Below are 280,455 nucleotides of genomic sequence, written 5' to 3'. Positions count from 1 at the left end.
ATAAAGAGATGTCCGTGTGAGGACAGGATGTCCACCTGTCCTCACAGTGTCCTCCAGGAAACAGCTCACATCTCTGTTTGTTTGAACTTTGACCTGAACAAAGTGTCCAGACCTGCAGACAGCAGCCTGATTCATTCAGACAGTAACAGCAGTGAGTCAATGTGTTTACATGACGTCAGAGAAACTGATTTACTGCTCTTTATAAATCCCTGTAAACATGTCAGTGTGAGTGAAATGGTCCTGCAGTGAATGTGTCACAGTGGGACTAACACACCCAGATCATGTGACTCCTGCATGTATACAGTCAATCAGACCCAAACTGGCCGAGGCGCTCTGAGCATGCTCCACAGTTTCCGCCCCGGGCTTTGACCCGGAAGTCCAATAGCATTAAATGTGTAAGAGAAGAAGAAGCCGGTAACAACATGGAGAAATCTACATCCAGAGCCGTGACTTTTTGGACGGACCAAATGTACAGAGCTGTAAAGTTGTCCACCATGGTAGCAGTTAGCTGCTAGCTAACCATAGCTAACTTGTTTGTCCATTGTTTGGTCTGTGACGTAATAGGTCAACAGGAAAAAGGTCCAATACTAACAAGCTGAAAGGGGGCATATCTCCACCTATCGTAGAGGAGTCGCACATACTTGGCTCAATAAATGGATTCCCCTCCCGTGCTTGTGTACTGGGACAAGGACAGTAGGCCAGTTAGATGTCCTCGTCCTGCTGGGACTGGAGCTCCACTTCACTGTGACTGGAAACACACTGAGCGTCTGAGCTGCTGCGTCTCTGTGTTTATATATGAAGGCTCAGTGTGTGTGTGTGTGTGTGTGTGTGTGTGTGTGTGTGTGTGTTGCAGAGCTGTCGTGGTCTCCAGCTGCAGGTAAAGAGCTCGGCGAGGTCAAACTGTCCATCTCCTACAAGAACGACAAACTCTTCATCATGGTGATGCACATACGAGGCCTGGTCAGTATCACCGTGTGTGTGTGTGTGTGTGTGTGTGTGTGTGTGTGTGTGTGTGTTGATATGCAGACTTGTTGCTAGGTAACTGTTGGTGATGTCACAATACAGGTCCTTGAAAATCATCAGTATCTGAGGATAAATTTTACACAGAGGTCGTAAACTGTAACTTTGTTATTTAGAGATAAAAATAAGAGACGACAGCGTGTTGTGTTCAGGTGTCACGGGATACTTCAGAATTTATCTGTCATTTAAAAACAAAACAAACAGAATTCAACAGTTTTCTTGTTTTTCATTTTAAACCAAAGTTGAAAAACAAAATCACGTGATCTGTTTGTTTTTGTTGCAACAACACCCATTTTGGTTTTTGCCGTTTCTCATTTGGAACAGAGACGGTGGACGGACAGGAAGAGGCAGAGTCAAAGGGACAGGTCATGTGACATTATGAACACACGTTACTAAATGAAGAATGTTGTTAAAATGAAGAATCCTAAATCATAAACAAACGGCTTTAAATCAGTTTTTGTTTTTTTGATTCTGAAACAAAAAGTGAAAAATGGCTCCGCTTTTGTTTTAAAGCAGCTGTGCAGGTGTGCAGCTGTGAACGTTTTCGTTGATTACAGCGCCACCTTTGGTTGAAGCCGTATGACACCCACAGCCTGGTGTCGTAAAATTCAGACTGCAGCCGGCATTCGGCTTCATTCGTAAAATCTTAACTGCAACTGGCAATTACCGCATGCATTTGTTTTGGAGAGCGAGAGGATTAACGTTACTAACGTCAGGTCAGTCCAAGTAATTAGTGGAAACAGCAAAATTAATCAGTAAATTCTCCTGTCATGTTTCTGCTCTGATCTAATCCTAACACAGCAAAGCTGTTACCTGCAGCCTTCGCTTGTAAAGCTAACGTTACTAACATTAGGTCAGTCCAAGTAATTAGTGGAAACATGCGAACATGCTAATGTTACACACAAATTAATAGTAAAGTAAGACCTGTTCATAAATGTTCTGGTGTAGCTCTGAATTTCTTATAAACTGAGGACAACTGCCTGCTGTATATTTGTGTTCATGGTCACAGTCACAGATAATTTTGTGGCGTTTGTTGTAACGTTGCTAGACAAAAGCGGTTCACATCAGCTAACGTTACATTTAGCTTGCTTATAACTTCCATGTCGTCATATATTGAAGTGAAACAACATCTAACAAGTTGCAGTATATTCTCTGAATAAAAACAAAAATGACATACCTGTCGATCAGGAAAAGGGCCAACTCGGGATCAGTTTAAAAACCTTTCAAATTTCTCAGCTCTCTCCACTTGGTGAATGTCCGACTGAGGTTTACACGCGTTTGGGCTTGAGCCGTATCACTGTCCCGTTTAGCCTTCTTCTGTTCTTCTGTTCTTTTTCTTTTAGATGGTGCTCCTTCTTTATCCGCCATGACATCGAAAGTACAACCAAGTCCTTATAGATACATCTGGTAAAACTGTTATGTGTTCAGCAATGCCCGTTGCGTACTACTCAAAGAACACTCTCTGTAAACACGGCTCCTTCTTCTGTGGTTTAATGGCTGCGGGCCGCTGCAGGTGTGCAGACTTACTTCCGCCTCCAGGTGCCGTATACTGGTTTGCTGACTTCCGCTGTGTCCGACCCGAGCCAGGCTACGCTAAATAGCCACATAGAGAAAGGCTTTTTGTCGCTGTTGGGTTCAAATAAATATGCGGATCTTCAAGGCGGGGTGATACGACCTAGGGACAGTTTTATTAATGGTAAAAAGTTCTGCACAGCTGCTTCAAAATAAAAAACAAGGAAAGTGTTGAATTCAGTTGGGTTTGTTTTTGAATGAATTTCGGAGAATCCAGTGATGCCGTCACCGTGACAACAGTTTCCTTTCCTTGGTGAGCAGCAGAGAGCGACGCAACCACCGCAAGAAACACTGACGATGAAGAGAGGAAGATGAATCCATCACAGCTGGTTTGATTCTGACCTGCGGCCGTCGCTGCGTGTTGTCCTCCACCACACCTCCGCCGCCCGTCAGCTGATCTGTCAATAAAAAAACAGAACCCAAAATAATCTTTAAAAAAGAAAAACCCAGAATCAGTTCTGTATCTCTGATGAGACCTGTCCCTGTGGTGGGACATGTTGGACGGTAGATGATGATGATGATGATGATGATGATGGTGGGAGACATCAGCTGCTCAGAGTCACGTTTTCATACTTGGCTGTTTTGATTGGCTGCAGCATGAACGTCGTGAACACACACAAACTGTACATGTAACATTTAACAGAGTCAGAGAGACGAACCAGCACAGACGTCACGTCAACGTCACATCACGTCATGGTCACGGTCACGTCACCATCACGTCGTCTCTACGTTAATCAGATGTTTATTTTTCACCTCGTCGGCTTTTAATGATTAATGATATTTTTAAAATCAAGAAAATGTTAATACAATACGATATTGATTTTTCGGACATGGATACGACACATGTCGATGTCACACCGTGTCGCCGTACGATTTCCACTGCTGATTTATTCCAGAGTAAATAACCTCCTCTTCATCATCTTCCCCTTGTCTGCTGCTGTTTGACGCTGACACAGACTTTCAAAATAAAAGCGTGAAAGACGACAATATAGATCGATGTTTGATCATTGAGTCGATATATTGATCCAGATCGATGGATCGTCACGGCCCTCATCAGACGACATTCTTCACCCAGCAGTGTTCTGTGTTCCTTCCTGCAGCAGCCCCTGCAGGACGGTGCCGACCCCGACCCCTACGTGAAGCTCTACCTCCTCCCCGACCCCCAGAAGACCAGCAAGAGGAAGACCAAGGCAGCACGCCGCACCTGTAACCCCACCTACAACGAGATGGTAACCACACACACACACACACACACACACACACACTGACAACATCAGCAGGTTGTCTGTCTGTCAGCTGACTCCACCTGTCGGACGGCGTTGGCTGCGTCAGTTAATGGTTTTCTCCCGTGTGCGGTGTCAGAGCGGTCGGGCTCGTGTGAGACGCCTCATGACGTCCTGACAGACCAAAGTGTTCCCTCACGACCGTGACCAATGAGGGAACAGAGCGCTCTTCAGATGTAAAAGGTCACAGACAGTTTTTCTGAACCAACACAGCATCAAACACTCCTGACTCCTTCTGATGACATCACACAGGTTGTAAAAGATGGCGAGCTAAGATTGGTCGAGGACTGACGACAGTCGGTCGTTACTCTCGGCCGAGTCACAGCGAGATTTAACACTGCGAGTGTCGTAAGAGAAATGTGGTGCTGTCTGAAGCCGACGACACGACAAACACGCAGCTCCCGCCAACCGCCACCTGACATCATCATTTCTGTTTGACTACAGCTAAAATAAAAAAACACGAGAACTACAACAGCTCGGGCGTCATCACATCGTGACACGTGACCTTCTGCCATGACAGCAAACAGTTCAGGCGTCACGGTGTACGCTCGTAATGACATCACTGCGCTACGTGAGGCGTGGTCACAAATCTATAAAAGCATCTTCTCACTGTTCGTACAAACGATCACGATGTTTGTTTTTACCTTCACATGTTTCGTCTTTTATTTTGTAAAATCTGAAGAAAAAAAAATAAAGATTTTTATTTTATTTTATTTTTTATTTATTTAAAGTTTCAGAACTTTATTAATGATTCACAGAATGTTTGAGCTCAGGTCGGTCAGATTTTAGGGACACGAAGCATGTGATGAAACTGCAGGAAATGACATCACAATAAGTAGTGACAGCCCTGTAGGAGGTGGCGGCCTCCGTCAGGTCAGGGTGTGGTCAGAGCGCCGCAGGTGCAGCAGAGTAAAGCCAGGTGTGTGTGTGTGTGTGTGTGTGACCCTGCAGCTGGTGTACGAGCGGATCCCGCGGGGGGACCTGGACCAGAGGGTGATCCACCTCAGGGTTCTTGGCGACGGAGCGTTTTGGGAGAACACCCTGCTGGGAGAGACCTTCATCCCTCTGAAGAGGCTGGTCCCAGGTCAGCACTGGGTGGACTGGCACCAGCTGGGTGCCGCCGGCTCAGACTCCGCCCACTGACGGACAGGAAACAGGAGACGGTGGGTTTAAAGGGAGAGAAGAAGAAGAGAAGCAGTGTCCTCAGGAGGACAGAAGACAAAAGGAAAGTCCTTTCAAAATAAAAGCCGTGTGGCTGATCCTCCCTCAGTGCGTGAGGGGGTTTTAGTGACATCACATCCTGTTTGTTTCATTTTTAAACGCAGACGCAACTTTATTCACACAAACATGTAACGACATCATTCTGTTGATTTTTAAACTCTCAGACCGACAGAGACGTCACGTCAGAGGGTCTGACCTGGATCAGGTCCTGATGTGGATCAGGTCCTGATGTGGATCAGGTCTGATGTGGATCAGGTCTGACCTGGATCAGGTCCTGATGAGGATCAGGTCTGACCTGGATCAGGTCCTGATGAGGAGCAGGTCCTGATGTGGATCAGGTCTGACCTGGATCAGGTCCTGATGTGGATCAGGTCTGATGTGGATCAGGTCTGACCTGGATCAGGTCCTGATGAGGATCAGGTCCTGATGTGGATCAGGTCCTGATGTGGATCAGGTCTGATGTGGATCAGGTCCTGATGTGGATCAGGTCCTGATGAGGATCAGGTCTGATGTGGATCAGGTCTGATGTGGATCAGGTCCTGATGTGGATGAGGTCTGATGAGGATCAGGTCTGATGTGGATGAGGTCTGATGTGGATCAGGTCTAATGTGGATCAGGTCCTGATGTGGATCAGGTCTGATGTGGATCAGGTCTGATGTGGATCAGGTCTAATGTGGATCAGGTCCTGATGTGGATCAGGTCTGATGTGGATCAGGTCCTGATGTGGATCAGGTCTAATGTGGATCAGGTCCTGATGTGGATCAGGTCCTGATGTGGATCAGGTCTGATGAGGATCAGGTCTGATGTGGATCAGGTCTGACCTGGATCAGGTCCTGATGTGGATCAGGTCTGATGTGGATCAGGTCTAATGTGGATCAGGTCCTGATGAGGATCAGGTCTGATGTGGATCAGGTCTGATGTGGATCAGGTCTGATGTGGATCAGGTCTAAGATGAGAAGATAAAAAATATTAATAACAATAATTTGATTAAAACCAGTTTCAGTTTTTTTCTAACTTCCTGTCGAGACGACAACGAGCATAACGAGAGGAAACGTTTGAGACCAGTTGAGTCATTTCTCATTTTCCAGGACTTTCCAGGACTTTAAGGGTGCATTCAGGAATACGAGGCACATTTTGTTTTGCAGCGTGTTGTGTGCTGAAGAGTGAACTGTGGCGGCGGCGGCGGCGGCGGCGGCTGTGAGCTCAGCACAAAGACAGTGTAAAGTTTGTGTACATGCAGAGCTTTAGCTTCGATGTTGCTAACAGGAAGTAGCTGCAGGATATTTTTATAGCGAGGATGATTTTCTACGTGTGGTGCATGACGTCAGAGATCCTGTTTGCCTTTCAGCTCTCCATAACGTGCTCGGCGCCGCACGGCTCGTTGTTTCTACATTTCATTCCTTCTTTTTTTTTTTTTTTTTTTTTTTTTTTTCTTACTGGTGTGATTTTTGGTGTGGTGGCGTCTCGGCCGCAAAACAGGCGGTTTCTGCGCTGTTCATGAACCAACCACTGAGCTGAACTGTGAAACGCTGAAACATTTCCTATTGGAGGGTGATTTGTTTTTGTTTTTGACCCTGATGCTCTGCCGTAGCTCTTTGATCCAACGTGTGTGTGTTAAAGATTGATCACATCAGATCCTGTGATGACACGGTGGTTTCCACAGCGACAGCTGACCTGCTGTCAGCTGGTTTTATTCAGTTGGAAACACACAGGAAGTGACAGGAACATAAACAGGAAGTTGATTTTTGGTTGATTTTCTTGATGAAAATGAATTTCAGTTTCAGTCTGTGTGAAGAAGGTGTGACAGAGCTGAGGAGTGACATCAGCTGATGTTTGTGTTTATGTTTGTGTTTATGTTTGTGTACAGACTGACGCTCTGATTAATGTGTATTAATTTCACCTGAACATGTTTTGTATGATTTGCACTAAAGAATAAACTTGAACTGAAAAAGAATTTGGTTCAGTTATGAGTAAGAGTGAGTGAGTGAGTGAGTGAACGAGTGTGAGTGGGTGAACTAGCGTGAGTGAGTGAACTAGCGTGAGTGAGTGAACGAGCGTGTGAGTGAGTGATTGAGTGAACTAGCGCATGACTGAGTGAACGAGAGTGTGAGTGGAGTGTGAAGGACTTTTTCCTTCAGGCTGCAGGAAGACGCCACACACATCATGTCAGGTGTTCTCTAACACCATCACACTTTAGCCCTTTTAAACCCAGGGCAACATCACTTTCAGACGCCGCTCACAAGTATTTAAACCTTTGAACGCTGAGCGGATCGCTGACATTTCCTACACTATATAAATAAGGTTTAATCCTACACTATATAAATGAAGTTTAGTCCTACACTATATAAATAAGGTTTAATTCTACACTATATAAACAAGGTTTAGTCCTACACTATATAAATAAGGTTTAGTCCTACACTATATAAATAAGGTTTAATCCTATACTATATAAATAAAGTTTAGTCTACACTGTATAAATAAGGTTTAGTCTACACTATATAAATAAAGTTTAGTCCTACACTATATAAATAAAGTTTAGTCCTACACTATATAAATAAAGTTTAGTCTACACTATATAAATAAGGTTTAGTCTACACTATATAAATAAAGTTTAGTCCCACACTATATAAATAAGGTTTAGTCTACACTGTATAAATAAAGTTTAGTCTACACTATATAAATAAAGTTTAGTCTACACTATATGAATAAAGTTTAGTCCTATACTATATAAATAAAGTTTAGTCCTACACTATATAAATAAAGTTTAGTTTACACTATATAAATAAGGTTTAGTCTACACTATATAAATAAAGTTTAGTCCCACACTATATAAATAAGGTTTAGTCTACACTGTATAAATAAAGTTTAGTCTACACTATATAAATAAAGTTTAGTCTACACTATATGAATAAAGTTTAGTCCTATACTATATAAATAAAGTTTAGTCCTACACTATATAAATAAGGTTTAGTCCTACACTATATGAATAAGGGTTAGTCCTGTACTATATAAATAAAATTTAATCCTACACTATATAAATAAATTTTAGTCCTACACTATATAAATAAGATTTAATCCTATACTATATAAATAAAGTTTAGTCCTACACTATATAAATAAGGTTTAGTCCTATACTATATAAATAAAGTTTGGTCCTACACTATATAAATAAGGTTTAGTCCTATACTATATAAATAAAGTTTAGTCCTACACTATATAAATAAGGTTTAATCCTATACTATATAAATAAAGTTTAGTCCTACACTATATAAATAAGGTTTAATCCTATACTATATAAATAAAGTTAAGTCTACACTATATAAATAAAGTTTGGTCCTATACTATATAAATAAGGTTTAGTCCTATACTATATAAATAAAGTTTGGTCCTACACTATATAAATAAGGTTTAGTCCTATACTATATAAATAAGGTTTAGTCCTATACTATATAAATAAGGTCTAGTCCTATACTATATAAATAAAGTTTAGTCCTACACTATATAAATAAGGTTTAATCCTATACTATATAAATAAAGTTTAGTCCTACACTATATAAATAAGGTTTAGTCCTATACTATATAAATAAAGTTTAGTCCTACACTATATAAATAAGGTTTAGTGCTATACTATATAAATAAAGTTTAGTCCTACACTATATAAATAAAGTTTAATCCTATACTATATAAATAAAGTTTAGTCTACACTATATAAATAAAGTTTAGTCTACACTATATGAATAAAGTTTAGTCTACACTATATAAATAAAGTGTAGTCCTACACTATATAAATAAAGTTTAGTCTACACTATATAAATAAAGTTTAGTCCTACACTATATAAATAAGGTTTAGTCCTATACTATATAAATAAAGTTTAGTCCTACACTATATAAATAAGGTTTAGTCCTATACTATATAAATAAAGTTTAGTCATACACTATATAAATAAGGTTTAGTCCTACACTATATAAATAAAGTTTAGTCTACACTATATAAATAAGATTTCATCCTATAATATATAAATAAAGTTTAGTCCTACACTATATGAATAAAGTTTAGTCCTACACTATATAAATAAGGTTAAGTTTACACTATATAAATAAAGTTTAGTCCTACACTATATAAATAAAGTTTAGTCGAAAATATATGAATAAAGTTTAGTACTACACTATATAAATAACGTTTAGTCTACACTATAAAAATAAAGTTTAGTCTACACTATATAAATAAGGTTTAATCCTATACTATATAAATAAAGTTTAGTCTACAATATATAATATAGGTTTAAACCTATACTATATAAATAAAGTTTAGTCCTACACTATATAAATAAGGTTTAGTCCTATACTATATAAATAAAGTTTAGTCCTACACTATATAAATAAGGTTTAGTGCTATACTATATAAATAAAGTTTAGTCATAAAATAAATAAATAAAGTTTAATCCTACACTATATAAATAAAGGTTTAGTCTACACTATATAAATAAGTTTAGTCTACACTATATATAAAGTTTAGTCTACACTATATAAATAAAGTGTAGTCTACACTATATAAATAAAGTTTAGTCTACACTATATAAATAAAGTTTAGTCCTACACTATATAAATAAGGTTTAGTCCTATACTATATAAATAAAGTTTAGTCCTACACTATATAAATAAGGTTTAGTCCTACACTATATAAATAAGGTTTAGTCTACACTGTATAAAGTTTAGTCCTACACTATATAAATAAAGTTTAGTCTACACTATATGAATAAAGTTTAGTCCTACACTATATAAATAAGGTTTAGTCCTATACTATATAAATAAAGTTTAGTCTACACTATATAAATAAAGTGTAGTCCTACACTATATAAATAAAGTTTAGTCTACACTATATAAATAAGGTTTAGTCCTATACTATATAAATAAAATTTAGTCCTACACTATATAAATAAATTTTAGTCCTACACTATATAAATAAGATTTAATCCTATAATATATAAATAAAGTTTAGTCCTACACTATATGAATAAGGTTTAGTCCTATACTATATAAATAAAGTTTAGTCCTACACTATATAAATAAGGTTTAGTCCTATACTATATAAATAAAGTTTAGTCCTACACTATATAAATAAGGTTTAATCCTATACTATATAAATAAAGTTTAGTCTACAATATATAATATAGGTTTAAACCTATACTATATAAATAAAGTTTAGTCCTACACTATATAAATAAGGTTTAGTCCTATACTATATAAATAAAGTTTATTCCTATACTATATAAATAAGGTTTAGTCTACAATATATAAATAAATTTTAGTCTACAATATATAAATAAAGTTTAATCCTATACTATATAAATAAAGTTTAGTCTACACTATATAAATAAAGTTTAGTCTACACTATATGAATAAAGTTTAGTCTACACTATATAAATAAAGTGTAGTCCTACACTATATAAATAAAGTTTAGTCTACACTATATAAATAAAGTTTAGTCCTACACTATATAAATAAGGTTTAGTCCTATACTATATAAATAAAGTTTAGTTCTACACTATATAAATAAGGTTTAGTCCTACACTATATAAATAAGGTTTAGTCTACACTGTATAAAGTTTAGTCCTACACTATATAAATAAAGTTTAGTCTACACTATATGAATAAAGTTTAGTCCTACACTATATAAATAAGGTTTAGTCTACACTATATAAATAAAGTTTAGTCTACACTATATAAATAAAGTGTAGTCCTACACTATATAAATAAAGTTTAGTCTACACTATATAAATAAGGTTTAGTCCTATACTATATAAATAAAATTTAGTCCTACACTATATAAATAAATTTTAGTACTACACTATATAAATAACATTTAATCCTATAATATATAAATAAAGTTTAGTCCTACACTATATGAATAAGGTTTAGTCCTATACTATATAAATAAAGTTTAGTCCTACACTATATAAATAAAGTTTAGTCCTACACTATATAAATAAAGTTTAGTCTACACTATATGAATAAAGTTTAGTCCTACACTATATAAATAAGGTTTAGTCTACACTATATAAATAAAGTTTAGTCTACACTATATAAATAAAGTGTAGTCCTACACTATATAAATAAAGTTTAGTCTACACTATATAAATAAGGTTTAGTCTACACTATATAAATAAAATTTAGTCTACACTATATAAATAAAATTTTAGTCTACACTATATAAATAAGATTTCATCCTATAATATATAAATAAAGTTTAGTCTACACTATATAAATAAAGTTTAGTCCTATACTATATAAATAAAGTTTAGTCCTACACTATATAAATAAGGTTTAGTCCTATACTATATAAATAAGGTTTAGTCCTATACTATATAAATAAAGTTTAGTCCTACACTATATAAATAAGGTTTAGTCCTATACTATATAAATAAAGTTTGGTCCTACACTATATAAATAAGGTTTAGTCCTATACTATATAAATAAGGTCTAGTCCTATACTATATAAATAAAGTTTAGTCCTACACTATATAAATAAGGTTTAATCCTATACTATATAAATAAAGTTTAGTCTACACTATATAATTAAGGTTTAAACCTATACTATATAAATAAAGTTTAGTCCTACACTATATAAATAAGGTTTAGTCCTATACTATATAAATAAAGTTTAGTCCTACACTATATAAATAAGGTTTACTGCTATACTATATAAATAAAGTTTAATCCTATACTATATAAATAAAGTGTAGTCCTACACTATATAAATAAAGTTTAGTCCTACACTATATAAATAAGGTGTAGTTTACACTATATAAATAAAGTTTAGTCCTACACTATATAAATAAAGTTAAGTCTACACTATATAAATAAGGTTTAGTTCTACACTATATAAATAAGGTTTAGTTCTACACTATATAAATAAGGTTTAGTCTACACTATATAAATAAAGTTTAGTCTACACTACATAAATAAAGTTAAGTCTACACTATATAAATAAGGTTTAGTTCTACACTATATAAATAAGGTTTAGTCTACACTATATAAATAAAGTTTAGTCCTACACTATATAAATAAAGTTAAGTCTACACTATATAAATAAGGTTTAGTCTACACTATATAAATAAAGTTTAGTCCTACACTATATAAATAAAGTTAAGTCTACACTATATGAATAAGGTTTAGTCTACACTATATAAATAAGGTTTAGTCTACACTATATAAATAAAGTTAAGTCTACACTATATAAATAAGGTTTAGTCTACACTAGATAAATAAAGTTTAGTCTACACTATGTAAATAAATTTAAGTCTACACTATATAAATAAGGTTTAGTCTACATTATATAAATAAAGTTTAGTTCTACACTATATAAATAAGGTTTAGTCTACACTATATAAATAAAGTTTAGTCTACACTATATAAATAAAGTTTAGTTCTACACTATATAAATGAGGTTTAGTTCTACACTACATAAATAAGGTTTAGTCTACACTATATAAATAAGGTTTAGTTCTACACTATATAAATAAGGTTTAGTCTACACTATATAAATAAAGTTTAGTCTACACTATATAAATAAAGTTTAGTTCTACACTACATAAATAAGGTTTAGTCTACACTATATAAATAAGGTTTAGTTCTACACTATATAAATAAGGTTTAGTCTACACTATATAAATAAAGTTTAGTTCTACACTATATAAATAAGGTTTAGTCTACACTATATAAAGTTTAGTCTACACTATATAAATAAAGTTTAGTCTACACTATATAAATAAGGTGTAGTCTACACTATATAAATAAAGTTTAGTCTACACTATATAAATAAGGTGTAGTTTACACTATATAAATAAAGTTTAGTCTACACTATATAAATAAGGTGTAGTTTACACTATATAAATAAAGTTTAGTCTACACTATATAAATAAAGTTTAGTCTACACTATATAAATAAGGTGTAGTTTACACTATATAAATAAAGTTTAGTCTACACTATATAAATAAGGTGTAGTCTACACTATATAAATAAAGTTAAGTCTACACTATATAAATAAGGTTTAGTCTACACTATATAAATAAGGTGTAGTCTACACTATATAAATAAAGTTAAGTCTACACTATATAAATAAGGTGTAGTTTACACTATATAAATAAAGTTTAGTCTACACTATATAAATAAAGTTAAGTCTACACTATATAAATAAGGTTTAGTCTACACTATATAAATAAGGTTTAGTCTACACTATATAAATAAGGTGTAGTCTACACTAGATAAATAAAGTTTAGTCTACACTATATAAATAAAGTTAAGTCTACACTATATAAATAAGGTTTAGTCTACACTATATAAATAAAGTTTAGTTCTACACTATATAAATAAGGTTTAGTCTACACTATATAAATAAAGTTTAGTCTACACTATATAAATAAAGTTTAGTTCTACACTACATAAATAAGGTTTAGTCTACACTATATAAATAAGGTTTAGTTCTACACTATATAAATAAGGTTTAGTCTACACTATATAAATAAAGTTTAGTTCTACACTATATAAATAAGGTTTAGTCTACACTATATAAAGTTTAGTCTACACTATATAAATAAAGTTTAGTCTACACTATATAAATAAGGTGTAGTCTACACTATATAAATAAAGTTTAGTCTACACTATATAAATAAGGTGTAGTTTACACTATATAAATAAAGTTTAGTCTACACTATATAAATAAGGTGTAGTTTACACTATATAAATAAAGTTTAGTCTACACTATATAAATAAAGTTTAGTCTACACTATATAAATAAGGTGTAGTTTACACTATATAAATAAAGTTTAGTCTACACTATATAAATAAGGTGTAGTCTACACTATATAAATAAAGTTAAGTCTACACTATATAAATAAGGTTTAGTCTACACTATATAAATAAGGTGTAGTCTACACTATATAAATAAAGTTAAGTCTACACTATATAAATAAGGTTTAGTCTACACTATATAAATAAGGTGTAGTTTACACTATATAAATAAAGTTTAGTCTACACTATATAAATAAAGTTAAGTCTACACTATATAAATAAAGTTAAGTCTACACTATATAAATAAGGTTTAGTCTACACTATATAAATAAGGTTTAGTCTACACTATATAAATAAGGTGTAGTCTACACTATATAAATAAAGTTAAGTCTACACTATATAAATAAGGTTTAGTCTACACTATATAAATAAGGTTTAGTCTACACTATATAAATAAGGTTTAGTCTACACTATATAAATAAGGTTTAGTCTACACTATATAAATAAGGTGTAGTTTACACTATATAAATAAAGTTTAGTCTACACTATATAAATAAAGTTAAGTCTACACTATATAAATAAAGTTAAGTCTACACTATATAAATAAGGTTTAGTCTACACTATATAAATAAGGTTTAGTCTACACTATATAAATAAGGTGTAGTCTACACTATATAAATAAAGTTAAGTCTACACTATATAAATAAGGTTTAGTCTACACTATATAAATAAGGTTTAGTCTACACTATATAAATAAGGTTTAGTCTACACTATATAAATAAGGTGTAGTTTACACTATATAAATAAAGTTTAGTCTACACTATATAAATAAAGTTAAGTCTACACTATATAAATAAAGTTAAGTCTACACTATATAAATAAGGTTTAGTCTACACTATATAAATAAGGTTTAGTCTACACTATATAAATAAGGTGTAGTCTACACTATATAAATAAAGTTAAGTCTACACTATATAAATAAGGTTTAGTCTACACTATATAAATAAGGTTAAGTCTACACTATATAAATAAGGTTTAGTCTACACTATATAAATAAGGTTTAGTCTACACTATATAAATAAGGTGTAGTCTACACTATATAAATAAAGTTAAGTCTACACTATATAAATAAAGTTAAGTCTACACTATATAAATAAGGTTAAGTCTACACTATATAAATAAGGTTTAGTCTACACTATATAAATAAGGTTTAGTCTACACTATATAAATAAGGTTAAGTCTACACTATATAAATAAAGTTTAGTCTACACTATATAAATAAAGTTTAGTTCTACACTATATAAATAAGGTGTCGTCTACACTATATAAATAAAGTTCAGTTTGCTGTGTGTTTGCTGAGGGTTCAGTGATGCTCTGCAGGTTGTGGGTTTTCAATGGTGGGGCAGCAGCAGCTGAGTCGACAGAGACCTGGTTTTGGAACCCGGCGGGTCAAGTTCTCCTCCAGACCAAACATGGAGTGTTGACTGTCAGTTGGAGAGGCGCCAGTTCACCTCCTGTGCGCTGCCAAAGTGCCTCTGTGCAAAACACTAAGTACTCAGGGGCCTGTCCATGGCCAACCTCTGACATCACTCCATCTAATGCATGTGGAGGTGCATGTGTGTACATGCACCCTGATTACGGGGTGTGGGGATATATGGGGGCTGCAGCAGGGACCTGATCGGCTGCAGCTGGTGTGGGAGCTGTGGCTCCAGATAAGGGGCCGTCAGTCTGTGTGGGAGTCTCTCAGCTGATAAACACGTGGCAGCAGTGAGACCTTGGACTTTCTCCATTACGTAACAGGGAGCAGTGTGCACGGTTGCAGTAACGCGCCCTCCGCCTCAGTAACACCGCGACGCTCCCTGGCTGCTGCTTCACCATAAAGCGGAGACGAGTGATTGTTGACGGTCCCTAAAGTTTCTGATGAAATCTCTAACCAGAGCTAAAGACAGACAGACCGACACACGGAAGCGACACGGCGGTTAAAATCAGACTTTATTAGCTAACACCGGAACATTGTTATCACCGGAAGGAGGTAAAACGGTGTAACCTCGATAACGAAGCCAACGGATCGTGTTTTTGGATCAAACATTTTGAATCCGCTCCGGTTAACTGACCGCTAAGCTAGTTAGCTTCTCCTGCTAAGCTAACCTGCTAGTCAGCGCCACCGGCCGCCGTTGGACGCCGGAGCAGATCCCGCCGCCGCCGCCGCCGCCTTCTTCACGGACATTGAAAGCAGACAAAATGGCTCTTCTGTCGTCGTCACACCGGGATTCATCTTCACACCGGGATTCCACCGTGTTTACCGTCGTCACAAAGTTCTCCACCAGAAAGAAGTCCAACCACCACTCTCAGAGGAGCGCTAACGGTGTCACGGACAGTCTCCCCCGGGTTCCCTGTGTCTGCGCTGGCGGCTGTGAGAGCCAGTCGGTGTAAAAGACCATGTTTGACTAATTAATCACTTGTGTGTGTTTGTGAGTATTGATGGATATTAATGAGAGCTCGTGTTGAGTCGCCGCTGCCTCCCACAGTCTGACAGCTGTCACGTGTCTCACCTGCTGCTCAGGTAATGTCACAAATTTCACATTTTGCACTTTGGAGTTTTCGGAAATGTTCACCAGTATGAGCGGGGAGGGACATTTATCCGGCGGGCAGAGCTCGTCCTCTCCGGCCGGGCGGGGACTCGCCTCTCCTGGGCTTGACAGCCAGGAAAGCTCGTGGATCGGCCTGCTCTCCAGGCCCGCGCTGTCATTTCTGCAGAGATATCTCCCGGGGCGGCCCCGAGCCCCGGCCCGGGCTGATACGGGAGCCGGCTGGGTTAAAACCAGCTTCGTTGATGAGGAGAGTGAGTTTTTGAGACAGCTGGACGGCATGATGCCGCTGCAGCACGCGGCTCCCCACCTGACCGTCCTGCGGTGTCAGCACGACGGAGCCGCCGGCCTGCTGGAGCCGAGCGGCGGCAGCACTTTACCGTGGCTCAGCGCTGACTCTCTGCGGGAGATGGGGATCCAGAGCGCAGAAGAAATGGATTTAAATCTGTGCCAGCAAACTCAGATCGGATACCTGTCTTCTGTCAGGACTTTTTTCAGTCATGTTCTGTTGAGCTCGGTGTCATCTCAGGAAATTAAACCGACAGGAGGGAAGGACTGGGAGCCGCTGGGGCGCTCGATGAAGAGCAGGACGTGGTGGGGCAGCTTGTGGGGGGGCGAGGAGAGCTCACACAGAGGGCTGATGTCAGACCTGTCCTGGGCTGAGGACGGGACCGGCACAGGAAGGCTTTGTCCTCAACAACCGGTGACTGAAACAAAAGCTCCCGAAACAACCGATGTGTTTGTCCAGAGTGGCGGTGGAGGGTGGACGCTGGGAGAAAACACTGGACCGACTGACCACAAAGAGGAGCCGGCGAACAATGGAGGCCTTCAAACAGTCCAGAACACAGAGGGCTCCACGACGGAGCGCCGGCTCAGCATCAGTACCCACCTGAGCAGGTCAGGAGCTGCCGCCGCCTGCAGTGAGGTGGCACTGCTGACCCCTGATCAGGACAATGGTTACTCCAGTCTGGAGGAGGAACACTTCCAGGTGTGCCACCTGAACATGGTGAAGGCCCTGAGTGAAGAGCAGGAGGCCGAGTCAACAGAAAGTACTGCCGCCACCGCCGCCACTGCTGCTGTCACCATCGAGACGGAAATGGAGGAGGAGACTTCAGAGGAGGGAGCGTCTGCATCAGGACAGGTGGACAAGGAAGAGAGGATGCAGGAAGAGGAGGAAGAGCAGGTCGCGGCCCCTCAGGAGGATCAGGCCACAGCCCTCACCACCCCTCAGTGCCAGAATAAAGCCATAGCCTTCATCATGGGCTGCCCCTGCAGTGATGATGATGACGACGACAGCAGCCAATCAGACGAGGAGTCCAGTGATGACGAAGATGATGATGATGATGATGGCTTTGACAGCGAGGGCTCGTCTGATCTGTCCGATTCAACTGATGAAGATGATGAAGACGATGATGAAGCCTCTGACAGCGAGGCAGACTCTGAGGCGGAGCGCCTGTGGAACTCACTGTGCCAAACGGTGGACCCGTACAACCCCCGAAACTTCACTGCCCGGCTGCGCACCGCCAGCACCCCGCCCAGGACCATCCCCACCCCCACGCCTCCTTCGTCCACCCAGTCCACCCCCGCCTCCTCTCCTGACCCTCCCTCCACCCTCGGAGCCTCCCCTCTCCTCACCTCCTCCTCCCCTCCATCCGGCCAAGACGTCTGGGACGACTCCACCTCGGCCAGCGAGGTGGACGAAGCAGAAAGCCTCCGCCTGTGGAGCTCCTTCAGCTGCTCCCCGGACCCCTACAGCCCCTTTAACTTCCAGGCCCCACTCAGGACTCAAGGGCCCGCCGAGGCAGGGCCCAGGGCCAGGACCAGGGCTAAGAAGGGCTCCCAAACCCTCCCTCGCTCGCCCCGCCATAACCCAGCATTTCCACCCGAGTACAGGAAGGAGGAGGCTGAGGAGAGGCTGGACAGCGGCTTCTCTGAACCCTCCACCTCCTCCACCCAGAGCTGCAGCACCACCAAAAAGGTGCGTTTGTTTTCTTATGTCATTCAGAGAGTTGTCCCCTCCCTCAGTGACCATTCAGTCACAATATTAATTTAGAGTAAAATCCAGAATCTGATGGTTTCCTCAGGCCTGTAAACCTCCGTCAAATCAACCAACCAGAGACACGTCCGTTCTGTCCTCTGTTGGACCAACAGTCCAAAACAAGAGTTTCAGTCCTAAAGGACAAAGACAGGGACACCAGAGAGAATACATGATTTTAAATTATTGATTTATTATCAGAATCGGTGCAAAATAATTTTCTGTTAGTGCCAGATGTCAAATATTCAGAGATAAAATGTAAAGGAAAATATTGTTTGTTTTGGTTCAAACAAAACACGACAGATCGTAAAGACTTTCTCCAGACTGAACACACTGATGATAATAATCATAATAATAATGATCAGAAGTCATGGTATTATTTTAGAGTGCTTACTCCAACTTTCTAAGCAGCACAGACGTTGACATATTTCAGGCTGAGAGGACAGTTTGGGACATTTTAAATGTGAACAGTGAGAGTTTTCTGTCTCTGCAGCTCGTCTTCACGTCTTTTCTTGTAAATATGACGGTCAGTCATCCTGAAACTGAAACACAAACTGCTTCCTTGCTGCAGCGTCACATTTTACTGCTGCGTTTCATCTGATGACGCAGGCTGACTCAAACTGAAACTCACCGACCAATTTGTTATCAGGACTCGGGACCGTGTCCCTTCAGAGTCCCGTCAGTGTCCCTTCAATGTCAGTGTTGGTCCCTCAGGTCGTCTGTGGGTCCATAACAAGTCTGAAAGTGTGTTAAATTCAGTGTTATAAATATAAGGCCTTTAAAGTCATTGAATTAGGATGTGTGAGGTCTTATCTGCCACACACATTTTGTCTTATTTAATTTGTTGTTGAGCTCTTCTGTGTCAACGTCTCTTTAAACCTGCTCTGTGTTTTACTTCTGCACATACAGGCTGGTAAAATGTAGATGAGCCATATTCATACAGACCCTCCCTCTGTGCAGCACCGTGTGCACATACTGACCTCTATGTTGTTTTCACCTGCAGTGCTTTCATTAAACAGTGAGGATGTGTCCGAAAATCTGTCCCATAAATCAATTAGAAGAAGTGTGTGGTACCTGCTGACACCCTGTTATTGATCATCTGATCAGGATGTTTGATTCAATGTGTTTTTATTAAAACTCAAGTCCAACAGAATAAATGTGATAAAGCATCAGAGCAGGTCAACAGTTCATACATAACACACGTGTGTTTCAGAGCTGAGCCCTACGCCACACCTGTTCCTGCAGAGCGTACTGTGGTGTCAGGTTACAGCAGTGGTGGAACAGGTACTCAGATCCTGTACTGCAGTAAATGTACTGACACCACCCTGTACAGGTACTGTACAGATACAGATACAGGTACTGTACAGATGCAGATACAGGTACTGTACAGATGCAGATACTGTACAGATGCAGATACAGGTACTGTACAGGCACAGGTAGTGTATAGGTACAGATACAGGTACTGTACAGATGCAGATACAGGTACTGTACAGATGCAGATACAGGTACTGTACAGATGCAGATACTGTACAGATGCAGATACAGGTACTGTACAGGCACAGGTAGTGTATAGGTACAGATACAGGTACAGGTACTGTACAGATGCAGATACAGGTACTGTACAGATGCAGGTACAGGTACTGTACAGATGCAGGTACAGGTACAGGTAGTGTATAGGTACAGATACAGGTACAGGTACTGTACAGATGCAGGTACAGGTACTGTACAGATGCAGGTACAGGTACTGTACAGATGCAGGTACAGGTACTGTACAGATGCAGATACAGGTACTGTACAGATGCAGATACAGGTACAGGTACTGTACAGGTACAGGTAGTGTACAGATACAGGTACAGGTACTGTACAGATGCAGGTACAGGTACTGTACAGATACAGGTACTGTACAGGTACAGGTAGTGTATAGGTACAGATACAGGTACAGGTACTGTACAGATACAGGTACTGTACAGATGCAGATGCAGATACAGGTACTGTACAGATGCAGATACAGATACAGGTACTATACAGATACAGGTACTGTACAGATGCAGATACAGATACAGGTACTATACAGATACAGGTACTGTACAGATGCAGGTACTGTACAGATGCAGGTACTATACAGATACAGGTACTGTACAGATGCAGGTACTATACAGATACAGGTACTGTACAGATACAGGTACTATACAGATACAGGTACTGTACAGATGCAGATACAGATACAGGTACTATACAGATACAGGTACTGTACAGATGCAGGTACTGTACTGATACAGGTACAGGTACTGTACAGATACAGGTACAGGTACTATACAGATACAGGTACTGTACAGATGCAGATACAGGTACTGTACAGATGCAGATACAGGTACTGTACAGATACAGGTACAGGTACTATACAGATACAGGTACTGTACAGATACAGGTACAGGTACTGTACAGATGCAGATACAGGTACTGTACAGATGCAGATACAGGTACTGTACAGGTACAGGTACTATACAGATACAGGTACTGTACAGATACAGGTACTGTACAGATGCAGGTACAGGTACAGGTACTGTACAGGTACAGGTAGTGTACAGATACAGGTACAGGTACTGTACAGATGCAGGTACAGGTACTGTACAGATACAGGTACTGTACAGGTACAGGTAGTGTATAGGTACAGATACAGGTACAGGTACTGTACAGATACAGGTACTGTACAGATGCAGATGCAGATACAGGTACTGTACAGATGCAGATACAGATACAGGTACTATACAGATACAGGTACTGTACAGATGCAGATACAGATACAGGTACTATACAGATACAGGTACTGTACAGATGCAGGTACTGTACAGATGCAGGTACTATACAGATACAGGTACTGTACAGATGCAGGTACTATACAGATACAGGTACTGTACAGATACAGGTACTATACAGATACAGGTACTGTACAGATGCAGATACAGATACAGGTACTATACAGATACAGGTACTGTACAGATGCAGGTACTGTACTGATACAGGTACAGGTACTGTACAGATACAGGTACAGGTACTATACAGATACAGGTACTGTACAGATGCAGATACAGGTACTGTACAGATGCAGATACAGGTACTGTACAGATACAGGTACAGGTACTATACAGATACAGGTACTGTACAGATACAGGTACAGGTACTGTACAGATGCAGATACAGGTACTGTACAGATGCAGATACAGGTACTGTACAGGTACAGGTACTATACAGATACAGGTACTGTACAGATACAGGTACTGTACAGATGCAGGTACTGTACAGATGCAGATACTGTACAGATGCAGATACAGGTACTGTACAGATACAGGTACTGTACAGATACAGGTACAGGTACTATGCAGATACAGGTACTGTACAGATACAGGTACAGATACTGATACTGTACACATACAAGTACAGTAGAGAAGCAGATACAGTACAGATATCTGTACTATATCGGTGCTTAGTGACTGTATATCCTGCTGATAATAATAACATTATCCTTTGTGATTGATTAGATTTGTATTAATAATCTGAAATAAATGTGCTGTAGTAAAAAGTTGTGAGATATGAGACAGGTTTATTTGTGAAGAGAATAAAGTTAGAGCAGTGTTTGACATGAACATGTGACTTAATAAAAACAGAAGACTTCATTCCTACAGTTACATGTCGTGTACAAGGATAAAGTTACAGAAAATAAAAATACTCAAGTACAAGTATCTCAAGTGTCTTGAGTTCAGTAGTTGAGTAAATGTACTTAGTTACTTTGCAGCAGCCTTAATGAGCTGCAGGGTTGAAAAAGTTAATTGTCCTGATCAAACTGAACCAATTGAAACTGTTAATTCAGATTTAAAGTAAAAATCAAACTGATGATGGCGATGAAGAGACAGACGCCCCCTGTGGCTCACAGCAGAACTACAGCATCTGGTACAGGTTAACTACTGATGACTAAAATCAGACTTATTGATCAGTCAGACGTCACTGCTCTGCTCTACATGTGATTTGAATAAACAGGGCTTTTTACTTTATGCTCTGTCAACATTTGTTCTCAAAGTGTGTGAACCACAGACTCTGTGAAGATGACCACGTGTCTCCACTTTGATCCAAAACTGAAGCCAAAATATCTCAAATACTGCCGCCGCCACCTCAAGCTGGTGACGTCATTCGGAGTCAGAGTCTGCGCCGTAGTGAACTGTGCTGGTGTCGAGTTTCCATCCATACACCCGTCTGACCAATCACAAGCAGCACCATAGATAAGAGCACACTGATTGGCTCACACAGCTGTCAATCATGACATCACACCCCTTTTTAAAGAGTCAAAGGTTCCACTTGTGTCAAAATAAAAGGAACAGTCACAATATTACACACATACTGCACACATTCATGTTGTCACCTGCTGCCTGCCGGCGTGGACATTGATCTTACCCGTGAGTTCATATAGATACATATTTTTACCTGTTACACAGCTTTCTGCAGGTGACTGCAAACATGGAGTGGGCGGGGCTTAGTTTAGCATGTCGTACATCTTTATTCACAGAATATGTTTGAAACTCTGATACAGGAGGTCTGAAGAGTCGCCCTGACTTCCTGAACTCACTACCTCAACTCTTCTTCTTCAGGTTCGTTTCTGTGATGATGTGGAGGAGTTCTTTGCCAGCTGTGGTGAGGAGGAGGAGGACCGGCGGGGCCCCTGGGAGGAGCTGGCCCGGGACCGCTGCAGGTTCCTGCGCCGCTGCCAGGAGGTGGAGACGAGCATCGCCTACTGCCTGCAGCCGCAGCACCGCAGCCTGGTGTACCGCCGCCTCACCTCCCTCCTCTACGTCCAGGACGCCTGAGGACCGTCAGTCCTCTACGTCCAGACGTCCAGGACGCCTGAGGGTCGTCAGTCCTCTACGTCCAGACGTCCAGGACGCCTGAGGACCGTCAGTCCTCTACGTCCAGGATGCCTGAGGACAGTCAGTCCTCTACGTCCAGGACGCCTGAGGACCGTTAGTCCTCAACATCCAGGACGCCTGAGGACAGTCAGTCCTCTACGTCCAGACGTCCAGGACGCCTGAGGACCGTCTGTCCTCCACATCCAGGACGCCTGAGACGTCCTTGTAGTTCAACACCTGTCGTACTGAGGAAATGAAAAGCTGCACTTGTTAAGCAGTGAGACACGACAAAGACACAGAGGACAGGTGGACAGACTGACTGATGTCTTCTTCCTGTTTGGTGTCTCTGTGGACTGAAACCTGATTCAGGAGCGACTCCTTTAGTAAACCTGATCTGAAGGGCTTTACTCTCTGTTCTCTGAGAGGTCGTCACTGTGTCGTGGTCGGACAGCGTCTCCTTTTTATTTTCAGTTTGTCCTCGGGATCGTCCCGTTCACAGAGACACAGAGACGAGCTGCTGCTTTCATCACAGATAGAAAAAGAAAATGTATTAAATGAATGTTGAGGGGTTTTTTTTTCCTCGAACGTCAGCTTCAGCAGTCGACACCAGAGAAGATATTTCTCACGTCTGATTCATCTGTAGAATAATTTGGCATGTCATTAATTTATCATGGTAAAATAGTGACAGATAGCTGCTGAGCTCAGCGCCCGTCCTCCAACAGAAACACACACCTGGTTGAAAATCAGCAGAGAGTCTCAGAGTGTAAGACGACATCTTGTTTCCAGGAAATGTTTATTTTTAATTTAGAGAATTTTCTTTGTTTAGAAAGTCTGAAAACAGTGAATCAGTATTAAAGATGTGGACGGATGATCTGCAGCTGGACTCACAGGAGATGATCGTTGATGTTTCAGCTGAATCACACTGAGGTTTGTTAGTGATTTGAAAGCAGCAGCGTCTCCTGTGTCTCGGTGTAAACTACTGATCAGCTGTGGGTCAAACTGCAGATGTTTGAGTTTTCTCTTTAAAGCCAAAGATTTAAAGCTCCTGTGAGCGACGGGACGAGAAACTGAAGCTGATCGATTTGCATGAATTGATCTGTTCCTCTACCTGCTCTCACATAATCAGTGATAATCAATACACAGTGTTTAGCCTCTAATAATCAGTATATGAGTCCCTGGTGTTAAAGTCCCTTTAATGAGTCACCTCCAAGACGTCAGCTGCGTCGCTGACACCTGAAGAAGAAGAAGAAGAAGAAGAAGAAGAAGAGATGAACTGAGTTTATTCTGTCAGACTTCAGCTTTTATTAGAAAACAGACAAAATGATCATTAAATTAAGAACAGAGATTATTAGTGTTTTATATCCAATCATCATTCATTTGACTAATAACTAAAGAATCAGTAATCAATAACAATCAATTCATCACTTTATTCTGAAATTCAGCCACACCCTTCCTCCACAGGTGAACGCGTCACATCGACCGCCACTAACTCTTATTTTTATTAATTAATGAGTTCATAGTGATGAATGGGTAAAATGCAGGATGATAACAAACAGATCATTAATGATGATGATGATGATGATGATTGAAACCTTTCATTCATCTGTTGATCTCAAACTGACCGACTGTCCTCAGATCTGCTCTTTATTTAAAAAAGAAAAACTTTATTAAACTGTTGGTCGAGTAAAACTTAAAATCAGCAGAACAAGAATCCAAACAAAGGCTGTGTGAAGGTTGAAATGTCCGAACATTAACGCTGTCACGAACCTTCCTCACACTGTATTTGTGATTCAGTTTCCTGTGATGTCACACAGGTGAAACTTCCTGTTGAAGGATTTAATGAGAAACAGACTGACGTCATGTCGCAGGTGAAGCTCGTGCCACTGATGATGATGGTGATGGTGATGATGTCAGTTATTAATGCTGAGTCAGTGTTTGTCCTGTTGTCGTCATGGCGATGGACTTTCATTATACAGGAAGTTAAAAACAGACTCAAGAGTCTATCGTGTGTGCGTGTTGTCAAACACAGGAAACGTGTGATGGCTGTTTGGTGTTTGTTTCTGTCAGCTGACTAATAATCAATAATCAGAAGGGAAAGCTGGGGGGGGGGGGGGGGGGGCAGGATGAACCTTTGGTGTTCTTTTAGTCAGAAAATGCTTTTTATTTTTCTAATGCATCGTTTGTTTGGTGGGTAACAGGTTCTGCTTCTTCATTTCCTCAACTGAATATTACATATTAAATCAATATTTAATGAGCACACGCTGCGTCCTGCTGCTTCTTCACTGACTCTGACGGCCGAACACGAACGCAACAGTTTGACATGTTGGTGATAATGTGGCTGCTGTTATGTCACTAACAGATGATCAGCAGGGGGAGCTGCTGACACCTACAGGACAGGTGAGTTACTGCACACAGGTGATCACAAACCCCCTTTGACACACAGATGGTGCAAAACGACATCCCGTCTGTACGCCTGCTTCACACAGAGCCAAACGACAGCAGCAACATGTCGCTCTGCTGTGTGACGTTTGACAGTGACATATAACACGTGTCAGCTGCTCTTCATAAACAATAACAATGACATCACACGTCAGTAACAATCATTTAGCATCTCGTCCTCTGCTCGGGCGTTAAGGAGCTCCTGGACCTCACATTTGTCTCCACATGAGCCTCGTTTCCACCCAACAGTTAATAGTTTCTGTCTCCACAGTGTAAAGTTGTGGATGGTCCCAACAGAAGCGTTCCTTAGCGTCCCCATGTTTGGTCCCCCCTCTGTTGGGGTACCTAGCACACAGATCTGGTACTAAAAGGTGGAGCTAGAAACCCTGCAGTCTGATTGGTCAGGAGAGGACGCTCACTCTGGTTTTATGTAACCTCTGTTCATACATCAGTAAACTACAACTATAAAATGAAAGAGAAAAAAATCACTTCATTCACTGGGCCGACTGCCGGCAACTTTTAAGGTGGAACGTTAACTTGTAATGTTACTCAATGCATGAGTTGATGACGTGAATCCATCAGCACACCTTAAATTTCACTGTGACAACTTTGACCATCACTTTAGTTTTTATATGACACACACTTTTAGTAATGACTTTAAAAATATAGATTGATTTGGAGCGGATTATGTGAAGGTCATATATTCTAATCCTCACTTCCTGTGGGCTACAGCAACACTAAACCCCTGAGCTTGCCTGAGAAGGACTAAATGCACAAAGCTGCTATTTTGAAATATCCCATGGAGAGAGACTCTCACTGCAGCCTGTTCTATTTTGTTGTGAAAATGTGGGCGTGCAGCCTCGTTCTGTGGACGATAAACCAGGTGCAGACTTCCATCTGTGTCACCGCTGATGAGGAAATACAGCGAGTGCTGGACGGAGCAGTGAGTGACAACAACCCCGCCCACATTTAAGAGGACTGTCTGAACACACCGAGGGTCTAGGTACCATGTCTGAAGGCTTACTGCTGGTTCCAAAGGGACTGGACTGAAAGGGTTTGGTGGAGACGGGGCTAATGTGAACATTTTCAGCTGCTGTTCTTCTTTGAGTTAGCTGCTAACTACTAACAGCTACCTTTCAATTTCCTGGCAGTGCGTCACACCAGTTTTCAGAAATAAAAACTGAGGGTGTTTCCAGTTCAGCAGTGAATATATCCTTAAAATATCCAATGTTATTATCTAAGTAATACAAACGGTTTCATTTTAGCTGCACTTTAACAAACTGTGTTATTAAATTATATAAAGATACAAAACTGTTGTAAATATCAAAACTATAACTATAGTCTTACTTTTTTATAAAATGCTCAAATATGTCAAATTGCTTGGACACCTCCCCGTGATGAACCTGTATGTAATGAAACTCAACACTGAATATGTTAAATGAATGAAACTGACACTTAATAGAATAACGCATTATTATAAAACATTGTACACTTATCTACACTAGTTAAAGAACCTCCATTAAATGTGCAATTTAAATGTGAAAAGTCTGATTGACTGACCGTCAGTTGTGTATATGTGGAGAAGGAGAGGGGCGGAGCTGTGGAAACATCCTGCAGTCCAACAAATCCAACAAATAAGCAACTCCACTTTAGAAATGAGCCCAAAAACACAACCCGCGACTACCAATATTTGTAAGCGACTTTACAGAAAAACAAGTTGCTGTGTGTGCTTGTGAATCCCCGCCCTACTCTGCCTCTGATTGGTTTATGATGAAATTTTACTCTCCCTAAACCAATCATCATCACTTCCTGTACGTTCACACCAGAAGCTTCCAAAGAGGCAATGTCTGTCGCGGACGCCCAAGAAGCACGGGTGTCAAAAATATTTGTGGCAGCTTTGGTCGCTCTAGTCGCTCATCACGTGAATCACTGAACGTTCAATCGTGCTTGTCACTTTAAAGGAGCTACAAAGCGACTACTGGCTGAAAGCAGCGTAGTTGCTGCTTGTTGTTGTCCAGTCAAAAAGCTCATAGTTGGCCAACAGAAAACGCATGTCATCAAACCTGCAGTTCTCTCCTCTATTATGAACATTACACACTTTAAAACTCACCAGACCAACGACCTCCGCGACGCCGTCCCAAGCCTCATTCTTTTTATTTTGGTCTCTGTAACTGAACAGCGACACATTATAAAGGACTGAGCTGGCGCCAGCGCAAGTAATAAACTTCTTGATATCCATTGTGGGAACAAGTGTGCTGTAGGAACCACAGTTACATGGCTTGTTCTCTGGGACCTGCTTCATTGAAGCACGTCAACATTCTGATTGGTTGTCACCGAACTGCGTCAGAGCTCATTACCATAAAGTTAAACGAGTTTGAACTCCCCTCCAGACCGCTCCAGTCGCTTTGGTTGCCCAAGACGTGCAGCTGACGACCAGATCAGGGCCGAGGCCGTTGCTCCCGTTAGCTCACAGGACACATGTTAGCAGTGTCTCAGTTCTTCCTCTGCAGTTTGTGCGTTAACAAATATTAAAAATAAAGAGAGACTGTTTCAGTATTCGCAGCCCATTATTAATGTCAGCGTTCCCATAGTCAGGGAAGTCATGAAACAGTTTTCCAGGCCTGGAAATGGTTTGGAATTAACAGGATGTTTTGGAAAACTCTTGAATTTACGTTGTTTTAGCTGCCGTTTAAAAAATCAGTCAAAAGTCATTAAAACCCCAAAACATTGGAAATGACATGAAATATGATTGTTGTGCGAATCATTTCAAATGTGGTGTGGCGCTGCGTGACCGGTAAAACGTCACACATATCACATGATATACAGACCAGACCAACATCACGTCACTGCCAAGGCCACGCCCACTTTTTGGGGAAAGAAATGTGGTGTCACATCAGGAGAGAAATGCTCAGATGGAAAAACAATTTGGCGTCTCTGAAATATTTCAGATGAAATAACTGCAGATGTCAGTTGTGATCCAGACACGTCAGGCTGCATCAACATCTACAGGATCTTCTGTTTTCTGTTCTTTAAAAGGGGAGTGGCCTTGGCGTTTAGCCAAGCGACAGCATGTGGCAATATGGTGTGTTGACGTTTGCAACTAGTTGGCGGCAAGAATGTCTAACGTGTGAGTAAAGTCAGCAGGTGCTCATCCGTACGTCTGAGAAGAGCTGGGTTAATAACGTACGGCTGTGTGGTGACGGACATCGACACGTTAGTCATGGTGATGGGGTCAGATGTTGTGGAAAAGTTTGAATGTGGGAGCCGTGAACTGTGACAGCTAATGTTCCTTCTAACATGCAAACGAGACACGTGTTCACAGACAGGTGTGTTTGTTTCTCCAGGTGGCTCCGCCTCAGTTCAGTGTTCTCAGTTCTCCGTCAGATTCTCCTCCACAGTCCCGTCTAGGAGGCGAGGTGTTGGCTCCGCCCTCCTCCAGCTCCACCAGGCCCTGCAGGTATTTGATGTACCTGATGGCGGCTCTGAGCGTCTCCACCTTGCTGAGGCGCTTGTCGGCGCTCTGACCCGGCAGGTGGTCCCTCAGTTTGGCGTAACCCTGGTTCACGCACCTCACCCTCTGACGCTCCCGCTCGTTACGCTTCTGGATGAACGCCGGCTCAAAGGGACACTCGTAGACGCTGAAGTGTCCATGGTGGTGGAAGGGGGCCAGGTAGGGCAGGAGCCCGGGGCCCCTCAGAGGGTCCATTCCAGACGAGTAGAGGAGGAAGGGGACGGGGCCCGACAGAGAGCGCTGAGAGACGCTGCGATCCTCACGGTGAGCAGCAGGGGGAGACACGCCGAAGCTCAGGTAAGATGATGGAGAGAAGGTGGAGCTCATCATGTGACTTGTCAACACAACACACACCTGTCAACACAACATACACCTGTAAACACAACACACACCTGTCAACACAACACACACCTGTAAACACAACACACACCTGTCAACACAACACACACCTGTAAACACAACATACACCTGTCAACACACACCTGTCAACACAACACACACCTGTAAACACACACCTGTCAACACAACGCAGACTTCAGTGAAGCTTCATCCTGTTGACCTGCAGAGACACAAACAGACATGAGAGAGTATACACACACACACACACACACACACACACACACACTGATGATGTTTTATTTATGTTTATGTTTTGTACACGTGTCACAGAGGGTTTGAACCTGTGACACAGTTCCCGATGTATTTTGAATATTTTCATTTAAGTTTCTCGGGGAGTTAACAAATTAAACATTTTTAAATCGTTAGAAAACGAGGAATATTAAAACTAATGTTTCTATTTTTTTAAACTCTCTGTGACGGCCATTTTGTTTTTTTTTAAACGTAGCGAATGTTCAAAACACCTTTTTTAAATGTCAGGTTCAGTTCAGCAGGTTTTTACTGTCAATGACTAAACTTCCTTTTTAGTTATTCAGATGATTCACATGAACTAAGAACAAGCACTTTGATATGAAGGAATTGAATTTGGTGGTCAAAGGTCAAAGGTTACTGTAACCTCATAAAACATCTTTTTGTCTGTAACTCAAGAATTCATATGCTGACATTTTACACAGTTATCTGATAGGATGAAATCATGACGCTGTCTGTCTACATCACTTATTGTGTTTAACATCTGCTCAGTATGTCAACCAGGTGCTGACATTCTAAAGCTAACTGCTAATGCTACGTAGCTAGTTTTCCAGCGTGGTAATAAGAGAAACAATAACAAAAGATACAGCAATTATTTACCTGAAACAACAAACTGTTTTTATTGTTTTGGAAATGTTTCTGTTTGTTTCCTCGCAAAAATTTACAAATTAACTCCTAAACTCAGAACCAATCAGATGTATCATGTCTCATCCAACTAGGAACAGGTCGCCATTTTGAAGTCCAAAATGGCCGCCACATAGACTTTGAGAAAAAAACGGAAACATTGATTTTGCGGTAAACACACATTAAACACACATTAAACTCACATTAAACACACAATAAACGCACATTAAACACACATTAAACACACATTACACACATTAAAAACACATTAAACTCACATTAAACACATTAAACACACATTAAACACACGTTAAACACATTAAACACACATTAAACACATTTAACGCACATTAAACACACATTAAACACATTAAACACACGTTAAGCACACTTTAAACACGCATTAAACTCACATTAAGCACATTAAACACACATTAAACTCACAGTGAACACATTCATACACATTAAACACATTAAACTCACATTAAACTCACATTAAACACATTAAACGCACATTAAACACATTAAACACACATTAAACTCACATTAAAAGCACATTAAACACACAGTAAACACACATTAAACACATTAAACGCACATTAAACACATTAAACACACATTAAACACGCATTAAACTCACATTAAACTCACATTAAAAGCACATTAAACACACAGTAAACACACATTAAACCCACATTAAACACATTAAACACAAAGTAAACACACATTAAACTCACATTAAACGCACATTAAACAACACACATTAAACACACATTAAACACGCATTAAACTCACATTAAACACACATTAAACACATTAAACTCACATTAAACACATTAAACACAAAGTAAACACACATTAAACTCACATTAAACGCACATTAAACAACACACATTAAACACACATTAAACACGCATTAAACTCACATTAAACACATTAAACACACATTAAACTTACATTAAACACATTAAACTCACATTAAACACATTAAACTCACATTAAACGCACATTAAACTCACATTAAACACACATTAAACACGCATTAAACTCACATTAAACTCACATTAAAAGCACATTAAACACACAGTAAACACACATTAAACTCACATTAAACTCACATTAAAAGCACATTAAAAACACACATTAAACACATTAAACACACATTAAACTCACAGTAACACATTAAACACACATTAAACACATTAAACACACATTAAACTCACATTAAACGCACATTAAACAACACACATTAAACACACATTAAACACGCATTAAACTCACATTAAACACACATTAAACACATTAAACTCACATTAAACACATTAAACACACATTAAACACATTAAACACACAGTAAACACACATTAAACTCACATTAAACACATTAAACACACAGTAAACACACATTAAACTCACATTAAACACATTAAACGCACATTAAACACATTAAACACACATTAAACTTACATTAAACACATTAAACGCACATTAAACACATTAAACACACATTAAACACGCATTAAACTCACATTAAACTCACATTAAAAGCACATTAAACACACAGTAAACACACATTAAACCCACATTAAACACATTAAACACAAAGTAAACACACATTAAACTCACATTAAACGCACATTAAACAACACACATTAAACACACATTAAACACGCATTAAACTCACATTAAACACACATTAAACACATTAAACTCACATTAAACACATTAAACACAAAGTAAACACACATTAAACTCACATTAAACGCACATTAAACAACACACATTAAACACGCATTAAACTCACATTAAACACATTAAACACACATTAAACTTACATTAAACACATTAAACTCACATTAAACACATTAAACTCACATTAAACGCACATTAAACTCACATTAAACACACATTAAACACGCATTAAACTCACATTAAAAGCACATTAAAAACACACATTAAACACATTAAACACACATTAAACTCACAGTAACACATTAAACACACATTAAACACATTAAACACATTAAACACGCATTAAACTCACATTAAACACACATTAAACACATTAAACTCACATTAAACACATTAAACACAAAGTAAACACACATTAAACTCACATTAAACACATTAAACTCACATTAAACACATTAAACACACAGTAAACACACATTAAACTCACATTAAACACATTAAACTCACATTAAACACATTAAACACACAGTAAACACACATTAAACTCACATTAAACACATTAAACTCACATTAAACACACATTAAACACATTAAACTCACATTAAACACATTAAACACACAGCAAAACACACATTAAACTCACATTAAACACATTAAACACACAGTAAACACACATTAAACTCACATTAAACGCACATTAAACAACGCACATTAAACACACATTAAACGCACATTAAACACACATTAAGCACATATTAAACACGCATTAAACTGACATTAACACACATTAAACTCACATTAAACACACATTAATCTCACATTAAACACACAATAAACACATTAAACACACATTACACACATTAAACACACAGTAAACACACATTAAACCTGCATTAAACTCACATTGAACACATTAAACACACATTAAAAACACATTAATGACACATTAAACATGCATTAAATACATTAAACACACAAACGCATTAAACACATTGAACACACATTAAACACGCATTAAACACATTAAACACACATTAAACACACATTAAACACACAGTAAACATGCATTAAACACATTAAACACACATTAAACACACAGTAAACACACATTAAACATGCATTAAACACACATTAAACACACAGTAAACACACATTAAACTCACATTAAACGCACATTAAACAACACACATTAAACACACATTAAACGCACATTAAACACACAAACACGCATTAAACTGACATTAACACACATTAAACACGCATTAAACTCACATTAAACACACATTAAACTGACATTAACACACATTAAACACATTAAACACACATTAAACACACATTAAAGTCACATTACACACACATTAAACACATTAAACATACATTAAACACACATTAATCTCACATTAAACACACAATAAACACATTAAAAGCACATTAATCACATTAAACACACATCAAACACATTAAACACACAATAAACTCACATTAAATGCACATTAAACACATTAAACTCACATTAAACGCACATTAAACACATTAAACTCACATTAAACGCACATTAAACAACACACATTAAACACACATTAAACTCACATGAAACGCACATTAAACAAACTTTAAACACACATTAAACTCACATTAAACACACAGTAAACACACATTAAACACACATTACACATGCATTAAACTCACATTGAACACACATTAATACGCATGAAACTCACATTAAACACTAAACACACATTAAAAACACATTCAACTCTCATTAAAGACATTAAACAACACACATTAAACACATTAAACACACATTAACACACAGTAAACGCACATTAAACACATTAAACACACATTAAACTCACAGTAAACACATTAAACACAATAAACACACATTAAACACATTAATCTCACATTAAGCACACATTAAACACATTAAACACACATTAAACACACAGTAAACACACATTAAACATGCATTAAACACACATTAAACACACAGTAAACACACATTAAACTCACATTAAACGCACATTAAACAACACACATTAAACACACATTAAACGCACATTAAACACACAAACACGCATTAAACTGACATTAACACACATTAAACACGCATTAAACTCACATTAAACACACATTAAACTGACATTAACACACATTAAACACATTAAACACACATTAAACACACATTAAAGTCACATTACACACACATTAAACACATTAAACATACATTAAACACACATTAATCTCACATTAAACACACAATAAACACATTAAAAGCACATTAATCACATTAAACACACATCAAACACATTAAACACACAATAAACTCACATTAAATGCACATTAAACACATTAAACTCACATTAAACGCACATTAAACACATTAAACTCACATTAAACGCACATTAAACAACACACATTAAACACACATTAAACTCACATGAAACGCACATTAAACAAACATTAAACACACATTAAACTCACATTAAACACACAGTAAACACACATTAAACACACATTACACATGCATTAAACTCACATTGAACACACATTAATACGCATGAAACTCACATTAAACACTAAACACACATTAAAAACACATTAAACTCTCATTAAAGACATTAAACAACACACAAACACATTAAACACACATTAACACACAGTAAACGCACATTAAACACATTAAACACACATTAAACTCACAGTAAACACATTAAACACAATAAACACACATTAAACACATTAATCTCACATTAAGCACACATTAAACACATTAAACACACATTAAACATGCATTAAACTCACATTGAACACACATTAAATACGCATGAAACTCACATTAAACACACATTAACACAGTAAACACATTCAACACACATTAAACTCACAGTAAACACACATTAGACACAGTAAACACATTAAACACATTAAACATGCATCAAACTCACATTAAACACACATTAAACACATTAAAAACACATTAAACTCTCATTAAACACATTAAACAAACACACATTAAACACGCATTAAACACATTAAACACACAGTAAACACACATTAAAAACACATTAAACTCTCATTAAACACATTAAACACATTAAACACACATTAAACACACAGTAAACGCACATTAAACACATTAAACACACATTAAACTCACAGTAAACACACATTAAACACAGGAAACACACATTAAACACATTAAAAACACATTAAGCACATATTAAACACAGTAAACACACATTAAACACACAGTAAACACACATTAACACACAGTAAACGCACATTAAACACATTAAACACACATTAAACTCACAGTAAACACACATTAAACACATTAAAAACACATTAAGCACACATTAAACACATTAAACACACATTAAACATATATTAAACTCACATTGAACACACATTAAATACGCATGAAACTCATTAAAAACACATTAAACACATTAAAGTCACATTAAACACATTAAACACACAGTAAACACACATTAAACACATTAAACACACATTAAACACAGTAAACACACATTAAACACACATTAAACACATTAAACACACATTAAACGCGCATTAAACTCACATTAAACACATTAAACACACATTAAACACATTAAACACACATTAAACTCACAGTAAACACACATTAAACACATTAAAAACACATTAAGCACACATTAAACACATTAAACACACATTAAACATATATTAAACTCACATTGAACACACATTAAATACGCATGAAACTCACATTAAAAACACATTACACACATTAAACACATTAAAGTCACATTAAACACATTAAACACACAGTAAACACACATTAAACACATTAAACACACATTAAACACAGTAAACACACATTAAACACACATTAAACACATTAAACACACATTAAACGCGCATTAAACTCACATTAAACACTTTAAACACACATTAAACACATTAAACACACAGTAAACACACATTAACACAGTAAACACAGTAAACACAGATTAAACACAGATTAAACACACATTAAACTCACAGTAAACACACATTAGACACAGTAAACACACATTAAACACATTAATCTCACATTAAACACACATTAAACACATTAAACACACATTAAACATGCATTAAACTCACATTGAACACACATTAAATACGCATGAAACTCACATTAAACACACATTAAACTCACAGTAAACACACATTAGACACATTAAACACACATTAAACACAATAAACACATTAAACATGCATCAAACTCACATTGAACACACATTAAATACGCATGAAACTCACATTAAACACACATTAAAAACACATTAAATTCTCATTAAACACATTAAACACACATTAAACACACATTAAAAACACATTAAACTCTCATTAAACACATTAAACACAGTAAACACATTAAACACACATTAAACACACATTAAACACATTAAACACACATTAAACAAGCATCAAACTCACATTGAATACGCATTAAATACGCATGAAACTCACATTAAACACACATTAAACACACATTAAACTCTCATTAAACACATTAACCACATTAAACACACATTAAATACGCATTTAACACATTAAACACACATTAAAAACACATTAAACTATCATTAAACACATTAAACACACATTAAACACAGTAAACACACATTAAACACACATTAAACACATTAAACACACAGTAAACACACATTAACACACAGTAAACGCACATTAAACACATTAAACACACAAACTCACAGTAAACACACATTAAACACATTAATCTGACATAAAGCACACATTAAACACATTAAACACACATTAAACATGTATTAAACTCACATTGAACACACATTAAATACGCATGAAACTCACATTAAACACATATTAAAAACACATTAAACACACATTAAAAACACATTAAACACACATTAAACATGCATTAAACACATTAAACACACAAACACGCATTAAACACATTGAACACACATTAAACACGCATTAAACACATTAAACACACATTAAACATGGCTTAATAGAGACAATTTCAAACATAAGTACACAAATCAGCTTCACTATAACTCGCAGCATTACAGACACATTTCCCCCACCAATACAACATGCTAACATTATTAGGCAAGGCAAGGCAAGTTTATTTGTAGAGCACAATTCGTACACAAAGTAATTCAAAACGTCAGCCTATGGCATTTTACATTGTATACATTAGCCTAGCAACGAGCGGAGATTTTCTCTGCTCATATTTCAGCCAGGATAAATCACAAACAAGACTTAAAATGCTATTTTAGCGGAGGCTTTACTGTCTTCACAATTTATTGTTGCTTATCTGTGAAATACAGTAAATACAAGCTTTGTTTCCACTGAGGGAAATGGTTTCAGCTCACAGAGACAGACAGGAGGTCTGCGTCACCACAACACTGAGCGTGAGGGTGGGTGAGTCCAACTTTCTGACAAAAACAACAGCATTTTCACAGGTAACTTAACCTTAGCGACCAAATAATCAACTAGTTGACCAGGAGACTACGGCCCTAGTTACTAAACTGTTTTTCTGACGACGGAGGACATTTTCATCTGAACACAAACCCACACCATCAGGCTCAGGCTCAAGCAGGATTTATAGTTGTGCAGCAGAGCCTACACTGTGGTGCCTGGGGCGATTGCTCTGAGACAACAAGGGAGGCTGAACGTCCCCAAAAATTTCATAGAAGAAATGGTCAAATATGCACTATCGAATTTACATTGAAATAAGAATTTACATTTCATTAAACATGCGCTAGGTTGCGTTTAACATCATGACTATGATGTTCAAACGTCAGCTGTTTATCACCAGTTTTCAAACGCTCCCTGTCATACATTCTCGTGTCAGCACGGTGGATGCGGAGCCTCCAAGCATTCTTATGAGACAGCACTGAGCAGGTTTTTTTCACGCAGCAAAGCGAGACGGTCATCAACATGTAAGACAGGTAACGTTACAAATTCAGCTCCATTACAGCTCACAGGGTTCACTGACAAAACGACTGTCTTATACTAAACACGTTTTCCAAACAAATACAACATGCTAACGTTATTAGTACAAGCCTATTGCATTTTACATTGTATAAATTAGCCTAGCAGCTAGCAGAGATTTGCTCTGCTCATATTTCAGCCAGGGTAAATCACACACAGTGTGTGGAGGCTTTATTGTCTTCACAATTTATTGTTTCTTATCTGTAAAATTAAAGTAAATCAAAGCTTTGTTTCCACTGAGGGAAATGGTTTCAGCTCACAGAGACAGACAGGAGGTCTGCGTCACTGTGACGTGGAGTTACATCTCTGAGGAGGTGCACGTCAGGCTACAGCGTAGGTTGCAGGGTAAGCTCTCCGTTGACGTGGAGCCTACGGCGTAGCTACGGTGTCGATTCAACGCGGAAGTATAAATTCCTGGTCAGGCTGAGGCTGTTTTGCAGTAAGTAACTAAAGTTCTTGGGGAAATGTTTCGGAGTAAAATGAAAGTTGGAAGAAACGTAAAAACTCATGTGAAGTACAGATACTCCCAAAATATACTTGAGTACTGTTACAAAGTATTACTACTTGATTACTTTACACCACTGTGTGTGTGTGTGTGTGTGTGTGTGTGTGTGTGTGTGTGTTGGTAGAGACTTGAGTCTGCAGTGTAGTTTAAACACCTCTCTCATAAACCAGAGTTACACAGTAACACTCGACCTGACTGATTAAAAGTCATTTCACCTTCACGTCTTTGTATTTATGATATTTACCTGTAGTGCAGGTGACGTGGGGGCAGGAAGTCTCTGTGCTGTTCACAGCTGATGTCAGCAGGTATGAAGAGTCACAGCTGATGTTGGTGTGTGTGTGTGTGTGTGTGTGTGTGTTGTGTTAACAGCTGTGATGTCATTTTGATTCAGTCCAGTCGGAGCTGTGCAAAATTAAATCAGCCTGTCTTCCCGTCACAGGAACATAAACTACAGCTCATACACTTCTGTTTGAAGTTAAAGTGTGAAATGACCACTTATTGATTATCAGAGCAGGAAATCATTGATGTAATCCTGATACAGATGATCATGTGGAGGGTTAGTACTGATTGAACGACCCACTGCAGAATAATATATATGATATAATTGTTTTTTAACACTTGATGCATTCATGTTGCGGCTTGTTAAGTTGGAGCTCATTTGAATGACTATTTAATCTATAATAATAATAATAATAATAAACCATCATTGATTATTGATTGTATTTAGCAGTAAATGTACAGTGACCTAAAACTATGACAAAGTATGAGACTGAAACATTCAACAACCTACTGATGTTCACCGCTGGTTTTTGTTGAGTTATTAGAGTCATAAACAGTGAGAGATCAAAACCGATCAAAGTGACGACTGAAGCTTTTCTCAGATGAAACACAGAAATATGAACATGCGCTCTGCAGTGTAAAAAACATGAGACATGATGAGGTGTGAAGTCATGCTGTGTTGTCTTTGTCTCACCTTCAGACGCTGCTGCCGTGTGTCCTCCTGTCTGAGGCTGCACGATGAAACACTGAAGCTTTACCCGGCTTTACTCCCTGGAGCTCCGCCCCTCCAGGTGTGACAGGACGTCAGGTAACGAGACCAGGAACAAACACGCCACGTTTGGGTTCATTAAATGACCGACCGTAAGAACACAAAATGTTTTAAAACCACACGGTGTGATAGAGAGTTATCGATGAGGTGACAAGGAGACGAGGAGATGAGGAGAGGCGGAGACAAGGAGACGAGGTGTTTTCAGATCAGGTGTGAATCTACGCTCTGACTCACGTTCAGTCGGATGTGAGACATCAAAGACCATCGACAGGTAGAAATGAGTGTTTGCAGTTTCCTCTTCCTAAATCCTGAGTTTCCAGATGAAAGGCGTCAGCGACACACACCCTTCCTGTCAGCCGCTCATCACACAACACACACTGATGACTGTTTACACACACACACACACACACACACACACACACCTGTAACCTGAGCTGCCATCTGAGAGTTTCCTGCCATCAACTGAGCAGCTCATGTTCATGTGATTAAGGTAAAAATCTTCAAACACATTTAGCTTTTCACACTCTTCTCCTTGTAACAATAATAATAATAATAATAATAATAATGTATTTATTTATTATTGAACCCATTTTTAAGCAGCTAAGTCCTGCTGAGATCACTGGAGACCTGACCAAGACAGCAGCATACAGAAAAAGTTAGAGCTGAACAACGACACAATAAAAACCATAAAAGATTTACAGTAACACGTAGAATTATTAAAACACTTACGAATACTGACAAGAACCAACAGACTCATCCTCGTACATACGAAGAGACCAGTTCACAGAGTTTCACCTCTTTCTGAAGGTTACGCCAGGTGATCTCTAATGATAAATCATTTTATTTCAGAGGTCTTCGACCAGCTGAGTCATGTGTTCATTATTATTTATCTCCAGTCAAACTCACCAGGGGTGAAGAAGGTGACACAAGCTTCTTTCACTGCACAAAAAAACCTGCAAACATTCGGCTTAATCCAGACACCGGTGGTGGCTGATGACTGCTGAGGCTGATGACTGCTGAGGATGATGACTGCTGACGATGATGACTCTGAGGCTGATGACTGCTGAGGCTGATGACTCTGAGGATGATGACTTGCTGAGGATGATGACTCTGAGGCTGATGACTGCTGAGGCTGATGACTCTGAGGCTGATGACTGCTGAGGATGATGACTGCTGAGGATGATGACTGCTGAGGATGATGACTCTGAGTATGATGACTCTGAGGATGATGACTGCTGAGGATGATGACTGCTGAGGATGATGACTCTGAGGATGATGACTGCTGAGGATGATGACTGCTGAGGATGATGACTCTGAGTATGATGACTCTGAGGCTGATGACTGCTGAGGATGATGACTGCTGAGGATGATGACTGCTGAGGATGATGACTCTGAGTATGATGACTCTGAGTATGATGACTCTGAGGCTGATGACTGCTGAGGCTGATGACTGCTGAGGCTGATGACTCTGAGGATGATGACTTGCTGAGGATGATGACTCTGAGGCTGATGACTGCTGAGGCTGATGACTCTGAGGATGATGACTTGCTGAGGATGATGACTCTGAGGCTGATGACTGCTGAGGCTGATGACTCTGAGGCTGATGACTGCTGAGGATGATGACTGCTGAGGATGATGACTGCTGAGGATGATGACTGCTGAGGATGATGACTCTGAGTATGATGACTCTGAGTATGATGACTGCTGAGGATGATGACTGCTGAGGATGATGACTGCTGAGGATGATGACTCTGAGGATGATGACTGCTGAGGATGATGACTCTGAGGCTGATGACTGCTGAGGCTGATGACTCTGAGGATGATGACTGCTGAGGCTGATGACTCTGAGGATGATGACTGCTGAGGATGATGACTGCTGAGGCTGATGACTCTGAGGATGATGACTGCTGAGGATGATGACTCTGAGGCTGATGACTGCTGAGGATGATGACTGCTGAGGATGATGACTGCTGAGGATGATGACTCTGAGTATGATGACTCTGAGACTCGCTCATCACACAACACACACTGATGACTGTTTACACACACACACATGCACACGAGAGTGTGCGTGTGTGTGTGTAAACCCGGGTGTGATACTGATTGTAAACATAAATAAGCCGTCATGAGACTAATGACTTGAACATAACAGAGCACAATGTAAACTAAAACTGTGACTTCTAATAATGACAATAACAACATTTCTGTGCAGTATCTTGCTGACACAGGCACGACGAGCAGTCAGATGCAGCTGTAGATTTTATCAGTTCCTATGAAAAGATCAGAACTGCTAACATGTTGATGAAGAAATTTCCATCTGTGAACAGTTTACACACAAATTCATTCTGTCACGTTTCATGAATGAGAAATGATGAGTACTGTAACAAACCCTCTGTTTATCTTCATCATCAGTGACGAAGGTCCAGCTCAGCTGATTGTCTACGTCTTTTAACTAATTCTGAAAAAAATAAAGATTCAGCTGCAGCTCACGGGCCATGTTTCTTACTGTCAGAGTCAAGGCACCAAAATACTGACGTGTAGTTAAGAAACAACACAGATGGAGCCTGATGTCATCACATGACTCTATTCGGTTCATGCTAACCTGCAGCTGGTTAATCGCTGTCACTAAACAGCCGTGTTCAGTGCGAGGAGTGTGTTTGTCTGCAGTCAGGACGTAAGCAGTAAACCATGAATCTAAAGCTTCGTTTCCACCAAACACTTTCAGTATGGAACCAAGAGTGACCCTTCAGACATGGTACCTAGACCCTCGGTCTGTTCAGACAGTCCTCTTAAATGTGGGCGGGGTTGTTGTCACTCACTGCTCCGTCCAGCACTCACTGGATTTGTATGATGTATGGTGACCCACTCTAACCCCCTGACTGCAACTGGACAGGAAGCTGCTTATCCACATGCAGGTGGAATGTGGAAGTCCCAGGTACCCCAGTTTGTCCACCAGTTTGTGGGGGAGGATGGTGTTAAACGTGGAGCTGTAGTCCACAAAGAGCAGCTGCACATAGCTCCCGGGCCGTTCCAGGTGGGACAGTGGCTACAGCATCCTCTGTAGACCTGTTAGCTCTATAAGCAAACTGGTTGGGGTCAAAACTACGGGGCAGGAGTGATGTGATGTGATGTAACCCTGGACCAGTTTTTCGAAGCACTTCATCACTACTGGAGTGAGTGCAACTGGCCAATAGTCGTTGAGGCTGGAAATTTGGGGTTTCTTAAGGCAGGGGGATTACAGGTTGGAACTGTGGACTGTGACAGGGACTGGTTGAAAATCCTGGTGAAGACTCCAGCCAGCTGACACCGTTGGGTACAGCAGCCTTCCTCAGGTAGACAGCCCGCAGTGTCAGCCTGACGTCATGTTCCTCAACTGTGAGGGTGGGGCTGTGTGGACCATGGAGCCTGTGGTGGCTGCACCTCAAAGTAGGTAAATAAGAGGTTCAGCGCGGCGTCACCTTCAGCAGCTCCAAGGTTGGTCCTGTAGTTGGTGAGATGCTGGACACCTTGCTGCACCTGACTGCTGTTGTTGCTGTCCAGGTGGTCTTCAATTCTCCTCCTGTAGTCTGACTTTGCCTCTCTGATGCCTCTCTTCAGGTTAGCTCAGGCCGTGCTGTAGAGAGCCCTGTTGCCAGACCTGAAGGCGGTATTCCTCTCCTTCAACAGCTGCTGGACCTCCTGGGTCATCCAGGACTTCTGGTTGGGGTAGACCACTGTAACAGTGTCTATGCAGCTCTTCATGTAACATAAAACACTGCCTGTGAACACCTCCGGGTCTGTGTGTTCAAAAACATCCCAGTTGGTCCTGTCAAAGGGGTCCTGCAGCTGCTGAGAGGCACCTTTCGGCCAAGTCTTGACAGTCTTTGTAATGGTAGTAGCAGTTTTCCTGAGGGGGGCATATGCAGGGATTAAAAGCAGGGACATGTGGTCAGACTGGCCCAGGCGCGGTAGTCGTCTAGCCCTGTAGCCCAGCTTGATGTTAGAGTAGACCTTGTCCAGTGTGTTAGCTCCTCTAGTAGCATACTTAACATGCTGGTGTAATTTGGGGAACACTGCCTTCAAATCCACATGACTAAAGCCCCCTGCTATGATGTGCACAGAGTCAGGATATATGCTCTGCTGACATGTAGAAGTCCAACAGCCTAGTTAGCATTAGCATCTGGTGGAATGTACACAACTGTAATTATGACTACAATGAACTCTGTCATATACTCCATGTCAGGGGAGCAGTGACTGTCAACCATCACTGTGTTAGTACACCAGGTGTTGTTGATGTACATACAGAGCCCCCCTCCTTTGCTCTTACCGGAGTCCAATGTCCTGTCATAACGCTGTGCGGTGTTGCCTGCTAGCTCGATAGCAGAGTCCGGGATGGATAACTGAAGCCAGGTCTCTGTGATCAGCAGAATGGAGCTGTTCTTTACGATGTTGTTGGATGTAATCTGTAGCCTCAGTTCATCCATCTTGTTGGCGAGCGATCTGGCGTTGGTAAGAAAAAGGCTGGGGAGCGGCGGCCTCCGTAGCCTGAGTAGCACGCCAGCCCTGCAGCCTCACCGCCGCTTCTTCTCATGGCGTTGCCTTTGCTTCTTCCCCGTGGGGATGGTGATGCAGGGAGAGCCGGGGCTTCTCGCTATATCCACCAGAATGTTGTGTGAGCGAAGAAACTCAGCTGTAAAACTCCGCTCGTGACAAATTCCTATTCTAAGGAGATCGTGCCAGCTGTAGATGTTTTTTGCTCAACTGGATGTACACAAGACGAGAAACAACACGAACACAAAGAGCCAAACAACACAGACAAGGCCCGTGGGAACAGAAACTATGCGACTGAACTGAACTGTTCTGGACTGCTCGGTGGAAACAGGGCTTAAAACCCAAACTCCCAAAACTGCTATGTAGGAACATAAATAAAAACAGAGTGCAGTGATCTGTAAATCTGTTTCTAAATGAATTCACCTGAGTACAGTCCAAAGATATTTAACATTCAAACTGATAAACTTTATTGTTCTTTGTCACTCTGCAGCAGGTTTAATAAAGCTGTGACAGGAGCCTGTTTCCTGTCACTGTGTGACATCATCACCTCAGTCAGTGTTTGTGAACTGTTGAAGTTTATCCGACTTCAGCGTCTCAACAGTCCCATGATGCACCTCTCCGGGGTCGACGCTTCATCATGCTCCACACATGTTCAGAGGGAGACAGGTGTGGACTGCAGGCAGGTCAGTCTGGTACCTGCACTCTGTCACTACGAAGACACGCTGTTGGAACACGTCACAATGTGTCTCATTGTCTCACTGGAAGAAGACGGGACGTCCCTGAAAGAGACGGCGTCTGTATATTTACTGACAGTGGTTTTCCAAAGTGTTCCTGAGCCCATGTAGTAATATCCTTTATACAGTCATGTTGGTTTGTAATGCAGTGACGTCTGAGGGGTCAAAGGTCACCCACATTCGGCCTTGTCCCTTCCATGCAGAGATTTCTGCAGTCTCTGAAACTGTTGATGATATTATGGGATGTAGACGTGAAATCTGAAACTGTTTGTCCTTACAGTTTGTATCAAAGTGTCCGTCCTGAACAGCTGAGCCTTTAGAGGGCGCTGCTTTCACTCTGCTACCTGTTCACCTGTTCACCTGTTTACCTGTGCAAGGTCACACACAGGTGTTTCTCACTCTGCTACCTGTTCAAAATTACTTTTCCATGACGAACACGAGACGATGAGAAGCTAAAAATAGATCTTCATAATAAAAACTAAGACAAAATCTATGTTTGATTTTCGTTGATAAATGTTGGTGGACTATTGGACATTGAAAGCTGGGAACGGGCGTGCTTGTAATTATTACGACTCCAGTAAATAGTCTGCACCAGGTGTGCTGCAGATCAGTGTGTACAGCTGGTCTCTGTGTTTCTCTGTCAGCAGTGGGAAAGGTAACAACTGGCATTCACTCCCAGGACAAACGACCCTGCAGGGATTTAACAGCTCCGATCAGCAGTCATGGAAATACGATACCAGGGTGTCATCTATTGGCTGTACCTGTGACATCATAAAGGACACGAGGAAAGATGTGGGCAGTGACGTTTACAGCTTGTGAAACAGATCAGTCTATTTTCATAGGTAAAGAGTTTTTACTGCGGCTCTATGTGTGTGTGTGTGTGTGTGTGTGTGTGTGTGTGTGTGTGTGTTCCTGCAGGAGGAAGCTCTGCTGCAGGAACACACACACACACACACATACACACACACACACACACACACACACACACACAGTGTGTGTGTGTGTGTGTGTTCTTTGTGTTGTTCTTCAGTGTAACATCAAAGATGAAGCTGAAGCTCAACATGCAGAGACTTGTAGAATCCAACATGCGCTCTGATCGTCGCTGAAGTTAAACACCTGTGTGATTTTACGTCTCAGCTCTTCAACTCAAGGAGTTTAACGTCAGTGTTGTTCAGATGTGTGTCGGCTGCTTCTGGAGCTGATCTGTGTTTTTATTAGTTGTAAATATAGATTAATCATTAAAGCAAGAGACAAATAAGGTCCTATGACCGTCTGTGGTTAACACCGTCTGTGGTTAACACTGTCTGCTGTCTGTGATCTTAATCCCAGGTGAATTCACCAAACACAGAGGTCATGTGACAGAGCTGGTCACGTGTGAATCAGTATCAGTGATTTGGGGTCAGATTCAGGGTTTTTGTTTTCTCCACGCCCTTTTCCTGTCTCTTTCCCAGTTGATCATTATGGAGGCTGCGTTGTCATTTACAGGTGAAAGTTGTGACAGCATTTTGGGTGCAGGAGGCTCATCTGGCTCCACAGCGTGGAGACCTGTTCAGATAGACGAGCTCAAATCAATCACAAGAGCGATGAGATGGATGACGTGATGGCAGCACATGGTCAGGAACATTCTTCTATCTCAACACACTGCAGTCTGTTTGTGACATTCAGGGTTTACATCCTGTTGTATTTTGGTGTTTCCTGTTGATCCTGTTGTTGATCCATGTAGGTTGATCACCTGATTGACTCACACCTGTGCTGACTAGGAGACTGAGTCTATTTAGGCTGGCCCTTTTGTTCAGTTCTCCCTGTCTGCACCCAGCTGCAGCTGCACCTTTATAGTGCCAGCTATCTGATTTTCTTTCAGACCATCAACTTATTTCAATAAACATAAATGTAGCAAACTTCTCTCCTGGTGTCGTGTTCGGCGTTGTGTTCAGTGTTCGGTGTTATGTTCGTTGTTGTGTTTGGCGTCGTGTTCAGTGTTGTGTTCGGTGTTGTGTTCAGTGTTGTGTTCAGTGTTGTGTTCAGTGTTGCGTTCGGTGTTGTGTTCAATGTTGTGTTCAGTGTTCAGTGTTCAATGTTGTGTTCAGTGTTGTGTTCGGTGTTGTGTTCAGTGTTCAGTGTTGTGTTCGGTGTTGTGTTCAGTGTTGTGTTCAGTGTTCAGTGTTGTGTTCGGTGTTGTGTTCAGTGTTGTGTTCAGTGTTCAGTGTTGTGTTCAGTGTTGCGTTCGGTGTTGTGTTCAGTGTTGTGTTCAGTGTTCAGTGTTCAGTGTTGTGTTCAGTGTTGTGTTCGGTGTTGTGTTCGGTGTTGTGTTCAGTGTTCAGTGTTGTGTTCAGTGTTGTGTTCGGTGTTGTGTTCGGTGTTGTGTTCAGTGTTGTGTTCGGTGTTGTGTTGAGTGTTGTGTTCAGTGTTGTGTTCAGTGTTGTGTTCGGTGTTGTGTTCAGTGTTGTGTTCAGTGTTCAGTGTTGTGTTCAGTGTTGTGTTCGGTGTTCAGTGTTGTGTTCAGTGTTGTGTTCAGTGTTGTGTTCGGTGTTGTGTTCAGTGTTGTGTTCAGTGTTGTGTTCGGTGTTGTGTTCGGTGTTGTGTGTTCAGTGTTGTGTTCGGTGTTGTATTCAGTGTTGTGTTCAGTGTTGTGTTCGGTGTTGTGTTCAGTGTTGTGTTCGGTGTTGTGTTGAGTGTTGTGTTCAGTGTTCAGTGTTGTGTTCAGTGTTGTGTTCGGTGTTGTGTTCAGTGTTGTGTTCAGTGTTGTGTTCGGTGTTGTGTTCAGTGTTCAGTGTTGTGTTCGGTGTTGTGTTCAGTGTTCGGTGTTGTGTTCAGTGTTCAGTGTTGTGTTCAGTGTTGTGTTCAGTGTTGTGTTCGGTGTTGTGTTCAGTGTTGTGTTGTGTTCGGTGTTGTGTTCAGTGTTCAGTGTTGTGTTCAGTGTTGTGTTCGGTGTTGTGTTCAGTGTTCAGTGTTGTGTTCAGTGTTGTGTTTGGTGTTGTGTCCAGTGTTCAGTGTTGTGTTCGGTGTTGTGTTCAGTGTTCAGTGTTGTGTTCAGTGTTGTGTTCAGTGTTGTGTTCGGTGTTGTGTTCAGTGTTCAGTGTTGTGTTCAGTGTTGTGTTCAGTGTTCAGTGTTGTGTTCAGTGTTGTGTTTGGTGTTGTGTCCAGTGTTCAGTGTTGTGTTCAGTGTTGTGTTCGGTGTTGTGTTCAGTGTTCAGTGTTGTGTTCAGTGTTGTGTTCGGTGTTGTGTTCGGTGTTCAGTGTTGTGTTCAGTGTTGTGTTCGGTGTTGTGTTCAGTGTTGTGTTCAGTGTTGTGTTCGGTGTTGTGTGTTCAGTGTTGTGTTCGGTGTTGTGTTCAGTGTTGTGTTCAGTGTTGTGTTCGGTGTTGTGTTCAGTGTTGTGTTCGGTGTTGTGTTGAGTGTTGTGTTCAGTGTTCAGTGTTGTGTTCAGTGTTGTGTTCGGTGTTGTGTTCAGTGTTCAGTGTTGTGTTCGGTGTTGTGTTCAGTGTTGTGTTCAGTGTTGTGTTCAGTGTTCAGTGTTGTGTTCAGTGTTGTGTTCAGTGTTCAGTGTTGTGTTGTGTTCGGTGTTGTGTTCAGTGTTCAGTGTTGTGTTCGGTGTTGTGTTCAGTGTTCAGTGTTGTGTTCAGTGTTGTGTTCAGTGTTCAGTGTTGTGTTCAGTGTTGTGTTCAGTGTTCAGTGTTGTGTTGTGTTCAGTGTTGTGTTCAGTGTTCAGTGTTGTGTTCGGTGTTGTGTTCAGTGTTCAGTGTTGTGTTCGGTGTTGTGTTCAGTGTTCAGTGTTGTGTTCAGTGTTGTGTTTGGTGTTGTGTCCAGTGTTCAGTGTTGTGTTCGGTGTTGTGTTCAGTGTTGTGTTTGGTGTTGTGTTCAGTATTCAGTGTTGTGTTCAGTGTTGTGTTCGGTGTTGTGTTCAGTGTTGTGTTCAGTGTTGTGTTTGGTGTTGTGTTCAGTGTTCAGTGTTGTGTTCAGTGTTGTGTTCGGTGTTCAGTGTTGTGTTCAGTGTTCAGTGTTGTGTTCAGTGTTGTGTTCGGTGTTCAGTGTTGTGTTCAGTGTTGTGTTCAGTGTTCAGTGTTGTGTTCAGTGTTGTGTTCAGTGTTCAGTGTTGTGTTCAGTGTTCAGTGTTGTGTTCGGTGTTGTGTTCGGTGTTCAGTGTTGTGTTCAGTGTTCAGTGTTGTGTTCAGTGTTGTGTTCAGTGTTCAGTGTTGTGTTCAGTGTTGTGTTCGGTGTTGTGTTCAGTGTTGTGTTCAGTGTTGTGTTCGGTGTTGTGTTCAGTGTTCAGTGTTGTGTTCAGTGTTGTGTTCAGTGTTCAGTGTTGTGTTCAGTGTTGTGTTCAGTGTTGTGTTCGGTGTTGTGTTCAGTGTTGTGTTCGGTGTTGTGTTCAGTGTTGTGTTCAGTGTTGTGTTCGGTGTTCGGTGTTGTGTTCAGTGTTGTGTTCAGTGTTGTGTTCAGTGTTGTGTTCGGTGTTCGGTGTTGTGTTCAGTGTTGAGCAGTTGGTTCAAAGTCACATTTTAGTCTTTGTTTAGTTTGAGTCCAGATTTAGAGCTCAGAGGAACTCAGATTAAAGTTTAGTGTGATGATAGTCTTAATTTTCTCAGACAGTTTGACACTGTGATGGATTCTGATGAAGGACATTTGTCCTGACTGTATAAAGTCCACTCAGCAGTAATCATACATTAAACAAAGTGTTTAGCTGCAGTGTTGTATGGCATTATATCTTGCACCAGTCAACAACAGCAAAGCTTAACGTCATGGACCATTTGGTGCTACAGAGTGAAGCAGCTGCAGGTCCCTCATCATCTCCTGTTAATGTTACTGAGCTCATGAAGACGCTACTGACAGCTATTACAAGATATCCTTTCACTGTGAGGTGCTGTAGATCTTGTGGTTAAAACAGTTTAACTTCAGAGTGGGGCGGCACGGTGGTGTGGTGGTTAGCACTCTCGCCTCACAGCAAGAGGGTTGCCGGTTCGATCCCGGGCGTGGGAGCCCTTCTGTGCGGAGTTTGCATGTTCTCCCCGTGTCAGCGTGGGTTCTCTCCGGGCACTCCAGCTTCCTCCCACAGTCCAAAGACATGCAGGTTAATTGGTGACTCTACATTGTCCGTAGGTGTGAATGTGAGCGTGAATGGTTGTTTGTCTCTATGTGTCAGTCCTGTGATAGTCTGGTGACCTGTCCAGGGTGAACCCTGCCTCTCGCCTGATGTAGCTGGGATAGGCTCCAGCCCCCCCGCGACCCTCAAGAGGATGAAGCGGTTAGAAGATGAATGAATGAATGAATGAACTTCAGAGTGACATTTAACCTCTTTCTCAGTGAGCTAGCATGACATGTTTGGTATCAGCAGATTCATATGATACCACTGCCTTCATGGTAGCTTCAAACCTGAACCTTGAAGAGTAACGTGAATGCCAGATGCTCCACCATCATTTTCAGAGGGCTAACTTAGTAAACCAAGAAGAAGGAGAATATTTCCAGTTTGAAGATCACGGTGATCAAGAGGCAGACTCTGATTAAAATATAACCTGTGGTTTTACTTTTCACTCTCAGATGGTTAGATTATGTCAGCAATAGGCCCCCCACTCTGCCAGGGGTCGGCAATCTTTACTATCAAAAGACAAAGAAATCTGTCTGGAGCTGCAAAAAACATATTTGAGCCTCATAATGAAGGTAACACAGACTTTGAGTCTAAATGAGCCTGTCAGCATCACCAACAGGTAGGTCTTAATGAGCAGTCATAAATATGTCCAACCACAAAGTAACTATTCTGCAGTGGACTGCTGATGATTATTTGGTGCTTTAATTTTGCAGCGTTGGAGGTGAAAGCACACACAATATTACATTCTCTTACAGCCTAGCTAGAGTCAAGACACGTCACTGTTAATGATGTTTGGTAAGATTTAGAGGAAAAGGCACCGGGCTGCAGACGTATGAGGCACATTGTAGCCAACAAAAGGTTCAAACTTTTTTAAACTGGTGTAAAGGCTACACATTTATTACGTCTGAGAATGCTGGTTTAACGATCTGGTTCAAAAACAGAGGAAAACACAAAACAGTTTATTAAACCCAAAGGTCAGGGGTCAAACACATGAAGGCAGTTAGCAAAGGCACAAAAGTTTGCCAACCTTTGTTATCTCTGCCATTACAGATAAGTTAATGAAGCTAAGCTCCAGAAGTTAACGTTAGCTTAACTAGAGCCCTTTGGACAACAGCTAACAATGATGTACCATCACCAAAGTACAAAACTAGAACAAAATAGGCTAATGAACTCCCAGCAAACAAGGTGACATGATGAACAACGCAGCTAGGAGCTAACGTTAGGCTAACTTTAGCTAACGTTAGCTAGAGATGTTAAAGATAACTTTATATTTCTTTGCAGCAAAGTGACAATATGTTGCCTCAAACACAATGTTGACTTACCTTAGAACAGATGTAGACATCATTGTTAATCTTATTCACGTTGAGTTGATGTTGTGGTCTAACGTTACCACACAACTTTATCCAAAGGAGACACTTTTCTCGCTTGAGATGTGGTTTAAAGTGTAAAAATACACCTGGTCGCCCAGCCTCTCAGGATACCTTGTGTCAGAGTTGCATGTACCCCATGCACACCGTTTGACCATTTTTAAACTTCAAATCTCAGAAAAAGCTCATAAAACCCAACAAACTGACTTTCTGTAATGCATTTCAATGGACGTCCAGGCAGAGAATGTCCCAGTGTATGGGGATGGCTATACGCACTGTGATTGGCTCATCACGTCTGAGGGCGGGGCTTAGCCATAGGTCAGTTGGTTAAAAAGGAACCAGTGCTTTGAGGTGGCGCCTGTGATTAATGCGGTCGTGGTTTCATCTTGTCTCTGCTCGTCAGGGCAGAATGAACAGAGAGTTCACCGTGAATATTTTGGTCGTATAGATTGTCAGTTTAAGTCATGAAACAAAAGGACGTCAACAAATTCTTGTCAGCAAAATTTCGTCTGAATGGCTCAACAGTTAATACACCCGGCAGATCGTGAGCATCATAACTATCTAACTATGATCACATCTGAGCCTCATCGTCTCTGCAGGCTGAAGCAGCTCAACAGATCATGATCATATCAGGAGGATCATGACAGCACATCTGGATAAAATTAAGACTTTGCTCATACTGTGTGAATGTGCGTCTGAAAATACAGAGCCTAGTGAACCAGCCAGCACACTGACACACCACGCTGACACACCACGCTGACGGTGTTTGTTGAGGAAGTTAAAATAAAGCGTTAAAACGATAAAAAACTATGTTCTCGGAGCAATTTACACAGCTTGAGTTTATCTTTCGGCTCCGATCCTGTTTGGCCTGTTTGCAAGAAACGTGTGAAGTCGTCTTCAGCACGAACAAACAATAGAGCCGCCTGCTGTGTTGTTTGGAAAGAGCTTTACGCAGCAAGTCCAACAAAGATGCGGCTGATATGACGAACGGACAGGTAAGAAGAGCTCAAAAAATTAAACTATAAAACTGATAACCTTAAGATTAGCTTTGATAAGAGGCTGCATAGTAAGGTCGACAGTTTGGAGAAGTCACTGGATAAGATGATGCATGAGAGCCAGAAGTTGCTCATGACAGAAATGGAGAGATGCCAGAAAGAAATGAAAGAGGGGCACAGCCTGGAGACTGGCCGGCTGCAAGTGCGTCTGGAGGCTACACCAGGACAAGAATGAAGCATACTGGGAAAGATTAATATGATGTTCTCCGAGGGCCGAGGCATCAAAATACTGGCTAAGGGTGCAGAGAGGATGAAAAGAAGAGGAGATGCGCTACGGAGGGAAGACCCTCGAGGGAGATGAGTGAAGACTGAAGACCCTCAGATTTAGTGAGCAAAGAGTTACAGGAGACTGTTTCACTTGCACATCAGACTGTGAATGGTTGGACAGTTTATAGTCACTGGGTGGAGACATTATTTCCCTGAATGAAACCCACCTGTGGGGAGACGACATCATTGACACTGACGGTTATAGATGGTTTGCTGATGATGATGATGATGATGATGATGTAGTCCTGTTTGTGTCCGCGGACAGTGAGCAGCTCCTGTTTGAGGGAACAGACCTTCATCACTGTGTGACTGAGGAAGATTAAGAGTGTCCTCGTTGTGCAGATTCTTAAATACAGTCAGGAGAACTGGTCCAGGTCGTCCGGTACAGGAACCCCGTCTGGTTTCCATGGAGACCAACTGGAGTCCAACAACAAACAGGTTCAAACAGGTTCATGCTGTGTGGAAGATGAACGGCTGAGTTTGTGAAGTGATGATGTGTCTGTCAGTCAGAAGGCTGTGGCTCCACCTAGTGTTCATTCTCTGTCATTACAGGTCATTAAACATGAAGTGCAGCAGAGATTACAGGAGCAAAACACTAACGACTGTTTAGAGGAACAGGTGGAACAACAACAACAACAACAACAACAGCAATAATACTAATAACTCATAATGTTTCAGCAGCACAAGGACATAAATAAAGAGAGGAATATGAAACTAGTGTTAATGTGATGAACAGCAGCAGGTTGACACATGTTCACAGGGTTATTTAATGCTGCTCAGTGACTGTGTGTGTGTGTGTGTGTGTGTGTGTGTGTGTGTGTGTGTGTGCGTGTGTGTGTGTGTGCGTGTGTGTGTGTGTGTGTGTGTGTGTGTGTGTGTGTGTGTGTGTGTGTGTGTGTGTGTGTGTGTGTGTGTGTGCGTGTGTGTGTGTGTGTGCGTGTGTGTGTGTGAGGCGGTGAAATGATCAATGAAACCGTCGAAGGTTCAAGAAGCGGCTCAGAAATAGAACCTTCATCTGTGGCCTGTGATTGGCTGAGGATTCTTTACTGTTCGCTGATTGGCCAGTGGCAGACCCGCCTGTGGAAGGTTCCATTCCGCAGGGTGCAGATGGAGCTTTTCTCGACACATAATAACGAGTTTTTTCAAAAAGAAGCTTATTCGTTATAAGTATAATAATTATCATAAATTACTGATCGTTAAAGTGAACAACAGTTGACAAAGAGCGGGAACGTGGCTTTCAAATATAACCGCCCCCCCCCCGCTCCCCGGTAGAGTTGGTACTGTCCGGTTTGTAGTCAGAGGAGAACCTGCCTGTCCTCCCGCAGTCGATACTAACGTGTTATCTGATCAGGTATTGATCCGTGATCAGGTGTGTCAGAGGCTGGATTCTCTCGTCTTCCTCCTCCTCCTCCTCCTCCTCTTCTTCACCTTGACCTGTTTTCACCTGTGGTAGAATCATGCTGCGCGCGAGAGCGGCTGTGAGCCAATCATGGAGGGGGTAGGTACCTGACAACACACGGAAAGACACGAGACTCATTAGTTAAGCCATGACTCTACAAGATGCTACTGAGCTAACTGCTAACAGAGACTCTACAATATGTCACTGAGCTAACTGCTAACAGAGACTCTACAAGATGTCACTGAGCTAACTGCTAACAGAGACTCTACAAGATGCTACTGAGCTAACTGCTAACAGAGACTCTACAATATGTCACTGAGCTAACTGCTAACAGAGACTCTACAAGATGCTACTGAGCTAACTGCTAACAGAGACTCTACAATATGTCACTAAGCTAACTGCTAACAGAGACTCTACAAGATGCTACTGAGCTAACTGCTAACAGAGACTCTACAAGATGCTACTGAGCTAACTTATCAGAGACTACAATATGTCACTGAGCTAACTGCTAACAGAGACTATAATATGTCACAGAGCTAACTGCTAACAGAGACTCTACAAGATGCTACTGAGCTAACTTATCAGAGACTACAATATGTCACTGAGCTAACTGCTAACAGAGACTATAATATGTCACAGAGCTAACTGCTAACAGAGACTCTACAAGATGCTACTGAGCTAACTTATCAGAGACTACAATATGTCACTGAGCTAACTGCTATCAGAGACTACAATATGTCACTGAACTAACTGCTATCAGAGACTACAATATGTCACTGAGCTAACTTCTAACAGATTCTACAATATGTCACTGAACTAACTGCTAACAGAGACTCTAAGATGCTACTGAGCTAACTGCTAACAGAGACTACAATATGTCACTGAACTAACTGCTATCAGAGACTACAATATGTCACTGAACTAACTGCTATCAGAGACTACAATATGTCACTGAGCTAACTGCTATCAGAGACTACAATATGTCACTGAACTAACTGCTATCAGAGACTCTATAAGATGCTACTGAGCTAACTGCTATCAGAGACTCTACAATATGTCACAGAGCTAACTGCTAACAGAGACTCTACAAGTTGTCACAGAGCTAACTGCTAATGAGTCCAACAGAGAGGTGGGAGGAGTCTGTAAGGTCAGGAGTGAAGGGGTGAAGGGGTGAAGGGGTGGAAACAGGAGGAAGCAGGAGCCATAATGCAGAGAGGCGCAGTGAAGACCAGTCAAACTGTTGTGCAGCTGCAGAGTCAGAAGCAAAGCATCAGAAGGAGCGTCACAGTGCAGATAACCAGGGTCCCCCAAAAATCTGCTCAGACATGATATTAGTGGCATGTAAACAAAACATGAGAGAAATCAGGTTGTACTTCCTGGATAGAAACCAGGATACGTGCTGCAGCGTGTTAATGTCTGAGCAAGGGACAAACACCAGTGACTGAGATGATGAATAATGGAGACACACCTGCTCAGTTATTCTCAACATTAGATCTGAACATACGTGAAGCCTTCTGTCTGGACTCTGCCGACATTTCGTCCATACCTGCGCACAATTTCTTAAAGCTTACAGATACTGACAAAACAGATCAGAACCAGAGCGTAACCAACGAGACATGATCACTGGACATGATGAAGACATTTGAATAATGACAGAACAGAACAAGTCAGTGAAAAGAATTCTCCGCCCACATGTCAGGACGTATTTTAATAGGGATGTACATGATTAGCAGTCTTAACGATTAAACGTCCGCGACCTTGCTAGTTGACACCAGAAATATTAGTCGTTGAAAGTCTTAAACTGGAGACACGTCCTCTCGTATACCAGCAGGTTTGGCAGCACTTTGATCTAGAGAATGAAAACAAGGCAGCATGTAGGCTGTGTCAGGAAATAAAAATGGCATATAATCAGTCGACTGGAGCAACGAGCAATGAGCAACCACATTCAGCTCAAGCACTTGGATGTTCACCTGCACAGTCATATTGAATGGAGCATAGCACTTCAGTGAACCATGTGAGCTGTGATGGAGCCGAATATTGTAACGGTACCTTTGTTAAATGTTGCTGTTGTTACTGGTTTTATATGAGCAGAGGAAAAGATCGCTAGCTGCTAGGCTAATGTATACAATGTAAAATGCCATAGGCTTGTGCTAATAATGTTAGCATGTTGTATTTGTGGGGAAAATGTGTCCAGATAAAGACAAGTGTTTGTCTGTGAATGCTGCGAGTTATAGTGAAGCTGATTTGTGTTTGACAGTCTCTATTAAGCCATGTTTGATGTGTGTTTGATGTGTGTTTAATGTGTGTTTTAAATCAGCTAACCCCCCGCACCAACTAGTGTTTTGGAGGTGTAACTGCAGAGTGACACAGACACACCACCGCACAAGTATAAATGCTCATAGCGGCGTAGGTCACGTGCGGTGGGTCTGCCACACAACTTTAAATCCTGCTTAAGTCGCTAAGAGAGTCTGAGAAGTAAAACATTCAGGACGCCACAGTTTATTCACCACTACTGAAGCTGCTCCTCTTTTTAGAGCTTTCAGCCATGTTTGTTGTTGCCGTGGGTAACAGTATGTACTGTGTGTATCAGGATATGAATTTTTCATATCAACAATAAGACTGGTGTTATTGCAGATCAGATGACATGGCACAGCTCTACTGTCCACCACAGTGTGATAAACAGTGTTTTAGTGTCATTTAGAGACACACTGCTCTGCTGCTCCTCTGCTGTCAGTGTCACACACACACACACACACACACACGTACCTGTGAAACTGACCGCCTGGAGCACTCACAGTTTTGCAGCACTGTTTACTGTACAGGTCATCAGCTGATCCAACAGAACATCCCAGCAGTCTGCTGCTAGCTGGTGTTGCACCCATGAAGGGCAGACCTCGCAGTCTGAACCCAGACAGAGAACTCTTTACTGACTCCCACATTGTCACGCTTTCTTTCACAATAAAATCAATCAATTCAATTTTATTTATAAAGCCCAATATCACAAATCACAATTTGCCTCACAGGGCTTTACAGCATACGACATCCCTCTGTCCTTAGGACCCTCACAGCTGATCAGGAAAAACTCCCCAAAAAACCCTTTAACGGGGAAAAAACGGTAGAAAGCTCATGATCTGGTGTGGAGCAGTGTGTGTCAGTCTTGTTTGTTTTCAGTGACGTGAACAATCTGCAGCTCACTATCAGCGTCTGTACGAGGGGGCCCTCGACCTCTCGTCTTTTCCTCCTCAGACCTAGCGAGCGATTCTGAGAAAGACGAGCTGTTTATTTTTCTGACATCTGTAAAAACTCAAATCCTTAAGGTGGTTATTATCCCTGTCCGTCAGGGGCCGGGGTTCAGGGTGTGTTTTAGGGATCGTGGTGCACATGAGAATGAGAATAGCTCTCGTGCCACCAGCTGGCCCGTCTGCCCCGCCCCCCTCCCTGCAGCGCTGTGACCTTCAGCTCAGAAAGTTAATCATACATGAAGGAGAGAGGCCACCAGAGTTCTGCTGGGACCAACTGAATCCAGAACAGGTTGTTCATCAGAAAAAGTGAAGACAGAAGTCACACAGAGCTGCAGCCAAATGTTTCAGAGCGTGTGAGTGGTTACTGAGTCACAGGTGGCAACATGTACGGCAGCCTCGGCCCCCAGTGTGTGAGTGAGTGTGTGAATGGGTGAATGTGACATGTAGAGTAAAAGCACTCTGAGTGGTTGGAAGACTAGGAAAGCACTTTACAAGTGCAGTCCATCTACTGCACCGCTCACCTTAATATCTCAGTGAAATGTTGTGAAACAAATCTACACCTGACACAAAAAGACACTTTATTATTTTGGCTGATTCAGTCCTCTTGGCTGGTGATTCAAAAAGTTACAGTAAAACTCCAGTTAAGCGCAGTTTAAGCAGCCCGGTGTGGCTCCACATTCTGACAAATAAAGGCCTGTCTCAGTCAGAGGCCTGGTCCAGGTGCCAAGCAGTTCATTTTCTATACAAGTTCTTCAGATGTTTAAAAGCAGGCTGTTGGCGACCTCAGATCAGTGTCTGTTCCTGGATTACCCTGTAAGTTGTTCATGTTCCTTCAGTCTGTAAGAGTCCTCAGATCAAAAGAACCAAAAGGGTTTTTCATGAAAATGAATCCAAGTTGTGAGGACTGTTTGAACAGGATAAAGTGGAGTTGTGTTCGTATATCAGGTGCTGTGATCCTCTCTGATGCTCTGTCAGTCTGAGTCAGATCAAATGAATGATTCATCATTAATATATTATCTGAAGCCTCATTTTCAGACTGGTTTAAATAAACAGTCTGATTTTATTTCCTGATCTTTGGTAATGGACCTGCATTTGTAAAGTGCCTTTCTAGTCATCTGACGCTCTTTACACAGTCAGGGAGTCACATTCACCCATTCACACATTCACACATTCATACACTGGTGGCCGAGGCTACCATACAAGGTGCTACTCACACACCAATGGAGCAGCCATCAGGAGCAATCTGGGGTTCAGTATCTTGCTCAAGGACACTTTGGTATGCAGACTGGAGGAGCCGGGGGTCGAACCGCTGATCTTCCGATTGTGGACGACCCGCTCTACCTCTGAGTCACAGCTGGCCCTTTGCTGGGCAACACTTTGTGTGAAAGGAATTAAAGGTCTGTCCCAAATAGAGGCCTGTTGAGTTCAGTGACTGAAGCCAATAACAGCCCGGGGACACTGGCTACCATCCATTCAAGTGTTCAGGCGGAGCTCGGCCAAAGACCACCTGCAGAGACACCAGCACTTTGTTTGTCCTGCTGTAGAGTGACTGCCTGACAGCTACGTGACAGAGACGGCTAACCAGCTCAGCGACATGGCCGAACACAAGTCTGACAAGTGTTGTAAACTGTGAGGAGCCTGAACTGACGACTGAGGAGAAAGCTGGAGCAGGTGTGAACCACTGATGGCACTGAGGATGTTGATGATGTTTCATTATTGAAATGTCCCCAGGTGTGTTGGCAGACAGAGACGTGCTCAGTGTGTGGAGAGGCAACTGCTCTCAGAGGAGGTCAGGACTGGAAAGGTTTGGAAAGTGCTGAGTTAGTTCAGGGTCCGTGTTACTGCACGACACGTGGTCAACTTGGATCCAACTGATGATTTCAGGGCTGAATTGAAGAGTCAGGCTGAAACCAGTTCATGAAGCTCTGGTCTATTCATTAAAGGAGTTCATGACCCACACTCTCATGGCCAGTTTAATTCAGGTCAAAGTCACCTGATGATCTGTGCTGTTTTCCTGCTGGGTTATACAACACAATAGAAATGGGATTTTGTGGTGTGAGTGGCATTAACCAAACATGGTGTGTTTGTGTGTTTGAAGGTTCAGAACGTTTCCTCGTGCAGCTGTGGAGGTGAAGAACGAGCCGATCCTTGGCTTCACAGAGGGCAGCGCAGAGAGGAAAGAGCTGCTGAAGGTTTGAAGCCAACAGTCACAAACACCGACTTAAACGCAGTCTGAACATGAGTTATATTTCAGCGTTCTCATTTCAGGCCTTAGACAGTCTGAAGGGGAAGACGGAGGAGATCCCATGTGTGGTCGGAGACGAACACGTGTGGACCAAAGACATCAGATATCAGTTATCTGTGAGTTCTGTAATCTGAGTAAACTGTTGCTCCATGTGAAGGAATTTCATCACTGATTATTATCATTATTCAAACATGCATTCAGAGTTCTCTCTGTGAGAGGAGCAGCTAATGAGAAACACTGAGCTGAATGTTGTGTTTCAGTATTTTTCCTTCACAGTGTCGTAACTCACTGTTCTCTTTGTTTCTGTCCAAAGCCGTTCAATCACTCGCATAAAGTGGCAAAGTTCTGTTACGCTGACAAGGTAAGTTCTAATAAAACACATTCTGCCTGTTTCAGAGAACCACACTGAACTCCTGGGGCCGGTTGCACCAACTGGTCTTAACTAAGCCTGGTCCCAGCTGCTAATTCAGTCTGTGTTGAGGCCAGTCGTTAGGACGAACTTCACGGCGGTTGCACCAACCAAACCTAGTCGTAACTATGCTTGGTCTTAGCGATGTGTGCAGGCGCTGCTGGGATACGCTGTTAACGTTGTCCTGCTAATCTGAAGCTGATCATTTATCATTTGTGGTGACGTTATTATGGAGCAACAGAGAAAAAGAAAAGGACGTTTCACAGACACATGAAGATCAATAGAGCTGAACAAGGGAGGCGAGTCTGTGTTTGATTGACAGCAGGTGGCAGGTGGAGCTCCACAGGTCACATGACAGGAGAGGAGAAAGTAAACCAACTTGGCTGTAGCTCAAAACTGATGGACTTACAGTCATTGCGTTCCCATGACATCAGAGGAAATGATTTATTGTGTCAGTCTTTTAAAATCCCTGTAAACATGTCAGTGTGAGTGAAATGGTCCTGCAGTGAATGTGTCACAGTGGGACTAACACACCCAGATCATGTGACTCCTGCATGTATACAGTCAATCAGACCCAAACTGGCCGAGGCGCTCTGAGCATGCTCCACAGTTTCCGCCTCGGGCTTTGACCTGGAAGTCCAACAGGAATAAGCTCTGTTGGTGCGACCGCCCCCAGGACTGAGTTTATAGTTCTTTAGGTCTGTTTCCAAATCATATGTGAAAAGTTTTGTTTTTCAAAACTTGTTTCAAATATTCAAACAACCTGAAAACTTCACCAGGTTAATTACACCAAATGTAGGTCTGTAAGACTCAAAGTTATTTTTATAGGAGTCTTTTAAGTAAGTCTCAGCGCCTTTATACACCAGGGCTTGACTTGTTTCATACCTTGATACCGTCCTGACATTTCACTGGGGTTTACAGTACATAAGGGGAGGTGTTACCCATATTAAAAATATGAGTTTTTTGCCCACTGTCTGTCTCTGCTGCTGGCGACTGGCGCTTTGCTAACGTTAGTCCTGTAACGTCAGCTCAGCTGCCCGTTTCACCAAAGCTGTGTCCACCAGGGTGGGAAAATGAGGCCGACGCTTAAGTATCAAAACCTGCAGTTCCTCTAATGTCCACTAGAGGCTGGCTCCAGCAGTGAGTCAGAGACCTCCATGTGAACATGTTTACAGCCTGTTTGCTCTCTGGAGATCATTTCAACGTTCACGACATGTTTTATACAACTGTTTACATTTTATTAAGGTTTAAAGTCACACATCATTGAGGGGGCGGGGCCGCAGACAGGTCCGCCCCTAACATCTGAAGGTTTGTGGAAACAACCTCTCCCTCAGTTTTATCATTCAACACTGGTTTTATGTTTTTATTAAGATTTATTTCTTCATGTTCCTGTTGTGTTTTATGCCTCCACCAACCCTCTCTGTGTGGGTTGAATGTGACAGGAGCTGATCAACAGGGCAATTTTGGCATCTGTGGCGGCGAGGAAAGAATGGGACCTGAAGCCCATCCAGGACCGAGCCCAGGTCCTCTTCAAGGCAGCCGACGTCATCAGTGGACCCAAGAGAGCCGAGATCCTCGCCAAGACCATGATCGGACAGGTACGGGACACTCGGGGTGGTTTGGTACCAATTTGCTCTGTGGATCCCGTTACTCTGCTGCCACACAGGAAGTGACATCGACAACAGCAAACTAAAAAATACTTGAAGCAAATATTCAGAAATTAAAGAACAATGTTCAGAACGTAAAGAAACTTCATTTAGGGCCTGTGTTCGCGCCCCATAGAGAACAGTCGTAAAACGCAGCCTCTTACATAAAGACTTCCCAGGCAGTCATTGAACGCACCACATCAGAGACAGAGATTTCCAACACAGTCAGACACTTTGAATCCCACACAGTGTGACAGGGACACACGTCTCTGTGCAAAGACTAAATCAGAGCGCTGGTGTTTCACTGCGTGCTGTGTTTGTGTCTGTGTTTCAGGGTAAGACGGTGATCCAGGCGGAGATCGATGCCGCTGCAGAGCTGATCGACTTCTTCAGGTTTAACGCCAAACATGCCGTTGAGCTGGAGAAACAGCAGCCGTTAGACGCTGAGGGGAGCACCAACACCATGCTGTACCGCGGCCTGGAGGTGAAATCATCACACACGTATATGTTGAATACACTCGATGTCTCGCAGCTTGTTCCACACAGGATGTACGGTGGCATTTAAAAGTTTGGGTTCACAACAAAAACATCATCACTTCCTGTCCAAGACAAGCCAGGTGCTTCAAAATAAAAGCATCAGTGGTTGCACCTGGATTCTAACAATAACTTAGTTAACTTTATTTGAACAGTATTTTATATAATAGCTTCTTTATTTAACTTTATTCTGACTGTAGATTTTAGTAGTTTAGAGGAGATCTCAAAACATCAGGTTATATGTCAGGTGTCATGATGTAGCCTTTTAACACAGGTCATTAATGAGCGGCTCTGTTTCCTCACTGTCAGCTCTCAGTGTGCGGCGTCAGCTGCTCACTGAATAATAATAAACTTTTATCAGCCAGAATCTGTTTCGTTGTTCTGTTGATTATTTATTTTGTGGACGAAGGATTCAGTCTGTACATGGAGACTTTTTATTTAATCTTTATTGTCTGTTATTTAATTATATGTCAGGACTGAGTGTTTGCAGTCTCACATTTCATCTTTTTATTGTTACGATATAAGTGTGTGTGTGTGTGTGTGTGTGTGTGTGTGTGTGTGTGTGTGTGTGTGTCTTCTCTCTCAGGGGTTTGTAGCAGCTGTGGCTCCTTTTAACTTCACTGCCATTGGTGGAAACCTGGCAGGTACGCCAGCTCTCATGGTGAGTGTGAACATGTTTGTCTCTGCGTGCAGAGTATTTCAGGGCTGTGTTCAGTTAGTGATGGGGTGTGTTCCATTCAGCTGCACCATCATTGGAGGCCCCACAGAGCTGCTAACATGACTGGAGCCTCTTTAGACGATCAGTACATGAACGATTCATGTTGAAGACGTGTCACGGCCTGGTGAACATCCTCCACGTTAAGGCGGATTTACACTCATAATAATAATATTTAATATTTATATAGAATCTTTTAAAAACAGGGTTTACAAAGTGCTTTGACAAACAAAGCAAAACCAGAATGATCAACAACAGTTAAAAAAAAATAGAAGAAGACAAAAGCAGCAGCAGCATTCAAAGAAAACAGACAGAGTAGCAACAACAGTAAACACCAATGAAACCATAAAAACAAGAATAATAATAAATAAAAGAGAGACGACGTCACATGAAAGCAAGTCTATAAAAATGTGTTTTAAGAAGTGACTTAAAAGAAGATACTCCCCCCAAATGGGTCTGTAAGGGATCCATTTGGGATTGGGAGACTGATTCTGCGAGCCTTATCTCCTCAGGCAGGAGTGTGTACTTGTGTATCAGCGCCACATACAAACCTACACTGTTGTGAGCATTTATACTTGGGGGGGGGGGGGGGGGGGGTCTGTGTCACTCTGCAGTTACACCTCCAAACACTATTCTAGTGGCAGCGTTTCTAAACACACAGTAAACACACAGTAAACATGGCTTCTTAGAGACAGTTTCAAACTCCACAAATACAACATGCTAACGTTATTAGCACAAATCTATGGCATTTTACATTGTATGAATTAGCCTAGCAGCTAGCAGAGATTTCCTCTGCTCATATTTCACCCAGGATAAATCACACACAAGGCTTGTGGTTACATATTAGGGGAGGTGCACATCAGGCCACAGCGGAGATGACGGCGTTGATTTGATGCAGAAGTATAAATCCTGCTTTAGATACACCTGTGGCTCATCCATCAGTACCAGGGGTCAGAGGTCGGAGGTCAGAGGGTGGCGGAGTGAGAACAGAAGGATTAGTTTGTCACAAAGTAAACTTGACCTGTTGCAGCTGTGATCTTGTGGAATGTATTTGTAATGTGTTTGTTCTGTGGTGTGTTTCAGGGGAACGTGGTTCTGTGGAAGCCCAGCGACACCGCCATGTCTGCCAGCTACGCTGTCTACAGAGTCCTGAGGGACTGTGGGCTCCCCCCAAACATCATCCAGTTCCTACCAGCTGATGGTCCAGTGTTCGGAGACACTGTCACGTCCTCAGAACACCTGGCCGGCATCAACTTCACCGGCAGCGTCCCGTAAGCACACGTCTTTAATATGAGACGCAGGAGCTCACCCACCTGTGATCTCACAGTTGGGCTAACTAACTAACCAGGGAAGGCAGCTAACGCTAATGTCAGTGCTAACTTGGTTTGTGGTAAAGTACCACTGATAGCTGAATGAACCCGCGTGAACCCAGACGACTACACACTTTATTATTTCTTATATTGTCCGTGGCCGTACGTTACCGCCTCACTCCTCCTGTGTTTTACCTTTCACAATAAGAGACCAACTTAAAGTTATCAGCAGCTCAATGAAACGTCCGCCTCAGGTCACAGACACGTATGTTCAGACCTGATGTAGTCCTGCGGCTTTGCTCCTTGTTGCTTCTGACTCTGAGTCATAGAGCTCCAGGTATCCACAGACGGCAACGATAACTTTGTCCTCCATTTCTGATTCTCTCTGACGTTAGGAGAATCTCAATGCTGATAGGCTGTTGTTACGCCACATGTAAACTTGTGTAAATTTGCTAATAGTGTGTATTTTGTGTAGAGTTCTCAATCTCAACCCTGCAGACGTCTGGAGTGACATCACGCTCTCTTCGTTTACCTTCACTAGATCAAACCCACAGAAGAATCACACACAGTCATTTCCTGCTTCCTTGTTGAAGTGCATCACTGCGCTGAGTCACATGGTCCAGATGATGTCATCCTTTCCCTCACTCTGTCTCTGATGAGCTGTGTGAAAACTCATCAGTCTGCGGCTGCAGGTTCACCACATGACGTTCATTTCATTCGTTCACCGTCAGTCGTCTCTTTGCACGTTGAGCTGCCGCACAGACGTGTTTCCATCTCCTGCTGTTTCCTGCCGCTCACTTCAAATAAGTGTTACAGCTTTGTGAAACAGATGCGCTTCAACTGAAAGATATTTTCTCCTCCACCATGTTAATGTGGCAGATTAAATACTTCCTGCTCCACTCAGAGAAAAGTGTTTTATAAGGTGTGAGTTTGTGTCTCAGCAGCCTTGTCTCAGTGCCTCTGACACCGCTGAGTTCATCCTGACTCTGTTTCTGGCTCCGTACGAACGTTTTGACTGAATCTGTTGTTTGTAGGACGTTCAAGCGTCTCTGGAAGCAGGTGGCTCAGAACCTGGACACCTACAGGACGTTCCCTCGACTGGCAGGAGGTCAGCTGATCTTTTTTCATCCTTTAATTCAGACCGAGGTGACGTCTCTTGGACCCTAATGTTTAAATCACGTGTCCTGTCCACGCTTTCAGAGTGCGGAGGGAAGAACTTCCACTTTGTCCACAAGTCAGCAGACGTGGAGAGCGTGGTGAAGGGGACAATCCGCTCGGCCTTCGAGTATGGAGGTCAGAAGTGTTCGGCCTGCTCCAGGATGTACGTCCCAGACAGCATGTGGCCGCAGATCAGAGGTCAGCTGCTGGACATCCACCGCCAGCTCACAGTGGGAGACGTGAGTACACACAAGTACAGCTAAAATACTGCTTAAATACTGTTAAGAGTACTGCTAAAGTACAACTGTATTATTTTTGAAGATGGTTGATTAGTGATAGTTAATAATGATACTAATGTTTGTTCTTCATCCTGATGAAGACTTGAATAATAATTACAGATGTCGGTCGTGTCTTAATTTGATGTTTGTGTTCTCCTTCAGCCGGTCGAAGACTTCAGCACGTTCTTCTCGGCTGTGATCGATGATAAGGTGAGTTTCCTTCATCTGCTGCTCTGCATGACGTCCTGTTGTGGTGTATTTGTGTGTATTTATACTGCGTTTCGTCCTGCAGTCGTTTGCTCGGATAAAGAAGTGGCTCGATCACGCCAAGTCTTCGTCCAGCCTGAAGGTCATCGCCGGGGGTAACTGTGACAACAGGAAGGGATACTTTGTGGAGCCGACCATCATTGAGACCACGGACCCTCAGGACGCCATCATGAAGGAGGTACACACTCTTTCGTGTCACACTCTGCAGCCACACTTGGCACTAGTTCCCAGTTAGTGTCAGAGGGTACCATCCCTCTGGGATCAGCTGACTGTGACCTCACACACACAGACTGGTCGCAGCTGTTCGCCCGACTCTGACACATCTGTGCATATTTCAGAGTTTCACCTCATTGTTTTCTGAGACTACTTCACGCTCTGCTGACTCTGTGCTGCAGCCGCTGCGTCTGACGTCCCTCAGGATCAATAAAGTTTGATCTCAGACACACTGACAGGATGCTACGCTAAGCTAGCTCCTTACATGATGGTTGGTGACACCATCACCAGAAACAGAAGCTCCTCTGATGACCTACAGGTCAGTTTGGAGCCACATCAGTTTCACTGTGTGTTTTATCCACCGCTCTGTCTCATAATTCACTGAGCTGAGCTACGAGCCGCCGCACAGCCACAGAGGGTGCGCTCTGAATCACATCCCTTTTTTTAGCAGCAGCCCTTCAAAAGTCCGCACGGTCCCCTGCAGTCTGCTCACAGTCAGGACAGACTGCTGTCTCATCACAGCCTGAACTTTGACCCTCTCACTTTCATATCTGTTATCATGGAGGTATAACAAACCGAGCTCGCCAGTATTGTATTGAAGAGGCTTTTGCACACCAGGATAATCAGCTTCTGTCATCAGGTGCGTTGGCACAGCAGAAAGTGCCAGTAACATGAAAGAAGGACTGCCTGCACACTGACTTGCACTTACACAAGTTACAAGTACTTGGTTTTGAAGCCGTTGCTGTGTAAGTGCAAGTCAGTGTGCAGGCAGTCCTCCTTTCCATATTCACCACAGTAAAATCACGTCTGCTGTTCTGTCCTTTGTTTATTTATTTAGGATCATTGTCTTTATTTCAACAATATGTGTTGCAAAGGGTCTGGATCAGTGCAGAGGATGTTTAGTTGTGTGCAAGACGTCTGTGAACAGCGTTAGCAAACTAACCTCACTTAGCTTTGGCAATCAAACAATCACAACAGTGACTCAGTAAACAGCATTAAATCCCTTGAATGGATGAAGAAAGAGTCGCTTGGTGGTGTGCTGCGTTTGTGAGCCGGCAGAGGAGCTGTGGTTCCAGAAACACTCTTTGCTGTGTCCCTTGTTCCAAAGGTGCAGATATGAGGAAGCTGGTCGCTCAGGCTCCTTGCAGAGTTGGACGCTGGAGTGCTCACTCGACTTGATTCTCCTTGTCACTGGAAAGTTAGTTGCAAACCTTGTGTTTGAACTTCTGACTTCTCTGGTTCAGGTTAAGAGAGTCTGTGAGCAACTGAAACAATGAATCCCAACATACTAAACACGTTTTCCCCACAAATACAACATGCTAACGTTATTAGCACAAGCCTATGGCATTTTACATTGTATAAATTAGCCTAGCAGCTAGCAGAGATTTGCTCTGCTCATATTTCAGCCAGGATAAATCACACACAGTGTGTGGAGGCTTTATTGTCTTCACAATTTATTGTTTCTTATCTGTGAAATTAAAGTAAATCAAAGCTTTGTTTCCACTGAGGGAAATGGTTTCAGCTCACAGAGACAGACAGGAGGTCTGCGTCACTGTGACACTGAGGAGTTACATTTATGGGGAGGTGCACGTCAGGCTACAGCTCTAAAAAGTGTTGCTGAGAACTTGTGAGTGAGTGAGGGGGCGGAGCTGTGTGGAGAGATGAACACTGGGATGTGTCATGTGACACAACTCGACTCTGTATCTGTATGTGTCTAAATTTATATCTTTGAAAATATATGGAACATAGTCGTTACATGGCCCTGACGTTTGTTCACCCAGTTAACCCCCCCAACAGACACACACACACACACACACACACACACACACACACACACACAAACACAGTGATGATGTGTATTATTATTTATAGTGTGTGTTTCTGTGGTGTGCAGGAGATCTTCGGGCCCGTCCTCACAGTTTACGTTTACCCTGAGAACAACTACAAGGAGGTGCTGCAGCTGATCGACAACACGTCGCCGTACGCTCTGACGGGAGCTGTGTTCGCTCAGGACAAGTGAGACACGTTCATCTCCACAGTCACACGTCTGTAGGACGAGTCAGACCAGCACATGCGTGCAGATATTTCCCTCCTTTCTTTTTATGATTTAAGTCTTTATTGGTTTTCCAGCATTAGAACAAACAGAACATCAGATGGTCAAACAGCACACGAACCTGATAGAAAAAATAAGGACAGAAGAAAGAGACGTGCACATTCTTCTCAGCGGTGTGTAACACAGGCTGTCATGTGACAGTTATACCACATCATACTGTGTGTTACGCTCTCACACTAAGCATGAACACATGAATGCACACAGAGCAAAGATGAGACCCACAGATATCCTCTGACACGATCATCATCTTTACCGAACGTCTCCAGACAGAGACCCCAAATATTTCTGAAACCTTTACACTATTATGAACTCTGAATCAGCTGCTCAGCAGAAACTGTCCTCACCAGCTCATCGCTCTCTGAGGCTGGTTTTCTCTCTTGACTTCCAATGTCTGTGCACCGTCCTGTTCCCTGTGACGAGGGTGGTTTCACCCAGGAACGTACTTTAGAGGACAGCTCAGTCTCTGTAGGTGAGATGCCCAGTACACGTGCTGCTGGAGCCTCAGTCAGGTCTGTTTACAGGATGTTGTTGATACATTTCACAACAGCTGACCAGACGTCACCATCTCTCATCCATAAAACACATGTGCCTCCGTCTTTGTTGCATCTCTAACAGCTGTCATCCTGCCTCAGCCTCAGCCTCATGTTGTCAGTGTCCGGTAATTCCTACTTATTGAGGACGTGCTGTCGTGACACGCTAACTCTGTTTTGCAACACACACTGAACTGTTTGAACTTGTAATGATCCCACACTTTACACTTTGTCCTTTTCCTTGGCGTGTCTCTTTTTGTGTCTCGCTGTTTTCTTGTCCCTCGTCCTCCATCATCTTGCAAACCGCGCTTCACATCGACGTTACAGCCGCGCCGGCTGTCAACAGAGAAAGTGACATAAGTTCTGTTCAACAGAAACAACCATCCGCACCAAACACAGTGCGCTGTACAGTTGTGCTGGATTTAACGAAGCGTTGAAGCTTTTTAGTGATCCAATTATTGGAGTAATCGTTTCAGCCCTAAAATGGACCTTCTCTGCAGTAGGTCCAAAGGCCCCTCTCCCCCTCAAACAGGCCGTGTGTTCTGGAGACTCACCTCTGAAACTCTCTGTGGTTTAAAGTTTAGTTTCTCTCCTGCGTCCTGTTTTTACTTCACATACCTGATTTATTTCACTGTTTCATCTTCACCATCAGACGTATGAGAAGTTGTGTGAAGTTACTGCTGATGAGAACTCAACGTTTCCTTATTTTGCTTCTTCACAATAAAAGTTTTTGCATTACAAAATAAAAGACTTTCATCGTGAAGAATCTGCAGGAAATGAAACGTGTTTATTACAGAATTAGTGGAACGTTGTTGTTGGCCGCGTTTCTTCAATAGATGAAAGTCTGATAATGTGGCAGGGAGGAAGAGTAACAGCAGAGACAGCCACATGATGATGATGAAGATGATGATGGTGATGATGATGATGGTGATGATGAAGATGATGGTGATGAAGATGATGTTGATGATCATGAAGATGATGATGAAGATGGTGATGAAGATGATGGTGGTGATGATGATGAAGATGATGGTGATGATGATGAAGATGATGGTGATGGTGATGATGATGAAGAAGATGATGAAGATGGTGATGAAGATGATGGTGATGATGATGAAGATGATGATGATGAAGAAGATGATGAAGATGATCATGAAGATGATGGTGATGAAGATGATGGTGATGATGATGATGATGAAGGTGATGATGATGAAGATGATGGTGATGATGATGAAGATGATGATGATGGTGATGAAGATGATGGTGATGATGATGATGATGAAGAAGATGGTGATGAAGAAGATGGTGATGATGATGATGATGGTGATGATGATGAAGATGATGATGATGGTGGTGATGATGATGAAGATGGTGATGAAGATGATGGTGATGATGATGGTGATGATGAAGATGATGGTGATGATGATGAAGATGATGGTGATGATGATGAAGATGGTGATGAAGATGATGAAGATGATGATGGTGATGAAGATGATGATGGTGATGAAGATGATGAAGATGATGGTGATGAAGATGATGGTGATGAAGATGATGATGGTGATGATGATGATGGTGATGAAGATGATGAAGATGATGGTGATGAAGATGATGGTGATGAAGATGATGAAGATGATGGTGATGAAGATGATGGTGATGAAGATGATGGTGATGAAGATGATGAAGATGATGGTGATGAAGATGATGGTGATGAAGATGATGGTGATGATGATGAAGATGATGGTGATGATGATGAAGATGGTGATGAAGATGATGAAGATGATGATGGTGATGAAGATGATGATGGTGATGAAGATGATGAAGATGATGGTGATGAAGATGATGGTGATGAAGATGATGATGGTGATGATGATGATGGTGATGAAGATGATGAAGATGATGGTGATGAAGATGATGGTGATGAAGATGATGGTGATGAAGATGATGAAGATGATGGTGATGAAGATGATGGTGATGAAGATGATGGTGATGAAGATGATGAAGATGATGGTGATGAAGATGATGGTGATGAAGATGATGATGGTGATGAAGATGATGGTGATGAAGATGATGAAGATGATGGTGATGAAGATGATGGTGATGAAGACACACAGCTCCCCTCCAACAGGTAAACTTCTCTCACCTGTCCTGCTGTGTGATGGAAAAACACCTGCAGCAACAGTGACAGCCGTGGATCAGCCCGCTGCTTTCAGACGTCACCACTCAAGACAAGCCGTCAGCAGGTGAAGACACACCTCCAACAGGTAGACCTGTTGTCATGGAGACGCAAATCCCTGCTGTGCTGGGCTGACGGCCCAAACCGAACCGAACCGAACCGAACCGAACCATCCCACTGGCTCACTTTTTGTTGCAGATGCTGTTTCGTGACGACCCTGAGCTCAGAGGGAGGTTAAACATGGCCGATCAGACAAAAAAAGACAAAAACAAAACGAGGCACGTAGTCCAGCAGCGATCTGTCCAGTGTGCCGGACGACCCCTGCTGGTGTCCATCCAGAATAAACGTCCATAAATACGCTCAGAAATCAGACAAAAAAGACGTGTTGTTTTTATGACTCCACGCCAGAGACAGCCGTGGACAGAGGCGTTATCATTTCAAGTTGTCTGTCCCGTCCTTAACACGACATCTCAAGAACGCCTCAAGGGAAGCTCTTTAAATTTGGCACAAACGTCCACTTTGACTGAAGAATAAACCGATTAGAGTTTTGCAGTGAAAGATCAAAGATCAGAGTGACCGCGCAAAACATATCTTCGTCCATAACTGAAGATTTCATTCACTAATTCTGACAAAATGACATGACATGGATGGACACTGTCAGAGACACTGGACTGGTGGGCGGGGTCATACAACCACAGGGTGGACTGGTGGGCGGAGTCATACAACCACAGGGTGGACTGGTGGGCGGAGTCATACAACCACAGGGTGGGCGGAGTCATACAACCACAGGGTGGGCGGAGTCATACAACCACAGGGTGGGCGGAGTCATACAGCCACAGGGTGGACTGGTGGGCGGAGTCATACAACCACAGGGTGGACTGGTGGGCGGAGTCATACAACCACAGGGTGGGCGGAGTCATACAACCACAGGGTGGACTGGTGGGCGGAGTCATACAACCACGGGGTGGGCGGAGTCATACAACCACAGGGTGGACTGGTGGGCGGAGTCATACAACCACAGGGTGGGCGGAGTCATACAACCACAGGGTGGACTGGTGGGCGGAGTCATACAACCACAGGGTGGGCGGAGTCATACAACCACGGGGTGGTGACTGTGGTTTGGAGTTTTCTTGAGCTGATAGCTTCCTGTCCATCCAAACAGGAGCTGCTCACACATCACTCAGACCACAGCTCAGCTCAGTGTGCGTGCCGACGGCTGTTTGAACTGTGAGTGTTTGATATCAATAAAGTTTCTGTGTGTTGCAGGACTGTGATCGACGACGCAGCCAAAGCGCTGAGAAACGCTGCAGGGAACTACTACGTAAATGATAAATCCACCGGCTCCATCGTCGCTCAGCAGCCGTTTGGTGGCGCCAGAGCTTCAGGTAAGAGTTGGTTTCACTCTGCATGTGACCAGAGACGCACACATGAGACAAACATACACACATCTGAACTTCCTGTTTGTGTTCATCTGAACGCTCCTCTTCATCAAGGAACCAACGACAAACCCGGAGGTCCACACTACGTCCTGAGGTGGACGTCTCCGCAGGTGGTGAAGCAGACCCACGTCCCCCTCACAGACTGGAGGTACTCCTACATGGGCTGAGCGCCGCTGCCTGCTGGTCCAATCAGAGCCCGTCCTGCATCAGCTGATTCTCCTGCTGTGAAATGAAAAGAGTGTTTGCACTGAAGCTGGACCTGAATGTACCTGAGCAGCAGAGCGGCGAGGAAGTCTTCCATCCCGTCCTCCGCACACTTTGACCCGACTCTCTGTCTGCTGCTCGGTTCTTCATCACTGGTGTTGGCGCTCAGCCACAAACTGTCTGCTCATACTTTGATCTTACCTGAATCTAGTTCGTCTGTCACTTGATCCGTTAGTCGAAATAATCTGCAGCATTTTTATGAATAACTGGAGTCATTTTATTCAAAGGTCAAATGGAAAAATTCACTGATCATGAATCCTCCTGCTTTTGTTCGTCGTCTGTAAACTGAATATCTTTGTCGAGAATATCGAGGGAAAATCTGACAGATGGATCTAAAATGAAAATAATCTTAGACCCTCCATCAAATTCAAATAATATTTTAGGTCAGTGTCCAAACATGAAAAGAGTTCCTGTATGTTGCGTCTCTAAACACAAAGCCTGTTAGTGTTTTATATTTGTTAGTCTAACGGTGAAACAAATCATTTTATGGATGTGTGTGTGAAACAGGTCGTGTTTCCTGTTTCCTTCTGACGTGTCAGATTTTAGCGTGGCAGTAAAACTGTTACAGAAACAGGCAGCGGGTGATTTTAAGCTGCGTCCTGCTGTGCTTTCACTTTCTGCTGCTTTGTCTTTAATCAAACGGTTTAATGTGTATTTTCTGAAGAGTATTTTGTATTTTAATCTGTCCTCAAACAAAAACAAAGGATTTCTTCTATTTTCAGAACGTGCCTGCCTTAGAAACTCTGTAAATTCATTTTGGACAATAAAGTATTAAATTATTACAATCTAAACTTGTGCTCTTTTGTTTCTTGGCTGTTTTATCGTCCCGTCCCTCCGAAATTTCACCCTCTGTTTTTGGGGTTGTTGCAGTCTGAAACGTCTCATTTCACAGCGTTTTGAAAACCTTGTGACGCATGTTTCCATGTTTACAGGTGCTTTTATGCCTCCACGCCGGGGACAGCTGCGGCCGGAGGCGTTATGTCTTCAGGCTGTCCGTACGTACGTCACATTCTGGTGAACACGATATCTCAAAAACACTGTGAGGTAAATTCTTCACATTTGGCACAAACATCCCCTCGGACTGAAGGATGAACTGACTGGAATTTGGTGGTCAAAGGTCACTGACATCATAAAACATATTTCTGGCCCTAACTCAAGAATCCATACACTAATTATAGCTGCTGTGCAGCAATGGTCGGGGCCGGGCAATTTTAGGCTAAATTAGGCAACTCTGAGCAACACACACACTAAAACAAAGCATATCACAACATAGAAGTTACATCATATAATTATGGCATGCCCTTCAAACTGTGGATGAGTGGCTGAAGTGATCAGACTCATCATATACAAGGGAAAGAAAAAACTCAAGAACAAGAAAGTAAGAATAACTAACTGCTAGCAGTTATGAACAAACTGGCCTGATCTAGCTTAAAGCTAAACATTATCCATGGTGACAAAGATGAAAACATTTTTTAAAATGTAAAAGTAGCTATTGGATAGACTCTGCATATTGACTGATAGCTCAGCCAAATAAACAGGGAAAAGAGACGAGGGATAACAGGGAAAAGTGTTGATAGAGTGTGTTTGTCTCTCCGCACAGCTGCCTGGATCATAATTATTTTAACCTTGGTAGTCTCTAATCCACATAGCATGATGCCTGAACATAGGACTTTCACATTAGAACGTCTGTTCTGCCTTAGCTGAGGCTTGAACTCACAACTTCTGAGACTGAGGTCCGTCTTCTATCTCACTGAGCTAACTGGCAACTGACAGTTCATGTGTGGCTTCACAGATTGACTAAGCCCAGCATCAGGGTGCCAGACAGTAGCCATCCATGCCATGGAAAAGCACATTTCAAAGTGAAAGTTCCAAAGCTGTAGCACATATGGTTGATTTGTTATGAATTTTCAAAGTTTTGACATTTAGAGGCTGCTGTAGCGCCACCATCAGGACTACTGTCTTGTGTTTCCAGTTGAGGACATGTGGCATGGGACTGGACCTTCATGAAAAGTTTGGTGATTTTTCGCGCATAGGACGTATGATTTCCTCGGATGAAGAAGAAGAAGAAGGAGAAGAACATGCAGCAGAACAATTACAAAAGGATCAGCTGCAGCTCAGCTCCACACTCAACTCAGTCACAGCGATCTGAACATTCTCAGAAGGGTTTTCGCTCCGGTCACAGTACCGAGACGACGATGGTAAAAATCACTGATGATCTCTGAACAGCAGCTGACTGTGGGCTCTAACTGTTCCTCTCTTTCATTTGTTTTTATTTAATACTTTTGTTGCAATAAATTCATGGTTCATTTACAACTACACTCTAGTCAGTATTTTTTCATACAAAGTGTGTGTGTGTGTGTGTGTGTGTGTGTGTATGTACACCCAGTGAAAACAAACTATATTTTCATCCTTGTCCAAATACATTCATACATACATTCATACATACTTACCTGCACCTCTGAATGTGAACAAATGTGGACACAAAAATGTGGCCGTACATGTACACACTCAGATTTAACACTAAAAAGAGACACAGAAAGGAAATGGGAAAACGTTCACAGCACAATGATCATGCCTGTCTTATTCATAATATTAATTAGTTTATTCATTTGATTCGTTAATAGCCTCAAAACTCAGATCTCTTCATTTCTAACTCTATATGTTACCGTCTCCATCTCGGAAATCTCCCTTATGGTTACTACCCATTTTTTAGCTGATGGACTTCAGGTTTTAAGCACATCCTGGTGATCTGTTTCAGATATCGTGCAGATACTGATCTCTTTCCTGCATCAGCTCTGGTGGAGATTTTCCTACAATAATATGCACAGGGATAATTGCTGTTTTTATTTGGAACATACTCACAATAGCTGATGAGACTGATTGCCAACATAATTTTAATACAGGGCAGAGACAGAAAACGTGTCAATGGTTTGCCTTTGTCTCACCGCTCTTCTCCAGCAGTTCGACGTCTTAGATGTGTTAATTTTGGAATGTGGAATGTAAATCTTTGCAATACTTAGAGTTTGTTGTTTTGTGAATCTCTCTGCAAACTTGCTTCACTCTTCACTGTTAACCTGCTGTCCTAGTTCAGCCACTCATTTTTGTTGCGTACTAGTTTCAGCGTCCGTACTGCTCTCCAGAGGTTTGTATGTTTTTGACAAAGAGTTGTTTATTTCCTTATTATGACTTTTGCTCAGAGAGGCAATTAAAGGGGCATTTCTTTTGTGGTTTGATTTTTTATTTTATTTTGAAAGGTATGTCCTTATTTGCAAATATTTATAGAAATTACTTTGTGCCAGATTGTACTTAGAAACTAGTGACTGAAAGGAGCTCACAGTGTTGTTGGTCAGCATCTGTAAATATGTTTTTAATCCTGTTGATGCCATACTTTCAAAATGTCATCTGTCCTGTTTGGTTCAAACTGGCGATCCCATGCCATTCCTCGGAAATATACTGCATCCTCATTTATTTTGTGAGTGTTGTGAATATTTTTTCCACCTTCTTAGTGTGTTGTCAACACATCTGGTCAGTCCTTTGATCTGTGAGTAATCCTTTTTGTCTATATAAGGTAATGATTTTATAGATATTGGTATGGACTCCTTCTCAACCAGTCTCCACTTTGCTTCACCTCCGTCATTCGACCATCTTGTATTTATTTGTGTTGAATTAAAGTAGCTCTGCAGGTTAGGGACGGCCAAACTCCCACACCGTGTTGCTTTAGTTCATTTATTGATTTTTATTCTTTTCTTTTTGTTATTCCATATACATTTACTTAGTAATCCATTCCACCTTTTAAAACATGTGGTAGGAACTGGTATGGGTGCAGTCTGGAACAGGAAGAGGAACTGTGTTAGAATCATCATTTTAATTGTGTCCACTCGTCCACAGAATAGAGTCTGGTAACATTTTCCACCTATTTAAATCAGATTACATTTTTTCCTCTAAGGGCACATAATTGACTTCATGCAGTTTGTTCAAATCCTTGTGAATAAAATTCCCAAAATGATTCCATTTTAACTTAAGGTTGTTCTTAAAGAGGCAACAGATAGGCTTTTTAGGCATTTTAGCTTGGCGCCACCTAGTGTCAGTGGTGTTGCATCGCACTGTGGCCACGACCAAACTGAGCGTGGGGATCAGAGATAATGAATCAAATGTAGGCTGTAAAGCCACCAGTATACCTCTATGTATATGTAGAATGAGAAGGTGTGTGGACACTCTGCTAAATAAATGAGTAAAGAGACCGAGCAACAATTATCAGATTTATCTGAAGAAAAAACAAATAGTAATGCAAATAATTATAGCAGAATGCACAGTACCAGTACAAACAGCTCACAGTGAATGACACCAATATGTACAGTACCAGTACAAACAGCTCACAGTGAATGACACCAATATGTACAGTACCAGTACAAACAGCTCACAGTGAATGATACCAATATGTACAGTACCAGTACAAACAGCTCACAGTAAATGATACCAATATGTACAGTACCAGTACAAACAGCTCACAGTGAATGACACCAATATGTACAGTACCAGTACAAACAGCTCACAGTGAATGACACCAATATGTACAGTACCAGTACAAACAGCTCACAGTGAATGATACCAATATGTACAGTACCAGTACAAACAGCTCACAGTGAATGATACCAATATGTACAGTACCAGTACAAACAGCTCACAGTGAATGATACCAATATGTACAGTACCAGTACAAACAGCTCACAGTGAATGATACCAATATGTACAGTACCAGTACAAACAGCTCACAGTAAATGATACCAATATGTACAGTACCAGTACAAACAGCTCACAGTGAATGACACCAATATGTACAGTACCAGTACAAACAGCTCACAGTGAATGACACCAATATGTACAGTACCAGTACAAACAGCTCACAGTGAATGACACCAATATGTACAGTACCAGTACAAACAGCTCACAGTGAATGATACCAATATGTACAGTACCAGTACAAACAGCTCACAGTGAATGATACCAATATGTACAGTACCAGTACAAACAGCTCACAGTGAATGACACCAATATGTACAGTACCAGTACAAACAGCTCACAGTGAATGATACCAATATGTACAGTACCAGTACAAACAGCTCACAGTAAATGATACCAATATGTACAGTACCAGTACAAACAGCTCACAGTGAATGACACCAATATGTACAGTACCAGTACAAACAGCTCACAGTGAATGACACCAATATGTACAGTACCAGTACAAACAGCTCACAGTGAATGATACCAATATGTACAGTACCAGTACAAACAGCTCACAGTGAATGACACCAATATGTACAGTACCAGTACAAACAGCTCACAGTGAATGACACCAATATGTACAGTACCAGTACAAACAGCTCACAGTGAATGATACCAATATGTACAGTACCAGTACAAACAGCTCACAGTGAATGACACCAATATGTACAGTACCAGTACAAACAGCTCACAGTGAATGACACCAATATGTACAGTACCAGTACAAACAGCTCACAGTAAATGACACCAATATGTACAGTACCAGTACAAACAGCTCACAGTGAATGATACCAATATGTACAGTACCAGTACAAACAGCTCACAGTGAATGATACCAATATGTACAGTACCAGTACAAACAGCTCACAGTAAATGACACCAATATGTACAGTACCAGTACAAACAGCTCACAGTGAATGACACCAATATGTACAGTACCAGTACAAACAGCTCACAGTGAATGATACCAATATGTACAGTACCAGTACAAACAGCTCACAGTGAATGACACCAATATGTACAGTACCAGTACAAACAGCTCACAGTAAATGACACCAATATGTACAGTACCAGTACAAACAGCTCACAGTGAATGACACCAATATGTACAGTACCAGTACAAACAGCTCACAGTGAATGACACCAATATGTACAGTACCAGTACAAACAGCTCACAGTAAATGACACCAATATGTACAGTACCAGTACAAACAGCTCACAGTGAATGATACCAATATGTACAGTACCAGTACAAACAGCTCACAGTGAATGATACCAATATGTACAGTACCAGTACAAACAGCTCACAGTAAATGACACCAATATGTACAGTACCAGTACAAACAGCTCACAGTGAATGACACCAATATGTACAGTACCAGTACAAACAGCTCACAGTGAATGATACCAATATGTACAGTACCAGTACAAACAGCTCACAGTGAATGACACCAATATGTACAGTACCAGTACAAACAGCTCACAGTGAATGATACCAATATGTACAGTACCAGTACAAACAGCTCACAGTGAATGATACCAATATGTACAGTACCAGTACAAACAGCTCACAGTGAATGATACCAATATGTACAGTACCAGTACAAACAGCTCACAGTGAATGACACCAATATGTACAGTACCAGTACAAACAGCTCACAGTGAATGATACCAATATGTACAGTACCAGTACAAACAGCTCACAGTAAATGATACCAATATGTACAGTACCAGTACAAACAGCTCACAGTGAATGATACCAATATGTACAGTACCAGTACAAACAGCTCACAGTGAATGATACCAATATGTACAGTACCAGTACAAACAGCTCACAGTAAATGATACCAATATGTACAGTACCAGTACAAACAGCTCACAGTGAATGATACCAATATGTACAGTACCAGTACAAACAGCTCACAGTAAATGATACCAATATGTACAGTACCAGTACAAACAGCTCACAGTAAATGATACCAATATGTACAGTACCAGTACAAACAGCTCACAGTAAATGATACCAATATGTACAGTACCAGTACAAACAGCTCACAGTAAATGACACCAATATGTACAGTACCAGTACAAACAGCTCACAGTAAATGATACCAATATGTACAGTACCAGTACAAACAGCTCACAGTAAATGACACCAATATGTACAGTACCAGTACAAACAGCTCACAGTGAATGATACCAATATGTACAGTACCAGTACAAACAGCTCACAGTGAATGACACCAATATGTACAGTACCAGTACAAACAGCTCACAGTGAATGACACCAATATGTACAGTACCAGTACAAACAGCTCACAGTGAATGACACCAATATGTACAGTACCAGTACAAACAGCTCACAGTAAATGACACCAATATGTACAGTACCAGTACAAACAGCTCACAGTAAATGACACCAATATGTACAGTACCAGTACAAACAGCTCACAGTAAATGACACCAATATGTACAGTACCAGTACAAACAGCTCACAGTAAATGATACCAATATGTACAGTACCAGTACAAACAGCTCACAGTAAATGACACCAATATGTACAGTACCAGTACAAACAGCTCACAGTGAATGATACCAATATGTACAGTACCAGTACAAACAACAGTAGACACAGTGGAATTATACCAATATGCACAGTACCAGTACAAACAGCTCACAGTAAATGACACCAATATGTACAGTACCAGTACAAACAGCTCACAGTAAATGATACCAATATGTACAGTACCAGTACAAACAGCTCACAGTGAATGACACCAATATGTACAGTACCAGTACAAACAGCTCACAGTAAATGACACCAATATGTACAGTACCAGTACAAACAGCTCACAGTAAATGACACCAATATGTACAGTACCAGTACAAACAGCTCACAGTAAATGACACCAATATGTACAGTACCAGTACAAACAGCTCACAGTAAATGACACCAATATGTACAGTACCAGCACAAACAGCTCACAGTGAATGACACCAATATGTACAGTACCAGTACAAACAGCTCACAGTAAATGATACCAATATGTACAGTACCAGTACAAACAGCTCACAGTGAATGACACCAATATGTACAGTACCAGTACAAACAGCTCACAGTGAATGACACCAATATGTACAGTACCAGTACAAACAGCTCACAGTAAATGACACCAATATGTACAGTACCAGTACAAACAACAGTAGACACAGTGGAATTATACCAATATGCACAGTACCAGTACAAACAGCTCACAGTAAATGACACCAATATGTACAGTACCAGTACAAACAGCTCACAGTAAATGACACCAATATGTACAGTACCAGTACAAACAGCTCACAGTAAATGACACCAATATGTACAGTACCAGTACAAACAGCTCACAGTGAATGACACCAATATGTACAGTACCAGTACAAACAGCTCACAGTGAATGACACCAATATGTACAGTACCAGTACAAACAGCTCACAGTAAATGATACCAATATGTACAGTACCAGTACAAACAGCTCACAGTGAATGACACCAATATGTACAGTACCAGTACAAACAGCTCACAGTGAATGACACCAATATGTACAGTACCAGTACAAACAGCTCACAGTAAATGACACCAATATGTACAGTACCAGTACAAACAGCTCACAGTAAATGATACCAATATGTACAGTACCAGTACAAACAGCTCACAGTGAATGATACCAATATGTACAGTACCAGTACAAACAGCTCACAGTGAATGACACCAATATGTACAGTACCAGTACAAACAGCTCACAGTAAATGATACCAATATGTACAGTACCAGTACAAACAGCTCACAGTAAATGATACCAATATGTACAGTACCAGTACAAACAGCTCACAGTGAATGACACCAATATGTACAGTACCAGTACAAACAGCTCACAGTAAATGACACCAATATGTACAGTACCAGTACAAACAGCTCACAGTGAATGACACCAATATGTACAGTACCAGTACAAACAGCTCACAGTAAATGATACCAATATGTACAGTACCAGTACAAACAGCTCACAGTGAATGACACCAATATGTACAGTACCAGTACAAACAGCTCACAGTAAATGACACCAATATGTACAGTACCAGTACAAACAGCTCACAGTGAATGACACCAATATGTACAGTACCAGTACAAACAGCTCACAGTAAATGATACCAATATGTACAGTATCAGTACAAACAGCTCACAGTGAATGACACCAATATGTACAGTACCAGTACAAACAGCTCACAGTGAATGACACCAATATGTACAGTACCAGTACAAACAGCTCACAGTAAATGACACCAATATGTACAGTATCAGTACAAACAGCTCACAGTAAATGACACCAATATGTACAGTACCAGTACAAACAGCTCACAGTAAATGACACCAATATGTACAGTACCAGTACAAACAGCTCACAGTGAATGACACCAATATGTACAGTACCAGTACAAACAGCTCACAGTAAATGACACCAATATGTACAGTACCAGTACAAACAGCTCACAGTGAATGACACCAATATGTACAGTACCAGTACAAACAGCTCACAGTAAATGATACCAATATGTACAGTACCAGTACAAACAGCTCACAGTAAATGACACCAATATGTACAGTATCAGTACAAACAGCTCACAGTAAATGACACCAATATGTACAGTACCAGTACAAACAGCTCACAGTGAATGACACCAATATGTACAGTACCAGTACAAACAGCTCACAGTGAATGACACCAATATGTACAGTACCAGTACAAACAGCTCACAGTAAATGATACCAATATGTACAGTACCAGTACAAACAGCTCACAGTGAATGATACCAATATGTACAGTACCAGTACAAACAACAGTAGACACAGTGGAATTATACCAATATGTACAGTACCAGTACAAACAGCTCACAGTAAATGACACCAATATGTACAGTACCAGTACAAACAGCTCACAGTGAATGACACCAATATGTACAGTACCAGTACAAACAGCTCACAGTAAATGATACCAATATGTACAGTACCAGTACAAACAGCTCACAGTAAATGATACCAATATGTACAGTACCAGTACAAACAGCTCACAGTAAATGACACCAATATGTACAGTACCAGTACAAACAACAGTAGACACAGTGGAATTATACCAATATGCACATGTAAACAGTCCCCATTCTAGAATAAACGCTACCGTATGGAAACCATGCGGCCGGTTGGAGCTCAAATTGAATGGGAAACAAAGTCCAGTGTTCACTTAGCTGGGCGTAACTTAGCTGGGCGATGTCCGTGGATAGCTGCCTCCGTGAGAAGAGAACAGAAGGAAGGGAGGGGGGTATCACTGTCCGAGGGCTGCCGTAGAATGGCAACCAGGATGTCAGCCGACCAACACTCGCTACCCGCTCCCTGGTTGCGGCGATTTGCGATGCTGGCCAGCTAGGAATGAACTAGCAGCCAGTACAGTCCAGTCCTCTCTGGTCTAGCTAACATTTAGCCGTGTTACTTACTGATCCATTAGAAAGAAAGCTAGCTGGACATGGGTTTTGAAGCCTCTTTGGTCACGGAGCTCCCTCCATCTCTTGAACGCCTGACTGAGGTTTACTCTTGTTTTTCCTCTTCTTTTATCACTCTCCTTTTTGTTTAGTTTCATTTATTCTGTATCCTGAAAACTCACTGTCTTCATTTATCGATGCCTTTAAAGCTGGTAGTGAAGTTCCAGGTGATGTCATATACATAATGACATCATCAGCGTACATTGCCAGCTTATGGACTTCCTGTCCTACTGTTACTCCCTTCATAAGGTTCTGCCGTCTCACTGCTTCAGCTAACGGTTCCATACACACAATAGAAATCAGCCCAGAGAGTGGGTCTCCCTGTCTAGTTCCCTCATGTATTTTTATCCGTCTTGACAGAGCACCATTGACCTTTACTTGTTATGGTCCGGTTTTTTGTCGTTTTTTCTGTGAAAATATGTTTCTGATATCTCTCTCCCTCTGTCTGCAGGGGATGTGCCGGGAGGCGGGGCGATCACTGGGAGCAGGGCTTCCAGCACACCTGCAGCTTGTTCTGCCTAATCAGCCAGCTACTTAAGCCACTCTCTCACTGTCTCCTGTGCCGGATTGTTCCCTATGCTGGTGCTCCTCGCTTGAGCTCTCAGTGATCTCCTGCCTGTCGCCACGTGTAGTCCTCAGCGTCTTCCTCGTGCTTTGTCGAGCGCTTTCAGTTGTTTCCTTGTCTTTTGAGCGTGTTCCTCGTTACTTCCTTTTGTGAACATTTTGGCAATAAAGCTTTTGTTTGAACTCTGCTACTGGGTCCTGGTTCCTTGACTGGCACGTAACATTACTTGTGCTACAGGATTTGTATACATTGCTTACAAGCAAGAGGTAACTTTTGGATGAAAGCCAAGAGCTTTAGCTGTATTAAAGATATAGAGCCATGTTATCTGTCGAATGCTTTTTCTGCGTCCATCGTTAGCAAAAGTACATCTTTTTTATTTTTTTGACAACAATCAATTATATTTAAAGTGTGCCTACCCATGACAAACCCACACTGGTCCCTCTTTATTATATTTGGAATTATTTATTTTAACCTTGCCGTTATTATTAATATTTTTTGATCTGTATTTAATAACGATATCGGTCTATATGATGAACACTCAGTTAAATCCTTTCCTTCTTTAGGTTGACGGTGATTACTGATGAATTCCACGTTGGTGCCCAGATTCCTGCTTCCAAAGCAAAATTATGAACTCTGTGCAGAAGTGGAGTCAGAGGTAATCTAAACTCTTGATAAACTCCATTTGTGTGCCCATCAGTCCCTGGGGTCTTCCCCTTTTTAAGTTTCTTTCTTTGTCTTGATGTTTCATCTATTGAAGTCGTTTTTATGAGAGATGTGTTCTGATGAGGGGTGGCTTGTTTTAATTTAACTTTTCCCAGGGACATTTCCATTTCTGTCCTTTCTTTCATTTCGGACTCGTCCTTATATAAATTCTCATAGAATTGTGCAAAGGTCTCTATGTCGTCTGTATTGGTTACGACTATAGCGGTATCATCTGTTAATCTAGTTTTTGCGATTTACAAGTTTGCTTCATAAGCTTATATGCCAGCACCTTGGTTGAATTTGGTCCATCATAATGTTTTGTTTTGTAAATGTGAGTTGTTTCTCTGTTTCCTCTGACCTTCATTTCTTTGTGTGTTTTTTTGTAGTTGTATGTTGATGCTGGTGTTAGGGTTAAGTCTATGCTTGTCCTCCAAGAGTCTAACTTGTAACTGGAGTTCCTTCTTAACTTGCTCCTGCCGCCTTTTCTCTTCAGATGCATAAGCTATTATTTCTCTATACAGTTTTTGCTCCTTCCCATAAGGTGATCTCATTAATGGTGTTATTTAATTTAAAGTATTCATTTATGAATTTTCTTCTCTTTAAACTTCAAGTCCTGCAAGAAGGAGTTGTTCAGTCTCTGTAGATGTTTCCTTTTTTTCAAGTTTACTTTCACCTACAAGGTAACTGTTGCATGATCCGATAAAGTCATTGTTCCAATAACACACTGACTAATCAATGAAGTGTTTTTTTAAACATAAAGAAATAATCCAATCGACTGTAAGTGGCATGTCTACCAGAGAGGTAAGTATAATCTTTAGTTGTTGGATGTAGAGCTCTCCATATGTCCATCAGTCCTGTTTCTACATGTTCTTCTCAGTATTGTAGCTTTCCTCACCACCTACACATCTTCCCTCTCTGTCCTGTACACATTTTGTCGTTTCAAAGGGAATGTGGACATTTATGATTGTAGCCACTGTTACGTTAACATCCAGACTTGATGTTAACAAAGATGAGACGGAGGACAAGCCAGTACGTTGCAAGCATGTTTACTTCAGAAACAGGAAGTGTTACACACCAACAGGTCGGGGGAAACCAACAATTGTGCTCGACTATATTTCGTTTTACAGAACAGCCACGGCCCTTTTTCCTGAGCTGTATGAGGATGAAAATACCTGACCGTTAGTTATTTTAGCTTTTTATGCTCTTTCTGCATCAAATGAGTCTCTCGCAGGAACAGTATGTCTCCCTTTTCTTTCTACAATTGTTGGAATACTTTTTTCCTCTTAATACAGTTATTGAGACCATTAACATTTAAAGAAATTACATTCAAGTTACTCAAGAGACAATTATAAATTGAATACACATGCTCTTAGGCATTTACTTCCTGTATCATTCCATGCTTACTCTACTTGTCCATGCTTTTTTCATTGCATGGCAAAATGTAAAGACCCACCGCCTTATCTTTCCCAAAGCCAAAATTCACCAATATGCGTCATCTTTCTAGATGGGTGTTTTTTCAGCGTCTTTTTAGACACGCGTTTTTGTAGACGTTTGTTTTTAGACATGCGTAGATGCTGAAAAGTTAAAATATTTTCAACTTTTTGAGCGTGAGATGCCAGTAGCTAGCGCGCATTGAGTAAGTTCTTCCAGTGTTTCAAGCGTCTTTGAAGCGTCCGCGTCCCTAGCGTCTCATTTCTGTGTAATCACCCCCTTACAGAGGAAGCTGGCTGACCTGTCATGTTGGTCACTTTTCTTTCACATGACTGAAAACAAAGTAAAAAATGACAGAAACAACAGTGAAAATGAAATTTGCTCCAGCTGAGTCTTCTTAGTCTTCTTTCCATCAAAGTTACGTTGCCATAGAGACGTGATCTCAGAGCAGTGTGACGGATCATATTCATCAACGGGTCCCTTTAAGATGACACACATCAGTGGACTGACTAAGCTCCGCCCCTTTCTGACATCATCTGAGAGAAAAGAGGAAACAGTTTGTTACTGTTCAGTTCTTGGTGAGAAGAGACGCACCCAAAGACAGACGGTAAGATTTACCTTCATTATGAAGCTGTGACTTCAGCTGAGGACGGTTAGAGAAGGGAGTACTGAAGTACTGATATACTGAAGTACTGATATACTGATGTACTGATATACTGATGTACTGATATACTGAGGTACTGATATACTGATGTACTGATATACTGAAGTACTGATATACTGAAGTACTGATATACTGATGTACTGATATACTGATGTACTGATATACTGATGTACTGATATAACCTGCTGCTGACTGATAAAACACTCAGAGACTCAAAGTGAAAGTAACTGAGGCAGCTTTCTGCAGTGTGGCGATAAACTCCACTGACTTCCTGTTTTAACGTGCTGTCTGCTGTGTTTTCAGCTTCACTCAGAGACTAAATGGCTTCCAGATCAGAGGAGGATCTCTGCTGTCCGGTCTGTCAGGACGTCTTTAGACATCCTGTTCTTCTGTCATGTAGCCACAGCTTCTGTAAAGACTGTCTGAAGAGCTGGTGGAAAGACAAACAAACACAGGAGTGTCCACTTTGTAAGAGAAGATCTTCAAGGGCTGAACCACCTTTAAACCTGGCGTTAAAGAACCTGTGTGAGGCCTTCTTACAGGAGAGAGATCAGAGAGCTTCAGAGGCTCTCTGCAGTCTGCACTCTGAGAAACTCAAACTCTTCTGTCTGGACCATCAGCAGCCAGTGTGTCTCGTCTGCAGAGATTCAGAAAAACACACCAAGCACAGATTCAGACCCGTCGATGAAGTTGCACGACAACACAAGAAGGAAGTTGAGGAAACTCTGGAGCCCTTAAAGGAGAAGTTAAAGGTTTGTGAACAAGTTAAAGTGAAGTGTGAACAAACAGCACAACACATGAAGGTCCAGGCCCGACGCACAGAGAGGCAGATTAAGGAGCAGTTTAAGAAGCTTCACCAGTTTCTAGAAGAGGAAGAGGAGGCCAGGATGGCTGCACTGAGGGAGGAAGAGGAGCAGAAGAGTCAGATGATGAAGGAGAAGATGGAGGCTGAGCAGAGAGATAGCAGCTCTTTCAGACACAGTCAGAGCCACAGAGGACGAGCTGAGAGCTGAAGACGTCTCATTCCTGCTCAACTACAAGGCTGCAGTGGACAGAGTCCAGCAGTGCCCCCTGCTGGATGATCCACAGCTGCTCTCAGGAGCTCTGATAGACGAGGCCAAACACCTGGGCAACCTGACCTTCAGCATCTGGAACAAGATGAAGGACATGGTCTCCTACACTCCTGTGATCCTGGATCCAAACACTGCTAATCCAAAACTCGTCCTGTCTGAAGATCTGACCAGTGTGAGACGAGGAGAGGAGAGACAGCAGCTTCCTGATAATCCAGAGAGGTTTGATAATTACTTCTCTGTCCTGGGCTCTGAGGGCTTTAACTCAGGGACTCACAGCTGGGATGTCGAGGTTGGAGACAGAACAGGCTGGATACTGGGTGTGTTAGCAGAGTCTGTCCAGAGGAAGGGACTCATACAGTCTGGATTGTGGAGAATAATGTTCTATAAAGGTGAATACTCAGCATGGGCACTACCAGCTCCACTCATTGATCTCGTAGTGCAGAAGAAGCTCCAGAGGATCAGAGTGAATCTGGACTGGAACAGAGGAAAGCTGTCGTTCTCTGATGCTGATACTAACACACACATACACACCTTCACACACACTTTCACTGAGAGACTGTTTCCATACATTAGCACTGTGGACAAACTGAAGATATTACCACTGAAGGTGTGTGTGAGAGTGGAACAGAGCAGGTAGAGATCAGCAGGATGATTTTGTTTATAATGATGTTTGTGTGACTGAACTGAAGCTGTTGAGCTGCACCTGTCCTCCAGCACCTGCCCTCCTACACCTGTCCTCCTGCACCTGTCCTCCTGTCCTCCTACACCTGTCATCCTGCACCTGTCCTCCTACACCTGTCCTCCTGCACCTGTCCTCCTACACCTGTCCTCCTGCACCTGTCCACCTGTCCTCCTACACCTGTCCTCCTGCACCTGTCATCCTGCACCTGTCCTCCTACACCTGTCCTCCTGCACCTGTCCTCCTACACCTGTCCTCCTGCACCTGTCCACCTGTCCTCCTACACCTGTCCTCCTACACCTGTCCTCCTGCACCTGTCCACCTGTCCTCCTACACCTGTCATCCTGCACCTGTCCTCCTACACCTGTCCTCCTGCACCTGTCCTCCTGCACCTGTCCACCTGTCCTCCTGCACCTGTCCACCTGTCCTCCTGCACCTGTCCTCCTGCACCTGTCCTCCTGCACCTGTCCTCCTGCACCTGTCCTCCTACACCTGTCCTCCTGCACCTGTCCTCCTGCACCTGTCCACCTGTCCTCCTACACCTGTCCTCCTGCACCTGTCCTCCTACACCTGTCCTCCTGCACCTGTCCTCCTGCACCTGTCCTCCTACACCTGTCCTCCTGCACCTGTCCACCTGTCCTCCTACACCTGTCCTCCTGTCCTCCTACACCTGTCATCCTGCACCTGTCCTCCTACACCTGTCCTCCTGCACCTGTCCTCCTACACCTGTCCTCCTGCACCTGTCCACCTGTCCTCCTACACCTGTCCTCCTGTCCTCCTACACCTGTCATCCTGCACCTGTCCTCCTGCACCTGTCCTCCTGCACCTGTCCTCCTACACCTGTCCTCCTGCACCTGTCCTCCTGCACCTGTCCACCTGTCCTCCTGCACCTGTCCTCCTACACCTGTCCTCCTGCACCTGTCCTCCTGCACCTGTCCTCCTACACCTGTCCTCCTGCACCTGTCCTCCTGCACCTGTCCACCTGTCCTCCTACACCTGTCCTCCTGCACCTGTCCTCCTGCACCTGTCCTCCTGCTGTCTCATTATTACAAAGATGTTTCATTCATCTTTCACTCGTTGGTTTTTATCGTCACTTTATTTAGTTCAGTTTTTTGTCTCTGCTGTTGACTTCTTCATGTGTCAGATGATTTACTGTTTGTTTGCTTCTTTTCTTTTTATCCATAATGTTGTTGATGTTTTATTATTTGAACTTGTGTGTGTGGAGCCATGAAGACCAGTAACCACTCTGTGCAAGCTGATTGGATCCTTGGAAACAATCAGCGTATCAATAACTGCATGTTTGAGCAGCCAATCATTGATCAGATCCAACAAACTTATTCTGAAATTCTAGTCCAGATTATAAAGTTCTCAAACATTCAAATCAATATTTAATTTCTATCTATGAAATCTGTACTGCATAAAATACGTCTCCAATGATCCCAAACATCTGATCAATATTCTGTCTGATGTCATTCAGCTGGATTCTGCTGTTAGTCATTTAGACAGTGGCCTCATTTAAGGTGGACATGTCATGTTTAAGGTGGATTTATGTTCATGTAACCTTTGTCCATAAAACAATAAAAAGTTCTCTTCTCATCATTTTTCTTTGTTTATCATTTTAACAGATCTGATAAAGATTTGAGGTCGACGGAGAATAAACCAAACGTACGAGCGGCTCCACAGATGCCACACAACCTGTTTTTAGACTTCCTCTTAGATCATATCCTCCCTCCCTCTCACAGAACGGTTTTTGAATATTGCCCAGAAGTAGATTATTTCTTGCTACAAACATTATTTGCACTGTTTTAAATTTGACCAGATCCCCAAAGTTAAATGCCTGTGACTGTAAACGCAGTGTGTGGGTGTGCATCATGTACAGTCATAATGATTTCTTTATAATATGTGTGATGTGTATAAAGCACCTGTACAGGTGTGACCTCCACACAGTGATATTTGGTGATTCATGGTCCAGTATGTGTCCTGATTTTCCCATAATGCACTGCTTCCTGCCAGCTTTGGTTGAATGGGACTTATTTGAGGTTTCCAGATGATTTTGAGATCCAGTATCACTCACAGAAATGTATCCTCACACACGTCGTCTGTATTAACACCATCTGTCTTAATTTGTACTTGTGTATACATTTTTTTTAATAACAACATTTGGGTCAAATTTTGTGACAGTTTGTTTTTGTCAAACCTTCTTTTCAGTTTATTTATTTCTGTCGTGATCGCCATCAAAAGCGGCTCTCAATCCTCTGCAGAGCACGAAATGTTGGATCTTCTGCAAATACAACAAATTTTAAAGTTGTAGTCTGTTGTGATTTCATCACACAGGAAGTGTCTCAGCAGCTGGAGGCCACTTTGTCCAACAGTTTTTAATGAGAATTATTTATTCTATTTTATTACCTCCACCAAGGAGGTTATGTTTTCGCCGGCGTTGGTCTGTTTGTTTGTTTGTTTGTCTGCAAAATAACTCAAAAAGTTATGAATGGATTGTGATGAAATTTTCAGGAAAGGTGGATAATGGGACAAGGAGCAGATGATACAATTTTGGTGGTGATCGGTTGAAGCAAAGTGGATACAATAATAAATAAATCTATGGTCTGACAGCCTCAGCAGCAATTAAGACGGTGAAAATAGCGCCATCCAGTGGCCGGACAGCACGTCTTGTTCTACTTGCTAAATATTGTTGTAATTCTAACGTTGAAATTAATGTTCTGTGTTGAAAAAAAAAGAAAGTGAAAAATACAAAAAACATTATATTCTGTGTTGGTACAAAATAAAAATGAAATAAATACACCACAGTGTCTCCATGGTGACGGCATATATAACCTCATAATGATAGTGATGCAAATAACCTCACTGTGATGCAGGCTGCAAAATCTGATGCAGAGGGGGAGGGAATATCACCTACTTGGCGGAGGTCTGCACTGAGTGCTTTTCTAGTTTTATATTTTTATTTAGACGTTTATTGATCAGGGACAAATGCATTAAACATTATTTCATATAAAATATAAAACAGATGTCGTGCATACAAGTTTACAAGAAACTTTTTGTCACTGTTTTTGCTGCACGCCGCATGTGTGTCTGCGCTCTAGGCGCCTGGTGTTTTTGCTGCAGTGCTCTGAACTCCTCAAGTTGAAAAGAAAGAAAAGCGCTCCACGCCATGTCTGCTTTTCCCCATTGTCCAGTGGGATGATGTGAGAGGCGGGGCTTCTGTGGTGGTCACAACAACCAGTTTACAGTTGGTAACCAATGGAGGAGAAACTGGTGGTAGTGGTTGCTGGATACCCAGAGCTATACGACTTTACAAAGCACAGTTAGCACCATCTGAATAGAAAACAGCAGATAAGTGCAGTACTGTAAACGTCCATGATGGAGGAGAAGCTCCTGGACCAACTGGTGGTACTCCCCATGATCCAGCCTCTTTTTTAGGGTCTCATGTACCCACACAGATCTCTGTTTATCTGCTGACAGCCTCTCACCCTCAACCAGAGCTACAGATAGCACCCTCTGCCTCAACATGGCAGCAGCTACACACTGATTACTGCAGGATACACAACTGTAGACTGATCACACAGGAAGGTTAGGGTGACGAGGTGATGGGCTGGTTGCCTGGCAACAATAAAAAGGTGCAGCAGGTGTTTTTACTGATTCAGAAACATCTGCTGTTGTTCCTTGTGAACCTCAACATGAGCTTATTTGACCTTTAATTCAGTCCAACTTCGGTCTTAATTTTCCTTTCGCCTTTTCAAAACCTATTTTGTACCATGTGGCGCTCCGTAGGGTGAGAGGCGTTGACTGTTGTGGTAGAAATTAGCCTTGCAGTCGGGCCAGCTGTCTGTGACACTGTTGGTCTTCATCAGTGTGAATAAAGTCCGGACGCGAGCGGGTCACAGCTGCACGAGAGGCTCGTCTCTACAGGACGAACAGGTACGTCAGGCTCTTACCTGTTAGCTCTTAGCTGTTAGCTCTTAGCTGTTAGCTCTTAGCTGCTAGCTGTTAGCTGTTAGCTGCTGCTTAGCAAAACACTAATGTGTCTCCTGTCAGTGAGCCGTTAGCCAGCCGGCTACATGTAGCCTCTGCAGCTGTGTGATGAGTTAAACTGTGACGGAATGTTCCTTTAATTCAGCTCATCTCGATCCTCTTTAGCGTTTTATAGAAAGACACCGGGTTTGACTGCTGGAGGAAGCTAACTGTGGCTAACGTTAGCACCATGTACAGACACTGTTTGTCTTAGCTTCTGTGGCTACATGCTAATGTTGTTTATTAATGTGTGTACAAGTACACACTGTGCACTTGTTTCAGGCACACAGCAAGTACTCACTACTGACATACCTACTGGAGTAAAAGTACTCGAGTATTCTCAGCTGCATGTAGTTAGTTACATCGTTATATTTTGTAGATCAAGGGGCAGTTCTTGGATATTCCTCCACCTGTTTCTCTGCAGTGTTTGGATCAGGTGTCCAGGTGTCCAGGTGACTCCAGAGGACAGTATGAGCTCTAAAGGAGGCGGCACCGCTCTGACTCGCCGCAACTACAGACTGGCCTCAGACACAGATAAACCCAGAAGTACAGGTATGAACCTGCTGCTGTGCTCTGAGGACACAAGAAGGGACACAGGTGGAGAGACACACACAGAGACACACACAGACACTCAGAGACACACACAGAGACACACACAGAGACACACAGAGACACACACAGAGACACACACACATACACACACACATACACACACACACAGACACTCAGAGACACTCAGAGACACACTCAGAGACACACAGACACACACAGAGACACACAGAGACACAGAGACACACACAGAGACACACAGACACACACAGAGACACACACAGAGACACACAGACACACACAGAGACACAGAGAGACACACAGAGACACACACACACACACACACAGACACTCAGAGACACTCAGAGACACACACAGACACACACAGAGACACACAGAGACACAGAGACACACACAGAGACACAGAGAGACACAGAGAGACACACACAGAGACACACAGAGACACACAGACACACACAGAGACACACAGAGACACAGAGACACACACAGAGACACACAGACACACACACACACACACACACACACACACACACACAGACACTCAGAGACACTCAGAGACACACAGAGACACACACACACACACACACACACACACACACAGACACTCAGAGACACACAGAGACACACAGAGACACACACACACACACACACACACACACACACACAGACACTCAGAGACACACACAGGGACACAGAGACACACAGAGACACACACACACAGACACTCAGAGACACACAGAGACACACAGAGCCACACAGAGACACACACAGAGACACAGGTTGTCATGGACACACAGACACACACAGACACACACAGAGACACACAGACACACACAGACACACACACACAGACACAGAAACACAGAGACACAGAGAGACACACAGAGACACACACACAGACACACAGAGACACACAAAGACACACACACACACAGACACAGAGACACACAGACACACACACACACAGAGACACACAGACACACACAGAGACACACAGAGACACACAGACACACACAGACACACACACACACACACACAGTGCTTGAGACACACAGAGACACACACGACACACACACAGACACAGAGACAGGTCCTGCTGTTTGTCCCTCTGTCTCTGTCAGGTATCGTGAATGAGAAGTTGCTGAGTGACTACCTCCATCATGTGTTTCCATCCACCAAACAGGGACCTGCTGTGGCCTCCCTCAGGTAACACCACCCCACATGTCCTTCACAATAAAAGCTTCCCACTGGCCTTTTATTTTGACGGTGTTACAGGAAGTGCGGTGTTTTGATTACACAGCTCCGCGGCTGGAGACATTATGTCCTCGGGTTGTCTCTGGTGGAGACTGGTGGGCGGAGTCACAGGAGCAGGGCAGACTGGTGGGCGGAGTCATACAGGGACGGGGTAGACTGGTGGGCGGAGTCATACAGGGACGGGGTAGACTGGTGGGCGGAGTCACTTAGCGGCGGTGACTGTAGTCTGTATTCGTCAGTAAAACAAGACGTGCTGCAGGTTCAGAGCAGCTCAGACAGAAACAGCTGCAGTCAGCTGATCTCACATCTCCAGTGCTTGATTTGTGCCGGAATGTACTGGAACATCTGCCTCAGGATCTTTCAGAACAGGTCCTGTGATACTACAGAGGCTGTGTTAATTTTACAATGTGTGTGACTCCAGGTCCAGCGTAACTTCCTGTCACCAGGACGCCATGAAATGTCTCAGCATGTAGTGAGACAGACTGTGTGATGAGAGGCACAGGGCTGTGTGTGTGTGTGTGTGTGAGTCTGTTCAGTTAAAGCTCTGTTCAATACACACTCTACTCTGTGAACTGTGTCCCCTCCTCCCTCGTAGTCCAGCAGGGGTCTCTGTCTCTTGGCGAGGGTCAGGTGGGGGCGTTGGCAGCAGGTTGAGTCTCGTCAGCCACTCTGTGGTGAACGCCAACACCTCATAACGCTGGCGTCATACTACATCACATTTCTGTCCGTTCTAATGGTCACTGTCTCAGGTCAGGTGATTCTGGAGTCATAAAATCGTGTCATGAGTTTGCCGACAGACGTGATGATCCACCTCACACACACACACACAGGGACTGTTCTTTACTTGTCAGGGGAGGAGGGTGGCTGGTTGATTTTTATTTTATTTATTTATTTTATTTTGATCCCCCCTATGTTAATCACTTATTGATGCTGTTTTTGAAGTATGAATAAGTCAATAAGTAATTTATTCCATTGAAATATCATTGATGTATTATAGAAAAGTGATTTATCTTTTTATAAATGACAAAAGGCACATCTGCCTCATTTTCGCTGTGGTATCATGATACTACTCAGAACTGTGATACTTTCACTGGTATCGTACCGTGGGATCCAGTTTTGGCACCGTGACAACACTAGATGTCACAACCATTCCATTCGGAGTCGCGCAGTGAAGCGGCTCGGGTGCCGCTTAAAAAAGTGCTCCCCCACTTTTAGGAGTTAGGGAGCACTGCTCTCTCAGAGGCCTAAAGTGTTCCCCCACTTCTAATTTTACAAATTAAGCACTGCACGTCTCCATAACTACGGGACGGATCGCAGCGAACGTGTCATGTTCCCCCTCAGCGTGAACTTCCTGTCACCAGGACGCTCACATGAAATGTCTCAGCATGTAGTGAGACAGACACATGTGTGATGAGAGGGACGCTCAGGGCTGTGTGTGTGTGTGTGTGTGTGTGTGTGTGTGTGTGGTACCCTGACCTAACCTCTTTCCTTCAGCCAAACAGATTCATGTTACCCAGCAGCTCTATACATAGAGACACACACACACACACACACACACACAGTCTGTCCAGTTAACCCTGTATTGACTCTGTACTGGGTGAACTGTGTCCCCTCCTCCCTCGTAGTCCAGCAGGGGTCTCTGTCTCTTGGCGAGGGTCAGGTGGGGGCGTTGGCAGCAGGTTGAGTCTCGTCAGCCACTCTGTGGTGAACGCCAACACCTCATAACGCTGGCGTCATACTACATCACATTTCTGTCCGTTCTAATGGTCACTGTCTCAGGTCAGGTGATTCTGGAGTCATAAAATCGTGTCATGAGTTTGCCGACAGACGCGTGATGATCCACCTCACACACACACACACACACACACACACACACTCATGTCATTAATCTCAGCCTGATGTAGCGTAGCAGCACGAGACCTCACAGTAAATGATACCAATATGTACAGTACCAGTACAAACAGCTCACAGTAAATGACACCAATATGTACAGTACCAGTACAAACAGCTCACAGTGAATGACACCAATATGTACAGTACCAGTACAAACAGCTCACAGTGAATGACACCAATATGTACAGTACCAGTACAAACAGCTCACAGTGAATGACACCAATATGTACAGTACCAGTACAAACAGCTCACAGTAAATGATACCAATATGTACAGTACCAGTACAAACAGCTCACAGTAAATGATACCAATATGTACAGTACCAGTACAAACAGCTCACAGTAAATGATACCAATATGTACAGTACCAGTACAAACAGCTCACAGTAAATGACACCAATATGTACAGTACCAGTACAAACAGCTCACAGTAAATGACACCAATATGTACAGTACCAGTACAAACAGCTCACAGTGAATGATACCAATATGTACAGTACCAGTACAAACAGCTCACAGTAAATGACACCAATATGTACAGTACCAGTACAAACAGCTCACAGTAAATGATACAAATATGTACAGTACCAGTACAAACAGCTCACAGTCAATGAAACCAATATGTACAGTACCAGTACACAAAGCTCACTGTAAATGATACCAATATGTACAGTACCAGTACAAACAGCTCACAGTAAATGATACCAATATGTACAGTACCAGTACAAACAGCTCACAGTAAATGACACCAATATGTACAGTACCAGTACAAACAGCTCACAGTAAATGACACCAATATGTACAGTACCAGTACAAACAGCTCACAGTGAATGATACCAATATGTACAGTACCAGTACAAACAGCTCACAGTAAATGATACCAATATGTACAGTACCAGTACAAACAGCTCACAGTAAATGACACCAATATGTACAGTACCAGTACAAACAGCTCACAGTGAATGACACCAATATGTACAGTACCAGTACAAACAGCTCACAGTAAATGACACAAATATGTACAGTACCAGTACAAACAGCTCACAGTGAATGACACCAATATGTACAGTACCAGTACAAACAGCTCACAGTGAATGACACCAATATGTACAGTACCAGTACAAACAGCTCACAGTGAATGACACCAATATGTACAGTACCAGTACAAACAGCTCACAGTGAATGATACCAATATGTACAGTACCAGTACAAACAGCTCACAGTAAATGATACCAATATGTACAGTACCAGTACAAACAGCTCACAGTGAATGACACCAATATGTACAGTACCAGTACAAACAGCTCACAGTACATGACACCAATATGTACAGTACCAGTACAAACAGCTCACAGTCAATGACACCAATATGTACAGTACCAGTACAAACAGCTCACAGTAAATGACACCAATATGTACAGTACCAGTACAAACAGCTCACAGTAAATGACACCAATATGTACAGTACCAGTACAAACAGCTCACAGTAAATGATACCAATATGTACAGTACCAGTACAAACAGCTCACAGTAAATGACACCAATATGTACAGTACCAGTACAAACAACAGTAGACACAGTGGAATTATACCAATATGCACATGTAAACAGTCCCCATTCTAGAATAAATGCTACCGTATGGAAACCATGCGGCCGGTTGGAGCTCAAATTGAATGGGAAACAAAGTCCAGTGTTCACTTAGCTGGGCGTAACTTAGCTGGGCGATGTCCGTGGATAGCTGCCTCCGTGAGAAGAGAACAGAAGGAAGGGAGGGGGGTATCACTGTCCGAGGGCTGCCGTAGAATGGCAACCAGGATGTCAGCCGACCAACACTCGCTACCCGCTCCCTGGTTGCTGCGATTTGCGATGCTGGCCAGCTAGGAATGAACTAGCAGTCACATTATTTTCATCATGAGATATTTAGGAAAAGATGCTGTCTGTTGCCTCTTTAAAGCACGGTGCAAAGTGCCACACAGAGGCATTTAAAATACGATGATTTGATTATTGACAGATGTGATTAATTATTTCAAGTGGCTCTTATAATAAATGCAGATTAAACTGTGCTCAGTTTTGACTGTTTACTGAGTGTTGTTTTAACTTCTGGACCATTCAACTGGTCGAAGCTTCAAGTCTTGTGTCAACATTCACAGTGCTCATGATGAAACTGACTTTACAATGTGCTTCTCCCGGTGTCAGTGTGGGTTTCCTCCAGGTGCTCTGACATGTTCTCCCTGTGTCAGCGTGGGTTTCCTCCAGGTGCTCTGACATGTTCTCCCTGTGTCAGCGTGGGTTTCCTCCAGGTGCTCTGACATGTTCTCCCCGTGTCAGCGTGGGTTTCCTCCAGGTGCTCTGACATGTTCTCCCCGTGTCAGCGTGGGTTTCCTCCAGGTGCTCTGACATGTTCTCCCTGTGTCAGCGTGGGTTTCCTCCAGGTGCTCCGACATGTTCTCCCTGTGTCAGAGTGGGTTTCCTCCAGGTGCTCTGACATGTTCTCCCCATGTCAGCGTGGGTTTCCTCCAGGTGCTCTGACATGTTCTCCCCGTGTCAGCGTGGGTTTCCTCCAGGTGCTCTGACATGTTCTCCCGTGTCAGCGCGGGTTTCCTCCAGGTGCTCTGACATGTTCTCCCTGTGTCAGCGTGGGTTTCCTCCAGGTGCTCCCACATGTTCTTCCTGTGTCAGTGTGGGTTTCCTCCAGGTGCTCTGACATGTTCTCCCTGTGTCAGAGTGGGTTTCCTCCAGGTGCTCTGACATGTTCTCCCTGTGTCAGCGTGGGTTTCCTCCAGGTGCTCTGACATGTTCTCCCCGTGTCAGAGTGGGTTTCCTCCAGGTGCTCTGACATGTTCTCCCCGTGTCAGCGTGGGTTTCCTCCAGGTGCTCTGACATGTTCTCCCCGTGTCAGCGTGGGTTTCCTCCAGGTGCTCTGACATGTTCTCCCCGTGTCAGCGTGGGCTTCCTCCAGGTGCTCTGACATGTTCTCCCTGTGTCAGCGTGGGTTTCCTCCAGGTGCTCTGACATGTTCTCCTTGTGTCAGAGTGGGTTTCCTCCAGGTGCTCTGGCATGTTCTCACTGTGTCAGTGTGGGTTTCCTCCAGGTGCTCTGGCATGTTCTCCCTGTGTCAGCGTGGGTTTCCTCCAGGTGCTCTGACATGTTCTCCCTGTGTCAGCGTGGGTTTCCTCCAGGTGCTCCGACATGTTCTCCTGTGTCAGCGTGGGTTTCCTCCAGGTGCTCCGACATGTTCTCCTGTGTCAGCGTGGGTTTCCTCCAGGTGCTCTGACATGTTCTCCCTGTGTCAGCGTGGGTTTCCTCCAGGTGCTCTGACATGTTCTCCCTGTGTCAGCGTGGGTTTCCTCCAGGTGCTCCGACATGTTCTCCCGTGTCAGCGTGGGTTTCCTCCAGGTGCTCTGACATGTTCTCCCTGTGTCAGCGTGGGTTTCCTCCAGGTGCTCTGACATGTTCTCCCTGTGTCAGCGTGGGTTTCCTCCAGGTGCTCTGACATGTTCTCCCTGTGTCAGAGTGGGTTTCCTCCAGGTGCTCCCACATGTTCTCCCTGTGTCAGCGTGGGTTTCCTCCAGGTGCTCTGACATGTTCTCCCCGTGTCAGCGTGGGTTTCCTCCAGGTGCTCCGACATGTTCTCCCTGTGTCAGCGTGGGTTTCCTCCAGGTGCTCTGACATGTTCTCCCTGTGTCAGCGTGGGTTTCCTCCAGGTGCTCCCACATGTTCTCCCTGTGTCAATGTGGGGGGGACAGGCTCCACCCCCCTGTAACCTGCAACAGGATAAGTGGAAACAGAAAATGAATGAATAAGTTAAAATCCTGGTGATTTATCCCAGTAAAAAGAGAACCAGCTTCACAGCACTGAAAACCCAGTTACCTTGCTAACTCCAAATCCTGCTTCCTAGTGCAGACCTCTGGTCCTGGTCTACAGAGATCACCATGTTGCACCGCCATGTTTCTACAGTAGCATAGAACAGACAAACCAAACAACAACAGACATTCATGTTTTCACGTCGGCTGCTCTGCAACGAGCAGCATCAGAGGAACACAGATTATTATTTTTTCTTTTTTAAACATGAAACGTCTTTCCTCAGAGTGTGTCCTGGTGTAAGTCAGCTGGTGTGTGTGTTTCTGAGAGGAAGAGACCTCGATTTATAATTCAGCTCCTCAACATTGAAGGAATTCTGACCAGGAGAAGTTTCAGCTGGTCGATAGACGACACTTCGTCTGGAACTTCAGTGTTGAAATATTGTTACTTAGTCGTGTAGAGTTCAAGTACAACGTTCGTCTCAGGCTTTAGCCACAGAACTACGTGATTTTAAAAAAAACAAACAAAACATGACAGAAGGTGACCTGATGATGTGTCTGCTCTCTCCTAATCATGCCTGTTGTTCCTCTTTATGTTTTGCAGGAAGCCTCTCGGTTTCCAGGATCTCAGTGCTCACCTGGAGAGATTGTTGTCTGAGGGAGAACCCACTGAGGACAGCAGAGGTAATTATAAAGTCTCCTCACCGTCTTTCAGCTCAGATCATTTACTCCATTTACAGATTCTTCAGTTTGTGAACGACTGAGACATATGATTAAATCTTATAAACTGTGATGTCGTCTGCTAAATCAGATTCATCCACTTTGAACTGAGGGTTTTAAAGGTCATCAGCTTCATGCGGTCGTCCTCTGACTGCACACAGAGATCAGCCTGATCGACTGTCCTGATGTCTCATGATGTTTAAATCTGTTTCTGCAGATCAGCCTGTTGAAGGGCGTCTGGGCCCTCAGCCCGTCGTCCTGGATCACACCAGCGGCTTCGAGGGACTTCTGTTTGTAGATGACGACCTGCTGGGGGTAAGAGGAAGTATTAGATATTCATCATTCAACACAACAGCAGAGCAGTACTCGGTCTGTTTACATGACGTCAGAGAAACTGATTTACTGCTCTTTATAAACCCCTGTAAACATGTCAGTGTGAGTGAAATGGTCCTGCAGTGAATGTGTCACAGTGGGACTAACACACCCAGATCATGTGACTCCTGCATGTATACAGCCAATCAGACCCAAACTGGCCGAGGCGCTCTGAGCATGCTCCACAGTTTCCGCCCCGGGCTTTGACCCGGAAGTCCAATAGCATTAAATGTGTAAGAGAAGAAGAAGCCGGTAACAACATGGAGAAATCTACATCCAGAGCCGTGACTTTTTGGACGGACCAAATGTACAGAGCTGTAAAGTTGTCCACCATGGTAGCAGTTAGCTGCTAGCTAACCGTAGCTAACTTGTTTGTCTACTGTTTGGTCTGTGACGTAATAGGTCAACAGGAAAAAGGTCCAATACTAACAAGCTGAAAGGGGGCATATCTCCACCTATCGTAGAGGAGTCGCACATACTTGCAAACCAGCTTCCTCCCACAGTCCAAAGACATGCAGGTTAATTGGTGACTCTAAATTGTCCGTAGGTGTGAATGTGAGTGTGAATGGTTGTCTGTCTCTATGTGTCAGCCCTGTGATAGGCTGAACCCTGCCTGTCAGCTGGGATAGGCTCCACCCCCATGTGACCCCAACAGGATGAGTGGTTACAGAGAACGAATGAATGAGTAACACATCTGATGTTTGTGATTTTTAATAGTTACACTTTTTGTGATTTCAGGTCATCGGCCACAGCAACTTCAGCTCCATCAGAGCCACCACATGTGTTTATAAAGGTAAATCCTCGCAGACACAAACCCCGCCCCATCCTCTGTCATCAGACCATATCAACACATATCTATATCTACATATAAAGACATGTAGTCAGAAAGTGAGCAGAGACATCTGAATAAATCTGTGAAACAAAAACAGTCCCAAACATTAATATTTCCATGATCACTGTCTTGTGTGAAAACAATATTGTCACACTGACTGCGTCTACATGCACACTAATATCACACTGTTATTCTGACTTTGATTCGGGTCGTGTCAGCATCATATTCTAGGTTGTTATTTTGAAGGTAACATTTTCAGATGCAGTCATGTGGGTTAGTCGGTATCGTTCAGGTTTTACGAGCATGTCTCGAACATGTAAACAGCACATTCAGAGTATCAGTTTGTGACACAGGGCCTCTCGTCTGCTTACAGTCGGCTCTGTGCGTTGTCATAGAAATGTTACACACAAACCAACTCGCCAGCAGTTTTTCAGGCTGGTGTGGAGCTGCATGCCCAAAAGAAAAACCCACATTTCATCACACGATATGATCAAATATCACAACACCAACCTGACAGTGAGGCTGAGTTCACACAGGCCGACAGAGTCCACCGTGACAGGAAGCTGTGAACAAATCTTATGATGCAAAGAGGCAGGATGACACAAGCTGCTCCAGCTGTTCCACTTTTATATGTGTGTGTATTTATAAATCTACACTCACTGGCCACTTTATTAGGTACACCTGTTCATGTAGACATGGTGAAGACGAGGTGCTGAAGTTAAACCTCATGAGAGGTAACCTTCACTTTTCTATGTTTTGAAGTGATAAAAGACGTGTTAAGTCCAGTTCAGACCGAAGATTCAGGACGAGACGAGTTGAAACAAATAACTACTGTCAACGCTCCGTTCTGTAACGTAGTAAAAAGTTGCTGGTTGACAGGAAGTGACCACCACCAGTTCCAAAAGATCGTCTTTATTGGATGTGTGAGGATTAAAATCTGCTCCTGATGATGATCTGAGTTAAAGTGTGCAGCTTCATGGAGTTACTCAGATTCACATAACTTTATTAAACACCCGTAGGTAGATTTGTTTTACAGTTTTTGGAGAGCAGGCATCCAACTTAACTAATTAAATGCAGATACTCAGGACAGACAGCACCAACAATATTTACATACACAAAACAGTAACAATAAAGTGCGTCAGGCTGCACACACCCACAGGACCCCTTCAGACCCACTGTGAGCTCGATGAAGAGGAGGATAACTGAGCTCCACTGGAGGGAGGCACCACTTCCTGTTACAGACACTGAGACATAAACATTTGTTTCTTCAGCAGAAATACTGTATTTTTTCGGAATAAGAGCAAAAACCTGAATATTTTGTGCATGTAAATGGATCATCGTCCACATGTATGACCTAATGATGTAAAACAACACGCAGAACATGGCCGACCGGAGCGGAGGTCACCGAGCTGATCTGAAGCCAGAGCCACTGCTGCTGTGGAGTCTCCCTTTAAAATCACTTCTGTCTTTATGTTCACGATAAACAGGTGGGACTTTGCTATAGCTGTGACCTCTGTGACAAGCTTCAGTCACGTGGGGCAAAAACTGTGGCTGCCAACCGACGATGTGTGGAGCTGCTGATCAGCTCAGACATCTGCATTCTCATTGTTCTGTCTGTGTGTGCAGGGAAATGGGCCTACGAGGTGCTGATCTCCTCCCAGGGTCTGATGCAGATCGGCTGGTGTACACTCAACTGTCGCTTCAACCAGGAGGTACGTACACACACACACACACACACACGTCATTATTACAGGCGTAGAAACAGTCTGTAATAAACATATTTAACATTTCAGTAACTGAGTACAACCAGAAACACAGTGTGTGTGTGTGTGTGTGTGTGTGTGTGTGTTCAGGAGGGTGTTGGCGACACTCCAGACTCGTACGCTTACGATGGAAACAGAGTGAGGAAGTGGAACGTGACGACCACCAACTATGGAAAGGTAAGCAGCGACACAGACAGAGAGGTCGGAGGCGGAGCTTGTTGGGATGATTGTGTGGTGCTGACGGCAGATTGTCTGTCCTCAGTCGTGGGCGGCCGGAGACATCGTCAGCTGTCTGATAGACCTGGACGAGGGAACCATCACGTTCTATCTGTGAGTAAATCAACTGTGGTTTACTGTTTGAAGGAAGGTTTGGGTGAATCCTGGTCTGCTCTCGCTCTCTCTGGGTCACATGTTGATTCAACAGTAAGTACTGGTTAGCTTAGCTTAGAGACTGGAAACAGCTAGACTGGCTCCGTAACACAGTCCACTGAGTAACATGTTATATGTTAGGGTGACCTCCAGCTGACCTGGTAGAGTGTTAGCTCTGTATAGGCCGAGTCCGTCGCAGCGGCCTGAGTTTGATTCCAGCCCGTGGCCCTTTGCTGCATGTCGCCCCCCTGAACCTTCATTAATATAGGCCTATATTTTATCTCCAAGTGCACGTCACACACTGAGCGAGCCGCCTGTTAATGACGCTGTGGGCTAATGGGCATGTAGCTACTTCCATGTTTCACATGATACGTCATGTTTGTAGTCGACCAATGAAGATGAGTTTACATATCACCTTGGGTTCGTCCTTCACCTTCTCAAAATGATCCCACACTTTGGATTTCCTGCCCGACATGTTATTAACTAGCCTGTGGAATAACCGCAGGTACCAGCCCTGGAGATTAACCTGACTCCTGTCTGACTGCTGAGCGTGGACACTTCCTGTGTCTGTCCTTTCAAAGTAAACTCACACATGCTCCAGTCATATAGGTTTGGATTTATTTTGACAAGGTGCAGCTCCTGATAGTTTCATGTTTGTTTTTGTGACTGAGTGACCTAGGGCTGGGCGATAAAACGATAGCGATATCTATTGCGATAGACACGTGATCGATATCAATAGAAAATACGTTTGATAAAACGTCTAATAAAACAGGAAGAAAATCACCATCCTGAACCGCAAGGCATTCTGGGGGATGCAGTTCCAGCGAGGGCTTCAGCCTCTCCCGGCGCTCCCGGCCCAGCTAAGCAAGTTTGGTTGCATGAACAAACAAACTCACTCACTCACTGCTTGTAACGTACGTAACGTTCCAATAACCTGTTGAGTGAGACGCACACTAGCAGTTTCATGTTTGGTTGCGCCTTCGTGCCTCGTGTCTGCAACTCATACCAGAACAGTGAAAGGAGAAAATAGGCTCGTTGGAGATGAACTGCGCCTCGCCTGGAAAGTAGACGAGAGCAGGCGGCCGCAGCGGGGGCGGTGACAAAAAGCTGCGGTGAAGTTGGACAGTTTCCCGACAGTTTCCAGCAGCCTTCAGTCCGTACAGGAAGTCACAGACACACTTACTTCCTGTCTGGAATGATGTCAGTTCATTAAAGTGATCAGACCCATATATCAGTTTGTTTTCAGTCTCCAGTTGTTTTAATTATGATAGATTAATTTATTAAAATGCTTTACAGGTGATCTGTAGTTTATGTTCATGGTTCATGAACTCTGCTGTAAATCAGCATCATATCAGTTTGACCTGTCGCCATGGCAACAGAGACTGAACACACTGAGTCTGACTGTAAGCTTCATATTTGATACAAGACAACAGCTTTCATTAAGGCTCAGTCAGACACAGTCAGGGCTTCACATCTGTACACATGTTAGTTTAAGTGTCAATATACAGTAGACTCTGTCTAGGAAAGGTCAGTTCGCCAGTTTGGCAGTACTTCGGATTTTATAATTAACCAGTATATTTATTTATTTGACTGTTTTTCATGGTTATGTTGACCTCTTTTTCCCCTGTGTTCCTTTGTTCATTACTGAGGAAAGGTTACATTTAAAATAAAAGTGTTTAAATTTAACATTTTTTTCTTCTTGTCCTTATTTCAAATAGGTTTTAAAAAATTCAATAATTATCGATATCGACTGATATGAAACACTTATATCGTGATACAGTTTTCAGCCATATCGCCCAGCCCTAGAGTGACCAATGAAATCTTGCAGACTAATGACCTTTGTGGTCGACTAACGTGAGGTCGACTGCCAGGGCGCAGCCCTAGTTATGTGTCTATTTTTTTGGTCTGGACCAGCAACTCCCTGTAGCCTCCACTGGTTTCTCAGAGAAATAAATAATCCTTCACATAAAAACCTGATTTGCCATTTTTACACTTCAGTTTTTGTCCTTATGCAACAAGATATGACGAATCAGTCACAACATCTGACTGTCAGAGAGAACGAGAAGAAGAGCATTTCACTAAAATGTCCAACAGCACAAACATCAGTGCCTCTGACTGAAAACTGAAAAGATCCTAAAATGAGAGAGAAACTGAAAACGATGATGAGGCCTTAAAGCTCCAGCGTGTACGATTCAGGAGGATACACTGTCAGAAGTCAGTTTTCTTTAGTGTATAATCAGCTGACAATCAGAATGGTTGTGTTCTTGTTCCCTCAGAATGAGCTGTTTATATCTACACAGGGAGCAGGTTCTGGTCTACAGAGATCATCATGTTGCGCCGCCATGTTTCTACAGTAGCCCAGAGCAGACAAACCAAACACTCAGTACGTGTACATGCACACAGTAGTAGCAAAGCTCATAGCTCAGCTCATCAGTCAAGTCGGCCTTCTCGTCTTGTTGCTGTGTCCTTTTTATTATCGTGCGTATTGAACTAGTTCTGGTTCTTGTTCAGAAACTCTTTTAGATAAATCTGCGTTTTGCGTTTTCCTTCCATCCATAAACTTCAAAATGTTTAGCTCCTTTAGCTGTCGGAGCATGACTGTAGTTTCCTCGTCCGTCCAGAAGTGCGTCTTCTACTTCTCGGTCGCCATGTTGTTTGTTTGTTTGTTTGTTTTGTGCATCAGCCTCTGTAGCTGGAAAATCCTCCGCAACAAGCAGCATCAGAAAGATACCAATGTTTTTAACACAAAGCTTGTGTCTTCTTCAGAGTGTGTCCTGGTGTGAATCAGCTGGTGTGTGTGTTTCTGAGAGGATGAGACCTCTGAGGATAATTCAGCTCCTGAATAATGAACACTGAAGGAATTCTAACCAGGAGAAGTTTCAGCTGGTTGTAATCTGTAATCTGTAATCTGTAATCCTCACTGACAGACGACACTAAATCCTCCTGAATCTGACACACTGGACCTTTAAGAACATTTTCAGATGCACTCAACATTTCTAACAGGCTGGAAGGTGTTTCATATGTTTTTCAATCACAGAGCATCTGAGTCGTTCACAGTGTAATTGAGTTTCCTCTGTCTGTGCTGTCCTGCGTCCCGTGTGTCCTCGTCTTCACGCTGTGTGTCTGTGTCCTCAGGAATGGTCAGTCTCTGGGTACAGCGTTCACCAACATTAAGATGGGACCGGGCGTGGCTTACTTCCCTGCCATCAGCCTCTCCTTTAAAGAGTCGGTGGCTTTTAACTTCGGCAGCAGACCCCTCAGATATCCTTTTCACACCAGACACACCGCAGCTCATCGTCACTGACGTCTTCCTGTTTCACACTCTGACATTGTGTTTATTTATTTCTGAGCCTGATGTGGTTGCAGGGTCTGATTTTTGCAAGTCTGCACTGATAAATACTGTACTGCATGAAAACGCTCCACAGAGTGGAAAATAAGAGTGTTGTCTCCCCAAAGTGATCAATATGAAAAAATAATCTTTTTAATCAATGTTGTAAAACATGCAAAATAAACAGGATATTATTATTAACATTCATGCTAAAAGAAAAGTGTCATTAGACAAAATCAAACACTGAAAAAAGTTCATTAGCAAAATAAGATTTCATAGTAATTCATTACATTTCAATAATCTCTTCCATTGTTTTACAAATTTTCAGTTAAAGAGCTGAACACAGAGACTTTTAAAGACACTTTTCTCTCTGGTCTCCTGCAGACAGAGGGGAGGAGAGTAGCAACACACGACTTGTTTGAGGGGGAGAAGAAGGTTGTCGGGGGTCATCTGTGTCACTGCTACTCACTTGACGGGGGACGGCCTGGCTTTTGGACCCACTGTAGAGAAGGTCCATCTCTGGCACAGCTCGGCGAAGCACGGTGTGTCTAAACTGATAATGGAAACACAAATCTGCGCAGCATGGCTTGACTCAGCACGGCAAAGAGTGAGTGGAAAAAGGGTATTTGGGGCCGCGCGCGTCAGAGTGCGAGGCAGTCAGTAACTTTTATAATTCAAATCAAAGTGTTTTTTACGTGTGCAGCTGGAAAAAGAATACGAATCTCGATGACCTGAAGGGTGCATCTAACTGTTTGCACTTATGTAGCTCCTTTCTACTCATTCAACCACTCAAAGTGCTGTTTTACACTATGAGGCACATTCACTCATTCACACACACATTCACACACTGCTGGCTGAGGCTGCCGTACAAGGTGCCACCTGCTACTCAGTTTTAAATGCACACATGCACACACACACACACACACACAAACACACACACACACCCAATGAAACAAAGAGACTTTTAAAACACCTGTCTCTTTGGTCACCGATGAAACAGCCATCGGGACACTTCAACATGCAGACTGGAGGAGCCGGGGATCAAACCGCTGATCTTCCGATTAGTGGACAACTCTCTCTACCTCCTGAGCCCAAACCCCACATCCATGGCGGTCACCGTCTTCCTCTTGGCACGCTCAGTTTAGGTGACGGCGTTACGGATCACATTCTCCAGGAACGCTTTTTAATGCACCACGGGTCTCCCTGTACATCAGACCGGAGATGCGCTTCATTCCATCATGGCGAACCAGACGGAAGATGGCGGGTTTGGTGATTCTCTGGATTTTATCACAGAGAACTTTACAGTGACACTTAGCGCCTCCTTCACTGAGTCCTTTTCCTCCTTTTCCACAGCCGCTCATCTTCACAAGTCAGTGTCTCTCCACTCAGTGATTCAACAGGTGAATATACACACCAGAACAAAGATAAAACATTTAATAATAATAATAATAATAATAATACTACTACTACTACTACTACTACTACTAATAATAATAATAATAATAATAATAATAATAATAAACCAAGGATGAAATCGACCGGCTGATGGTCAGACTAAAGGTTAAACCTGCAGGAAGACGCCTGCTCTGCTTTCTGTTGTGTCTCAGTATTTATGCATTTTCAAAAAGAACATCAGATTTTGATCTCCGTACACAAACCACTGCAGTCGAAGGTTCACTGAAAAGTTTAACTGTGAATGAATGTTAATATTTCTATATGGAAACAAGCTCAGTCCCATCACAGCCGACGGCAGTGCAACGAAGAGAGGTCTGGAGAGGAGGATGACAGAATCATAAACTGAAAACAAATGTTCAGCCTGCTCAGCCCAAAGTGTCCGTTTGTCATCTGTCAGCTGTTTTAATATATCTGTAGTTTCATATTTGCAGAAGGACGTCTTCAAACTGTTGTTTACCAGAAACTATGATTATAATATACGAAGGAGACGCTCAGAATAATCGTGTCCCCTCAGTGCTTTATTTTCAACACACAAACTGTGGCCTCACACCTGTGCACCTGTTCAGTGTTTGTCCTTAACCTGAGTGTGATCACGTACCCTGTGGACGGCTACCTGCCCCTCCAGAACCCCCCGACTGCAGACCTGCTGAAGGCTCACAAGCTGCTGGGCTACATGAAGAACGTCCTCTCCACCACCATCGACACACAGGTAGGACCAGGTGGTCTGTACACAGTTATGGACCAGGTGTTCTGTGCACAGTTATGGACCAGGTGTTCTGTACACAGTTAAGGACCAGGTGGTCTGTGCACAGTTATGGACCAGGTGTTCTGTACACAGTTACGGACCAGGTGTTCTGTGCACAGTTACGGACCAGGTGTTCTGTACACAGTTGTGGACCAGGTGGTCTGTGCACAGTTACGGACCAGGTGGTCTGTACACAGTTATGGACCAGGTGGTCTGTACACAGTTATGGACCAGGTGTTCTGTACACAGTTATGGACCAGGTGGTCTGTACACAGTTGTGGACCAGGTGGTCTGTGCACAGTTACGGACCAGGTGGTCTGTACACAGTTATGGACCAGGTGGTCTGTACACAGTTATGGACCAGGTGGTCTGTACACAGTTATGGACCAGGTGTTCTGTACACAGTTGTGGACCAGGTGGTCTGTGCACAGTTACGGACCAGGTGGTCTGTACACAGTTATGGACCAGGTGGTCTGTACACAGTTATGGACCAGGTGTTCTGTACACAGTTATGGACCAGGTGGTCTGTACACAGTTGTGGACCAGGTGGTCTGTGCACAGTTATGGACCAGGTGTTCTGTACACAGTTATGGACCAGGTGGTCTGTACACAGTTATGGACCAGGTGTTCTGTACACAGTTATGGACCAGGTGGTCTGTACACAGTTATGGACCAGGTGGTCTGTACACAGTTATGGACCAGGTGGTCTGTGCACAGTTGTGGACCAGGTGGTCTGTGCACAGTTGTGGACCAGGTGGTCTGTACACAATTATGGACCAGGTGGTCTGTACACAATTATGGACCAGGTGGTCTGTGCACAGTTGTGGACCAGGTGGTCTGTGCACAGTTGTGGACCAGGTGTTCTGTACACAGTTATGGACCAGGTGGTCTGTACACAATTATGGACCAGGTGTTCTGTACACAGTTAAGGACCAGGTGGTCTGTACACAGTTATGGACCAGGTGGTCTGTACACAGTTACGGACCAGGTGTTCTGTACACAGTTGTGGACCAGGTGTTCTGTACACAGTTACGGACCAGGTGTTCTGTACACAGTTGTGGACCAGGTGGTCTGTGCACAGTTATGGACCAGGTGTTCTGTACACAGTTATGGACCAGGTGTTCTGTACACAGTTATGGACCAGGTGGTCTGTGCACAGTTAAGGACCAGGTGTTCTGTACACAGTTATGGACCAGGTGGTCTGTACACAGTTATGGACCAGGTGGTCTGTGCACAGTTAAGGACCAGGTGTTCTGTGCACAGTTATGGACCAGGTGTTCTGTACACAGTTATGGACCAGGTGGTCTGTACACAGTTATGGACCAGGTGGTCTGTGCACAGTTAAGGACCAGGTGGTCTGTACACAGTTATGGACCAGGTGTTCTGTACACAGTTACGGACCAGGTGGTCTGTGCACAGTTAAGGACCAGGTGTTCTGTGCACAGTTATGGACCAGGTGTTCTGTACACAGTTGTGGACCAGGTGGTCTGTACACAGTTATGGACCAGGTGGTCTGTACACAGTTATGGACCAGGTGTTCTGTACACAGTTAAGGACCAGGTGTTCTGTACACAGTTACGGACCAGGTGTTCTGTACACAGTTACGGACCAGGTGTTCTGTACACAGTTAAGGACCAGGTGTTCTGTACACAGTTAAGGACCAGGTGTTCTGTACACAGTTACGGACCAGGTGGTCTGTACACAGTTAAGGACCAGGTGTTCTGTACACAGTTAAGGACCAGGTGGTCTGTACACAGTTACGGACCAGGTGGTCTGTACACAGTTAAGGACCAGGTGTTCTGTACACAGTTAAGGACCAGGTGGTCTGTACACAGTTAAGGACCAGGTGTTCTGTACACAGTTAAGGACCAGGTGGTCTGTACACAGTTACGGACCAGGTGGTCTGTACACAGTTAAGGACCAGGTGTTCTGTACACAGTTACGGACCAGGTGGTCTGTACACAGTTACGGACCAGGTGGTCTGTACACAGTTAAGGACCAGGTGGTCTGTACACAGTTAAGGACCAGGTGGTCTGTACACAGTTAAGGACCAGGTGGTCTGTACACAGTTACGGACCAGGTGGTCTGTACACAGTTAAGGACCAGGTGGTCTGTACACAGTTAAGGACCAGGTGGTCTGTACACAGTTAAGGACCAGGTGGTCTGTACACAGTTAAGGACCAGGTGGTCTGTACACAGTTACGGACCAGGTGGTCTGTACACAGTTAAGGACCAGGTGGTCTGTACACAGTTACGGACCAGGTGGTCTGTACACAGTTAAGGACCAGGTGGTCTGTACACAGTTACGGACCAGGTGGTCTGTACACAGTTAAGGACCAGGTGGTCTGTACACAGTTAAGGACCAGGTGGTCTGTACACAGTTACGGACCAGGTGGTCTGTACACAGTTAAGGACCAGGTGTTCTGTACACAGTTAAGGACCAGGTGGTCTGTACACAGTTATGGACCAGGTGTTCTGTACACAGTTAAGGACCAGGTGTTCTGTACACAGTTACGGACCAGGTGTTCTGTACACAGTTACGGACCAGGTGTTCTGTACACAGTTATGGACCAGGTGTTCTGTACACAGTTGTGGACCAGGTGGTCTGTACACAGTTATGGACCAGGTGGTCTGTACACAGTTATGGACCAGGTGTTCTGTACACAGTTAAGGACCAGGTGTTCTGTACACAGTTACGGACCAGGTGTTCTGTACACAGTTACGGACCAGGTGTTCTGTACACAGTTACGGACCAGGTGTTCTGTGCACAGTTACGGACCAGGTGGTCTGTGCACAGTTACGGACCAGGTGGTCTGTGCACAGTTACGGACCAGGTGTTCTGTGCACAGTTAAGGACCAGGTGGTCTGTACACAGTTAAGGACCAGGTGTTCTGTACACAGTTAAGGACCAGGTGGTCTGTGCACAGTTATGGACCAGGTGTTCTGTGCACAGTTATGGACCAGGTGTTCTGTACACAGTTAAGGACCAGGTGTTCTGTACACAAGTAGCCTTGCATCACCAGGCTCTCCACGTACGGTGAAGAGCCTGGTTTCCATTCACTCTGAATTTTGTCTGGGTTCTGGTTCCGGTCTAGAGAACGGATCCGGAATTCACCAAATTCACCAAAGTAAAACTTTAAATTCTGGTGCACCATCGATCTGGGGTGATGAGGGGTGTAAGAAAATCGATTAACTTAATGGCTTTGGCTTTTCTTGTAAATTATATTCTTTATATTAAAAAGTTTCACCGCATTTTTTATTAGCTTGGTGCTTTTATTTTGACGGAAAGGCGCATCCATCAAATTCCACATCCTGTCTCTCTCGCCCTGGTTCCGGTTCCTTACCAAAATGGCCCCAGACTATTGCACAGGCAGGACCAGGTGGTCTGTACATATGAATGACCAAGTGGTCTGTTTGTTTTATGAAATAAATAATTACTGTTTTAGATTCAGTTTCTCTAAACTTTTGTTGTTTACAGTAAACAACAGCCGGCTTCTCTTTGAAACAGTTTCTGAATCTGCCCTCGTGTTTCTGTCTGGAGTGGTGATGAAGTCAGTCGCCATGACGTCAGCTCTGTTTGATTTGAGCCTGTTGTGTTTTTGTTGTGGCTGCAGGAGGAGAGGCTGGTGGAGAAGGACTATGCAGTGTGGAGGCTTCATGGAGAACCTACAGTCCTCATCACTCTGGCTCACATCTTCAACCACTTCGCTCCTCTCATGGTGACACATCTCTGCTTCTTTGGGCTCTGGTAGTCGTGTGAAAAGTGAAAAGGTGTAGCCACCGTCTGACCATGTTCACATGGTTCGAGAGCAGGGCTGTAAAATGATGGAAATATTCAAGGGGAAATCTTTTCATGGGAAATAACAAAAAATAGGGGGAATAAAATGTAAATAACAGAGAATACAATCAAATACCAGAAATAAAATTTAAATAAAAGGAATTTATGTAAATATTGGGAATAATTGTAAATTATGGGATAAATATAAATAATGGGAATAAAATGTTATTTGGGAATAAATAACATAAAACAATAGGATAAAAATAATAAAATATTAGGATTAAAATGTAAATATTGGGAATAAATTCAAATAACAGGAAAATATCTAAATAACAGGAATAAATGAAAAAAATCAGAATGAATGTAAATAATGGAACAAAATGTAAATAACAGCAAAAAGGTAAAAATTGGAGGAAAAAAATTGAATAACAGGAATAAATGAAAATGTAGGGAATAAATGTTAATAGCATTTATTTTAGAATTTATTTTTTAAATTCATGTAAATAAAATGAATGAATGTAAATAACAGGAATAATCAGAATAATGTAAAGAACAACATAATAACAGGAACAAATGTAAATAACAGGAATGAATGTAAATATTGGGGAATTAAAATGGTAAAATGGTTTTACATCAGTGGATATCCTGGTTCATGTCGCTTGAATGATGAATGAATGAATCATGATGTGACTCGTGCTGTCTGATTAGAGTTCAGTCACTCTGGTTTCAGTCACAGTCTGTGTAGAGTTCAAAACTTTGGCTCCATCTGGTGGTTGAATGAAGAACCTCTGACAGCGACTCTGAGAGCAGCAGTAAAAACATTTGGCTTCTAACAAGCTGCACATTGATGGTGTCAAACAAACTGGCACATGTTGGAGTTAGTTACAGATGGCTGAGTGTGTGTTGTGTTGTCTCCATATTAGAGTAACAAGAGTATTGTTATTATTTCTTACAGTGTAAAGTGTACCTGGTGGAGGACGTGCTGATGGACTTCCTGTTGGGGATTCTGGAGGGAGGAGGTTCGGTAGATGAACACCCGCTCATACAGCAGCTCCTGGATCTGTTCTGGCTGCTGATGGAGGTCACACACACACACACACACACACACACACACAGTTTCTAAAACGAGTGTGTGTGAAGATAGTGAGTCTGAACCTGCTGTGGTGGAGGTCAAAGGTCGCAGTGCTCTTTCTAAGTAATTGAAGAAATGATTAAAAGGTCCAGTTTGTAGAACTTAGTGACATCCAAAGTCCAGCTCAGACTGACAACGAGATGGGTTGAAACAAACAACTACTGTCAACGCTCCGTTCTGTAACGTTGTAAAAAGCTGCTGGTTCACAGGAAGTGACCACCATGAGACGGCGTATCATCTCTAGTCGACGACTCTCTGTGCTTCTGATCTGTAACGTTGACAGGAAGTGACCACCATGAGACGGCGTATCATCTCTAGTTGACGACTCTCTGTGCTTCTGATCTGTAACGTTGACAGGAAGTGACCGCCATGAGACGGCGTATCATCTCTAGTTGACGACTCTCTGTGCTTCTGATCTGTAACGTCGACAGGAAGTGACCACCATGAGACGGCGTATCATCTCTAGTCGACGACTCTCTGTGCTTCTGATCTGTAACGTTGACAGGAAGTGACCACCATGAGACGGCGTATCATCTCTAGTCAACGACTCTCTGTGCTTCTGATCTGTAACGTTGACAGGAAGTGACCACCATGAGACGGCGTATCATCTCTAGTCAACAACTCTCTGTACTTCGTTCTGATTTGCAGCTTTTCAGACTTATTTTGTGGCTGAATATAATTTGTAGCTTCTTAAAATCTGAATGAGGATAGTGATAGTGAGATACTGGCTACAGTGATGAAACAAAACCAGCATCAGATGGACTGTATCCATCCATCCATCCATCCATCCATCCATCCGCCCGCTTATCCGGGGCCAGGTCGCGGGGGCGTGCCCGGGACACCTCCAGCAGGAGGCGCCCAGGGGGGATCCTAGTCAGATGCTCGAACCACCTCAACTGACCCCTTTCGACACAAAGGAGCAGCGGCTCTACGCCTCTCCTCCGGATGTCTGACTCCTCCCCCTATCTCTAAGGCTGAGCCCAGACACCCTACAGAGGAAACTCATTTTCACCGCTTGTATCTGTGACCTCATTCTTTCAGTCACTACCCAGAGCTCATGACCATAGGTGAGGGTTGGGACATAGATGGACCAGTAAATCAAAAGCTTTGCTTTCCGGCTCAGCTCCCTCTTCACCATGACAGACCAGGGCAGTCACTGCAGAAGCCGCACCGACCCGCCGATCCATCTCACGCTCCATTCTGCCCTCACTGTGAACAAGACCGCAAGAAGGAGAAGGAAATCCACCGGTTTCCGACAGAGAACCATGGCCTCAGACTTGGAGGTGCTGACTCTCATCCCTACTGCATGCTGGAGGTCACGGTGTGATGGAGCCAACAGAACCACATCATCTGCGAAAAGCAGATGATGCAATTTTGAGGTCCCCAAACCGGACCCCTTCCTCCCCCGGCTGCGCCTCGAGATCCTGTCCATGAAGGTCACAAACAAGATTGGTGACAAGGGACAACCTTGGCGGAGGCCAACACCCACCGAGAACGTGTTCGACTTAACACCAAGTATGTGGACACAGCTCTCACTCTGGTCATACAGGGACTGGATGGCTTGCAGCAGCGAGTCTGGTACCCCGTACTCCCGTAGTAGCCTTACAAGACCCCCCGAGGGACGCAGTCGTAAGCCTTCTCCAAGTCCACAAAGCACATGCAGACTGGATGGGCAAACTCCCACGACCCCTTCAGCAGCCTCGCAAGGGTAAAGAGCTGGTCCGCTGGTCCGCTGGTCCACGGCCAGGATGGAATCCACATTGCTCCTCCTGAATCAGAGCTTTAACAATCGGTCGGAGCCTCCTTTCCAGCACCCTGGAGTAAACTTTACCCGGGAGGCTGAGCAGTGTGATACTCCAGTAGTTGGAGCACACCCTCCGGTCTCCTTTTTTGAAGATGGGAACCACCACCTCGGTCTGCCACTCTGCAGGCACCGTACCTGTCCTCCACGTGACACTGAAAAAGCGTGTCAGCCAAGACAGCCCAACAGTGCCCAGAGCCTTCAGCATCTCAGGGCGAATCTCATCCACATCTGGCGCCTTGCCACTGGGGAGCTTTTTAACTACCTCAGCAACTTCTGCCAGGAATATGGGCGAGAGTTCCCTGAGTCCTCAGGCTCTGCCTCGTCCACAGTCGATGTGATGGCCGGGTTCAGGAAGTCATCAAAGTGCTCCTTCTACTGCCCGACGATGTCCCCAGTTCAGGTCAGCAGTTCTCCCTCTCTGCTGAGCACAGCCTGAGACAAGCCCTGCTTTCCCTTCCTGAGTCGGTTAACGGTCTGCCAGAACTTCCTTGAGGCCAACCGAAAGTCCTTCTCCATACCTTCCCCGAACTCCTCCCACACCCACATCATAATCAATACGCCACAATAATATAAATAACCAGCACCAATTTATCAGTCAGTAGGCCCGTTCGAGATGAGCCAGGCCTGCGCAGATTCGATCACCGGCGATCGGCGCACAATGCATGCTGGTTAGTTTTGTGTCCGACTTCATCCCGACTTGTTCTGACGTATCACAGAAGTGGACGGCGATCAAGCCGCGAGAGCAAGGCGGCCGCAGTTTTTAGAGCCAGGCGCTGCAGTTGCTCTCCACCGACTGCACCGCCTGGCTCTCACCTGATCTAACAGCTGATTGGTTCAGATGTCGACTCAACAAGATGACGTTTTAGATAAACTACTCATATGTGTTGAATTTCAGAGATTAAGATTGTATTTGTCTGACCTGAAGGTTTATTGTGTAACAGAAACATGTTGTGTGACTGATGGTGAAGTTTAGTCGTCACAGACTGAACACATTCATCATGAACTACACAGAGTCTACTGTGTATTAACACTGGACTGTTTTGATTATTGAAGTATTTAGCAGCACAGAGACTGGTGGTCAGTGGGATGTGAGGATTCTTAGACTAACATGTGTACAGATGTGAAGCCCTGACTGTGTCTGACTGAGCCTTAATGAAAGCTGTTGTCTTGTATCAAATATGAAGCTTACAGTCAGACTCAGTGTGTTCAGTCTCTGTTGCCATGGCAACAGGTCAAACTGATATGATGCTGATTTACAGCAGAGTTCATGAACCATGAACATAAACTACAGATCACCTGTAAATCATTTTAATAAATTAATCTTTCATAATTTAGTGTTCCTATAAGAGGTGACCTCAGTCTCACCTGGATTTATCTGTTCAGTCTGTTAACCTCCTCCTGCTGTCTGTCTGTCTGTCTGCAGGACTATGAAGTGAACGAGTGTCTGAAGCAGCTGATGATGTCCCTGCTGAGGGCCTACCGCTTCTCCCCCATCATCCCCGACCTTGGTTTCCAGGTAGGTCCCAGATGCCCCCTCTCGTCCTGGTCCTGGTCTAGGTCTAGGTCCAGGTCCTGGTCCTGTTTGGACCCACAGATTATAAATCTCTGTTTTAACAGGAAGTGTTAATGTTAAATAATTTCCACAGGTTAATAACCCTACAGACTCAAACCTGCAGTTATCAGTGAATTTGAATATTTCATTTTAGCAATGTCCACTGTGACATCACACCCTCGTCACATGTTGGCTGTAAACTTTCATTCGCTGCTGGTGAAAAGACATTTTACAGCAGAACTCTGTTTATTACACAACTTTATTGGACATAATGTCACTCTGTTCATTTAAATCAGTGAAATACAAATATTCCAGATGTATGAACTAGATGAAGTCAAGGTGGCGTTGATGCACTGCGTTTGGAAATACAGAGAAATAACAGAGATGCAGCAGAAGAGATTTTTCAGAGTTTTTTAACTTTAGGGTTGTTTTTCCAGAAGAACTCATTAAAAAGGAACACATAATTGAATAGGTTTATTTTTCTGCAGGAAAAAGACTCGTCACATGTTGTTAAGTCTTCTGTTTGAGAATGTTACTCATATTTTCAGAGTAGAGCTGCATGACTTGCACACAGATGGATACTATCATCGCGATGTGAGCCACAAGTTTAATGGTAAATTTTGCTCGGCATTTTCACTGGAAAAAAAAAAAATCTAAGATGATGATGATTTTTTTTTTTTTTGCCGGGGTCTGTACCAAACAAGCATGTTCCCTCATGACTGGAATATGATGTGTAGGCCGAGGCCTTTCTGCAGCATCACAGTGCTTCATTTGTGATGGTATGTAGTGGCACATTTTACCTGCATCAAAAAACTGCAGCTGCTGCGATTTGCAAATTGCACTTGGGCGTACTGCGAATTCAGAAATGTTTTGATTAATGGTGCAGCTCTAATGAACATCAAACATGAAGTTTTAAAAAGCTTTTGTGAGACGTGTGGACGAGTGAATCCTGCCTGCTGTTTATTTTTCAGATTGAAGCGTGATTTATACTTGTGCGGTGGTGTCACTCTGCAGTTACACCTCCAGAACACTAGTTGGCGCCAGGGTTTCTGTGAAGTGCTGTGAAGTTTAGTTGATTAAAACACACGTTAAACACATTCAACACAGATTAGACACAGCTCACACACACATTAAACACACATTAAACACAGATTAAACACATTAAACACATTAAACACATTAAACACACGGCAAACGTTAAACACACATTAAACACACGTTAAACACAGATTAGACACATTAAACATGGCTTAATAGCAACAGTGTCAAACACAAATCAGCTTCACTATAACTCGCAGCATTCACAGACAAACACTGGTCTTTATCTGGACACATTTTCCAAACAAATACAACATGCTAATGTTATTAGCACAAGCCTATGGCATTTTACATTGTATAAATTAGCCTAGCAGCTAGCAGAGATTTGCTCTGCTCATATTTCAGCCAGGATAAATCACACACAGTGTGTGGAGGCTTTATTGTCTTCACAATTTATTGTTTCTTATCTGTGAAATTAAAGTAAATCAAAGCTTTGTTTCCACTGAGGGAAATGGTTTCAGCTCACAGAGACAGACAGGAAGTCTGATGTTTTGTGTTTGAATAGTAACTTTATAGTTTTCTGTTTCTTTGTGTGCATAAAGAAAGATATAATAATACTAATAATGCTGATAATAAAGTAATAATAAAAGTCACTTAATAGAATATTTGTGAGTATTTGTTCTCTTTAAATCCCTCCTGACTCAGACCATAAATTTTGTTTCAGATCCACTACCTGCGTCTGACCACGGCCATCCTGCACCACGAGAAGTCCAGGAAGTACCTGCTCAACAACGTCCTATATCCTTCTGGTTCTTCTGACGCCTCTCAAACATCATAAAATACTTTGTGACTTTATTAGCTCATCGAAATTCTCCTTAACAACAGTTTCACGTTTGATGTTCTGCGCTCAGTCGTGTTTTTTTACATCAAGACTCCTCTGAGGGTGAAGGAGGCGGGGCTGGAGGAGCTCATTCCCACCACCTGGTGGCCCACGCACTTCGACAAGGAGGTAAATAACTCACCTGCAGGGTTTTATTGGACTCTATTGTTCGTGAACCACATAGGACAATCTACAAGTGTGTACCATGAGCCACAAACATGCCTGTTTACATTTGTGATGTGTAAAAATCATTTCCAGAAAAATACAGCGTGATTTGCAAATGTGAATAATTTATTCTGTCAACACGTTTTTTAATTTCACATAAAAATGTCACAGGTTTTACAAATACAGAGATTCACCACAGCAAATACACGTGAAGTCATATTTATGCATTTGTGGATCATCTCTTACACGTGAAACTGGTTTTCCACATTTGTGGATCACTTCCCATGAGGTTGTGGGTCATGTGATATTTGTGACTTCTCTCCCATTTCTTTGACTAAAATATCCACAAATGTCAAGAACAGTCGTCGTGAAGCTCGTATTGTTAGCTTCCACAGAGGGTCTCGTCCACGCTGCTCAGGTGAGCCGAGACTGATGAGACGTCGGGGAGGATCAGCTCAGTCTCAGCTGGACACAAATACGTTCAGGAGTAAAAAGTTTCAGACTGATGGAGGTCACATGACAGGAGAGGTTCATTACTATGAGCTCATTAAAACAAACTGCGTCTGCAAGAAGTGTTTATTATTTACCGGTGGACGGCGAGCACGATTAAAAACAGACATACGACAACGATTTTGTTCAGTCAGAAACAACAGTTTGGTTTTTTTTCCACAGCTTTGATGAATTTAGTGAAAATTAATGGAAAACAAAAATCTGTGTTGATCCAAACTGTGTGGGATCAGTCACTGATGATGATGATGATGAAGCTTTATTCAACAGACGTGTTCATATTGTTCCTGTGTGTGTTTTCATACACACTCTCACACTGAATGACAACATGAAGACTGACGGACGCAAAGTCTGAACTGTTGAATGAATGTGTCTCTCAGGGAAAAGACGAGCGGGAGCCCAAAGACGAGAGCGCAGATGAGCGACTGAGACGGAGAGCGTACGAGAGAGGCTGTCAGAGACTGAAGAAGAGGATCGAAGGTCAGAACACTCGTCTTCATCCAGCTGCTTCTCTGCTTACTGCACGCCACCGAAACTACATCCTCACAGTACCTGTACACAGGACAGGAAGTACTCATTCATCCTCAAACAGGAAGTACTCATTCATCCTCACAGTACCCGTACACAGGACAGGAAGTACTCACTCATCCTCACAGTACCCGTACACAGGACAGGAAGTACTCACTCATCCTCACAGTACCCGTACACAGGACAGGAAGTACTCACTCATCCTCACAGTACCTGTACACAGAACAGGAAGTACTCACTCATCCTCACAGTACCCGTACACAGAACAGGAAGTACTCACTCATCCTCACAGTACCCGTACACAGAACAGGAAGTACTCACTCATCCTCACAGTACCCGTACACAGGACAGGAAGTACTCACTCATCCTCACAGTACCTGTACACAGGACAGGAAGTACTCACTCATCCTCACAGTACCTGTACACAGAACAGGAAGTACTCACTCATCCTCACAGTACCCGTACACAGGACAGGAAGTACTCACTCATCCTCACAGTACCCGTACACAGGACAGGAAGTACTCATTCATCCTCACAGTACCCGTACACAGAACAGGAAGTACTCATTCATCCTCACAGTACCCGTACACAGAACAGGAAGTACTCACTCATCCTCACAGTACCTGTACACAGAACAGGAAGTACTCATTCATCCTCACAGTACCCGTACACAGAACAGGAAGTACTCATTCATCCTCACAGTACCTGTACACAGAACAGGAAGTACTCACTCATCCTCACAGTACCCGTACACAGAACAGGAAGTACTCACTCATCCTCACAGTACCCGTACACAGAACAGGAAGTACTCACTCATCCTCACAGTACCCGTACACAGAACAGGAAGTACTCATTCATCCTCACAGTACCTGTACACAGAACAGGAAGTACTCACTCATCCTCACAGTACCCGTACACAGAACAGGAAGTACTCACTCATCCTCACAGTACCCGTACACAGAACAGGAAGTACTCACTCATCCTCACAGTACCCGTACACAGAACAGGAAGTACTCACTCATCCTCACAGTACCCGTACACAGAACAGGAAGTACTCATTCATCCTCACAGTACCTGTACACAGAACAGGAAGTACTCACTCATCCTCACAGTCACAGTACACAGAAAAGGAAGTACTCACTCATCCTCACAGTAGACACAGAACAGGAAGTACTCACTCATCCTCACAGTACCCGTACACAGAACAGGAAGTACTCATTCATCCTCACAGTACCCGTACACAGAACAGGAAGTACTCATTCATCCTCACAGTACCTGTACACAGAACAGGAAGTACTGACACTTTGTGTCTGACGTCCGTCTGTTAATCTTTAGTGTCTTTAAAGTCTCAGCCTCAAACCAGTAACAAAGTACATTTACTCAGGTACTATTACTTCACTTTTTATTTGACACATGACTTTTTCTACTTTTACTCCCTGACATCTCATTCACATATCGTGTATTAGTACACAGTGTAGTATTAGTATTTTAACAGTTTAGTATTAGTACTTTAACAGTCCAGTATTAGTACTTAAACAGTGTAGTATTACTACTTTAACAGTGCAGTATTAGTACTTTAACAGTGCAGTATTAGTACTTAAATAGTGTAGTATTAGTACTTTAACAGTGCAGTATTAGTACTTAAACAGTGTAGTATTAGTACTTTAACATTGCAGTATTAGTACTTAAACAGTTTAGTATTAGTACTTTAACAGTGTAGTATTAGTACTTCAACACTGCAGTATTAGTACTTAAACAGTATAGTATTAATACTTTAACATTGCAGTATTAGTACTTTAACAGTGTGGTATTAGCACTTCAAGAGTGTGGTATTAGTACTTTAACAGTGTGCTATTAGTACTTTAACAGTGCGGTATTAGTACTTCAAGAGTGTGGTATTAGTACTTTAACAGTGTGCTATTAGTACTTTAACAGTGCAGTATTAGTACTTTAACAATGTGGTATTAGTACTTTAACAGTGCAGTATTAGTACTTTAACAGTGCAGTATTAGTACTTTAACAATGTGGTATTAGTACTTTAACAGTGTGCTATTAGTACTTTAACAGTTTAGTATTAGTACTTTAACAGTGCAGTATTAGTACTTTAACAGTGCGGTATTAGTACTTCAAGAGTGTGGTATTAGTACTTTAACAGTGTGCTATTAGTACTTTAACAGTGCAGTATTAGTACTTTAACAGTGTGCTATTAGTACTTTAACAGTTTAGTATTAGTACTTTAACAGTGCAGTATTAGTACTTTAACAGTGCGGTATTAGTACTTCAAGAGTGTGGTATTAGTACTTTAACAGTGTGCTATTAGTACTTTAACAGTGCAGTATTAGTACTTTAACAGTGTGGTATTAGTACTTTAACAGTTTAGTATTAGTACTTTAACAGTGCAGTATTAGTACTTTAACAATGTGGTATTAGTACTTTAACAGTTTAGTATTAGTACTTTAACAGTGCAGTATTAGTACTTTAACAGTGTGGTATTTTGTAGTACTTGTATGGGGAGCTGACCTCTGCTGTGTTTTCCTTTCAGTGGTTGAAGAGTTGCAGGTTCAGATCCTGAAGCTGCTGCTCAACAACAAAGACAAAACAACAGTACGTTCACTTCATTCTGTGTGTTGGTGTGTGTTGGTGTGTGTTGGCGTGTGTTGGTGTGTGTTGGTGTGTGTTGGCGTGTGTTGGTGTGTGTTGGCGTGTGTTGGCGTGTGTTGGCGTGTGTTGGTGTGTGTGTTGGTGTGGGTGTGTGTTGGTGTGTGTTGGTGTGTGTGTTGGTGTGTGTGTTGGTGTGTGTTGGCGTGTGTTGGTGTGTGTTGGCGTGTGTTGGTGTGTGTGTTGGTGTGTGTTGGCGTGTGTTGGCGTGTGTTGGCGTCCTGAAGACTGAAGGAAGTGAACATACACACAGATGCAGTGATGGTCTTCGTTTGACTCTTGGCCTCTGGGACCAGCTGTGGGCTGAGATCTGGTTGTAAACGTTCATAATAAAAACATCAGCACATGACACAATGACTGAGCACACGTCAGGCTTCTGCCTGCTCTCATTCATCACTTTCATGTGTTTTGATTCTTGTTGTTTTGTAGTTAAGTTTGAGGATCAGACTTTATTGATCTCCAGAGGGCAGATTAGGATGAAATGAGCCATAAAAACATTAACTACACATGATCACAACCACCAGCTTAAATACACCCTGACACATTTACACTCACCAACCACTTTATTAGGTACACCTTGCTGGTACCAGGTTGAACCCCTTTTTTAATTCTTGGTGTCACAGATTCAACAAGGTGCTGAAACATTGCTCAGAGACATTGGTCCATATTGACATGATGACATCACTCAGTTGATCCATGACGTTCCACCTCATCCCAAAGGAGCTCTGTTGGACTGAGATCTCATTTATAAAACAGTGCGTACTAAAAATGTGCATACAGACATGAGCCACAAATGGTGTGCACCCAAAAATATTTGGCCTCCACCTCACCATCTGCGTCACCAATTTCCTGTCTCTATAACGATGGTAAGCATGGTTTCTCCATCAGGTCTGTTTGTATAGATCACAACTGCTGAGTGAGAAGTGACGTTCGCCTCTTTCAGGCCTCGTTTTGTGTGAAGGCAGTGTTTATAAATGAGACCCCAGGTGACTGTGGAGGCCATTGGAGTACAGTGAACTCATTGTCATGTTTGAGATGATGTGAGCTTTGTGACATGGTGCGTAAAACCCGTGTGAATTGTAGCCTCAGTTTCCTGTTGTTAGCTGACAGGAGTGGCACCTGGTGTGGTCTTCTGCTGCTGTAGCCCATCTGCTTCAAGGTTGGACAAGGTGTTGTTGCTTCAGAGATGCTCTTCTGCACACCTTGGTTGGAACCAGTGCTTATTTGACTTCCTGTTGCCTTTCTATCATCTTGAACCAGTCTGGCCATTCTCCTCTGACCTCTGGCATCAACAAGGCATTTTGGCTCACTGGATATTTTCTCTTTTTGGGACCATCCTCTGTAAACCCTAGAGATGGTTGTGCTGAACATCCCAGTAAATACTCAGACCAGCCCGTCTGGCACCAACAACCATGCCACGTTCAAAGTCACTTCAATCACCTTTCTTCATCATTCTGATGCTGCGCTTGAACTTCAGCAGCTCGTCTTCACCATGTCTACATGACTAAATGTTAATGAGCTGCTGACACCTGCTGAATAGGTAACGTGAGGTAAAACTTGAATGTCCTCTGGGGGCGCTTTGGGATACAGACAGTAGTCATAATTAAAACAAAACAGACAGTACAGTACAAACACACAGAATCCAGTATGACGCACTGTCAGGGATAAATCATGGACATTAGTGGTCATCGCTGGTTCAGATCAGCAGACAGAACAAAGGATGATTTGTAACTCTTAGTGCTTCATTTAGGGAGGCAAAACCTCCGCCCTGGTGGAAGCATGTGAAACTCAACATGGAAGGGTACCTAATAAAGTGGCTGGAGAGTGTATATTCTAAGATAACCTGACGTCAGACAGTGGATAATGATGGAGATCAGAGCAGCTCTTTAACTGCAAATGAATGTGAATGTGTTCAGAAAAGTGAAGCGGCACTCTGACTAAGACTCTGATCACTGAGCAGCTGATTGAAAGGACAATTATAAAGTCTGCAGTGTAGCGTGTTATTGTGTTCGCTGGGCCGGCGTCTGCCTGATTAAATGTTCACACACTGAATCGACAGCTCACCTGAGTCTCCGCCCCTCAGTCACTGTGGATTAAAAAAAGCCTCGTGAGGTTTCCTGCTCTGAGCTGAGGTTGGATCACATCCTCTGTCTGTGACTGGATGTTTAATTAATGTTGGACGCAGGTGACGGCATTCGTCTGCCTCTCTGTCTCCTCTCAGCTCACACTGGTTTATTGTCTGTGGATTGATCTGATCAGTTTTCTGTGTGTGTGTGTGTGTGTGTGTGTGTCTCTTTCTCAGGGAGAAGCCTCTCGATACATTTTCCTCAATAAGTTCAGGAAGTTCCTCCAGGAAAATGCCAGCAACAGAGGGGTAAGAGGCACTTCCTGTCATCACACAGTGTTTCCTGTCTGTACAGTGTGACGTCATGTTCACAGTCCCCCAATAATGAAGCAGTTCATGTTAATTACTTGTTGTTTTTTTAAATGAGCTCTTCTGTTGAGTGTGACCTTCCATCCATTACCAGTCCTTGAACTCTGGCACCTCACTGACTGAAATAATTCTCCGTACACTGCTGTGGACCCTCAGACTGAGTCCTGTGAAAAACTAAGAGTTAATATTTTTACACTTTACCAACGAACCATTTTGCGCAGAAAGAGAAAACAAAGCGGTGCAGTAAATGTGTCCTGTGGACACACTGGAAGTTTAGTTCAGCCTGCATGAGTCAAATTATGCTGCCGTTCAAAAACATAAAATATTAAATTAAGATGCTTCAAACTGAGCTGGTACAGACTCGTCCACCGGCTTCATTTAGCTGTGATATGATGTCAGTTCTGCAGATCACGTGATTTACAGAAGCAATAATGGTAATGCATCCTCTTCCTTCATCACGGTGAATAACTGATTGGAAAGATCCCATTGCATTAAACTGCAGTGCGATCATTGATTGCAACGACGCTGGCAGAGCGCAGCTTCAAAAAGTCCAGGTGTTGAGACAAATAATAAACTGACCTCTGGTGCAGAATCAGGTGATCATCATCCAGGGTGTTTATTTTTCCTCATTTATCACCATGACCTCGGCCATTTTGCGGTAAAGATGCAGTCAGACGTGCCTCACGTTGATGAAGAAGACCAAAGTATTTTGGAACGTCAGTGCATCTCTGTGAGTCTGTGTGTGTTTCTGTGCCAGCGTATTTGAACCTGTGTGTGTTTGTGTGTTTGAGCAGCACCCCACAGCTCTGTGTCCTCCAGAGTACATGGTGTGTTTCCTCCACCGCCTCATCACAGCCGTGAGAGCGAGCTGGGACGAAGGCAGCAGGAAGAGTCTGAGCAGCATCAGCAGTGAAGGTACGACAACACGCTCGTTACAAAGCTTTAAACAGCCCTGTAAACAGCTGCAGGTTTTCTCAGGACGAGGAGAGGAACATAAAACTAGATGAATCTGAATATTTAAATCTTTTACTGCAGATGTAGATGAATGAACATCAGTGAGAACAAAGCACCCAGCCCCGAGTACGAATAAATCCACAACACTTTAATACTGCAGGGTTTCCCACACATTCATTTATCTGTGGCGTCTGACCACGATATCTGGCGCCACGTATTGATTCTGTGTGTTTGTAGCTGGACCCTTGATTAGGAGCGCCGCTGGAATATATAAAGTGTCTGGTTATTCATTGCTCCACGCTGTTTGGAGCACAGAGCGACGCTGAGCACAGACGGAGCAGCAGAACGTCAAAGTGAAACCTCACTCGCCTCTGCAGCAGCTGTTCCTCTCTTCCATTGATCTGATATGATCGGCTCTGATCAGATATCTAGCCTGCTAATTAAACGCAACAAGCTGCTGCTGAGGATTAAAGAACTCACCAACAGTTCTGCCTCCGCTGCGTTCACAAACCCACAAAAACCTAAAAATTGATATTTGGGTGATACATGATACATATCTCGGTATTTTCTACAAAATGGGCGCCATGTTCAGCCAAACCAAACCAAACCAAACCAAACCAAACCAAACCAGAAAAGGGGTACACAGAAGATTCTATGAAAACACTGAACTGTAAGAAGTGAAGTGACTAATGTGGCTTATTTTTAATGTTAATCTGTGTGACGTCATGTTTCGTCTCCTCAGTGAAGGTTCATGATAAACTGTGTGTGTGTGTGTGTGTGTGTGTGTGATGATGAAGATGAAGCTTTATAACTGTGATGAAGGTTGTTGATGATGAGCCCAGTGTGTCTTCTGTCTTGTTTGTATCTCTTCTTTTAATTCTCCTCCCTCTGTGACTCTGTCCGTCTCCAGAGGCCTACGTCCCCCCCCAGCTCTTCTACAACGGCAAGGTGGACTACTTTGACCTGCAGAGACTGGGGGGGCTCCTGTCCCACCTGAAGAAAACACTCAAAGGTCTGTAAAGCCCTTTTTATCCAGAGATGGCGCTATAGAGCCGCTACAGAGTCCCGTCTTTATATCTGCTTTGTATTTTTACACAGAACCAAACGACGGCGGCATCATGTCGCTGCAGTGTGTGATTTTAGACACCATGATGACGTCACAGAATCAAAAGAGACGTGACATGTAACACAACAGTGTCAGCCTCTAGTGTGACATACAACACACGTGTCTGCAGCTCTTTATAAACAATAACCATGGCACTAACATGTCAGTAACAATCATGTACTGTCCCTGATATAAGGCATTTTCAGCTGCTGTTCTTTTTCTTTGAGTTAGCTGCTAACTGCTAACAGCTGCTTTTTAATTCTCCCACGGTGGGTCACACACTTTGTCAAAATGTCACACCCTCTACACCCATGGTCACTTCCTGCCGCCTGTCCCTTCCACACAGGCTGTAATTTAGCGCTGTTATTATCTCCACTGCCGGCTCAGAGGCAGCTCTGTCCCCCGTCTGTGATTGTACCTTTTTATACAGAACAGCGAGGTGGAACTACAGTGACATGTTCCCGCCTCGAGCTTGTGTCTGTGTCCACAGAGGGTTAAACAGGTCGGGATGTCTCACTGTGAGTCCTTCAACATCACGGTATGAACTCAGTGGGGCTGCACCTTCACAGCACCTACAAGCTTTTAAAGTGAGAACTACCTAAACCAGCCCACACTGGGTCAGAGCATGATGTCATCAGCTGACGTCTATGTCACCATGGCAACTTTTAAGAAGGTGGTTTAGGGACAGAAAGGGGGAGACTGCGTTCACACGGTCCAACACGTCCACCACCGACAGGAAACTGAAAAAATGCTGCCATGATGCAAAGAAGCAAAATGACACAAACAGCTCCAGCTGCTCCACTTTCTATATTTTGACGTGATGTTATGACGCGTTTATCAGAGTCTGCGCAGCCGCATGTCAACAAGGAGTATTAGTGAATATTTATTTTCATAGAGTCCAGTTCAGACCAAAGATCGGTGACGACATGAAACAGTTTTAGAACGTTGCAGAAATGTGTCAGCGGTGTGAACTCGACTCAAGCTAGCTGATGGTGACACTCAGCTGGTCAAATGGGCAGTGGCTGGTTTTTAGTGAAATCAGCTGGTCACATTCGTCTCCTGGTGGTCACTTCCTGTCGACGTTACAGATCAGAATTACAGAGAGTTGTTGACTAGAGATGATACGCCGTCTCATGGCGGTCACTTCCTGTCAGCGTTACAGATCAGAAGCACAGAGAGTTGTTGACTAGAGATGATACGCCGTCTCACAGTGGTCACTTCCTGTCAGCGTTACAGATCAGAAGTACAGAGAGTTGTTGACTAGAGATGATACGCCGTCTCACGGTGGTCACTTCCTGTCAACGTTACAGATCAGAAGTACAGAGAGTTGTTGACTAGAGATGATACGCCGTCTCACGGTGGTCACTTCCTGTCAACGTTACAGATCAGAAGCACAGAGAGTTGTTGACTAGAGATGATACGCCGTCTCACGGTGGTCACTTCCTGTCAGCGTTACAGATCAGAAGTACAGAGAGTTGTTGACTAGAGATGATACGCCGTCTCACGGTGGTCACTTCCTGTCAGCGTTACAGATCAGAAGTACAGAGAGTCGTTGACTAGAGATGATACGCCGTCTCACGGTGGTCACTTCCTGTCAGCGTTACAGATCAGAAGCACAGAGAGTTGTTGACTAGAGATGATACGCCGTCTCACGGTGGTCACTTCCTGTCAGCGTTACAGATCAGAAGTACAGAGAGTCGTTGACTAGAGATGATACGCCGTCTCACGGTGGTCACTTCCTGTCAACGTTACAGATCAGAAGCACAGAGAGTTGTTGACTAGAGATGATACGCCGTCTCACGGTGGTCACTTCCTGTCAGCGTTACAGATCAGAAGTACAGAGAGTCGTTGACTAGAGATGATACGCCGTCTCATGGTGGTCACTTCCTGTCAGCGTTACAGATCAGAAGCACAGAGAGTCGTTGACTAGAGATGATACGCCGTCTCATGGCGGTCACTTCCTGTCAGCGTTACAGATCAGAAGCACAGAGAGTCGTTGACTAGAGATGATACGCCGTCTCACAGTGGTCACTTCCTGTCAACGTTACAGATCAGAAGCACAGAGAGGTGTTGACTAGAGATGATACGCCGTCTCATTGTGGTCACTTCCTGTCAGCGTTACAGATCAGAAGTACAGAGAGTTGTTGACTAGAGATGATACGCCGTCTCATGGCGATCACTTCCTGTCAACGTTACAGATCAGAAGCACAGAGAGTCGTTGACTAGAGATGATACGCCGTCTCATGGTGGTCACTTCCTGTGAACCACCAGCTTTTTATTACGTTACAGAACAGAGCGTTGACAGTAATTGCTTGTTTCAGCTGGTCTTGTCGTGAGTTTTTGGTCTGAACTGGACTTAAGAGACGTAAACAAGTGAGAGCGAATATTGTGCTTTTCAGAAAGACGGTAAAAAACCCCAACTGTAACATTTAGTGCATTTAGACGTCGTCATTCACACAGTTTAATTTTCCCAGCACAGTTCCAGAGGATCGTCTTTATTTCATCTGTGAGGATTCAAATCTGCTCCTGATGATGATCTGAGTTAAAGTGTTAAAGAGTTACTGTGAGCTTGATGAAGAGGAGGATAACTGAGCTCCACTAGAGGGAGGAATCACTTCCTGTTGCAGACACTGAGATATGAACATTTGTTTGTCATGTTCAGAATATTTTTTATTTGTTCTCTGTTTTCCTCTGTGAGATGTCTCACAATGAAGCTTCATGAATGTTGAGATGTTTAACAAATCTAGAGGTGGTCAGGTGACTCAGCAGGTGGTCAGGTGACTCAGCAGGTGACTCAGCAGGTGGTCAGGTGACTCAGCAGGTGGTCAGGTGACTCAGCAGAGTGGCAGTTGTGTTAATATGAAACACAAGCAGAGAGCAGGATGAGGGTTCCTCCTACAGGCGCTGTGTGTGGCAGTAGGTGTGTAATGAGGACTGATGGTCTCTGGGCTGACTCACTGTACACTGAGCAATATGCTGCCAGAGAAGAGCGAGCGACACGGCTGAAATCAATTACCTGCTGCTCAGCCTCATTAATTTCCATTTCCCTGAGAGGAGGAGCTGCTCCCCTCAGAGGAGACACCAGGGAGGTGCTTCAGGAGTCACTCATTAGAGAGCAGAGGAACTTTACAGCTGAGGGCAGCACAAAAGTCTGTTCTTCATCAGCTCACAGCTCTGACATCACGTCACAGAAGGATGAATGGAGAAAATAAGCAGCTATTTATAACATTGATGGAATGAAGTGGAGTCTGGAGCTCGATGTGTTTTCACTCAGGAGAGGAACAGGAGACCTGGAGTTGTTGCTGCACTGTTGTCCTGACTTTATAGATAAAGGTTTTCGAGACACAGGATGTGGTTATCGTTGTCTGAGGTGTTGAGATGATCCTGCTCCTCTGTGATGATTCAGACACTCACTGATGTAGCAGTTAGCAGTTAGCTTAGCTATCAGCAGGTCACTGATTGTTCAGGTGAGCTCGTTCTTCTTAGGCCCTGATCACACAGACGGACCGCACTGCCTTTTTTTTTTTTTTAATTAAATGCCACTAGTAAAAAAATGCTCTCTTTGCCTTTTTACTGTTGCTAAGCAACAACCCCATCACCTCCTTACCCTAACCTTCCTGTCAAATCAGTCTACAGTTTTATATTTAGTTATTTATTTATTTCACAGTAATTAGTAGCTAGTTACTAAAATGGACCAACCCGGTTTCACTGCAAAGTCGTCCAAAACTGGTGCTGGGTCAGTGACTTCTGACGTCAGACACTGACGTCAAAAATCCTTTCATGTCAGCATGATATGCAGCTGGTCACTATTTTTGTTTAACAACATCCGGTGGCGTGAGGGGAAAATGAGGCGGGACAACAACGTAAGTTTAAGGGGTGGAAGTCCAACAATCACGAACTTTCACCCAGGAGGCCGGTGTTAACTTCCTGTCAGATTGTGTGTGTGTTGGCTAAACATAACCACGTGTGTGTCGGCTAAATGTAACCACGTGTGTGTGTTGGCTAAACATAACCACGTGTGTGTCGGCTAAATGTAACCACGTGTGTGTGTTGGCTAAACGTAACCGTGTGTGTATTAGCGAAACGTAACCACGTGTGTGTGTCGGCTAAACGTAACTGTGTGTGTTGGCTAAACGTAAACGTGTGTGTGTGTCGGCTAAACGTAACCACGTGTGTGTGTCGGCTAAACGTAACCACGTGTGTGTGTCGGCTAAACGTAACCACGTGTGTGTGTTGGCTAAACATAACCACGTGTGTGTGTTGGCTAAACGTAACCGTGTGTGTGTCGGATAACTGTAACCCTGTGTGTGTGTTGTCTAAACATAACCCCGTGTGTGTCGGCTAAACGTAACCATGTGTGTGTGTCGGCTAAACGTAACTGTGTGTGTTGGCTAAACGTAAACGTGTGTGTGTGTCGGCTAAACGTAACTGTGTGTGTTGGCTAAACATAACCACGTGTGTGTCGGCTAAACGTAACCACGTGTGTGTGTTGGCTAAACATAACCACGTGTGTGTCGGCTAAATGTAACCATGTGTGTGTGTTGGCTAAACGTAACCGTGTGTGTATTAGCGAAACGTAACCACGTGTGTGTGTCGGCTAAACGTAACTGTGTGTGTTGGCTAAACGTAAACGTGTGTGTGTGTCGGCTAAACGTAACCACGTGTGTGTGTCGGCTAAACGTAACCACGTGTGTGTGTCGGCTAAACGTAACCACGTGTGTGTGTTGGCTAAACGTAACCACGTGTGTGTGTTGGCTAAACATAACCACGTGTGTGTGTTGGCTAAACGTAACCGTGTGTGTGTCGGCTAAATGTAACCACGTGTGTGTGTTGGCTAAACATAACCACGTGTGTGTCGGCTAAATGTAACCATGTGTGTGTGTCGGCTAAACGTAACTGTGTGTGTTGGCTAAACGTAAACGTGTGTGTGTGTCGGCTAAACGTAACTGTGTGTGTTGGCTAAACGTAAACGTGTGTGTGTGTCGGCTAAACGTAACCACGTGTGTGTGTCGGCTAAACGTAACCACGTGTGTGTGTCGGCTAAACGTAACCACGTGTGTGTGTTGGCTAAACATAACCACGTGTGTGTGTTGGCTAAACGTAACCGTGTGTGTTGGCTAAACGTAACCACGTGTGTGTGTCGGCTAAACATAAACATGTGTGTGTGTTGGCTAAACGTAACCATGTGTGTATTAGCGAAACGTAACCACGAGTGTGTGTCAGCTAAACGTAAACGTGTGTGTGTGTCGGCTAAACGTAACTGTGTGTGTTGGCTAAACGTAAACACATGTGTGTGTTGGCTAAACGTAAACGTGTGTGTGTTGGCTAAACGTAACCGTGTGTGTATTAGCGAAACGTAACCACGTGTGTGTGTCAGCTAAACGTAAACGTGTGTGTGTGTCGGCTAAACGTAACTGTGTGTGTTGGCTAAACGTAAACACGTGTGTGTTGGCTAAACGTAACCATGTGTGTGTGTTGGCTAAACATAACCACGTGTGTGTGTCGGCTAAATGTAAACATGTGCGTGTGTTGGCTAAACGTAACCACGAGTGTGTGTCGGCTAAACGTGACCACATGTGTGTGTTGGCTAAACGTGACCACATGTGTGTGTTGGCTAAACGTGACCACGTGTGTGTGTTGGCTAAACGTAACCACGTGTGTGTGTTGGCTGAACATAACCACGTGTGTGTGTCAGCTAAACGTAAACGTGTGTGTGTGTCGGCTAAACGTAACTGTGTGTGTTGGCTAAACGTAAACACATGTGTGTGTTGGCTAAACGTAAACGTGTGTGTGTTGGCTAAACGTAACCGTGTGTGTATTAGCGAAACGTAACCACGTGTGTGTGTCAGCTAAACGTAAACGTGTGTGTGTGTCGGCTAAACGTAACTGTGTGTGTTGGCTAAACGTAAACACGTGTGTGTTGGCTAAACGTAACCATGTGTGTGTGTTGGCTAAACATAACCACGTGTGTGTGTCGGCTAAATGTAAACATGTGCGTGTGTTGGCTAAACGTAACCACGAGTGTGTGTCGGCTAAACGTGACCACATGTGTGTGTTGGCTAAACGTAACCACGTGTGTGTGTTGGCTGAACATAACCACGTGAGTGTGTGTTGGCTAAACGTAAACATGTGTGTGTGTTGGCTAAACGTAACCACGTGTGTGTGTTGGCTGAACATAACCACGTGAGTGTGTGTTGGCTAAACGTAAACATGTGTGTGTGTCGGCTAAACGTAACTGTGTGTGTTGGCTAAACGTAAACATGTGTGTGTGTCGGCTAAACGTAACCATGTTTGTGTATTAGCGAAATGTAACCACGTGTGTGTGTCGGCTAAACGTAAACGTGTGTGTGTCGGCTAAACGTAACCACGTGTTTGTGTTGGCTAAACGTAAACGTGTGTGTGTCGGCTAAACGTAACTGTGTGTGTTGGCTAAACGTAAACGTGTGTGTGTTGGCTAAATGTAACCACGTGTGTGTGTCGGCTAAACGTAAACGTGTGTGTTTGTCAGCTAAACGTAACCACCTGTGTGTGTGTTGGCTAAATTTGACGGTATTTGATGGTATTTTGCTCGGGTTTGTCCCACTTGACATGCTGCTGTGTTGTGCTGTGGCCTTTTCAAGTGCCATAATTTGTTATTTACGTGACAACACCTGAACACAACACAGGCTCCGCTCCATTAGTGGCATGCTTGGTTATTAATGTCTCGGACACGGGTCGTGTTTGGTCAGGAAAATGAGGCCTGAGCCGTGCTCTGGTGTGTTTACGTGTGTGTGTGTGTGTGTGTGTGTGTGTGCGTGCGCATTGGGGTGAAATTCTGCCGTGCATGATATAGAGGGCAGAGGAGAGTTGTAAACGGTGGTGCGCTGCTGCTAGTTGCGTTCAGGGGAAACACTGCTCTTTTTGGTTTGAGTTCTTCTGGGTCATCGTGTACAGTTGCTTTGCTTTCAGGACTCCCTCCAGCTGCCGTTGTCGCCTCTAGACTTTTCTCTGTGCTCTCTGTCTCGCCGGCTCTAGCACGCCTGTGGTGTGCAGCGGTGAAATGGGTCCCCACTGAAACACATTCCCGCCACGTACGTTCTGGACATTGTTTGGGCTATTCACCTGTATTGTGGTGTATGAAAAATTCATATCATAACGAAAATAAATAGCGGTTTTCGGTACGAACTTGTATACTGCACAGCCCTATGATGAAGACTCATGACGTCATGTTTGAGTTGTCATGACAACAACAATCATGTCAGATGTGTTTTTAGTGTTTTTATGTATGAAACTGTTGGACAGTCAGACGTACAGCAGGACTGTTTGATACTGAAACACGTGGAGTTTGTTTAAATACTGTTGCACACTACTGCACACTTCAGTCCTCTCTTTTTATCCACCTTTTCCTCTCTTTGTCCCTCCTCCTCCTCCTCCTCCTCCTCCTCCTCTCTACCTGCATTTAATCAGGCCTTGATTAACAGTCTCCATCTTTGCGCTCTGTAAATCACAGGCTCATTCATCACCCACGAGCCACTCTCATGATGTTGTGTCATCTGCTGTTAACCAAGCGTGACCTCATTTATTGATTAGCTGACTAATCAATCTGATTGAACACCAGGCAGGGCTTTTCAATCTGCATAAGGTACACGTGAGAGGAAGGAAACACACGAGGCGGCTTCTGTTGGCAGAGAGCTGAGGAGGAGGAAGACTTTTTATTTTAATTTGACACTCTTTTTCCAGAGTGTCCTGGCCGAGACAGACAGACGACAGACAGACAGCATAGAACAAAAATACTAAATAAAAAAATCGACAGCTCTAAAACAAAAAGTATAAAACTCCTGATGAGACAAACAGTCTGTAGTATCTGCTGTAAATGAACCATAAAAACATAAACTACACATGATCACAACCACCAGCTTAAATACACCCTGCTGGTACCAGGTCAGACCCCCTTTTTAATTCTTGGTGTCACAGATTCAACAAGGAGCTGGAAGCATTCCTCAGAGATGTTGGTCCATATTGACATGACGACATCACACAGTTGATCCATGATGAGAATCTCCCGTTCCAGCACATCCCAAAGGTGCTCTATTGGACTGAGGTCTGGTGACTGTGGAGGCCATTGGAGTACAGTGAACTCATTGTCATGTTTGAGATGATGTGAGCTTTGTGACATGGTGCGTTATCCTGCTGGAAGTAGCCATCAGAAGATGGGTACACTGTGGTCATAAAGGGATGGACACGCTCAGCAACAATACTCAGGTAGGCTGTGGTGTTTAAACCATGCTCAGTTGGTACTAAGAAAATCTCCCCCACACCATTACACCAGCAGCAGCAGCAGCCTGAAGCGTTGATACAAGGCAGGATGGATCCATGCTTCCATCTGAATGTGGTTTTTCCAATCTTCTATTGTCCAGTTTTGGTGAGAAAACCCGTGTGAATTGTAGCCTCAGTTTCCTGTTGTTAGCTGACAGGAGTGGCACCTGGTGTGGTCTTCTGCTGCTGTAGCCCATCTGCTTCAAGGTTGGACAAGGTGTTGTTGCTTCAGAGATGCTCTTCTGCACACCTTGGTTGGAACCAGTGCTTATTTGACTTCCTGTTGCCTTTCTATCATCTTGAACCAGTCACTTCAATCACCTTTCTTCATCATTCTGATGCTCCGTTTGAACTTCTGCTGTCACCTGTTAATGAGCAGCTGAACAGGTGTACCTAATAAAGTGGCCAGTGAGTGCAGATGACTGCAAACAACAATCTTGCAGCAGAGCTTTAAAACGGCTGAGAGGAACCAATGAGAACAGCCTTAAGTCCTCCTGCAGAAGAAGGAAGGCTCGTCGGCCAGACTCCACACTAACCCTCAGTACAGACAATAAAAACGTGTGAATGGAGAGCAGAGACTGTTTCAGTTTTTTACTTAATGTACAGACATATTTATGCTGGAGTACGACAAGAATCGCTCTGTAAACCAGAGAATGCTAAAGTTTCGACATACATTTAACACACAGTAAACACACATTAGTGAAGTGAAGTCTGTTTGTGTTCGGCCTGAACATGGTGTCCTTTATAAACAAGACCCTGTATGTGTGTTTGACCTTAGAGTTTCACTGAGATACCTGTCTGTCTGCCTGCCTGTCTGTCTGTCTGAGAATAAATCATATCTGACATTTCCTGGACGCAGGTGTCAGGATCAAACTGAACTGTTGCATTAATATCACGTACTGTATTTTTTTATGTCCACCAGATGACTTGGCCAGTAAAGCCAACATCATCATCGACCCTGCGGAGATCCAGGCCACGTCTATGGACGACCTGGACGAGGACGAGGAGAGCGGAGCAGCTCAGGTTTCCTTTTTTCTTTCTCTTTGTGTACTCCAGTCTGCACACACTTTTATTTTTTATATTTTATATCAGGGTTGGATTTCAGCAACAGCCAAATGCTGCTGAAATATGCAGGTGGCTGCCAGATATTCTCTCCATCCAAACAACAGTGGTCATCTGTGGAGGGGCTGCTCCATTCTCAGTCCAGCAGCTACAAAAGTTTATATCCAGCCGTGTTAAATGAAACCCAGCTCCTAAAAGACAGGATGCAGTGATCTGTTAATCCTGTTTGACCTTTACTAACCCCTAACCCTTCATCAATACAATTCAGTTCATTCAGTGCAGCTCAGAGATATTTAATGTTCAAACGATTGTTATTTGTGTGATTTGCTTTTTATAGGTTTTGTTTTAAAGAACAGACAGAAGTGTCAGCTGGACACAAACACACACTTCAAGTAAACTTAAAACGCAAATGACGACAGGATCCTTCTTAAAAAACAAAATCTGCATACACACATATGCATGCACAACACACGTGTACACATACACATATACATGTATACACGCGCTCTTCCATACACACACATCCTGTCAACCTGTTTCATTCTGCGCTGACAACAACAACAACAACACCCCATAAAATCAAGAAGTTCTCACGACCCCTGCAAAGCTTTGTTGACCCCTAGAGGGGGATGGGCCCCCAGGATGGGAGCCTGTGATGTACATAGTAAGAACAATAAAATTAAATTAAAAAATACGATAAAATAAAAAATAAATAAAAATGATAATATAAAAGCTACAGCACAAATAAAAAGAATCATTTTGAAAATAAAATTTTGTCTTTGATAAAAGACAAAATATATTTTTACAATTTTTAATTTTTTGTCTTAATTTGAAAAATTAAGATTTAAAAAATAAAAATCATTTTTAATCAGACTGAGTTTATAGAAACAAAGGAGGGAAAACAGCTGTTGATGAAGCTCATGACTTCCTCACGATTTATTAATCTGTGCGTCTGTAACCACAGAGGCCGTTTGGTGCGGCGGCGATGGGCGGAGCTCTGGCGAGGCCCAGCTGGTTGAGTTCTCCCACCCTGGGTCGAGCCAATCGCTTCCTGAGCACGGCCGCCGTCAGTCTGATGACCCCCAGACGACCCCTCACACAGCCGGAGAAGGTGAAGGTTCGCACGCTCGCCGTGGAACAGAGGACTGAAGAGGACAGTGAGTCACTAAATGCATCACACTGACCTCACTATGACATCATCAGGGGTGTGTAGTGTTGTCAGGACAGTGGAATTTCTAATGTCAATACAATATCTCAAAAAATACTGAAACTCTGAACCACTTCAGATTCCACGAGGAAAAACTGACACAGAGGGCGTTAAAATTTAAAATGTGATGAAAAGATAAAAACATCAAAGACAGTCACTTTTCTTCTCTTGTAAAATACGTAGAGTGCCCATGATCACTGAGACACATCACCTCTTTGTCTTATTAATTTGGTATCCTTGACAACAGCGCATAAATTCTTGAGGTAGTGCCAAACACGTTTTGTGAGGTCACAGTGACCTTTGACCACCAAATTCTAATCAGTTCATCCATAAGTTTAAGTTGACGTTTGTGCCAAATTTGAGGAAACTCTCTCAAGCTGTTCTTGAGATGTAACATTCACAAGAATGAGACAGATGGAAAGTCACTGTGACCTTTGACCTTTGACCACTGTTGTAGAATAAAGAGACTCAAAACACATAGGACCAGACATGTGAGGGTTTAAACAACAGTGTCAGTTTATAAATGTGTCACACTCCTATAAGCCTTCGCACGCACGCACACACACACATTCAGAGGGGCTTCCTGTCACTTAAGCTGCTGTTTCCTGGTATTTAGATAATCAGTTCTGGGAACATTTGCTTCTCCTCACATACCCAGATTTGGTCAGAGTCATGTCAGGTCACCTGCACTACATCTTCCCCCCTCTGGGGGTCGTCCCACCCCCCCACTAAATAAAACAATCAGTCATTTGATCAATTAAACCATAAAATCAATGCAAAAACCCAGCAGCCTTTCACCCTCCTCAATTAGCATCTGTTTGCTTGTCGGTAAATTCCTCCAGGACCCCCTCGGTAGTTTTCCGATGTATTTGTGGACGATCAGATTCGAATGAGTTCAATTTCATTTTATTTATTTAACCCATTTTTAACCAGGTGAGTCCCGTTGAGATCAACTCACTCTTTTTTAAAGGAGACCTGGTCGAGACAGCAACAAACAACAACACAATAAAAACCATAAAAGATCTACAGTAACATGTAGAAACATGAGAACACCTACTCACAGTGACAATATCCAACCAACTCATTTATCAGAATCAGAATCCCTTTGTTATTGTACGAGTACTCCGCAGTTGAGGTCCTTGTACTTATGAGAGCTTTAAAATCAGGCAGAGACCAGGTCACGTAGATTCAACTCTTTCTGAAGGTTATTTTAAGTGAGAGGAGCAGAGCTCAGAAAAACTCTGCTCCCAGCTCAGTCTGAGAAACAGGAACAGACAACAGGACCAAGTGTTGAGATCTCAGACTGAAGCTACAGTCAGATCTCTGTTCAATCAAAGTAAATATGTACGATGACAGTTTACCCAGTATGGCTCTATAAATGAACAAATACGCTACAGTCAGATCTCTGTTCAATCAAAGTAAATATGTACGATGACAGTTTACCCAGTATGGCTCTATAAATGAACAAATACCAGTGACTGAGCCTATAAAAGGTCAGAGCCCTGGAATAAAGCGTACAGTGCTGAGTGAGGGCTTTACAGTCTGTAACAAACCTCAGTGTGCCATGATAGGCAGTGTCTAACATGTGCAGATGCATTCATGTTCAGCAGATCACTGTAATCCAGAACTGGTAAAAATGTTGCAGCAGCCAGTGTTTTTCTGTCAGTCAGAGAAGAAACAGGCTCAGCTTTTAAGAAGATCGTCAACCTGAGGTTTAAAAGACACGGCGTCATCACGCCAAATGCCGAGATACTGACAGTCCTGAGTCCAAGTTGACATTTATGCCAAAATTGAAAAAATTCCCTCAAAACGTTTTTGAGATATGTTTGCATACGTACGTATGGATGGTTGGATAACATGAGAACATTACACTGTGGCCACAGCTGTCGTTCAGATGGTGGTTCAGAGGCAAAATTAACTTAAAGACTTTATTAAGTTTAAATGATTCGTAAACATCATGTCGTCGTCTTATGACAAAACTTCACACAAATGTTTCAAGTCCAGTTCAGACCAAAGATTCATGCCGAGTCGAGTTGAAACAGACACAAAAAGCTGCTGGTTCACAGGAAGTGACCGCCATGAGACGGCGTATCATCTCTAGTCAACACCTCTCTGTGCTTCTGATCTGTAACGTTGACAGGAAGTGACCACCATGAGACGGCGTATCATCTCTAGTCAACAACTCTCTGTGCTTCTGATCTGTAACGTCGACAGGAAGTGACCACCATGAGACGGCGTATCATCTCTAGTCAACAACTCTCTGTGCTTCTGATCTGTAACGTCGACAGGAAGTGACCACCATGAGACGGCGTATCATCTCTAGTCAACAACTCTCTGTGCTTCTGATCTGTAACGTTGACAGGAAGTGACCACCATGAGACGGCGTATCATCTCTAGTCAACGACTCTCTGTGCTTCTGATCTGTAACGTTGACAGGAAGTGACCGCCATGAGACGGCGTATCATCTCTAGTCAACACCTCTCTGTGCTTCTGATCTGTAACGTCGACAGGAAGTGACCGCCATGAGACGGCGTATCATCTCTAGTCAACACCTCTCTGTGCTTCTGATCTGTAACGTCGACAGGAAGTGACCGCCATGAGACGGCGTATCATCTCTAGTCAACACCTCTCTGTGCTTCTGATCTGTAACGTCGACAGGAAGTGACCGCCATGAGACGGCGTATCATCTCTAGTCAACACCTCTCTGTGCTTCTGATCTGTAACGTCGACAGGAAGTGACCGCCATGAGACGGCGTATCATCTCTAGTCAACAACTCTCTGTGCTTCTGATCTGTAACGTCGACAGGAAGTGACCGCCATGAGACGGCGTATCATCTCTAGTCAACACCTCTCTGTGCTTCTGATCTGTAACGTCGACAGGAAGTGACCACCATGAGACGGCGTATCATCTCTAGTCAACACCTCTCTGTGCTTCTGATCTGTAACGCTGACAGGAAGTGACCGCCATGAGACGGCGTATCATCTCTAGTCAACGACTCTCTGTGCTTCTGATCTGTAACGTCGACAGGAAGTGACCGCCATGAGACGGCGTATCATCTCTAGTCAACGACTCTCTGTGCTTCTGATCTGTAACGCTGACAGGAAGTGACCGCCATGAGACGGCGTATCATCTCTAGTCAACGACTCTCTGTGCTTCTGATCTGATTTGCAGCTTTTTGGCCATTTGACCAGCTGAGTGTCAGGTGACATCATCAGCCGGCTTGAGTCGAGCTCAGCCTGGACTGGACTGGACTTTAGGGATAAAATGATGAAGTGACATTTTATATCCAAACGGTCAAAAGTCAGCTTGACTGTGACATCATCATGTTTTAGTGTCATATTTCGGGAACAGTGTGTGAAGCAGAGGGAAAACTGTGAGAGAAACTTGACGGGTGGGCGGAGTCATACAGCCGCCGGGTGGTGATTCTGATTTCTGAAATAATTAAGACATTATTGTTGCAGAGTCAGACTGCTGCATGCTGCCTTGGTTTCCTCCTCCTCCTGTGAGGAGCCTCTCTGTAACTGACTGGTGTATGAAGTCTTATTAAAGACAGTGTGATGCTGGTGAAACAGCCGTCACCGCTGGATCCTGCAGAGCACCCTACACCTGTCCTCTCTTACTCATCGTCAACTTTTCGGTTCCTCTTCAACCTGCAGTCGAGGGAAGCCATGGTAACGACGGCCTGTTGCTGGGACGACCGCTAGAGGAGCCCGATCAGCCAATCACAGACAAGTCCCTGCTGGAGATAGTTGACGGGATCGTGATGATGTACAACCTGAGTGTCCACCAGCAGCTGGGGAAGGTGAGTCTGTGTTTACACACCTGTGTGTGTTTGTACTTCCTGTTCATGGCAGGAGCTCTATTTGGTTACCAGGAGAATAATCTGGGATCTCAACACATCCACGTCCTTTGAAGAAGAGGATTTACGGGCGGGTCAGACAGGGCTGAATATTATAATGTGAGGTGAGCGTTTGTCAGGATCCAAACACAAAAGGTTAATGTTGCATATTTTATGCATATGTAAGAATCTGACCTTCTCACAGAGACTCTGATAAACTCTGAACTGTGACTGTGAGTCGTCTCCTGCATGCTGACTGATCTGAATACAGACTTTAGTCGTGGTGATGTCATTTTTCTTACGACATCTTAAAGAACAACTGCAGCATTTTTCAACCTGGAGCCTGTTTCCTCATGTTTTGTGTCAAAGTGACTGAAACTGGATAGATATGGTATCAGAGGGGTTAAAAGCTTTGAGGGACACAGGGGTCAGTATTAGGTCCCTCAGGGGTCAGTATCGGGTCCCGCAGGGGTCAGTATGGGGTCCCACAGGGGTCAGTATTAGGTCCCTCAGGGGTCAGTATGGGGTCCCACAGGGGTCAGTATGGGGTCCCACAGGGGTCAGTATTAGGTCCAAAACTGTTTATTTTGTATATAAATGATATATGTATGATGTCCAGAAAATTAAAAGTAGTTTTATTTGCAGGTGACAGCGATGCTTTTTGTTCTGGGAAAAAAAATCTGTAGCAGCTTTTTGGAGTTCACAACAGAAATGAGTCAGTTATCATAAATAAAAAAATTGTCCTTTAATTTGAAAAAAAGTAAATTTATGTTGTTTGGAAACCGCAGTACAGACACAGACGTTCAGGTGACTGGTGAGGTGAGTCTGTGAAACTAAATCTGTGGAAACCTTGGGATTTTGTCTTTTCAACAAAATCCCAAATTTGAGAATTTGTTGAAATAATAAGTTTCTGTCAGTTAGTAAAGAAAATGTCATGTTACCATGTTGTGTATTCTCAGTGCTATATGAGTTGGATTTAACGCTGTGACGCCGTCAGCACAGGTTGATGATATAGGCGACTTTTTAATTTGCCAAAACTTGTCATAATGACAAATGCTGGTTCAGGTGGTTTGCATGAAATTGAACCGGTACATGCTTGTACACCAGACTGGACCAACAACACCAGACATCGACCCGACTCTGCGGGGGCCGTCGAGCTGAACTTTAAATCACGGCTCTTCGTGCAGTCATTCTCGTGGGAAAAGTATTTTCCAACAAATCAGCGAAGAGGGTGAAGTTATGAAACTTTGAGGGATAAAGAAGGAAGTCTTTTTGAGCTCTGCAGCTCCGTGTCAGCTGATTATAACATGACATTTACAGGAAAAGATCAGCACAGGTTTCAGCTGCTGCCACTCTGCCTGCAGACGTTACTGAGCTCCAGATGTGTGTGCACGTAGTGACAGTGTGAAGACACACACAGCTGTTTGAACAGTGATGACTCAGTGATCATCAGTCGGTACCGTCTTTATTCTGCGGGCTGTGTGTTTCTTAGCTTTCTGTGATTTTTGTGGTTAAATATGAATCTGAAGATAAATCTTCATGGTTTTCTTTAATAAGCAGATTAATGACTGTTTTCCTCCAACTGATGATGACACTCCTCCTTCTCCCTGCCGTCTCTCCATGCTCCATCTCTCTCATTTTCCTGCTCCGCTGTTGAATCAGAGGTTGTTCCTCCCGACGGTTGACCTCTTCACCTCTCTGCTGATGTCACTTCTCTTCCCTCATTTAAAGATACGACCCATCACAGCTGAACGCTGCCGCAGCCTTTATAGCTCTGTGTGGTGATGAGACTCCGCCACCGCTCAGGAGCGTATGATTTGAGTTAGACATTTTTTCTATAATAAAGGTGATTCTTTCTCTGCTCTCTGATTGGTCGTCGTCTGAGCAGAGTGCTGTAGTGAGGTGTTTCAAATAGAGCGATTTATGGACCAATAAGGGAGCACGGTGTTCAGCAGAGAACGTTGATGTGTTCAGGTCAGTGTGAGGTCAGTGTTTCATGCATCCAGTTAACAGTTTGTTTGTGGTCACTTACATTACCAAGCGGGGCCGCCATCGCCATCTCTGCTCCAACACTGACTGACAGCTGACTCCACTCATTCACACTCACCACTGCCCCAGGGCTGCTACAATATGCTATCTACAGAGATAGCACTGGCGATCTGAACCAGTCAGTGGCGAAAAAAAACCACTTTTCTACGGGACGCATTTGCCTCCGTTACTGTTTTAGCTCGTTTTGCGGCTCAATACTGAACCAATTTTAGAACGAGTGGTACCCTTGAATCATACACACACATACACATGGGGAAATAGAGCCCAGGTTGAAAAATACCGAAGTTGTCCTTTAAGGACAGACCCTTCTTCTTCTCTCTACTCAACAGCCTGAACAGATGATTTTAGAATTAAAAGGTTGATCAAAAATCACTGCTCACCAACTGCAGCACTCAGAGAACCCGTGACGTCCATGAAATCAACCAAATATGGTTTAATTTTTACAGTCAAAATGCTGTGAGAACACACAGCTACTTCATACATTGTCTGTCAGTGACACCAGCGATGGGGCTGAAACAGCTCAGTGAACAGATCGCAGCAACTGAAAGTGAAGAAGCAAATAAAACAATGCAAACAGGAAACTCTGCCGACCAGACGGCCTCCTGGTTGAATATTACAGATCCAAAACAAGATCCTTAAGTTTTTTTCTGTCTTTCAGATGGTGGTGGTTTCAGATGACGTCCATGAATACGCTGTCGCTCTGAAGGACACGGAGGAGAAGATCGCACGCTGCCCTGCCAGAGTAAGATCAGTGTGTGTTGGGGTCCTTCAGGCTCTGTCTCTGTTTTAAACCCTTCCTGTGTTTTATCACATTAACTGAATGTTTTAGTTTCATGGTTCTCTTCATCAGTTTGTTTTTGTCAGTGTGAACTCGTTATAAAGTCAGAGGTGATTAGTTTTTGTTTGTTGGAGCTCAGTTGAAGGTAATTGGTCGTGCTCCAGTCCACACAGCCGTCAGCCTGTCGTCTCATTAGCTTCATGCAGAACACACATGTCAGCAGAAACCTGAAGACCAACATGATCACAGAGGACGATTGTCTGCACAAAAACCAAATACTCTGTATTGATTATGAAGGATGGAGCCTGGAGTTTGCAGGTGAGGAGGGACTTTAACCATCTGTCGGTGTGTTGGCACTGAGTGCAGAGGGAGGTAAAAATCCTGCTGTGACTGCAACAAGGCCAGACACTAACATCATTATGCAAATTGAAATAATTGCAATTAACTTTAAAGTTAGTTTGGTTTGAAGCAAACTCACAGCTGTGACGACAGTCTGTGATCAGACAGCAGGAGGAGTTGGTGATTCAGGTCCCATCATTCAGGTTGTTTTCTGTGTTTGAGTCATAGTTTGTTTCCACAGAAGTTGGCTCGTGAACATGGCCTCCTGACATGTCAGCAACAGTTCTTCACATGGATTTATGTTATTAAGAACTCTCATATCCTAAAAGTATGAGTTGTAAACGTATAATGTCCATGAGCTGTCCCACATTTATTCACAAGCAATCACCAACAAACCAAACATTGTGACGTGAACTCAGCAGTATCCAGCAGACTCACCTCAGACACACAGGAACAAAGGAATATAATGTAATGGAGGTATACACAGCACGGCTGCAGTCCGGCACACAATACACTTGGCCCTGATGGCAGTCCCTGCACGTAGTGGGCCCACAGGGCGGCGGCTCCATGTCATTTATTCGGGTTGAGGCTCGAAGGCCCAATCACCAGACGCTTGCTGGCGAGCTTCCGTGGCCCTGGTGTCCCCATACTGGGCGAGGTCTCTTTTCCCAAATGTGCGTTTCATCGAGGTCTTCTTTAACTGCTCTCAGTCTGGCCCCTCCCCTGGGACCACTGTGCCTCGTGAGACCCTACCAGGGGCTGTTAGCCCCGGACAACACAGGGACACACAAACCCCTCCACCATGTTAAGGTGGTGATTCTTTGCAGATGATGTGGAACTGTTGGCGTCGTCACACTGTGACCTCCAGCATGACCTGGGGCGGTTTGCAGCTGAGTTGGGATGAGAGTCAGCTCCTTCCAGTCTGAGGTCATGGTTCTCTGCTGGAGAACAGTGGATTGATGGATGGACCTCTGGGTTGGGAGAGTTACTGCCCCAAGAGGAGAAGCTCAAGTATCTCAGAGTCTTGTTCACAGTGAGGGTAGAATAGAGCGTGAGATGGATCGGTGGTTTGGTGCAGCGTCTGCAGTGATGCTGGTGCCAGACCGTCGTGGTTCAGAGGGAGCTGAGCCAGAAGGCAAGGCTTTCTACTTCCTGGTCCATCTCCGTCCCAGCCCTCACCTATGGTCATGAGCGCTGGGTAGTGACTGAAAGAATGAGGTCACAGATACAAGCAGCTGAAATGAGTTTCCTCTGTAGGGTGTCTGGGCTCAGCCGTAGAGATAGGGGGAGGAGTCAGACATCTGGAGGGAGCTCGGAGTAGAGCCACTGCTCCTTCATGTTGAGGTGGTTCAACATCTGATCAGGATCCTCGTGGTCCAGCTGGTAGGAGGCCCCGGGGCAGACCCAGAACACACTGGAGGGATTATAGATCTCATCTGGTCTGGGAACACCTCGGGGTCCTCCAGGAGGATAGTTGGATGGATGGATGGATGGATGGATGGATGGAGGGAGGGAGATGTAATGTACACACACAAACAAAGCTCTACATGTATATGAGTTCATTCAGCACATGCAGCTTCATGTCTCCATCTTCTGGCGTCCTCAGACTGCACCAACAGAAGCAGTGTGTGTAATGGTGACAATGGTGAAGTCACGGGTGATGTCATGACGCTGATTTGTGCTCCTCAGAGACCAGACATCCTGGACGAGCTCCAGAAGAGCCAGAAGGTTTTTGCAGAGAAGCTGAACCACCTCAGCAGGAGACTAGCCTGGATCAACGCCACCATCTACTCCAAGGTGATCCTCGTCCTCCACATGTCTGACTGTCTGTCTCTGTCTGTCTGTCTGTCTGTCTGTCTGTCTGTGTCTGTGTCTGTCAGTCCATCTGTCAGGTTTTATTGACCTTTTGCTGATAGTTACATGTGAGTCTTTCTGTCAGCAGCTCATCTTGAGTTTATCTTGTACACGTTACAGGTGAACTGAACAGGACAGGTGTCAACGCAGCCTTAAATTAAGACATGCTTGTTTAATTTATTTGTTTTCTGAAATTTAAAGTGTGAATATGTAAATGAGGAATTATCATATCACATATTCACTGAGTTACACACATCTCCAGAACATAAACCTGAACATTGGATGAAGCCAGTTTAAAAATTCTTGTTTCACTTTGTTCACATATTAGAGTAAAAAGTTTTTACAGAGGGAGTTTGGATGTCTCTTATTGTCACTCCATAAATCAAAAAATACAGTCAACAGCCATAAAATAAATCCATTTCCACCATGTGTTTATGAATAAGATGTTCTATAAATTGGGCTGTGAATCATAAAGGAACAAACCGCTCTGTAAAAACCTTCAGAATACAGACAGGAACCAAACTGTAACGTGGGGTGGATTAAGATCTGGACGGTAAAACATTTTTAGGCAAAAAATAAAACACTGGGGTAAAAATTTTATCTAATAGATATCATCATGAGACTTCTTGGTTGATTACTGACATGAAGACAAAACTGGTGTTCATTGTGACAGCTGGTTTAGATTCAGTCTTGAGAAGAAGATGTTTATTAGTTTTAGTCGCATTTTAGTCATTTTTTCTTTCATAGTTTTAGTCGATAAAAAGCTTGTGTGAATCTAAGTGAAGAATCATCATGTCTGTCCGTCTGTCTGTCTACAGGAGAAGATGCTGGACGTGTACTGGCTGCTGTGTGTTTGTATTCGGACCATCGAACATGCAGACAACACCGGCTCTTTGTTCGCCTTTGCTCCAGAGTTCTACCTCAACGTGGCCATGAATGCGTACAGCGCTTTGAAGAACTACTTCAGCCCTGCAAACAGCATGGAGGAGCTGCCAGGTGAAACACTGAGTTCTCTGAAACCCTTTTTTTATTAAAGGAGAAGTCTGGTATTTTGCACTTTGAGCCCTATTACTAGGTCGTTTATGATGAAATAGAGTGGTAAAGACCAAAACAGTGACGATTGCTCATTTTCAGAGAATTTGTCTTTCCCCTGCCTGGCTTAACACTGCTGCATATGGCCATGTGTGAACCTGTCGTAAAACCACCCTAAATGTTTGTTTTCAAAGACATAAAACTCACTGAGTGGGCTAGTGCAAAAAAGTGCAAAATACCGCACTGGGACGAAGCGCTCCCCCGCACCCTAACTCTGCTTTTCTGCTGAAAAAAAACAATGCTATGTGGTCGAGCTGCCGCCTGACAGTCGATCAAACGTTAGTCAACCAGAAAGGTCATCGGTCGCTGCAAATGTGAAACTCTGTCAGGAGCTGCACCTTGTCAAAATAAATCCAAACCTATATGACTGGACCATGTGTGACTTTACTTTGAAAGGACAGACACAGGAAGTGTCCACGCTCAGCAGTCAGACAGGAGTCAGGTTAATCTCCAGGGCTGGTACCTGCGGTTATTCCACAGGCTAGTTAATAACATGTCGGGCAGGAAATCCAAAGTGTGGGATCATTTTGAGAAGGTGAAGGACGAACACCATCCACTGATGGACCCTGATGAGGACTGTTGGTCCACTGATGGACCCTGATGAGGACTGTTGGTCCACTGATGGACCCTGATGAGGACTGTTGGTCCACTGATGGACCCTGGTCCACTGATGGACCCTGATGAGGACTGTTGGTCCACTGATGGACCCTGATGAGGACTGTCGGTCCACCGATGGACCCTGATGAGGACTGTCGGTCCACCGATGGACCCTGATGAGGACTGTCGGTCCACTGATGGACCCTGATGAGGACTGTTGGTCCACTAGGAACAGTCTCAGTTGGGGTTCAGCCCTGCTACGTGGACACATGTCCTAATAGAGACTAAAACTGACGGACTCTTTGGTGATACGATGTATCTGCCACATATACAGAGTAACATGAGCTCTCTCCACGTTGCCCTGTCAGTGTGTTGTGGTGATATTGCTGAGGCTTGTTAACACTGGTCTGGAGTCTGTGGATTAACAGTTAATGCCCGCTGTATTAACTGTTAGCAGCACAGATTGATTTATTGACGCAGCTCTGTGGAAGAGGTTGTTTTCTCGTTGGAAGCGCACGCTCACACTATGTCATCATTAGCTGTGTGTCACATGCAGCCTGCTGCTGGTTCAGCTGTTCACTGTTCGGTGAAGTAGAATCCAGGTGGACTGGAACGTGAGCTGTCAGCTGAACATCAGCACAACTTCACACATGTGTCTGCCTGTCTGTCCCCACAGGCTACGAGGACACCTTGACCCAGCTAGCTGCTATCCTCGCCAAGCACTTTGCAGACCCTCGTATAGTAGGAACAGGTAACTAACACACACACACACACACACACACACACACACACACACACACACACTCTGGTGGGTGAATTAACACAGGAATGGTGCTGTACAAATAAGACAAACAGAAACTCTGAACAGATGAAACACCTCCTGAGCTGTGCTGCCAGGCAGCGCTCTGTGCTGGTCTTTAAATTATGGGATACATTTGGTGTAAAACTGACCCTTTCATGAGCCTCGATGCTGGACCAGCTCCATTCAGCACTAACAGCCGCACGCAGTAGAGTTTTGCAGGAGTGAGTGTCTGTGTGTTCTAGGTTCAGTGTGTGAAATAAGGTCTGTGGTCAACACAAGCTGAAGAGACTTTCACCTTTTGTTCTACATCAGTAAATACCCCACTGTCACTGCAGAAGCTTTGATGTGTCTCTGACAGTGCTGCACAGTAACACATTACAGTAATATATTACTTTTTACAGTAACAAGTAGTGTAACTAATTACTAATGAAATCTAAGTAATAATATTCCTTACTCCAAAACCAAACAAGTCGTCACAATGTTACGTTTGTTATCACATCACTACTGACTTGAAATACAACATCAGCTGACTCATGTTAGTGATAATCATGCTGCGTCTGCATGTTATAAAGCAGTGAGCTTGTTGGAACCTCTGACCATAGCAGCTGGAAATATTCTCATCACTTTGATTTTGTTGGGAGGAAAGATGATAAGAGCACTGTTGCTGCAGGGAGTCGGACTAAAACTCTTAAAGTAGAACACAGAGCAGATACAGGCTGCTGAGGCCTCCAACAGAAACATACCAGGGAACAAACACCTGACAGTTCAGGGCGGGACACAGGCCACTTTAAACAAAGACGGCTCTTTAGTTGTTTTTTAAAAATTTCTCAAGAGATCACAGACAGTAAACCTGATGGAAGAAAGCTCCACAGTCAGTAGGTCCTGTTCTGAAGACCCTACTGACGATATCTGAATGGGGAAGATCACTGATGTGTTCAGGTGCCTGGCCGTGGCTCTGTACATGAGAACAAGTATCTTGAAGTGGATCCTGAAACTGATGAAGCCAGTGTAAAGACACTAGAATGGGAGTGATGTGAGTCGACCTGTTGGACCTTTTTACCAGCTGAGAAGCAGCGTTCTGGATTTTTTGAAGAAGCTTAAGATTTGTTTAGACAAGTCAAAAGAGAATTACAGTTGTCCAGTCAGAAGGACACAAAAGCATGGATCATCATCTCCAGCTCAGGTGGAGATACCACAGATATGAGCTCTGCAGTGTTTCTTAGCTGCATAAAACAAGTTCAGGTTGATTATTTAACATGATGATCAAAATGCATGATCAAAAATAACCCCAGGATTCCTAAAACATGACCGTATAGCTGAAGACAGGGACCCAACACTCTGGGTAACCTCTGAAGCTCTACTTCCTGGAGATATTATCAGAATCTTGGCTGTGTTTAATTGTAAGTAGTAGTTTGACGTCCAGTCCTTGATGGCAACAAACAGTTGTACGAACGGAAAGTTTGTCTGTGTTGTCAGGCTTAAACGAGACATTCAGCTGAATGTCATCAGCATAACAGTGACATGGTGTATACCTGAGAACTGACTAATAATTTGACAAAGTGGAAGCATGTATAAAGCAACTAATATAGGACCTAAGACAGAGCCCTGACGTACACCACGGGAAAGAGCAGCAGTATCAGAGCTGACAGGACCAAGAGACACAGAGAAACTCATATCTGAAAAGTAGGAGCAAAACCATATCAACCAAAGTAGAACCCAGAATATCAACAACACCAAAGAAAGGAAATAACTAGATTTATTATTATACTCTAAACTATAATCCTCACATCTTATTATATTATATTATTAATGTACAGAATAAATAATAACGACCCCGACACTGAGCGCTCCTCCACATGGATGACTGCACTCAGACACAGTGTGTTTATGTTGTAGTGTCATTAGCACCTCATCTTTGGTGAACTGGACTTTGAGACGTTGCAGACAGCAGCTTCAGCTGATGCACTGTTCATGTTCCCATCAGCAGCTGCAGTTCACTCTCTGTGAATTCACCTGTGTGTGTTATTCTCTGCAGTAATGAAGCTTCTCCTGTCTGTCATGATGGTATTCCGTCACAGTAACACACACGTGTCTCTCACATCACCATCGGAGGTGTTAAACTTTGTGTTTATATCAACTAAAGACTCGGGATGTAAATGAGCCACAGAAAGATCTGATTTACATAAAGTGCAGCTGCCTGATGAGACCTGATGCTCGTCTTTGGTTTCTGTCCGTCAGCTCTCAGTGTGTTTGGGTTTTATATTTCTAAGTGACTGGATGTTCCAGGAAGCTGCGAGTCAGTTTATCATGATCAGACCACTACGATCAATCAGCTTCTTATCAGTGAGCGTGAACCTCAGCCTCATCAGTCACTCCTGTCACAGACTTTCACATAAGCTCTGGAAAGAGTTTGACCACCAGTTACAGCAGGACGGAAACACGGCAGTGACTTTAAAACGTGTCCAACAGAGAGTTGAACCTCTCCGTTATCTCTCATCGTCTCTATCTGAACACAAGATTTTACCTGAACTCTTCAGAGAAAATGAAATCGTAAACTCTTCTCTGTGTTTGTTGATGTATTTATTACCAGTTCCTCAGATGTCTGCTGATCTGTGTGACCTCACAGAGATATATATATATAGTTGGTACTGAATGGGCCGGAGCTTCTGGAACGTAAAACCAGGAATCTTAAGTAGGGATACATGGGCATGGATTTTTTCAACCAATACTGATAACCGATAAATTACCTGTTTCTCATGGCCGATACCATAACAGGTAATTTCACCTTTTTGTATTTAAAAAAGAAGTGTAAACCTGTAGTTTGTGTTCACTGAGGGTCAGAAAGGCTGGTTTAATATTCCACATCAAACTGACTTCACTGCTTCTAACACAACAAACACAAACAACAGGTGTGACTCTTCATACCTGCCAACGTCAGGTCTACCTTCACTGGCCCCGCCCCCATATAACCCTACACTACAGGTGGACATCAGAAATACAAAATTGCTTTATCAGTATTAAATGTGACGTTAATGGTGAGACAGAGGAGGCTGATGATGAAGCCCAGTGTTACTGTGTTGAATGTTAGCCGCTACTTCTGATTAGCTCATGCTAACACTCTGTGTCTAACCTGTGTTGGGCGGTCGGAGATCAGACCCTCGGTGCCGTCCTGTTGCCTTCTTCTGGACCTGTGAAAGACGTCCTCTCCGCGACATGTTTCACCTTCTAGGCAGCATGCTGCAATCATTGTTGTTTTTCTTCTCCGTGTTTATTAGCAGCTTGCAAACGTGTAGCTCCACCCACTGTGTCGGTGTGTAGACACTGCTCTTGTTAAGTCAGTGAAAGCAGTCTGGCTTTGTGTTATCGGCACTTTTTATCAGCTATAATTTTAATTATCGGAATAACTCATAACTATAAAAATATCCCATTATCAGCCAATAATTTATTGGCACAATATATATCATGTATCCCTAATCTTAAGTGCTATATCGTAGGCAGCTGGACTTGCTTGAGTTTCTTGAATCCAGTTGCCTACGATACGCCTGGATGACTGAGAATCTTCACCGCTATAAAACCATGAACTGATTCTAACTACGTACTGCAGGGTAGTGTTGGTACGCTGTCAGCTGCAGTGATCTGATCTGATGTTCCAGTTCAGTGTTCATTAAACAGATGTGGTTGTTATTGTTGTTTATTCAGCACATGATGATTTCTACAGATGATAAATCTCTTTTATAACATGAAACCAGTGGAGCAGAAACACAGATGTAATAAATCCATGATGGTGACCACATGCCATGACGTCTCCACTGAGGGTTAAACTTTACTGTAACACATTTTATTTCTGTCTTGCAGTTACTTAAGTTCAGGTGTTGTCGAGAGGAACTCGTATGTGTTGTTGTCATCATAGATATCTCTTCTCTCGTCCTCTCAGATATCAAAGACTCTCTGATGCAGGCCCTGGCCAGCTACGTCTGTTACCCACAATCCCTCAGGGCAGTGGAGAGGATCCCAGAGGAACAGTGAGTGCTCATTGGTTTAAACTGGACTCTTTCTGATTGGTCGGACTCATCAGTTTAGTTTCTTTTCTTCTTTATGCATTAAAATTCCAAACATTGATTCCACCTAACGTCACGTCTTCAGCTCCTGTTGGAAGCTGAGGTTTTAGAAGAAGTAGCAACGGATCAACTGTTGACTGTTACTGATGGAAACAACATGTTAGTGAAGATCACAGCACAGAAACTGCTCTGCTGAAGGTCACTCCATCCTTCTGGATGTAAACTAGGTTTGTACTGTGGGGAAACTCAGGGCTCGATGATCGGTTCTTTTTATTTACATGCCTCCTGTAAGCCTCCTCAGTCTGAGGGTGTTCAGATCGTTTCTGTTGTTCCACCACACTGTAAGAGCCGATCACACAGACAACGCTTCAGCAGCTGGAGGTGGCTTTATGTAATAGTTTATAATGACACGTCCCATCCTTGTGAACAATCTCAAGAATGCTTCAGGGGAATTTATTCAGATTTGGCACAAGCGTTCACTTGGACCCAACAGGGATCTGATAAGAATTTGGTGGTCAAAGGTCACTGTGACCTTGCATCTATCTCATTTTTGTGAATGCGATATGTCAAGAACGCCATGAGGGAGTTTTAACAAATTTGGCACAAACGTCCACTCAGACTGAAAAATAAACTGATCAGATGGTCAAAGGTCAGTGTGACCTCACAAAGCATGTTTTTGTCCATAACTGAAGAATTCATTCACTAATTCTGACCAAACTTGACACAAATGTCTAACAGGATAAAATAATGAAGGTCAAAGGTCAAAGGTCAGCTTGACTGTGACATCATCATGTTTTAACGTCATATCTCAGGAACAGAAGGGGAGACATTTGGTCAGATACTGAATTGGTGACTCTAATCTTGAAACTGTGCTGATTGTATAGATCTTCTGTGTGTGAAGCATCCATGTTTTCACTGACATGGATGGAGACTGTCAGAGACACTGGACTGGTGGGCGGAGTCATACAACCACTGGGTGGACTGGTGGGCGGAGTCATACAACCACAGGGTGGACTGGTGGGCGGAGTCATACAACCACAGGGTGGACTGGTGGGTGGAGTCATACAACCACAGGGTGGACTGGTGGGCGGAGTCATACAACCACAGGGTGGACTGGTGGGCGGAGTCATACAACCACAGGGTGGACTGGTGGGTGGAGTCATACAACCACAGGGTGGACTGGTGGGTGGAGTCACACAACCACAGGGTGGACTGGTGGGAGGAGTCATACAACCACAGGGTGGACTGGTGGGTGGAGTCATACAACCACAGGGTGGACTGGTGGGTGGAGTCACACAACCACAGGGTGGACTGGTGGGCGGAGTCACACAACCACAGGGTGGACTGGTGGGTGGAGTCACACAACCACAGGGTGGACTGGTGGGAGGAGTCATACAACCACAGGGTGGACTGGTGGGTGGAGTCATACAACCACAGGGTGGACTGATGGGAGGAGTCATACAACCACAGGGTGGACTGGTGGGCGGAGTCATACAACCACAGGGTGGACTGGTGGGTGGGGTCATACAACCACAGGGTGGGCTGGTGGGCAGAGTCACACAACCACAGGGTGGGCTGGTGGGAGGAGTCATACAACCACAGGGTGGACTGGTGGGCGGAGTCACACAACCACAGGGTGGACTGGTGGGCGGAGTCACACAACCACAGGGTGGACTGGTGGGCGGAGTCACACAACCACAGGGTGGACTGGTGGGCGGAGTCACACAGCCACAGTGCAGAGATTGTAGTTATTGTTTTTAATCAGTTCTTTTGCGTCCAGCTGTAAAACACTTTGTCCTGTGTAAATGAACTTTATTATTTTTGTTATTGATATTAAATCTGTGTTCCCAGTAATTCAGATGGTCCTGTAGTTTTGGACAGCAGGTTGGTCCCATCCCAGAGGACGTCCCTCCCTGATCAGATATTTAGAGAGCTGAAACCATCCTAAATAACGAGACATCTGGTTTGATTTAAATCTGATCTCAGTTCAGATCAGTTCCCCTTTTCAGTAAAGCTCTTCGTGTTATTAGAGTTCACTCAGAGTTTTATAGATGTTTGAATCCATGTTCGATTCGTCTCCCTGCGATCAGGACTCTGATCAGGTTTTATTTAACACACGTGAACAGAACAGTGGTGATGAGTGGGAATATGAGCAAACAGAAAAACATCTGTGTGAATGTGAAAATCAGCAGCATGTTCTTTTCTTTGAGACGTTTTTTATTCACAATCCAAACGTGATAAATTTCACAGACAGTTCTCACTCAGTCTCACACACTTCATAACAGAGTCATTATAGTGTTGTATTCAGTAGTTTTTATTTTCATTTCATTTTTAATATTAGCTTCGGTCAGTTTCCACAGTGGGTTTGTTTTTTTCACTGAAGTTTTTATTGTTAAGATCTTAAGTTTTAGTTCAGTTTTTATCAGTTTCAGTTTATTTGATCATAATGTGGGGTTATACGTTGGGGTGAGATGAAAGAATTTTCACAGAAGAATTGTGAGGTTTTTTTTTGTTGTTCTGCAAAGATAGTGTCGTGAAAACGGTCTTTTGACGATCACATTGACATTAAACAACCTTTCAATTAGTGTTAATGTTTGTATCTGTGACAGACACGAAAAAATATAATGGTTTGTTTTTAACTCACCCTTTCTTGTGTCTGTTTCAAAATAAAAGCCCTCTTATAAAGTCTTTATGGACAAAATCCCTTCACAGGGCTTTAAAACAAAAATACATTTTTTTTTGCGCCTTTTACCTTTAATGACAGAGGGCTGCGGGCTGGAATCAAACCTGCAGTTTATGGGGCACCGGCTCTACCCTCTGAGATACTGGGCACCCCGACACCAGGCTTTTATTGTGAAATATTTGCAGGACTGTGTTATTAATAATTCAGCACAGCTCCATACATGAGCAGAATATTGACTTTTAATTGTGTAAATACAGTAGTTACAGCAGCAGCGCTGCAGCAGTTCAGGGACGCCGCCGTCACGCGCTCACACAGGCAGCGGTTTTCATTTTATCTCTTAAGTCTAGTTTTCATTTTTATTTCAGGTCATTTTTCTCTCGTGGTTTGAGTTCTTAGTTCTTCTAAGTCAAAAAATAAGTAAATGAATAATAATAATTCTAATAAAAACTGTATCGATGTGTTGAAGCAGATCAAGTGATGTCATCAGACGTGTGTTCTGATCAGTGCTGATATCACGCATGTTTCAGACGGGTGGCCATGATGAAGAACCTGCTGGCCCCGTATGAGCAGAGACCCTGGGCTCAGACCAACTGGATCCTGGTCCGACTGTGGAGGGTGAGACACAGCTCTGCTACACTCAAACTTTCACACATACAGAACTTGAGTGGATTAAAGATCCTAACACACAGGGTGATGACTGCAGTTTGTTTTTGGTCCTGTCAGCAGTTTTACACACGTGTCTTATGACAGCAGGAGGTCTGCTAACATGTCCTCACACTCAGTCGTGCAGTTTAACTAAGTTCACACTCATCAATCTGTGCTCCACTACATAGTGTACTTTATACTGCACTACAGTTACCTGACAGATTTAGTTACTTTACAGGTTATTGACACAACATATAATCAATAATCAGTGATGATGGATAATTAGAGATGAAACTACTCATCAGTATGTAAAGTCATGATCAACTCATTAATGCATCAGTGACATCATACAGATTACTCTGCAGAATGAGTACTTTTACTTTTGGTACTTTGAGTATATTTTGGTGCTGATACTTTTGTTCTTTGACCAGAGTAACCTGCTGACGCAGTTTTCAAACACTGTGCTGTTCTTCCTGTTGCTGAGGTGAAGGAGTGTTGGTGTGTCGTTGTGACATCACGGTGTGTTGTTTTTCAGGGTTGCGGTTTTGGCTACAGATACACTCGTCTTCCTCACCTGCTGAAAACCAAACCTGAGGACGCCAACCTGCCCAGTCTGCAGAGTAGGTGGTCCCTGTCTGTCTGTCTGTCTGTCTGTCTGTCTCTGTCTGTCTCTATCTCTCTGTCTGTCTGTCTCTATCTCTCTGTCTGTCTGTCTCTGTCTGTCTGTCTGTCTGCCTGCCTGTCTCTGTCTGTCTCTATCTCTCTGTCTGTCTCTGTCTGCCTGTCTGCCTATCTCTGTCTGTCTCTATCTCTCTGTCTGTCTCTGTCTGTCTGTCTGTCTGTCTGTCTGTCTGCCTGTCTCTGTCTGTCTCTATCTCTCTGTCTGTCTGTCTCTGTCTGTCTGTCTGTCTGCCTGTCTCTGTCTGTCTCTATCTCTCTGTCTGTCTCTGTCTGTCTGTCTCTGTCTGTCTCTCTGTCTGTCTGTCTGTCTGTGTGTGTCTCTGCAGACTTCCTGTTGTCTCCAGCTGTTCAGTAGTCTTTTAAATCAATAAATCATGATGTGTGTTCCTGGTTCTCGCTCCGCCTCTCTGGGATGTGGTTTTTGTTTCTGTGTCTTCGTCCCGTCAGGTGTGGGTTTTTCTTTCAGGTCAGATTTCATCGTTTGCTTTCATGAATTTCCATAAATAAATTGAGGCCATGACTGGTTCTCTGCACAGGGTTTATTTTAACCACATCTCTGTTTGATTTACGGCTTCAATTATCTGTGTGTGTGTGTGTGTGTGTGTGTGTGTGTGTGTGTGTGTGTGTGTTTCAGCACACACATTGGAGTGTGTGAGTGAAGCTGTCCTGGACGTTTCTGCAGATTGAACAGAGTCCGTGTTGTTTCCTGAGCATCATTTACAGAGTAGAATCACAGCAGCAATAAACTGATACGTCAGATTCAGGGATGGGCGGAAGCGACACATAGAGAAGCCAGCGGGGTTGTTTACTGTTTGCGGAGCCGAGAGGCTGCATGTAGGCTGCATGAAGTGTTAAAGCATTTCCCGCCTAAGTTATTACATATATTTGAGTTATCTACAGGTTTACTGTACTGTTTGTCATCTACTCGCTTTCAAATGTCCGCCACGGACATTTACACAATGTCATGGATAAACATGGGTAGATGCATGGAAAAGAGTCATCACATATCACCTCTGATAATGGTTTATTCATTTAAAAACACATTGTGCTCGTTTAGCACACTATTTCATATAGTTTTTATCTGCTGGAGGGTCGCGTAGGGGAGCGTAGCGCGACAAAAATAGAAGAGCCGCGTAAAATAGAGAGTTGTGGCGCGACAGACGGGGGTTGTCGCTGCTCCTGTTGCCGGTGGAGCCGCTGTAATTGATTAACAGGGGGGCGAGATGCTACGGGACTCGCGCTGCAGACGTGTTGCGCCACTGAGCCCGGCCGTACGGTCCCTCGCCGCCTCCTGCGTGCCTCGCTCTCAAATGACTGTGGATACTTGTCGTAGACTTGTGATACGCAGGCTTTGCCTCACAGAGTTTGCACTGCACCTCATTTTCGTTTATTTTGTCGAAGTTGTTCCACATGGAACTTTCTGATGACTGTAGTAGTCTCTGCATGTTTCTCCTGTTTGTAGAAGAGCATCAAACTAGCTGGTAGCCCATCTCACACCGCTGTAGCAATCCTATACTGCCCTCGCGTGGCTAGGAGCTGAATTGCATGCCAAATAAAAGGGGGGAATAAGACGGCGAACAGTAATAGTCGCATTAAAAAATCAATTTTTCAAAATAAAACGACTATTTGAAAATTCGAAAATCGTGACCCATCCCTAGTCAGATTATTTTCTTATTGATTATTGATATTGAAAAATGGAGACTGTGGATGTGATTCAGTCTGCGTCAGCACACTGAGTGATGACAGAAAGTCAGAGTTGATGATGAGTCTAGATTTGTTGATGTTTCATGTTTTAACTTCTTTACATCAGCTGCCTGTTGGTTTTAAAATTGATTCTATAAGATTTTACGGCCAACTTATAAAGCGCTGCGCCTACAGTTACATCACTGTGCTGCTGAGCCTCGAGCTAAGACCTGTTAGCATTCCCAGAGACCAAAGTTGAGATGACAGAAACTTTTCAGATCCACAGAGTATGAACCATCTGCCTCAGTGTCCTCGTTTAAATCAGACTTAACTTATCGTCCAGCTGACTCTGGTTCCACTTCATTCTGCTTCATCTTGGTTTTTCTTTTTTCTGTTTTCTAACCGCTGTATTTTAAACCTGTTTATTGCTTTACTTTGTATTTCCTTCTATTTCTGTTGTCTCGACTTTATGTTGTAAAACACCTGAATTTGTTCATTGAATGTTTTCAGTTGTCTTGTCTTCAAGGAGTTTTCTCTTTCCCTCTGCTTCCAGTCTTTGTGCTAAGCTAGGCTAATAGTTTCCCCCTGCTTCCAGTCTTTGTGCTAAGTTAGTCTAATAGTTTCCATCTGCTTCCAGTCTTTGTGCTAAGCTAGGCTAACAGTTTCCATCTGCTTCCAGTCTTTGTGCTAAGCTAGGCTAATAGTTTCCCCCTGCTTCCAGTCTTTGTGCTAAGCTAGGCTAATGGTGCCCCTGACCTAAAGTATATCTGTAAATACTGACCTGTAGTTAACAGCTGATGTGTTTAATAAGGTGATGTGTCGTGGTCGTGTCTGTGTGTCCTCTGAGCTGTGGCGTCCTGCTGTCTCCTGCATGAAAACTAACTTCCATCTGTGTGCCTCTTTATTTGCATGCCTTTCAGGGGATCTGTCCATAGCTAGTTTCCAAAGTAAGTTGTTTTTCCATTGCTCCTGTTTCTGTTTATGTTTCTGCTCCCACTGCTTTCATTTATTTCTCTTTCTTTTCATATCAGCCGTCACTTCTTGTTCCAGTCTCATCTGAGCAGTGGTCACCAGTGATCCCAGTTAGTGACTGTGAGGACACTGTGTCTGTGTCCAGGTGCTGGCTCGTACCTACAGAGTTGGGTCGGCAGGATGCAGTTCACTGAGCGTGCCCAGAGAGGCGCGGTCACTGAGCGTGCCCAGAGAGGCGCGGTCACTGAGCGTGCCCAGAGAGGCGCGGTCACTGAGCGTCTTCAGAGAGGCGCGGTCACTGAGCGTGCTCAGAGAGGCGCGGTCACTGAGCGTGCCCAGAGAGGCGCGGTCACTGAGCGTGCCCAGAGAGGCATGGTCACTGAGCGTCTTCAGAGAGGCGTGGTCAGGTCACTGAGCGTGCTCAGAGAGGCGTGGTCACTGATAACAAGGATTTGAAGTTACACACAGAAGCTTTAAAGTGTGTATAAAGCAGTGAGTCCAGCTGTCAGATGAACGCAGTTCAGTATGAAGTACATCAGTATTTCCCTCTGACGTGGAGACGTAGTAGAATCTAAAGTGATGTCACAGCGTGGCGTGCTGCAGTGAGCGTGACCTCTGTGTTTGGATCAGCTGGATAATAACCAGGGTTTGATCCTTGTGGGATGCAAAGAGCAGAAAACAGGGATTAGTAGTTAATGAACACTCGTCTCCCAACGGAGAGCTTCCCCTGTTCTTCTCCATACACTCCTGTTTGTCCTTCCTCTTCCTCCTCCTCCTCCTCCTCCTCCTCTGCTCCTCTGCTCCGTCCTTCTCTCTGCTCCTGTTAATCCTCTCAGCTCTCCTTTCCCACTCGACTTTATTTTCACCTCTCGTTTCTTCCGTTGTCTCTGAATGATGAAGTCCTGACGTGAGTGATTCTGTCCTCAGCTGTTCATCTGTCGTCAGTGTGCTGCTGCCTCTCTGCAGTTGGAGACGTTTCTTCATCATTCATTTCTGTTTTTATTGACTGGATTTAAATGACAAGTTACTGAGATCGTTTATGAGCATGCAGAACACTAATACACAGAAAAGATAACATTCATGTTGGTGATAAAACATAATTCAGCTTTATTCTACCAACGTGCAGCACAGAGGCTCGTAATAGAAGACACCCAGCAGTGAGACCAGAATATTAATATTTATAGAAATATGGAGGAAATAAACACTGTGCTGCTTTATCATTGGAAACTAAGTGAAACATGAGAATAAATTTAAAGAACATAAAGGATATAAACACATAAATCTGTCTGAAACAATAAAAGACAGACAGACTGAGGACGTGTGTGTCGTGTTACTCTTTGTGAGGTCAGTTCTTCTCTCTGAAGAAGTGACGGCTCAGTGTGAGGAGCAAAGTCTCTGTAGTACATGCAGCATGGAGATCTGAGTGTTCTCCACTAACCCTCAGAGTGCACAGACTTTAAGCCTTGTTTCCACCACTCAGTCCGGTTCGGTTCAGTCATATTATCCACAGTGAAAGTTGTGGATGGTAGCAACAGAAGCGTTCCTTAGCGTCCCCATGTTTGGTCCCCCCTCTGTTGGGGTACCTAGCACACAGATCTGGTACTAAAAGGTGGAGCTAGAAACCCTGCAGTCTGATTGGTCAGTAGAGGACGCTCACTCTGGTTTTATGTAACCTCTCTTCATACATCAGTAAACTACAACTATAAAATGAAAGAGAAAAAAATCACTTCATTCACTGGGCCGACTGCCGGCAACTTTTAAGGTGGAACGTTAACTTGTAATGTTACTCAATGCATGAGTTGATGACGTGAATCCATCAGCACACCTTAAATTTCACTGTGACAACTTTGACCATCACTTTAGTTTTTATATGACACACACTTTTAGTAATGACTTTAAAAATATAGATTCATTTGGAGCGGATTATGTGAAGGTCATATATTCTAATCCTCACTTCCTGTGGGCTACAGCAACACTAAACCCCTGAGCTTGCCTGAGAAGGACTAAATGCACAAAGCTGCTATTTTGAAATATCCCATGGAGAGAGACTCTCACTGCAGCCTGTTCTATTTTGTTGTGAAAATGTGGGCGTGCAGCCTCGTTCTGTGGACGATAAACCAGGTGCAGACTTCCATCTGTGTCACCGCTGATGAGGAAATACAGCGAGTGCTGGACGGAGCAGTGAGTGACAACAACCCCGCCCACATTTAAGAGGACTGTCTGAACAGACCGAGGGTCTAGGTACCATGTCTGAAGGCTTACTGCTGGTTCCACAGGTGCTGGACTGAAAGGGTTTGGTGGAGACAGGGCTTTATACTTAACCACAGATCTGACCAAAATGCAACCAACACCTGCACTCATAAAAGAGATCAGTAACATTGTTAACACTGTGCTACATTACAGAGAAATACAAACCGTACTAATGAACCTTCATTAATATAGGCCTATATTTTATCTCCAAGTGCACGTCACACACTGAGCGAGCCGCCTGTTAATGACGCTGTGGGCTAATGGGCATGTAGCTACTTCCATGTGTCACATGATACGTCATGTTTGTAGTCGACCAATGAAGATGAGTTTACATATCACCTTGGGTTCGTCCTTCACCTTCTCAAAATGATCCCACACTTTGGATTTCCTGCCCGACATGTTATTAACTAGCCTGTGGAATAACCGCAGGTACCAGCCCTGGAGATTAACCTGACTCCTGTCTGACTGCTGAGCGTGGACACTTCCTGTGTCTGTCCTTTCAAAGTAAAGTCCCACATGCTCCAGTCATATAGGTTTGGATTATTTTGACTAATGACCTTTCTGGACTAATGTTTGGTCAGCTATCACTTGATCGCTGACTGTGACGGAGACCATCCTTGAACCTCCCTCACTGAGCGACTTCGGACCACCGTTAGAGCCACCACCAAAGATATCGCCACGTTTCTTTACTGCTGGTCATCTTTCATTTGGGACCGCCCAAAGTCACACAGTGTACACCAGGCTATAGTTTTCTAACTTTATAAACTTTGAAAGGTGACAGTAAGGTGAGATTTTTTCTTTAAAGGGAAACTTTGCTGACTTTCAGCCGGATCTGTGTCACTGCTGCATGCAGTCTGTGCTGGCAGCACCTGGAAAACACCTGGATGATGGGAAACGCATCTTTTTGCCTCATCGAAGCTGCAGTGCACGTCATCCAGTGGATTTTGACGGCAGCTCAGGGGCCACATGTACTCCCCACGCTGCAATGACACAGAGCTGGTTGAAAATTGGCAAAGATTTCCTTTAAAATGTTGTTTTAAAGATGAAAAATACCTTCAGGACTTTCAGACTAACTGGTTGGTTCGTCCAGAGTTTGGACTCACTCTCTCATTCAGTGCCTTTTCTTTATTTTTATTATTTTCCGCATGAGAGAGTGTTCGAAGCTTTGAGGAATCTGAACTATCAAACATTTTGTTTACTACATAATCACGTGTTAATTTATAGTTTGGATGTCTTCAGTGTGAAACATCGACTGAGGAAGTTATAAAAATAAATAAAAGCCATGGAAAAAGAAGTCCAACGTCAGACTGGTTCTGTACATCTGGTTAAACTGGTTAAACTTCCCTCCTCCATCTAAAGAGCAGCTCATAGCCACATCTCTGAGCTTTCCTCTGGGAACCATCAGAGCTGTTCTTCACCAACCTGCTCTGATGCTTTAAATCATAAACAGAACGAGAGCGTCTGATGGTGTAGAAACTCTGTAGGATCCTGACTGAGCACAGTCTGAGTGTGATGTGTGCAGATGTTTTTATCTTCACCCTCCCCCCTCACCTGCCTCCACTCTGTGTGTTCACCTGTGTCCTTCTCTGTCGTCTGATTGGTTCAGAGCCGTGTCCGTCGTTGCTGCTGCAGAGACACATGGCAGAGCTGCTGAGCATGGACAAAGACATGGCCGCCTCGTTCCTCAACAGCGTCCTGAACCAGCTCAACTGGGCCTTCTCCGAGTTCATCGGCATGATCCAGGAGGTCAGAAAACACTCTGCATTATCTTCTCTCTGTTTATGATTATATTTATATATTCACATGATTAAAGTGTGTGGAAACAACACTGGAGTTTAAGGTACCGCTCAGGAGCTGCAGGTCTGTGAGTGCAGACGATGAACATGGACGTGTTCTGGTGTCACTCGTGGACTCACTGATCCTTTAAAACATTCAGTACAGCAGCTGTCAAATTTATTATGATATTCATGTGTGATTATTATTAATTCCCTGACATCACAGTGAATGAACGCAGCTCTCAGACGTTCAGCACCTGAGTTAAAGTCAGCAGCCCTGTCACAGGACGGCAGACGTTAACATGTCAACACAGGTTTCATGTGTGAGATGGAATATTGACAGCGATGTTAGATGTTTTCCTGCGTTATGAAATAATCATTCTAACAGCACTGGACCTGTTCAGTCTCATAAACGTACTGAATATAACAGGCTAATATTTAGAGAACATTTAAAGAACATTAGAGAAGAGAATCAGAATCAGGCGACTCTCCACACACTGTCTGCGTCTGTCTGTGAGCGTAGACTTCCTGTTTACATTCATCACTGCACTCCTCTGTTATGACTGAACATCAGGGAACTTTAGGACGTCATGAACGTGATCTCTGAAGAAGGCCTTAAATTAGGCACAAACATCCACTTGGACTGAAGAAGACGCTGATTAGAGTTTGGTGGTTGAAGGTCAAAGGTCAAGGTCACACTCATCTCTTAAAATATGTTTTTTGACTCTAACTCGATGGAGACCGTCAGAGACACTGAACTAGTGGGCGGAGTCAGACAACCACAGGGTGGACTGGTGGGCGGAGTCCCCCCCCCACCCCCCCCACCCCCCGTTAAAGGGTTTTTTGGGGAGTTTTTCCTGATCAGCTGTGAGGGTCATAAGGACAGAGGGATGTCGTATGCTGTAAAGCCCTGTGAGGCAAATTGTGATTTGTGATATTGGGCTTTATAAATAAAATTGTAAATTGAATACAACCACAGGGTGGACTGGTGGGTGGAGTCATACAACCACAGGGTGGGCTGGTGGGCGGAGTCATACAACCACAGGGTGGGCTGGTGGGCGGAGTCATACAACCACAGAGTGGACTGGTGGGCGGAGTCATACAACCACAGAGTGGACTGGTGGGCGGAGACATACAACCACAGAGTGGACTGGTATATACATACTTGTTTCTACCTCTGATCTCTTCTTCTCCTCTCTTTGCTGTCCACTTCCTGTCTCAGATCCAGCAGGCTGCAGAGCGTCCAGAGAGGAACTTTGTGGACACTCGTCAGCTGAAGGTGACTGTCATCATGAACTCTACACCAGGAACTTTCTTCTTTTATACTTTAATGTTTATTGAGTTTTAGTTTGTGTGCACAGCTATAAGTATCATGTATAATAACTAACAACTTTCTTTCCACCATCAGAAATGTAACGAGGAAAACTCAGCAAAAACATTCAAGGTTACAAATATCCACTTTCAAAGAAGGGTATGTCGACCCTTTTAGGGCTGACGTCACAGTGACATCATATTGTTGAGGTGCAGCTGCCTCTCCCCCACAGGGTTGTAGGCTCCATAGGAGTGTTAAAATGTGTTTGTCTTGTTGTGTTATTGGGAGCCAGAATAGAAGGAGTCATGGCTCAAAACCAGCCGCCACTGCCCGTCAACAAAAACAAAGACAACTATGGTTAAATGTGATAAGACCAAAGGACTGGACGGAGGCCATCATCAAAAATGCTCACATGTGCAGCGCACACTTCATATCAGGTTAGGGAAAAAGTATTTCCTGTTGTAGGGATGAATAAGGTTATGTGTATTAAGGGTTATCATGTCCACCTCATCAGAAACTGGGGAGGGATTAAGAGGAAGATTGGATTTCTCTGCAACGCTAACTTTTTAGCACATTAGCTAACGTTAGCTTCCATAGCAAAACAAACAAGTGTGGTCCTCCTTTGTAAGATTGGCTTCCTGTGACATCATCCATCCACTGAGTGAGAGCATACGGGTCGGCCAGTCTGGTCCCGTTGGTCAGTGTTTACTTATTCAAGTAACACTGGCGGTCCCGGAGAGTGAGTGACCTGACATGGTGCGTTGGTAAATTCAGTCTGACGCTCTACACTAAAATGAGAGCCCTGTTGGTGGAAGAAACGCAGCGTTATATTTCTACATGAATGAACCAACGGTTCAATGGTCCTCCATCGTCTAAAACAAGACAACACAACTTGTTAGCTAGCGCTAGCTAATGTCTGTGGAGAACTGTTTTGGCTCCAGCTAAGCCCCGCCCACCAACAAACGTCATACTCTTCACTAACAGTAAAAGGGTCTATATGTATATCTGTATGTCCAGTATTGAAGTTCTTGCAGGTGTTTTTTCCACCGTGTCATAAATCATCATTTTCTTCCATTTACTGACAAAAACATTTTCTCTCACTCTGCTGTAAATTAAATGAAGCAAATTTATCTTCACTAATAAGTTGGGTTCACATTAATGTTTATTTTGAAGATGTTTTTTTTTTACATATAGTTTAAGTATGTAAAGTCACAGTAAAGGTGCAGAGTTAATGTGGAGCTTCAGGTCAAAGGTCATGTTCAGTTTCAGAAGATCTCAGAGAAACTGGATGTGTTGTTTCCACTGAATCAGCTGCAGACACAAAATCACTGTTTCTGTTTCAGGAGCTTAAATATCATAAACATCCTGATCAAACATACTTAGAGCTGAGACAGTCGGTTAATGAATAAGTCAGTTTACAGAAAAATCATTTTGGTAATTAATTCATTGTTAATGTTTAAAATTCTTTTTTTTTCTTCTCAGACTGATTTCCTGATTCCTGACACAGTAAACTGAAAATATTTGGTCTCAGACAGAACTAATGATGTAGAGGCATCAACTCTGCTCCAGGAACTTCAGATTTATCACTGTTGTCTGACTGAATGATTGCTTAATTAATGAATGAAGTAATTTATTAATCATTTTAACGGCTGAACCTCCACAACCTGCAGCCTGTTGGTTTAAAATCTGAGGAGAGACTTACACTGTGTCTCAAACTGCATCCTTCTGTTAGCACGCCTCACTGTAGTACTCTGTGTGCTGCACTGATTTCAGCAGGTTGGTCTTTTTTTAAACGGTGAATTACAAACGGACGGTGGACATTTGACCGCTGTGTGCGCCCACACATAAACCAAACTAACAACACAGCATCAGTGCTGATTAGGATATGCCGCCATATCTAGGAGCAACGTTAGCTAACGTTAGCATTTGCAGTATTGTTTGTGGTACCAAATCATCACAGACCCAACAAACATCAATGACGACATCTATTCGACAACAGTTTCGGTTCTAAGTGTCAAATGATGTCGAACCAACAGGCTCCTTGTCTCCATGTCCAAAGTTGAGACGTTTGCTACGTCACAGAGATGACTTTGAGGTTGAGGATGAGAAGTGTTCGTCAGTCCACTCTCAACTCTTGGACCATTTTGAGTGCGTCAGCAGTACACTGCATTTTCCTGCACTAAACAGTGTGAACACACTCAGCACACTCAGAATATGAAGGGTTGAGTGCAGAGGGATGTGATCTGAGACTCACCTGGGAGTGAACCTGTCACTGTGTGTGTGTGTGTGGCTTGATGATGTAACACCTGGTCTCGTTGCAGGTGTGTGCGACCTGCTTCGACCTGTCGGTCAGTCTGCTGCGGGTGCTGGAGATGACCGTCACTCTGGTTCCCGAGATCTTCCTGGACTGGTCCCGTCCGTCTGCAGAGCTTCTCCTCAGGAGACTCGCTCAGGTAAGTCACACCTGGACTCAGGCACATCACACCTGGACTCAAACACATCACAACTTATTCCTTTTTAACCTTTATTTAAAGAGATAAGTTCCATTGAGGTAACATCACAAAGACAACAGCGATACAGTCAGTGTTCCAACATACATGTAGACAGTTGAAACAAACAGTAAACAGGATCATATCTTTGTTGTGTCTGGGTTCCTACCTGAACCCCCACGCTGAATAGTGCCAGTGCAAGTGAAACAGACGCTCTCAAGCAATGACGGCGGTGTCATCCCACCTATTGTGAGTTGATGTACCATCACAAGGATCTTGGATATATATTTTGAGGGCTCAAAACTACATTGTGTTGCTTTAAGATGAACGTATAGAAGCTAAGCTAACAGCTAACAGCTAACAGAGAAGTAAAACCTGACCTGTGTTTACATCCTGTCCTCTCTGTTGTTTCTCTGCAGCTGTTGAACCAGGTGTTAAACAGAGTGACGGCTGAGAAGAACCTGTTTGATCGAGTCGTCAACTTGAGACTGCCAGGTACACACACACACACACACACACACACAGGTTTATAATCTGTATTTACAGAATCAGGATCGTGTAGATAACTTTATATTCAGTGTTAATGGAGATAAAGTTTTTGGAGTTTAATTTGCCGTGTAACGTTAGTGAGCAGCTCGTAAAGTTCAGTGTTTCCCAGTGTCCCATTAAAACCAGTAAAAAGCAGGACACAGAGTGGTTAAAGTCAGGTGGTATGTGACGGCATCATTATGGGATGGATTTGTTTCTGTGGCTGTGCAGGTCTGGAGAGCGTGGACCACTACCCCATCCTGGTGGCTGTTACAGGGATCCTGGTTCGAATCCTGGTGGATGGCGACAGACAGGGGTAAGACCTGTTCTCTTTAAACTTGTGTTACCCATAATGCACCTGAGGCGTGATGGTTCAGTCTGGGTGGAGCTGGTTTCCTGCAGAGGGAGGCTGGTCAGTACGTTGCAGCACACAGTGACTGTTTCTGATCGGAGCTGTCTGTTGTCTTGTTCGTGGCTCATCACTGAGTTTGTTCACGTGTTTACTGAAGACGACTGAAAATCCACTCAGTCCCGTAACCATGGTAACTGTTAGGGACGCGTGATACTGGATTATTTTGCTGATATCCAATATGCCGATATAGAGCAATAACTGGTAACGATATCGATGTATCCTCTTGAGATCTGAACTGTTGTTTGGTATGCATTCTTAATTTCTGTGAGCTGTTTGGGATCAGTGGGACCTGAGAGAAAAAGCACGTTGGTCGAAACTGAGAGTTCATTTTAAAGCTGATATCAGCCGATACTGATGACGTGCAGATGTTAGCGTGCGGCCCTGATCACGAACTGTGGAAACATTTTCAGGCTTTAAATGTCGAGTTCACTCCTGGTTTTTAAAAGTGAAAAACTGCTGCTGCTTTAAACAAAAATAATCTGTGTCTTTAATTGTTGTTCACCTTCATCTCTGAGAAGTCTCGATTCTGATTGGCTGGATGGTGCGGGTTAACAGACAGTATGAGCTGTGACACAGTGGGCGTGGCCTGTTCCAAAAAGGCAAATTACGTCTAAACTGGAGTCCTGCACGGGTCCAGTTTTCAAGATCCGCCCCGACCAGACCCGGCGACGTACAAACCCGCACCTGAACCGCAAACCTGCGCATCAGGCCAATTAGTACCGCAACCTGGTCCGACCCGTTGAAACACGACCCGCAGCCCGACCCGTAACCCGGATTTAAAGTAATCATGTTGGGTCATATTGGCTGAATATTGAACAGCATGTCGCCACAGTTAAGGTGCCAGTGAGTAAACAACGACCTGAATGAAGCAGCTCTCACAATAAAAACCTGACTTCAGCTCCATCATCAACCCTCTGTGTTCTTCTCCCATACGAGTGTAAAAGCAGTCCTTTGTTACGTTTAATGCTTTTAAACTTTTAATCTATGTAAAGGAACTTTACATGTGTAATAACAGACTTACTTTCTGTCCAGAGCGACGTTCAGCAGTTACGAGCCGTCACGTGTTTTTAGAATCCGTCGAGGAGAGAAGTAATACATCAGGGAAACACTTCAGAAACATTATAAAGTGATAGTTGTACGTTTTATCCACTTATTTCTCAAATACCTAAATAATTATTTACTGTTTTGGAAGCGGCGCTTGTTAGACGGTGGCAGACATGTTGATTCTGTCGTCCAATCACAAATTGTGTTACTAGATGGTGAAACGCATGTAAACATCTGAACCAGTGACCGTTGCAAAATAGCAGAGGCGATCCTCAGAGAGTAAATAATGACCAAGATAGTTATCTCTAGTTTACCGAACTAATCACTGATGTGTTTAACTAAAACCCGCGATCCGACCCGCACGTTATTTTTTCCACCCAGATCCGAACCCGGGAAAAAATGTTTTTTTAAAAACCACCCGCAAATCAGCTGTTTTTGCGGGTACCTGACCCAGTGCAGGATTCTGGTCTAAACGGGTTTGTGTAACATCACCAACTTTGAAGAAATGCGCGCACACACACACACACACACACACACACACACACATAGATGGACACATGAACCAGTTGTTCTGCATCATCATTTTTCTGGTGAGTGTTTGCGAGGTTGTGTGTGTGAACGTTGGGACGCACGTGTGTACGTGGTCACGTGTTGTGAATTCAGACTTGTATTCAGAGTCGTCACAAAGTCCTGAATGAAACTTGTTGTGTCACTTTATTGTTGTTGTGGTGTAAACGACACGACGTGGTCACGAGTCAGTGTCCTCACCTGATGAGGGCACGCTGCCTGTGTGTGTGTGTGTGTGTGTGTGCGCGCGCGTGTGTGTGTGTGTGTGTGGAGACCTGCTCCGTCAGCTGGAGTTGTGTAAAGTGTCGCAGTGTGTTGGTCTGTCGGCTCGTTAGTTTGGCGCTTGACTCTGCCGCCGTCAGCGTGTGGGGGACGACCAGTAGTGATGTCATCACGCTGGAATTACTAACTTAAACTCAGAACCTTAAAACATGATTGATTATTGATTCCTCGGGGGAAATCTGACATTGATGGCATCAAAGTTAATTTGGCTTTAACATGATCACTTTGCCATCTTCAGTTACCATCAGAGAAAACACAGTAAGAACAGCCGGTGCATCGACGCTGTGGAAAATCATGTTCCAAATATTCAGATGTGATATGTTTGATAAATCCATATTTTAGACACTCTGTCCTGGTGCTGCGTGACATGACCTCAGATCAATATCAGGATTAATTATAATTATGATATTTATGAATGATATTTTGTTTTAGTTTTTTGTCCTCAGAGTTCACTGACGAGGTTTGTGCTGTAAATATGCTCAAACGTTAGAGCTGGGATGTTTTCCTTACGTGTCTGTGATTTTAAAACAGTTGAAGCAAAAACACACAGATGAACTCTAATTTATTGAACATTTCGAACAGTTGAAATCAGAGCACACGTCACTTGAGATGAAAACATCTTACGAAAAAAGTCACATTTTAGTTTTAATGTAAAAAATCAAGTTCCCTGAAAACGTAGGAAATAAATAAACAAAATCAATTATTTTAAAATGTTGCCATGTCTCAAAACAAAGGAACACTCCTCACGTCTGTTTCCACACAGGTGCGTTGGAGAGAGACGAGAAGAATAAAACTAAAAGACTCCCACAGACTGTCTAAAAATAAAAAAATAACTAAAAATAAAAATAATATTTCTGGGGCGTCGGTGGCTTAGTGGATAGAGCAGGTGCCCCATGTACAAGGCTGTTGCTGCAGCGGCCCGGGTTCGACTCCAGCCTGTGGCCCTTTGCTGCATGTCTCTCCCTCTCTCTCTCCCCCTTCACTCTTGTCTGTCCTATCCATTAAAGGCTGAAAATGCCCCAAAAATATATCTTAAATAAAAAAAATAAAAAAATAACTTCAATCTCTTCAAAAAATGTCACATTTAAGTAAAAATCAAGTTCTCTCGCATCCAGTCAGGACACAGTGTTAAACGCTGTGAACGTCACTGCTCTCATAGATACAGCCAGTAGATGGCACTGGAGGGTGGAGGAGGTCGGATTATTGTACCTTTAATGGAGGCAGTGTGAGGTCATTAAATCCATCCTGACACGTGGGCAGAGAATTCTTTTCACTGTATCAACGATTAGTTCTGTCCCGCCATCGTTGAAATGTCTTCACTGTCCTCTGCTGGCGTGTCTCGTCTGAACTTCACTGTCTCCACGCTCTCCAGTGCTTCTGCTCAGTTCAGTCCGAATCTGTAAACTTTCAGAAAATGTGCACAAATACAGACACAAGGAGTTGGGACAGAAGGCTCCGTCTTCGTGTCCGTTATCTAATAAAGTGACCCATATTCAGACCAAGACATTTGAAGATGTCACAGTGAGTTCACAGGATGTTGTGATGGATGTGTTTGATTCTGAAACAAGCAACATTTAAAACTCTTCAGTGTCTGAGCGCTGATTGAGGAGGAGGTTAGTGACGGACGCAGAGCTCAGACTGAAGGAGCTCCACAGATACATGACCAGATGAAACCATTAATGGAGAGTGATGCTGAACGTCTCCCTGCAGCAGCAGAATGTGTCTTTGAGTCTCAGGAGGTGGAGTCGCTGCAGTAGAAATGTCCGCAGCTGTCATGTAGAAAGAGTTACCAGTGGTGTGTGTGACCCGTGACCGCCGGCTCTTCGTCAACATTTAATGGCACTTTAATTAACAAGCTGTTCGTCCAGTGACATGAATCCAAACTCATTACCTCTCAGTGACTCTGCTGTCACATGACACCGTGAAGGTCTGACCACAGCCTGTGAGCAGCAGGACGAGAAATCTGCTTTATTAAACTGTGTTTTGGGAGACGGAGCCTCCGGGCCACCGTACTCTAAAGATTGTCCACTCGTGACGCTGTGTGCAGCTTAATGTGGCTGAAGGGTGTGTGTCTCCGTGCTTAACTGGATAATTGGATTTCTAACCTCAAAAGGAAAAACAGCACACACACACACATCCTTGTTTTCCTCCCTTGAGGGGTCCACATTGTTTTGCTTATTTGTGGGGTCTGTGCGCACACACATGGACACACACAGAGACACACACATGGACACACACAGAGACACACACATGGACACACACACAGACACACGCACACACACACGCACGGACACACATGGACACACACAGACACACACGGACACACACAGACACACACATGGACACACACATGGACACACACAGAGACACACACATGGACACACACAGAGACACACATGGACACACACAGAGACACACATGGACACACACAGAGACACACACATGGACACACACAGACACACACATGGACACACACATGGACACACACAGACACACACATGGACACACACAGACACACACATGGACACACACATGGACACACACAGAGACACACATGGACACACACAGAGACACACACATGGACACACACAGAGACACACACATGGACACACACAGAGACACACATGGACACACACAGAGACACACACATGGACACACACAGACACACACATGGACACACACAGAGACACACATGGACACACACAGACACACACATGGACACACACAGACACACACGGACACACACAGACACCAACATGGACACACACATGTACACACACAGAGACACACATGGACACACGGACACACACATGGACACACACAGACACACACATGGACACACACATGGACACACACGGACACACACACAGACACACACACGGACACACACATGGACACAGACAGACACAGACACACACATGGACACAGACACAGACACACACACAGACACACACATGGACACACACACGGACACACACATGCACACTCAAACTGCAGAAACTTAAAGGTACAGTTCAGAGCATCTTTAAAGCTTTAAAGCAAATACAAGGAGCTCTCATGTTGTGTTGGTTTTGGCGCCCCCTGTGGACAGAGGTGGTAATGACCTTTATCTGGCAGAATGTGAAGCAAATAAAAGGAAGCTGCAGCTTATTTTTAATCCTGTCTTAGTTTATGAAACACAGCTGTTTGCAGGATGCACAGTGACGAGGTCATGTGTCTGTGTGAGATGAACAACTGTGATATGAGGACGGGGAAACAAAGTCAGCTTTGTTTCATTCAAACACCCTGTGGACTCGTGTTTTCTGCCTGTGCTCTGTCACTTTTTTTTATCCTGAACCATTATCAGCCAGAACCACAAAATTTAACATCTAATATAAATTTCTTTCTGCTTCTTTTGAACTGGTAAACGTTCAGACTCTGCCTGTGAAAATGTAAACTGAGACTCTTCTGGTCAGCGTGCTGTGAATCATGTGGTCTGATGTGGAGGGGAGTCTGATGTGGGACCAGGACTCTGTAGAAACAGCCGATCTTCTCACCCATGGTGGGTTTGCTTTTGTACGTGATAGAGATGTTTAACATTCATTCATTTTCTGTAACATGTAGCGTCCCTGTTATACAGCGACTGATCTGGCCCTCTGCTCGGAGGGTAAGGAGCTCCTGGACCTCAGAGTTTTCACTATATTTGGACATTTTCAGCCGCTGCTCTTCTTCTTTGAGCTAGCTGCTAACTGCTACTTTTTAAGTCTCCTGCTGTGGGTCACACACATTACACGTCAACAAAAAGTCACACCTGTCCCGTCCATGGTCCCGTCCTGCCAGCTGTCCCTTTTAGACAGAGGTCAGTGTGGCGATGTGATTACCTCCGCTGTCGGCTTTAAAGTGACGACTCTGTCCCCTCATTCTGTGTCGATGCAGAACGGTGAGGCGGAATAACGGTGTAACAACCCTGTCTCAAGGAGGCGGAGTTAAAGGGACGACTGACTGCGGAGACGTCGTTAATTCATTTGCTTAAAAAGATCTGAATGGTCATTTTAATGTGAGAACGCGTCAAACTTCTGTCATTGTATCTGAACATTCAGGGACAAAGACAAAGAGTCTCTGTTGCCATGGAAACATTTGACTGAGTTTATGAAGACAAACAGGTAAACATGGAGGAAACAGCTTCTCTGTGACCTCACAGCTTCTGACAGCTCCAGTATCACTTCATTATCTGAGTGCAGCTGAGAAGAGCTCCAACTGACAGTCTGCATGCTTCTCGCATATATTCACACACACACACACACACACACACACACACACACACACTGAAGGACACAGTGAGACGTCTCTCAGGGTGCTGATGGAGGAAATTCAGTTATCAGAGGATGAAAGCTTCAGCTGGTGCCACAGAAAAACCGTCTTTATGTTCAGATGAGATCCAACTGAGAGACGTTCACACATCAGATACACAGTTCCGTTCTGAGATACTTCACTCTTTCCCCGCCATTGACGAGATATTCTGGCAATCTGTGTTTTTACCGTTGTAAGATAGGGGGTGCTGTTACACATCTGTGAAACAGAACAGCACTGCTGTGTCCAAAAACTAAAGAAGAATGAGATCCGCTGAAAACCAGAAGAAGATGTTGTTTACAGAAATTTAGCAGCTTGTAAACTGCACAGAAAAGTTTACAGTTGCGTAAGCCGTGGAGATGTCGATGGACTCAGACTCTGACACTTCCTGTCTTTGAAAATGACTCTTTGACAAAAATAATTTTTTCTCAGCTTTTTGTCGGAAATGTTTTTTTTAAATGAAAATGCACAAATTCAGGTCTCGACAGGAAATAGATGGAATAAGACAGAATAAAAACAGAAGGTCTGTTCTTTAGTTTGATGTGTAGACTGTTTACATATTCATAGAGCAAATGATTCTGTGGGTCTGGAAAGATCAGTGAATATGATCAGTGGATATTTTATGTTTCATGTTCTGAGGCTGATTACAGAGAACACTTGTTCTGTATGTATGAAGCATCTGACCTGTGCCCCCACATCAGACACTTCCTGTACGGTGGTGACCCTCAGGCGTCCTTGCCTCTCTGTACATCCTGAATAACATCTCTAACAGCTGGTTTACTCCCAGGGGAGCAGCGGCGTACTGAAAGCTGTCTGTCTCTGCAGGTACGAGTCTTTGCATCAGGTCGATGTTGTTAGGTAGTTTTGGAGCGATGCTGCTGGGCAGAGGGGATTTTTACTCGCCATTTAAACAATGCTCCTCTCTGATTTTCTCTCACCAGTGGGTCTTTATTTTTGTTTCCTTACTGAATGTTACGGTGACATACTTCCCTCCAGCCTCGTCACATTTGAGGATGAATGTGTCGGGTCTCTGTCTGGATTTAGTGTTGCAGAATATTTTAAGATTCGCTGGTCTGCAGGTGAGATCACAGGGTGATGTGTCGGCCTGTCTCCCCCTGCCCTTCTTTTCTCTTTAACAGCACCTTTGAAAACATTATTGGCTGATATGAATTCCGAGTCCTGTATTAAATCCCACGAACAGCTGACCGGAGGCTCGTTGATCTAACGATTGAAACCAGCCTGAGGTTGCTGCTGATGCTGCACAGCTCCTCCTTAATTGTTCAGTGGATCCATAAAACCGCCTGAAGGCTGTACCCAGCTCGCTCTTCTCAACACGCCGAATGTCGACATTTATATTTTGGAGATTGAACCAAGTCTGACAGCAGTTCCATGCTGTTGGCCTTGCGGTGTTCACTTCATCTTTGCTCTTCTCTAATTTGTCGATGTCAGCTGATGTCATGTGAACACACCTAGAGGAAGGCAGTGACCTCTCCAGGCTTCTTTCCTTCCATTCATCCTCATCTGACGACCTTTCACCGTTTGAATCAGATGTTAGTTATAGAACATGTCCATCTTTGTGACATTAAGTTTGTAATAATCCACAGTAACGTCAGACTGTTAACGTAGGCCTAATAAACGGTTTAGAGCACCTGTGAGCAGTGTTGATTTTGTTGGCAAGAGTTTCATGAAAATTAGTTGGTAGCAACATTTTTTCAGTGACGAAGACAAGACGATGACGAGCAAAAACAGATCTTGATCATATAAACTGAGATGAAATCTGTTTGATTTTCATTGATGAGACTTGATGTAAATGTTGGTGGTGGACTGTCGGACACTGACAGCTTGTAATGATCTTCAGATGTCTGATGAGCTAGCGGCTGGTAAACTCCAGTAAATAGTCTGCACCAGGATGTTTGGGTTGGTGTGAGTTGTGAGCTGTAATTCAGCAGTAAATAATCAGCCGTGTGTGTCTGACTGTGGATGGTGGAGCTGCTGAATGGATTTGTGGAGTTTGTTAGTTGCAGCGGTGGCTGTTAGCAGCTAGCTGTTAGCTGTTAGCAATTAGCTGTTAGCTGTTAGCAGTAGTCATGATCACTCTGTGTTTTTGTCTTGTTTTTTTAATCTTGTATTTGTTGTCTCTTCCTTAAACCTCTGACAGTCAGATTCCAGCAGCTGGCCTGCAGCTGTAGGACTCCTCCATATTGATGACATGACTCTGACCAAATTTGGGAATGTGAGAAGAGGCAAATGTTGCCAGAGCTGGATATCTAAATAACAGAAATCAGCAGCTTTAGTGACGGGAAGCACCTTCAGCATGTACGTGTGTGGGAAAAGTTTGTTGGCGTGTCACATTTGTGAGCTGATATTGATGTCAGACAATATAAATTCTTTGGCTTTCTCTCAAGATTTAAAGACTGGCACCTCAGCGTTCTTGCGTAGGAATCCAGTGGTTATACGGTTGAGAAAATGTAGCGCCAAAGGACAGGCCTGTCTGGCGGCGAGGGAAAAGTGGTGAAAATGTCCTCAGTGTTGCGTCCACTGAGACTGACAGTGGGTTTTTTCAGGTCTTCCTTTTTTAAGTGGCTGTTTTGCTGTTAGCCCTCGTGCACAGCGATGCACAGCAGAGCTCCTGTGATGTTAGTCCCGTCTGTCACTCCAAACAAGGAGCGTGCCGACCGCCATCCACTGTACGTCATACACTGACTGTAGATCAGTAACTCAGAAAGCTTCACTTAAGGAACCCAAACTGTCTCTTTCAGATATCAAATGCAGGACTTTTATTTGTCACAAAGTGTCTCACACTGTGGTTTAGTAGTTTTACTGCAGTATGGATCAGAGTACTCGTCCCAGCTGTGCAGAGTATTGATCCCTTGTGTTGCCGTGGTGATGGCGTCTGTCTCTGGACTGGTCTGAAGTCTCACTGTGATGTCTCAGGTGGATGTAATGTTTCTCAGTGTTTCATCAGTTTGACTCAAACTCAGCTGAAGGTGGATAAATGTGTTTAATTTCTTCACATTAGATAAATTGACCTGGAAGTCCCGCCCCCGACTTCCTGTGCAGTTTGTCATGTGGAGTAACACACAGAGATTAGAGGAGCGCTTGTTTTGATGTAGTGGATCTCCTGCTGAAACAAACAGTCAGGAAACCTCAGCTCCTCTGATCACATGTATTAAATATCACAATCGTCTCCCGCTGCTTGTTGGTTTAATGATGTGTTTGTTGTTGTTGTGTTTACCGGCTGCCGCTCTGCTCTCATGTGATCACCAGCCTCCACCTGGTTAGTATTCCAGCATGTTCTCTGCCTCAGGAAGTTGATTGATGGTGTCCTGCTGGTTGAAATGTGCTGTGGCTCAGCAGTTTGTAATGCTCCTCGTTATCTCTCAGCCTCATCGTGGGGACGTCACTCAGTGAGTCACACAGTAATGAATGGGAGTGAATGTGATAGTGTGACCTGCTGCTCCTCTGTCAGCAGAGTCCTGCTGGTGGAGCCCATTCCTCTCTTTTACTCAGCTGTTGTTGTTATGGAGGAGGATGGAGTGGACGAGTAAACCTCTACTGGAACATAAACTCCCACTGATACAGACGTACACTAACATGGAGGCTGAGAGCTGTGAGCAGCGTGACATCGTTACAGCCTCTCATATAGTGTTGATAAGTCATTTGACCTGATCGAGGGCTGATAACTCGCTGTTTATGTTTATGATAGCACCGTATGGAGTGACTTCCAGCATGAGAGAGTTACTGCCCCAAGAGAAGGAGGTCAAGTATCTCAGGGTCTGGTTCACAGTGAGGGTAGAATAGAGCGTAAGATGGATCGGCAGTTTGGTGCGTCGTCAGACGCCGCACCAAACTGCCGATCCATCCCAGAGATACTGATGTGGGCGCTGCGCCGGACTGTCATGGTTCAGAGGGAGCTGAGATAGAAGGTGAAACTGTTTTCCTGGTCCATCTGCGTCCCAACCTTCACGTATGGTCATGAGCTTTGGGTAGTGACTCTCAGCTGGTTGTTTGTCCTGTTCACAGGAGGTAAACAACACATTTGACACAGGAAACCTACATGTGTGAAACACATCGGGACCTGATTCTCTGATCACCGACAAAATATTCTGGTTCCTGCCCGTATTGTGAAAAAGACAATATTCACACTGGGCTGTCCAATTAAAATAAATATTCCTGTTTCCATGCAGCCGTGCGTACTCTGACTGACGGCTCATGAAAAACGCTTCACAAACATTCAGCTGTCGTCAACATTTCCTGACAAACGAGGCGAGGAAGCAGCTGCGACAGGAACTGAGTTCACTTCAGCTGTTTCCTCAACAACAGATTCCATCAGCTGCAGGTTCAGCAAACGATCAGACAGTCAATATGAGTCTGTTTTCAAATATCCACTTTGTCCGTCTGTCCACAAATGATGACAAAACACCATCATATATGACTGTAGCAGCGCTCTGTGTGACACCAGGTATCATCAGCTCACGGAAGCGAGAGGGAAGCTTCTGGATGTTATAATAAGGAGGGTTAAAGGAGACAGACAGAGACAAGACGTGTCCAACTGCATCAGAGATTCATGATTATTTAATGTGACGGAGTGTAAATGAAAGTGTCTTTTATTTGGAGTGAGACACTTGAGACGATGAGTTTAAAATAAAGCCTGACACTTCAGATTGTTGCAAATTCATCATGAAAACACTGCAGAGGAAAAAACAACAATTCACCAATGACAAGTTCTGGAGTCACCACACTACCATCCTGCAGTAGGAGAATAAGACGTGTGGTTTGTTTGTGTTTCTTTACACCATCACAGTCATCCTGGGCGGAGCTAAGCCCAGGATGACTGTGATGGTGTGACAACAAAGTGGTGTCAGGGAGGAACACACACAGTGACAGGGCTAACTGTTTACATCACACAGCTAACGTTGCCTTATGATTATAACGGCAGAGTCGAGATGCTCAGTGTCGGCGTGAGTTTGTTGGGACTGTTTAACGGCTCAGTGTTGGATGTTAGCGCTGCTGCTGTGTTAGCTCGTGCTAACCGGGCAGAGTCTCCAAGAGGAGAGCGGCTCTACTGATAGCAACAGAAAGTTTGTTGATCCGGCGGGGAGTCGTGGCGATCCGAGATCAGACCCCAGTGCAAAAATGATCGTAATTCAGGTGTCGTTTGATTGAAGACATTTTGAAAGACGAGACAAATAAACTCTGACTGTCAGAAATGAGATCAACATCGTGAGAGTCCTGAGAGAAGAAGTCTGGGCTGTTCTGAGGTGCATTCACAAGTTGTTTTATTTGTTATAGATCTTTACAACAATTCACTGAAACAAAAGCTTCATCAACATTCGTCACTTTCAGGGTGTACATGGTTAGTTTAGAGGTTTTTGTTGTTGTTTCCTGTAGCGAAGAGGATTTTAAAACAGATGGAAGGAAGGGAGAGTGCTGGCCACAGTCGTTGGCCATTGGCTGGTTTATAGCTGTGAGTCAGACCACGGTGGCTGTGGTTTATGCCGGGTTCACACTACATGACTTTTCTGCCTGTTCCCACAGTCACTATGTCACATTACACGATTGTGGAGTCATAAAATCGTGCCGTGACCTGGCCGACAGACATGACACACTGCACGATGGTACTCACCAATTATCCCCGGTCGTCTTTCACGACGTGTGTGATGTCATCGGGTTATTCTTGTCCTATTTTTATATTATTATTATTATTTCAGTCACTGTGTGTGTTCATGTGCCAGCTGAACTGTTACTGTAGTAACAGTGCCACCAGGTGCGCGGAGCTACATTTGAAGTACCGTACGCAAACATACAAGTCACTGAATCCTCCACAGGAAGTTCCTGCAAATGTTTCACAATAAAAGCCTTTTTAGAAAATGAAGGGATTCTCTCAGCCGAGGTTATAAGGGACTTTTAATTTGAAACAGATACAGGAAGTGTTGAGTTTGAAATGACGGCACGATGCATTAACTTTATCAAGGCAAACGGGAGCGGATAAAAAGTAAATATATAAACACACAGAGAGATTAATAAATAACGGACCATCTATAATGCAGTGTGTTTGAGATGCAGCTGGTAGCCTCTGCAGCTGTGCTGAGTAAAGGCCCAGACACTATCTGTGAGTCTGATTCCTTTATATCCTCCATCATGAAGAAAGAACATTCTTTGCTAGCTTGATGCTAATGGCAGTACTCAGCGGGTTGATAAAGTGCCTCTGCTGTTTCCTTTTCACTCTGTGTGCTAACGTCCCTACAGGAAATAGCTGGTAGTTTTTATCTTTGGACAGAGCCAGGCTACCTGTTTCCCTCTGTTTCCAGTCTTTATGCTAAGCTAAGCTAACCAGCTGTAGCTTCATATTTACTGTAGAGACATGAGACTGACATTAATGTGAACATCTGAAGAGGATTTCATTAAATGTTGAACTTCCCTTCTTCCACCTGTCAAAAAGACAAACCAGTGGAGCAGTGGAGTTCTTCAGGGTCTGATCCTGGGTCCTGTTTCATTTCCTTTCTCCCTCTTGGTGATGTCATTATCTGTCATTAAACCTTGTTTTATCGTTATGCTGATGACATGCAGCTTTATAATGAAGCTCAGTGAGCTCACTCATTACAGGAACGTCTGTCTGAAAGCTCCAGTTAAATCCAGAACACACAGCTGTTCTTATTTTCATATGTTCTTATTTGTTTCTGAACAGATTTCATCAAATGTCAGTGTCTCACCGTGCAACTGTATCACCTCTGGTCCTAACTGGGTAGTGAAGAGGAGACGCTAACATGTACCTAGATATGAGTTCTATACCTTAAATGACTCATGAAAGCTGAGAGATGCATCATGTTGAACAGTTGACAGTTTTTAATGCTTTTTAGCAGCAGAAACTTTCACAGCTGTGGTTTGTATGAAAAATTACAAAATTGAGCTCTTTCAAAATAATAAACAAAGTAAAAGAATAAGTCCCTTTGAGTTGGACTCTGTGAGGCAGATGCTCCTTCAATTTGAGAGTCTCAAGAGTTTTAATAGTTTCCAGAGTTCCTGTTGTCCTGAAGTGTGTCCAGGGTTGATTCCTGCTTCTACTCATGTAGAGTTAATAGTGTCTGTGTTCTTATCTAGAATCAGAGTGACTGAGTCAAGCGAATCTGATGTCTTCAGTGAGCAGGTCCTACAGTAGGTCACACCGCGTCCACGACCGTCCGCGGTCTCACTGGGCTGGGCTCGCCATCACTAAGTTCGTCTGTAAATCTGGTAGTTCACAAAAAAAAAGATATTCATGGTGTTTAGAGCAGAACTTGTTCTGTCTGCCTGTAGCATGTATACAAGACGTTTTCAGGGCGTGTTTCAGGAAGTGAAGTCATGTACAGGTAGGGACCATACGTCACATTTCAGTTACGTACACATGCTGCATCTTTAACTGCCTGGAAACACAAGGTCAGGCGTTGGGCGCTACTTTTGTGCGTATTTTGAGCCAGCTTTCAAGAGCGCAGCGGCAAGTTGCGTCTGAGGTTGCTAAGCAACTGAAATAGGCATCGTATCACAGCCTATTTACCTGAAACCCTGAGGTCAGAGCTGATCTACTTCCTGTGTGTCTGTGGAACAGATGTGACGCTCTGACAGCTCTGCACTGACATGACCAGCTTCTCCTCCATATTTATCACACACTGATATTTACTGAAGAAGGACAGATATCTGTCAGCTGTGATTGGTTGGTCCTCATCACATGACAGGTGCTTTGGAACGTGTGTGTGCCACTCTGGCGTCACTCAGGTGTCGCTCTGGCGTTTGAGCGCACCTGCTGCGTGTCCACTCTGAAAACCATGAATTGAAGGGCGCAAAAAATGCAGCATGTGTACGGCCCCTTACACAGGAAGCAGAATGCAACTACACCTCTACAGAACATACAAGGGATTAGTCGCTCTGTATTTCACTGGAGTTACACAACGTTAAACTTGTTTCTATAAATCTGTGTATTACATGTAGTTTATGTTAAAGTGAGAAAAAGGATTTCTTTAAATGTTGAACTGCTCCTTTAAAGTGAAGACGTGTTTATAACTGGTCTGTTTGAAATGAAAACCTGACACAAAGTTAGAGTTTGGGAAAGTTGTGAGCAGAGGTTTAGACGTTTCCTAATTGGGTATTCAGAGAGGTGTGTGTGTGTGTGTGTGTGTGTGTGTTTACTTACAGTCATGTGTTTGTGTGTTGAAGACCTGTCAGGGTCTTAAATTCAGGTCTAATGAGTTCTGTGAGTTCACACATGAAGTTTAACTTTACTCCTTCCTGTTGTGTCTCTCCTCCTCCTCCTCCTCCTCCTCTTGCTCTTCCTCCTCCTCCTCCTCTTGCTCTTCCTCCTCCTCCTCCTCTTGCTCTTCCTCCTGTGTTTCTCTCTGTGTTTAATTCGTCCACATGTTTATCTGATGAGCACAGTGAACAGTAATGAACTGAACAGAGTCACATCCACTCACAGTCTTTACCTTCATGTTGTCACCTGCTTTATATTTTAAACACGTATATACCAGTGTTCAATAACACTCTGGCTGATAGCCAACACAGATGTGTTTGCTGTTGTTGTTGTTGTTGTTTATTTCCCCTTTTGTTTCAGTGAAACAAAGAAATGACCAGTTTATAAAAACAATAATTGAACAGTTTTAAAATAATTCAGTCCTTCATTACTGTTTCTGTCTGCCTCCAGCTGTTATGCTAAGCTAAGCTAAGCTAAGCTAAGCTAAGCTAAGCGGCTGCAGCCTATGTCAGTAGTCGACTCTCAGAGAGGAGGAGACGTCAGACTGATCCTTTGAAACAGTTTAGCAGTTGTGTGTTTGTGGTGTTGAGTTGTGTCAGAATATGTGCACATATATCAGAAATATGATCCAGTGGAAAATGTTTTTATTGGATTTAATATCAGCACAGAAAGATAATGTGTTACAGTAAATAATTGATTAGATCTGCTCTCATTGTCTCTGCCAGTAACAGCAGCACGTTATGCACGAGCAGAGGAAACTCAGTCTGTCATTAACCCTTTCACCACCGCAGCAGTTACACACTCACTCTGCACAGTGTCGACAGCTGAGAGTGAAGAGATAAAGCTCCACAGATACCAGAGTCTTCATCAGTGAAGCTGTTAGTGGAACTGGACGCCTCTCTGTCCTCCTGAGCCAACAGTCGACCCCTCCGAGACTTTACAGCCCACGCTGTGTTTTTCTCATATGTAAATTTGTCCTGTCTTCTTAAAGTGAAGCATCACTGAAGGTGATCCGATTCCCAAACTCTCATCTGTTCAAATCAGAAATGTGTCATTATGATTACATAACCAGAGCTCTGGTATTTAATCAACCCTTCTTCTTCTCCTCTGTGAGCGTCAGATGTTCAGACTGGTGACCAGTGTCTGTCTTTATTTTTAACATGTGACGAGATCGTTATTTACTGCAGCCTGTTCAGAGGCCATGACATCACCAGCAGCTCCGCTGACACACGAGCGGGGCGCTCTGGGGAAACCAGACAACATCTGCACACAGCTGGATGAGCGTCGCTGAAGTTTCCCTCAAATATCCGTGAAGTTAGTCGCTCTGTACTCACTGTGAGAATCAGTGAAAAACAAAAGCAGCATGTGTTTGTATTCAGCAGGCTGAACCTGCAGGAGCTCGCTCAGCCCACACGTTGAGGAAGAAACGTCTCCCTCCCTCCAACCTCTCCAGGTAACGAGTGTCATTACTACACTACGTGCTCCAGAGACCACGTTTAGCTCCGAAGCCACAAAACCAGCCTGAAAATGAAGGAAATCTGAAAGGACTGCGTGAGGACCTGTGACCACAGAGCGTTTCTTCTCAGCGCTGCATCTTTTTTCAGTTGTTCTCTAAGAGAAGCGGGCGTATCGTGCCGCCCCAGCCACCTGGAGGTAAATGAGGTGGCAGCCTACATGGAGTTGGGATCCTTTGGAGGTTTGATGGTGGTGGAAGGAGCATGCTAACATGTTTCCTAACCTGGCAGTGATTGAATGTTTTCACCATCCAGTCAAAGAGACGTCCAATTCAAGAACGGAGAACCAGCTTCATGTGAGGGACTGGAGCCTGGGGGGGTGTTGATCATGGGTGTGGCTTTGACTGAGACATAATGATGGGTAACAGGTGGGTTCTGGTACTGAGCTGTACAGGTATGGGCTGGTGTAGGTTTTCAGAACGTGACTGGTGCAGGACTCTGATCTGGATCATATGTAAACACACTGACTTCCTGTCTGTGGGCCCTCCTTAGGATTTTCTTGATGATCATGTGAACAGCAGCTATCGTTTCAAAGCTACACGACTGATGCAAAGCATTTGAAGACACGCCCACCTCAGCAAACTCAGTAAACACTTCTGTCAGACAAACAACAAACAAACAGTTCAGATCCACCTATGAATCCTTATTATAATCCATAGATCTGAGCTGAGAAACCCTGAGAACACAAATCTGTGTCACACTGGTCCTGTCGTTTTTAGATGTTTTGATGTGGAGAAGTTACAGATTTACTCTTTAATATGAGAGTGTTTCTGAAGAGAGCAGCTGTGATCCACAGTACAGACGCTCAGCTAATGACACTGCTGAGCGAAGGTGTGATTGACCTTCAGCAGAGAACAGACAGGGTGTGTAAATGACTCTGATGTCTTTCTGTCAGAGTGCTCACAGGGAAGCTTCAGTTCGAGGGTCCGAGTGATAAAAGTCTTTATGGGAGTGACCTCAGAGGCTCTCAGAGACCGTGTTGAACAGACATCAGTCTGCTGCTCTCATCACTGATCGAATTCCATCAAGGACGGTTCTTAAGTCTCTCCTCACCCTGCTCCCATTAAGTGTCCACACATTATGTTGTAATGGTACGTAGCATCGAGCAGAGAGTGCATGGAACCTTTTTATCTGCAGTGCAAACACAGCTTCATCCTGTCACACTTCACTCACTCACAGTGACATCATCTGTCACTCCTACTGTGTCTGTGTGTTTTATTAACAAAGGAAAAAGTTTTTTGTCATAAGTTGTAAAGTTAGTGCGTCACATAAAGGAGGATTTATTAATAACAACAGCTGCACGGTGGTGCAGTGGTTAGTCACCTCACAGCAAGCGGGTCCCTGGTTCGAACCCAAGGTGGGGGAACCCCTCTGAGTGGAGTTTGGTTGTTTTCCCTGTGTCAGCGTGGGTTTCCTCCAGGTGCTCTGACATGTTCTCCCTGTGTCAGTGTGGGTTTCCTCCAGGTGCTCCGACATGTTCTCCCCGTGTCAGTGTGGGTTTCCTCCAGGTGCTCCGACATGTTCTCCCCGTGTCAGTGTGGGTTTCCTCCAGGTGCTCCGACATGTTCTCCCCGTGTCAGTGTGGGTTTCCTCCAGGTGCTCCGACATGTTCTCCCCGTGTCAGTGTGGGTTTCCTCCAGGTGCTCTGACATGTTCTCCCCGTGTCAGCGTGGGTTTCCTCCAGGTGCTCTGACATGTTCTCCCCGTGTCAGCGTGGGTTTCCTCCAGGTGCTCTGACATGTTCTCCCTGTGTCAGTGTGGGTTTCCTCCAGGTGCTCTGACATGTTCTTCCTGTGTCAGCGTGGGTTTCCTCCAGGTGCTCTGACATGTTCTCCCTGTGTCAGTGTGGGTTTCCTCCAGGTGCTCCCACATGTTCTTCCTGTGTCAGTGTGGCCAGGTGCTCTGACATGTTCTCCCTGTGTCAGCGTGGGTTTCCTCCAGGTGCTCTGACATGTTCTCCCTGTGTCAGCGTGGGTTTCCTCCAGGTGCTCTGACATGTTCTCCCCGTGTCAGCGTGGGTTTCCTCCAGGTGCTCTGACATGTTCTCCCCGTGTCAGCGTGGGTTTCCTCCAGGTGCTCCAGCTTCCTCCCACAGTCCAAAGACATGCAGGTTAATTGGTGACTCTAAATTGTCCGTAGGTGTGAATGTGAGTGTGAATGGTTGTCTGTCTCTATGTGTCAGCCCTGTGATAGTCTGGTGACCTGTCCGGGGTGAACCCTGCCTCTCACTCAGTGTCAGCTGGGATAGGCTCCACCCCCTGACAACCCAAACAGAATAAGTTGTTACAGAAAATGAATGAATAATAAATTGTATTTCGAGTCATCATCAGTGCATGTCTTCGTGTGTGTCACCATTAAATCAGACCAACAACACCACTTTGAAAAGGTGTGTTTTCAGACAGGATGTGTTAGATGATCTCTGGGGCTAAATGATCAAAGACCGTAGTATTGATAAGCTCTGGTGGTGGTCAAGGTGGTGAAGATGAGATGAGATGAAGATGGAGAAGTGCTGATGATGTAGGCGAGGAGAGGAATGAACCTTTGGTGAGCTCGTCCTGGACTCTGGACACGATGGCTGGAGGTGAACAGGTGAAGGAGGGCGCGAATGTTCTGCTGTAAATGATGGCTGAGATGAAATCTGACAGTAGCATCCTGATTGGCTGAGAGAGATCAGTCTACCTGCGCTGATGTCACCTGTATGCAGTGAATCACATCAGCAGAGAGGACATCACAGTGATGATGGCGTCACCTCATCAATCAGCTGGTAGATTTGACGTGAGATCACATTAGACGTGGACAGTCGTCGTTGACTGAAAGTCACAAAGCGGACTCAGACTGAATCCCCGCCGGGCGCCATCAGTGAGGGCGGCTGCAGGTGAACATGCAGAATACTAACACACGACTCGTTGATGCAGAGCAGCTGCTGCTATAGCCTGATTCACTGAATGGGAGTCGCTCGCCGTCTGAACAGCCTCCAGCTGTGTGTTGGACTCATTTCCCGTCCTGATGCAGCGCACACACACGGCCGGCTTCACTAACAGCTTTTGGCCTCTCGTGGGTGTTGAAGTGTTTGCGTGTAATGAATCAGAGAGGCCATGTTCCAGTCATGTGGAGCTCCAACTCGCCCGGCTGACCTCCGTCCAGTTTGGGTCAGACACAAAGTCAGAGGAGGTGTTATATAAAACTATCATGGCTGCAGCATGAAGGACAAAATGATACTCACCTCTGTTTTAATCGACACCCAGAAACGGTTATTCATTGATTTTAGGGAAGGAATATTTTAAATTGCACTGGTGTATTAAGATAAGCAGAGTGCTGCTGTCACCTCCTGCATCCTTATTCAGCTGCGTCTCACTGAAGCATCATGTACCTAAAATATGGGCTCACTAAAAACCAACCTGCCATCAGAGAATGCAGTCAGATGAAACCAGTGTGTTTGAGAGACGCAGCAGAGTCTCCTGCGAGCCCAGCAGACATTTTAAATCTCAGTGTCACAGCTGATCTTGTTTATTTCATTGTGGGAAGCTGAAATCATGACAGTGATTAATTTTGGATTAATATTGCAGCCCTAATTTACACCAGCTGTGTCTTTGTGTCGTCGTCCAGCTGCTTGTGTTCATGTTGCTGAACGTTTAATGCGTTCTCTGACAAGCTGAAGAAATCAAGTCTGATGTCTGTGAGAATATTCAGGACAGAGAAACAGAACGTTATGATCCATGACAGCTAAAGTCTGACTGAGGTCTTTTCATCTCTATAAACTGATATTTGAGATCAGAATCTAGAGGAAACAGATTTTAGTGTTCTGGTGTCTGTCTGTAGTCAGAGTTGTATCGACCAATCACATGTGAGCGCCAGGTAAACAGTCTGTGTGGAGAGACCCCTGTCTGCTGTTGTCCCATGATTACTTTGTTTTCAGACACCAGATCTCCAGTAACATATCGGGCTCTGGGTAGTGACTGAAAGAATGAGGTCACAGATACAAGCGTCTGAAATGAGTTTCCTCTGTAGGGTGTCTGGGCTCAGCCTTAGAGATAGGGGGAGGAGTCAGACATCTGGAGGGAGCTCGGAGTAGAGCCGCTGCTCCTTCATGTTGAGGTGGTTCAACATCTGATCAGGATCCTCCTGGTCCAGCTGGTAGGAGGCCCCGGGGCAGACCCAGAACACACTGGAGGGATTATAGATCTCATCTGGTCTGGGAACACCTCAGGGTCCTCCAGGAGGAGCTGGAGAGTGTTGATGAGGAGAGGGACGTCTGCTCGGCCTGCTGCCCCCGAGACACAGCCTCAGATATGAAGATGAAAACGGATGATTCACTGAGGTCTGAACACACGATGCAGCTAAAGACCTGCAGAATGAATGAATGAACTTCCTTTTACAGCAGCGTTCAGTTCACAGAGTGCTGAAGTCTGTCAGTGGTGTTTTTCAGAAGGTCAGTTGTCAAGTCGTCCTGAAATAAAAACATGAATCAGTTTCTCTGCATCTTTCTCACTCAGAAATAATCGTACCATAGAGATGTTTTCATCACCGTGTTCATGTGGGACTCAAAGCTGAGATCTGAATCAAGGATCACATCAAGACCCGTCACCTCAGATTTAATCCAGGAAGTTAAAGTCCCAGATTATTAAACAGCATTTCTCTTTGTGTTTTAGGGCCGACAGGCAGGACTTCAGTTTTGTCTTCATTTAACTTGAAGACATTATCGTTCATCCAGTTATTTATCACCAGAACACAGGTAGTGATGGAGTCACAGTATCATCAAGCTTCTCAGCATCCGGCTCAGTCAAGGTCGTACCTCAGCTGTGTCAATGAGAAAAGAGTTTTTTGTCAATGGATTAAAATGAGCTTTCAAATTGAGATCAGAACCTAAAATGACACCGACGTTTCTTCCTCGAGGTCGTGTCTGTGTGGCCTGAAGGCTGAGTGTGTCAGTCAGTCAGGAGAGGATCTGAAAGATAAAGTTATGTTTCATGGTGCATTTGTTTTGGGACTATTTTCAGCAGCAGATTGAGATTGTACTCTTTGTTTGAATGGTGTTTTATATCTTCAACATGTTCTCACAGCTTCTGCAGAGTCACAGTGACTATAAGTGACCACGGCAGTGATGGAGGTTAGTTCACCTCCATCTCTTCTTCTCCCACAGTAAATCCACAGTTTGGTACTTTAACATTATTCGTGTGGTTAAAATCTCTCAGTATCTTCGTCCGTCTCCTCGTCCTCCTCCTGTTGTGTCTCCACCGGTGCTCCCTCCCTGATTGATAGAGGAGGTGATGTTTGCGTTGGGTTTCATGTGTTCATGGAGCCTCTCTCCTCTCTGTGTTCACTTCAGGACTATTAACAGCTCACTCCTCCCTCCACAGTGGAGAAAATCAATGGTGCTAATTATTGTCCATTACCTGGGGCTGAGAGACATCAGCAGCAGCTCGCAGCCATGCACAGATTAGATTCAGGCTGAGGCTAATTAGCTTAGCAGCTTTGGAGCATGAGAGGCTGGGCTCCGGGGATGTTGTGTTCCAGCCTGCTGTGAGTTTTATTGCTCTGTGTGCTCACTGCTCAGCCCTCTCAGCTGAGAGGATCGTTTCTCAGTATGTAGTCACGTCCTGCCGCCGCCAGGGTAAATGCTTCCTGGGTCCAAAAAAGTTAATAACTTACAAATTATAGCGAAAAGGTCGTTTCTTGCAACCCTAGAATTAAGATAAAAATATTCACAAACGAAAAAACACTTGTGGTTGCTGATAAGTAGTGTTTAACTTTTGATTTAACACTAAAAATTAAAACCCTCGGTGCACACTGCAGCGTAAGCAGACAGATGCGCGACTCAGAGCAGCACGTGTCACTGACAGCAGCGTCAGAGCGCAGCGGACCGGTGGAAAATGTCACCATCAGCATGTTATTTTACATCAGTAAAATCTATTGTATCATTATTTTGAGTCACGTTGTTGCTGTGTTCAAGCAGGATAATAGGTCTCCATTCATTGCACGACGGGCTTTATATTTCATTGTCAGAGATGGTGTTGCGTTCAAGGTCCCCCCCCCAAAAAACAGGAGAAAATAAAGGCCAAATATTCGATTTTTTTTTTTTCAAAAGCGAATCCCATGCCATCGAATGAAGCTTCGAAGCTTTGAATTTTTTGGATCAGCCCTACTTTTAGCAACTCATCAGTGTTTCCAGCTGCGTTTGTGCCACCAAACCAGGGTGTCTTTTAGCAGCACATCACAGCGTTTCCAGCTGCGTTTGTGCCATAAAATCAGGGCGTTTTAGTAGCGACACACAGCTGCATTTCTTGCCATGTTTGTTGCACCTAACTGACACTGAACAGTGTTTCCAGGTCATTTGTGCCACCAACACGTGGTGTTTTTCTGCGACACATCACGGCGTGTCCAGTGGCGTCTGTGCCATCAAACCTGGGCGTTTTTTAGCAACACATTGCAGAATTTCAACTGGCAACTTTATTTTAAGCCAGAATCTGAACCATAACCAGCTGGTGTTTGTGCCTTAACCTAACCACATGTTAACCACAGTGTTGTTGAGTGTAAAGTTCCAACATATCTGCCACATTCTAATGAACAGTGTTGTCGTCTGTAGTTCACAGATCCTACGCTGCCAACATTTGTCCTGATGTTTGGGTTTATTTATAGAAAATGTTTTGTTTCTTCATTTTGAATGGATCCTGCTGATCAGCAGGTTTATGTTGAAAAAGCCTGACAGGAGAATCTGGAGGATTTGCATGTGTTGAGTCAATGAGCAGAGCAGAGCAGAGCACAGGGAGAGTCTGCAGCCGCTCAGATGTTCATATGTGACCTGCCGAGTCTCCATCTCTCCTGGTTACACTGACGGGAACGCTACTTCCTGTTTGGATCCTGAAATCTACATAAATGTCTCCATGCTTCAGGACATAGTACTGCAGAAGAACAGAGGCTTTTTAAAAGCTTCTTGATGAGACGGATGAATCGATGATGATGATGATGAGCAGGGTGACAGTGCAGAGCAGCAGTGATGCAACATGAATGTAACACGTGTAAATGTGTCTGATCACTGTGATGATGATGATGCTGTGCAACATTTAAAATTCTCTTCAGGATCTTTTGAACAGATGTCTGGGCAGCAGCAGGGCTGTAACTCACCTGTGACTCACCTGTGACTCACCTGTGACTCGATGATACAATATTATATCGATTCTTTGGACAAAGATACGATATATTTGTTGACATCACACAGTCTGCTATGATATGATTGTGATTGGATGTGATTCACGGTCCTGCGATCAATATGAGACGATATTATCTGATCATTTAACTCAGTCTGTTCCAGAAGAAGCTGAAGACCTGTCTGTCAGAGAGACCTTTCTGCCTCCTCTGCTCATATTTCAGCCAGGATAAATCACACACAGTGTGTGGAGGCTTTATTGTCTTCACAATTTATTGTTTCTTATCTGTGAAATTAAAGTAAATCAAAGCTTTGTCTCCACTGAAGGAAATGGTTTCAGCTCACAGAGACAGACAGGAGGTCTGCGTCACTGTGACACTGTGGAGTTACATCTCTGAGGAGGTGCACGCCAGGCTACAGCGTATTCTCGACATAGAAGTATAAATCCTGCTTACAGCTGTCAGACCAGTGAAGTGCAGTAAAAGTGCAACATGTCCTCCTGAAACATGAAGTAAAGTAAAGTAGAAGTATAAAGTTCCTCCTCTGGTCTTTAAACACAGCATCAGTGTAAACAGGTGTGTGTTCGTCTGTCCCACAGGAACATTAGACGTGTTCATCACCTGAAGACATCCATCTTGTTTCGTCTCTGTCTCGTCTCTCTCATTGTCACTCAGTGTAACGCACTGACTTCCCATCATGCTCTCTGTCGCAGTCTGTCAGACACACGCAGACATGCAGGTGTTTGAACTGATGCTTTTGTACCCAGCATGCACTGTGGTGCACAGGGAGGGGGGAGGCGGGGTCTCTGCCAGGAAAGCACATCTCGTCTTCCCACTAAAACTCAGTGCAGACGCTCTGCTGTCACGTTTATGGAACGAACCCAGAAAAGCTCTTAGAGAGTGAGACGCAGGTCGTGGACGGAGGATCGGATGTCCTGCAGTGGACGCTGATGGAGCTCTTTACACTCTCACTGATAACATTAACCACATCAACAGGTCAGTCCGAGGTTTCAGCGCTCCGTGTTACATCATGTACAACTTTCCTCTCAAACTACAGATTCAAATAAAAACAAAGAAGCTCTGCAGGCGAGAACGTCACCACCTCACTGAGCAGAACAGGAAATCCACTCAGCAGAGTGTCAGGATGTTCTGCGTGGTGACGTGTCATTGACACATGGACGCCAAGTATCGATCTTCTGTGTCTGATTTACAGCTGAGTCATATGAGAATGAAGTCCTACGAACATGAGGGCTGACCTCACAGGCCACCATCCAGAGATAGTGTTAGCTGCTGGCTGCCAACGCTAAAGATCAACACTGGACACACTGAGCTCGACACAGCTACCATCAGAAAATAACAGTCCTTCATCTACTTCCTGTAAAAGATCTGTGTCCATACAGCGCCGCTGAAACCAGGGGCGGGGCTCGGGGGTGGCTACTTGAGCTCAAGCGTCACATGTTTACTGAAAAGCCCTGAATGTGAATTTTACTTTACATTACTGGCGAGTAAGGTGCAGTACCGCAGTCCAACAGAGAGGCAGCAGCTGCAGGAAAGTAGCCAGCGCACTGCGCAGCCTGCTCTGAAGAAGAAGAAGTGTTTGCTTGTGTATTATTCTCTCCGTGACCGTGGGTGAAAGCGGAGCACTTCTGACTGTCAGTGAACGGCCGGTGGTCACGGCGAGTGTTAGTCTGTCTCATCAGTCTGCTACATAGATCAGTATTCAATATGATGGATGACATCATGGACAGTGACACACACACACACACACACACACACACACACACACACACACACACACACACTGTGTTTTTAGGTAGAGGTCATAGTGACAGGCTGATGCCACCAACATGCAGAGAGGCTTTTTAATGATGGTATCCCCTGCTGTGTCATTATCTTAACTTACCTTTAACTTATTTAACACTGATGTCTTCTTTGTTTTATTCCTGGATCTAGTTGTGACTGATTTGCTTTCATAGTGTTGTTTTCAGCTCGTACAGCAGATCCCTCCACCCCTGATCTAGACCCTTGGTTTATCACCCAGTGCCTGCACAGCTGCCTCAGCTGGACTGACATGAATGAACGAGTGTGGTAGAGTGTCCACCCTGAGACTGGGAGGTCGTGGGTTCGATCCCTGGCCGGGTCATACCAAAGACTATAAAAATGGGACCCATTGCCTCCCTGCTTGGCACTCAGCATCAGGGGCAGGAACTGAGGGGTTAGATCACCACATGATTCCCGAGTGCGGCACCGCTGCTGCTCACCGCTCCCTCAGGGGATGGGTCAGATGTGGAGAACAAATTTCACACGCTCAGGTGTGTGACAATCAGTGGAACTTTACCTTTAACTTTAATGGATTAATATTCACAGGATTACTACAGTTAAACACACACACACACACACACACACACACACACACACACACGCTCATTAATATTCCACCATAACAGTCAGTCAGTGGTAATTTTGACTCTGCAGACATCTTCAGTTTGTCCTCTGAGTTTCCAGCTGTAGGATGTGACTGTGTGAGCGTGTGAGCGTGTGAGTGTGTGAGTGTGTTTATGTCTGGAGGTCACTTGCATTATTTATGAGGTCTCCTGCTGTAGATTTGATTTTCAAATATTAGAAATGCAGCTGCAGTCACAGTGAATGTTTCAGTGTGTTCACATGAATATGACGTGATGACAGGCGGCTGTGGCTCAGAGGCAGAGTGGGTTGTTCACCATTGGGAGGATCGCCTGTTCGATCCCCAGCTCCTCCTCCTCCTCCAGTCTGCATGTCAAAGCATCCTCGAGCAAGATACTGAGCCTGGAAATGCTCCACATGGCTGCTGCTGCGTGTGTGTGTGTGTGTGCGTGTGCGTGTGCGTGTGCGTGTGCGTGCGTGCGTGCGTGCGTGCGTGCGTGCGTGTGTGTGTGTGTTAAAGCTGAGCAGCAGGTGGCACCATGTACAGTGTGTGAACGTGTGTGAATGGGTGAATGTGACTCGTAGTGTAAAGTTGTTGGAAGAGGAGCTGCAGTGTGTTCACCATGATGTGTATCTGTGCTACAGCAGCGCTCACATGTTCCACACACACATTTATCTATTTATTTTTTATATACTTTATTAATATACTTTATTATTAATCCCCCTGAGGGGAAATTCAATTTTATACTCTTGTTTGTCAATTACACACAGGTCCGAAATACACACACATGCACAAAGTGGAGAGATGTCAGAGTGCTCTGAGTGGTTGGGGGGTTCGGTGCCTTGCTCAGGGGCACCTCCGCAGTGCCCAGGAGGTGAACTGGCCCCTCTCCAGCCCACGCTCCATATTTTGGTCTGGACGGGGACTTGAACAGGCGACTCTCCGGTTCCCAACCCAAGTCCCTATGGACTGAGCTACTGCCGCCACCAAGCTGCTGAGCGTCATCTATAAACTATATTTCCATCATGTCCTCACAGAGGCAGCTGAAACACTTCATGTGTTCATGTGGTGGGCAGCGGGCTGTGGTCTCCAACAGGATCAGATTTGAAACATGCGTCTGCGTCAGTACAGCTGGAGAATCATCAGTTAGTCGTTAACAAACTCTGTGTCACACCAACATGTCGTCTCTGCTGTCCCAAAGGCCTGTTTGTGGCTCAGCAGGTGAAACAGGAAATGTTTAGCTTTAATTTGACCTTTAGCCTCCTGTGTAGTTACACTGCTCTCCTCATGACGTCACAGCACAGCTCATGAAGCCTTTTGACACGAAACAGAACCAAAATGCAGAATATTCAGAGATGATTTTTAACATTTAAACCTGTCACACTGAGTCTAACACAAATATTCATGTTCTGTAAAAGCTGTCACATGATCATCAACTCATTGCTTTAATGCCTCTGAACTGTCTGTCCATCTGTCCATCTGTCCATCTGTCTGGGACACACTGAGCTTCATTTCCCTGGTTCTCCTCATTAATGACTGAACAGAGTTTAATGTGTTGATCGTGTGTGTGTGTGTGTGTGTGTGTGTGTGTGTGTGTGTGTGTGTCAGCAGAGACAGTGAGCTCACACGCTGATAATAAGAATATTAATCATAAGTGCTGTAACACTGTGTCTTCTCCTCTGTGCTCAGGTCTCATAGTTCACCTTTCACAACGACTTCACGCCATGTATGAGACGTTTAATGTCCTCGGCATAATGTCAGCTAATGCACTCTGAAATGACTGCTTCTACGTTGCCTTGACAACAGAGTGTGTTTACCTGTCGTCTGTTGGCGCTCACCATCACGGTCAAGTTCAGCTGCTGCACTTGTTCAGATGTTCTGCTTGTATCTCTGTTATCTTTATTTGTAGGAAGCCTCGCACAGACGGTGAGTTCGATCAGTCTGATCAGTGCAGCCACACTGTGTGACATGGATCTAATACACTACAACATCCAGTGTGATGTCTGAAAAAAATGCTTATGAAATATCTGAAAAATATCAAAAACTGTCCACAAAATGTGATTAAATTGTCGGGAAAGATGTTGATTAAAAAGTCAAAAAAATACTATAAAATGTCAGATATTTATAAATGGCCAAAAATATGATTAAAAAATGTTGATAAAACCGTCCCAAAAATATTATTTAAATGGCCAAAAAATAAATAAATAAATCCAAAAAATGTGTTGATAAATGTCTGAAAAAATATGACAGTAATTTCTGAGATCAGTATCCATGTTGTTGTGTGATGATATGAAGAGAAATGACTGCTGGAGGTCAGACGTCCAGAATTCACAACACTTAGAGATTTGGTGTGGATCGACTCAGATCGATGGGTTTGAGTTTATAAATGAGCGTGACGTGTGTTTTGTGTTTGGTGTGAAAAGACCTGAACGCTCTCACGTCCTCTTCTCCTGGAGGAAGCTTCTTTCAGTAAACAGGAACACAAACTAAAACCTGTGAAACAGTTTTTATTTCTCTGCACCAATCAGGATTCAGCAACACTTGAGTAAAGAGCTGTCGACAGATGTGACCTTAGAAATACTTTCAAAATAAAACCACATTTTCAGGAAACCCAGTCGACAGAAAAATGTTCATTTCTGCAAACCAGAGATATTTTACATTTGTACGATATTTTGTAGTGAATACACTGAAACTTTACACTGTTGTATGTATGCGTCAACAGTGTGGTGTTTAATGTGCGGTTGTGTTTAGTCGGGTTGTAACAACACGTATTCGTACTGAACCGACAGGTACGAGGCTTTTGGTTCGGAACATGTTACGAACCAAACGATACGTTGAACTATTTCATTACATTTGGAAAATAAATCTACCTCTTATACAGCGTTGAATATAATGTCCTCATCGAGGCAGCCCACAGGACGGGACAGGAAACAGTCTGTCTGCCCCGCCCACCCCCAAACCACAACATCCTACTGCAGTCAGTCACACTGGGAGCACGCCACGCTAAGCTAGCTCCTTACATGATGGTTAGTAAGATGAAACCACAACATCCTACTGCAGTCAGTCACACTGGGAGCACGCCACGCTAAGCTAGCTCCTTACATGATGGTTAGTAAGATGTTAGTGGTCAATGTTTTTCTGTTGTGTCTCGACAAGAATCCAGAGACTGTTGGACGGGTGCGCTCTGTGACCTCACTGTGGTGTGATGAGATGGCTCGTAGCAGACGGCGTCACAGCCAAACAGGTTTGGGACAAACAGAGATCAACACAGTGAACTCACCTGTTGGTTCCCAGGTGATGTTTCACTGTGAACAACGAATCAGAGTTAAAATCAGCAGGAGCAGAGCTCGTTAAAGTTAGCTGCTAACTGCTGTTAGCTGTTAGGTGTCAGCTGTTGGCTGTTAGCTGTTAGGTGTCAGCTGTTAGCTGTTAGGTGTTAGGTGTCAGCTGTTAGCTGTTATGTGTCAGCTGTTGGCTGTTAGCTGTTAGGTGTCAGCTGTTAGCTGTTAGGTGTCAGCTGTTAGCTGTTAGGTGTCAGCTGTTAGCTGTTAGGTGTTAGCTGTTAGGTGTCAGCTGTTGGCTGTTAGCTGTTAGGTGTCAGCTGTTAGCTGTTAGGTGTTAGGTGTCAGCTCTTAGCTGTTAGGTATCAGCTGTTAGCTGTTAGGTGTCAGCTGTTAGGTGTTAGGTGTCAGCTGTTAGCTGTTAGGTATCAGCTGTTAGGTGTTAGGTGTCAGCTGTTAGCTGTTAGGTATCAGCTGTTAGCTGTTAGGTGTCAGCTGTTAGGTGTTAGGTGTCAGCTCTTAGCTGTTAGGTATCAGCTGTTAGCTGTTAGGTGTTAGGTGTCAGCTGTTAGCTGTTAGGTATCAGCTGTTAGCTGTTAGGTGTCAGCTGTTGGCTGTTAGCTGCTAGCTGCTGTTAGCTGTCAGAGGTTGCATTGAGTTACTTTATGATGTGTTCAAGCTCTGATCAGTAAAAATGAGTACTGTGAGAAGGTAAATTATGAAGTTCTCATGATGCGTTCAAGGTAATTTTTGTCAAATGTAGTTTTTAGTGAGAAACCTGAATAAATGAGCTGTTTGAAGGAGAAATGTGTTGATGTGTTTTAACAGCAGTATAAAATAGAGACTAGACAGGGAATTACAACATTTCTTATATTTTAAAGATAATATTTTTTTAATATATATTTTTCCAAGTCAAAACTATATATTTAAAAATATATTATACTTTCTGATGTTAGCTTTTATAGATAACTGAACTGTTAATTTTGTGAATGTTGGATCTGTAATGTTTAGGCACAAAAACCACTCGGTCATTATGGGATGTCATGTTTCAGATTAAAATAACTGCTTTTAGTGGCTAAAGATGACTCTGTAAGAAACAGTGCTGTTGTGTGTTAAACAGTGTCTGCAGCTCGCCAGGCGTCTCTCCGCGGTGTCACATCATCTACTGTCCCCTCCACATCCTGCTGACGGTCAGCTCAGACACTACGTCACCTTAGAAACACGGATGTGATGCGTATGAAACATACAAGTGTAACGTATTCATAGTTTACAGAAACGTACAATAACATTTTCTCTTTTTTTTTTTTCTTTTTTTGAACTCTTTATTGAATTTCAAAGCTTCAACAGTCAGTAGTGTACAGACAGTGTTAAGTGAAACAGGCAATTTTTAAACATCAAACCCGCTTACCCACCCCCACCCCCGTACCTTCACCCATCTCAGGTCATGAGGCACATAGAGGCAAGTGAGTAAACAAACACATCAAAAATAAATACATAAAATAAAATAACATTAAAGAAATAAAAAAATAGAATAAAATAAAACAAAACAAGGGGGAAAGAGTCAGAAAGGAAGATGATTTGGGTAGTTGATCAGTCCTCTTCTGGGCCTGGTATAATGTGTAAGAGCTCAGTATGTTCCAGCAAAGGGTTCCAGGTATCCTGGAATTTCCTTATGGAGCCCATGAGGGGAAATCTAAGTTAATACATAACTTCTTTAGTCCATTGATTGTGTCCCGGGGGAGAAATGTGCTTCATACAATAACATTTTCTCCTGACCCGAGCGACTCTGGCCTTTAACACACTTTGATACACAAACACAGTAAATAAACATATTTATGATCTTCATTCTGTTTCACATGATTCTCTTTAACTCATGTTTTAATTACAGACATGTTTGGTGCTAATTAGCAAATGTTAGCATGCTAACAGCTTCAGATGTGAACTTCCTGTTGGCATCATCACAACATGCTGATGTTGATGTGACGTGAAGCTGAGTGGTCGCTGTGTTGGTTTCTCGTGCAGTGTTTAACGAACCAGTTGAATATTAACGACCACTAATTAAAGACGGGAGACGTGTCATCAGTTCAGTTTCCTACACGTGGATCATTTCAGTGTTTTATCATTTATTATATAAGTTCATCAGACGGGAACGTAAACACAATTATGACTTTAACATTAACTTTAATTAATAGAGTTTGGTTTTCACAGTGAACACTTTGCATTAGTTTAAAACTGACGCTCAGCCAGTGTGTGTCATGCATCTGTGCTAATGTTGTTAGTTATTGTAGTTAATGCATTAAACATCATTGTAACACACACACACACACACACACACACACACACACACAGATCAGCTCTGATTGCTGATTGAAGTGAAGATGGTGTTTGGTCGTTTAGTGATTGAGTCTCAGGGACACAGTTATTGGAAGGTTACAGAGTTCTTCTTCAGGTGTGTGTGTGTGTGTGTGTCTGTGCGTGTGTGTGTGTGTGTGTGTGTGTGTGTGTGTTGTGATTGGACTGATGTTTCTCTCTGTGAATCTGATGATGTCTGCAGGACTCCGACAGATTGGATCTGTTGCGGGTGAACGTTGTGTCTCTTTCCTTCCTCTCTGGGATTTTTCCAGTACTCGTCGGGTAAACTGGAGAATTCCCAGTGAATCCTCCCAGTGGTAATGGTTGTCTGTTTGTGTGTGCCACCTGACCTCAGTTAGATCAGCTCCTGCTGACTGAAGAATCAGAGGGTGATGTCAGCTGGTTGCAGATTTTTCAGTCTCGGTGCATGTCAGTAGAGAAAGGTCAAACTGAGGCCGTCTCCACACAGATACTTCTGCAGACCGACTTCTTCAAAAAATAATTCTGTCCACACGACCGGCATTTTACAAAATATCTCCGTCCACACCAGAAGGCAAAAACAACTCCAAACACTTGCATGCGTGCAGTGTTCACACAGACAGTGTTGCTGCTGCTGAGAACTGGATCCCCACAGTTATAATCAGATACTTGTCTCATTAATGAGCTGCTGCATTTTCAACAACACGGTCAAATGTTTCACAATAAAAAGCCTCTTGTTTACATATGGAGGGATTCTGTTCACAGAAACAGGGCTTTTATTTTGAAACAGACAGGAAGTGTTGAGTTATAAAGGAATATTTATATTTATTCACGTCTGTGACAGATAGAAACAATGAAACTGTAGTGAGAGGTGGTACGATGTCAATATGAGAATCAAAAAAACATCTTCACTGTCTAGTTTTGCTGAAAATCGTCACACAGAAAAAAGGCGAGTCTCTGCATCTCTGGTGTTCTGCAGCCGAGCAGCGCCTGAGCAGCACTGCTCCCGCTGGCAGTGTGGCCCTGTGGTTGGCTGTCTTCAGCCGTCTACTGTAGTGTGTGTTCAGGCCAACGATAAGTTTTCTCAAACTCCTGGAGATCTCATCACCACTGATCCTCATCAACAACAGTCCCAGTCTGGAAAGTGTCCCACCATCTGCTGGTTCCACTGGTCCTGATCCAGAACTGTCAGTTCAGGTGGACTTTAAACCGCAGACGCTGAGTTGGAGTAAAAAACACTGGGCGCAGCAGACACCTCAGTTCGCCCTTGAAGTGGACCAAGCAGTGCTAGCCAAACGTTAGCAAAGCATCAGTACACAAAGCAGCACTGGGCATGTGCAAATTGAGGCGACAACGTCATTGTTTCCAAAACACTCAGTTCACAGAAACATCTGTATACGTGTGGGCGGAGCCTGAGTGTGAGCTCGTTCAGAGACATGTTGATTTATTAGTTATTAGTTATTAGTTATTAGTTATTATCGGCCAACACATCATTATTAGTTATTTTAACTGTCACGTATCAATATGGAGCTTTGTAGTGACGCTGCACATCTGTGAGAGATGACCTGTACTCCAGGTAATATAATGATAATAATGATTATGCAGGTCTGTTGTTATTCTTGTTTCAGTCTCTTCTCAGGCTGCAACTGATAATTATTTTCATCATTGATCAATCTGCCCGTCATTTTCTCTGTAAATCGATTCATAGTTTTGTCAGTAAAATGTAAAAGTTAAACACGTCCTACTGTTTTATTTCTCAGAGCCACACGTGACGTCTGCAGATGTTTTATTTCATCTGACCAACCGTCCAAAAATCTGTTCACTTTATCATCACATCTTTTAAACAGCATGAAACCAGCAGGTGTTGAAAAAACATGATACGATGATCAACACAGCTGCCAGGTAGACGTCCTCTGCTCTCTGACCCCTAAACATCATGTTTCACTAAAATGACTTTAATGATTCAAACAAGACGCAGAGACATCAGTGTTCACACACACACACACACACACACACACACACACACACGAGTGTTTGTCTAACAGTCTATGTGTGTACGTACGTGTGTGTATGTGTGTGTGTGTCGCAAGTGTGTCTTTGTTGGTGCTGAAGCAGGTTTGCTGTCATCCCGGTGGTCTTCTGTTACCGTGGAAACGACAGAGCAGCTTGGATGGAGGGTGGGAGACAGCGACGAAGAGACAAGTTCTGAGGAAAATAAGACAGAGAAAAGACGGGAGGAAGAAGAGGAGGGTGAGGACAGGAGGAGGAGGAGGGTGTGAGAGTGGATCAGAGGTGGTGAAGGGTCAGCGTATGGAGGCTTTTAGACAGAGGCTGAGAGAGTTTCAGGGCTGAAGCAGAGAGTAGAGGTGTGATGGATAGATCTGACAGGTCAGAAAGGATGTGGAAGAAGTCAAGGAAACGAGGGAAGATGGAGGAGGACGAGGGAGACACATATAGGGAAGAAGGAAGGAAACAGAATGAGACGGTTTAACTGAGATGGTACATGTTAGCGTCACAGTTTACAGCAGCAGAGGTGAAACCAATGATTAATTTCCCAATCGATCAGTTTGATCCATAAAACATCAGGAAACATACAGAAGCATCAGTCCCAGGTGATGTCACCTGACCAACGCTTGCTCTAAGGTTAAACTGGAGGAAATGAAAGCAGTAAAATCTCACAGTCAACAACCTGAAACCATCAAACATCTCCCAGTGTTGCTTCAGTGTCATGACTGATAATGTCCACCTGATGAATGTCTGTCCAATATTCTCTCTGTTCCCTCTGTGTTTGGTCTCCACCACCTCCTGAGGGACACATCTGTCTCTGTAGCTGCTTTACAACCACACACAATCCCACAAACACACACTAACATCTGACGTCTGTCTTCAGAGGGAAATGTTTCGATCTCAGTTCACTCCGGGGTCAAAATGTCTCTGCAGTGGTCACCAGTATTTAAATAAAACTCAGACAGACTGATGTGAGATGTGCATCGATAAACAGTCTCTAGAAATGAATGATTTAATTTTTTTCTCACAGTGTCGTGTTTGAAAAGCGAAAAGAAAATCACCATAATTTGTAAAATCCAGTTGTAACATGTATGAATCACAACATGACAGAGAAGAAGTCTCAGAGGCCGGACACACACTGCATCTTCATCCGCCTGGAAACTTCTCTGGCTGTTTATGAGATAGCGTCAGAGCAGAGCGGTACAGTAGCTCTGTGATGTTAGGCGAAGGCATTATTTTGTCATTCTGTCAAGGGCCACATGTCGGAATCAAACCTGGGCTGCTGCAGAGGACTCAGCCTCTATGAGGAGGACACTCCGCTCGCTGAGCTGGAGGCCGCCCCGCACTGTGTGTTTTAAATGATTTACTGATCGGTGGCTGGCAACACTTCCAGTCATCAGGTTTGAAGTCAAACACAACCAGTCGTTTTCACCCTGAACTCTGATGTGTCTGAGATTAACTTGATTTCTCCTCTGTAACTGTTCCACATGTTTCAGAGCGGCAGATGATCTGCAGTCGTACTTTTCAAACAGTTCTTCAGTGTACAGTGAGAAAGAAAGGGAGCTATAGAGAGAAGTGGTTTTATTTACTCTGTGGTTTTCATGAATAAATGATGCGATAGGTTTTAGTAGAGAATGAGAGAGCAGACAGAACGGGAGCATCAGATGGGGATTCCTTCTTAATGGATGTTGGAAGAGTTTGTTATGGTGCAGTCGTATAAAACATCGTCTCTGTCCTGTGGTGTACTTTGTGTTTCTGTCTGCTCAGACTCACCGGCTCACAGTAACTGTTTGTTGTTGCTACTCTAAAAACAAACCGATGCTTTGGAAAAATATCATGAACATGGCGCTTCTGTCCGACCTCCACAGTCTGCATTGTGTCAGAGACTGAATAACTTCCACATTCACACAGACGACCTTCGACATCGCAGACCAAAACCATCATCTGCATAAAAATGATATTTGAGTGTTGAGATCACATTGATGTCTAGTGAGAACTGTAGTGGCCCTAAAACAGTTCCCTGAGGTACACCTTTGTGGATCCTTCAGACAAAACATTAACTACTGCTTAAAATCTAACAGTGATGTCATTCCTAAACAGATGTGATATATATCGGAACACCTTCTCACCACAAACCAACCGCACCAGAGTTCCTTTGGAACCAGACTGAGACCACCTCTTCAAGAAGGTCTCGGTCCGGTTGGTTTGCTGTGTTCACACCTGCACAAACCAACCTGAGTTAGACTGAACCAAACCAAACAGAGCAGGTGTGAATGCAGCCTAACTCTGTCTCCTCTTGTCACCCAGGAACGTCTCTGCAGATGAATACTGCACCACACACTGAGAGTATCTTTAATGACCACATTTATCAAAAGTATTTGTATTAATGTCAAAAACAACATGAATATTAGCTGACGAGTCATTACCAGATAAATGATATTGAAATATAGTTTTTATTACTGTCACTTAGTAAACTCAGTGATTCTGGACATGTGGACTTCCCGGCTGAAGTGAATGTGCTGACCTGATGTTCGGTGCGTGTTTCAGTCCTGTGTTCATGTGTTTTATTTGACACCATGTTGTTGACACAGCACTAAGTTTAGACACCCAGCAGCTGTCCGTCTGTCTGTCTCTCTGTCTTTATTCCTTCATGTCCCCTCCCGTCGCTCTTCATCCAAGATGTGGCCAACACTCCCAGTTTACTGCTGCTCAGCACAGACACTCTGTTTCTGTCTGTTATTCTTCCTCTTCTCTTCTTCATCACTTCATAAACTGAACAACAGTCAAAGAACCATGTTTGTGTCTGTCTGTTGTGAGCACAGTGTTCAACCTGACAAGACTCTGGGCAGATGTAGAAGTCGACTGAGACGCAGCAGCGACTCTTCCTCCTCTCTAACAGGAGCTCACACACTCAGTGTGTCGGCACACGTTGAACCTCAGGCAGTTTGAGTCTGTTGGTGTGTGTGAGACATAAAACCTCAATCACACTTCAGTACAGACACAGACACTTTGATACACACTATAATCAGTTGTCTGTGCACTAGAAAACAAGGACCCAAGGATTCTGGGTATCATTTAAAGGAGACTGTTTAAAGACAAAAGATGGAAAAGGAAAACAGAACGGAGTGAAACACGTCCAGAACCAGCAGCTCCTCGTTCTCCACAGCCTCATGGATACTTTAGTTTGTCGTCATTAACTCTTTACCTTTGTATCATCAGTCAAGAGACTCAGAGTCACGTCAGGCGAATCAGATTCGACATCTCGATACAAATATTCAACCATTAGTTTCAGTTTAAGTTAGTGGAGCGCTGGACTGGGACTTAGCTGCTCGGTCAGTAATGTAGCAACTGAACAACTTTCAAAACGAAGCTCCGCCTCCAACGCTGTGTCCAGTTCTCTCTGTACATTGGCCCTGTCCAAATACCCACACTTGCGCCCTTGTGCCCCTTAATTGCGTGTTCCCGCTAAGGGGCGCAAGTGCATAGGGTGTCCAAATTGTCTTCTGTTGTTATCAAGGGGTGCAAACCTGCGCCCTTAATGCACCCCTTCCGAAAGTGCGCATCAGACCTCACTTTGCTGAAGGATTTTACCCAGAATCCTCCGTAGTGTCGTGACGCCGTAACACTGCACAGCTGGCCGGTACAACTCACCATCTTCAAACGGTAGCTGATGTGTCCTCGAGCCGTTAACTCTGACAGACAACAACCGTTAGAGGAACATAACGTCAAACAACACGCTGTGTGGACTTAATAATACATGACAGGGCGTTAATAATGAAATAATATACAGTTTACAGTTGACCTGAGGTTTGTATGACAGTCCACATCACTTCACAGTTTTGATTGTGTCTTTAATTATTATTATTTTATTACCGTATGTCTTTATAGTTTATTTTATATCACAATTTACCACAATTTATCCAAGCAAAAAACGTTTTAATAGTAATAACAGTAATCTAGGCTACGTTAACGGTAGAGTAAAAAAAGATGTTACAGCTAATATACACATTATTAACAGGTGAATTCAAGAGTAAAATTTAATTGAATTTACCTGTTGGTTGGGCATCAGCATCAGTACTTGGATGTGATGTAGATGCCGCCTTCTCCTGCGGCTCCTAATCCTCCTCATCATTCGCTGATTGTATCTATTTATCATTTGCAGCAGCAGTGCTGCGAACAACGTTATTTCCTCTATCGCCATGTTTCGTCTCCTAGGAGACGGACCAGCTGGACCCAAACGGAAGTGACGTGTACGCAACTGTCCCAATTCTCCTTTTTAAACAACATGCGTCGATCCCTTGCGCACTTACGCCCCTAACTGCATTTTTGGCAAGTGCACTTCAGGGAAGACCTCAGGGCGCAAGTGCGGATATTTGGACAGGGCCATAGTCTAGTACATAGTGAGGTAGTGCTTTTATTTTGAAAGAGACTGTATGCAAACTGTACATTTCCTGTGAAAACAGAAATGTATGTTGAAAACAGACAATGCATGTAACAGGCTGAAGTTGACACGGCGTCCCAGAACGTCAACAACCAACACACCCAGGGTACCTTGGACGTCATATGTGGACCTGGAAAGTCCATGACCAAACGTGGACATGTGACGAGGTCACAGTGAGGATGATGATGTCAGAACACCGGCATCCATGTTGGTTTTATTGTTGAAGGTTTGAAAATGAAAAATCATCGATGTATGTTCTGTATTTCTGTCAGTGGCGTTTAAAGGCTGTCAGAGTTACAGGAAGTCTGACAGCTGACAGTTTATGTCCTCTCAACATCGTAGTTTTTCCTCTGTAAACTTTTCTCCTTGAATCCAGAAACTAAAATCTCCTTCCTGTCTGATCTCTGACGCCAGCGGCGTGTTTCCTGCAGTTGTTTTACAAGTTACAGCCGAATGTTGACTTGTTTTGAAGCAGAGATGGAGCACGAGGGAAGACCTCTTCAATATTTAATGGCCGCTCTGCCCTCCATTTCACATGAAGTGCTCCACACTGAGAACATCTCCTCACTTCCCGCTCACATTAACCCTTCCAGCCCGAGCTCTGACGAGAAGTCCGTCCTCTGAGAGGAGGAGGACGGACTGACGGTCACAGTGTTGACCTCAGCTGTGAGAAGAAGCCCAGTTCACTTTCTCACCTCCCCAGAATGGACCAATCACAGCAGGTGATGGTGTGAATGTTTGGTGAAGTCACAGAAATGAGGAGACACACTGGGAGGCTCTGAACTCTGTTTGTACTATTTCTGTCACTTTTCATGTGAACAGCTGCCTCCAGGAGACTCTGTCTAAATATGGAGATAACAGCTCATATTTTCCAACAATATCAGCCGTCTCTCTCTCTCTCTCTCTCTCTCTCTCTCTCTCTCTCTGTTTTCTCTCCACCCTCAGTGTGGACGTCCACAACAGACAGAAACACTCCGTACAAACCAGTCCTGCCCTGACTGATACAGAGCCACACTGAGCCTGACTGTGATCTGAGCTTCAGTCTTTGTATCCTCAGATCTGATATCCAAAAACACTCAATGCTGTTTCATGATGATCATCAGCTTCCTTCCAGAGTGTTTGTCACAGGAGAGAATTACATCCACCGGGCAGCTCGTCCGCTCGTTAATTGATCACAGATGGCGTCGTTCTCTTGGGAGCTTTAAAAAATACAACATGTTGAAATGAGGCGTCAGATTCACTCTGACGGCGTTAATGTACCTGTGCTGAGTAAAGTCTGTGTGGGAAACACCTCAGTGTCACTTTGACCTCCTGAGAGCTTGAGCTCTTGTTTGAGATGAATTTTTAATTCCTCTCAGCTGTTTGGGATCAGACGGACCTGAGGAGTGTTACAACTCTGTCTTTAAACAATAAGTAGATTTTAAAATAGATGATGTCATCTCATGGAGACAGAGGGCTTCCTTTTCTTTCATTGGTTGAGTGTTTCTGACTCTGTGCGTCAGTCATCACTGTTCAAGTCTGAAACTGTTGGTGTCAACACTTTGATCTGCTCAGAGACAAATAACGAGGAAGACAAACTCACATTCAGATCAAAGCGTCACTCAGCATCTCCTGATGTCAGTTTTTAATGTGCTGCAAAGATTCTTCAGTCAAAGGTGAAACTACAGAGATGTGATGTGTTACAGGCCCCGCTAACTCCGTTAGATCGGACGCCACAGTCTGGCTCCAACGCAATATTCAAACGCTGTCACTGACGGCGGCGGCCCGTGTCATAGGCAGGGCAGGCGAGTGCTAAGGGCGCCGTCATCCATCAGCCACACATGATAGGAAGAGAACAAAAATCAAACTGTTGATCTTTTACTGTTTTTAACTAAAAGTATTTTGCTGTTAGGCCACAACAACACAACAACACAACAACACAGCAACACAGCAACATGACGTGATGTGTTCAATGTCATGTGGTAAAATGAAGCTTCTGGTTAGAAACTTGAATAAATCAGCTGTTTGAAGGAGACGTGTGTCGATGTTTTCACAGCACTGTAAAACAGATATCAGAGATTATGATGGATCATATATAGAGTAAAAAGCTTCTGTCAAAGGTCGTTTCATAAATGTGTGTTATTAAATTTGTGCTCTTCAAAGGTGGGATGAAGGACTTTGTTTTTTATAGTGTAGATTTCTGTGTTTCCCTGGAAACAAATGAAGAAGAAATATCAAACATCGGTATCAGCTGTCGGTCAAATTGTTTTTTTAAACATTGGTATCAGTGTCGTCGCTGCATCTCACAATTGGTGCATCTGCAGTTCAGTTAGAAAGTTGAATGGTACATGTTATTATTTAACTTGCCTAGGAGACACGACATGTGACCTTTCCTTCAGTTATGGTTTCTCTGTCTGTCTGCCTGTCTGTCTGCCTGTCTGTCTGTCTGTCTGTCTGTCTGCCTGTCTGTCTGTCTGTGTGTGTGTGTGTGTGTGTGTGTGTCTGCTGTCACTGTGTCAGTGTGAAACTGAAACAGCTTAAAAACATGATGAATCTTTGTTCTTTGAGTCCTGAGCAGATTTAAGGATGTCTTTCAAACACGTTGACGTCACACGCAGCGTCTGTGAAGACCTCAGCTTCTTAACAAAGAGGGAAAATACCTGCAGGATGTGACCTCACCTCCCTCCATGTTTCACTGTGCGGGCCGCCGGGCTTCACAGTAACGTCCCGTCCTTCAGGGTCTAACTCAGTTTATAGGATCTTCATCAGAGGTAATTTATGGCCTCAGAGCATCTTTGGAGATGTTTGCTGATACGCTGTGGATTTGACTAATAGCGTGAAGGCAGGAAACGAACAGGAGCGATTAATGAGGCATCGCTCTGTGTGTGTGTGTGTGTGTGTGTGTGTGTGTGTGTGTGTGTGTGTGTGTGTGTGTGTGTGTGTGTTGGGGGGGTGTATGCTGTGTGCATTCTTTGTGTTAATAGTGTGTGTGACTACATCAGTCTGATAGCATTGTTTTCTGTTGGACTGTTCAAACTGTGACGCGATGCAGCGTGATGCAGCACGCCATTTTGAGCTGAACTTTAGTCTGACGCCCTGTTTTTATTTTTATTCTGTCACTTGCGTTGGAATCAGGAACAGCTGATTCATGAGGTTTAATGAGGAGTTACAGATATGATACCTCCTCATTTCACCACAGAAACCTAAAGAAGTGGGCGTGTGGCTGGAGGGAGATCGGCGGGAAGACGAATGTTTCTGCTAAGAATTGTGGGATGCTAATAGCTAGCTAGAGACGGTGGTGTGATGCAATCTGGGAGCTACAACAGAGAGATCTGTAAGTTACCTGAGATAGTCTGTTTTCTCATTTGAGAAGGAATGACACTTTGTCTTTCTTTCTGTGTCGTCTGTTTAAAGTTCAGTCAGAACAGGAAGTGAGTTCTGGAGGCTGTGCACGTGCAGGCAGCCTCACTGAGAAGACCTCGTTTAATGTGGAGTGAAGACGCACCGGTGCAACATGAAAATGTTTTGTGAATACTGTAGATGTGTCTCTGCACACAGACGTGTTGTGTGTGAATGAGTTAACGAGAGTTTCAGTGAGTGTGAGATGAACCAGTTTAAAGTCACAGTCAGTGGTTCGTAGAGACGCTGCTGAGGAGACTCGTCAGGTCTTAATGCTCTCAGCTGTTTTTCTTTCCTCCTTCAGACTCAGCAGCTAATAAACACATTTCCTCCGGTCTCAGCCCATTACACACTCTAATTACACACACACACACAGAGGCTCAGTATAAACTCTGGTGGAAAATGAACTGTAAATTATCTATGTATGTAAGGGCTGATGCCTGACGAGGTGTCCATTATCTCTGTGTAGCGGCCTGGTGGCGGCATGACCCGTCCGACACGCGCTCAGGATGTTGCCTCCACAGGGCCGTTAACACCTCGTCGCCATCATCCCGCTCACACCATGATCACTACTGAAGAAATACAGGGTCAGAATATTCATTCATATTTTTAACTTTTAACAGTCCAAATCTGAAGTGTTCACAAACCATGACTCTGTTTCCATGGTAACACCTGAGGGTTCGACTGGAACAGTTGAGGTCCTGACACAGTGGAAACATTATTCACTGCTCCAGTAAATAGGACGAACCGTAGATACGACTCAGCAGCAGGAGATAATCTAACCCAGCTCAGGGAACCGTTTGGCTCAGCTGTTAGCCACAAAGCTAACGTTATGCTAACAAGATTCAGGGTTTCACCAGAACTACTCAGTAGGTGTTACCAGACACCAGCAGCCAATCAGAATCCAGTATTCACCCAGACCATGGTGTAATTATATATCTATAAGGTCTGTCTGTGTTAACGTGTCATACGCAATGTGATGAAGGTCAAACAGTTTGACACACACAGGACCTGTCAGTGAGTCATCAGAGTAACATCACGGCACGCTGACCCGACCGGACGCTGACTAAAGGTCGAGACCACAAAGTCAGTCTCGTTCATTTGAGTCCAAATCAGGACTCTGATGCACCTCGTTAACATGGACTCAGAGCTGTGACTAGAAATATGATTGATCAGGATTAAAACCACTCATCGTTTGACAGACCTAACATACATGTGTGTATATACAGGTGTGAGGGGACGGATCACTGTGAAGCTGGAGTCATGTTCACGTGCACGACACTCACACACACGTACGTTTGTGTTACTGAACACAGTAACAGCTGATATACTGACATGACATCATTCAGATCTGACCGACCGCTACATCATAATCACACACACACACACACACAGCACACACACACACACACACAGACACACAGCACACACACACACACACACACACACACACACACACACACACACACACAGACACACAGCACACACCTTAATTAGTGGAAAGCATAGCCGAAGGCCTCCGTGTGTGTGTGTGTGTGTGTGTGTGTGTGTGTGTGTGTGATCCCCTTCTGCTCATTGTGACAATATTGACCCTTCGTGATAAATAATACAGTGATGTGATACACACACACACACACACACACACACAGCTGTAGATGTATTTTCTCTTCACCACAGAGAAACATGAGTTCATGTCTGAGAGGAAACAGGAGGAAGTGAATACGTATTAAGTCCCGCCCCTTTTTAATATCATATCACTGAACTGAAGGAGATCAAAACTCATTCAGACACCAGATGTGTTGTTTACGTTTGAAAAGAAGAAGAATGAAGTGATAGAAACAGTCCATGTCTCCTGACGTCTCTGGTTAAATCATGGTTCAGTGTTTTGTTCCTCTGTCAGCACACAGAAGCTTCTACAGCCTGAAACATGGCGAGGATTCTTCTCACACATCTGACTGGACCTCATCAGGCTCTGTGGCAGCACGACGCCACATAACACCTGTAACGTGTGTAAGATAAACTCAGACTGCGTTCACACCTGCTCTGTTTGGTTCAGTTCAGTCAAACTCAAGTTTGTTTGTGCAGGTGTGAACACACCAAAACAACCCGACCGAGACCTTCTTGAAGAGGTGGCCTCAGTCCGGTTCCAAAGGAACTCTGGTGCGGTTGGTTTGTGGTGAGAAGGTGTTCTGACCTGGATGTGAAGCAACTGCAGTCACATGACACATTGTTTGGGTTAAACATGAGCATGTTACAGTCCAGGGGCCTCATTTATAAAAGAGTGCTTAGGATTCATACTAAAAGTTGACGTGCGCCCAAAAGCTGAAAATGGCGTGCGCCAAAAAATAATCTAATTTATAAAACCATGCGCACGCACACTTGCATGCAATGTTCTCTTTATAAATCACAGACCTCCTGGAGTTGTGCGCATCCAGATCCGCCTCATATTCCGCCCTCTACGCGCCCTAGTTCAACCATAAATGGTCATGCAAATCACCTCATGAATGCGATCTGCATATGAATAAGCCGGCATGCGAGTGTTCTCTCGTTGTGAGTCACGGTTACAGGCGTGAGAAACGAACCAAAAAACGGAATTTCTCCGAGACTGAGCTAGAGACCCTTTAACGGGAGGTGGAGGACTGAAGAAAGGTTTTATTTGGTGGCCACAGCAGCGGGATCACTAATGAGAGAAAGCGAAAATAAGTGGCAACACATCAACGCTGCTGATGCTGTCAGCTGTGTCTGTGGGACTGCACGGACAGTGACAGAGAAAAAAAAAAGTGGTCTGATCTAAAGGTAGACCAAATATTTCTCCTCCTTTACCAACATGTAGTTAATGTGTTGCTTTTAAATTTGAGGATGTTTGACATTGATGTGCGACATAAAGAATCACATTTACTAAAGGTGGAGGCAAAAAGGAGGATGTGCCAGTGCCATCTTGAGCAATTATGCACGAGGGTCACCGCAGTATTTATATGTTTATGGCAATCAGTCTGATCAGACACCCGGCCTGAATTACAGCATGAACCAGTGGTATCCCTGTCCCAAAATACAATTCAAAGATGAAAGTGTAATAGGTGAACACGTTTCTTCATGCCAGCTTTGTCATGAACAGCACATGTCTAAGTAGCACTGATGAAATGAGTGTAACAGTTGTGCTTAATGGCTGTATTTCGAGACATGATAAATGCACTGGAAATATTTAGCTAAATAAATAAATATATTCCACGCAGTCGCGCCGTCCTCTCCCCCTCCTGCGCTCACAGAGTGGACAATGAGACGTTAGAGGCAGTGCGGATTAAATACGTATTTAGAAAGAATTTCAATTCAGGATTTGAGTTTGTTTTACAACATTTTTATGAAACAATTATCACTCACTCCAAGCGCAAAATAAGGCTGCTGGATTTAATTTCATTGATAACATGGATCTAAGGTGGATATAGCGTGACATTAAATTTGTGTGAGACATCAATAAAAATCTGACTCCACTTCTCCACCTCACCATCTGCGTCGCCACTTCCCAGTGTCTCCAAAATGTGCACACGCATGACTCAGAGTTTGCTTACAGGTGCGCACATTCTCCTGCCAAGTTTATTTTTATAAATCACAACCTTTGCGTGGTAAGTGGCGTACGCCACTTTCAAGCCCCGTTTTGTGCGTAAGCAAGCTTTATAAATGAGGCCCTTGGAGGATTATTAATGTGCACCTCCTCCCGTACTGCCTTAATATGCACATTCAGCACATCCAGTGCATCAAAACAAACCTCCATCTCAGTGTGTTAGATAAGCAGAACGTTAACCTTCAGTGTTAAAGGGATAGTGCACCCAAAAATGTAAATTCAGCCATTATCTACTCACCCATATGCCGAGGGAGGCTCAGGTGAAGTTTTAGAGTCCTCACATCACTTGCAGAGATCCAAGGGGAGAGGAGGTAGCAACACAACTCCACCTAATGGAGGCTGACGGCGCCCCAGATTCAAACAGAGCTGCAGGCTACAATGAGGCTACAAACAGAGTTCAAATGAGGTTTTTCCAAACAACTTTTTATGTCGGGGCTTCAGGACACTTGGATCACTACGGACGAGCAGTATGGAGATATTTTGTGGTTTCAATGATGTGTTTTTGGACGTTTGAATCTGGGGCGCCGTCAGCCTCCATTAGGTGGAGTTGTGTTGCTACCTCCTCTCCCCTTGGATCTCTGCAAGTGATGTGAGGACTCTAAAACTTCACCTGAGCCTCCCTCGGCATATGGGTGAGTAGATAATGGCTGCATTTACATTTTTGAGTGCACTATCCCTTTAAATATAAAACTGAATCTGATGACAGACTGAAGAGACAGACTCAGTTTAACAGCTGTCTTCACTCACAGTAACTAACTGTTATTACTGTATTTCATGATCTGAGCCTTAAATCTTAAATCCCGTGCGGATCATCAGCCGTCACGTTGTCAACAACAACAGAGTGCGTTCACTGCAGGAGGAACTGAGTGATGTCACCGTGAAACTGAATCATGTTTAATCATTTCCTGCAGGGTTAGTTGTGATAGTTCAGTCAGGCTGTGGCTGAATATGAGAGGAGAGAACAAACTATTCACCTGGTCAGCTCTACACACACACACACACACACACACACACACACACACACAGAGTCCTAGCAGAGTGACCCCCGTCCCATCCTGTTCCTGTGTTGTGTAAGAACAGGACGTTCATATTATCAGAGCATTAAAACTACACATATTCAATATTAAGTGCTCAGCTCAGCTCAGTGCTCCAACAACTCTCTCATAGTCACTATTCTATATTTTTATTGTAAAGTTTTTCTGCTCTCGTCTGAACAACTTGTTGGTAATAAATCTTGTTCTGTTTCCGGCTGTGACAGCTACAAGCAGGTGGCCCACTGTGTTAGCTCGATGCTAACACATAATGGGAGCTATCATTAATGCGCTAACAGAAAGCAGCTTCACGATACACAATAATAGAATCTTAAGAAGTGATTCATTTCACTCCACATGCTAAACATAAAACAACATGTGCCCACACACACACACATATCGTCCCAGTGTCGTGATGAAAAGTGAAACTGACTGTGACATCCTGCAGAAATCCTTCAGTAAAGACATGACCCACAGATTTCCTGAGAAGGTGTCGATGTCTAACGCCGGGTTCAGACTCCATGACACGTTCTGTCCGTCACTCTGTCAGATCAGACGACTGTGGAGTCATAAAGTCTGTCTGTGACTTGGCTGACAGACATGTCAGACGACACGATGGTCCACCACGACGTCTTTTAGGACTTTTACTTAATCCTCCACAGGAAGTTCCTGCAAATGTTTCACAATAAAAGCCTTTTCATAAAATGAAGAGATTCTCTCAGCTGAAATGAAAAGGGGCTTTTAATGTGAAACAGAAACAGGAAGTGTCGAGTTTGATTAAACTAAAACCAGAATGATAAATGAAGGCGTGTGTTTGAGATGAAGCTGGTAGCCTCTGTGTTCCTATTGGTCGAAGTGACGGCTGTGAAGACCAAAAGAAAATCAAACGTGCGAGACTTTCTGTTGGGACGTCGTCTTTGTCGTCTACTGTGACACACTACACAGATGACACGATGTAATACCATGTACGAGACTCGTCGTCGTTCACGATCCATGCCAACACCGTACGACGGCGCGTGGGGCTGTAACCATGGTGATATATATGATATGTAACACACATTCTTTGTTGGTAACAATAAGAAGGCAGACGTTCCCGTGACGGTCCAGACACAGAGGTTTATTAACACGCAGGTGGAGACAGGAAGGAGACAGAGGCGGGGGAGGGGGGGCAGTGAATACAGTGAAGACAAGAAAAACAGAAACATGTCCGCCCTAATTGTCCGTCAGTCCTGCTGCAGATTCACCTCCACAGATTCATTTCCACATTTATTGACTGAGTGAATAAAAAAAGAGCAATAAAAAGTTCACTGCCTCCAACTCAACAACACAACACTTCTTCTTCTGCAGCATAAATTATTTCAACTGATGCTCTAATTCATTTATTTCCCTTTTGTTTTTCCTCGACTTCTGTACTGACTGATGATGACAGTAATCAGGTTCCAGAGGAGAGGAGGAGGAGGAGGAGGAGGAGGAAGGGGGATGGGAGTTCAAACCTTATCCTTTAAAAGAGTTTCTATTTTTACTTGCTAAAAGCTCTTCTTCTTCTTCTTCTCTTGCTCGTCTACTCTAAAACGTTTCACATTGTGACAGAGCGACACTACACACACGTTGGTTTGGCTCTAATCAACCGACTGAAAAAAAGGAAAAGCCTAAAAGCTCTACAAAAAGATTTTTTTTCTTTTCTCTACATCTCATTAGGAGACAAGAAGGCATCCGCAGCAAATGTTTATTAAAGGTACAAGCCGTGCTTAAAGGGACAGCAGCGGTCCATGCTCGTCGTGTTGGCAGGAGAACGTCCTTTCAACTTCGTCTCAAACAGTTTCCTCGCTCAGACTTTGAGGCAGCTCCTCCGCGACTTCACAATCTCTCTATTTTTGGTTTGTTTTAATTCTGACAGGTTCGTACTGTCCTCTCTCTCCTGTGTCCTCTCCGTCAACACCGTCCCGTCCCTGTCAGTCTGTCTCAGCCCGTCCCGTCACAGTGCATTGGTTTATGGCTGTAGGACTCAGCGGCTTCCAGCTGGGCAAACTACAATATGTGTCCGTTTGATTAACAGTATTCAGAATCTGCAAATTGCACTTGTTCTGTTTCACCAGGCGACAGCAGAGATTGGGATACTGGTCTGCTCAGGTGTGGTAGTGGGTGCAGTGGGAGGGGTTGTGGTGCTGGGTGCAGTGGGTGCAGTGGGAGGGGGTGTGATAGTGGGTGCAGTGGGTGCAGTGGGAGGGGGTGTGATAGTGGGTGCAGTGGGTACAGTGGGAGGTGGTCTGGAGGTAACGGAGAAGCAGAGGAGGAAGTGACAGGTGATGATGGTGCCAGTCTGTGTCTCTGTCTCTGTTAGTCCTGTTGCTATGGCAACATGATGGGAGTGTCTGAGAACATGGACATGATGGAGTCTGTCTCCCCCGCCCTCTGTTGCGACTGGTTGTGGAGCTTTGAGTGCTGCTCTGCCTCTAGTAATAAACCTGGACCCAAATGTCCTGCTGGCCCCGCCCTGAGTCTGCCGTTCTGCTGCTCTCTAATTGGCTCCAGAAAGACCACATGCTTGTTGGTACTGACCTTGCGGCCCGGTCCCTCAGTGGTCGCCGGCGGGGTGGGGGTGAGGATGGAGGACTGGGCGCTGCCCGCCCCAGCCTCGTTCCCCTGGCTCGGGGTGGTGGTGGCTGTGGTCAGGACTTTAGGGCAGGGAGGGCAGCGGCAGGGCGTCAGGTACAGGTACATGAGGACCAGCACCAGGCTCACCACGCAGCCCAGCAGGGTGGTGAATCCGGTGTTGAACGACTCGTGAGGCTCGTCATGTTGCAGCAACACTGTTACGTTGACCTCCCGCGTCTCGTTGCGCTGCTGCTGCTGGTCCAGAGACATGCACCAGTAGATCCCAGCATCCGCAGCTCGAGCCGCCACGATCTCCAGGCTGCCGTTGGTGAACATTTTCAATGACCCATTGTTTCCCGGCGGTGCCACGTACTCCTGATTGGGTGACACCCACAGAAAGGTCACATGATGTCCGGTGAGCGTGGTCACGCAGTGCAGCAGCACTGGACTCCCTGCCTTCACTGAAACACTGCTGTTCTGCTCTCTGAGCGCCTGACTCATCGCAGTCAGGTTGCATTTCTCAAAGAAGCGGTCGTGCTGGAAGAAGCGTACGGTGCCTCTCTGGATCCCGTAGACCAGACAGGTGTACTCTTTTCTGAAGTCTGTCACAGAGGCAAAGTCTCTCTGTTCCCAGTGCCGGAACAGTCCGTACATGGAGCACTCACACACCAGGGAGTTGTTGTGAAGGTAGAGTCCTCTCTGCACTGAGATGGGTAAGTTTGATATGTCCTCCAGGGGCAGTTTGGGCAGGCGGTTGGAAGACAGGTCCAGCAGGGACAGGTGAGGGTGGCTGTGCTCTTGGATGGAGAAGAAGGGGAAGTCAGTGAGGCGGTTGTGACTGAGGTAGGCCTTGCGGAGGCTGCTCAGCCCGGCCAGAGCTCTGCTCTCCACACGGACAATACGGTTGTTGAACAGCAGCAATTCCTCCAATCCAGGCAATTCCAGGAAGTAGTGCTGCCCCAAAACACGAAGCTGATTGGACGACAGGTCCAGATGTCTGAGCAGAGTCCCGGAGGTGTTTCGAAACGCCCCCGGGTGAATAGTGGTCAGCTGGTTGTGCGCTAACCGTAATGTCTCCAATCGGTAAAGTCCTTCAAAGCTGCCCCCGTCCAGCTGCACGATGCGGTTGTGGCTGAGATCCAGAGTGACGGTGGAGATGGGCATCTCTCTGGGGACCTGGTCCAGACTCAGGGCGGTGCAGCTGAGGATGTCTGAGGCACAGACGCATCCGCCGGCCTGGGAGGAGCCTTGAGACAGGCAGATGGTGGCCTGGACGCGGCTCAGCTGGGGGAGCTGGAGACAAAATAACGAGACAACGACAGACCACCATGACGGTGACGCTGCTGTAACCGCTGCTGCCACCACACCCTGCAGAAAACCAGTGCTCCCAGCAACATTCAGCATGATGCCACCAGCAGGCCGCGGGCACCAGATGTGTTTGTAATCTCTCTATGACCCAGCTTTTATCTCTGTTACTCCCTACACTCTGTAAATGTGTGTTTCACATCCTTCATGCTGTGGGATTCATCTCATTCAAACACAAATTACTGACAGACGAACACGTGAGACTCTGTCCGCTTGTTTTTCATGTTTATCTGCTCCCAGTCTCTTTACATTTGGAGCTGAAGCCTCCTGAGCTGCAGGCAGATACGTCAGTGTAAATGTTTAAAGCCGTCACTTCTGAGACAGTGTTTAAGCTACAGGGCACAAACACGCTGTCACTGTGATGCACGCTTTCATTTCTGCCTCCCGCTCGCTCCGGCCTGATCGTTTATTTTGTGAAACCCAGTTAATGTGGAATGAGGCAACTGCATCTGCATCATCCACCTGCCAGCACGGCAGCCATCTGGAGAGGGCAAACAAAAAAAAAAAAAAGAGGTGGCTACATAACAAAAAGGCACCAGCAGTCAGGTCCAGGTGTGTCGCTGCGAACAAACAAACTCCCTCTGCTCTATAATTTGTGCTCAGCAGGTGGAACCAAATCCAGCTCTGTCTCCAGCAGTGTTTAGACACAGATAATGGAGACGAACGATGAGTTCAGTCAGAGTTCAGGGGCTTTAAACTCATCCAGGTGTTGTGAAAAGTGGAGAGAAGAGCAGGTGCAGGAAGCTGTTCAAATATTCTCCTTTGTTGTGGGTTTTATTCAGTCCAGAGAAAACATGGTGACAGCAGCAGCGGCGCATGGCGTTCAGCATGACTTCCTCTCACCTCTTGGAAATCCATTTAGCCCATAACTGCTCCTCCGTACCTCCAGCACGCACAGATGTCCCCTCCTGATGACTTTGTCTCTGTGCCGTCCTCGTCCCAGCTTCATGTGGACATGAAACTCATTTTCCAGACGTCAACAAAGCAAACAGTCAAAGCTTCAACTTTCACTCAGTGGCTCCTCTCGTGATGCGCGAGCTTCGTCTTAGTTGTAGCATCTCTTTGATTTTGTGCCAAGTCAGGTTTTGTGAATCGCGGCCGCAGCTGTCTGCCGCCCACAGCTCACCCCGAGTCTCTCATCAGATTCTCAAACAAGTCAGCATCCTGTCCACTTCACTTCACAGCTTTCACTCACTGCTCCGTTGCTCTGTGACTCTGTCCTCCGGCTGATATGTGCAGAGCCCTTCCTCCTCCTCCTCCTCCTTCTTTCCCCTCAGCAGTGGGAGGAGAGATTTTCATGCAGAAGAGAAATCTGTGAAACGTGCAGCTGTGAGCTCGTCTTCTTCCTCTCCTCCTCTGAGGCTCAGAGAAAGAAGGAAACACCTCTCAGACAGGAGAAGTTGTTCCTCTCCAGATGTGAGAGCGAGCTACACGTCGAGCTGCTTCCTGTCTGACTCTCAGCTCAGCTGTGAGCTGCGTCTGCCTCCTCTGGTGCTTTCCCAGCTCCTCCTCCTCTTCCTCTCCTCCACTCTGGTTTAATCCTCCTCCTCCTCCCCCTTTCTCTCTCTCTCTCTCTCCCCTCAGCATCCTCCGCCCATCTCAGACCCTCCTCCTCCTCCTCTTCCTCCTATTCCTCCTCCTGCTCCTGTTCTCCTCCTTTTACTGCTCCGCTCGCTCTCTGTCTCTTCCTGTTTCTGTTTCAGGCCCGCACACTTTGTTGTTTTCATCTCTGCCTCTCTGAAGCTTATGCTGCCACAGTGTGTGCGTGTGTGTGTGTGTGTGTGTGAGTGTGTGTGTGTGTGTGTGTGTGTGTGTGGGGGGGGGGGGGGGTCTGGTATCTGATTGGCCAGAGAGAGATGCACATGAGAAAGACGTCTCCTCTGCAGACATTAGTGCTGTTTATTGAAATCTAAATGAATATAATTAATCAGAGCAAACAGACACGTGTCAGTGATCAGTGTCTCTACATGACTCTTTCATATAAACACTTCAGACACCTCGTTATTTCCACATCTGCCCGTCGGTCTGACTAAAGGTGCAGCACGTCATTTTTCACCTCCATATTCATGATGATAAGTCAGCTGCAGGTATGATGATGATGATGGCTGTACTCAAACATCATTCTTCTGTCATGTCAGCAGCATGTTAGCCGCACGCTCATGTTCCCCAGAGGATGAATCCTCCTGACTATCCAAACATTTTTTTCCTCATGAAGGCACCGTGCAGTCAAACTGGTTTCATCACCAAACTGCAAAGATAGTAATAATAATGATAATAATAATATTTATATGGATTTATAGAGCACTTTTCTGGATACTCAAAAAGAACGACAATAGATAAATGAATAGATAGGGCGGTGTGGTGGTTCAGTGGTTAGCATTGTGGTGGTCCTCTGGTGGAGTTTACATGTTCTCCCTTGTCAGCCTCGATAGGCTCCACCCCCCTAAACTATGACCTTAGTTTTTTCGTTGTTTAACTGAAGAACATTGTGTCACATCCAGCTTGTATTGGACCATCGTCCTCTGGTGACAAGGTCATGTAAATTTGTTTATTGTTTTTCATAATGTGATCCTGTGGAAACATTTAGATGTAGAACAGAAAAGGTCCCAGTATGGAGCCTTGGGGAACTCCGCATGTCATTTTTGTCCACTCAGATGTACCTATAGACACAAAGTAGTCCCTGTCCTTTAAGTAGGAATCAAACCAGGTTTAGTACTGTGCCTTAAAGTCCCGCCCAGTTTCCCAGTCGGTGTAGTAATATGTTCCACCGTGTCAAATCCGGCACTGAGATCCAGAAATACTGATACTGAGATTCTGCTGCTGTCTATGTTTGAGTGGATGTCAGTGAGACCTTAACAAGAGCCGTCTGTGGTGTCATCCAAAACCAGACTGCAGGACATCAAAACAGTTGTTTAATGGCTGAAGTTGCTGAGCTGGTGAAATACAGCTGTTTTGACCTGTAGTCGTTCATTAGTGATGTATAAATTGTTCTTTTTTAGGAGTGGCTTCAGGGCCTGTGGGAAGACACCCAAGAAAATGGGTGTATTTACAATCCGTAGAATTTCTGTGGCTGTGAGAAATAGTCAGGAAAATATCTGAGATTCCAGAAATGGTTAAATATGTCTTTTTATTTAAGATCTCTTTGCAGTGCTGGCTGTTGTGAAAATTAAATTAAAGTAGATTTCAGTATCTTAAATTCATAAATGTTGCTTTCTAGGGTCCAAAGTAAATATTCATAACACAGGAGAGGCTCTGTCTACAGATACTGTTTTTCCCGAGTGTATAAATGTCTCAACATGCCTTGTTTGCATAATTATTCAGTATAACCTTTATTTAACCTTTAGTTACGCAGTTAAAGGGACAGGACGCAGGTTCATCACAAGCAGGTGGAATTTACTTTAATCCTCTTTGTTTCACCTTCTATGAGTTTCCCTGATCGGAGCTCACCGAGTGTGTTTTTAAAAAGCTCTGGTAGTTGAGGAGTTTCCACCGAGTCCTGAGGGAAGTGTCTGTAGCCGCTGAATGTTTCACTGTGTTCACCAGCGGCTCTCGAACGGTGTCTGGCCGCTGGTTAACAGATCTGAGAGGAAGTGCAGAGTCGGGTCGCTGCGAGCAGCTTTAAGGTTCATCGCCGAAGAGGAAACTGATCTTCAGCTGGTTTCATGTTTTAGACTGTTTGGTGTTGTCATGATTTTTTGTTGTCATCACTTTGTATGTGAACTCTCTACTTCCTGTCAGTGTCAGGTTGGTTTCTTTTTTTTTAACCAAACATCACTCCACAAACAGGATGAAAGTAGAGACTTAAAGAAGAGAAACAGTCAGTCATGCCGTTTTTGTTTTTTCCTGCTGAAGTGCTGCAAAGATAGTTGATAGTAGAAACACCCTGCTGTTAAAAACAATACTCTACACCAGGGGTGTCAAACTTACGGCCCGGGGGACCAGAACTGGCCCACCAAAGAGTCCAACCTGGCCCTCACACACCTAATATTGAAGTCAAACAGTGAGCAGATACTTCATGTAACATGCGCCTCAGAGACCAGATCACAGCTCTGTGAAATAACGATGAATACTTCCTGTGTTCAGATTTAATATTAAACATTGGGCAAAACATTGTCAACAAGCAGCTGGAGTGCAAAAGAAATCTGTATCAGACCTCCTCTGTCTTAAAACTGTATCAGTGGAGCCCTGCTGCTGAGACACTAGGTTCGTTGGAGATGAGCCAGGCCTGCGCAGATTCGATCACCGGCGATCGGAGCACAATGCATGCTGGTTAGTTTTGTGTCCGACTTCATCCCGACTTGCTCTGACGTATTACAAAAGTGGACGGCGATAAAGCCGCGAGAGCGAGGCGGCCGCAGTTTTTAGAGCCAGGCGCTGCAGCTGCTCTCCACCGACTGCACCGCCTGGCTCTCACCTGATCTAACAGCTGATTGGTTCAGATGTCGACTCAACAAGATGACGTTTTAGATAAACTTTTCATTGCTGTTGGATTTTATAGATTAAGATTGTATTTGTCTGATCTGAAGGTTTATTCTGTGAACAGAAAACATGTTGTGTGACTGATGGTGAAAACAAACTGATATATGGGTCTGATCACTTTAATGAACTGACATCATTCCAGACAGGAAATAAGTGTGTCTGTGATTCCCTGTACGGACTGAAGGCTGCTGGAAACTGTCGGGAAACTGTCCGACTTCACCGCAGCTTTCATCACATTCACAGTCATACAATCACAGGGTGGCCTGGTGGGCGGAGTCATACAACCACAGGGTGGACTGGTGGGCGGAGTCATACAACCACAGGGTGCTGATTCTAGTTTATCAGTTATTTAAAGAACAAATAATTTTCAGTTCAGTTCTTTTCCTGATGTTTCAGATTCTTGTGGCGTATGATTTGAGATATTGAGTATCTGTAGCGTGAAGGAGTCACTCGTTCTTCTGTCATCGTGTCTGAAAGCGTCCTCAGAGTCACTGGGAGTGATTTTCCTTCATAAGCAGGACTTTAATCTCTTTGGTTCAGAGCGAGTGTTGATCACTGACTGAACGTCAGGTGGGGTTAACATTAATGTGGTGATAGAGTTTGTCCTCTGTGACAGACGGTCATCCATCATGTGGTTAAACAGGAAAACGTCTCTTGTCTTTTCTCAGACGTTTCTCTGCAACTTGTTCAATTGTTTATTTTTCTTTTTTTATAATTCATTCATGTCGGAGTGGTTTTCATTTTCTGCGTGTATAATGAGCCGTGTCAATCTAAACTCTTTGCCCTTTCATTGGTTTATAATTAAAGAGGGAACACAATGGACTCGTGTTGACTTGAAACACAGTCGGTGACATTTTGCAGCTCGTACGCTGTGACTCACTCGGCTCGTCTTTACAATGAGATCTGTCACAAGATGTTCTCGTCGTCAGCGTGGAGCAGAGAGGAGAGGACAGGTGGAGCAGGGACACGTGTGAGGACAGGATGAAGGAGACGAGTCTCTCTGTGTGAAGTGTCATGGCTGCTGTAATGAAAAGGTCAGAGTAGATTTCACCTGAAAATGTCACCATGTCGGTCCCTCAGGATTCCTCCTGTGACGGACACAGATGACCTATCAGCACAGAACGCCGCCGCTGTAAAAGTCACCGCTTTTATTCTTCACTTCAGTAATAACGGAGATTAAAACATTACAACGCAGACGCTGCCTGAGAAGACGTAGAATGAAATGAGTGGATGTCCCCACAGTGTCTCATGACAGGGGACAGGACCGAGTGGACCAAGATGCTGAGTTTGTTCCCAGTGACGCTCCGTGACGGTCCTGATTGGTTGTGCTCTGAAGTCCGTCAGCAGTCTGTTCAGCTGATACTCCAGCAGCCTCAGAGACAAAGCTCCTGATGTGAAGTCTGAAGAAGAGCTTTGCTGAGGTTGGTTCCAGCTTGTCACAGATCGTTTCAGGGTCGGTTGATAGAAAAGGCCCTTGTTGTTTCACAAAGACTTCTGATCCAGCCACACACACACACACACACACACACACACACACACACACACACACACACAGAAGTGTCAGAAATAAAAGTGTAACACTGCCCTAAAGAAACAAACCAATGCAGGGGCCGGACGAAAGAACTGGGCGGTCTGTGACGCTCATTTCATCACTGGTTAATAACGTGTGATTCATGATACGGCGCTTAACAGAAAAAAAAGACTGTCAAGCCGTGGTGTAAAATAAATACATAAAATAAAAAGAAAACAAACTACACTGTGTCAGACTGTAGTGTAAAGTAAATAAATAAAGTTATAAATAAAATAAAATAGAAAAATAGTCTGTGTCAAGCTATAGCGTAAAAAAATCATGAATCAATAAATTAATATAAATTAAAATTAAAATAAACAGACTGTTTCAACCTGTAGTGTTAATAACAGATGAATGCATAAATAACTAAATAAATAAAAATGTAATAATAATAATAATAAATAAATAAATTATCAAGCTGCACTGTGAAATAAATAGATAAAAATAAAACAAAACAAAAAACAAACTGTATCGTGCCGTCGCCATCGAACCTCAAAGTGCAGCTGTCAGATGAATGTAGGAGAGTGAAAAGTGGAATTTTGGGAGTCGGAGTATAAAGTCAGCAGAGACACAGAACATCCACCCACCGACCAAGACAGCAGTGCAGCACCTCCTGCAGCACCTCGTGCATCACAGCAGGTCGGCTCTGAGAAGAGTCCAGAAATAGAGAAGGAGAGAACAGAGTATCAGTGAGGAGAGGAGACAAAGAGGGTGAGTGGGAGTGGGAGTCGGGTCTGGTGGGAAGACCCGCTATAAAAGATTGATGCAGAGAGGTTGGATTGAGTGGTGCCGCAGGGGAGAGGAGGAGGAGGAGGAGGAGGAGGAGAGTTTGATTAATGAGAATGATTGAACAGTGGATGGATGAGACACAACAAGCAGAGACAGACAGATGAAGAGAAGAAGAAGAAGCGTTCAGGTGTGCATCATGTTGGAGGTTCAGTGTGAGTGTTGCTGTGAAGGTGTGAAAATAGAAAAAGAGGATTTCTTCGATTTCTTCCCAGAAAAACACGAGTGATGTGAGAAGTTGTTTTTGTTGCTCAGTGTGGACGGAGTCGTGCTGCTGATCGCTGCTGTCATGATGTTTACCTGCTGACAACATCACATCACAACTTCCTGTCTGATACATGTTTGTTTCTGTGTCACTGGTGAAACCTGATCTCGTTTCTCACCTCGAGTCACGTCACGTGTCATGAGGTCTCAGACAGGTCAGGTGTGAATGCATCCAAGAGGAAGACTGCAGGGATCTAATCAGGACGCTTTGGACTGAGGTGGTGAAATGACCTCAGGTTGTATATGGTCACAGTCAGAGTCGTTATGACGTCACCTTGTGTATGGTCACAGTCAGAGTCGTTATGACGTCACCTTGTATACGGTCACAGTCAGAGTCGTTATGACGTCACCTTGTATATGGTCACAGTCAGAGTCGTTATGACGTCACCTTGTATGCGGTCACAGTCAGAGTCGTTATGACGTCACCTTGTATATGGTCACAGTCAGAGTCGTTATGACGTCACCTTGTATACGGTCACAGTCAGAGTCGTTATGACGTCACCTTGTATACGGTCACAGTCAGAGTCGTTATGACGTCACCTTGTATATGGTCACAGTCAGAGTTGTTATGACGTCACATTTTATATGGTCACAGTCAGAGTCGTTATGACGTCACATTTTATACGGTCACAGTCAGAGTCGTTATGACGTCACCTTGTATATGGTCACAGTCAGAGTCGTTATGACGTCACCTTGTATATGGTCACAGTCAGAGTCGTTATGACGTCACCTTGTATATGGTCACAGTCAGAGTCGTTATGACGTCACCTTGTATATGGTCACAGTCAGAGTCGTTATGACGTCACATTTTATATGGTCACAGTCAGAGTCGTTATGACGTCACCTTGTATATGGTCACAGTCAGAGTCGTTATGACGTCACATTTTATATGGTCACAGTCAGAGTTGTTATGACGTCACCTTGTATATGGTCACAGTCAGAGTCGTTATGACGTCACATTTTATATGGTCACAGTCAGAGTCGTTATGACGTCACATTTTATATGGTCACAGTCAGAGTTGTTATGATGTCACATTTTATATGGTCACAGTCAGAGTTGTTATGACGTCACCTTGTATATGGTCACAGTCAGAATCGTTATGACGTCACCTTGTATATGGTCACAGTCAGAGTCGTTATGACGTCACATTTTATATGGTCACAGTCAGAGTCGTTATGACGTCACATTTTATATGGTCACAGTCAGAGTTGTTATGACGTCACCTTGTATATGGTCACAGTCAGAGTTGTTATGACGTCACCTTGTATATGGTCACAGTCAGAGTCGTTATGACGTCACATTTTATGTGGTCACTGACTGTGACCATATAAAATGTGACGTCATAATATAAGTTTTCTCCAAAGCGTGCAGTAAAATAAAGTCAGACCTTAATGCCAATCTGTCGTCGTCCTTTTTGGCTGCTCCAGGTACCGGTACTGTATCAGCATGGCTTAAAACCCAAGCGGCGGCCGGCCTGACCGGGTCTCACAAATGATCTCTCACTGTAAAAAGACGTGTGGTGTCAAAGTGTCAGGTCGTGAGTGTCACAGTCAGTGACAGTCGGCAGCTCTCATGTGATTCATCCGTGTGTTTGTGCTGCTGAGCTGTTGTTTTTGTCACTGAGCTGCTCATGCACAGAACTTCTTCTTCTTCTGGTGTTTTTGTCACATACCAAACATGTAACATTAGCCTTCCCTCCTCTTCCTCTTCCTCTCCAGGATATCTCGGGCTGCCTCCGTCCTGCTCTCTGACCCCTGTTTCCAGCTCCACTCCATCCAGCACCTGTTGGGAGAGGGAGGAGACTCCTCCAGCTCCTCGGCAGCCGTCACCTCCACCGCCGCCCGTCCGGTCATCGGGTCCTTGGGGTCGACCGTGGCCCCCGCCATCCCTTCAGCCGCCGGGAACACTTCAGAGCGCAAGCACTTCTCCCTGCACGCATGTGAGTGACGTCCACAGAGTTCACACCTGAGTGTGTTTTAAACAGGAGTGTAAAGACGTCTGAGGACCGTCCTCAGGTGATGTCACTCGAGTCAGTGTCTGTTTAACAACACATGTTTATAAAGTAAAAAGAAATGGAGATGTGAAGTCAGAGAGGAGTTGGCGTCGTGGTTCATCATAACACACACCAGTCTACCACACAGCTGTCAGAGGGAGAGGTGCACTGTGGGTAATGTAGGCGGGATATGACAGAGGATATTTCAGACTGTCCATCTTGAGTCTGACACAGTCACTGAGTCACATGATGGATCAGTGACGTAGAGACAGTATCATCGAGGTGTTGGTAGTCTTCTCTCATGTTTCCTGTGGATCTCTGATTCATACAGTTTAATTCTGACCTCAGATCTGTGAAGACATTTCACGTTGTCTTCGTTTGTTGTGTTCAAGATCTCTTTAATCTCATTTACAGGTTAACAGACTGAAGATGGTCCAGTTCATAAAAACTTCATCAATGTCTCCTTCGCTCTGACAGCTGGTGTTTGCTGACCGCTGTCAGAGCGAAGGAGGCAAATATATAATGTGATCTAAACCATGAAATGCATGTAGTCAGAGTGTGTGTGTTCAGTGTGTTCATCGATCTGTGAGCGCCGTCTGCAGCGTTGGATGAAGAACCTCAAAGATATACTCCAGTGAAAGTACAGAAGAAGGAGGATTATGAAGTTTCTGCTCAGGTCCATTTCTGAAAACCTGCACCGCCTATACCTGTAAAGCTCAGCACCAGGACCGACCCGTTACCTGTCATTGTGTCTGAGTCAAAGTCATACCCGTTAATAAAAGTCCTACGACCCTCCCCCCATGATCAAACCCCCCCAGGCTCCAGTCCCTCACATGAAGCTGGGTCTCCGTTCTTGAATTGGACGTCTCTTTGACTGGATGGTGAAAACATTCAATCACTGCCAGGTTAGGAAACATGTTAGCATGCTCCTTCCACCACCATCAAACCTCCAAAGGATCCCAACTCCATGTAGGCTGCCACCTCATCCTCGGGCTGCAAAGTGTCATGGCTGGAGTCCTGCACGTCAGTGACCAATGTGACCACGGGGTCAAAGGTTACACTGGTGTCACTGTCTTTCAAAATAAAAGCAACTGTCAGAATATTACACACATACTGCACATCTGTTTACTGAGTTTTATTCTGGAAAATACAAAAATTGATTTTTGATCTCAGCCACTGCCCACCTGCCTGGAGTTTAGTTTTACCTGTTACACAGCTTTTTGCAGGTTACCTGTCGGTACCCGACCCGGTGCAGGACTCTGATGTACACTCTTTAAAAATGGAGCGAAACATTACAGGTGAACAAAGAACGGTTTGTTTCACAACTTTAAGAACAAAATCGAGTTTTTCCTTTGTACTCCTTCATTCATCGGTCCGTCCCATCCTGTAAACACGATATCTCAAGAACAGCTCAAGGGAGTTTTTTCAAATTTGGCACAAACGTCCACTTGGACTGAAGAATCAACTGACTAGAATTTTGTGGTCAAGGGTCAAAGGTCAGTGTGACCTCACAAAATATGAAAGGAATTCATTCACTAATTCTGACCAAACTTTCATACAGCCACAGGGTGGACTGGTGGGCGGAGTCATACAACCACAGGGTGGACTGGTGGGTGGAGTCATACAGCCACAGGGTGGACTGGTGGGCGGAGTCATACAACCACAGGGTGGACTGGTGGGTGGAGTCACACTACATCAGACACAGACTCGTCTTTATAACACAGTGAGACTTTGCTGTTTCTGTGGAATCTGACTTATGTCGTGTTTTTAGGGGCCGACGTTTCTTCTGCGTGAGGTCGTTTCAGTCAGAGGATGATTGGAAGGAGACGGCAGTGAGTCACAGACACAAACATCAAAGACATAAGCAGATCATGAGATGGTGCACACCCCGCTGGTACAGCATAAGACACAGGCCGCTCTTTACTGTCAGGTTCATATATAATAATTCAGTTGTATTCTGGCAAAACATGCGGCTGGTAACTGCAGCACTTTTGATCTAATTGAAATCATGACCTTTCCTGAACCCTAACCCTGAGACAGGAGTCTTCAAACACTGTACTCGTCACTGCCCTCATAATTCCCCTCCTCCTTTATGTTGGCATTGATAGGTCCACCTGATGGCGCTAGAGGGCGGAGTCAAAGGTTTCTCACGGCAACAGACGAGGCAACTGTGGAGGAGGTTGTGATATTGGACTTTAAATGGAGGTGTGGTCTGTGAGGTCATCAAATACTTTGCGACATGTGGATGGAGAACTCTTTTGTTACTGATTCGTCCTGTTTCAACATTATTTAAATGTCTTCATCGTCCCCTGTGGTCACATCTCTCTTGAATTACACTACTCTGCCTCCAAGACCTCCAGTGGTTCTGGTGGTTTTGTCCGTGTCTGTAAGATTTCAGAAAACGTGCACAAATGTGGACAAATGACCGCAGAGTACAGACAGAAGGCTCCGTCCTGTCTGTGTAAGTATCTTACGCTGAGCATCAGTGAGCCCTGACAGGAGCTCAGACGTCCACATTCATAAAGTTCACATGTGCAGCATCAGCTGACTGTGTTTAATGTAAAAACATGTGCAGCAGTAGATGATGTCATCTCACAGACACGTAACTGGATTTGGTCTCTGTTGTTTTGTCACTGTTGGACAATCAGAGTTGATGGCGAGCAGCAGGTTGGTGAGGTGATGATGTCAGCTGTCTGTGTGTCAGTGTGTTTGGATCAGCCGTCTCTGCCGCTGCTCAGAGCGTAAATCCACAGTAAAATATCAGAAGGCTTAGGCGCCCCGAGTTGAGCCGTCACCACGGGGGATGGCCCGGTCACCACGGCATCCTCCTCTGTTGTCATGGAAACACAAGCCATTTCTATAACCACCCATATGGAGGATTTGCTCCGTCTGTGTGTCTGTCAGTGGAGGTCATACTGGACTGACTTCTCCTGCCCCTCCCCCCACGTCACACATTACATCAACATGTAATAAACGTGTAACACACACAGTGATGTGGCGCATCTGCAGCAGTGATAATAAGGACCCTCACTACTACAGATACTGTGATCCTCTCCTCCTCCTCCTCCTCCTCCTCCTCCACATGTCAGAGCCAAATACTGTACTGTTATTTAAATATATTTATATTACAGCAGGAATAAAAACCATCTGATCACTTTATAAAATTTGATGAATTATTTCATATTAAATGAACCAAAGGAATCAAAGTTAAAGTTAAAGTGCTGCGTCATGTTAACGCTTCAGTAATAAAGGTTTAACAGTATAATAACACTGTTAACACAGGACTGTTTTTATTTATTTTAGTTTTGATACTGTACAAATGTTTTACTGATCATAGATTATTATTTAAATTATGGCAACACACATATTGTTATTGAACCATGCGCTACAAGGCTTTTGGTTCGGAACACGTTACGAACCAAACGATACGTTGAACTATTTCATTACATTTGGAAAATAAATCTACCTCTTACACAGCGTTGAATATAATGTCCTCATCGAGGCAGCCCACAGGACGGGACAGGAAACAGTCTGTCTGCCCCGCCCACCCCCAAACCACAACATCCTACTGCAGTCAGTCACACTGGAAGGACGCTACGCTAAGCTAGCTCCTTACATGATGGTTAGTAAGATGTCAGTGGTCGATGTTTTTCTGTTGTGTCTCATCAGTGACTGAAAATCAGAGCTCCAGACTAACGACCACAAACTTTATTTAATGAGCAGCTACGAGAAGAATCCAGAGACTGTTGGACGGGTGCGCTCTGTGACCTGTTAGCTGTTAGCTGTTAGGTGTTAGCTGTTGGCTGTTAGGTGTTAGCTGTTAGGTGTTAGCTGTCGGCTGTTGGCTGTTAGGTGTTAGCTGTTGGCTGTTAGGTGTTAGCTGTTAGGTGTTAGTTGTTGGCTGTTGGCTGTTAGGTGTTAGCTGTTAGGTGTTAGCTGTCGGCTGTTAGGTGTTGGCTGTTAGGTGTTAGCTGTTGGCTGTTAGGTGTTAGCTGTTGGCTGTTAGGTGTTAGCTGTTAGGTGTTAGTTGTTGGCTGTTGGCTGTTAGGTGTTAGGTGTTAGCTGTTGGCTGTTAGGTGTTGGCTGTTAGGTGTTAGTTGTTGGCTGTTGGCTGTTAGGTGTTAGCTGTTAGCTGTTGGCTGTTAGGTGTTAGCTGTTGGCTGTTGGCTGTTAGGTGTTGGCTGTTAGGTGTTAGCTGTTAGCTGTTGGCTGTTAGGTGTTAGCTGTTAGGTGTTAGTTGTTGGCTGTTGGCTGTTAGGTGTTGGCTGTTGGCTGTTGGATGTTAGCTGTTAGGTGTTAGCTGCTAGCTGTCAACAGCAGGTGGCTGTCAGCTGACGGAGGTTGCATTGAGTCACAGTATGATGTGTTGAAGCTCTACGCAGTAAACATGAGTTCTGGGTGAAGGTCAGTTATGGGTCTCATGATGTGTTCAGTGTAAACTTGTAAAATGTAGCATTTGCTAGAAATCTTGAATGAATTCAGCTGTTTGAAGGAGAAATGTGTTGATATTTTAATAATTATAATAATACATCAGATTTATATGGCGCTTTTCAGGACACTCAGAGATGCTTTACAGTGCTGAAAAATAACAGTGATAATGAAATCAAAATTAAACATGAAAACACATCACTGTCAAATAGATATCAGAGAGAAAATTATGATATGTGTGTGTGTGGGCGGGGCATAAGCACATACAGCCAGCAGCAGCAGCGACCCACCGTCTGACACCGGCACACCGTGAGGACAGAAACAGAGGGCTCTGTGGGGACGGAGCACCTGCTGCAGCAAGCCAACACACCGTCTGTGGTCATTTTGACTTGACCAGCTGACTTCACTACAAGCTGATTGGCTGTTGAAACAGGTGACGTGCTTTAAAACCAGCCGCCGGCCATTTGACCAGCTGAGTGTCAGGTGACACCATCAGCCGGCTTGAGTCCAGCTCAGACCGGCCAGTTCACACTGCTGACACTTTAATGTGAGACAATCTACAACAGTTTCGTCTCTTCGCCAGTCTTTGGTCTGAACTGGACTTTACGTAACAAACACACGAGGATTCTTATTGTCAGCTGATCGCACACTAAAGGAAACAAACTTCTTATTTTCCATCTCTGACAATATTTCCTCAAAAATCCTTCACTCTGCACCTTTAAGAAATGACTCGTGAATTCAGAACATTTTAAACACTTCATGGAAACCTGTGTGTGTGTGTGGCATTGTCTGACACTTCTTGAACAGTGACTGAGACTTTAGCTTCAGGGTTGAAGTTATTTCAGTCGGTGCATGTATTTGTGGATCAGGTTTATCTGGTGTCATCTGTGACATCTCTCTGTCTGTCCGCTTGTCTGTCTGTCTGTCTTTGGCCTTTCCTCCGCCGCCTTTTCATCGTCTTGTTTGACTAAACCTGTCAGAAAGCTCAGATTAACGAACCAGAGACACTCGGCTGTCCTGCTGTTCCTCCAGACACATGAACATCACTGATGGTGTTTCATGGCTGAATTTGTCCCTATTAGAATTTTTACAAATGTAAAGAGGATGTTGAATGTCATTTTCTCGCACACATCCAACCGCCATCAGATTGAAACCAGCGTCAGGTGGAAGCATGATGTGACTCACATGTGTGTGACATGTGTGTGTCATTGTTTCTGTGAAGAAAGCCTGATTCTGCTCACTGACATGATGTCAGAATAATGAAGCACCGCGAGGAGTCCTTCCATTATTTTTTATTTTCAAGGACTCGTCACTGTGTGTGTGTGTGTGTGTGTGTATGTGTGTGTGTGTGTGTGTGTGTGTGTGTGTGTGTGTGTGTGTGTGTGTGTAAGCACTCAAATCCCCGCAGCCCTGGATGTATTATGGATGAGACTCTGTGGTGTAGTAGCAGCACAGCGTTGTGTTCAGAAGCCGAAGAGAAAGAAAGCTGAAGATGAGAGGAGCCTGAGCCTCACTCTGCGCTCTCATTAACATCTAACAGTTTTATATTTCTATGCAGGTGGTTTATTTACTAAAATAAAAGCTACGAGTCAGGAAACTGGAACTCAGAGCAGAACATGGTGTACGTTTAGTGGCTGTCAGCGCTCATCCTCAGAGATGAGGGGTGGAGCTGATTTGTCATTTCTGTGCTGCTGACTGGAGTACATTTCCTCAAGTACTGTACTTGTGTTTTATTTCGAGGTATTTCTGTTGGATAGTACTTAATATTTCTCCTCTACATTTCACCAGGAATATTGTCCTTTTTTTCCACTGCATATATTTCAGATATAAAAGAAACATCATTTCATAAAATCCAACACATTGTTGTTTCCTTATTCATCAGTAGTTCAAGGAAAAATCTAAGTTTGACTGCATAATATTAAAAAACAATAATCTATGTACACATATGTCTAAATATGTAGAAGCAAAAAATGCAAAAGAAAGTAGACCCAGCCGTGGCTCATGACAGTGTACATCATCATCCTCAAACTGACCCAGAGGAGTATTTGAGTAGGAGTTGGGGTTAATGAATGGACGTCTGTAGCGTGGGAAAAGGAATGACCTTTATACAGATACAGATCCTGCACCTGCGCACACAGTCTTACGCTCTAAAGCTCGACAGTGAGTGTGGTAAATGTACGGAGACAGAAATGTCTATAAAGAAAATGTGTTCACACACGTCTCTGTTTTCGTCGGTACAGTATTTGTGTGTATTTTCATGTCAGTCTTGTATAAATATATTTCACCATCACAGCTCCTGTGTCTGTACAAAACTGACCAGCAGCCTTTTCTGATTCCTTGTATGCTGCCTGTACAGTTGCATGATAATAAAATATGATAAGACGTGTACCAACAGGTATTTAAAGTACGGTACAACATCAACACCCTCTCACAAAAAACAGCATTTAAAAACCTCATTGACTCACACAGAAGAAGAACACGCACTCGTTTTAAACATTTATGATCTTTCAGAAATTAAATTAACAGTAACTTCAGTGCACCTTGAGGAACCACACTGGCGCTATACCTCTTTTGTTTTTACAGCTTAGACTTGCGCTTTAACTTTATCCTGCCGCCTCTGAAAGTTTTATGATGACTCTCTCATTGTTTGATGCAGCAATGACGAAGAACAATACAGAGGGTGGTATCAAGCTTTAGCAAGAGGAGAGGGTGGACTGGTCCCTTGGGGTGCAAATACAAAGAACTAGACTGGACACACAACACCAACGCCCCCTTTCTGTACACTGTTCTTTGCTGTGCTGAGCTTGGGTGGCAGCATCAAGACTGGTGAAGCCAGCAAACGGAACAGGCTGATGAGGAAGACCAGCTCTGGGCAGGCTGGAACTGGACAGTCTGGTCCCTTTCCCTAAACCAGTTCAGGGTCCCTCATGTCTACAATATTCTAGGGTACCCCTACCCTACAATAACCCAGAGCAGCCCCTCCCTGCAACTTTTTCTGGTACCTTTTTTCTACAATGTTTCAGAGTAGCCATTTCCAACAAACTCCAGACTTTCCCCTTCCCACAACATTCCACGGTAGCCGTCTCCTACAGTATTCTAGAGTGGCCCTTTTCTACGATATTTCAGGGTAGCCCTTTCCCACAAAAATCCCGGGTAGCCTGTATTCAAGGGTACCCCTTACCTAGTGTTCCAGAGTTGTCCTTTCACAGATTTCCAGGGTAGACCCTCCCTAAAGCATCTCATGGTAACTCTTTTCTTCAATACCTCAGGGTAGCGCATATATTCAAGGGTACCCCTTTCCCTACAATATCCCAGGGTAGCTCCTCCCTGCAACACTCCATGGTACCCCTATTTTACGATATTCAAAGTGGTCCTTTCCCTACAATATTCCAGGGTAGCCCCTCCCTACAATATTCCGTGGTACCTTAATCCTCAAACCCGCTGGTGGACACCAGAGGTGAGGGGAGCCGTCCAGCTGAAGAAGGAGGCCTACAGGGCATGGTTGGTCTGTGGGTCTCCGGAAGCAGCTGACGGGTACCGGCGGGCCAAGCGGAGCGCAGCGGTGGCAGTCGCAGAGGCAAAAACTCGGGCGTGGGAGGAGTTCAGTGAGGCCATGGAGAAAGACTATTGATCGACTCCAAAGAGGCTCTGGCAAACCGTCTGGCGCCTCGGGGGGATGGCAGCAACTTGCTCACATTGTTTACAGTGGGGGCGGGGAGCTGCTGACGTCAACTGGGGACATTGTTGGGCGGTGGAAGGAATACTTTGAGGAGCTCCTCAATCCCACCAACACATATTCCAGTGAGGAAACAGAGCCGGGGGTCTCGGGGGCGGGTCGTCCAATTTCTGGGGCAGAAGTCGCCGAGGTAGTGAAGCAACTACACAGCAGCGGAGCCTCGGGGGTGGATGAGATTCACCCTGGATATCTCAAGGCTCTGGATGTTGTAGGGCTGTCCTGGTTGACACGCCTCTGCAACATTGCGTGGACATCGGGGGCAGTGCCTCTGGAGTGGCAGACTGGGGTGGTGGTCTCCATCTTCAACAAAGGGAACCAGAGGGTGTGTTCCAACTACAGGGGGATCACACTCCTCAGCCTACCCGGTAAGGTCTACTCCAGGGTGCTGGAGAAGAGGGTCCGGTCGATAGTTGAACCTCAGATTGAGGAGGAGCAATGTGGTTTTCGTCCCAGATGCGGAACCGTGGACCAGCTCTTTACCCTCACCGGGGTGCTGGAGGGGGCATGGGAGTTCGACCAACCAGTCCATATGTGTTTTGTACAGTTCCTGTACTGAAGGAGCATGATTCTGGTTCGTGTGGCCGGCAGTAAGTCGGACCTGTTCCCAGTGAGGGTTGGACTCCGCCAGGGCTGCCCTTTGTCACCGGTTCTGTTCATAACTTTCATGGGCAGAATTTCGCAGCAGAGTGTGAAGTGGCTGGGATGAGAATCAGCACCTCCAAGTCTGAGGCCATGGTCCTCAGCCGGAAAAGGGTGGATTGCCCACTCCAGGTCAGGGGGGAGGTCCTTCCTCAGTATCTCGTAGTATCTCGGGATCTTGTTCATGAGTGAGGGTAGGATGGAGCGGGAGATTGACAGGCGGATTGGGGCAGCGTCAGCAGTGATGCAGGCGCTTAACCGGTCCGTTGTGATGAAAAGGGAGCTTAGCCAGAAAGCGAAGCTCTCGATTTACCGGTCGATCTACATTCCAGCCCTCGCCTATGGTCACGAGCTCTGGGTAGTGACCGAAAGAACGAGATCGCGAATACAAGCGGCCGAAATGAGTTTCCTCCGCAGGGTGGCTGGGCTCAGCCTTAGAGATAGGGTGAGGAGCTCAGACATTCGGGAGGGACTCGGAGTAGAGCCGCTGCTCCTCCACATCGAGAGGAGCCAGTTGAGGTGGTTCAGGCATCTGGTAAGGATGCCTCCCGGACGCCTCCCTTGGGAGGTGTTTTGGGCATATCCAACCGGGAGGAGACCTCGGGGCCGCCCCAGGACACGCTGGAGGGATTACATCACCCGGCTGGCCTGGGAACGCCTCGGGGTGTCCGCGGAAGAGCTGACGGAAGTGGCTGGGGAGAGGACTGTCTGGGCTTCTTTGCTGAGGCTGCTGCGCCCGCGACCCAGACCCAGATAAGCGGAGGACGACGAGACGAGAACAATGTTACAGGGCACTTTCTGTCCTTCAAATGCCAGCGTAACTCTCTCCTACAATATTCCATGGTACCCCTTTTTCTTCAGTTTTCCAGGGTACTTTTTTTCTTTCAAATGCCAGAGTAGCTTTTTCCTACAATATTCCATGGTACCCCTTTTTCTACAGTGTTCCAGGGTACTTCTTTTCCTTCAAATGCCAGAGTAGCTTTTTCCTACAATATTCCATGGTACCCCTTTTTCTACAGTGTTCCAGGGTACTTCTTTTCCTTCAAATGCCAGAGTAGCTTTTTCCTACAATATTCCATGGTACCCCTTTTTCTACAGTATTCCAGGGTCACTCTTTCCAAGGGCATTCCATGGTACCCCTTTTTAGACATTGTTCCAGGGTACTTTTCTTTCAAATGCCAGGGTTAGTCTCTCCTACAGTATTCCATGGTACCCCTTTTTCTACAGTGTTCCAGGGTACTTCTTTTTCTTCAAATGCCAGAGTAGCTTTTTCTTTCAATATTCCATGGTACCCCTTTTTAGACATTGTTCCAGGTTTTTTTTTTTTTTTTAAACAATTTTCCAGGGTACTTCCTGTCCTTCAAATGCCAGGGTAACTCTTTCCTACAGTATTCCACTGTACCCCTTTTTCTGCTGTGTTCTAGGGTACTTCTTTTCCCCTAAATGCTAGGTTAAATCTGTCCTACAGTATTCCATGATAGCCCTTTTTCTACAGTATTTCGGGGTAACTCTTTTCTATTGTTCTATTGTTCTATTGTATTGTTGTTCTAAGAGTATTTCATGATACTCTTTACAGACAACATTGCATGGTCCCCTTTATGATACCAGGATTATTCTTTTTACCATGTTTATTACTTAAAGGGAATAATTATTGAATTTAGCTTCTTAAGCTGCACCGGTCCTCCTGCTGTCTCATCATTCTAAAGATATGTTTGTTTTTGTTTCAGTTGTTGTTTTTATTTTATGTTCTTGTTTTTTATTTCGACTGTTAGCTTTTTGTTTCTGTCATCGACCTTTTCTTACGTCAATTTATTTTACTTAGTTTCTATCTTTCTGTTTAGTTTGTCTCAACTTTTCTTTATCATCAATACTTTGTCATCTTAACTTGTTGTTTGTGTTTTCTTAATTTAACTTGTGTGTGTTTGGAGCCACGAAGACTGGCAACCTCTGTGTTGAAGTTGATGGGACCCAAATAAAAAAAAAAAATCCATCTATCAATAACTGCATGTTTAATCGGCCAATCATTGTTCAGATCCAACAAACTTTATTTTCAATTCTAGTCCAGATTGGGAAGTTTCTAAACATTGAAATCAGTGTTTAATATCCTGACATGAAATGTTTACAGTGTGTAAAACATATGTTTTAATTTATCCAAATATATGAACAATTTTATATTTTTAACATAGAAAAGATGATCCTTTCTGTAAAAGTGTTTTATTTCAGTTTGTATCAGTTGAAGTTTGCAGAGGAGAATTTGCTTCATTCAGATTTTAAGGTGGACATCTCAGTTTGGATCAGAAGAGTCAGACAATCATCAAATTTATTAAAACACATCCGAGAGAGGAATGATGAACCACATTTCATGACAATCCATCCGGTAGTTGTTGGGATGTTTCAGTTTGGATTAAAGTGGTGGATCAACAGATAGACGACAATAAGTGCGTCCATAAAACATTGTTGTCATCGTTCATTTCAATCATTCAGCTGAATAAATCTTATAATATCAGTGCTCAGAGGTGACTGTATCTTTTAGCAGAATACATCACATCAAAAACACAGTTAAAGATGATATTAACTTAAAGATGTGTAGCAACACTGCAGTGATTGCACACATGAGCTGATAGAAGGTGAATTTCACGTCTGTGCTGGCGGCACTGATCTTCATATTCACTCCTCTGAGTTTCTGCAGTTTTGCAGAAGTGTTTGAAGGTTTCTCGACGCTCAGAAACAAATCTCTGAGTTCTCTGGGTATTCAGCCTTCACCTGACGCTGTGAGGTGGAATCATCCTCAATAAATCCACTTCTTGACATTGAAATTGAAAACATGAAATAGCTGTTACTGCAGACAGAGCGGGGCACTAACACACTGCTCACTGGGTGTTGGGCCGATAAAACAAAGGCTTTGTTGTGTGTAAGCTTGTTACCTGCTTGTTGGCTTTGAACCATCCGCAGGGGAATACTCTGATCCATCGCTGCATACTGCTGCTCTCTGAGCTGCTCACACTTATTCATACTGTGACTTTCTGCTACTGGGTTAAATAAAACCATCTTCTGAGTCACTGCAGCACTTTTAGTTTGTTTTCTGTGTCCTCAGTCCGTCATCAGAACAGAAACATGGTCAGTTCTTTCAAAGTGAAGTGTCCTGTGCAGCGACATCTGCATTTTGACTGATTAACAGTGAATACCTCAGGATGTGTAGCAGCATTGTCAGTCCTCAGGGTGAGTGAGTTAGCATGCTGCTGTTAGCATATGTGTCAGGGTTGCTAGTTTTGGTGTTTGTTGAGTTGACTGACGGCCAACTGAGTTGAACACTTTGTCACCAGACTGTGGAGGTCAAACAGAAGTGTTCTGTCCAAACCAGACTGCAGTAGTGACTGGAGACAGAAAAACGTCCACATTTACTGATCAAACATCTCTGCTTCTGCTGTCACATAACGTGTTAACAGCTGTTACAGTGCATGTGTAGCTTGATAAGACCGTCCTGATGACATCAGCTCAACATTCTGTTTGGTGTCCGGACTCGCTGCCCCAAACACTTTCAGTATTAGATGGGTCCAGGTGTGAACAAGGTAACCACTCATCTCAACGCTTATTTGGCCTGATTGGATTGCAACGTCTGGATACGAAGCAAGTCTGCGAAACAGAACGTTGAGCTCACAGCATGAGGACGGTCTCACCAGGCTGGAACCTGTGCACCTGCCTGCATGTCTGCAGCCACATTTTGTTCATAGTGGATTTTATTATTTCAGATTGCCTCATTGACTCTGTTCTCAGTCAGTAATGCTCTCTGAACCTGTTTAGTTTAACAGCTGTTTGTCGAGACTCCCTCTGTCTCTGTGTCCGTCATTCTTTTTGTTTCTTTCTACGTATGTTTTCAGTGTAACAGCACTAATGTCCCTCCGCTCAGTCTGGGTCTGTCCATCTACACGTCCCTCCATCTGTGTCTCTCCCTCCATGTTTCTCTAAATATCATGTGTGGCGGTTGTAACTACTCACTGCAGATCAACATGGCAGCTGTCCAACGAGCCGATATCAGAGCCCAGAGCAGGCTGCTGCCACTCCCACACCGAAACAGGATCCGTCTGATGGGGGGGGTTACAGGGGAGAAAATGGAGAGACAAATCGAAAGCCATCAAGTGGGAGGTTGAATGTGGAGAGGAAGAGAGGAGGGAGGAAGAGTGTAACAGAAGAACCAGAGCGTGTTTCAGTGAATTATGAAAACAGAATCGTGGTAAATATGTCCACGCTGGATCGTCCCTGAATGTCCATGTGTCCACACAGACGTCTTTTCCACAGAATCAGAACCTTTGACACGACTTTATAACCAAAGGAAAAACTTCCATCATCAGAGTGAGTCTCACATCTTACAGACAACACGTTTATTCACATGGACATGTCCTGATTTATTATCAGTCCAATGAGGACAGTCTGCTTTGTCTTCTCAGTGCTTCTGTCTTCTTCCTTCTGAACTCCCTGAAAGCTTTTAGTCTGTCCCATCAGTGAAGACATGATGCTCATCAGGAGCAGAGAAGAATGATGATTAGAGGACGGAGGGAAGTCCCAGGATTCATTGCAGGAATGTTGCATCATGTCTGAGTTAATTTGTTCAGATAAACAGAGCTATAGTTAGTTCAGAGGACGAGCAGCTGAGCGCTGCAATGGACGGATGACATCATGGATACGCGGTATGTCTCATATGATGCCCAAACTGTCTCTAACTGTCCTCGTCACAGTGTCTTCACTAAATTGTCTTAAAACTGTCGTTGTCAAAATGTCTTTTTCAAATTGTCTTCATCACGTCGTCTTCATCGAGCCATCCTTGTCAAGGTGTGATGTGAACATGAGCTAATCGTCAGTAAACCCAGAGTCCAGCTGAGACTGACTGAGTATCGGACACATTCAGATGTGTTCCAGCTCTCTGCCTTCAGTCAGGGAGGATGGCCGAGTCCTTCTAACACTGACCTCAGGGTCAGGCAGGGAAATGGACAGTGACCCTCCCTCGTCCTCCATTACCCCTCCTTCCACTGAGGACATAAAGTGGACTCTTTATGGTGGTCACTCCACTTCCTGTTCTTATACCAGCTTGAGGTTAACATCATCGCTGTGATGAAGACCACCCGGGCAGAGCTCCTTCTCAAAGGTCCAGTTACCAGAAACACTCTGAGCCTGTGTTCTTTGTGTCCACCAGCTCCTCCAAGTCCTTAGAGTCTGCAGAGCCTTTCGATGAAGTCAGACGTCTCCAAACCAAACTGACCCTTCACCGTCTTTAACAGGTTCACACCACAGCAGAGATCACGTGGAGACAACAGGAGCTGTGATTGGTCAGCTTCTCCTCACAGTTTCTGTGGAGGTTGTTAAGAGACCATGAACATGAAGCAAAGACTCAGTTATTATCCGCCGCCGTGGAGTCACAGACGTCTCCACCACCGACCTGCTGCTCTCTGATTTTACCTCCTGTCCTGTGATAGTCTGGCGACCTGTCCAGGGTGAACCCCGCCTCTCGCCCATCGTCACCTGGGATAGACTCCACCCCCCACAACCCCCAGCAGGATAAGTTGTTATGGAAGATAAATAAATGAATGTTTGTAGTTTGATATGACAACAAATTTGACCCATTTTATCAAAAGTAACTCACTAAGACGCTGCTCGTTAAGAAGAACTAGTTTTAGGACGTTGGGACTTTATTATTGTATAATCGGTGCGTTTCACACAGACCAATCAGGTGTGTGGGACTGTTCCTGCAGTTTGAAGAAAGGAAAATTAATTCAGAGTTACGAAACAAACAAATCATAAGACTTTTAAATATGTTGCATTATTTGTAATTTAATTTTTGCACAGCCGTATTTAGGCGTTAAAATGAACACTTGTTAGACCTGAGCAGTGACCTCTGACCCACAGTTACTAAACATCGGTTATAATTTAGTTTTTACACAAACACGTTCAGACGTTGAAACAAACCGTTTCAAAGACGATGCTCAGTTTTTTTTTCTTGAGGCGGCAGAAATGAGAAATGCAAACCAAATAAATCACAGCACCACAGATTATATATGAGCAGCTCTTGACCTCTGACCCTCCGTCTCTCAGCAGAGTCGTAGCAGCCTGGCCGGATCAACTTTGTGTTCCAACATATTGAGTCATAAGGGACGATCAGTGACCAGCACAGGAGCTCACTATCTGCTGGACAAAAGACTGTCTGCTCTGTGTTTTGTGTTTTTAGCAGCAGCTGTGTAAAATGGTCTCAGTGTTGTTGAGGGAAGCTGCTCCGAGCACGATCACATACTGCAGCTGAAATCATTATTATTATTATTATTAGCATAGCTTTGTGTAACTGGAGAACAGCGACTTACTTTTTTTACCTCACCTTTTGTCTTTGTGGTTTATATTTGGTGCTTTGGCTGAAACAGGATCTGTGAGTGTTTCCCACATGTCATTGTTTGTAGACGCTGTGTCGGACACTGATCCTGTGTCAGCCCTCGGATCAGCTTACACAGGAAGGACTCCAGCAGCACAGCTTCAGGCTCAGCGTCTCAGATATGAGCGCACAGTCCTGGTTTATACGGTTAAACATGTTTAGATGTTTAGTTTAATTTTCAGTCATACAGATGAAATTATCTCTCACACACACACACACACACACACAGTATTTGTCGTTTAGGATTAATTGTAATGACATCTTTATTCCAACGTATCTAACAGACTTTTCAGAAGTTCACAGACATTAAAACTGGAACTATGAAATGAACCATGTTAAAAAGGGCACATGAATATTACAATAAACAACAACAATAAATAAATAAATAGATGCATAGCAACATGGTCTCAAACAAAAAACAAAACATTTATATTTCTAGTAATCAGCTCCCACGTATCAGTCCTCAGCGCTTTGTTAATATCTTCATTAGCAGATCTTAATGAACTGAACGTTTCCAGCTAATTAACTCTGGTCTCCTTCATGACATCATGTTCTCTGCTTCAAACTCAAATAATCATCTTTGATAACTTATGAACTGCAACAACTTCAGATAACTGAGTAAAAATGTGTCCACAGTGTAACAAAGATACAAATATGTTATGTTCAGGTGTAAAATAATGAGAATGAAACTTTTTGCTGCACACCTCATGTTTCTGCGCTCTAGGCGCCTGGCATTTTTGCCGGAGCGAGCCGAGTTGAAAAAACTTGACCTAAAACTTAACTCAACCTCGGAGCAGAAAAGCGCCACACGTCATCTCAGCTTTTTCCCTTTGTAAATGAGATGATGTGAGAGGCGGGGCTTCTGTGGTGGTCACAACAACCAGTTTACAGTTGGTAACCAATGGAGGAGAAACTGGTGGTAGTGGTTGCTGGATACCCAGAGCTATACGACTTTACAAAGCACAGTTAGCACCATCTGAATAGAAAACAGCAGATAAGTGCAGTACTGTAAACGTCCATGATGGAGGAGAAGCTCCTGGACCAACTGGTGGTACTCCCCATGATCCAGCCTCTTTTTTAGGGTCTCATGTACCCACACAGATCTCTGTTTATCTGCTGACAGCCTCTCACCCTCAACCAGAGCTACAGACAGTACCCTCTGCCTCAACATGGCAGCAGCTACACACTGATCACTGCAGGATACAGAAACTGTAGATTGATGACACAGGAAGGTTAGGGTGACGAGGTGATGGGCTGGTTGCCTGGCAACAATAAAAAGGTGCAGCAAGTGCCTCAAGTTTTGTAACCTGCAAAACACTTCCTGTGTGATCGGGGCCTTTAACTCTGCTCTGGGGGACAAGGTGGCTCTTGAAAACAAGGGCTGGTGATAGAAATGTGAAACAGAACCGGGCCTTGAATAAATTGAAATTTCTCAGTGAGGTTTGAAACAAAACTTTCTTCTTCTGCTGTTTTATTTCTGGCAGATTAAAGGTCACTGCAGGTGGAACCACTTTGAACAAGTTGAAATAGTTTCGGGCCTCTGAACACACGTCGTATCAGATGACTTTATTTAGGGCCCATGTGAACGGTTCAGTCTGTAGTCAGAGTGAGTTCAGTCAGACTGAAGGAGTAGTGTCTCTGCTGATGGACTCCACCTGTCACACTGCTGCTGAGAAACATTATAGGAGGAATAATGACAGAGCATGTTGATTAACAGACTGTTAGACAAACACTCATCTGTGTGTGTGTGTGTGTGTGTGTGTGTGTGTGTGTGTGTGTGTGTGTGTGTGTGTGTGTTCCCACCAACAGACACAGACTACATCAGCGAGGAGGAGAAGCAGAAGGTGGAGCTGATGTTGGCCTTCCTCACAGAAGAATCCAAACAGGCTGCAGCGAGCACAGCTGTGAGTACAAACATCTTCATCACTCATCGGTCGCTCCGCAGCGCCTCGTCACTGAGCGCCTGCCGTCCTCACATGTGTGTTTACCGCCACAGTAAACAGGCCGTGTTTCTCTTTGTCTCTGCTGAAATGTCACAGCTCATGTTTCAGGCTTTGTTAGTCTCAGTGTGTGAGGAGATAAATAATTCTCAGCTCGTCATCTTATCGTGAAGTAAAGGAGTCGTCTCAGTGCTGAAGAGTCTCTCAGAAACATATTAATGGAGAGCAGCGACAACAGGAAACAGGAAGTGAACCTTCCTCTTGTGTTTGTTCCTCGTTCAGTGCTTTAACTGCTCATAAAGATGATGTGATGTCTTTTAACCATCTTCATCCTGGTCATCATGACTGAGAGGTTTAGCACTTGTTTTAGTGTTGATGGAGTAGCACCGTGTTTGCTCTGAAGACTGACTGTAGTGTGTGTGTGTGTGTGTGTTCATGAGTGTGAGTGGCAGTGTTTGGTGTGTATGATATGTGTCAGGTGAGGTAAGTGTTGGTGTCTCTTGGAGGACGGAGCATCTCGTCCTTTGACCTCATCTTTCATTAACAGTTATTGAAACTCTTTCTATAAGCTCTGTAAGATGAGGACTGGTTCTTGTGATGAGGCCGCGGTCAAATCTGAGTAAAGAGGAGGAAAGGTCACTGCTGTTTTTTATTATAGAAAAACGTATTATAGGGGGGTCCTCCGGCAGACTAGGCCTAAGTCAGCCTAACTAGGGGCTGGTACAGGGCAAGCCTGAGCCAGCCCTAACTATAAGCTTTATCAAAGAGGAAAGTCTTAAGTCTAGTCTTAAATGTGGAGACGGTGTCTGCCTCCCGGACCGTAACAGGAAGATGATTCCACAGGAGAGGAGCCTGATAGCTGAAGGCTCTGGCTCCTGATCTACTTTTGGAGACTTTAGGGACCACGAGTAACCCTGCGTTCTCAGAGCGCAGTGTTCTGCTGGGATAATATGGCACTATGAGCTCTCTAAGATATGACGGAGCTTGACCATTTAGAGCTTTATAAGTTAACAGTAGGATTTTAAATTCAATTCTGGATTTTACAGGGAGCCAGTGCAGAGAAGCTAAAACAGGAGAAATATGATCTGGTTTCTTAGTTCCTGTTAGTACACGTGCTGCTGCATTCTGAATTAGCTGGAGAGTTTTTAAGGACTTACTAGAGCTACCTGATAATAGAGAGTTACAGTAATCCAGCCTTGAGGTAACAAAAGCGTGGACCAATTTTTCTGCATCTTTTCGGGTCAGGATAGGCCTAATTTTCACAATATTACGCAGATGAAAAAATGCAGTCCGTGAGGTTTGTTTTAAATGAGAATTAAAGACAAATCTTGATCAAATATTACTCCGAGGTTTCTTACGGTAGTGCTAGAGGCCAGAGCAATGCCATCTAGAGAAACTATGTCATCAGATAAAGAGTCTCTGAGTTGTTTGGGGCCAAGAACAATAACTTCAGTTTTGTCTGAATTTAACATCAGGAAATTGGTGCTCATCCAGGTTTTTATGTCTTTAAGGCAGTTATGGAGTTTAGTTAATTGATTACTTTCTTCTGGCTTCATCGATAAATACAACTGAGTATCATCCGCATAACAGTGGAAATTTATAGAGTGATTTCTAATGATGTTACCTAAAGGAAGCATATATAGAGTAAATAGGATTGGTCCGAGCACAGAACCTTGCGGAACTCCAAAACAAACTTTGGTACGTGAGGATGATTCATCATGAACGTGAACAAACTGAAAACGATCAGATAAATAAGATTTAAACCAGCTCAGTGCAGAACCTTTTAGGCCAATTAAGTGATCCAGTCTCTGCAGTAGAATTTGATGGTCAATTGTGTCAAACGCCGCACTAAGATCTAATAAAACAAATACAGAGACAAGTCCTTTATCTGAAGCAATCAGAAATCAAACAGAGGTTTGTGCAGCAGCACTTTAATGCTTCTGAAATGTTTAATGGTTTCACACAGAGCTGACAGAGAAAGAAGTGACTGTAAGCGTTATGAAGAGGCTGTCATCAGACTGCAGGTCAGACACATGTGGTGAATAATGACTGACACACAGACAGAATGAAGACAAGACGTCTGTACAGTAATGATTCAGGGCTTCACACTGTGGGAACACTGTCACACACAGTTCTTAATCAGCTGACCTGCGTCTGTGTTACCATGGTTACATGTATGCATTAGCATAAATAGGTTAAGGGGTATACGTGGCCTTTATCAGGATCGGTGATGAGATGGCGGACAGATTTCAGGATCAGCAGACGGATTTATTGTTGGTTTATCTGCATCATAACATCCTGTGATTGGTTCCTTTTCTTTCACACCACAAACGATCCACACCAGAGTCCGTTTGGAGGCGGAGCCAGACCCACCTTGGAGAGGTCTCGGTTCGGTTGTTTGGTCCGCACCAGGGTTTGACTGACAGCTTTCACACCAGCCCAAATAAACCGCACTAACAAACGGACCTGAGTTTGTTTGAACTGAACCAAACAGGTCAGGTGTGAACGCTCCGTGTCTCACCGCCGTCCTCTACAAGAGCAGAGGAGGCAAAATATATAATGAGATCCGAATCATAAAATACACGTGTCTGTTCTCAGTGAGCTGAGTGGAGTGTGAGCAGCTCCTGTCTGGATGGACAGACATCGATCACTGATCACTGTGACACAATGGAAAACTGAAAAACATGATGAGTCTGATTTCTCAGAGGCTTCATGGACGTTGACTGTGGACGGACATCAGAGAGAAGTCTCACTGAATGATGTGCTTCATGATCTGTGTGTCTCACAGTATGTAGTGTAGTTACCACACCTGTCACAGTGTCTTGACCTTTGGTACGAGTCCCTCTGAAACGCGGTTTGAACACAGCTCGCAGGTGAAGTGAGAGGAAGTTTCATCAAAGTCAGATGTTGTTGGCAGTTTGGACAGACTGTGATGATGCTGTTGCCCTTGAGGGTGAAGCTGGTCAGGAGAAAGCCATTTCCTCCTCCGCAGTGGAAACCCGATCCTTCACTCTCCCCTTTAGACTCCACCACAGAGATAAACTGGCCGGAGAAAGGATTTATTATTGATAAGGGGAGGAGGAGGGGGAAAGGGAGGAGGAAGAAAGTTGTATAAACCACTTTTCTGCTCCGTCATGCTTCAATAGATCACCTTCAACAATATTATTAGAAAATCTGTGGTAGACAACAGACTGTGTTCGTCGAGAGGAGAGACCGATGTGGAGGACAGAGTTTGGTTAAACTAAATGAATCAGTCAAATGGAGCAGCGTTTACTCTGCCGTCATCCTGACGCTCTGTCTGAGACACAGAGGACGGGACTTACACAAAATACATTTAGACAAACTCAACAAACATCGCCATCGACGCCAGCCGCTCCCACCGTGTCCAGATCTGTCCTCAGTCATCAGTTCAAGGTCCAAATAGTTTAATACATTCAGCATCATACTCGAATTTGGTCACACCACCACAAGTTTGTCTTCAGGTCTTTGAGACACAAGTTTGTCTTCAGGACTTTAAGACACAAGTTTGTCTCCAGGACTTTGAGACACAAGTTTGTCTCCAGGAGAGAGGCTACAGAAGGAGGTTTATGAAGTTTTTCTGTGCCAGCTTTCAAGAGCGCGGCGGCAGGTTGAGTCTGAGGTTGCCAAGCAACCTTAACAAGCATCATACAGCCTGTTTACCTGAAATCCTGAGAGCAGAGCTGATCTTCTTCCAGGAGCTGTGTATGAGTGTGTCGGCCTGTCGTCTGTGGGACAGATGTAAAGCTCTGGGTAGCCCTGCACTAACATGATCAACTTCTCCGTGTTTATCAGACTGAGTATTTACAGAAGAAGGGAAAGATATCTGTTAGCTGTGATTGGTTTGTAACCTGACTCCACTTCCTGTGTCTGTCCTTTCAAAATAAATTCCCAGTCATATAGGTTTGATTTATTTTGACAAGGCGCAGCTTTTCACAGAGTTTCATGTTGTGTTTTTTCTGTGACTAATAACGACTAATAACCTTTCTGGTCGACTAACGTTTGGTGGACTATCAGGGGGCAGCTCAGGTTCTCTCTAGTTCTGTTGCACCAGTGTCAAAAGTATTTACGTCTTTCTCCTGCAGAGACAGTTTATGAAAGACTGTCTTTCCAGCAATGAAATAGCTCTTACAGCTTTTTGGTTGTAATCTATAGTAATAGTAATGGTCTCTGACGTGAGATTCCTTATTTTAAGTGAAACAGCTTTTCTCAGGTACGACTCCCAAACCTCCCAACGTCTCCACCTCTACAGCTGCACTCCCCCTCAGCCCTGTGAAACTGTAAGGAGAACCCTGATAGAGTCAAAGAGCGGTCAGCCCAGAGCCTGAGGTTTGTTTCCACAAAGCCACTAATGGATCTCTGCAGAGGAGACGCTCTCTGCTCTCACTGACTCCAAGTAGGAAATGACTTTGTCTCTAATGTCGGCTTTCTGCACACGGTGATTGGAAATCACTCTGATTAACAGTCGCTGTTTGGCCGTGAGGCAGCAGACATTTGTACTGCACAGACGCTGCTGCAGCTGCTGTGTGTTTAATAAACAGTAAAGATGGAGGTCTTTACTGCAGAGAGCTGCACGCTGACCTGCAGTGTGTCCTTCGTCACACATCACTGGATGACGAACCAACACGCTCTCATCCCAACGCGTCACATATCGCCACTATGTCAGTGGACGTTCACATCTACGTATTAAGTATCGTCCTGCATCTGCTGTTGATGTTCTGTGAAGCCACAACCAATGCTGGGACGTCAACAAAAGCACATGGTCTTATATTACATCATTACAGGCAGTGTTTCAAACTGAGGCCCCCAAAGGCGCATCATACCACTGCAAAATGAAGCTTTTGGCGTTGGTGTCTGACCCGAAATCACTGGTGAGGTGGTATTTAACAACTTTAGAGTGAGAACAGCTGGAAGCACTGGACACAAAGTTTAGCTTCTGTGTTAAATTCACTCTGTGAGTTTTTAAAGCTTGATGAAGGCGTTTTATTGATTCTAATGCAGGACGAACAGTTCTGCCGATGCTTTCACACTTTCCACTGATTTACAGGTGGCAGTAACGTGCAAAAACTGGCAGTGAAGAAGAAGACGACCACAACATTGACATAAACGATGCTGGATGTCAAATATATTTTAAAATCAGCTTTTCTACAAACATGAGCATGTTACAGTCCTGGAGGATTATTAATGTGCACCTCCTCCTGTACTGCCTTAATATGCACATTCAGCACATCCAATGCATCAAAACATTGTTTTCTAGTTGGAGCCGCGTTTGCCTCGTTTTCAAACTGTATGCTTTGACTAAAATGAACAATGACAGCAATATAGTCCACGATGAGCAGCGCTAAAATCAACCTGCGTAGTTGTCCCTCCATTGTGACATTAGAAAGTGTCACATTTATCTTGCAAGTGTACTCTTCTTCAACGTTTGCTTTACTTCCTGGATTTTTCCCACATGGAAATTCTGACCAATCAAGAGCAGCTTTCTCACACAAGGCATTTGATCTGGTCCTCTTGTAAATGCTGCCGTGAGAACACCAACCAACTCTAGGCAATGATACAACTTTGGAACAACATGAGTCCCTGACTCAGACCAGAGGAGACCACTCTAGGGCTGACAGCAGCCTGAGAGAATCAGGTGCTCTTTGAGTAGAGTGCAAATAGTGACATGAGAGTAGAAAGCAGTGACAGTCCAACTGACTTAGTGTAGAAGTCCATGGTGTAGGGTTAGTGAGGCCTCTGACTGTTGTTAAAAATCCTTTATGATAAAATGAATAGACCAATGTGTTTCGACTAAAGAGTCTTCATCAGGTTGAAAATACATACGGGACAGGTGTTCAATTTAAAACTCAAGAGATTATGTGTTCCACATATTTTGAAAGGCTGCGAACACAACGCGCCAAAGAGCGATAACAAGGAGGCAGACCTGAGCGGTGTAAGGAGGCAGGTTGGGGTAAAAGATGGAGGACAGAAATCTCCCCTGGAGATGCAGAGACGTGTTCTTTGAGTGAACTTTGAGTAATGTTAAAGTACGTCCTCACCATCTTTCTTTTCCTAGACCCAACCATAGCAACTGTGTGTTAAGGATGTAATGTCATTCATAAGGCACTAATTCATATAAACTGTTGTGTCTTTGCTTTCGTAACATATCACAGGAACCGTTCTGTTAGCACATGTTGGATAATAACAATAAAGTTAAACTTGAATATTCAAAAGCAGGAGAACTTCATAAGAAACTTTTCTGATGTTTTCTAATGAAGGAACTGTACTCAGTGTGTTTGTTAGAGCTCAAAGAAACACTACGAGATAACACAACTTCACTTTGTTTAAACATTTATCTGCAGACATCAGAGACAGTGTATTTAACAGGACAGAGAGACGGACAGGAGCTGGTCCTGGTACCGTTTGTGTCTCCTGATGCCACCGTCAGCTGCTGGTCTCTTATTAAATCATTAGGCTGTTTGAAAAGCTGTGTCTGGGTTCACAGATATTCCCAAACACTCTGCAGGTTCACAGATTCATCAGCACCACAACGCTTTCTCCTTTGCTTATGTTTGCCAGGACAACAGATGAGGATGTCAGGGCAACCAGATCCACGGTGTCAGAGCTCTAATGATTTTACTCTAATGGCGGTGTATGTGTGTGTGTGTACATGTGTCTGGTTGGTGTTGTAAAGCAGCGGTGAGCAGCTGGCGTCTGATGTCTACCAGTGTGTTGATATGTTGAGCTGCTCAGGTTCTGACCTCACGTTCACACCTGATGTAGAATACAACACGCTGCTCTCGTGCGCTGTTTGCAGGTATACCTACAAAAAGTAGTGCACCAGAATTTGTACGTACCCCACGTAATCCAGAAGTCTGCGATCATGTGACAAATAATCTGACGAGGGTAAAGAGGGGAGTCGTTTAAAGAGTAAAAGTCCACGTGAGGAGGCAGGTTGGGGCGGAGGACGAGTCAAACAAACACAGGACTTAAACCCCTGGGAGATAACGTCCGTCTGAAACCAAGTCAACGTTGAGTTATCTTAAGGTACATCGTCGCATACGTCATCATGTTACATAAAGTATTTAACTTTATGTGAAATACGTAACATAACAATGCCCAACCAGTTTTCTTTTTCTAAACCTAACTTACGTGACTTTACAGCAAGTACATAATTTATGTAAAATATGTAACACAACGTTATATGTACTGCTGGTTTATTACAGATAGAATACTAAACATTTTAATTCCAGTTGGGGACATTTTGTGTCCAATGTAATCCTGTCCCCCAAAAAAACCAAAAGGCCAGGAGCTGTGAAGCGTGAGCAGCTAACAGACGAGTGCTTCTGTAACTGTGGCTGCAGCAGTGAGAATAAATGTAGGATTGTGTTTATGGTAACAGACAGATGAAGCCAGCAGTGTGACAGATGCAGCTGGTCTGTAGTGCGACCTGCACAGTCTGAAGGCCATCAGTGAAACATCAGCTCTCATCTTCACCTCTATTTCAGCTTTCAGCTCCCAATCAAAACATGACACATGGAAGCAGGTTTTAACCTGTGAGGTCACCTTCTGTTACCGCGTCTGTTAACAACCTCCATTTATTTCTCTCTGTCTCTCACTGCCGACTCTTTCACACATGTTCTTCACTCTCCAACATGGGCTCTTGTTTTTCTTTAAAAATCACTGTGGAAACTTTTGTGCTTAGGACCGAATAACGTCTGCACAGCTCAAGTCTGTGAAGCAGTCGAATGAATGAACACAACACACGTGTGTCTGAAATTACACACTGATAGAGTTTATATATTATGTGTTGTGTAAGTAAGCCTAGTTAAAGGGATAGTGCACCCAAAAATGTAAACTCAGCCATTATCTACTCACCCATATGCCGAGGGAGGCTCAGGTGAAGTTTTAGAGTCCTCACATCACTTGCGGAGATCCAAGGGGAGAGGAGGTAGCAACACAACTCCACCTAATGGAGGCTGACGGCGCCCCAGATTCAAACAGAGCTGCAGGCTACAATGAGGCTACAAACAGAGTTCAAATGAGGTTTTTCCAAACAACTTTTTATGTCGGGGCTTCAGGACACTTGGATCACTACGGACGAGCAGTATGGAGATATTTTGTGGTTTCAATGATGTGTTTTTGGACGTTTGAATCTGGGGCGCCGTCAGCCTCCATTAGGTGGAGTTGTGTTGCTACCTCCTCTCCCCTTGGATCTCTGCAAGTGATGTGAGGACTCTAAAACTTCACCTGAGCCTCCCTCGGCATATGGGTGAGTAGATAATGGCTGAATTTACATTTTTGGGTGCACTATCCCTTTAAGTTTCAATTATGGTAATAAAACTTTTTATTCCTTTGAGGCTCATTATGTCTGATATTAGTAATAATTCTGTAATACCATGAAACAGTGATATTTTCTGAGTTGGTTATTGCACCATGAAAACCTCAGACGTTGCAGCTCTACAGCAAAGCTGGAGAGACGTGTGGTTCCTGATGCAGTCTCTGCTGTGCTGGACTCCAGCGCTGTCGGCCTGAGGAATCTGGTCTCTTTTGTCCTCACTGAGTGTGTCTGCTGTTGATCGACTGCTAACGATCCAGAACGCTGCTGTCAGACGAGATCAAAGAGACGCTCTCACATCACCTGACACTAAAATCTCTTCAGTGTTGATTTTAGGATCCAGGTCAGAACGTACAAAGCGTCACAGGGTCAAACTGCGTCTGATGAGGCTGAACTATTTATTGAAGAGGGATCCCTCCTCAGTTGCTCTTCCTGAGGTTTCTACCGTTTTTCCCCCGTTAAAGGGTTTTTTTTGGGGAGTTTTTCCTGATCAGCTGTGAGGGTCATAAGGACAGAGGGATGTCGTATGCTGTAAAGCCCTGTGAGGCAAATTGTGATTTGTGATATTGGGCTTTATAAATAAAATTGATTGACTGATTGATTGACTATTTCACCTGTGTTTTTCAGCTCGCACTCTTTGATCAGATACATTCGTCATCTGTCCCTCGCAGTCGCCGCAAGACACGTGGTGATCGAGCTTTTGCGACCATAGCACCTAAATGTGGGAGCGCTCTGCCTGCTCACTGACGATCTTTTCAAAGCAGCTAAAGACTCACCTGTTAGATGGTGTTTGGTAACTTGTCTGCACCACATCTGTGTTTGATTCATATTCTGTGTGTTGTCGTTGTGTAGTGTGAATTCTTCTTCTTCTCTTGTGTGTGTGCAGATAGCTTTATTAAACTTGAATAAATTTACTTACTTGCTTTTCGTCCTCACAGTTAGCAGTTCGATGCTAACTCTGCTTTGTTCTCCGTTATTTGAAAAGGTAGCTAACAAACTTTGTGTCTGCTTGAGGAGCTCACTCTGGTCTCTTCTACCATTTAGAAGGAAACAGGCCACATGTAGAGAGCTGAGGTGTAGAGAGGTGGAGGAAAGGTGTAGCAGCTCCAGCTGATTGATGACCCACCTCTGTGGAGAGTCCCGGTAGAGGGAGACAGAGGAGAAGAAAGTTGTCAGCTTGACAACACCGTGGGTCACATGTCATCGTGACCAATGGTGAATGAAGACTGGGTAGTTTCACAGGAAGGTGTGAAAAGTGGAGTTCATTCGTCTGAAGATCAGAGGAGGCCTCAGCCGCCATTTTACATTTACATGTCCAGTTTAAAATTGAACAAATGGACAAATCATGTGTGGAGTCCTGTGACCTCCCCAGTAACACCCTGTCTCTGATTCTGGTAACGTACTGACTTAGACTTAGATCTCCTTTAAAAGACGGACATAAATGCACAACCTGTGGTTGGTGACAAAGGTCATCTCTGCCTGGATGAGTTCATCAGGACTCCAGAGTTCACATCCTGGTTCAGTTTGGGCATCAGAAGCTTTTTTGGGTAGACGGGTTAGTGAGGTTGTTTCGGTTAAATGTCTTTTAAGTACACATGTTCGATCTTTCTCTGCTAAAACAAACTGCATTCTTTCCCCAACCTTAACCTCAGAGCCTAAAAACATAAGTCACCCGCTGATCTGAGAAAAGAGACTGAATGTGTTGTGATTACATTTAAATGGTGCGGAGTTCTGACGTGTTTCCAAATGGAGCATTTATCAGTGTTATTTATCAGTGGGACATCTGGAGTCCTGAGAGCTGAAGCCGTTCCTCTTCGAACAAACAACCTCATTTTCTGTATGTCCAGAAGAGAGACACATGAGAGGAAGTGAGCCCCGACTGTGCAGCTCTGTGTGACCCTTCATTATTACACTGCACTGTAGTCAGCCTGTGTGTGTGTGTGTGTGTGTGTGTAGAAATGCCACAGGGGATCCCAATCCTGTACAGCACTGATGGCAGGTTCTTCAGCCTTAATAGGTTCAAGGCCAAAAACAAAGTCAGCAACCTCAGTACGCCATCGCAGCACACTCTGCAGACGACCTCCAGCACTCTGAGTGACTTTGCCAAAGGCACAGGAGCCTTAGATCAAGCCTCAAACATCAGCATCCTCCCAACCAGCCGTCTAAACAGCCCCCACGACAGTGAACACACAAAAACTTTGACCACTTCCTGTACTCGGCAGCCTTTCTTCCTGAAAAGCTGACATCGACTCTGCCAGTAAACATCACCTGAGCCTCTCTGAAGACCAGGACGTACAGGCCCAAGCAGAGCTCCTGGTCTACAGAGCTGTTGTCCTCCCCACCCTGCTGTACGGAGCTGAATCTCAGCCCACCCACAGCAGACACCTGAGAGCCTGGGAACAACACCACCAAAGGCCGTCCAGCTGGGAGGACAGACGCACCAACATCAGCGTCCTGGAGGAAGTCAACATGACCAGCGTCACCACCGAAACAATGCAGCACCAGCTCCCATCGATCGGCTGTGTCATCAGCATGTCCTAAAAAGGCTTTTATTGTGAAACATTTGCAGCAGCTTCCTGTGGTGGAGTCAGTGACTTTTCATGCAGTACTTTAAATGTAGCTCCGCCCATCTGGTGACACTTCTAATGTTGCTACAGTAACAGTTCAGCTGGAACATGAACAGACACAGTGACTGAAGTAATAATTATATTAAAATAGGACAAGACTTATCGATGACATCACACACGTTGTGAAAGATGACCAGTGATGATTGGTCGTAGACCAGCGTGTAGTCTGTCATGTCTGTCGGCTGAGTCACGGACAGATTTTCTGACTCCACAGAGCGACTGGAGGAACTCACTCACTCTCATTCATTCATCTTCTAACCGCTTCATCCTCTTGAGGGTCGCGGGGGGGCTGGAGCCTATCCCAGCTGACACTGGGTGAGAGGCAGGGTTCACCCTGGACAGGTCACCAGACTATCACAGGGCTGACACATAGAGACAGACAACCATTCACACTCACATTCACACCTACGGACAATTTAGAGTCACCAATTAACCTGCATGTCTTTGGACTGTGGGAGGAAGCCGGAGTGCCCGGAGAGAACCCACGCTGACACGGGTGCAAACTCCGCACAGAAGGGCTCCCATGCCCGGGATCGAACCGGCAACCCTCTTGCTGTGAGGCGAGAGTGCTAACCACTACACCACCTTGCCGCCCCTCACTCACTCTCAAACTTTTCTTATTTATTATAAATGATTTTTAATTGAAGAAATATCTTCTAAACATATTTCCATGCTGTTGTTTTCCACATTAAGTCAGTAACTCGCAGCACAGGCAGTGACATGTCTCTCACTTTTTATAAGAACTAACTTTGTGGTTTCTCTTTTAAGAGCAATAAAACTTTTGCTCTGGTCGTGTTTATAATTTAACTTCGAGTGCTGCTGTCGCTCAGTTTAGAAACAGGAAGCAAAGTGTGTCAGTGTTATTAATTCAGCATCTTTTATCATCTCATTTAAATTGTTTCATTAAATTGTTTCCCTGACAAATGCAGACAGCTCCACAGTACAACCTGACACCTCTTTCCACAACACGGCGGCTGCTGCTGTCGGCGCTGATGAACTGATAACCTCTGCATTTCTGTTTACACTCAACATCCAACACGGCGACGAGCTGGTTGTCGATCTCGGAGACAACGAACTAACAGGATCCTCATTAAAGCTCCAGAGGAAAAACATGAGAAGCGAGGGAGGAAATAAATCAGCCGTTTAAAAAAGCTTTCATGTTGAGGAGAACAGGAGTTAAGTTTTCTTCCTCTGGTCTTTTCTTCACGTCACTGAGTTGAGATTGTTGATGATGGTGTCTGCTGAATGATGCACCGATACAGACAGTTCACCTCAGTGATCGCAGGTTTGGATGATGATGACGCTACGTACAGAATGTTTCTGTATGAATTCTTACAGTGAAGACGATTTGCTGCTCGTCTGTTTCACAGACGTTCTCTCTGTTATTTTTTCTTCTGTTGAAGAACTGGACATCAGCTTCAGATACTTCTCTTCTTTTAAAACTCAGTCGGCGATGACTTTATTTTTCAACTCTTATTACCACTTCAGTCCTACGGAGGCGGGGCCTACCGACAGCACGAGCCATACTGTGTCATTTCTACTGGATTCCATTTTTGGCTGATCTTTTTCTAAGATGTTTTCAGTGCCACGGTGGCTCATGATTTACCTGTGACAGTTTGTGTTAATGACAAACAGCACACACGGATGTTTCGCTCATATCGAGCTCAAATGAAACATGGCATCCTGTTGGTCACCAGCTTTGGCTGAAAAGCGTTTTGTTTTGGGGTTGTCTGTCTCATTCTTGTTAACAGCAAATCTCAAAAACACCTTGAGGGAGTTTCTTAAAATTTGGCACGAACGTCCTCTTGGACTGAAGAATAAACTGATTAGAATTTTGTGGTCAAAGGTCAGTGTGACCTCACAAACATGTTTCTGTCCATAACTGAAGAATTCATTCACTTATTGTGACCAAACTTGACACAAATGTCTAACAGGATGAAATAATGAAGGTCAAAAGGTCAGAGGTCAGCTTGACTGTGACATCATCATGTTTTAACGTCATATCTCAGGAACAGAAGGGGAGACATTTGGTCAGATACTGAATTGGTGACTCTAATCTTGAAACTGTGCTGATTGTATAGATCTTCTGTGTGTGAAGCATCCATGTTGTCAGAATTTGTAACGTCTCTGCAGCAACATTTGAAACATGTCTTCTGTCATGGCTCCATATGAGTCTGGACAGACATGGATGTTAACTGTAACTTGACAGCTTGACGGAGAGATGCAAACACAAGACGGTAATTCTAGTTTTTCTGTTAAAGATCTGGACAGCAGCTACGGATACTTTTTTAAATTTAAGACACAGTCAGCTATGACTTACAACTCTTTAATTACCACGTCAGTCCTACACAGGCGTGGCCTACCTACAGCACAGGCAGTTAGCTTTGTCGTTTCTGTTGAGCCAAGACATGATACGCATGAAGTACGGCCTAAAACTGTGAGCTGAACCTGTATCATACCCAGGCTGATCAGATCCCAGTGAGACTGAAGCTAAACCTTTGTTACTTATTCTGCAGAGACAAAGTTATTTGCTGCTTAAAGACTTTCTGACACATAAGAAATCCGACCACAGCAACAGACTGGACCACCAGCAGCTCAGTGCGTTTGGTCCTGAGTACTCCACTCCACTACGACTCCCCCGCTGCTCAGCAGCAGAGTAAATAAGCAGAAAATATGTCTGAGAGAGATTTCTCTTTGAGTGTCTGTGCTCAGGCTGTTCTTTGATTATTATTCCAACAGATCTTGTTTCTGGACGCTGGTTTGGTTTCTGTCATCCTGATCTGGAATAATCCAGTCAGATGGTGAGGCTGTCCGTGTCCAACAAACACAAACATGGCAGATGTACAGTCAGCGGAGGGGACTCAGTCTGTACTTAATTAGCTTCTCCTATGGCAGGTGTCATCTTTACAAATGTTCGGCCATCTGTGAGCAAATATCTTCATGTCTGTAGCAGCTGGACGCTTTTCTGTGTCGGGTCCAGCTCAAGTTTCGACATCATGACAGATAATTATCCATAAATGTGAAGGCATCGCATTGATGTTTTAATATCACGTCAAATCAAAGCAAATTTACTGTCACGTGCAGCTGGACACAGGACGACGTAGTGAGATCTGATATCTGCATTTAACCCATCCTCAGCATGAGGAGCAGCCGCTGCAGAGTTAATGAAGTCCATCAGTCACACCTGACGGAGTGTATTTAACAGACGGGAACACAGTAATGATGCAAACACTGTACGATCCACGATATGATATTACTGTCATCATAAATATGCTGCCATACGCTGAGTGTTACAGTAAAACATATATTGTGATGAATTAAATATTCATCTGTACATTTTGTCCCCAAAGGAAAACATATGTTTCATCTTGTCAGATAAAGTTTTTTTATTTGCAGCATTAAAATGTGTCTAGTGATTATATCATTCTGGTACACTACCTAAAATTTAATTTGTATTTGTCATATGAATTATTTATATATTAAAGAAATCAACACCTGACACCGTGTGATCGTACGATATTGCTTAACAAAAATATTGCGATACTAAGCTGTACCGATTTTTCCTACCCTTGGTACTCACTGACACAGTATTCAAAGAAACATTTAAACATTGAGCACCGTCTACCTGAACATTAAATATTATCTAGACCTTCGATGTTTGGAGTCGTTTTCTACAGAAATAAAAAGTGAAATCCAGCTTCAACAGTTTCAGCGCTGCGGCCAACAGTTATTTTCTTTGAGTAATCTGTTGAGCTATAAAATATCAGAAAACTGAAAATGTCCATTACGTCTGCAGCATGTGAGGAAAATATGCAATAATGTTGAGTAACAGTGGACCTGCCAGAAATAAACAGATTTTGATCAGGTTGATCACATTTTAAAGTTCATTTTTTCACTGATTCTTCCAGTGAACTCAAATCACTGACTGCTACATCTACATGCTGGACAGAACATATATATATATATATATGTACAGTACAGAGACAGCTTTAGTTAAAATCAGCAACGACCTGTTGATGGCAGCCGACTCTGGGCTCCTAACCATCCTGATTCTTCTCGACCTGAGTGCGGTCTTTGATACCATCTCACATCGCATCTTGTTAGAGAGGCTAGCTTCCATCAGCATCACTGGGTCTTCCCTCCCTGGTTTCACTCTTATCTCTCTGATCGCACTCAGTCTGGACACCTCAGAAATTTCAGTTCCCAAACTTCTCCTGTCACAAGCGGTGTTCCCCAGGGCTCTGTCTTGGGCCCTCTACTATTCATTATCTATCTGTTACCTCTCAGTCTGATTTTCAGGAAATTCGGCATTCACTTCCATTGCTACGCTGATGACACCCAACTCTATCTTTCCACCAACCCAACTTCCACTGTCCCGCCCACCTCCCTTTCCAACTGCTTACTGATTTTCACGCAACCTTCTCAAACTCAACAGTGATAAAACTGAGGTACTCCTTGTTGGCACTAAATTCATTCTGGCCAAACCTAACAGTTTCTCTCTCACCACTGACGACTCCACAGTCCTTCCCTCCCCTCAGATTAGGAGTCTGGGTGTCATCCTTGACAGCACATTCTCCTTTGAAGCGCACATTAACCATGTTACCCGGTCTGTTTACTTTCATCTACACAATATCAACCGTCTTAATAATAAAATAAAAAAGACATCACGAAATAGTCGCACCACGACTGTTTCTCTCAACAACACTTCACCTAAAATAACTTCAGTCTCTGCGTCAGAATAGTTATTCTCTCTGTGTTTGCTCCGTGTGTCCGCAGGTGGACAGGATGCAGCTGTCCACAGTAATTATCTCCTCCTTATATGGTGTCACTGGGTCTTCATGGGCGGGGCTGTATGCTAATTACTGACGTATGCACGTGCCTACGATCAAATCTGAGTTTTCCGCAGCGTTCATGAATCCAGAGCAGGTTTTTAGTACCGAGGTTTCTATGTGCAGAGTCACTCACAGATTTACGAACATTTCATGAATGAGACATTGTGTTTTCATAGTTTTAGTAGTTTTTATGGAGAACTGTTGATGTTTCAGTGAAGCTGATTAACAGCCAACAGGACGACCAGTGTCACATCAGCTGCAGTGTTTTATGCATGTGCTTTGGTGTATTGTTCCAGTGTTGGTTACTGTGGTGCAGATATGGATGTGTAAGACAGTGCAGTAGTAGTAAAGTACAGAGTGCTGTGAGAACAGCAACATTTAAATGTAAGATTGTGATATATTTATTTAACATTCTTTGTCAGCCTGTTTCAGTTTTAGAGTTTGTTTAATCAGACCAGAAATAATCGTGTAAAGAGTGACGAACTGTTCCAGCCTCAGGTCTTTACTCTGTTGGCTCTCTGTCTCGTCTGATAATGGGACGTTCACTGAAGACGGAGTAATGAGGTTTGTTCAGGACGCAGCCCTGAAAATTAAAGACATTTAATGAGATGTTTGGGTGGGAGGTTACAGAGGGGAAATAAGGCTGCTCCTCTGGAGATGCATGCCTCTGATGCAGCAGGAAGAACTCTGTTCCCTGGTCAGTAGGTTTGAAGTGTGTGTAATGTTTTCTTTGATAGGAGCGACCTTCATCTTGCTGCTTTCTGCCCACTCAGCACTACATGTGATGGCAGCAGCCGGACCGAGCGCTCTGCACATTCAGGACGACGCACAGTCTGATTTTTTTAGTGCCGACAATTTAAACCTTCCTGACTCATATCTCAGCCTCCACAGAGCACAGCCTCCAAACACACACAGTCCATTATACACGCACACACTCACACACACACTGTTACACTCAGACTGGCTTCATCCACTCGCCTGGAAAAGTCCTGAGCTTCACTCTGGTCTCTGCAGGCCTCAGGGCAGCTGTTTATCCTCAGATCAGCACCTGATACTCACGTCACTCTTTCACTCCGGAGTTTGATCCATGTTAGCTGTCTGTCTGTCTGTCTGTCTGTCTGTCTCTGTCTCTGTCTGTCTGTCTGTCTGTCTGTCTGTCTGTCTCTGTCTGTCTCTGTCTCTGTCTGTCTCTGTATGTCTGTCTCTGTCTGTCTGTTTCTGTCTGTCTGTCTGTCTGTCTGTCTGTCTGTCTCTGTCTGTCTCTGTCTGTCTCTGTATGTCTGTCTCTGTCTGTCTGTCTCTGTCTCTGTCTCCGTCTGTCTCTGTCTCTGTCTCTGTCTGTCTGTCTCTGTCTCTGTCTCCATCTGTCTGTCTCTGTCTGTCTGTCTCCGTCTCTGTCTCCGTCTGTCTGTCTCTGTCTCCATCTGTCTGTCTCTGTCTGTCTCCGTCTGTCTGTCTCTGTCTCTGTCTCTGTCTGTCTGTCTGTCTGTCTGTCTACATCATTTAGCTCAGAGCGGCGCTGTGCCTCAGTACAGAGCAGACAACATGGCTGTCGGCTCATTTTACATCATGAGGAAAAGTTCAGAGAGAAAAAAGAAATCATGATTTTCTTTCTGATATCAGCTGACGTTGATTTCTGATTATCGGTTAGATTATCGATCAGGATCAATCGCTCTGTGCTTCAGTTTTACATCAATCAATAAATCCTCATTTTTAAAGTCCAACACGTGAAACGTTTGCTGTTTGCTGTCACAGTGAACAGAACATGTCGAGCTGTGGACTGTGACGTCACCTCAGATCTCTGGAGGTTTATCATAAAGAATAAGAACAGATCACTGGAGAATACAGACGTTAGTTTTTCCATCTTTTCATCCTGGTATGAATCCTTTCTTTAAAGCCCTCCTCTCCTCCTTATCATGATAATCCTCCCGTCATCTGTCCCTCTCTGTTGATGTTTGCCCTTCTCTCCTTCACAAGCTGCCACACTTATTTATTTTTGGCGTCCGTCGGCTCGCCTGAGACCCGACACATTTTCCTCTTCGCACTGGTATTTCAGGATTCAGACGACGGCGGCTCCCTGAGCGCCTGCACCAATGACATCGCCCCTGTCCTCCTCCGGACCCTCAAACCCTCACAGCACCAGGACGCAGACTTTGGCTCAAACATGCACATGTGCAGCCTGCGGGGGAAACACACACACACACACACACACACACACACACACACACACACCCCTCTACCTCCCTCATCGGATGTGACAGATTGGGTTGTGATATTTATTTTTATTTACTGAATCTGTTTCTACTGAAACGCCCTGCTTCTCTTGTTTCGTCTCCGTCCTTCACTCTCTCATCTTTTATGTCTCTTCCTCTTTGATCTCAGTCTTTTTGATTGTAACTAATTTATGTTTCAGATGATAAAAGACTTAAAATTTTGTCCAGTTCTTTGTCTCCGTCTCTGTCTCTGTCTATGTCTCTGTCTGTCTCTGTCTCTGTCTGTCTCTGTCTCTGTCTCTGTCTATGTCTCTGTCTGTCTCTGTCTCTGTCTGTCTCTGTCTCTGTTATGACTCAGTGTTTCTAACAGCAGGACCGACTCTGCCTTCTGACACCTGGATCAGTAAATCTCACAGATTCACTCTGACGTTAATGAGTCTGTTATTCAGTATTTGACATCTCGTCTCTCGGCCAGAGTGACGTCCTCTCCGTATAATGTCTCTTAATAAGCTGCAGGTTTTTGTCAGATGTCTGAAACACCGTCAGAAACACGTCTGTGATCTGATGAAAGCAAATCAACAGCTGAGACACAAAGTTCAAAAAGTCAGACATTAAGAACACTGAACAATAAAAGCAGCCAAATACAGATCAGCTCTGTGTCTGCTCATCAAACTTTGGAGTACCGTCACAACCAACACCCTCAGATTCAGATCTGTAAACCTCGTTCAGGTTCATCCAACAACAGCTGATGTTGTGATTGGTGTCTCTGAATGAGTCGTGGCTGTAAACAAGACACCTCACATGGAAACCTACAGACATCACTGTGACGTAACGGACTGACTGTTTTAGCTTTGTTTCTTAAAGTCCTCCAGAAGCGTTGGCATGTTGAAACAATTGTCATCAGATCACATCATACAAAGATTATATTCCAGAGAACATGAATGCAGTTGTGTCTTCACAGACATCTTGTTTTCATCTGCTTCAACAATAAACTGACACTTTCCTCTGCTCCGTGAAATCAGTTTCACTTAAATAAAACAGTCCTGCTTTAGCCGTCTTTCATCCTCATAGTGTGACATGCTGAGATATAATGGAGACGTAGAAAAGCGCAACAGAAAGTGTCAGGTTGTTGTTGACGCAGAACAGAAAAGACGTCCATCTGTAAAAACTGGACTCAAAGTTCCCGTTGTGTAGATTACAGTCTTTATGTTAGTGACACTTGATGACTGTATTATACAGGACCTGTTGGACAGACAGTGCGATGGTCAGGTGGCTCCGATGGCCTCGGTGTAGCAGGGTGGCGGCAACGTCTGCAGGAGCAGAGTGACAGCTGCTCAGTGAAACCTCAGCAGGAGATCAGACAGGACGTGGGCAGGAGACGCAGAGTATAAAATAAAACAGAGGAGCTGTAAAGAGCGAAGAATCGGTGGAGGAGAAGAGAAGGAGGAGGCAGCAGAGTCAGGTGGGAGGAAGTGAGACTGAACACTGACCAGGACTCATTGTGTCCAATGATTTAAAATCTACATGAATGAAGTTTACGCAGTTTATCCCATAATTAAGTCCGTTAATTCGTCCGCCAGGGGGTGGAGCTTTTCCCAGCTGACACTGGGTGAGAGGCAGGGTTCACCCTGGACAGGTCGCCAGACTATCACAGGACTGACACATAGAGACAGACAACCATTCACGCTCACATTCACACCTACGGACAATTTAGAGTCACCAATTAACCTGCATGTCTTTGGACTGTGGGAGGAAGCTGGAGCACCTGGAGGAAACCCACGCTGACACGGGGAGAACATGTCAGAGCACCTGGAGGAAACCCACGCTGACACTGGGAGAACATGTCAGAGCACCTGGAGGAAACCCACGCTGACACAGGGAGAACATGTCAGAGCACCTGGAGGAAACCCACGCTGACACAGGGAGAACATGTCAGAGCACCTGGAGGAAACCCACGCTGACACAGGGAGAACATGTCAGAGCACCTGGAGGAAACCCACACTGACACAGGGAGAACATGTCAGACACAAAGTCATTTTACATGAGAACAAATGTGGACGTCTGAGTTCAGACTCAGCTGATCCACTGTGATGTATCGTAACGTTAGCAGCTGCTGTCGGCTCACTGTCGAATGTTTCACATTTTAAAGCTGCGTAATGAAGCTTTAGAACAAAGGAGCTTCATTCTGTTTCCTCGTCAGCTGCAGTTGTCTGAGGTGTCGATGCTGACGTCTCAGGAGAAAAGAGGAGAGTGAAGGAGCGAACATCACAGATTGGTTTCTAGATTGCCGTCGATTCAGTCAAACAAAGGTCGGATGGACTTTGATTGAAGATAATTTCTTCATCAATAGTCTCTGGTCAAACTGCTGCGGACGCTGAATGATTACCGGCTCACACAGTCAGGAGTTCTGCTCAGAGCTGGAGAGATAGAAGATCGACAGGTGTCAAAGGTCCGACTGTTTGAGAGCCTTAAAGGAACAATCAGTGCCATGATGGAGGGACATTAGATGTGAACAGAGTGAGAGCAGAATGATGGGGAGGATGGACAGAGGAAAGAAATGAGAATTGATGAATAAATGGAAGTGAAGAAGGTTGAACAGAGAGGGTGGAGCTGGAGACACGACAGGAAGACAATGAAAACGTCTCCGGGTGTTTCAGTAGAGATGTCTGTCCACAGTGAGACACCTGAGCTGCATGAAGACATTTAAATGTCTTATTTTCTGGACACAACATCGTCAAGACAAGAAAAACAAAGGAAAATATCTTTAAGATGAAGATGATAGTTTTTAATTACTACTGTAATTTTGTCTGAAACATCTTCCAGCAGCTCTCGGTCAAAGTACGAAGGTTTCACCTGTCACTGAAATCTAATGAGAGCCTTTCCTCTCTGGTTTAATGTTCCTGCTCTGCAGCACTTTGACAGCCAGCGTTCTGTGGGTGGTGACGAGGAGAAAGGAGAGGTGGTGCTTTATATGGAGGAGGACTAAAGGAGGAAATGAGGGGGCAGATAGATAGGGCAGTTGGTGGGTAGACAGCATGCTGTGTGGATACGACAGGAGGACGGCGAGAGTCTCAGACAGGAAGTAGAGTGTGGGATGGTGGAGGGAAAAAAGAAGAGTTGGACTGTGAGGGCAGAAAAACAGAGACAAAAAAAAAAAACCAACCTGAACCTCCAGACCTGAACCTCCAGACCTGAACCTCCAGACCTGAACCGTCAGACCTGAACCTCCAGACCTGAACCTCCAGACCTGAACCGTCAGACCTGAACCTCCAGACCTGAACCTCCAGACCTGAACCGTCAGACCTGAACCTCCTTGCCTTAATCTGTCACTAATTAAACACACACTGGTCTCATGTTTGAACAAACACGAGTCAAATTCACGTAAGATTCACAACAGTAAACAGCTGTGGAAAGAGACAGTTTGAATTTGTTGAGGATTCTTCTCAATCGATCAATCATTTATTCATCACATGGAATCAGACACCTCTATTTTTCCGACCTCAACAAGATGGCTGCATGGTCACTTCTCCTGAACACAGGCAGCGCCGCTCTGCAGCCGCCTCTGAACAGTGGAAAGCAGTGATCCACAGCAAGAACAGGACAGCAGCTCACATTCACACCGTCACACCAGTCCTTATTAAAGCCACGCCTTCTCTCCGCTGTCACACCAGTCCTTATTAAATCCACGCCCCCTCTGCGCTGTCACACCAGTCCTTATTAAAGCCACGCCTTCTCTGCGCTGTCACACCAGTCCTTATTAAAGCCATACCTCCTCTGCACTGTCACACCAGTCCTTATTAAAGCCACGCCTTCTCTGCGCTGTCACACTAGTCCTTATTAAAGCCACGCTTTCTCTGCGCTGTCACACTAGTCCTTAGTAAAGCCATACCTCCTCTGCGCTGTCACACCAGTCCTTATTAAAGCCATACCTCCTCTGCACTGTCACACCAGTCCTTATTAAAGCCACGCCTTCTCTGCGCTGTCACACTAGTCCTTATTAAAGCCACGCTTTCTCTGCGCTGTTACATTAGTCCTTAGTAAAGCCACGCCTTCTCTGCGCTGTCACACTAGTCCTTAGTAAAGCCACGCTTTCTCTGCGCTGTTACATTAGTCCTTAGTAAAGCCACGCTTTCTCTGCGCTGTCACACTAGTCCTTAGTAAAGCCACGCTTTCTCTGCGCTGTTACATTAGTCCTTATTAAAGCCACGCCTTCTCTGCGCTGTCACACCAGTCCTTATTAAAGCCACGCCTTCTCTGCGCTGTCACACTAGTCCTTAGTAAAGCCACGCTTTCTCTGCGCTGTCACACTAGTCCTTATTAAAGCCACGCCTTCTCTCCTTCTCCCCCAGAATCCTTTGCTTCTTCAGATCCGCTGATAGAAACAGAGCTGTCCAGGATTAAGTATCAGTGAATCACAGGATGTCACACTTCCTGATATCCTGTTGGAGCCTGATGGAGGTCCAGGTTATATTCCAACGGCTGCACACTGCCTAGCAGGACGTGAGTTCAGCTGGTGTCCATCTTGTGTTTGCACTTGAAAACCTGGCTAGCTAGCAGCTAGTTACTGTAGCAGGGTCGGCAGGAGGAGAGTTGAGTGTCTCGCAGCCACACGACACCACCATCCAACACCGACCACAAAAAGCACAAGATAAACTGAAGAGCCTAAATTTAGCACCAAGTTATTGGAGCTGACAGTCGGAGCCCTCAGACAGCTGCAGTAATAATCTGAGCTGAGGTCTCTATGTCTCTGCGACGCGTTACAATGTACCGTCAGGCCAGCTACTAATGTTGAGTCCAGGCCGACGCTTTCAGCTTTGTCACGTTCAGTCGTGAGCAGTTTTTATGGTGTCCAGTGACGGACTGGGACCAACAAGAGGCCCTGGCATTTTTGACACAGAGGCCCCACGGCAACGCATCGGCCAGGGGTGAAAAATTTTCATATTATTTTACAAAAAAATATGCATTTTTACGTCATGTCAGATCATCAGTTCCTTATTTGTGAAAGAACAGGCGTGGTGTCTCATGTCCCCCTCCCACATGTTACTGGGTACTATGATGGATGATTTTACACATACTAACATAAAGAACACGACCACTGGCAGAACGTGTCAGAGCGCCACAGAGACACACACTGTTCCACAACTACCACAGAAACTCACTCACTGCCTTGATGCACAGTAGAAGAGGAGATATACAGACACAGTCATTATGAGTGTTAAAATTGATTTGTGGCTTGCATGGGAGCATGTGGAAAGCTAACCATATGATGAGAATGCAGAAATGCAGAACACACACCACGCAGTCAGCTCACTACAGTAGACAACAACGCACAGCACACAGGACAATAAGGCAGCAGCAGATCCCCCATAAATTCAAAGGCCAGACTAATAACCTCAGTTAATAATACTAGCTCTGTGTCTACCAAAACACGGAAATCTGAAATCAAACACCAAACAACTTCATCCTAAAGGCTTAGCCTACTTCCACCATTAACCATAGGCGCCCCCTCTTGGACAGAATACAGCACAGCCAAATTTAAATCTTGCACCAGCCACAATGCATATTACAATAGCTTCAGCAAAACACAACAAGAGCACTGCACAGCTAGAGTATAAAAATAAATATGTGTCTCTCAGTGTCTTCTTTTAAATCTCTTCTTAAGACTCACATTTATCGTATGGTCTTTTCTTAATTGATGGTAATTAATTATTGTAACTGTTTTTAAATTATTTGATGTTTTATTGTTTTATGTACTAATTGTTTTTATTGTTAAGCACGTTTTAAGTCCGTTTTGAAAGGTGCTATACAAATTATTATCATTATTATTATTATGTCTTACCTTTAAGTAGTTATCAGGCTGCGAAGGAGTTTGCTCTTCTCTGAGGCAGAGGCGTACTGCTAGCTGCACTTGCTGCAGAGGTGCTCGGTCTGTCGCCGCCGGTAAACACTTTTTTGTAAACAAATCTGATATTTTCGCATTCTTTTCACTCTCCGCGAGCATAGCTTTACTTTTTGTCTCTCTTTTTCTCCGCTCCACCCTTCTCCACCCGTCTTTTCGTGCCTTGACCCATTTTCTTTTCTTGTTGTGATGTTGTCGTTGACGTTGAGTGCATTACCCATCATTCATTCGTCACTTGTCAGATGTCAAATGTCATCATTTAATGATCGTGAGAAAATGCTTGATGACCAAAAACACTTTATATTACCAGTAGCCCCATTTCACTCATATTTATTTAAAATTATATTTAGGCTACTACTTATATGTATATTGTGGCCGATAAAAATGTTGTGGGCCGCCAAGAGAAGACTTATTTATTTATTTTTAAATTTTTATTTATTTATTTATTTATTTATTTGCCTGGCGGCCACAGGACCATGCGGCCGTTCTGGCATTTGCCCAAATGCCAGATGGCCAGTCTGTCACTGATGATGTCATATCGTGTATTGTTCTGCTGAGGGGCGGGGCTACTGGCATCAGGTAGTGCTGTTGTTTCGTCTCTGCAGCCGTGAGTTAAAAATCTGATCATACACCTGTTTGGATTTATCATCTCGGTACTTTTGATACTGTCGAATGTGTAATAACAGAGATTGTGTTGTTTTAAAGGTGTGGTATCGATAAAGTATCAAAGCATCAGTACTGTGTGTGTGTGTGTGTGTGTGTGTGTGTGTGTGTTAGTTATTCTTTTTATTCATTGTACAAGTAAGAAAAAATAAGCTGAGAGTCTTTATGTGTGGTGTGCACCACAGTGACAGCTGCTGCAGTATAAAACACACATGTAGTGAAGATCCAGTACGGAAAATATGACACAGTGCACGAGTTAGGATATGGGGGTAAAATAAAAAACTGAAAATAATATGATACTGTGGTGGACCAGTTGGATAAACTGAAATATAGAATAATATATCTTAATGTGATGTGAGCAGGTAGGAACATACACAGAGCTGTAAACAGGAAGTAACAGTAAGAAGCAGTGAGCAGGTAAAATGTGACAGCACAGTGTGAGGAAGGTGTCACAGTAATGAGCACGAGGAGGAGGAGGAGGAGGTAGAGGAGCAGAAAGTCCTGGATCCCTCACAGACATTTGTCAATGCACAATTACAACAAAATGGTGTGGCCGTCGTTGCCTGAGCAACATAATGATCACAAAATAAGATCAATAAAAAACAACTATGAAAATGGAGTCAAAACTCAGCGTGCTGCACGTGAGGCTCGTGGGAGATCATGTCTGAAGTGAGGAAGGTTGTGAAGTGAAAACATAAAAGAGTGAACAGATGAAAAGTGCAGAGGACGGAAGTGAGAGTGGAATGATGATGATGATGATGATGATGATGATGATAATTAGAGTTTGTTTTTTGTTTTGTTTGTTTTTGTCTGCGACTGAGTGACCAGTGAAATCTTGCTGACTAATGACCTAACGTTTGGTCAGGGAGCAGCCCTGATGATGATCAAGTCCTCCAGAAACGTGCCGCCCTCAACACCTCAGTCATCCCATGATGCATTGGGTGTATAGCTGCTGATAGGAGGGTCAGGTGTGGTGTGGCTCTGCTGTGTTTCTGGAGGAAGAGAAAAGATTTCTGTTTCATCTCTGTTTGTTTAAAGTGGCAGCAGGTCGATACTGAGACGGTTCGAGTTCTGCTGAGTTGTCACAGAAAGTTCTTGAGAGTCACAGTCCTTTGTTTCTGTCTTTAAAGAGTCCAAGCAGCACGTTACAGCTCTGCTGTCCTCTCCAGACGAAAACTGTGGATTTATTCACCTCAATCAATATTTCTATCTTCACTTCTCCTCACTTTTATTTGCTGAAATGATTTTTCTCTCAGAACTCTGTTTAATGATGTTTCTATTGTTACGTGTTCAGAAATGAAAAGAAACATCCAGACTGTAAAACGCAGGTTTGAGGAGGAGGAGGAGGAGGAGGAGGAGGATTTCACTACATGTTGATGTGGTCATTTAACAGAGAGATGGAGGCGACACACACACGTCTTTACAAATGGTTCAAAATAACCTGTTTTCTTTCTCTCTCTCAGCCGACCAGTGAGGAAGACCTCTGCCCCATCTGCTACGCTCACTCCATCTCCGCCATCTTCAAGCCCTGCTCCCACAAGTCCTGCAAGTGAGTCCACGAACACCCGCCAACACAAATAAACCACACACACACACACACACACACACACACACACACACACACACACAGGTTCTTTCATGTGCAACACCCCACACACGCATTTCATCTCCTGCCTCTTCACCCACAAACACAGTCTGGAGGAGAAAGTTTCAGCTCCTCGTTCCCGCTACAGAGATCACGACTTTGATCTGCTCCGTGCTGAAATACGACGTTCACATATGATCAAAGTGTTCACGTCTTTCATGTGGTCACTTTCATCATCATCATCATCATCATCATCAGCGGTGGCGCTGCACCGTGTGACCAAACATTTGTATCATGATATATTTTAAGCTCCTGTGGTCTCACAGTGGATCAGTGTTGCTCCACATAAAAACATTTAATGACATCATACTGTGGGGGGGGGAGGGGGGGGCTCAACATCCTGTTTCACCCAAACTATTTATTAAAATCCTAATCAGGCCAATCAGGGATCAGCACCGTAGTTGATCACGTAAGCAGCCAGTCAGGGACTGTGTTGTAGTTGGATGACGTAAACGCAGCTTGCGGAGCAGTGACGGCGGCTCCTGAAGCAACAAGCGCTAACGCTGACGTTAGCAGAGTAAACACAGCAGAAACAGAGTCAACAACAACAAGTAAACAACAACAGTCTGACCTGACAGAGTTCCTCAGAGGAAAAGACGTTTTCACCGGTCGTCAGACTGGATTTGGCAAAAGCTCGATTAATAAACTGGCTCTGTTGGTGATGAAGATGCTCCCGGTGTTTTGTTCCGCTGATTGGCTCAAAAAGTTTGTCTGTCAGTTGAGTAGCCCCGCCCACTGACAGTGAGTCCAGACTGATACACACAGACAAACACTCACTGCTGCACCTTCAGGCTGCTGCAGAGCGTCCCTCCTCATCCTCACACTGATGACTCATATTAATACACTCAGTCCTTAGTGATGATTAATGATTATCAGTGACGCACGCCTCACCTGCATGTTCAGAGTTTATGGTCCCGAAATACATTTAAAAAAAGACACTGAGACACATTTGAACAGGTCCTCACAGAGTTAAACAAGTTCATAAAATAAAGTTTGATTTCCTCCAAAATGTTTCAGTGAAGTCGTCTCAGCCTGAAGCTGCTTCATCGATCCATCAGCTGACTCACTCACACACACACACACACACACACACACACACACACACACACACACATTTATCATCTCAGAATATATGTACACACACACTGTACTATATATTTGATGTATAAATACTTTATATACACACACACACACCTGCATATAGGTGTGTGTGTGTGTGTGTGTGTGTGTGTGTGTGTGTGTGTGTGTGTGTGTGAGTCAGCTGTTTGGTAACTGCTGATGGGGCTGAAACCCTGTGCAGCGCAGTGGGCAGCAGACCTCGGTTCAATTCATACCTCAATGCATATTTCATGTTATCCTGGAGGTGCGCTTGATTTAGCTCAGCTGGCACGCCAGCTCAGCAGTCGTATGGATTACTGTGGTGCTGATTGAGAGCGCTGTCACGAGGAGTAAACCACACTGAGCAGCTCGCAGTCAATTCACCTCCAAGGCCAAACTCTGGCTCGCTTTTATTTGTCTGTTTGTCCCCTGCTCTGGACTTAAAGGAGCAGTTCACCAACTTTTAACTAAACTTTAAAAAGCTTGTTTTACTCTTCATGTGTTTCCTTCAGTCACACTCCCTCCTCTTCTTCATGTGACCTTACACAGCCCGTTGTTGTCTGATAGGACAAAATGAGGGCAACGCCCCTGACAGACATTTACTGAACAGTTCAGGTTTGATGTTTGTGCGGAAACCAAATCTAAAACCAGTGCAGAACCCCCCCCCCCCAAAAGATCATTATTTAAAGTTAATTAATTATTTAGTTATTATAATTTACATCATGTATAGCTCATGCATACCACGTTATTAGAAGCATTTGTTGTTGTTTCACTACTTCTCTTCTATTCATGAGTCAAATTACATTTATCATTTAAGGCCAAATTAATCTTAATATTAAGCAGCTTTAACGAGGGTTAACTTTAACGGCTCAGGGCTCCAAGAGCAACAGCAAAATGAGCTAATAGGTTAGTAGCATTATCAGACTTGTTTCACATCCTCTCATTAAAACATTTTCGTGGTATTTGTCTTGTTAGCTTATACTCATCCACAAAAGTCAAAATGTTCAGTGTCCATCAATGAAATCAATCACTGAGACACGTAAATGTCATTAATATATAAGCTGTGGAGCTATATGTGTGTGTGTCTCCATCAGAGGGAACAAATCCTCACGTTTAACGACGCAGCAAAAACCCTTTAACTCTCGGCTAACTGCTAACAGCTAACTGTCGACCGGAAGCTTCTGGTTCACAGCAAAACATCAACACTTCCTGTCCGAGACAAGCCGGTGCTTCAAAATAAAAGCACCAGTTTATTTAACTATAACAAAACTTAATTTGACTATTACTTTATCATATTAGAATTTTATTAGAACAGTACTTCATTTCTTTCTGAGCAGTCTGCAGTAGTTTAGACGAGGTATCACAATGTGCGACATATATCGTGTATCATGATACAGCCTAAAAATATTGCGATATTATTTTTAAGCTTTATCGCCCAGCCCCAGTGAGTCCCCACAAGTTTTAGACACTTTATACACACACTCTGTTCTGACCTCCACATGTCGTTTGACATGGTCATTAAAATGATTCTCGTTTGTCACCTGTCTGTGGTTTGTGTGCAGAGCCTGTATCAACCAGCATCTGATGAACAACAAGGACTGTTTCTTCTGCAAAGCCACCATCACTGGGGTCGAAGACTACAGCAAGCCGGCCTCGTCCTAACAAACACACGCACAGATACACACCTCACACACACACACACACACACACACACACACACACACACACACAGGTTAGCTGTTCAGATCATAGCTGAGGTGTCAAACACTCATCTGACGCTGCTCAAACATCAGTCCACATATCAGTGAACCCAAAGATTCTCACAGAGATCTGTACTGTAGGTGTGTGTGTGTGTGTGTGTGTGTGTGTGTGTGTGTCTTTCTCTTTACAGACGAACTGATGTGAGATTTTTGAGCAAACGTTTGTTGAACTCTGTTTCTGGTTTGAAACTCTGGAGCTTGACTTTATGGAGGAAACAGGTACCAGTTAGAGTAGATGGTAGACGTGTGTGTGAGTGAATATGTTGTGTGTACAGTACAGTAAACGTGTGTGTGTGTGTGGACAGACGTCGGGTGAATTCTTTTCACATGGGAAGGTTTTGATGTGTGACACAGACGCAGTTAGACTTATATTCAGGCTGACGTGTTGGTCACAGACACACACACTTATTCACACACCTGGTCAACCTAAAGACATCTGAAAATATTTCTAAAGCAGCGGTCCAGCCTGAGTTAGGACCAATCAGATCGTGCTCCCCCAAAAAGGTCGTCTATGTTGTCCTTATTAAAGCCACGCCCCTGCACCTGCTGCTGTGGACTGGAGACGTGCTGACTGACATCTGCTGTATGTAATACTCTATCTATGGATAAGTACCTCGTACAGCTCCATTTAACAAAACGTAACTATCCCTTTAATGTAGAGTTACTGTGGTTAGCTTTAGGAAGAGAAACACGGTGACGTCGTACCTTAAAATGCCTCAAAGTTGGCACAGTTCTGAACACCGCCTTGTGGGGAAAGTCCTGTGTTTTATGACCCATTCACCACCTAGACCTTCCTCCTGACTCGGCCACTCAGGAACGCTTCCTTCTGTTCTCCCATCGCACGTTGGTCACGTGATCACAGCCTCCAAAGATGCGTGGGTTTGCACGGATTGCTGGTTTATCATTACGTAGGATACGTATGAATTTTGGTGAATTACTTTGTGTAGGTAGACGCAGGAACAGAACATGAGAGCAGCCTGTTGAACCCAAACTTTTCCTAAATCTAAACAAAATGTGACGTTAAATCGTAGTTACTGAATGTAACTCCAGTTCTGTGAATACAAGCGCCTGGCGTCCATACTCTCCAACAGTCAGATGTTTTTTGGAAGTCAAACCACCAATTATGCCCCTCAGGTACGAGGACGTGTTGCCCCGCAAGATCATTGACGGGTTAAAAACAAAAGCTTCTTAAATCTTCTTTTTTTTTGTTACATAGGAATATCCTGCCCCGTTTTTAGGTCGAACTCTTGACACTGCGCGTCCACACTGAAGCTGAAACCTTCGCAGAGGAATCATTTCTACACATTGTTTTATTTTAAATCACTGTTTCAGATTATTTCAGGTTGGTACAGATTCATAAAGTCCAACATGTCAGAGACATTTAAGGTACGTATATAAAGCAAATAAGAGTCATGGCAGGATGGAGCCTAAAATCCCAGCATGCACTGGGAGAGAGAAAATGGGAAACAGTTTGTTGCTCAGTTGCAGGTTTAATGGCAGGCCGACACACCGAACAGCTGATTGAACTCAGAGTTTGGCTGAATTTTTGCATTGATTGGTTTTTGTTTCATGTTGAGTTAAAGCGTCGTACGTTGATGTGTCTGTTATGCTGACATAGATACAGACAATAGATGACACAAGAGGGCGGAGTCAAACGAGGCGACAGTGGAGGAGGTTGTGATGTTGTACCTTTAAACGTATGCAGCGTTGTAGACGGCGATGGTTTGTGAGGTCATTAAATACGTCCTGACATGTGGACAGAAGATCATTTCGCTGTTTTACACATTTGTTCCACCATTATTTAAATGTCTTTGATGTCTCCTTTGGTCGTATCTCGCTTAAATTACGCTACTCCGCCTCCACCATCTCTGGCGGCTCTGTTCTGTTTCGTCCGTATCTGTAATCTTTCAGAAAACGTGCACAAATATGGATGAAATGAACGCCGAAGGCGCCGTCTGTCTCTGTATCTAACGTTAAGCATAAACGAGCCCGTAGAAGTCGTGACACCAGACGGGTCTTTGACATTAAAACAGAATCTCAGAGTAACGCTGCTTTTCTCTTTGTCAGTATTTGAGGACCCAGTCGACTTGTTTGGGAAAACTTTATTAGAAATGTCTACGGTCTCAACCAATCAGGGATCTCGTGTTTACATTCAGGGACAGAGTCATATGTTGAAGAGTGAGAACATTTAGGATGAATTAAGACGTAAAGCTTCATAAACGTTCAGAGAGAAGCTGCAGCTTGAACTACGACCTCACTTTGTCACGTCGGGTTTAAAACTGAGGACTTTTTACAGTTTAAGATCCCAGGCTGAGTCTGAGGTCATACTGCAGCGACCAGAGAGCACCACACGTCTGTGTTCTCTTAAAAAACAACAACAACAAAGAACTCATGATGTAGAGACACACACACATAAAACAGAAGAGTCCTCGGCAAAGGACAGCAGCGCCCTTCAGCGTGAGAGCTAGCTGTCATATTAACACAACAATTCACCTCTACCTGTCAGTGCAGGGACAACACACACACACACACACACACACACACACACACACACACTTACACAGGCTCTTACAGGGGAACAGGATGGCAGGTGTGTACCATACATCATCACACAGACAGGGAACAAAGGAAAACACATACCTCACCTTCACACTGGGTGGATTCATGACGGGGCCGACAAGGTGCAGACACCGGGGCCCGAGGTCAGAGAGCCAATGGCTTTAAAGAGACACAAAACAACCATGATGAGCGAACATGTAGAGACTGTAAAGAACCCTCAAGAGACACCAAACTACTGTGAGGAGAAACAAAACAACTGTGAAGAGATGCTGAACAACCACGGCCATGAAGAGGAGCACAATGACCAAAATGAGACACTAAACAGTGGAACGACCACGAAGAGAAACAAAAAGAAACAAAACAACCACGATGAGCGACCACGGAGAGACGCTGACCTCCAAGAGGCACAAAACAAAACCACTGGGAAGAGAAACAAAATGGACACTGAATGACCAGAAGGAGTCTGAGGGAGATGACAAAGTTCGTTCCTATGGAGGCGGGTTGGGGGGCCGTTTACATGTCTGTGCCCAGGGGCCCGTGGTCTCATAATCCAGCTGTGACCCGACCTACAGGCAGACTCACTCACATCAGAGTACTGTAACAGTATCAGACACACAGTGTTGGTACCATCAGCGGTGCAGGGAGCAGGTTTACAGCCATCTGACTTAAAACAGACTTTACAGACTTTGACAGAGTCAGTTTTAAGATATCTTCATGTACACACTCTGTGCAGTCACACACAGTCACACTTTGAATAACACTTATAATCTGTCGTGTAGATGAAGACAAACCTGATTTAGGAGTGAAGACGTCAGTTTGTCTTTGACGGCCACTGGCTGGAGGTTTTTAATATTAACATACTGAAACTGCTGTGATGTAACTGTACTCCCAAACACCCTGCTGTCCATCATGTCCTCAAAGTATTCACAGAGACTTGCAGTACATTTCTAAACCTAAAAAGACAGTTCACGCTGAAGGAAACCCCCAGAAACTCAGCCGTTAGCTTCTGTCACTGAACTGATTGTGATCTTTAGGAATGGTGACCTTTATAAGCTTCATTACAATAAGCCCATATCAGATTTAACCTCCACGACTGTCCTCTCAGTAACTAAAGTGTCAGTTTGTAATATTTGTGTCTGACAACAAACAGCTGGATCCATTGATCCTCCTGTACGTGTCGTGCATGTTTAAAGCCTTCTGATTGTGGTTTTTATCTTTCTTTAAAAGCAGTTTGAAGCATCACTCGGATGTTAAAGAGGAAACTGGATATTAAAGTAACAAACTGACATTGTGATAATTTAGGCTGCTGTCAGCCCTAGAGTGGTCTCCTCTGGTCTGAATCAGGGACTCATGTTGTTCCAAAGTTGTATAATTGCCTAGAGTTGGTTGGTGTTCTCACGGCAGCATTTACAAGAGGACCAGATCAAATGCCTTGTGTGAGAAAGCTGCTCTTGATTGGTCAGAATTTCCATGTGGGAAAAATCCAGGAAGTAAAGCAAACGTTGAAGAACAGTACACTTGCAAGATAAATGTGACACTTTCTAATGTCACAATGGAGGGACAACTACGCAGGTTGATTTTAGCGCTGCTCATCGTGGACTATATTGCTGTCATTGTTCATTTTAGTCAAAGCATACAGTTTGAAAACGAGGCAAACGCGGCTCCAACTAGAAAACAATGTTTTGATGCATTGGATGTGCTGAATGTGCATATTAAGGCAGTACAGGAGGAGGTGCACATTAATAATCCTCCAGGACTGTAACATGCTCATGTTTAACCCAAACAATGTGTCATGTGACTGCAGTTGCTTCACATCCAGGTCGCAACACCTTCTCACCACAAACCAACCGCACCAGAGTTCCTTTGGAACCGGACTGAGACCACCTCTGAAATTAAAAAAGGAAAATGAAATCATATAAAAGAAAATGATGAGAAATTAGTGTTGTTTTCCATTTTAAAATGTTTAAACCAGTTATTATCCAGTTTCCTTTTTAATCAGGAGGTTTTTAATTAATTATTATTATTTTATTTTTTTTAAAGATATATTTTTGGGGGCATTTTTGCCTTTAATTGATAGGACACTGAAGCATCGGGGGTGGAGTTGAGCCCTGGCCTCTGCGGCAACAGCCCTGTACATGGGGCGCCTGCTCTATCCACTAATCCACCAACACCCCTATTTTATTTTAATTGTGGGTAGAATGATTAATATACTCAATACTCAAACATTGAAAGTGAAAAGTAAACTGAAAAGACTTACTGAAATAATAAACTAAACTGAAGCTCCTTGATGTTGCAGCTGGTAAAGTGTCAGTGTCACTTTTCAAACAGCTTTCAGTTTCACTTCTTCATAAAACAGATTGTGTTGGTTTTTAATGTTTCATCTCTGGAGTTTTTTAAATGTTAACTGCAGTTTGTTTCATTTGCTTTGTAAGTTTCCGTGATCCAAAACCATGATAATAATCTGAAGCCTAGCAGAGTGAACTTTGAGTGAGATTTTGTTCCTGTTTATCTGGTGTTACTCTGACAAATGAATGATTCACCAAATATATATATATAAAAAAAAAACATAAAGTGATGTAAGCCCAAAGTTTGGATCTGACTGGGAATGTTGATGGACATGTGCTCATTATGTTTCACATACTGGGTCTTCACTGATATCTGTGTGTGTGTGTGTGTGTGTGTGTGTGTGTGTGTTAACTATATGAACTGACAGCGGTACTAGTATTTGAAGCATGCATTAGAGTGAGCAGAGTGTGTATTGCAGTGGTTTACTGAGAGCTTCAGTGGTGCTGGTGGAGGGATTTAGAGGCTGCACTGAGCAATATTACACCAACATTTATTTGTTTCCTGTTTACCCATTTGTCTTTTTTGGACAAAGAAGGAGGAAAGAGAAGATGGGGATGGACAGGCTTATTGTTTTCTGTTTCTCCTTTGTGGGTGAGAGTGCACATACTGTTGAAAATGTAACTGCATTAAATTATTTATCCCAAAATTACAAACTACTCTGTGTACTGTTCTTCTTCAGGGGGGAAGTGAAGTGGGTGTGAAAACAGGAAGAGAAAGAGATATGAACCACACAACAAATGAATGTGTGGTAAAAAAAAAAAAAAACTATGGCTAAAACAAACAAAGATTTACTACAAAACAATTATAGTGTGTCGTCGAAAACCATTAAAAAACGTAGTCGTATAATATGTCGTCAAAACTGTAGAAAAATGTCAGTATCATTGAAAATAATGAATAAACATCATATGTCATCAAATATGAAAAAACATCACAGCATTGTATGTCGTCAGAAATCATGAAAAAATGTTACAGTATAGCATGTCGTCCAAAACGATTAAAAACCGTCATAGTTCAGCATGTCATCAAAAATTGTGAATAACTCATAGTATGATTTGAAATAAACAAACGTAGTTCAGAGTTTTTGGGACGAACGTGTTGCTTTAATGTTACAATCAGTCACAGACAGTAAAGATGAAACACGTATCTGCCTCTTCTCTTCAAACTGGATTGGAAAGAGTGTTTTGTGTTTGTGTCACCTGTTGGTCTGTGCGGCCACCTGACACCAGGCTGAGTGACCAGAGGTTATAGATCGAGACAGAAATAGGTGCACCAGAGAAAGTAGAGAGGGA

General features: G+C 43.8%; 6 protein-coding genes, 1 long non-coding RNA gene and 1 pseudogene across 9 annotated transcripts in view; 5 read left to right on the top strand and 3 right to left on the bottom strand.

Annotated features, from left to right (window-relative positions):
* The window catches only part of pik3c2b (phosphatidylinositol-4-phosphate 3-kinase, catalytic subunit type 2 beta), a 42,370-nt gene extending 35,320 nt beyond the window's left edge, over positions 1 to 7,050 (top strand). The window contains exons 31-34 of the mRNA XM_049603378.1: positions 854 to 960; positions 3,693 to 3,821; positions 4,827 to 5,583; positions 5,845 to 7,050. Coding sequence (XP_049459335.1) covers positions 854 to 960; positions 3,693 to 3,821; positions 4,827 to 5,018 — 428 coding nt within the window. The 3' untranslated portion in view covers positions 5,019 to 5,583; positions 5,845 to 7,050. The remainder of the gene's footprint in view (positions 1 to 853; positions 961 to 3,692; positions 3,822 to 4,826; positions 5,584 to 5,844) is intronic.
* Positions 7,051 to 15,605: 8,555 nt separating this feature from the next.
* On the top strand, positions 15,606 to 25,662 carry LOC125889297 (protein phosphatase 1 regulatory subunit 15B). Its single transcript, XM_049577157.1, has 2 exons — positions 15,606 to 18,452; positions 23,150 to 25,662. Exons 1-2 carry the CDS (start codon positions 16,494 to 16,496, stop codon positions 23,363 to 23,365), a joined length of 2,175 nt encoding a protein of 724 aa, XP_049433114.1. The 5' UTR covers positions 15,606 to 16,493; the 3' UTR covers positions 23,366 to 25,662.
* Positions 25,663 to 28,995: 3,333 nt separating this feature from the next.
* LOC125887721 (achaete-scute homolog 5-like) lies at positions 28,996 to 29,681 on the bottom strand. The gene has a single exon (XM_049574750.1). It carries the CDS (start codon positions 29,679 to 29,681, stop codon positions 29,199 to 29,201), a length of 483 nt encoding a protein of 160 aa, XP_049430707.1. The 3' UTR covers positions 28,996 to 29,198.
* A 24,522-nt stretch (positions 29,682 to 54,203) lies between these two features.
* Positions 54,204 to 73,641, top strand: aldh4a1 (aldehyde dehydrogenase 4 family, member A1). The gene is made up of 15 exons (XM_049576699.1): positions 54,204 to 54,416; positions 59,658 to 59,751; positions 59,828 to 59,920; positions 60,118 to 60,165; positions 61,656 to 61,811; positions 62,194 to 62,343; positions 62,980 to 63,054; positions 64,192 to 64,379; positions 65,453 to 65,526; positions 65,619 to 65,815; positions 66,017 to 66,064; positions 66,147 to 66,299; positions 68,229 to 68,350; positions 72,414 to 72,532; positions 72,641 to 73,641. Exons 1-15 carry the CDS (start codon positions 54,376 to 54,378, stop codon positions 72,751 to 72,753), a joined length of 1,671 nt encoding a protein of 556 aa, XP_049432656.1. The 5' UTR covers positions 54,204 to 54,375; the 3' UTR covers positions 72,754 to 73,641.
* A 12,378-nt stretch (positions 73,642 to 86,019) lies between these two features.
* On the top strand, positions 86,020 to 88,523 carry LOC125892914 (nuclear factor 7, brain-like; annotated as a pseudogene).
* A 3,595-nt stretch (positions 88,524 to 92,118) lies between these two features.
* Positions 92,119 to 279,822, top strand: LOC125894629 (E3 ubiquitin-protein ligase RNF123). Its single transcript, XM_049586178.1, has 40 exons — positions 92,119 to 92,256; positions 92,774 to 92,901; positions 94,041 to 94,125; positions 100,470 to 100,549; positions 100,803 to 100,900; positions 101,696 to 101,750; positions 103,416 to 103,501; positions 103,643 to 103,729; positions 103,815 to 103,882; positions 107,057 to 107,182; positions 109,299 to 109,413; positions 113,064 to 113,168; positions 114,183 to 114,308; positions 117,587 to 117,679; positions 119,478 to 119,551; positions 119,645 to 119,762; positions 120,686 to 120,785; positions 123,376 to 123,437; positions 125,794 to 125,865; positions 126,720 to 126,840; positions 127,790 to 127,891; positions 137,202 to 137,302; positions 138,306 to 138,498; positions 142,206 to 142,351; positions 145,095 to 145,178; positions 147,243 to 147,350; positions 148,226 to 148,403; positions 149,773 to 149,847; positions 153,833 to 153,920; positions 157,167 to 157,254; positions 157,820 to 157,904; positions 164,477 to 164,616; positions 165,868 to 165,924; positions 168,279 to 168,410; positions 168,866 to 168,941; positions 169,206 to 169,290; positions 227,760 to 227,980; positions 245,059 to 245,153; positions 271,222 to 271,307; positions 274,064 to 279,822. The coding sequence occupies exons 2-40, from the start codon at positions 92,820 to 92,822 to the stop codon at positions 274,161 to 274,163; spliced, it is 3,993 nt and encodes a 1,330-aa protein (XP_049442135.1). The 5' UTR covers positions 92,119 to 92,256; positions 92,774 to 92,819; the 3' UTR covers positions 274,164 to 279,822.
* LOC125895027 (uncharacterized) lies at positions 114,317 to 141,703 on the bottom strand. 3 transcript variants are annotated; one of them, XR_007450131.1, is made up of 3 exons: positions 141,471 to 141,703; positions 140,657 to 140,952; positions 114,317 to 114,980 (listed from the first exon to the last, which is right to left on the bottom strand). It is a non-coding gene; the product is annotated as an uncharacterized LOC125895027 (long non-coding RNA). The 3 variants fall into 3 exon arrangements; XR_007450133.1 differs by lacking the exon at positions 141,471 to 141,703 and adding an exon at positions 141,397 to 141,468; XR_007450132.1 differs by lacking the exon at positions 141,471 to 141,703 and adding an exon at positions 141,249 to 141,365.
* On the bottom strand, positions 216,089 to 220,424 carry amigo3 (adhesion molecule with Ig-like domain 3). Its single transcript, XM_049586301.1, has one exon. The coding sequence runs from the start codon at positions 218,978 to 218,980 to the stop codon at positions 217,331 to 217,333; it is 1,650 nt and encodes a 549-aa protein (XP_049442258.1). The 5' UTR covers positions 218,981 to 220,424; the 3' UTR covers positions 216,089 to 217,330.
* Positions 279,823 to 280,455: the final 633 nt, after the last annotated feature.

Source organism: Epinephelus fuscoguttatus, linkage group LG1 (assembly GCF_011397635.1).
Source record: "Epinephelus fuscoguttatus linkage group LG1, E.fuscoguttatus.final_Chr_v1".
NCBI classification, from domain to species: Eukaryota; Metazoa; Chordata; class Actinopteri; order Perciformes; family Serranidae; genus Epinephelus; species Epinephelus fuscoguttatus.
The sequence above is the reverse complement of the archived record's forward strand: the minus strand, read 5'-3'. Positions and strand labels throughout refer to the sequence as shown.

Excerpts from the sequence above, each read along its gene's own strand:
- aldh4a1 (XM_049576699.1), top strand. The coding sequence starts at position 54,376 with ATGCTGCGCGCGAGAGCGGCTGTGAGCCAATCATGGAGGGG. Across the intron at positions 54,417-59,657 it reads GTGAGCCAATCATGGAGGGG|GTTCAGAACGTTTCCTCGTG; the intron begins GTAGGTACCTGA and ends GTGTGTTTGAAG. Across the intron at positions 66,065-66,146 it reads CGGCTGTGATCGATGATAAG|TCGTTTGCTCGGATAAAGAA; the intron begins GTGAGTTTCCTT and ends TTCGTCCTGCAG.
- LOC125887721 (XM_049574750.1), bottom strand. The coding sequence starts at position 29,681 with ATGAGCTCCACCTTCTCTCCATCATCTTACCTGAGCTTCGGCGTGTCT.
- amigo3 (XM_049586301.1), bottom strand. The coding sequence starts at position 218,980 with ATGCTGAATGTTGCTGGGAGCACTGGTTTTCTGCAGGGTGTGGTGGCA.
- LOC125894629 (XM_049586178.1), top strand. The coding sequence starts at position 92,820 with ATGAGCTCTAAAGGAGGCGGCACCGCTCTGACTCGCCGCAACTACAGA. Across the intron at positions 117,680-119,477 it reads TCCCCGACCTTGGTTTCCAG|ATCCACTACCTGCGTCTGAC; the intron begins GTAGGTCCCAGA and ends ATTTTGTTTCAG. Across the intron at positions 157,905-164,476 it reads CAACCTGCCCAGTCTGCAGA|AGCCGTGTCCGTCGTTGCTG; the intron begins GTAGGTGGTCCC and ends TGATTGGTTCAG.
- LOC125889297 (XM_049577157.1), top strand. The coding sequence starts at position 16,494 with ATGTTCACCAGTATGAGCGGGGAGGGACATTTATCCGGCGGGCAGAGC. Across the intron at positions 18,453-23,149 it reads GCTGCAGCACCACCAAAAAG|GTTCGTTTCTGTGATGATGT; the intron begins GTGCGTTTGTTT and ends CTTCTTCTTCAG.